General features: G+C 40.0%; 3 protein-coding genes, 3 long non-coding RNA genes and 2 pseudogenes across 10 annotated transcripts; 4 read left to right on the top strand and 4 right to left on the bottom strand.

The window, feature by feature from the left end:
- Window positions 1-3,202: 3,202 nt before the first annotated feature.
- Window positions 3,203-53,809, bottom strand: abhd3 (abhydrolase domain containing 3, phospholipase). Its single transcript, XM_088348240.1, has 9 exons — window positions 53,527-53,809; window positions 51,274-51,437; window positions 36,597-36,779; window positions 30,908-30,953; window positions 22,476-22,588; window positions 19,807-19,980; window positions 15,920-15,968; window positions 15,663-15,828; window positions 3,203-7,585 (listed from the first exon to the last, which is right to left on the bottom strand). Exons 1-9 carry the CDS (start codon window positions 53,686-53,688, stop codon window positions 7,404-7,406), a joined length of 1,239 nt encoding a protein of 412 aa, XP_088204366.1. The 5' UTR covers window positions 53,689-53,809; the 3' UTR covers window positions 3,203-7,403.
- Window positions 53,810-60,475: 6,666 nt separating this feature from the next.
- mib1 (MIB E3 ubiquitin protein ligase 1) lies at window positions 60,476-132,496 on the top strand. Of its 4 annotated transcripts, none has more exons than XM_088348181.1 (22): window positions 60,476-61,233; window positions 65,970-66,141; window positions 70,030-70,159; window positions 72,643-72,747; window positions 74,748-74,814; window positions 76,928-77,132; window positions 77,216-77,399; window positions 78,903-79,047; window positions 79,134-79,267; window positions 81,886-81,993; window positions 82,066-82,263; window positions 83,249-83,400; window positions 115,107-115,239; window positions 116,790-116,876; window positions 117,150-117,308; window positions 119,160-119,341; window positions 122,083-122,272; window positions 125,495-125,573; window positions 125,649-125,804; window positions 127,728-127,799; window positions 128,577-128,677; window positions 129,850-132,496. In XM_088348181.1, the coding sequence occupies exons 1-22, from the start codon at window positions 61,005-61,007 to the stop codon at window positions 129,988-129,990; spliced, it is 3,129 nt and encodes a 1,042-aa protein (XP_088204307.1). In that variant the 5' UTR covers window positions 60,476-61,004; the 3' UTR covers window positions 129,991-132,496. The 4 variants fall into 4 exon arrangements, with proteins under 4 accessions (XP_088204307.1, XP_088204316.1, XP_088204324.1 ...); XM_088348190.1 differs by having other exon boundaries at window positions 127,731-127,799; XM_088348198.1 differs by having other exon boundaries at window positions 125,649-125,735.
- LOC148376525 (uncharacterized) lies at window positions 127,235-137,022 on the bottom strand. Its single transcript, XR_015852080.1, has 3 exons — window positions 136,716-137,022; window positions 130,139-130,283; window positions 127,235-128,596 (listed from the first exon to the last, which is right to left on the bottom strand). It is a non-coding gene; the product is annotated as an uncharacterized LOC148376525 (long non-coding RNA).
- Window positions 137,023-138,554: 1,532 nt separating this feature from the next.
- LOC148376526 (uncharacterized) lies at window positions 138,555-158,318 on the bottom strand. Its single transcript, XR_015847097.1, has 3 exons — window positions 158,065-158,318; window positions 157,901-157,967; window positions 138,555-138,650 (listed from the first exon to the last, which is right to left on the bottom strand). It is a non-coding gene; the product is annotated as an uncharacterized LOC148376526 (long non-coding RNA).
- A 15,319-nt stretch (window positions 158,319-173,637) lies between these two features.
- LOC148376527 (uncharacterized) lies at window positions 173,638-175,830 on the top strand. The gene is made up of 3 exons (XR_015847098.1): window positions 173,638-173,882; window positions 175,591-175,707; window positions 175,789-175,830. It is a non-coding gene; the product is annotated as an uncharacterized LOC148376527 (long non-coding RNA).
- Window positions 175,831-177,817: 1,987 nt separating this feature from the next.
- LOC148376528 (U2 spliceosomal RNA) lies at window positions 177,818-177,938 on the top strand (annotated as a pseudogene).
- A 17,968-nt stretch (window positions 177,939-195,906) lies between these two features.
- On the top strand, window positions 195,907-209,728 carry gata6 (GATA binding protein 6). 2 transcript variants are annotated; one of them, XM_088348160.1, is made up of 7 exons: window positions 195,907-196,063; window positions 197,303-198,199; window positions 199,719-199,891; window positions 201,455-201,580; window positions 201,648-201,735; window positions 204,496-204,593; window positions 209,201-209,728. In XM_088348160.1, exons 2-7 carry the CDS (start codon window positions 197,371-197,373, stop codon window positions 209,348-209,350), a joined length of 1,464 nt encoding a protein of 487 aa, XP_088204286.1. In that variant the 5' UTR covers window positions 195,907-196,063; window positions 197,303-197,370; the 3' UTR covers window positions 209,351-209,728. The 2 variants fall into 2 exon arrangements, with proteins under 2 accessions (XP_088204286.1, XP_088204295.1); XM_088348169.1 differs by having other exon boundaries at window positions 195,940-196,063; window positions 197,281-198,199.
- Window positions 209,729-219,727: 9,999 nt separating this feature from the next.
- LOC148376530 (U2 spliceosomal RNA) lies at window positions 219,728-219,902 on the bottom strand (annotated as a pseudogene).
- Between the last annotated feature and the right edge of the window lie 68,456 nt (window positions 219,903-288,358).

Below are 288,358 nucleotides of genomic sequence, written 5' to 3' on the forward strand. Positions count from 1 at the left end.
ATGAATTATTATAAAAATAATTCATAATAAAATAATTATTAACATAAGAAAAATAAGGTTAGAAATTAGTTATCTTCCATATGTAACTTCAGATAATTCTGCCAAAAAATAAATCTTAAAAATAAATTGTACTGAAAAATATTTTTTAAAACAGATCATAAGATAATAAAAAGATACATTTAACTCATTATTCAATTAATTAATGCAAGATCATATACCGTAAATTCCGGACTATAAGCCACTACTTTTTTCCCTAACTTTCAACCCTGCGGCTTATTCAGTGATGCGGCCAATTTATGTCATTTTTCTAACGGCCACTAGCGGCGCTCGAGTGTTGCTACCATTAACTGCCCTGTCAAAGCTATATTATTATTATTAAAGCTTTGAAAACTCTCTCGGTGTACCGTCTTTCTTTGTAAATATGTGTAACCCATGTATTATATGTATTTGCAATTGTATATTTTTGTAATGTATTTATTTGTATTTATTTTAGACACTTATTCTGATATGTTTTGCACGGGTGAACGAAAAATGAGGGGCGGAACAAACGCGGGGTGCCGAGTTTAAGTGGGGACGGCTAAAGGTGAGGGACAGACAAGGAAAGAAGAGGGGGTAAAAAGTTGATTAAAGAAAAAGGAGTTGTGTCAGTAAATGTGTTCATCTGAGATTTTTTTCCCACCCTTATCTTTGGAAATATACACTTTTTTCCTTGGATTACTTTCAACGGGACCCGGACTCTGCAGGTCTGCATCAAACCTTAAGTACCGGTATCATTTTCCGTTCATTTTGCCGGCTGTGATTTTTGGACTGTGTACTTTAATGAAGGACATTTGGTTTCAATCGCGGGACTTAAAGTCGGGTTTGGGTTAATTTTGTGTTTGTGTTACATTTTTTAATGTGGGCGCATGCGGCTTATATACAGGTGCGGCTTGTGTAAGTACAAAATCGGTTTTCCTCTTAAAATGTGGTGGGTGCGGCTTATAATCAGGTGCGCTCTATAGTCTGGAATTTACGCCAACGCCGCCGTTGGCGTGATGCAACCTCATATATCATTTTTCACAGATTATTTTCTTCAGTTTGAATACAAAATATGTTTTTTAATGATTTTTATTGAGAAATATTTTAATGTGATGCATTTGAATAAGGGTTATTAATCTATCTATTTATCTAGACTAAGAATCAAAATGAGAGAACACTTTACAAACAATTGAATAATTCTTGAAAAGTACCATGTTCACTGCTCAACGGTTAAAGTGCGGAGTTTGCATGTTCTCCCAGTGCCCAGTTTACTCCCACCTTCCAAAAACACGCATGCCAGGTTTATACGGCCGGTCCAAATTGTCTCCAGGTGTCAATGAGCGAGTGAGTTGCCTGTCTGGCGACCAGTGTAGGATGTCCCCTGCCCACTGCCCGAAGATGCCTGGGATGGTCTCCAGTACCCCAGCGACCTTAGTGAGGATAAGCGGCACAGAAAATGCAAGGGAAGCATTATGTTCAGCGACACATTGGAGAAAGACTCATCCCAAAGTGTGTAAAAAAAAGGCAGTGAAAGGTGGAAGAGGAAGTGTCATGGTTTGGGCCTCTTGTTCAGCTACATGGCGTCTCAGAACCTTTTTTAAAAGCACGTGTTTCCTTACTTGCGTCCGTTGCCCGATCAACCTGCAGTCTTCGTGAAGGACAATACTCCATGTCACACAGCAAAACAGGTAAAGAGTGTCCTTGAAGGTGAGAACATTGAATCAATGCCATGGCCTGCCCCAAGTCCTGATCAAAACCCAACAGAGAACCTCTTGAAAATCCTTGGTGACAGATTTATGGTCAAAAAACCCAATATAATAACCAAACTGTGGAGGAGGCTGGAAGAAGAATGGACCAAAATCACACCAGAGCAGTGTAAGAGACTAGTACTATTCTATGGCTGCAGTTGTGCTGAAGTCATTCACAACAGTGGCCTGTACACTTCTTACTAATTCCTGAATTTTGTTCTCTTCAGAATTGTTTTTCCACGACAAAGTCATTGTGTCCTCTAATTTTAATCAATGTTTCTCTAATTTTGATCAGTACATTTTCTGAAAAATAATTTTTGGTGTGAAATGCCTTTAGTCATTTTGTGGAAAAAAAGTAATGGAGTACCATGATATAGACACAATCGAATGTCATTTAACTGTGGAATAGTGAAGATGGTATTATTTCAAAATAATATTTTTTTTTCGAAGTTTTTCTCTAATTTTGAACTCTAGTGTGTATACCGAAGCCATATCTCCCAAGTGGCTAGAGTCAAGAACACCCTCACATTCACAGAATATTCATTCCACTTCGCCCTTCCCAGCCTGACACCGAACATTAAGCAATCAACGTTTACATTATTTGTAGTGAAATGAGAAAAAACAGATTACAGTGGAACCTCGGTTTTCGAAGGCCTCTCAGTTCGGACGAATCGGTGTTCGACCAAAAATTTCGAGAAATTCTTGCTTCGCTTTTCGGTCAAAAAATCGTAGTTCGAACGCCGGTACGCTAGGGTGCGATGCTGAGCGGCGTACGGGTGTTTTAGCCCCTAATTATGCCTCCGAAGAAGCTCGGTGCAAGCAGGACAGGTGAAAAAAGACATAATAGCTAAATATGAAAGAGGTGTAGGAATTTCCGATCTTGCTAGTGAATACAGCATGGCTAAATCTACTATCAGTACGATAGTAAAGAATAAGGAGGCTGTGAAATCGAGTGATGCGGCTAAGGAAGTTAGCGCTATAAGCTAGCAACTGCCGCAAGTTTTGGAAGAGGTTGAAAAACTTTTGAGGATTTTTCTCTCCCCACCGTCCACCTGCGCCTTCTGCTGACCACCACAAAGGTAAGAAATCCTATTCATAATCCTTTTTTTTATTTTTACACGTTCATGTTAGCGTCATCTTTCGTACGGAAGATTACGCTAACGCGAACGTACGATTAGCCTGGGTTAGCTTCGTGTTTACGTTCGTGGTAAACATTCAGGGTGTTGGAACGGATTAAAACGATTTTACATTACTTTTAATGGGAAAAACGATTTCGGTGATAGAACAAATCGGTTTTCGAACAGGGTTCTGGAACGGATTATGGTCGAGAACCGAGGTTCCACTGTATCTGCAAATGGATAAAGGACATTTTTTTCTTTAAACAGGTTTGGTTTCAGAGTATTTTTTTTGCCGTAAGGAAATCAGCCAACAACTGAGACTGTTGAACCATTTATTGAACAGCGCATAGTACACTCATTGTCGATTATGTGCATATACCGGTTAATTTGATTTTTCAACTCTTATTGCTGCACGTTTTGATGGGAGGGAAATGATTTCTTCTAAGGAGGATGATGAAAGCAACTGACAGAAAAATAAATTTAAAAAATTTAAAAAAGACAAATGATGGAAAATGGCCGCAATATATCACTCGGGAGATCTTTAGGATTTGAATGACTCGGGGGCGGCAGTGGCTCAGGAGGTAGAGCGCTCGTCTTGGGATCAAGAGATCGCAGTTCGAATCCCGGCTCCTCTGTGTTACATGTCGAAGTGTCCTTGGGTAAGACACTGAACCCCTAATACCGCCAATAAGCAGGTTAGCGCCTTACGTGGCCGCAAGGCCGCTTTTGGGAAATGTGAAGCACACTGTAAAGCGCTTTGGGAAGTCTTGACTTGAAAAGCGCTATAGAAATGCAAATCATTTCATTTCATTCTTTATTTACAAGCTCAGCTTTAACAGTTCTATTTGGGACATTTCAGCCTAAGTGAAATAAATTAAGAATAAAAGCTCACTTTTGTTTTCTTTTATAATGTAATATTCTTATTGGTTGGTTGGATCCCTTAACACAGGGGTGTCAAACTCATTTTAACTCGGGGGCCACACGATAGAACAAACATTCTGTCGGGGGCCGGACTAGTAGATTAAAGAGAAAGAAAAAGAGAGATAAAGAAATAAGAGAAAGAAGGAGGGAAAAGGAGAGGGCGGGACAAAGAAAGAGAGAGAGGGAGAGAGCGTGAGAAACATTGAGAAAAGTCGTGAAAGAGGGGGAAAGAAAGGGAGCGGAAGAAAGAAATCCAAAGAGAAAGAAGACAGAAGGAGAGAAAAGAGAAAAGTAAGCGCGAAAGGTAGGAAAAGAGAAAGAGAAAAGGAAAAAAGGAAGTTAGAGCAAAAGAAGTTAAGAAAAGAGGGAGGTAAAAGGAGAGAGGGCGAGACAAAGAAAGAGAGAGAGGGAGAGAGCGTGAGAAACAAAAGAGATAAAAAGAGAAGTCGTGAGAGAAGGGGAAAGAAAGGGAGCGGAAGAAAGAAATCCAAAGAGAAATAGTAAGACAGAAGGAGAGAAAAGAGAAAAGAAAGCGCGAAGGGTAGGAAAAGAGAAAGAGAAAAGAGAGAAAAGGAAAAAAGGAAGTTAGAACAAAATAAGTTAAAAAGACACAGAGAGAGAAAGAGACAAAGAGTAACAAAGGAAGAAAAAAAGAGAGACACAGAGAGTGAAAGAGACAGAGAGTGGGAGAAAAGGGGTGGGAAAGAGGGAGAGAGAGAGAGAGAGAGATAAAAAAAGAAATACAACTACAATGTCTCTGTTCGAGGCACCTTTCTTTGGCAACATCAAGTTGACATATTTCAACCTGCAGCTTCTTTTTCTCTTGCGCTTCTCTGAGTGGTGTCTCGCGGGCCGGATTCAATCCCTTAGCGGGCCTGATCCGGCCCGCGGGCCGCCTGTTTGACACCGGTGCCTTAACCACTAGGGTCATAGGGGGACCATTTCCTGTGGTGTGTCTTGGGCAACTACGGCCTGGTGGCGCCCATCCCTCTCCAGGCCAACATTTGTTTTCACCCGGTCTCGAACCGGGGACCTTTCGCATGGCAGGCGAATGTGCTAATAAACCAAAAAAATAATTTAATAAAATAATGGATTTTTAGATATCACACATAACTACAATGAGATTACTACAGGAGCTGCGTTTACTGCGCAACCTAGTGGAAAAGTTAAGGAATTGCAGTTTAATTGCTTATCCTCTCTAACTCAAGCAGTGCAAATCTTTTCTTCACTTATTTCTCAAAGTCTGATTAAATAGAATGTTTCTCCGAAAAGGGACAGGTATGTATTATTTAACCACTAGATGTCGCTGTAGAGTGTAGTGCTGAAACACACAAGTGCTAAAAAGCATGAGGAAGAATTAAAACTAGCGAGACTCGGAGGAAATAAATGGCACCATTTTCCTTATCATTATTTCTTTCCCCTCGAGCCTTTTGCATGCTTTTTGGGTTTCCCGGGTACCCGTAAGCAGCAAGATGGTCGACAATTATGATAGGTCCCTTTTCATGCTATTTCGCTTATCGTTTCAATCAAAATTTGTTTTAAGAATGAAGTTTTTTTTTAATCACTAGGTGTCGCTAAATAATACACACTGTCCCTTTAAAGCAGTGGTCCCCAAACTAAGGCCCGCGGGCCGGATGCAGCCCGCCTCCATATTTGGTCCGGCCCACTGAACAATACCAGAAAGCATTTTGATTTATTTTTGTTCATACATGTGTATTTGTATTTGATAATAAAGTTGGAATTTTGCAATAAAATGTTCCTTAGTTATGAACTATTTTCATTAACTATTAGTTAGTAACTATTTTATACGGCGCAACAAGGGTTGTTGACTAGTTAAAATGTTATATTTTGGGATTTTGGTGTTGTTTTGTAAAGCAGAAAAAGTGAAGTACCAGTATATCACCACTAGATGACATAGTCTCACAGGTCAGAGAAGGGTGTTTGGGGCAAGTCTCTCGGGACCTCACGTGATTTAATAAAACTTGTTCAATAAATCACTCTTAATGTCAACAAGTAAATGGTGTCGTGTGAGACTGACATTTACCATCTATTTTGCAGGTGAGATGTACAATAAATTTTTACATTTAGGCACTCCTGCAATCATCACATTTTTTCTGTTACAAACTGACCCTGGCCCCAAATCAGAGAAGGGAAAAGTTATGTGGCCCTCACAGGAAAAAGTTGGGGACTCCTGCTTTAAAGGATCAATGTAAAATGTTTGATTTTAACAAATTAATAGGCAACATAAGAGCTTCCAGTGAGAAACCAATTACTGATGATAATTTCAAAACGGTTTCTAATTATTCGTGGAAATTCAGGAGCGATTTAAATTATTGTCTTACCTTTAACAATATAAGAATTTTCGATAAAAATGTTTGAAAAAAAATACATAAAAACGGTTTGAATAATTATAGACCCCTAATCATTTAGACAAAATAATCAGAGTTTGTAGTTTTTTTTTCAAGTTTAACAGAGAAATCATAAATAAAACGCATTAAAATCAGCATTGGGAGGACACGATCCATATATTTGTGCAAATTTGCTAGACATCTACTAAAATGTAGTAAGGTTTTAAAAGTCCATAGGAGTAAACAACTCATCTTACTTTGAAGAAAAAAAATCCCCCATAATTCAATTTTCGAGAAATCAAAGTGCCAACTTTCAATAATTGCGTAAAACGCTAAAAAACAAATCCCTGAGGGCAAGCATCCTACTGATAAATGTAATAGAATAAGGGCAGACTTTTGTATTAGTTCAAAAGATTTTGGACGGAAGAATAAATACAGACGCTGCCCAATTTACGAACGAGATTCCAGACCATCATTCATAAGTTGATTTTGTTCTTAAGTTGCTTCAGTGCTATATTTTGTATGTTTAAGGTTTACATAGGTATGTTTAAGGCTTGTATAAGTAACCTGTATTGTTTTGTACTGAAAGATAAACATTTCATAAAATAATAAGCTCTATAAAGATAAATAAAGTTAAGTTTAACTTACTTTTTGAAGACGCGCTTCAAGAGCTAGGCTACTTCTTCCTCTGTGGTAAAAAGTGGCCGAAAAAAGCGTTCTGAATATTTTCTCAACCGCATCAAGCTTTCTTATTCCACTTTCATTTCAAAAGAAACGGCTCGCCTCTTCTTGACACGAGATATTAAACAATAAAAATGTTAAAGTTCTTAGCGCGGTAGAGATACACTACACATTGTTATGTTTACACGAGAACTAGGAAGTAGAAGCCGGATTTCTTCTTCGGGGTGGATGCTAGGTGCCCTCTCACAGCGCCACACGCCGGTAGTGGCGGAAAGAAGCACTACAGTACTGTCCTGTAATACAAAATCTAACTTACAGCAATGTCCGGATAGTTTTCGACATCCCGAAAAGAATGTTCGAATCTACCGTTTATCGTAAGTCGAATGGTCGTAAGTAGGGGAACGTCTGTAAATCGAATTGCCCTCTAAACAAGTATTGTATTTCGTTGTTTTTCTTGCTTGTGGCAGGAAATGAGAATGAATGGATGGATGCGTGAGGAAGATAAAAAGCAGGTCAGTGGAAACGGAATGGAAGCATGTACGGAATGCAGCGAGGGGTAATGGTCGGTTTCAGGAGAGATCTTTAAGTCGTCCGCCCTGCTCGATGACGGCTCGGGCAAACTGTCGGAAGACTCGGTCCATGTAGGTGCTCCGCCTTGGCCATAGGCCCTCCAGGAAGCCAATATGGCCGCCGTGGCAGGTAATGAGCATGGCCAAGTTGGGGTTTTGCTTCACCGCTTCGACCGGGATGGCTGCGCAACACAACAATGGGAAGGAAACCAGGGTTGGTTAGGGTTACTTTAACTTGAGTACTTACAACTACTTTTGGATTACTCCAATACCAAATACGCTAATAAAAGACAAAAGAAACTAAATATGAATACAATTAGTAAATTTTGTGCAGGCTTGGGGAGTAACGGAATACACGGAACGGCAAAAATGATGTTGGCAAGCTGTTTGGATTTATTTTTATTTCGTTTCTGTCGCGTTTTATGTTAGTTTTGCCGGAGATCAAAGAAATCAAAGCCAGGAGAGAAAGCTTACCACGTGTTGTGAGTCATCATTTTGTCATTCAGACGTCGTCCCACGCTCCCTAGTTCAAAAACACGTGAAGTAGCTCTGTTTTCTTCTTTATCGGACTACTCGTTTGCTTTTAGCTTGAAACCACGTCATGTGCCTTTCTTTTTGCAATTAGCATGATGAGGATATGTCTACGCTAATTTAATTTGTGCACAAGCTAAGAAGTTGCAGTCTTCCTCGGCGCATATATTCCACCGGTCTAAATCTTACCTTCTGTACTCGACAACGCTGGCAGCTGTTAGAAAAATTATATAAATTGTCTGAAAAAACTAGCGGCTTAGTCCGGAATTTATGGTACATTAAATTACATTACATAGCATTTCCTTTTGCTATATGTTGCATCATCTACATTATAACTATCCTGCATTCAAATTTTAAATGTCGATATCCTATATTGTCATTTCATTGAACTCTGTTCAATGGGTTTAATTAATATGCCAATTAAGAACGCTTGTCAACTGGACATTAGAGATACTATAGTAATTACACTGTAGGTCCAATTTCCATAGAGAAGTTAGCACTTTATGAACAATCACTGAAATAAAACCAGAGAAAAAAACAACTCACTACCACATACTCAGGCTGCTATTATAATGTTGTCACAGGGGATCTGCGCGCCACGAAACTAAAAATATAAACCCAGCAAATAAATCAATAGTGTGTTGGCGTTGTAGTTCTCCATGTAGGGATTTCTCATGAACTGCATTGATCGCCCTTAGCAATTAGCATCCTTAGTTTTTTTTCTAATCTATAGATCCTGACGTATGGGCTGCAGTTGACTATTCTCCACTCTGATTAGATAATCACGTAGAAATTTGGTTTGATTCATAGGTGATCCTCGCATTTAACGCGACAGTTGCCAGGCTCAACAGGAGACTACTCCCGCCTGAGCGAATGCATCGCCTCAAAAGCTCCAAATCATTCTCTGCGAAATCTCCCAAACCTCCTTTCCTCCCCTCAAAACATTTTTTTCCTTGGATCTACACAATTCACGTAAGTCACCCTTTTTGACTTCAAAACGGTGAATTTATCCTAAAAAAGAGACATTTTCATGCCTGTACATATCTGAGTAGTTAGCTGGTCACTTCTTTCCTACCTATTTACCTCCATCCATCCATCCATCCATCCATAAGCTATCCAGGCTATCTCGATATTAAGCTAGTCACTACCTAGCTATCTATCCACCGAAAAACCTTTAGAAGCATCCGTTTTCATGCCTGTAAATATCTGTATAAATGTTCTCTGAGTAGTCAGCTAGTAACTTCTTTCCTACCTATTTACCTCCATCCATCCATCCATAAGCTAGCCAGGCTATCTCAATAGAAAATTAGTCACTACCAAACTATCTATGCACCAAAGAACCATCAGAACCATCTGTTTTTATGCCTGTAAAAATCTGGATAAATGTTCTCTGAGTAGTCAGCTAGCAACTTCTTTCCTACCTATTTACCTCCATCCATCCATGCATAAGCTAGCCAGGCTATCTCAATAGTAAGCTAGTCACTACCTAGCTAGCTATCCACCAAAGAACCATCAGAGGCATCTGTTTTTATGCCTATAAATATCTGGATAAATGTTCTCTGAGTAGTCAGCTAGCAACTTCTTTCCTACCTATTTTCCTCTATCCATCCATCCATAAGCTAGCCAGGCTACCTCAATAGAAAATTAGTCACTACCAAGCTATCTATGCACCAAAGAACCATCAAAACCATCTGTTTTTATGCCTGTAAATATCTGTATAAATGTTCTCTGAGTAGTCAGCTAGTAACTTCTTTCCTACCTATTTACCTCCATCCATCCATCCATAAGCTAGCCAGGCTATCTCAATAGAAAATTAGTCACTACCAAACTATCTATGCACCAAAGAACCATCAGAACCATCTGTTTTTATGCCTGTAAAAATCTGGATAAATGTTCTCTGAGTAGTCAGCTAGCAACTTCTTTCCTACCCATTTACCTCCATCCATCCATGCATAAGCTAGCCAGGCTATCTCAATAGTAAGCTAGTCACTACCTAGCTAGCTATCCACCAAAGAACCATCAGAGGCATCTGTTTTTATGCCTATAAATATCTGGATAAATGTTCTCTGAGTAGTCAGCTAGCAACTTCTTTCCTACCTATTTTCCTCTATCCATCCATCCATAAGCTAGCCAGGCTACCTCAATAGAAAATTAGTCACTACCAAGCTATCTATGCACCAAAGAACCATCAAAACCATCTGTTTTTATGCCTGTAAATATCTGTATAAATGTTCTCTGAGTAGTCAGCTAGTAACTTCTTTCCTACCTATTTACCTCCATCCATCCATCCATAAGCTAGCCAGGCTATCTCAATAGAAAATTAGTCACTACCAAACTATCTATGCACCAAAGAACCATCAGAACCATCTGTTTTTATGCCTGTAAAAATCTGGATAAATGTTCTCTGAGTAGTCAGCTAGCAACTTCTTTCCTACCCATTTACCTCCATCCATCCATGCATAAGCTAGCCAGGCTATCTCAATAGTAAGCTAGTCACTACCTAGCTAGCTATCCACCAAAGAACCATCAGAGGCATCTGTTTTTATGCCTATAAATATCTGGATAAATGTTCTCTGAGTAGTCAGCTAGCAACTTCTTTCCTACCTATTTTCCTCTATCCATCCATCCATAAGCTAGCCAGGCTACCTCAATAGAAAATTAGTCACTACCAAGCTATCTATGCACCAAAGAACCATCAAAACCATCTGTTTTTATGCCTGTAAAAATCTGGATAAATGTTCTCTGAGTAGTCAGCTAGCGACTTCTTTCCTACCTATTTACCTCCATCCATCCATACATCTATTAGCTAGCCAGGCTATCTCAATGGTAAACTAGTCACTACCTATCTATCTCCATCGAAGAACCTTTGGAAGCATCCGTTTTCATGCCTGTAAATATCTGGATAAATGTTCTCTGAGTAGTTAGCTAGCAACGCCTTCCCTTCTTATTTACCTCCATCCATCCATCCATAAGCTAGCCAGGCTATCTCAATAGTAAGCTAGTCACTACTTAGCTATCGATCTACCGAAGAACCATCAGAAGCATCTGTTTTTATGCCTGTAAATATCTGCATAAATGTCTTCGGAGAAGTTAGTGGGCCACTTCTGTTCTACCTTTTTACCTCCATCCACCTATAAGCTAGCCAGGCTATCTCGATATAAAACTAGTCACTACCTAGCAATTTATCTCCCAAAAACCCATCAGAAGCATCTGTTTTTATGCCTGTAAATGTCTGGATAAATGTTCTCTGAGTAGTCAGCTAGCAATTTCTTTCCTATTTACCTCCATCACTCCATCCATAAGCTAGCCAGGCTATTTCAATAGTAAACTAGTCACTACCTAGTTATCTGTCCACCGAAGAACCTTTAGAACAGACCTGGGCACTCCGGTCCTGGAGGGCCGTATGTTCTGCATGATTTTTGAGGTTTCTCTGATCCAATACAGGTGATTCCAATCACCAGTATCGTTAACGAGCACTTGCTAGCTTGCTAACGAGGTTATAATTTGTATCACCTGAGTTAAAGAAGAGCAAACTTCAAAATCTGGCAGGAGGTATGGCCCTCCAGGACCGGAGTGCCCAGGTCTGCTTTAGAAGCATCTGTTTTCATGCCTGTAAATATCTGGATAAATGTTCTCTGAGTAGTTAGCTAGCAACTTCTTTCCTACTTATTTACCGCCATCCATCCATTCATAAGCTAGCCAGGCTATATCAATAGAAAATCAGTCACTACCTAGCTACCTTTGCACCAAAGAACCATAAGAACCATCTGTTTTTATGCCTGTAAAAATCTGGATAAATGTTCTCTGAGTAGTCAGCTAGCAACTTCTTTCCTACCTATTTACCGCCATCCATCCATCCATTAGCTAGCCAGGCTATCTCAATAGTAAACTAGTCACTACCTATCTATCTCCATCGAAGAACTTTTGGAAGCATCTGTTTTCATGCCTGTAAATATCTGGATAAATGTTCTCTGAGTAGTTAGCTAGCAACGTCTTTCCTACTTATTTACCTCCATCCATCCATCCATAAGCTAGCCAGGCTATCTCAATAGTAAGCTAGTCACTACTTAGCTATCGATCTACCGAAGAACCATCAGAAGCATCTGTTTTTATGCCTGTGAAAATCTGGATAAATGTTCTCTGAGTAGTCAGCTAGCAACTTCTTTCCTACCTATTTACCTCCATCCATCCATCCATTAGCTAGCCAGGCTATCTCAATAGTAAACTAGTCAGTACCTAGCTATCTCTCCATCAAAGAACCTTTGGAAGCATCCGTTTTCATGTCTGTAAATATCTGGATAAATGTACTCTGAGAAGTTAGCCAGCCACTTCTTTCCTACCTATTTACCTCCATCCATCCATTCATAAGCTAGCCAGGCTATCTCGATAGAAAACTAGTCACTACCTAGCAATCTATCTACCGAAGAACCTTTAGAAGCATCCGTTTTCTTGCCTGTAAATATCTGGATAAATGTTCTCTGAGAAGTTAGCCAGTCACTTCTTTCCTACCTATTTACCTCCATCAATCCATCCATCCATCCATTCATAAGCTAGCCAGGCTATCTCGATAGAAAACTAGTCACTACCTAGCAATCTATCTACCGAAGAACCTTTAGAAGCATCCGTTTTCTTGCCTGTAAATATCTGGATAAATGTTCTCTGAGTAGTCAGCTAGCAACTTCTTTCCTACCTATTTACCTCCATCCATCCATCCATTAGCTAGCCAGGCTATCTCAATAGTAAACTAGTCAGTACCTAGCTATCTCTCCATCAAAGAACCTTTGGAAGCATCCGTTTTCATGTCTGTAAATATCTGGATAAATGTACTCTGAGAAGTTAGCCAGCCACTTCTTTCCTACCTATTTACCTCCATCCATCCATTCATAAGCTAGCCAGGCTATCTCGATAGAAAACTAGTCACTACCTAGCAATCTATCTACCGAAGAACCTTTAGAAGCATCCGTTTTCTTGCCTGTAAATATCTGGATAAATGTTCTCTGAGAAGTTAGCCAGTCACTTCTTTCCTACCTATTTACCTCCATCAATCCATCCATCCATCCATTCATAAGCTAGCCAGGCTATCTCGATAGAAAACTAGTCACTACCTAGCAATCTATCTACCGAAGAACCTTTAGAAGCATCCGTTTTCTTGCCTGTAAATATCTGGATAAATGTTCTCTGAGAAGTTAGCCAGTCACTTCTTTCCTACCTATTTACCTCCATCAATCCATCCATCCATCCATAAGTTAGCCAGGCTATCTCAATGGTAAGCCAGTCCCTACCTAGCTATCTATCCACCTAAGAACCATCAGGAGCATCGGTTTCCGCTGCATTGCTATGAGGGGAGGTAGCTGCACCAACTCCAACACACTCATGACTTTAAACTCTCTATATTTCCTGATTTACCCTGGTTTGTGAAAAATAATTTGGATTCCTTTGTATGCCAAGTACATCTAGAGAAATTGACAAATACAATTAACTTGGACTTTACATTTCTAGCTATAGTTAGCTGTCAAATGAAAATCTAGCTAATGGCTATTTGAATAGTTGGCTAGCCAGTTCCTTCCCTACCTATCTACCTAACAACTCACCAACCTAACTAAATGTTTTTATCGAGTAAATTTATTGAATTAAATTATTTGTCACAATCACCCGGATCGGGAACACCTGTGCTCAGGATTTGGCGCCAACAGCCAGGACAGCTGATTGGCGCACCCTGTCCATTTAAATCCTCAGCTTCCGGAAACAAGCTGTCTGATTGTACTATGCTACCTGTTGCCATCTGCTCAGAAAGCCCGTACCTCCGCCTCTTTGCCTGCCTCCTGTTTTCTTCTACTTGATCTCCGTTGCCGACCCGTTTCCGAATTTGCCTACGACCTGCCCTGCCTGTCTGACTCCTGATCACTCTTCCGAACACGACGACGTCCTTCTTCTCCAGCCCCGACCGACAACACGACGATTACGCCTGTCCACGACCATTCCCGCCAAGCCTTCACCCGCCTGTCAAGCTGCGTCAATCCGTCAAACAACAGATCGAAGAATCACGCCTTGTCATTCCTTACTTCCAATAAAAACCAAGAAACGCGTGCAAGTGATCTCAGTCTTCCTTTCGCCTGACATTATTTCCAATTTATCCATCAATGTTGGGCCATCTACAATACTAAAATAAACAACAATTTTGAGGTATTAGTTCTTTCTTGTTATTATTTTAAAGCTTTTTCTCCAAATAAAATAAGAAAATATGAATAAACCCTGAAATATTCTACTTAACAATCAAGGTTTAATTGTTTTTGCAGCATTGTTCATTTACCCTGTTAGTCTGCGATCTTCCGAAGAATTTCTCCGCCGTTTTTTCGTGCCGGAATTATAGCCGTTGTTATCACTTTCTGTATTACGTTTCGACTTATTACCGACACTGAAGAAATTACTAATTTTGTGTTGATTTTCACCTAATACTAACTGGGTTTTTTTTCGGAGGCATATTTCTCTCTCACTCAACAACAACCACCGGCAGGACAAAGACTAGGAACCTTCCCGTGGTGTCCTGCGAAGGGCTCTCTCCCAGGGGAGCCTTACGAATCCAACTCAATCCACTCAGACTCGCTCTTTCTATCTTTCTTGGTCCTCTCTCCTTCTTTGTCTCTCCTTTTCTCTCTTCCGCCTTTTCACTCTTGTCTCTCATTTTCTCTATCCCTCTCTTTCCTACTCTCTCCCCGCCTCTCTAACTCTCTTTTCTCCTTTTTTGCATTTTACTCTGTCCGTCTGTCTTTCTCTCTATCTGTCCCTCTCTTTCTCTCTTCTACTCTCCTCTCTCTGTTCTTCTTAGGACGGGCGACTTCGAGAGCAACCCTGGCCCCCAGTCCAAATGCCAGTGGTGCTTTCAAACCATTCGCTGCGACCACACCCCAATCACCTGTACTACCTGCCCACGGGGCTTCCATAAATCATGCACCGGCCTGTCCGAACGTACTAAGGACTTCAGAGGCTTCGTATGCTTGGTTTGCTTGGGTCACACCCCGTCAGGCCTGGCGGCAGAGGACAGTCGCAGCCCCCTCTCCTTCGGAGAACTACGGAGCCTCCCACGAGCGGGTCTAGCGCCACTAAGTATTACCTTAGGCGCCTTGAGTGTTTCAACAACAACAACAACGACGTCATCTCGAAGCAACGAGATCTCGTTGGCTGAGATCGCCGTGCAGACGAAATCTCGCACCGCGAGACCAAAACAACAATGGCGGATCTGCTTGACGAAAAGTTGAGTGCGGTAAATCTTTGTTAAAAAAAGTATCGGGTAGTAATGACAATTTTGTGTCAAAAAGTTGCGTCCCGGGGACGCACATTGATTTGACACTATGCGTCCCCAGCAAAAATGATGCGTCTAAGACGCAGGGACGCGGGCAAACGAGAACGCGGTAGTATTGATGTTCGCTATGTTTGTGTACTGTTACCCAATGCTAAATCTACTCCACCCTGGTCATCCTGGAAGGGGGATTACCAGTTGTGAGGCCCCTTCTCAAGGTTTCTTTTTTCCTCATACTGAGGTTTTCCTTGCCCTCATGTTGGTTTAAGATCAGGGGATGGTGTCATTATAATCCTGTGCAGTCCTTTGAGACATCTTGTGAGTAAGGGCTATACAAATAAATGTGACTTGACTTGACCTGACTATAGATCCAATGAAAGAACCAGTCCTAATCTTTTCATGCAATTCCCAAACTAAGAATGAGTTTTTACCGTGAGACGGGGAAAATACATCGTCGGCTGCATTGAGGCACAGCATGGGAACCTGCACGGACTTAAGCCTGTGGACGGGACTTGCATCGTGATAATAGTCGTCGTTGGTGGCGTAGCCGAACATGATGGACGTGAACCTCTCGTCGAACTCGCGGATAGTTTTGGCCTGGGAGAGGAATGCAGTTGATGAGTTTCTTTTATAGCAAGAGCATTTAACTGTCTTTTGCCTGATGACATGAAAATAAAAACATTCCTACCTTCATAACATGGTCGATGTCGTAACACTTTTCTAGAACTGGTCTGTGCCTGGTGGAAGATACAGTAAAAATGATGCATATTATGAAGATTCTATTCTATATATATAAAAATAGTAATAAAATCAAAATATGTATCCAAAACTAGCAAATTAAACATAGTCAGAAATTTAGCATTAGAGGAATATCATTTTAAACGTAGGCTAAATGCTTAAATCACATGTATCAAACTCACAGCCTGCGGCATGTCTGAAAACAGCGTAAAATATAGTAAAACTAATCATACACTAGACAATTCCCGCGGCAATTGTAAGAGTTGTGATGGATCTGGCAGATGTTGGTAGAGAACCGGTAGCGTTGAGTTGACCACTGAGCCACCGTGCTGCCCTTTTTTTTAACCACTTTTATGATTTTTATAAAAAATACAATAATAAAAGGAAAAAAAGCAAGAAAAAGAAAATGAAAACCCTAACCCTAACCCTAACACTCACCCTAACCCAACCGGAACCTCATAGTACAGAGGTCGGGAACCTATGGCTAGGGAGCCAGATAGTGCTCTCTTTATGAGTACGTCTGGCTCGGAGATAAAATGAGACTTTGGCCGTTTTCCTGGATGTGAACTGAGCAATTACAACCGTAAACCATGCGAAGCCAAAACAACACTGATGCCAGAAAGTGTTTGGTCCAGTAAATATAGGTCACAGTCTTTTCTACCTTTTACCATGACAGTGACACACCAACACACCCCGTTTTAGCAGTACATCGCTAAGGAATCCTTTATATGGAAGCCCATTACAAAATATATGTTCAGCTTTGAGACACTTTTTTGAGGAAAACCCACAGAACAAAATGCAAACAACAATACCCATAAATGGCAGCAAAGGACTTAGAGCAATTTGATTGAGTGAGAGGTAGAGCTGGGCAGAGCTATGTGCACTTATTTATAAATATATTCGTGTTCTTCTTGTTTGCAGTATTCTGTGACATTTTTACAAAGAACTTTGCTCGCACCTTATTTTGAAACCATTATTCAGGAAAAAAAGGACTGTCAACATAAGCCTCAACACTTTTATGTTACTGCGGCAGGGAGACCATTTGAATGTGGTGTATTTATATTGATATGGGACAAAGGCTCTGACATTATTATTATTTCAAATATTTGATCAAATTATTAAATGCCACTAAGTGAAACAAAATACACTAAAGAATTAGCTTTTGTCTTGGCAGTTTTGTTGATTTTTCTCTTAAAATATATGGTGTGGTTCACTCTCAAAAAAAAAGAATTAAAATATTTTGTCTTATTGTATTTAATTTATGAAGTCAATGTAAAAAGATAAATTGCACATTATGTAGATTTCATTAAAATACATTATTCATAAATACATAAGTTAAATATTTTTGAGATACGATTCAATGGAATGACTGTCTTACTTTAGTATATTTGGCTACATTTATGACTTAAATGTAAAAACGAAATTTCACATGATGTTGTTTTTTATAAAATAACAGCAACAGTGTCTGAAAAGCTTATGAAGGGTTACAGAAAACGTTTGGCCTCAGTTCTTCCCAACAAAGGGGACATAACCATGTATTAAAATGACATTTCGGTATCGACCAAATACTTCTTTTCCATTTTCCATGATATGCAAATAAATTCTTTAAAAATCAAACAATGATATTAAAAAAAATAAATCACATTCTGTTTCTCATGGTTGAGGTTTACCCATGTTGGCAGTCACATGCCTCTCTAATATTTTCAAGTGGGAGAACTTGCACAATTAGTGGTTGACTAAACGTATTGTATATTTATATATATTTTATAGACATAAACACGCACACTTATTGTCATGTCCTGCACAGTTGTCATGGTGCCCAGCTGGCCCCGCCCCTTGACACCGGCTGACCTGCATTTTTCTGATTACTCCTATGGGTACTTTTGGAACTGCCCTTTGGCAGATCATTGTTTACCCTTGTTGAAAACTTGTTGATACCTGTTTATTCTTGTTTTGCTTGTTGGACTTTGTTGCACTCCGGTGTAACATTCTGAGAGATTCCTGCAAGTTCTGTTTAATCCCGTTAAATGCCTAGTCTGTAGTTTTGCCTGCATTTGAGCCTGCTTTGTTTTGTTTTTGGTCCGTTTGTGTGTTGGACAACCTTTCTTTCTCAATTAAAGTGACAGATCGTCTACGGAAATGAGTTCCAACTTCCTGATTCCCGGTCCGTTTCATGACACTTATATGTTTTTTATATATATATGCAAAATATACAGACGCTCCCCTACTTACAACCATTCGACTTACAAAAAACGGTAGATACGGACATATTTTTTGGGGGATGTCGAGAAATATCCGGACATTGCCGTCAGTTAGATTTTGTATTGTGTGCACCTTTATCTGAGTAGAGGACAGTGCTGTAGTGATTCTTTCCGCCGATACTGGCGTGTCATGGTGCTGTGAGAGGTCACCTAGCATCCAACCAGATCCTAGTTTGTGTGTAAACATTGTATACCGTATCTCCAGCGCACTAAGAATTTTTATTGTTTAATATGTCGTGCATCCATTCAATATGGTTGGTGTAAAGAAGAGGCGAGCCGTTTCTTTTGAAATGAAAGTGGAATAAGGCTTGATGCAAGAAAATGGATGGATTTCTTTTTTCGGCCACTTTTTACCACGGAGGAGGAAGTTGCCTAACTCTTAAAGCCCATCTTCCTAAAGTAAGTTTAACTTAACTTTATTCATCTTTATAGAGCATATTATTTTATGACATTTTTATTTTTTAGTACAAAAAAATACAGGTTACTTATACTTGCCTTAAACATACTTATATAAACCTTAAACAACTTACGAACGATCCGGAACCTCGTTCGTAAGTCGGGCAGCTTCTGTATAGAATATATATATATATATATATATATATATATATATATCTCATCTCATCTCATCTCATTAGCAGGGTCGCGGGGGTGCTGGAGCCCATCCCAGCAATCTCCGGGCAGTGGGCAGGGGACACCAATCGCAGGGCACACGGGGACAGACAACTCACTCGCTCATTCACACCTAGGGACGATTTGGACCGGCCAATTCACCTGAAATGCATGTTTTTGGAATGTGGGAGGAAACCGGAGTGCCCGGAGGAAACCCACGCAAGCACGGGGAGAACATACAAACTCCGCACAGGAAGTCTGGAGCTGGATTTGAACCCACGCAGGAGGTTCCCAAGACATGAACTGTGCCGCACATGCGCTAACCGATGATTCCGATGATATATATGTATTATATATATTATGTATAATGTATTATATACATTTAGTGAGTGGTTAGCACGTCCGTGGCACAGTTCTGAGGTAATGGGATCGAATTCTCCTTTGTGGAGTTTGCATGTTCTCCCCGTGCTCATACACTATCCCTTTAAGTGCAGCCCTAGTGAATCATGATTTATTTCATAACTGATTCATTGATTTATTTTCATATTCAATTTTCAAGTGTTTTTATATTTAGATCTTAAAAGTGTAGGGACATTTAAAAAATGCACTTGGGAACATTGGGATGTTTTTATTTATTTTTTTATCTGGAAATCCCGATTTGGCCCAGTTTCACCCAAAACCTAGCTCTGGCAACACCCAGTAAAATGAATTATCATTTAAATTCTCAAAAAAATTAGGTTCATGTATTTGTTTATTGTGTGTTTTACACACTTTTATTTTTTTTCATTTTGAATGATTCATTTATGAAATAATTTAGGAAGATAAATAAATAAAAAAATAATAATGATAAAGCCAGACATTTCCAATTTAAGCTCCAGGCTGAAAACCCCCCCACAAGCTTCCTTTATAGCATTAGCATCCAGCTATCGGCAGTGCTAATCCTGCTTTAGCCTGTCCGGTGGCTGACCTGTGCACAGAGGCTTGCAGGCAACTGGTGAGGTAGGAGTTGAAGAGGAAGCGATCAAGCGGTTTCTCCAGCGATGCCGTGCACTCGAACACGTCCCAGCCCGCCGAGAACACGACCACACCTCGCAGGCACGTCGCCTGGCCCTTGCGCCCCAAATAGTTAGCTAGCATCATCCTGGACAGAAAAAAAAATCAAATTAATGTGAAAAGTTAATGGTTTGTTCACAGTAAACCAGGGCTCACGAGGTAGCCCCTTCCGAACAACGGAGTAGCCCACGGACTGGTTTTAAAAATGGCTCCCTAGTGACGGGTCATTGCGATTTTCTAGGAAATCTGATATTTTGGTTCTAGTTCCTGATCGTAAATAGCCATTGAAGGCCACCTGATAACCGTATCAGCCATCGTCAAGAGTACTGATTCAAATATCGCTGGTATCTGCATTGATGCTGACTTCTGGTATGAGTACTGGCACATTTGAAGATGCTTCTTTTTAATAAATATATCAAATGAAATTACAGCTTTTTAAAAAAAATCAAGTCACTTCCAAACAAAGTTGAAAAAAAAGAGAGAAAAACGATTTATTCCTCAATGTTCATTGTGTCGTCCTGTAAAATATGCAAAAAGTTGCTTATTATATTTAGTCTTTGATTGCAAAACTGCATAAAAAAGGGACATAATCTCAAGCATCGACCCCCCCAAAAAACAACTTAATAATAATAATGATAATACATTGTACTTCGAAGAACAGCTTTTAGGACACCCAAGGTCGCTATACATATAGTAACAAACAACAATAAAACAAGCAGGTGATAAATAGCAAATAAAAGCAGTTAAAAGGGGGCGGTATGTGAGGCAGATGATCAAAAAAAGGCAAGTCTGAAGAGTCTGGATTTGAAGGTGGAACAGGTGGCGGAAATCCGGGGGTCAGGCGACAATGAGTTCCAGAGCTGGGGACAGAGCGGCTGAAAGCTCTCCTCCCAATAGAGCTGAGACTAGCTAAAAAACACATTTGAAATACATTAACTAGATCCCCACCCCACAAATGAATTATAACTTTAATTATTTAGTGCAGGGGTCCCCAATGGGGTTCTGGTACCACGTAGCCCCCAAACTACACCGGAGTGGTTTGTGAACTGGTTCTGAAAATAACTAGCATTATTTATAACTAGCATGCTTTAGTGTTAAACTCGCCTATTTTAACTCTGCCTCTAATAATGGCAACTGGGTACTGGCATTATAATAACCCAGTAAAAACATAGTACTGGGAATAACAGAAAAAGCCTCATGCTAAATCTAGCTCTCAGCTTCAAAAAGGTTGGTGACCTCTGATTTAGTGAAACAACTTTTAATTGTTCTACTTATCATTTGTATGAAAAAATAAGGGTAGAAGACAAAAACTGAACTGTAAATGCAATACATCAAAGTACCGTATTTTCCGCACTATAAGGCGCACCTAAAAGCCTTTATTTTTTTCAAAAGCTGACCATGCGCCTTATAATACAGTGCGCCTTATATATGGCTCAATATTAAGTCGCAAAGTCTTGCAAATAATGCAGCAGCCGCCGACTAGATTTTCCCCCGAACGCCAAGTAGTCCGCGGTGTACGCTGGGATTTATTTACCGGTGTTTCATTGGCTAACCAATGTGCCAATCATCATTTGAATCGATCACTATTGGCTAAAGTTATTCGGAGGTAAAGGGGGCGGATCCTTTTTATCATTTACAGGCTGGCATAGGCTAAAGTGGCAAAACAAAGCCTGCAATTGGCCGAAAAAGATGAATGTGAATAGCACGTTGGGTTGACGGCGTAGAGAAAGCATGTTTTACTATTCTGTATTTGTAAATATTTGATTCTCCTGGATTTACTACACTCACGGATATAAGAGGACCATGGTTGCACATTATTATTGAACACAACGACTTCGGTGAGCTACTCCGGCTATATATTTTCCCTGTATCTTGTTTCAGACTGAACTTGATATTTCTGTGATAAGCGGTGCAGATAATGGATGGAATGGAGTGTCTATTTTTAAATTAAACTCAATTGCAAGTGTTTATTGTCTTATGCACAGTAAAGTTGCAAGCGAAAAAGAAAATAGAAAATAAGGAATGGTTGGTATTTCTTGAATCCCAAGACTTTAACCTTCCGAATGATATTTGGAAGGATGCATTTGAGTGACATCGTACGGACACCGCATCCGCACGTGTCTACGACACGTATTTGCTTCTTTGCAAGCTTTCTGAATGTTAATGGGGTAATAAATTGGACTGAACTATCTGATTGTTTTGTCGACGTTCCCATTGTAGCGCCTTATAATCCGGTGTGTCTTAGGTATGTCAAATATAGGACCAAAAACTATTTTTTCGGGGTGCGCCCTATAACCCGGTGCGCCTTATAGTGCGGAAAATACGGTACATAACGTTTGAAATTTCACGAGAGAAATAGATTGCAGCCACTCTCAGGAAATACACACCCGGAAAATTTCCCTCTCGTCTCGGGCTTAGCCAAAGCGGATGACAAACTGGACGAAATTAATAAACGCGAGTGATCGGCGTCGGCTGGATTTTTGTCATGTCGAGGTATTATTGTTAATCTCTTCCTTAATCCGGTCCGATGGCCGCTTCCAGTCGACGGAGGGAACGAACAGAACGAGAAGAGAGGCTTATTACCCGCCCATGGAGACGCCCGCCGCCATGATGGGTGCGGTGGGGCAGCTAGCATGGACGTGCTCGATGACGGTTTCCAGGTCCTCCGTGTTGGCTGCGCAGTAAGTCCGCGGCGTCTGTCAGGAGACAACATCGTCAGCAGTGTTGGGCACCTTACTTTATAAAGCATTATGTCGTTATAGTTACTACTTCTTTCAAAAAGTGACTGCGTTAAACATTGAACTGCTCTATTGGGGGCTCCATGGGGTGCAGAGCTTTCAGCCGCTCTGCCCCCCAGCTCTGGAACTCATTGCCACCTGACCTCCGGAATTTTTATACTATATTATAACTTATTTTTCAGGTAAAATAAGGAAAGTGTTATTTCTATTCTTTGACTTTATTTAAAATTATTTTTAGTTAAGTTAGGAAAAATAATAATTATGATTAACAGTAGCCTAATTAGCTTTTTTTCCAAGTAAAATTGTATGATATTATGGATTGTACATAATTTTCTCATTTATTCCGTAAATTAATTGTTCTCATTTTAATGTTTTTGTTTGAAAAAAAAGGAAAATAGTGTTTATTTAAATTATTATTTTTTTTTGTGAAATAATTAAAAAAAACATACCAAGCAAAACTACTTTTATTATATTTACGTTTAGGGGGGGCAATGTTTACTACATTTATTTTATTTTATTCTTATATCAAAATTAAAAAGATCATCCTTTAAACAAGCAAAAAGATACGGCATGGCTGATTCTAAATATTTTGATTGTTTTAAATACTGTAGTATTTTTCTGATCTTTATGAGAAAATAATCAAGTGAGGAAAATAATTTCCTATATTAGATTATTCCGGTTATTTTTAGGCTTAAATTTATATATTTTTTCTAGAGAAATTAACTAAAAATGTAAAAAAATCCAATGGGATAAGAATGTATTAAAAAAAAATAAAGTACAAAAAAAGAATGTAGTTGCCATGTAAACATGTCCCATTCTAAACTGTTCACCTGACATTTAAAAGTTAAATGTTAAGGCTATTTGCACTGCTAGGTAAAACGACATTCCCTTCCAAAGCACTTAAAAATAAATCCCTCCGTGGTTGCAGCTCTGCATTTAAACAGAGGGTCAGAACACTTTGAGATCAAATGAATACAAAAACGATTAGCAAAATTCCAAGAGATCTTTCAAAATTACCCAAGAAAACACTTAAAGCTTACATGGCCAGTGTAGAGTATTCAACGTTTGGTCAGAATTCCGTTTTGCAATGTCAGAAAATGATCAAACAATGTCAAAACACAAGAAGTGAATATTGTGTTTTAAGTCAATCACATAGATACGTTATCTGACTGATACTGGTGGAATGTGAGGTTTGGGAAGGGGAACTTTGCTTGCATTTGCGCATCAAAGGTTGCCGTGACAACCCCACCACAGGAGATCCGCCCCTCCTAGGTTACCGTAACCAGGAGCTGGTGCACTTCGCAAGGGCAGGCTGAATTTGGCAAGCCACAAGGTAGGAGGGTATGTCCTAACAGGAGGAGCTGGACCAAGGCCCTGGCCAATGTTCCCTGTAATTTTCCTTACGGGTCTGAGCGTTCACACAAAGTCGGTGAGCAACGCTTGAAACAACAGTGAGCCACCATAATCCCAAGTGTGGCCAGATAATTCATTATCAAACATGTCCAAAACTTGACATTTTACTGAGTTTCCGGCCATGCAAAATGATTTTTCTCTTTTGAATGAATTGACTCATGTACTATTGCAAAGGTTGTACGGCCTGCAAACGTCGTTTGTTCTTACAATTCTTTCACAAGATATCCATTTCTTTTTTTTCCTGATATATTTTGTTGCATAATATTAACGTTTTTGGGGGCTTATTTAGTCGGTTGTACGATACAGAACTGTACTTAATCACATTTTTGAGTGGAAGTACAATGTTGGCAACAAGATTCACTTGATATAATCGTAAATTATTTGAATGCAACACAAACTTTTTCTTCGTTTTTCCGTGTTTTTTTTTTAACTTTTTTTTAAAATTCCTTTAAAAAATCTCATTTAGTTTATTTTTTCCGAGCTGTTGCTTTTTTTCTTTTTGTTCTCTATTTACTTTTTTCCTACATTTCTCTCTTTTCTTTTTTTCTGGGTTTTTTCTAAATTGTTCCTTCTTTTTTTCTCTTCCTTTTGTTTCTTTTTTTCTCAGCTTTTCACTACTTTTTCATTTTGGTATTTTTTTTCTTTTTTGTCTATTCCCCCCTTCCTTTAAGTCATTTTGTGCATAATTTTACATAATATTTGGTCATGTTGGGATTAAAGAAGCAAACACAACCTACAGTGTTAATGTTACTGTGTACCTGACTTGTTAACCTGACTGCCCATATTGCACATCTGGTTAGCTACTCTTCTTGCACTATCGGCACTATGGTAAAATACTACACGTAGCCAAAATACAATACAACATTATTTATATCTGTACATTCAAGGAAACTGTGGGGGTCAGATGCATCGACATTTCGTTCTGTATACACGTGTACTAGAATGACAATAAAGTAGATCTGAATCTGAATCTGAATCTGAAGAGCCGTTTAGGACCCGAAGGAGCCGGTTCCTTTTAGTGAGCCGAGCCGAAGAAGCCGGTTCTCAACAAACTCTACTTCTTTACTTTTCAACTTCGTTCGACATTGACTTCAAAATACCGCATTTAGGCCAAAACGTCAGGGGAACCCGTGTATTTTTATCTTCATACACTGTAACTTTGACTTAAGTCTCTTCTTAATTAGTAATTTTGAGCCCTCATTTTTGTGCGCTGTGACCTCCGAGAAACCTTAAGCCACTAGCAGTCAACCCCTGCTTCAACACCTTGTATCCTATGGTCCTCGTCCTAACTGGCTCTCAAGGCTAACAGGATTCCTCATTGCTCTACAGCCGAGGACACAAAGACATCTTCATCGACGCAGAACTTTGCAGAACATTATTGATTTTAGTGTGACGAAAAGGGGGAACTCTATCAAAATACAATAACGTAATAATCAAGCCAATGTTGTTGTCTATCCAAATGGTGCCAGTTTAAGTTCTCAACTTCTAGTTGTCTTTGTTTTATTTTCTTATTCTTGTTTTGTGTTCTATTCAAGCTTCTTCGGTAGATGATTAGTAAAAGAAAAGTACATAAATCCAAGTGTGTGACTTGATTAAGGTATATTGAACGGTAAAATAATTCACCTAAAGTGCGTGTAGCCACCCTTCAGATTAGCTAAACAAGGTTTTTCATCCGTTTTCCTGACATAACGATTTAAAAAAACTGTGAATGTGTGAAACTGGAGTGTCATGCCCAATTTCGTCGTCACAATATGTTAACCCGGGCAGCACGGCGGCGCAGTGGTTAGCGCGTGTGCGGCACAGTTCTGAGGTCGTGGGGACCTCCTGCGTGGGTTCAAATCCAGCTCCCGGCCTAACTGTGCGGAGTTTGTATGTTCTCCCCGTACTTGCGTGGGTTTCCTCCGGGCACTCCGGTTTCCTCCCACATTCCAAAGACATGCATTTCAGGTGGATTGGCCGGTCCAAATTGTCCTTAGGTGTGACTGAGCGAGCGAGTTGTCTGTCCCCGTGTGCCCTGCGATTGGCTGGCAACCAGTTCAGGGTGTCCCCTGCCCACTGCCCGATGATTGCTGGGATGGGCTCCAGCACCCCCGCGACCCTACTGAGGATAAGCGGTGCAGCTAATGAGATGAGATGAATATGTTAACCCATTTTGTAACAATGACAATAAAGGTATATTCTATTCTATTCTAAAAACCTATGTGGTGCTCCAAAAGGGCGAGACGAGTTTTGAAAGGAATAAACTCGGCTCTTTGATTCAATTGGTCAATACATTGTTTGTCAGAATAATTTATTAACCACCTACATTCGCTACCTCAGGAAATTGCCCGCTTTGGCCCCCACTGACATCATTCTAAAATCACATCACGTTTCAACAACCCACAATGGCGCTCCCATAGAAAACTTGCACAAGAGGTGTACAAATGCTAAATCGTGTTCGCGTAACGTGGCACAATTGCCACCGAGAGGGACAAAGACCCTGGGTTCTGGCAACCTTTCACACGATAAGATAGAATGAACTTGGCGAACCTTCAGTTAGATTTCAGTGAAACTGTAAATTACTTTGGTGGTCAAAAAGAACAATATTGCCACGCAGCAATGTACCACCAACAAAGACCCTTATGTTGGCTAAATATATTGCACACAATGTTCCCTGTAATTTTCCTTACGGGTCTGAGCGTTCACACAAAGTCGGTGAGCAACGCTTGAAACAACAGTGAGCCACCATAATCCCAAGTGTGGCAAGATAATTCATTATCAAACATGTCCAAAACTTGACATCAAGTTTCCGGCTATGCAGAATTATTTTTCTCTTTTGAATGAATTGACTCATGTACTATTGCAAAGCTTGTACGGCCTACAAATGTCCTTTGTTTTTACAATTCTTTAAAGATATCCTTTTCTTTTTATTTCCTGATATATTTTGTCGCATAATATTAATATTTTAGGGGGCTTATTGAGTCGGTTGTAAGATACAGAACTGTACTTAATCACATTTTTTAGTGGAAGTACAATGTTGGGAACAAGATTCACTTGATACAATTGGAAATTATTTGAATGCAACACAAACTTTTTCGGGGCAGCACGGCGCTTGTGCGGCACAGTTCATGTCATGGGAACCTGTCGTGGGTTCAAATCCAGCTCCAGACTTCCTGTGCGGAGTTTGTATGTTCTCCCCGTGCTTGCGTGGGTTTCCTCCGGGCACTTCGGTTTCCTCCCACGTTCCAAAAACATGCATGTCAGGTTAATTGGCCGGTCCAAATTGTCCCTAGGTGTGAATGACTAGAACAATGAGTTGTCTGTCCCTGTGTGCCCTGCGATTGGCTGGCAACCAGTTCAGGGTGTCCCCTGCCCACTGCCCGATGATTGCTGGGATGGGCTCCAGCACCCCCGCGACCCTACTGAGGATAAGCGGTGCAGCTGATGAGATGAGAGATGAGACAAACTTTTTCTTCTTTTTTCTGTGTTTATTTTCTACTTTTTTTTTTAATTCCTTTAAAAAAATCTCATTGTGTTTATTTTTTCCTTGCTGTTACTTTTTTCTTTTTGTTCTCTATTTGCTTTTTTCCTACCTTTCTTTCTTTTCTTTTTTTCTGGCTTTTTTCTAAATTTTTCCCTTTTTTTTTCTTTTCCTTTTGTTTCTTTTTTTCTCAGCTTTTCACTACTTTTTCATTTGGGTATTTTTTTTTCTTTTTTGTTCTATTCCCCCCTTCCTTTAAGTCATTTTGTGCATAATTTTACTTAATATTTGGTCATGTTGGGATTAAAGAAGCAAAAACAACCTGAAGAGCCGTTTAGGACCCGAAAGAGCCGGTTCCTTTTAGTGAGCCGAGCCGAAAAAGCCGGTTCTCGACATACTCTACTAACTTTACTCAACTTCGTTCGACTTCAAAATACCGCATTTGGGACACAACGTCGGGGGAACCCGTGTATGTTTATCTTCATGCACTGTAACTTTGACTTAAGTCGCTTCTTAATTAGTAATTTCGAGCCCTCATTTTTGTGAGCTGGCTAGATTTTCTCGTGCCCTGAGAATCTGCGAGCAGTGCGCAATTTCGCACGCGCGCAGTTTAGAGGGAACACTGATTGCACAGCAGGCGGATTAAGACGGTTGTCAGGACAGACCAAGCTCACCCTGCTCTCGTTTCTCTATTTAGTGTTTTCTCTACCTTTTTTGCTGATATACCCTTGGTGAAATATTTTTTTCAGCCCCCCCACTAACTGACATTTTACACAGAAATTCTTATTGTAGATTCCTTCAAACAAGCATTTTCTATTATTTAATCGAATTAAAAGTATTTGTGTTATTGTTATTGTATAGTGACTTGTTTACCTGACTGCCCATTTTGCACATCTGGTTCGCTGCTCCTCTTGCACTCTTTGCACTACTGTATAATACTATACAAAGCTATAATTATTTAGCATATTATTAGTACTTCAATACTCAGTACAACATTTATTTATATCTGTACATTCAAGGAAACTGTGCGGGTCAGATGTATCGACAGTTCGTTCTGTATACACGTGTACAAGAATGACAATAAAGTATATCTGAATCTGAATTTGTAAAGAACCTTTAAGGCAAAAAAATGGTACTCAAAGTGCTATATAAAAACATTTAGTTTATATAATATATATATATATATATATATATATATATATATATATATATATATAGGTACAATAAGAAAAGTCTATTTTAATTGTGTGATTTTGTCAAGTGAAATAAGAAAATGCATACATTTAAAATTGTTTTCTTGGTTTTATTCTTGTTTATAGGCAAGCAAAATAATTACCTAGAATGAAAAGCATTTAGAATAAACTAGAACAGGACTCTGGAACTTTTTTTTACCAACAGCAATTGAATACTTCTTAGTTTTTATTTATTTTATTTAGCCATAAAAGCATCACATTTTGATTTATTTCATTTATATATTTGAGAGAGAGAGAGAGAGAGAGAGAGAGAGAGAGAGAGAGAGAGAGAAAGAGAGAGAGAGAGACCATATATTTTAAGAAGAAAATCAACAAAACCGCCCCAATAAGTGGGCGGCAGTGGCTCAGGAGGTAGATCGCTCGTCTTGGGATCAAGAGATCGCAGTTCGAATCCCGGCTCCTCCGTGTTACATGTCGAAGTGTCCTTGGGTAAGACACTGAACCCCTAATACCTCCAATATGCAGGTTAGCGCCTTACATGGCTGCACGGCCGCTATTGGGAAATGTGAAGCGCACTGTAAAGCGCTTTGGGAAGTCTTGACTTGAAAAGCGCTATACAAATGCAGATCATTTCATTTCATTTCATAAGTTTAACTTGGCAAAATGTTTCTAGTAAAATAAAATATAAAACCTAAAATGACAAAAGGATTTTACTCAAAATAACCTGATAAATGTGCTCATTTGAGAAGTATTTTTCTCATTTTTTATAAAAATAAAATACTGTATAGTAGGGAAAATAATATCCCATTAACACTATTTTTTTATATGTATCAATATTATTCTATAATACACTGTACATGATATTTCATAGCCATACATGGATTTGTGTAATACTATTATAGAATACTAATACTATTTAAAATGGTATTTTATAATAAAAAACAACTGCTAGAGTAGACACACATTTGCTTCAAATTACACCTTAAAGCACATGTGTCAAACAGGCGGCCCGCGGCCCAGTCAGGCCCGCTTAGGGGATTGAATCTGGCCCGCGAGACAACACTCAGAGAAGCACAAGAGAAAAACAAGCTGCGGGTTGAAATATGTACACTTGATGTTGCCAAGACCAGGTGACTCTCACAAAGACACTGTACTTGTATTTATTTCTCTCTCTCTCTCTCTCTCTCTCTCTCTCTCTCTGTCTCCCTCTCTCTCTCTCTCTCTCTCTCACTCTCTTTCTTTTCCAACCCTTTCCTCCCACTCTGTCTTTTTCACTCTCTGTGTCTCTCTTTTTCTCTTCCTTTGTTGCTCTATGTCTCTTTCTCTCTCTGTCTCTTGTAACCTCTTTTGCTCTAACTTCCTTTTTTCCTTCTCTCTCTTTTCTCTTTCTCTCTTCATACCCTTTCTTTTCTCTTTTCTCTCCTTCTGTCTTTCTATTTCTCTTTGGATTTCTTTCTTCCTCTCCCTTTCTTTCCCCCCTCTCTCACGACTTTTTATCTTTTGCTTCTCACGCTCTCTCCCTCCCTCTCTTTTTCTTTCTTTGTCCCGCCCTCTCCTTTCTCCTCCCTCTTTATTTCTTTATCTCTTTTTTTTCCTCTTTAATCTACTAGCCCGGTCCCCGACAGATTGTTTGTTCTATTGTGTGGCCCCCGAGTTAAAATGAGTTTGACACTCCTGCCTTAAAGGGACAGTGTGTAATAGTTAGTGCGAATATATATGAACTATCATATCGATTAATTTTGTATTTCTTTTAGATAGTGGACCCCCCTACTTAGGTCGCTGACGTGTTTGTCTGGCATCCTGCTGCCACGCTGTGTGCTCTGTGGCACTGGTCCTCGATCGCACCAGGCAACACAGTGCCATTTAGTAGTCAAATATTACAGACTGGGGCATTAACATGATTTTTTATTTAATTCATATATTTCATATCAAGATTATTATCCCAAGTTAATAGCAAAAAACACAAAATTACTCCTTTTATTGTATATCATGTGATTACAGTCATGATCTAACCTTAGCATAACGATAGCTACTGCTAATGCTAACAGTAGCGTGCTAGGTAAACTATATGAGAAGAGCATTGTAAAGCAGCCCGTAGTGCTACAAATTGCATATGTAAAGCAACTAAAGTAAAAGAGATAACTCAATTTATGATGAGGTTGTGCTCAGTAGCCACCATTTTGTTGCCAGGAAACTAAAAGGGATTCTTACCAACAGCATTTCCCCAGAAACGCCTCTGTTGTTGAAACCCACGGCTCTAAAATCACAAAACACAAACACAGAATGTGTTTAACGTAGGAAATTAATGTATTTGAGTTATTTAAGAGTACAATTAAATAGATAGACAGGCAGACAGACACAGTAGCTAGCGAGACAGAAAGACAGACAGAGGCGGTAGCTAGTGAGACACAGGCAGACAGACACAGTAGCTAGTGAGACACAGACAGACAGACACAGTAGCTAGCGAGACAGACAGACAGACATACACAGTAGCTAGCGAGACAGACAGACAGACACAGTAGCCAGCGCGACAGACAGACACAGTAGCCAGCGAGACAGACAGACAGACAGACAGACAGACAGACACAGTAGGTAGCGAGACAGACAGACAGACAGACAGACAGCCACAGATAGACAGATACAGTAGCTAGCTAGACAGACAGACACAGTAGCCAGCGAGACAGACAGACAGACAGGGACAGACACAGACAGACAGATAGATAGATAGATAGATAGATGCAGTAGCTAGACAGACAGACAGACTGACAGACAGACAGACAGATAGATACACTAGCTAGCTAGACAGACATACAGACATAGTAGCTAGACCGATAGATAGAGAGCTAGATAGATACAGTAGCTAGCAAGACAGACAGATAGACACATTGGCTAGACCGATAGATAGATGGATAGATAGATAGAGAGCTGGATGGATACAGTAGCTAGACAGACAGACAGACAGACAGACAGACAAACAGACAGAGAAACGGACAGACAAACAGACAGACAGACAGATTCATTTATTAGAAAAGGATTGCGGGGCATGTATTGAGATTTACTGTACAAGCAATTCAATAGTCACTATAATCTATAGCTACTGTATTATATATAATAATAAAAATAATAATACAATTTAATACAATCTGATCAGGTTTAAGTACACCTTTCTATTTTATGAAAATTAAGTTGATTATTTTGATTGATTGATTGATTCATACATTTGTCTCCCCCAAAAAAGATAATCACTGATCAGGGTTGGGTAGGGTTACTTTAACTGGATTACTTTCAATTACTTTTGGATTACTCCAATACCAAATATGCTAATAAAAGATAAAAGAAACTAAATATGAATAAAATGATGACTCACAACACAACATCATTTTTGCCGTTCCATGTATTCCGTTACTCCCCGAGCCTGCACAAAATTTAGTCGATAAAAACTCATATTGTTGGGATATGATATCATGAAATTGTGTGTTTAATTGCTGTTACAAATGTCGGGAAAAAATGTTAAAACGTCACGAAATTGTGAATATGCTTAATTGCTGTTAAGATTGTCGAGAAAAATTGTTAAAACCTCACATTGTTTATTTGCTGATACTAGTGTCAATAAAATTGTTCAAACCAAAAAACCACAAAAAACACTGGCTACTCATCTTTTATGGAAAGCGGCGCCGCCACGAGCGGTTGCCTTTTCCAGCAGCTGCCCTGTTATCTCTCACTTTTTGTGATTTATTGTTTTATTGTCTGCTCCTATCTTCAGTGTTTTTTCTTCCCGTTTTGACAACTACACTATGGATTACTTCTATCCTATGGACATGGGTTTTAGCGCACAAAAATGCGTTTATTAAAGGAATCAACTCCTTGCCCTGAAGAATTCTCGTGCCGGCGTGATGAAGGGGCCTATCGTGGAAGAAGAGCCGGAGCTAGCGAAGCGGCTAGCGGCGTTATAAGTCTTCGGTACCATCCATAATCATGGTAAATGCGAACTCACGACCAAATAAGATCATCGAGTGCTGGTGGAAAACATCGAAGCGCACAGGGAGCGCAGTTGCTGTGTTTTGCGGAAACGTGGCTCACGTTTAGCATTCCGGACGCTACCGTGTAGCCACCCGGAGCTACCCGGAGCTATCCGGCTTCAACGCCGCTATACAGAGACACGAAAGCCGGGGGGAATCGGAGAGGAGGCGGACTTGCTAACACGAGGTGGTGTGTCCCTGGGCACAAAGAAAAGATTTCCATCTGCCGCAGGGATGTCGAACTTTTGGACTGGCGTGACGTCATCCACTCCGCTACAAGCACCCCTAGGGCATCATGTTCATCTGTTAATAAACAACGGGGTTGACTGCTGGAAGTGTGAATTTCCCTACGGGGATGAATAAAGTATCTATCTATCTATCTATCTATCTACATAAAAGGTACTCAGCAGCAGGGGAGGTGCTTATGCACAAGAGCAAAGGACGAGGGAGGGTGTGAGGGTTGGTTGGTCGGGTGGGTTAAAAAAAAAAACAACATACTGCAGTATGCGCTCAGAAGCTGCTCCGGGCTTAGCTGCAAAGCTTGTGGCAGGATAAGCTGCAAGTCATTAAGTGAAATACACGCACACACAAATGCGCGTTCGCACATGCGCGTACTCAAAAGTACACCGGGGTGAGGGGCGCAAGATGCTGAGTTTACCAAGTTCCCCGAATCAGCTCTTAACAGCATTTCCTGATTTGTCCTTGTCACCCAAAATAACCCCGGGACATTTCCTACGTAAGCGCTACAAAATAGCTGGACTTTGCTGGGTTTCCTTGATTTCGTTTGTAGCAAATCAATGCAATTCATTTATGTATTTATCTCATTACCGACCTATTTATTTATGAACTGTATTTTTCCATGTATAACGCATGTTTCTTTTTTTTTTAACCTAAAGAGAACTCAAAGATTTTTTTAAACAATTTTTATTTGTGTATCGCTGACCACAATACAAAACAGTGGGTGCAATGGGAATCAAACCTGGGTCGCGGCAGTGAGAGGGTTGAATCCTAACCATTAGACCACCAGTTATTAACATTACAATCCAAGAAGTACCTGTAAATTCCGGACTATAGAGCGCACCCGATTATAAGCCGCACCCACCACATTTTAAGAGGATAACCGCTTTTGTACTTACACAAGGCGCACCTGTATATAAGCCGCATGCACCCACATTAAAACATGTAACACAATCACAAAATTAACCCAAACCCGACCTTGAGTCCCGCGATTGTAACTGAATATAAAGTACACAGTCCAATAACCACAGCCGGCAAAATGAACAGAAAATGATACCGGTACTTAAGGTTTGATGCAGACCTGCAGATTCCGGGTCCCGTTGAAAATAATCCAAGGAAAAAAAATGTATATTTCCAAAGGTAAGGGTGGGAAAAATATATATCCACTATTGTCCGCCGCGTCCACAAACACGTCTCACCTTTACTCCACCTCCCATCAGCCTCCATTGTTTTCGCCCCTTCTTTTTGATTCGCCCGTGGAAAACATATCAGAATACGTCTCTAAAATAAAACATATTTACAAAGTAAGACGGGACACCAAGAGAGTTTTCAAAGCTTCAATAATAATGATATAACTGAATTTACGGTATTTGATTTTATCTCTTTATCACACTATTTTCAATGGTACCAGAGACGGATGTTAAAGAATGGAGAAGTCAGAAAGTCTTCATGAAAAATATAAATAAACGCAAAAAAAAAAAGCATGACTAAAACAAATCTTTTGATACATTTTATGATGAACTGGATTTTGAAGGACATTTAAAAAATATATTGACAATTGCTCTGAGTGCTTGGCTGCTGTTTATGGGTGTTTAGAGTTTGTTCTGTGGATTTTTATCATAAAGTGTTTCTACTGTGAACATTCATTGCTTAATGAGAATCCATATAAAGGATTAAAGGATTGGTGGTGTGATACCCTGACTGTAAACTATATATATATATATATATATATATATATATATATATATATATAGCGTGTTCCTAGTAGCGTTTTGCTACCCTTCACAGGCACCGTTTGGGATGAAAGTTATATTATTCTTATTAAAGCTTTGAAAACTCTCTTGGTGTCCCGTCTTTCTTTGTAAATATGTTTTATTCTAGACACTTATTCTGATATGTTTTGCACGGGCGAGTGAAAAAGAAACAAACGCGGGGTGACGGAAAGTGGGGTAAAGGTGAGACCTGTTTGTGGACGCGGCGGACAATAGTGGATATATATTTTTCCCACCCTTACCTTTGGAAATATACACTTTTTTCCTTGGATTACTTTCAACGGGCACCCGGACTCTGCAGGTCTGCATCAAATATTAACTACCGGTATCATTTTTCGTTCATTTTGTCGGCTGTGATTTCTGGACAGTGTACTTTAATGAAGGACATTCAGTTTCAATCGCGGGACTTAATGTCGGGTTTGGGTTAACTTTGTGTTTGTGTTACATTTTTTAATGTGGGCGCATGCGGCTCATATACAGGTGCGGCTTGTGTAAGTACAAAATCGGTTTTCCTCTTAAAATGTGGTAGGTGCGGCTTATGATCAGGTGCGCTCTATAGTAGATATATTTTTCAGTGGTTGAATGAGTCTATTTTACCCTACTTCCAATAGTTAATCTGGTAATCACATGCTAACAACATAGTCATAACATAATAAATTGTTATTTTAAAAACATATATCAAACTGGGTGCTCTTTGGGCTAATTAGTGACAAAAAGTAGCTCTCAGCATGAAAAAGGTTGAAGACCCCTTGTTTAGGGTCTGGGAAAGAAGTTATTTCTGGCGTTTTTAAGCAACCCTAGGCACACCCGTTGTTATAGGCTTGTGCCAAGGGTTATAGGCTTTGTTCTTACAATTTTTTCACAAGATATCCATTTCTTTTTATTTCCTGATATATTTTGTCGCATAATATTAACATTTTGGGGGGCTTATTTAGTCTGTTGCAAGATACAGAACTGTAATTAATCACATTTTTGAGTGGAAGTACAATGTTGGCAACAAGATTGACTTGATATAATTGGAAATTATTTGAATGCAACACAAACTTTTTCTTCTTTTTTCAATGTTTTTTCTACTTTTTTAAAATTCCTTTAAAAAAATCTCATTGTGTTTATTTTTTCCTAGCTGTTACTTTTTTCTTTTTGTTCTCTATTTACTTTTTTTCCTTTGTTTCTTTCTTTTCTTTTTTCTGGCTTTTTTCTAAATTTTTCCTTCTTTTTTTCCTCTTACTTTTGTTTCTTTTTTTTCTCAGCTTTTCACTACTTTTTCATTTTGGTATTTTTTTTCTTTTTTGTTCTATTCCCCCATTCCTTTAAATCATTTTGTGCATAATCTTACTTAATATTTGGTCATGTTGGGATTAAAGAAGCAAAAACAACCCAAAGAGCCGTTTAGGACCCGAAAGAGCCGGTTCCTTTTAGTGAGCCGAGCCGAAGAAGCCGGTTCTCGACAAACTCTACTGACTTTACTTTTCAACTTCGTTCGACATTGACTTCAAAATACCGCATTCAGGACACAACGTCAGGGGAACCCGTGTATTTTTACCTTCATGCACTGGAACTTTGACTTAAGTCGCTTCTTAATAAGTAATTTTGAGCCCTCATTTTTGTGCGCTGGCTAGATTTTCTTGTGCGCTTTAGCTTAGAGCAGGGGTGGCCAACCCGGTCCTCAAGAGCCGCATGTCCTGCATGTTTTTGGAGTTTCTCTGTTCAAATACAGGTGATCCCAATCACCTGGGTCATTATCAAGCTCCCGCACAGCTTGCAAACAATCTTAAAATTTGCATCACCTGAGAAACCTCCAAAACATGCAGGACATGCGGCTCTTGAGGATCGGGTTGGCCACCCCTGGCTTAGAGGGAACACTGTACCCACCTATAACCCAAATCTTGGCTCTGCTCCACCATGTGTAAGATGTAGGACTCTCGGCTGGTGCCGGTCAGGCCCGGTAGGAGAAGGACGGTAGGTCTGGAGGCGGAGTCGGGATGAGCCTCGCTCTCATCGTTGTCAAGCCAATCCAAGGAGATCTGTCCTCCGTCTGCCGCAATAATCAGCTCACTGCAGAAAGTGGAGGCGTTTTAGTGTCTTTTCGGCCGATGTCCTCTAGCTTTAGCGTCTTCCGCTAGGCACTTTAAAATGAAATGAAATGAAATGAAATGAAATGATCTGCATTTATATAGCGCTTTTCAAGTCAAGACTTCCCAAAACGCTTTACAATGTGCTTCACATTTCCCAATAGCGGCCTTGCAGCCATGTAAGGCGCTAACCTGCTTATTGGGGGTATTAGGGGTTCAGTGTCTTACCCAAGGACACTTCCACATGTAACACGGACAAGCCGGGATTCGAACTGGGATCCCTTGATCCCAAGGCGAGCGCTCTACCTCCTGAGCTACTGCCGCCCCCAAAGTTAGGTTTTTCCCTTTTCTTTTTCTTATCCCTTTTTAAGTTTCCTTTTTCTTTTTTATCCCCCTTTTCTTTTAATTTCCTAATTCTTTTTCTTTTTTTCCTTCTATTTTTCACTTCCCTCTTTTCTTTTAATTTCCTCATTTTTTTCTTTTTCCTTTTTTTTCTTTTTTCCTTTTTTCTCTTCCCTATCTTTTTGTCAGTGTTCCTTTTTCTTTTTTGTCACATTTTTTTAATTTCCTCATTTTTTTCCTTTTCTTTTTTTCCTTTTTTTTTGACTGTTCTCAATTGACCTAAGATGGCTAGAGGTAAGATTGGGCCCAAAAGATTCAGGCCGACAGATTTTCTTGATTTTATAAACGAGCCCGAAATAAACCCAAAGCTTTAATTCACCGCCAAAGTAAACACAAAGCTTTACTTCGTGCGTGCGGCCTTTAGCGCCGAACTGTGTGTTTCAGCTGAACTAAACAACTTAGGGTTTACTTGGGGCCTCGTCCTTCAAATCAAGTCAAGTCATTTTTATTTGTATAGCCCTTAATCACAAAGAGTCTCAAAGGACTGCACAGGTTATTACACAGACTATTTTTCAGACTATTATTACATCATCTCCTGATCTAAAACCAACATGAGGGCAAGGAAAAACTCAAAAACCTCAACATGAGGAAAATGAAGAAACCTTAAATCAAGTGCAGTGAACAGTTTGGCAAAAAGTGCGCATCTCGGCAGCGTACAGCAAAGTGAAAACGAAAAGAAAATCAAATTATTCAGATTACAAGCTGCAAATAGTGAAAGATTTGGCCCAAAAAGGAAAAGGGAAGTTTGTAAAGCTTGTGTGCTATTGGCAAGAATCGAAAATGACGTCTGACGTGAGGGAGGTGGAAGGAGGAACTGGCGCGTCCTTAACCTCAACACCGAGGAGGAACATTTGTTTTAATGTAGTGATTCTAAGTTAAACTGCTAAAACTATCAGCATTTTCCTTCTCCATATCAGGGGTGTCAAACAGACGGCCCGCGGGCCAGATCAGGCCCACAAAGCGATTGAATCTGGCCCGCGAGACAATGCCAAGCAGTGGCTCAGGAGGTAGAGCGCTCGTCTTGAGATCAAAAGATCGCAGTTCGAACCCCGGCTCCTCCGTGTTACATGTCAAAGTGTCCTTGGGTAAGACACTGAACCCCTAATGCCCCCAATAAGCAGGTTAGCGCCTTACATGGCTGCACGGCCGCTATTGGGAAATGTGAAGCACACTGTAAAGCGATTTGAGAAGTCTCGACTTGAAAAGCGCTATATAAATGCAGATCATTTCATTTCATAAGAGAAGCGCAAGAGAAAAAGGAGCTGCAGGTTGAAATATGTCCACTTGATGTTGCCAAAGCCAGGTGCTCTCTCACAAAGATGCTGTATTTGTATTTATTTCTCTCTCTCTCTCTCTCTCTCTCTCGCTCTTTCTCTTTTCTTCCCTTTTTCTCTCACTCTCTGTCTCTCTCTTTCACTCTCTGTGTCTCTCTTTTTCTCTTTCTTTCATCCTCTATGTCTCTTTCTCTCTCTGTGTCTTCTTACCTTATTTTTTACTCTCCTCCTTTGTTCCTTTTCTCTTTTTCCTCTTTCTCACTTTCCCCTTCTCTCTGTCTCCACTTCTCTCTTTCTCTTCTTCTCTCCTTCTCTCTTTGGATTTATTTTGTCCTCTCTCTCTTTACCCCTCTATTTCTCTTTTTATCTGTTTTGTTTCTCATGTTCTCTCTCTTTCTCTCTCTCTCCCTTTCTCCCTTTCATTGGCCCACCCTCTCTCTTTTACTCTCTTTTTCTTTCTCTCTTTCTCTTTCTTTCTCTCCAATCTACTAATTGTTGTTCTATGGTGTGGCATCCGAGTTCAAATGAGTTTGACACCCCTGATCTATATAACTACTTGAGTAAAAGTAAGTGCATGCTGTGTAGATCACCGACAAAGGTAAAAAATAAAAAACGACAAACGTAAGATAGAACCCCGACCTTCCCAACCCAATGATTGACATTTTAAGCTCTAACCCGACCCGAAGTTGATGATAAAGCCATGTAAAAAGACTTTCGTGATTTCAAAAACATATTTAAATGTTAACATATTCAACCAACATTAATTCCAATTTCTAGTTCTTAATTGTACAGAGGGATACCGGAAAAGGTAATTATTGAATTTGGCCTTTGTTGTAAATAATGATAGTTGGACTGTTGGATAGTACATTTTTTCAGCCTGTTACAGATACCCAACTATTGCGCACTCAGTGATATTAATATGATATAAATTCTAATATTATATAATTACATCTCATCTCATTAGCTGCACCACTTATCCTCAGTAGGGTCGCGGGGGTGCTGGAGCCCATCCCAGCAATCATCGGGCAGTGGGCAGGGGACACCCTGAACTAGTTGCCAGCCACACAGGGACAGACAACTCGCTCGCTCATTCACACCGAGGGACAATTTGGACCGGCCAATTCACCTGAAATGCATGTTTTTGGAATGTGGGAGGAAACCGGAGTGCCCGGAGGAAACCCACGCAAGCACGGGGAGAACATACAAACTCCGCACAGGAAGTCCGGTAGCTGGATTTGAACCCACACAGGAGGTTCCCAAGACCTTAGAACTGTGCCGCACACATATCCTATGCAAAAAATGGCTACTGTTTTTAAACAATCATGTAAAATTAAATTCAACGTATTTACGTTAATATTGCATTTTTTCCTTTTCACTATACTACCAGCACTTTTACCTTGTACTGCACATACACTTCATAATCGAACTTCATACACTTGCACTTTTTCAGCTACTGTCAGGACCAGAACAGAGACAGGACCCACTTGCGTTACGTTTCTCTCAGTTTTGTTGGGAATAAAAAAAAGGATTGCACCCACGATCCAGTGATCACTGGTTGCTGGAAGCAGGGCACTCTGAACGCGGAAGTGGCACTTCCGTGGCGAGCGATGGCGGTGTCAGGAACAAAAAAAACGGGTCACTCGCCGGGACAGGAGAGCAAAAAACGTGGTCAAGATCAGCAACGAGTCGAAAGCCAGGAGAGGAGAGGAGACATGGTCAAGATAAAAAAAAAACAGGTCGAAGTAGGGGAACAGACGGGAGCAAAAACAGGATTGAGTCAGGGTCGAAAAAGCTTGCCGAGAGTAAACTGAGGTTCGCAGACGGACTGACAACAGCTGATAGAAAGGAGTGGGTTTAAATAGGGACAGGGAGCCAATCAAAGACCGAGGCAGTTGGCGCCAAATGAGCGGTCACATGTGTTTCGCATCAGTAATCAGGACAGTTACAGTTTTGGTTTTTGTTTCTGGTTTCTTGTTTGGGCATCTTGTTAGATGCTTTGTGCCCACTTGTTTATTTGGTACTTTGGTCCTAGTTTACCGTCCTCTTTTTGAGCACACCTGGCTCCGGTCCCCGCTTCCCCATCCCCTTCAAAACGTAACAATCGTAAAATGAAAACATCGTAAGTTGGGAACGACGTCAAATTTTGCCATTAAAAGCAGTCTCGATGTCACAAAAGTGATTACTCGGGCGTATCAATCGCAGCGCAGCCGAAGGGTAGAATCGGAGGAGGAAGCAGAACCTTCGCTGACAGCTAGCTCATTTCCCCAGCGATCATACGGTCCTTAAGGTTCTTTGTCAAATATCAAAAAGTAGGCTGGAAAGCACTTCACAGGCCACCTTGGCCCTGAGATGATTACACCTTTACACCAGAGGAATGAAATTACAGAAGCCAACCAGAGACGGGAGACTGCTCATCCCATACGTGGGACACCTACCCTCTTTGTCCCCGGGTTCACCCTTAACAATTACGGAAAGGCCGATTTAGGATTGAAGTGTGCTATATGAGATATAGCTCAAGCAAATGTGGCTGTCAATTTGAATAAAGGATGGAAACAGCGCCACCCATGACCTTGTAATACAATCATTCAACAATGAATTATACAAAGAGGACAATCAGCGCATTGGCAATTCCTTAAGAACTCAAAGAAATGAAGCAAAGTGTTTTTTTATTTATTTAAAGGGACAGTGTGTATTATTTAGCGCCTAGTGGTAGAAAACAATTTGCTAAAAAACCCCAATATGGATTGAAATCTCATCTCATCTCATCAGCTGTACCGCTTATCCACATTAGGGTCGCGGGGGGGCTGGAGCCCATCCCAGCCATCTCCGGGCAGTGGGCAGGGGACACCCTGAACTGGTTGCCAGCCAATCGCAGGGCACACAGGGACAGACAACTCATCCGCTCATTCACACCTAGGGACAATTTGGACCGGCCAAGTCACCTGAAATACATGTTTTTGGAACGTGGGAGGAAACCGGAGTGCCCGGAGGAAACCCACGCAAGCACCGGGAGAACATACAAACTCCGCACAGGAAGTCTGGAGCTGGATTTGAACCCACGACAGGTTCCCATGACATGAACTGTGCCGCACAAGCGCTAACCACTGCGCCACCGTGCTTCCCTTTATGGATTGAAATAATAAGCAAAAATACATGACTTATCATAAAAACAAGCGTTCTTTAAAATATGCGTAGGTCAAGACATTTGAATTTATTTGAGGTAACGTAAACCTGACCTAAAGGGAACTGACATAATCGTCTAGCATCTTGCTGCTATGGGTACAAAAAAACCCTGCCAACAATGTGAAGTAAAATGGTGCGTTTTCAGTTGTACTACGACACCATACAGCGAACAACGGAATCAGGACCCAAATGCGTAGCGTTAACCACAAGTTTATAGATGGAAAGAGGAAGGGCAGCGCCCGCGGTCCGGTGCTCGCATGATGCGGGAAGCAAGCCGCTCATGCAATCGGATCGTGATTTTCCGCAGCGGGTGATGGCGGTGTCAAGGACGGAAAAAAAAACAGGTCGATAGCTGGGACAGGAGAGCAAAAACGTGGTCTGAATCAAAAACGTGTCGTAAGCCGGGACGGGAGAGCAGACGTGGTCGGGAACAAAACAGGTCGTAGCCGGAAACAAACGGGGAGATCAGGAACAGACGGGTGTAAAAACGGGTGCAAAAACGGGACAGGCGTGAGTCAGGGTCAAAATGTTTGCCTTACCTCTGTTTTCACAAGGCAAGCATATTTGACTCTGACTCCTGTCAGTCCCGTTTTGTCACCCGTTGTCCACTTGTCGTTTGTCTCCTGCTACGACCCATTTTTTGACCCCAAACACGTTTTGATCTCCCGTCCCGGCTAACGACCGTATTTTCTGCACTATAAGGCGCATCGGGTTATAGGGCGCACCCCCCAAAAATGGTTTTTGGTCCTATATTTTCCATACATAAGGCGCACCGGATTATAAGGCGCTACAATGGGAACGTGGCCAAAACAGTCAGATAGTTCAGTCCAACTTATTACCCCCTTACCATTCCGAAAGCTTGCAAAGAAGCAAATACGTGTCTCAGACATGTACGGAAACAGTGTCTGTACGATGTCACCAATCACTCAAATGCATCGTTCCAAATATCATTCGGAAGGTTAAAGTCTTGGGATTCAAGAAATGCCAAACATTTCTTAGTTTCCATTTTATTCTTTGCTGGCAACTGTAAGAATTTGATTGTGCAGGGAAACGGGGTTCTTTACTGTGTATATGACAATAAACACTTTGAATTGAATTTAGTTTAAAAATAGACTCATCACAGAAACATCAAGATGGTTCTAAAACAAGATACCGGGAAAATATAAAGCCGCATAGCTCACCTAAGTTCTCTTGCAGCCATCACGTTCAATCATGATACGTAACCATGGTCTTCTTACAACCGTGAGTGTATTAAATCCAGGAGAGTAAAATATTTACAAATACAGAATAGTCAAAAAATGTTTTCTCTATGCCGTAGTGCAACCCAACGTGTGATTCACATACATCTTTTTCGGCCAATTGCAGGCTTTGTTTCGCCGCTTTAGCCTATGCTAGCCTGTAAATGATCAAAAGGATCCGCCCCCTTTACCTCCGAATAACTTTAGCCAATAGTGACTGATTCAAATGATGATTGACACATTGGTTAGGAAATGAAACGCCGGTATATAAATCCCAGCATACACCGCGGACGACTTCGCCTTCGGGGGGAAATCTAGTCGGCGGCTGCTTGCTTTAGTTGCAAGACTTTGCGACTTAATATTGATCCATATATAGGGCGCACTGTATTATAAGGCGCATGGTCAGCTTTTGAAAAAATAAAGGCCTTTAGGTGCGCCTTATAGTGCGGAAAATACGGTAACTACGCTACGATCTCTCGCTCCGGAAGATCCACTTCCGCATTGAGAACACGCTCCGATCCCGTGAGCGGCTTGCTTCCCGCGTCCAGCGAGCAACGATCGCTGGCGCTGCCTTTCCTCTATCTTTCAATAAACTTGTGAGTAACTTTACGCATCTGGGTCCTCCTTCTGTTCTGGTCATGACAGAAATAAGGTAATAATAATAATAATAATTTCCTTGTATTGTCATTCAGTGTAACAATGTACACAGAACGAAATGTCGATTGCACCTGACCCGTTGTAGCGAGCCGATGCAGCCGCAGCCAACAGAGGGCGCCGCCGACCACTTTTTAAGTCTTAGGAATGACTCGGCCGGGGCGCGAACCCGAACCTCCCAGTCTCAAAGCGGGCGCCTTACCATCTAGGCTACTGAGCTGGTATTACAATTGGAACACAAAATGAATTCCTCGATTCCACACAAAAATAGATATTCTTCAAGAAATACTTTTAAAACCCAACATATTATATAATGGCAAATACCTATTATTTTATTTATTTTATTTCATCTCATCTCATCTCATTAGCCGTACCGCTTATCCTCATTAGGGTCGCGGGGGGGCTGGAGCCCATCCCAGCCATCTCCGGGCAGTGGGCAGGGGACACCCTGAACTGGTTGCCAGCCAATTGCAGGGCACACAGGGACAGACAACTCATTCGCTCATCCGCACCTAGGGACAATTTGGACCGGCCAATTCACCTGAAATGCATGTTTTTGGAATGTGGGAGGAAACCGGAGTGCCCGGAGGAAACCCACGCAAGCACGGGGAGAACATACAAACTCCGCACAGGAAGTCTGGAGCTGGATTCGAACCCACGACAGTTTATTTTATTTATTTTATTTATTTTATTTATTTTATTATTAGGTTCCTGGTTTTTAAATAGGAACTAGAATACAGTTTTTACTGTTATTGTCATGTCCAGCATGGTCGCCGTGGCGACCGGCTGGCCCCGCCCCATGGGCACCGGCTTTAGCAGATCGTCTAATTTGCGTGTGTGCTTCTTAAAAGCGGGTTTTGGGGATTGCCGGTTGCTGGTTCATTGCGTTTTCTGTTCTGCAATAATCTGTTCTGTCTGACTTGAGGAAACCTGTGTTTGCACGTTCTGAGTAAAAGCCTGTTTTGTGAGTATTCCTAGTCTGAGTTCCTGTTTGCCTGTAAGCCTGTTTTTGTTTTGTTTTGTCCCTGAGTGTTGGACGACTTTTATTTTCTTAATAAAAGTAACTGATCGTTACGCGATTGAGTTCTCCCTTCCTGCCTCCTGCCTCCGATCCGGTCCTGTGACAGTTATTGGCTACCATCACGAGTACCGAACTAAAAAGTCTGGTAACGACACAGATGCCTGGTATTGAATTTCACCCATCCCTAATAATAATAGGAAGAAAAATTTCAAATATTCAATACAAAATGCTTTTCAATATACTCAAAGACTTGCAGCCAAAAAATTAAAACTATACAGTATAAACTATTTCTGTAGTGCAGAAGTTAGCACATTCGCCTACCATGCAAAAGGTCTCTGATTCAAGACAGGGTGGAAACATATTGGGCTGGAGAGGGATGGTGTCAGGACCAGAACGGAGGCAGGACCCACTTGCGTTACGTTTCTCTCAGTTTTATTGAAAGAAAGGAAAGGGTTGCACCCACGATCCGGTGATCGCTGGTCGCGGGAAGCAGGACGCTCTGAACGTGGAAGTGGCGAGCAAATACGGTGTCGGGAACGGAAAAAAACGGGTCAGTAGCGGGGACGGGAGAGCAAAAAACGTGGTCGGGATAGGAAACAAGTCAAAAGGCAGAAAACAGACAGGAGCAAAAACAGGTAAGAGTCAGGGTCGAAAAAGCTTGCCTAGAGTACACTGAGGTTCGCAGATGGACTGACTATCAGTGACAGATGTGGCTTTAAATAGTGACAGGGAGCCAATCAGAGTCCGAGGCAGTTGGCGCCAAAGGAGCGGGTACAGGTGCATCACATCGGTAATCATGACAGGTGGTGTCGTGTCCAGCATGGTCGCCGTGGCAACCGGCTGGCCCAGCCCCCTGGGCAACAGCTGCTTCGTTTTGCTTTTGCTTTTAATATAGGTGTACAAAGTGTTTTAGCCCCTAATTATGCCTCCGAAGAAAGTCAGTGCAAGCAGCAAAGTTGCTACAGATGAAAAAAGAAAAGTAGTGCGTGCAACTTTTGCATTTAAGAAAGAAATAATAGCAAAATATGAAGGAGGTGTGCGAGTGTCTGATTTTGCTAGGGAATACCCCACCGTCCACCTGCGCCTTCTGCTGACCACCACAAAGGTAAGAAATCCTATTTATAATTATTTTCTTGATCCTTTTTTTTATTGTTACACGTTCATGTTAGCGTAATCTTTCGTACGGAAGATTACGATAACGCGAATGTACGATTAGCCTGGGATAGCTTTGTTTACGTTAAACATTCAAGGTAAACATTCAGGGTGTTGGAACGGAGCCCAACATTCATGGTGTTGGAACGGAGCCCCCTTTCCAATGAAGCGCTCACTACTTGTTGTGGAGACCCGGGTGCTAAATGACTTGTAAACGACCTGATTTTTTAATTTTTACACGTTCATGTTAGCGTAATCTTTCGTACTAAAGATTACGATAACGCGAACGTACGATTAGCCCGGGTTAGCTTCATGTTTACGTTAAACATTTAAGGTAAACATTCAGGGTGTTGAAACGGATTAAAACGATTTACATTATTTTTAATGGGAAAAATGATTTCGGTGATCGAACAAATCGGTTTTCGAACAGGGTTCTGGAACGGATTGTGGTCAAGAACCGAGGTTCCACTGTAGTTACTTTTTATCTTTTATTTTGAAAGAGGTATTTCTGTTATAGTGTAAGTGTTTTGCACACTACCAACGTAGAGGCACAAAAGTGCTCTTTTGTCCTCTGAGCTTTGCAGTGTTTCTCAAGAACTACCCACAGATTAGTCGGGAACAGTTGAATAATAACGGCTCACAGGGCAACATAAGCCCACTTAGTTTGGTCTTAACTCCAATTTGTGTTCCGTGTTTTTTTTCTAAACTCCAGTTAGAAGCTTAAAAGGAAAAAAATATCAAATAAACTTGCCTCAACTGGTAGATAGTTTTTCTTATTTATTAATCTATTTATGATTGTTTTAACTAAATAAAAAGTACTTAAAAAAAGCAAAATCCAGTGAATATGATCATCTCATCAGCTGCACCGCTTATCCTCAGTAGGGTCGCGGGGGTGCTGGAGCCCGTCCCAGCAATCATCGGGCATTGGACAGGGGACACCCTGAACTGGTTGCCAGCCAATCGCAGGGCACACGGGGACAGACAACTCGCTCGCTCATTCACACCTAGGGACAATTCGGACCGGCCAATTCACCTGAAATGTTTTTGGAATGTGGGAGGAAACCGGAGTGCCCGGAGGAAACCCACGCAAGCACGGGGAGAACATACAAACTCCGCACAGTAAGGCCGGGAGCTGGATTTGAACCCACGCAGGAGGTTCCCACGACTGAATGTGATTATATGTTTATTCAAAATTGGGTAGGGACTAACAGGGTAATACCATCTCGTACCAATATTTGATTAATCTGTTGATTATTTATTGATTAATGAATGAATGCTATCAACTAAAACGTTTTGATTTCAAGACCAATATTCTAAAACAGAATATTAAAATTAACATTAGAAAACAAAAATTATTGATCATTTACTTACGAGTCTATCCCCATTCCATGCCAGAAATCTCTCTCAAAAAAAAGCAAATAGTTTAAGAAATTTTATTAAATATAGTATATTAGGGCCGGAATAGTATATTAGGGAGAAAGAAAAAGAGAGAGAAAGAAATAAGGGAAAGAGAGAGAAAGAAAAAGAGCGGATGGAAGAGAAAGAGAGAAAGGGAGAAAGATAGAGGGAGAGAAAAGAGAGATGGAGAAAAAGAATGTGAGAAACAAAAGAGATAAAAAGAGAATAGTGAAAGGGGGAAGAAAGAGAGAGAAAGAAAGAAATCCAAAGAGAAAATCGAGAGAAAGAGAAGAAGAGATAGAGAAGAGTAGAAAGAGAGGAGGGGCGGCAGTAGCTCAGGAGGTAGAGCGCTCATCTTTGGATCAAGGGATCCCAGTTCGAATCCCGGCTCGTCCGTGTTACATGTCGAAGTGTCCTTGGGTAAGACACTGAACCCCTAACACCCCCGATAAGCAGGTTAGCGCCTTACATGGCTGCAAGGCCGCTATTGGGAAACGTGGAGCACATTGTAAAGCGCTTTGGGAAGTCATTGACTTGAAAAGCGCTATATAAATGCCGATCCTTTCATTTCATAAAGCAAGAGAGAGAGAGAAAGACAGAGAAAAGAGAAAAAGGAAAAAAGGAAGAGAGAGCAAAAGAGGATAAAAAGACACACAGAGAGAAAGAGACAAAGAGAAACAGAAAAAGAGAGAGAGAGAGAGAGAGAGAGAGAGAGAGAGAGAGAGAGAGAGAGAGAGAGAGAGAGAGAGAGAGAGAGAGAGAGAGAGAGAGAGAGAGAGAGAGAGAGAGAGAGAGAGAGAGAGAAAGTAATACAACTACAGCGTCTTTGTGAGAGGGACCTGGCTTTGGCAGCATCAAATGGACATATTTCAACCTGCAGCTCGTTTTTCTCTTGCGCTTCCCTCAGCGTTGTCTCGCGGGCTGTATTCGATCCCTTAGCGGGCCTTATCCGGCCCGCGTGCTGCCTGTTGAAACCCCTGCTCCAAACAATGTATGGGCCAACCAACAGTGGGGTTGAGGGGGAAAAAATTCAAAATGTACCAAATCGTTATCTATTAACTTAAATTCTGATGCAGGCAAAGCCATGGACTTGGAATAAAATTTGCTCTTTTATCTTTAACTTATTTACTGCCATTGGTGGCTCTAGACCAGGGGTGTCAAACTCGTTTTAGCTGGGGGCCACAAATGCTATAAAAAATCTCACGGGGGCCGGACTAGTAAATTTAAGAGAAAGAGAAAGGGAGAAAAAGAGAGAGAAAGAGGGGAAGGGAAAGAGAGAGCGATAAACAGATAGGGAGAAAGAGTAACAGTGAGAAAAAACAAGAGCGGAATTAAGATATAATACTTGAGAAATAAATAGAGAAATTAAGAAAAAAAAGAAAGAAATGAAGAGAATGAGAGAAGTGAAAAGACAGAGAAAGAAAGAGTTAAAGAGTGAGCATGGAAAAAAGAGACAAAGTGAGGTGAGAGAGGATCAAAAAAGAGAGAGAAAGAGAGGGTGAGAAGGAAAGAGAAAAATAGAAAGAAAGAAAGACAATTACAGCATAAGTTACAGAGAGGAAATAGAAAGAGAAAGAGTTGGAAAGTGAGAGAGAAAAAGAGAAAAGAGAGAAAAAGAGAGAGTGAACAGAAGAAAGAAAGAGTGGGAGAGAAATAGAGAAATACTACCACAGCTGTTTGCAAGTGTTAACTGGCTTGGGTAACTTCAGGTGGTCATATTTAAAACTGCAGCTCATTTTTCTCTTGCACTTCTCTCACTGTTGTCTTGCGGGCCAGATTCAAACCACTGGTGGGCCTGATCTGGCCCGCGGGCTGCCTGTTTGACACCGGTGCTCTAGAAGTGGAAATGTTGAAATCTAAGCTTAAAACACACTCCTATTCTATAGCATATGAATAACCTATATTTTACTTTATGTTATCGATATCTGTGTATTATTTGCCCTCATGTAGGTTTTAGATCAGGGGATGGTGTCATAATAGTCTGTGGTTTGCAATAATCTCAGCCCATTGAGACCCTTTGTAATTAAAGGCTATACAAATAAACATGACTTGACTGTCAGAACCAGAACAGATACAGGACCCAATCGCGTGACGTTCTCACACAAGCCTTTTTTTATACGGGAAATGGGGAGTAATGCAGTTTAGAAAGCCGGTCTGGCGTGGAAGGACAGGAAGCCAGAGACCGACGAGACCGATTCCAATTGTCCGAGTTGATATCGGACAGATGGGGTCGATACCCTACAGGAAGGGACAGACAGGATTGACAACAAATCAGGATATGGATAACTAACAGGAGAAACTAGACGGGAATGAAACTGGAGAAAATAAAAAACAGGACAAAAACAGACGGAAATAAAACTGGAACCCGAAATTGAAATGAAATGAAATGATCTGCATTCATATAGCGCTTTTCAAGTTAGGACTTCCCAAAGCGCTTTACAGTGTGCTTCACATTTCCCAATAGCAGCCATGTAAGGCGCTAACCTGCTTATTGGGGGTATTAGGGGTTCAGCGTCTTACCCAAGGACACTTCGACATGTAACACGGAGGAGCCGGGATTCGAACTGCGATCTCTTGATCCCAAAACGAGCGCTCTACCTCCTGAGCCACTGCCGCCCCATATTAAACAGGACAAAAATAAACGGGAACAATACCGGACTGGATATATCAACAGGAAACCAGGACCGAGTCTGAACCCACGTCTTGTGGGGCAGAAGTTCGTTTGACGGGTTGACAACCGAAACAAGAGAGCGCTGAGCTTAATCTAGACAGAAAGTCAATCTCTCAACAAGCCGCAGCTGGCGCTACACGGGCGGGGCCAATAGGACACCATTGCAACCGTGACACAAACGGGCGGGGCCAATTGGACACCATAGCAACCATGACATTGACTTGACTATGCTAATTCTCATTCCTCCTTTAGTTTTCTCCAGAAGATAGGCACTGGCCTCTGTGAAACTACATCTGGTGAAGGAAAATGAGCTGGCAAATAAGGGGGAAACCCACTACCTCAGCCGCCCCCCCAATTCTTTTGCGCATTCTTGTTCTAGAATGCTGAGTCGATGAGGAGGAAATAAGGTATCACATTGGTACATTTACTATTCACCTCTGTGGGTTTCCTGTCCGTTTGAACCAGGTAGGGGTCAAAGAGGCACAGGAATGGGCGGTGTATTATAAAGCATTGTACGGAAGGACCCAAATACACACACACACACACACACACACATGCACACGAACATTAAAAAAAGCAATGACGCTATAATGTATGATCTCAGATCAGATAAAATAAATAATTACCGTAAATTCCGGACTATAAGCCGCTACTTTTTTCCCAAACTTTCAACCCTGCGGCTTATTCAGTGATGCGGCCAATTTATGTCATTTTTCTAACGGCTGCCAGCGGCGCTCGAGTACAAAAGGTAAAGTTTAGACTGCAACTGTTTACTGTGTTGCGAGCGTGATGCTAGTAGCGTTTTGCTACCCTTCACAGGCACGGTTTGGGATGAAAGTTATAATCTTATAATTAAAGCTTTGAAAACTCTCTCGGTGTACCGTCTTTCTTTGTAAATATGTGTAACCATGTATAATATGTATTTGCAACTTTATATTTTTGTAATGTATTTATTTTAAAAACTTATTCTGATATGTTTTGTACGAGCAAATGAGAAAGAAGGGGTGGGGCAAACGCGGGCTGACGGGAAGTGGAGTAAAGGTGAGACGTGTTTTTGGATGCGGCCGACAATAGTGGATATATATTTTTCCCACCCTTACCTTTGGAAATATACATTTTTTTCCTTGGATTACTTTCAACGGGCACCCGGACTCTGCAGGTCTGCATTAAATGTTAAGTACCGGTATCATTTTCCGTTCATTTTAACGGCTGTGTTTTTTGGACTGTGTCTGGTATGGGTTCATCTTGTGTTTGTGTTGCATTTTTTCAATGTGGGCGCATGCGGCTAATATACCGGTGCGGCTTGTGTAATGTGGTGGGTGCGGCTTATAATCAGGTGCGCTCTATACTCCGGAATTTACGGTATTTTTTAACACGCAACACACTGAAGCTGCGGAGTACAGAGCATGAAGTACCGAGGAGTTACATTAATCCCCTATGAAAACAGTTGGTGATTAATTTGCTATTAGATAATTAAAACTCACTTCCTGTAGACAACTCCGGGCTTGGCGGTGACAAAGGGTCTGAGCAGCGTCTGGATGCGGCTTTCCCAGCACCAGAATGTTGGGTAGTAGGTCTCTGACACAATTGGGCATTGCTCGCGTAGGAATTGGTAGAATTTCTTGCCCCCTGAAATGAGCTGCGGCTTCTGTAAAAGATACACAGAAACGTATTCAATAAGTTTATTGATAAATAAGCTGTTGACTTTCATTATTTCGATTTCAGTTTTTGGGTTAAATGGTAAATGGTCTGCATTTCTATAGCGCTTTTCAAGTCAATGACCTCCCAAAGCGCTTTACAATGTGCTTCACACTTTCCCATTCACACACACTCACACACCAATAGCGACCATGCAGCCATGCAAGGCACCAACCTGCTTGTTGGTGGCATTAGGGATTCAGTGTCTTGCCCAAGGAAACTTCGACATATAACACGGGGAGCCGGGAATCGAACCGGCCATCTCTTGCTCCCAAGACGAGCGCTCTACCTCCTGAGCTAAATTCTTTACTTTGTTTTCTTGTATGATATGTCTTAGAGAAGTAGATTACAAGGGTTTACTATCACTGGTCGGCAACTTTTATTTAGTTTACTAAGTTGGTGCTATCTTACACTTAACGGAATACCTGGAACGGCAAAAATGATGTTGGCAAGCTGTTTGGATTTATTTTCATTTTGTTTCTGTCGCATTTTATGTTAGTTTTGCCGGAGATCAAAGAAATCAAAGCCAGGAGAGAAAGCTTACCACGTGTTGTGAGTCATCATTTTATTCATATTTTGTTTCTTTTGTCTTTTATAAGCATATTTGGTATTGGAGTAATCCAAAAATAATTGAAAGTAATCCAGTTAAAGTAACCCTACCCAACCCTGTACCCAACCGATGTGTCGCAACACCTCTTGTTGCGAGTCATTAGATGACCAAACCCCAATTCCAACCACGAATGCCAAGCAGGGGAGCAATGGGGGGTTTTAGGTATGACTTGACAGAGGCTCGAACCAATGTCCTCTGTCTTGTGGCAGGCGCAAAAATACATACAATCCTTGATTTTCTAATAATTTATTTGTGTGATCATTCTACTAAGCATGTTTGGAGGAAAAAGAATGAAGAGTACAATCCGAAGATCACCATCCCTACTGCGAAGCATGGGGGTGGTAGCATCATGCTTTTGGGGGTGTTTTTCTTCACATGGGACAGGACGATTGCACTGCATTAGAGATTTTGATCATTGTCATTATGCTCAGTTCTTCCAAATTTATCTTTAAAATTTGTCTATCATTGATGTAATTAAATTACTTAGCGTGCTTATACAAGAAAATATATTGTTGTGGTTGACTGAGCCTATTTAACCGTATTTTTAATAACCCGGTAATAACATTATAATAACATTGTAACAGAGAGAGAGAGAGAGAGAGAGAGAGAGGAGAGAGAGAGAGAGAGATACTTTATTCATCCCCGTAGAGAAATTCACACTTCCAGCAGTCTACCCTGTTGTTTTTTAACAGATTAACATGATGCCCAAGGGGTGCTTGTGGCGGAGCGGATGACGTCACACGCTAGTCCAAAATTTCGACATCCCTGCGGCAGATGGAAATCTTTTCTTTGTGTCCAGGGATACACCACCTACAAGTTGTTATTTTAGAAATTTTAGAAATAGAAAATTAAAAAAAAGTATCTCTGGGCTTCCAAAAGATGGATGGCCCCTGTCCTAGGATATAGTGTTTTTATAAAGTTTATTTTTATCACAAAATATTATCTGCATTGTTATTGGTCGTAGTAAAGGTAGCAGTAGTAAAGGAAAAACTAGGACTATGCACTCAGCCCCTCAAAAATAGCGTGACGGGTTTAAAAATGTGTTGACGTCTGCAATACTTAAAAACGTATAAAAATACGATTTTAAAATGATAATCATTCTCCCAAAAATTAAGTTATAAGTACAAACACAAGGGGCGCACTTGAGCGCTTCTCACTGCATTGTATTAATACATCCGGTGAGCTGAAATTGATCGCATGAGTGCATGTGTGTCATATCATGGATGTGTGTGTTATTTACACGCATGTCAAGTAATTTAGGAATATAATAATTCGATTTACGAGTGGGATTTGATATAAACACAGAGGCTCTTCAGTCCGGTCACACTGAGGAGGAACCGGCGTCGCCGCCGTCGCTTTTTTTTTAATTGTCGCCGGTGCAATCAGTAACCGCAGTCCTCCCAGTTTGCCCAGTCTTCCCAGTCCTTACCTTAGCCACCGAGATGAGGTAGTAGCAGGTGTACGCCGCGCTGAAGCCGAGCACCAGAGACAGTCCCACCCCCGAGCCCAGCAATCCAACTTTCACTTGTTTCTCCAAATAATGCGACAGGTCTCGCGTTAAAACGTCCAAACTGAGCGGCGACGAGATCATGGCCGTGAGATCATTCCCCCTTCTCGGTTCTGGAGAAAAGAAAGGGTCTCGGTGGGCAGCGAGGACCGTCTCGGAAGCCGTGGCGCGTGTTGGCGGTGCGCGTGCGCGGGCGGGTGTGTGCTGCTATGAAGGAGACAGTCAAGGGGACCTAGTGAGAAAGGGCAGGGAGTGCAAAACCGGGTGTAGTTACAAGGTTTTGCCGTGTGATGGCGCTGTTTTCCTGTGTTAAGTTGACCCCGTGATGCCCGGTGCAGAAATGAGAGAATCGGAGGGGTTGGTTGAAACGCCATCGGAAACACGCATGCGCGGAAGTGCAGCCGTCTTGGATTTCCATCCATCCATCCATCCATGATCTGCACCGCTTATCCTCAGTAGGGTCGCGGGCAGTGTTCGCTCTAAGCTGCGCGCGTGTGCAATTGCGCACTGCTCGCACATTCTCAGCGCACAAGAAAATCTAGCCAGCGCACAAAAATGAGGGCTCAAAATTACGTATTAAGAAGCGACTTAAGTCAAAGTTACAGTGCATGAAGGTAAAAACACACGGGTTCCCCTGACGTTGTGTCCTGAATGCGGTATTTTGAAGTCGAACGAAGTTGAGTAAAGTTAAGAGAACCGGCTTCTTCGGCTCGGCTCACTAAAAAGGAACCGTCTCTTTCGGGTCCTAAACGGCTCTTAAGGTTGTTTTTGCTTCTTTAATCCCAACATGACCAAATATTAAGTAAAATTATGCACAAATTGACCTAAAGTAAGGGGGGAATAGAACAAAAAAGAAAAAAATACCAAAAGGAAAAAGGAGTGAAAAGCTGAGAAAAAAAGAAACAAAAGGAAGAGAAAAAAAGAAGGAAAATTTTTTAAAAAAGCCAGAAAAAAAGAAAAGAAAGAAATGTATGAAAAAAGTAAATAGAGAACAAAAAGAAAAAAGTAACAGCTCGGAAAAAATAGAGATTTTTTAAATGGAATTTTTTAAAAAAAGTAGAAAAAAACACCGAAAAAAGAATAAAAAGTTTGTGTTGCATTCAAATAATTTCCAATGATATCAAGTGAATCTTGTTGCCAACATTGTACTTCCACTAAAAAATGTGATTAATTACAGTTCTGTATCTTACAACCGACTAAATAAGCCCCCAAAAATGTTAATATTATGCGACAAAATATATCATGAAATAAAAAGAAATGGATATCTTGTGAAAGAATTGTAAGAACAAACGACGTTTGTAGGCCGTGCAACCTTTGCAATAGTACATGAGTCAATTCATTCAAAAGAGAAAAATAATTTTGCATTGCCGGAAACTCGGCAAAATGTAACATGATGTCAAGTTTGCGATATGTTTTATAATGATTTAGTCGCCACACTTGGGATTGCTGTTGCTCACTGTTGTTTCAAGCGTTGCTCACCGACTTTGTGTGAATGCTCAGACCCGTGGAAAATTAGAAGGAACATTGGTCGCGGGGGTGCTGGACCCCATCCTTGCTATCTTCAGGCAGTGGGTAGGCCAGTCGCAGGGCACACCGGGACAGACAATTTGCTGACACATTCACACCTAAGGACAATATGGACCGACCAATTAACCTGACATGCATGTTTTTAGAATGTGGGAGGAAACCGGAGTGCCCGGAGAGGGAGAACATGCAAACTCCACACAGGAAGGCTGGTAGCTGGATTTGAACCCATGACCTCAGAACTGTGCCGCACACGCCCTAACCACTGCCCCGCCGTGCTGCCCGTCTTGGATTTCTATCTGAGGCTAAACATTCTTATTGAGACCGTGTGTGTTATTTAGCGTCTCCTAGTGGTAAAAAATAAATATATTTAAAAACTATATTGAATAACTGGCGGAGTGCCTGGTTTGAGGTGTCCTTAAAATGTTTAGAATGAAATGATCTGCATTTCTATAGCGCTTTTCAAGTCTATGACTTCCCAAAGCGCTTTACAATGTGCTCCACATTTCCCAATAGCGGCCTTGCAGCCATGTAAGACGCTAACCTGCTTATTGGGGGTATTAGGGGTTCAGTGTCTTACCCAAGGACACTTCGACATGTAACACGGAAGAGCCGGGATTCGAACTGGGATCCCTTGATCCCAAGATGAGTGCTCTCCCTCCTGAGCTACTGCCGCCCCTTGAATCAGATATTTCATCTATAAGGTATGTGTTAACGCCCAACTGAGTTCAAAGAGCCTTTATATAGTATTATCCACGGCTCCTTTTTGCTTTTTTTTTTTTTACCTTTGATGTTCCGGCCACAAATTGTATTTCGTTGGAGGAAAGGAGGCAAGGGAATGGGGGGATAGGGGTAAGAGATTTCAAATGCGCGTGACCGCGTTTTTTTTATTCTATGATGAAAATGGCGAAATGAAGAAAAGTGCCAAATGCCAACCCAAAACCCCAAACAGATGAAAAAGGCAGAGTTGATTCGAGCGCATCGAAGAATTTCACATATTGACAGAGGCTGCAATGATGATATCAGCCCAAAAATGACGTCAGCAAGTAGAATATTTTGAAGTCACAGACTGTATTTGTGACCTTAACAATCAGCAAGAAAACATGAACTATCATATCAACTTAGATTTTTGAATACTCGTAGGTTGAGAAATTTCCGTTTATTTTACATACCCTGGGGCTCACCAAAAGGCAGGGCAAGAGAAATGAGAAATAAAATGGTGCGTTTTAGTCACTTTGAGTCCCCATAGTTTGTATTCTTCTTTGCGCTTTTAAGCAATCCTTTCAGGTTGCACTACACCAGGGGTGTCAAACTCATTTGAACTCAGGGGCCACACGATAGAACAAACATTCTGTCGGGGGCCGGACTAGTAGATTAAAGAGAAAGAAAAAGAGAGATAGGGAGAGAGCGTGAAAAACAAAAGAGATAAAAAGTCATGAAAGAGGGGACAAAAAAAAGGGAGAGGAAGAAAGAAATCCGAAGAGAAATAGAAAGACAGAAGGAGAGAAAAGAGAAAAGAAAGTGCAAAGGGTAGGAAGAGAGAAAAAGAAAAGGAAAAAAGGAAGTTAGAGCAAAAGAAGAGAGTGAAAGAGACAAAGAGCAACAAAGGAAGAGAAAAAAAGAGACACAGAGAGTGAAAGAGAGAGAGTGGGAGAAAAGGGGTGGAAAAGAGAGAGAGAGAGAAAGAGAGAGAAATAAATACAAGTACAGTGTCTTTGTGAGAGGCACCTGGCTTTGGCAACATCAAGTTTAAATATTTCAACCTGCAGCTCGTTTTTCTCTTGCGCTTCTCTGAGTGTTGTCTCGCGGGCCGGATTCAATCCATTAGCGGGCCTGATCTGGCCCGCGGGCTGCCTCTTTGACACCTGTGCACTACACCATACAGCGGCATCTAATGATCAAATCATACACACTGTCCATTTAAACTATTATTACTATTATGTGATGATAATGTTTGAAACCTTATTGAGTATAGAACATTTTTTTGTTATATATCGAAATTAATGCAATGGATTTTGCATTAATAAACAATAAAAATAATAATGATAATAATAATTGAATAAAAAAAGTTGTTATATTGTCATATTCCAGGTATTTCTCATAAAACATCATCCATCCATCCATTATCTGCACCGCTTATCGTCAGTAGGGTCGCAGGGGTGCTGGAGCCCATCCCAGCATAATTCTGGCAGCAGGCAGGGGACACCCTGAACTGGTTGCCAGCCAGTTGCATGGCACACAGACAACTCGCTCGCTCATTCTCACCTAGACACAATTTGGACCGGCTAATTAACCTGACATGCATGTTTTTGGAATGTGGAAGGAAATCAGAGTGCCCGGAGGAAACCCACGCAAGCACAGGGAGAACATGTAAACTCCACAAAGGTAGGTTCGATCTCATGACCTCAGAACTGTGCCGCAGACGCGCTAACCACTGCGCTGCCGTGCTGCCTCATAAAACATGATTTATGTTTTATTTATATTTTACCACTAATTTTTCAAGACTCATGGAAGAGTGTACGTACTGGTATGTCCTGCATCCGAGGGCTAAACACCAAAACTAGGCATACACACTGTCCCTTTAAACATTATATAACCATAATTTTGGAAACCCTATTGAGTATGGAACATGTAAACTCCACAAAGGTAGGTTCGATCTCATGACCTCAGAACTGTGCCGCACAAGCGCTAACCACTGTGCCGCCGTGCTGCTTATGTTAACAATCATTTCTAAATTTGTCAGTGTTTGTTGAGGGTGACAACTTTAATCAGAATATAAACACAAGAAGCATTTATTACGGTTTAGCGTCTTCATAAATAAATGTGTGATTGTATTTCTTTTTTCAATTATTAAAACAAATACGAATTGATAAATGCTAAAACTGTCATGCTGGACACATGGTCACCGTGGCGATCGGCTGGCCCCGCCCCCTTGGCACCGGCTGTAGCAGATTTTCTAATTTGCGCGTGTGCTTCTTAAAGGCGGGTTTTGGGGATTGTCGGTTGCGGGTTCATTGCATTACTTTGCATTATTCTGTTCTGTTTGACTTGAGGAAACCTGTACTTGCCCGTTGGAGTAAAAGCCTGTTTTGTGAGTATTCCTAGTCTGAGTTCCTGTAAGCCTGTTTTTGTTTTTGTCCCTGAGTGTTGGACGACTTTTATTTCCTTAAAAAAAGTAACTGATCGTGAACACGAATGAGTTCACCCTTCCTGCCTCCTGCCTCCGATCTGGTCTGGTCCCGTGACAAAAACAAGGTTTTCACAAGCGACTTCATTGAAAATCAATGAACATTTTCAACATTTTATTTTGTTACGTATAAATCAGTGTTTGATAAAAAAGAGATACATATTTTACTATAGTTGCAAAGAATATACACGACTCTCCCAGTAAATTACAATATTGTTATGATGTTCTTCATTTCCTGTGATGCATTCTTTGAAAAAAGTCATATATTCTGGATTTATTAAAAAAAATCAACAGAAATATGTATGTTTTTTTATTTCTGTATTTTAATATTGCTTTAATATTGCCTGTACTGTATACTTGTTCCATTATATCCCAATCCTGCCATGTGTAGAAATATATTTATAAATAAAAAAATATCTACAAATACTACATGCCATATCGTAAAAATCATGTTTTACGTAAATCTATTACGTAAGTGCATTTTATTCGTATATTTATCCATTTTGTCATTGATTTATTGTGATATGTTTTGTAATTTATTTTGTCGTGTATTTTGTCACAATAAAGTTTTATTCAAATGAGGGGGCGGGTCAAACTAGGTGAACTTTCCATCTATTGGCTGATTAGTGTGGAAGCAGTTTGGTTCATCAATGATCAACCAATAAGAGACAGTAAGGCAACTATGCTGTCTTCACATTTAATTTAAGGTCTGTTGTGACAAAATACACGACAAAATACATGAATTATAAATATCAAAACAAATAAATGACAAATTAAATGACAAAATGAGTAAATATATGAATCAATTGAAATGTATTTCATGAATTTAGGTATAATGTGATTTATTCATGTGCTCATTTATTCGTACTGAATATGTTTGAAGGTATTAATTTCTACATATGGCATTCATAATATTAAAGCAATGAATGAATTCATGAAATGAATGAAAACTTTATTTCGAACATCAAAATAAAAACAGGACAAAAACAATGACTCAACAACAAAATAATGTAATCATAACATGTTCGAAAAGGGGGAGTCAGAAGCAGACGAATAAAATACTTGCAATATTTCCGTTAATTTGTAACTTAAAGGGTTATTGTATTTTTGTTTTGTAAATTATATTATTCAAAATACAAAACTTTATCACAAGTTTTGTAGGTCAATATTTAATATCATACATGTCAACCTCCAGGGCTCCATGCCCTTATAAACTGTCGTATTTTCCCTTACAAAATACAAAATTATCTTACACCATATTTTTTTTCCAAAGGTGTTTATTTCTGTAGTTTAACATTATATATTGTACATGTGTTTCTTTATATCATATGTATTGTTAATTATCATTTTGTTGTGAGATACTGAGTTGCTCGACATGAATGAGGTTTATTATAAAAAAAAGTTCAAAAAATAAGTAGCTTGGACGTTCACTGTAGAAGGAAAAATACATGTAAACATAATCAAGTAGAATAATACATTTACTTATTCAAATTGTGAATTCATTTTCAGCATTCAATTATTGTTAGTAATATACTGATTAAAGGGATAACCACAAACCTGTCTTTTTTCATTTTCTCATTTTATACTTCCTTTTTTTCTGAACTTCTTTATACAACATAATCATTCGTAATATAATGCATCAAAGCAAGTGAGGCTCTCTTTAATGAGTTGAGCCGAAAAAGCCGATTCTCTAAAAAGAGACGGACTTCCTTTCACTACATAACTACCACGTGAAATCCGAGGTGGCAGATGCATGCGCACAGTAGCATCAAACCGCTCGCTTCGTTTGCAACGGAAAAAACGATAGAGGATTCCGCGGTGAACTCGTTTGACTTGATTGATTTGCCATTTCGTGATAGTCGGTGTATAACGGGTGGTACCCATAATTGACAATTTTTCCGCACAGATTTTCTCATACTACACGTCTTAAAATGCATAATAAGCGTACTTTGTACGGAAAAAACGTACAGGTTGACAGGTATGAGTTTTGTAGATCAATATTTTCCTCAAATCAATGTGATTCCAAATAGACAGTCAGGAAAGCTGGCTCTCTTGTGACGTCACGACGTAAAGTACCGATCGTTGGTGCCTCCTTCGTGCTTTTCCGTACATTTCCGTGAATCTCCATGTTATTGCTCGTCTCGGCCACTCGGGGGAAAAGACGATGATTGTCAATAATGGCGACGGGTTTATACTGACTTGACTCCAGCAGGGGGGGTTAGGCAGCGCGAAAGAGAAGACGAAGAAACCTCTCTGGGGCCGACAAAGAGAAACACCTTTAGGTGAATAATCTGCGGCCGCGCTATGCGTTTGGGATCCTCAAATTAAACCGAATTGGTGCGAGGAGCGGTTTCTTGCTAGCTTAGCTTAGCACAGAAACTAGCTTAGCTTGCTAAGTTTAAGAGGTTAGCATTCTCGAGACGACGAGGGGGGGCCATTATAGCAAACAATGTCGTCTTTTCGCCAGCTCCCCGCGTAATTACTTCCCAATTTTCAAGGGCTCGACGAATGCAGTGTTTGTTTGTTAAAGAAGACCCGACTCTTTCAAGCAGCCATCGCGGCTAGCTTCCGAGGGGGCTGTGCGGCTTCAGTTGCAGACTTCCATTCGGAAAACTGTCCTCGCAGCTAGCTCGCCGACTTCCCCCCCAGGGAAAAAAAACTATTTGTTGGGGTTTCTTATAGTTTTTAAATGACCACCGGTCGGAACAACCGAGCCATGATGGAAGGAGTAGGGGCGAGAGTGGTTCGAGGACCCGACTGGAAGTGGGGCAAGCAGGACGGCGGAGAGGGACATGTCGGCACTGTCAGGAGTTTTGAAAGTCCCGAGGAGGTGGTGGTCGTCTGGGATAACGGAACCGCTGCGAACTACCGTTGCTCTGGAGCATACGACGTGAGGATATTAGACAGTGCTCCAACAGGTACGTTCAGATCCTGCACACTGATGCAGTTTTATTTACTGGGCCTAAGTGGATGCAGACGCTCGAGACTGCTATACAATCAAGTCAATGGAATGTCTTTGTTGTTGTCAGTGGGATTGTTTTCTTCGTTTTCTAGCACGCGATTCGAACGACACTCAATAGAGATGTTCAGTTTTCGAACAATCATATAGAATGCATCACTCATCACAACACAGTCGTAAAAGTAGAACATTTAAAACACTATTTGTTTTGGAGTTCTAACAAAGTAATCCACCACATTGATCATCACTTTTAAACAAAGAGCTGCGTGACATAAACTTGTACAGGTGTTTTATCCATCTCATCCCATTAGCTGCACTGTTTATCCTCAGTAGGGTCGCGGGAGTGCTGGAGCCCATCCCAGCAATCAGTGGGCAGGGGGCACCCTGAACCGGTTGCCAGCCAATCGCAGGGCACACAGGGACAGACAACTCTCTCGCTCATTCACACCTAGGGACAATTTGGATCGGCCAATCCACCTGAAATGCATGTCATTGGAATATGGGAGGAAACCCACCCAAGCACGGGGAGAACATACAAACTCCGCACAGGAAGTCCAGTAGCTGGATTTGAACCCACACAGGAGGTTCCCAAGACCTTAGAACTGTGCCGCACACGCGTTAACCACTGCGCATCCATCAGCTAACTGTGGCAACCTGCTCATGACATTATAGCAAGGGGGACCAAGTTGTTCCCTAGGAATACCTTGGTTGCCCGTGGACAGGTTCTGAAACAGCTCACAAGTGATGGGTCATTGTAACTTTTTGGAAATGTGATTTCTAACTGGTGTGAGAAATAACTGACATGTGCAGCCCTTTGAGACTTACCGTAATTTCTGCACTATAAGGTGCACCTAAAAGCCTTTTTTTTTTCAAAAGCTGACCATGCGCCTTATATATGGATCAATATTAAGTCGCAAGTTCTCGCAACAAAGCCAAGCAGCCGCCGACTAGATTTTTCCCTCGTAGGCGATGTGGTCCGTGGTGTATGCTGGGATACATATGCCGGCGTTTCATTTCCCAGCCAATGTGTCAATCATCATTTGAATCGATCACTATTGGCTAAACTTATTCGGAGGTAAAGAGGGCGGATCCTTTTTATCATTTACAGGCTCGCATAGGCAAAAACAAAGCCTGCAATTGGCCGAAAAAGATGAATGTGAATAGCAAGTTTGCTTGAACTATGGCATAGAGGAAACATGTTTTATTATTCTGTATTTGTAAATATTTTACTCTCCTGGATTCACTACACTCACGGATATAAGAGGACCATGGTTGCACATTATTATTGAACGCAACGACTTCGGTGAGCTATTCCGGCTATATATTTTCCCAGTATCTTGTTTCAGACTGATCTCTGTTTCTGTGATGAGTCTATTTTTAAATTAAACTCAATTCCCACTGTTTATTGTCACATGCACAGTAAAGTTGCGAGCAAAAAATAAAATTGAAACTAAGGAATGTTTGGCATTTCTTGAATCCCAAGACTTTAACCTTCGGAATGATATTTGGAACGATGCATTTGAGTGACATCGTACAGACACTGTTTCCGTATATGTCTGAGACACGTATTTGCTTCTTTGCAAGCTTTCGGAATGTTAAGGGGGTAGTAAGTTTGACTGAACTATCTGACTGTTTTGTCGACGTTCCCATTGTAGCGCCTTATAATCCGGTGCGCCTTATGTATGGAAGATATAGGACCGAAAACTATTTTTGGGGGGTGTGCCCTATAACCCGGTGCGCCTTATAGTGCGGAAAATACGGTATATACAACTAAATTTGACTTGACATGTCTTATACTGTGTGATCAATTCTTCCAATATATTTTTTTGAATAAGCCTATGAATTAGATATGTACATCAGTAATTGCCCTTATTTAAGGTATCTGTTTTAGTGGTCGATTTAGCCCATTTTAACTATAGTACTGATGATTACAACCTGGTAATAACATAACTTCCATCCATCCTTTATCTGCACCGCTTATCCTCAGTAGGGTTGCAGGGGTGCTGGAGCCCATCCCAGCTATCTTCGGGCAGTGGGCAGGGGATACCCTGAACTGGTTGTCAAGCCAATTGCAGGGCACACAGCGACAGACAAATCGCTCGCTCATTCACACCTAGAGACAATTTGGACCAGCCAATTAACATAACATGCAAGTTTTTGGAATGTGGAAGGAAATCAGAGTGCCCGTAGGAAACCCATGCAAGCACGGGGAGAACATGCAAACTCCACACAGGAGGTTTGATCTCATGACCTCAGAACTGTGTCGCACACGCGCTAACCACTGCGCCGCCGAATAACATAAGTTGTTCTTCGATTTACATAATAACACGATTGTCAATGTATGTAACTTATTATTTCAAAAATATTTTTTTGCTCAATGTAATTGCACTATTTTTTTCATTGCACTATTGTTCTGATGATTACAACTTAGGCAAGTTTCCAAGGACTACATTGTAAATATTTTTGCCTTTTTTCCCCCAACATTCTTTATCTTATTTTTCTCTTTAAAGTCTTTATTACATTTTTATCCTGTGGTGCCGCGTCTAATCTCGTTGTACACAATGTTCGCTATGTTGTTATCAATGACAATAAATACAATTCTAATTCTAATAACATATTTTAGAAAGTCATATCAAACTAGTTGCCCTTCAAGCTATAAAATAACAAACAATACCTCTTAGCTGCATCACTTGTCTCTTTGGCAATAGTGGAATAGATAGATAGATAGATAGATAGATAGATACTTTATTCATCCCCGAAGGGAAATTCACATTTCCAGCAGCATCCCTGAGCTGAGAACAGTACAATAATAAAGCCAAAAGAATACAATATACAAATACCCAGTGTGTAGTGCAAGACAGTGACAGCAGTCTGTCGCTGAAACTGCTCTTCTGTCTGGAGATAATGCTGTGTAGTGGATGCGATGGATTGTCCATGATTGACCTCAGCTTTTTCAGTGCTCGTCTCTCAGCTACTGTTGTTAGGCTGTCCAGCTCTTTGCCCACAACAGAGCTCGCTTTCCTAGCCAGTTTATTGAGACGAGAGGCATCCTTCTTCTTGACGCTGCCTCCCCAACACGCTGCCGCATAGAAGAGGGCGCTTGCCACTACTGTCTCATAGAATATTTTCAGGAGCTTTTTGCAGATGTTGAAGGAGGCCAGCCTTCTGAGGAAGTAAAGTCGGGTTTGCCCTTTCCTACATAGAATAGATATAATATAGATATAATAATAGAATAGTGCTGACCAGATCTCATGATATGATCTGCATGAAGATTTTTCAATTGTGTGACTCATTTTTATATACATAAAAATTCAGAAAGTCTTATCCAATTCACACCCGTCTGTTTTACTCTGCACTAGCAAAGTTTGAGGCACACACTGGAACAGGCAACTACCTGCATTAGCTTCTGTAGGACAATTCATGAAACGGGTCAATGGCTACAAGAAGAGTCCATTGCTCACACTTGTTCTCCTGGTTTGCAATGTTTGCAGAGGGGGGGGGTTTAATATATTTATAAAAAAATCATCTATATTTTCAAGTTAATGGATCAACCTTTTGTTGTGAACTTTGTTGTGCTTGTGCGATAAGGTAAAAACAAATGATGTCTCAAACTTGGTGAAAGTGAAACAATTTTACTTCTCAAGGTTGTGAATGCATTTGATGTTTGCTCTGAGTAACGTCTGATTAAAAAGTTTGACAGTGTTATTCAAAACAACCTAAACCCATTTAGTATTATTGAATGCATATACAGCATCTATTGAGGCATATTGCAGCAAGCCAATCAGTGACTCTTGGAACAGCCCAACCTATCATTTTCTATCTTGAGTTGCTACTTGTTGCCCCATGCTGCAAATAAATGAACCATCATTCACAGAATATCCCCAAATAGAACAAATCTAGCCTAGATATAGTCTATCTTGACATTTCTCATGTAGGTCAATTCATGGATCCAAACTGTTGCCATCATAATGATCCCATTGTTAACTCTAAAAAAATGGGTCTACATTCTTACAATATTATTTTACCACTTGTGTCTTAGTATTCCTTTCAATCTTTTATTGCATGTTATCTTTGAGTACCATGTTTAATCTCCCAAGCAATTGACACTATGTTAGATCCACGACAAGACAAATCTACATCAGGCTAAACTTTCATGACGCAATACTAACATGATACTAATCCTACTATGGAAATAGCAGGGGGAAAACCCTGTAAAGAAATTCAAAGCACTAATTTATAATTGTAGGCATACATTTTCTTTGGCTGATTTTTATTAAGAGGTCGTATTTTAACCCTGTATGTATTTTGTTAAGTTTGGGTTTCAAAATCAATATAAAGTTTATGATGTAAAGGTGCATATCTTGTTATTTTAGCTACATTTTGGGAAACAGCTGCTACTGACTGTAAAAAGAGTTTTGCATTATTTCACAGTGTAAAAAATTGATGGAGCTTCTAAAATGCAAACCAAGAGATGCCCTGAACTGAATCCAAGTCAATTGTGGTGGGGACTAAAGACTCCGCCACTAGTTGTCTGGCTCTTATTTTCCAACTGACGTACTGACTTTGGAGATGCCCTAAGATTTTTTTTTTTTGCATTTGTCATCTTTTATAAGTGTGGGAAAAGTAGTTTGAGTGAGATTTATGTGCAGCGACTTGCATCCACTTAACTCAGCAACACTCCTCCTTGGCCCGCAGGCATCAAGCATGACGGAACAATGTGTGACACCTGCCGTCAGCAGCCCATCATTGGCATTCGCTGGAAATGTGCTGAGTGCACCAATTATGACCTTTGCACAACCTGTTACCATGGAGACAAACATCACCTGAGACACCGCTTCTATAGGATCACCACCCCAGGCAGCGAGAGGTGAGTTGGTCAGACTGCGCTTAAAACCAAAAATCCAGATTACACAAAACACATAGGATTATGTTGCAATAACATGTCTTGGGTGTGTCATTCCTTATTTGGGTGTTTGAGATTTTTCTTTTAATCTTTTTTATGAACGTTTAAATGCGCCTTTTCCCACCGGCAGACATAATCTATCTGGGTGCTCCCAGACCTCAGTTGCCAGGCAACTAACCCGCCTTGCGTAAATCTTTTTGAATGTAATATTAAGGCTAAGCTAGTCACTAAAGGGACACAAGAAGAAATTCAAGCCGTTCTAATTTCTAAATTTTTTCCACTAAAAGAAACTCAAATGTGACTAGGTTTTTTTTCCACCGCTCCCATTTAAAAGGAAAATATTATTGATTTTTTACAAATATATCACTTTAGCAAGCCCAGTTTGAGAGGCCAGCTCTTTTACCGTCCAACCCGACCAATAACAAGAGGAGCTTCTGTAACCATGACAACCGGGTGTTTGGCCCTCACTTTAGAGCCGTTTACTTGCAAGATCGTTGGAGATAATGTCGGAAAACAAGACAAAAATAGTTGAACTTGTTAAAAAAAGAAAAAGAAGCACTTACAGACTTCTCGTGTGTATGTGGTGCTTTGACGCATCATATTAATCAGCTATGAACACATGATCCCTATTTCAATCGTTAACAATAATAAAGGCAAATGAAACATTTATGTACTTTAAGTAGACTTACTAGACACCTTGAATAAAAGTTTTTTTAAACATTAAAATCAAAACAAAAAACTAAATTCCATGTTAGTATGCAGCCAAATCTGTTGCTTTATTACTCAACTGGTAGACGGCTGGGATGAGCACCTGCTTGCCCATGATAGAAGATCAAAATAAGATGGATGAAGGATATGTGACCCTCATCTGTAAAAGTGTCCACAGGTTGGAAGCATTCGTTTTGTTTCATTGATAAAGAGAGATTACCGGGGGGAAAAAAACTTCCTTAAGGATTAAATTTCCCAGGATCACAAAAGATATGCAATAAAAGTGCATGTGAAAATGTGTTTTTAGCCAGTGGGAGTTTAGCGAGCTTGAGCAAGCAGCTTGACTTCGGAAAGATGGCTCAAACTAGAGTTCCTCGCTTCTGATGTCACCTCACAAATGATTTCTACAAATGGATATCGGAAACAGCTTAAAAATTATGTCGTTTTTCTTGTGGACAAAACTGAACCAAAATCATTCGCCGAAATAAAAGCTTTTTTTCTCTGTAAGAGTGTTGTCATTATTATTCAAAATGCATATAGATAGATAGATATATATTGTGAATAATGTAATGGTTTGGTCACTCCTCTACTCCTGTAATATCATGAGACGTCTTTGAAAGATGTCATCACCGATTATTGATACGTGACTTAAGAACTGACTGGAGTATATATACCCGTTTCCATTTTAAGCTATTTTAAGTGGGATCAACTTTAGAATAAAATATAAGCTCTGTAATGTGTAACCTGAAGTTGAAAAGTTAATTCATGTGTTCCTTGCAAAGCCAATCTTCCCACCCATATAACGTACCCAGTCCATATTCTGATTACAGTACACCCCCGGGATACCACGTTTAATCTATTATGACGTGGGGATGTCAAAGTGAAATTGCTGTATAGCGGGGCATAAGAGAGTTGTGGAAGAGAGTTCAGCCAATAGAATATTAGTATTGTCAGGATGCTGTGACGCAAACCAACAGGCAACCAATAGTGATAAGAAAATGAAACGGCATAACGTAGTGAAGCCCTGGGGGTAAATGTTTCACACACACACACACCCGCAAGGGCTTCAAGATGATTAATTTCCTTGACTATGCCATGTATAATATGCTTGGTGCATAAGATTTAATGGTGTGGTGTAAATCATGCTCTGAATACAAAAAAATATATACAGTATGTATATATGTAGATATGCATATTTAAGTTGTATGTAATATATATTTAAAGAGTGCTTTAACATGAAATTTTCTTTGTTATTTTGTCTATTTTTGCACTTGTGCAACAAATGAAAATGTGAAATAAGGAGGGAACACATTTAAAGTTAAGGGGATTCCATTTTTTTTTGCTGTTTTGTAGGGTACTCTGTCCTTGTTTTCCTAAGGATTACTACCTTGATAAAAAAAAACATCACACCTTTGAAACATAGTGACATTAATTCTATGTTTGGGTCTAGTGGTTCATGATCTACTTTAACTCCCAATTTACAAGATATGATGACATCATTCTTACATGAATATTTTTGGAACCGTAATACATAGTTCTTATGGTACTTTTCAAAGGCTTCACACCCAAGTGACCAGTAGGCTGTTTGGTGGAGTGAGTTTATTTACCTGAAATTAGTCTTTTATATAAGCTAGCATCGCAACTCAGATGAACACATGGCCTAACAGACGGCAGCCTTTTCAAACGACAGCTTCATCTTTCCCTCGAGACAGGCGGTGTGTGCTAGACAATAGATGGGGTGATCTTTGGGGGAGATCACACTTGTATGCCAATGAGATGGGGTGGGTGGTTCTTACGTCAGAATGGATTCTTTCAGTCCGTTCTGTGGAGGGAGTGGTTGACTGTGTTGGATTGCCACTTTCCAGCTGCTGCTATAGGATCAGAATGTCTGCAGTTGTATTATTTATTTTATTATATTTTGAGCAGTGTTTTGTGTCTATGGTTGGATTTTGTTTAGTCTTAACAGCTAGTTCAAGTTCCCCATTATAGTTGTAACCTTCCAACAAATCAGAGTATATGCTAATTGATTAATATCACACCATTAAGAAAGAAAAAGTTAAACTGCAGACTTTGTCTTCCATTTATACAGCGTGCGTATGAAGTCACACCCAAAGACTGAAGTATTTTCTAACCCCAAAAACCAGTCTGAAAATATTCGAAACAGAAATTCCCATTCTGAATATCTGAGGTGTTGATCTTTTACCTAAAATGTATTTGAGTCATTAAATAGTTCAAAATAAAAAGGGATTCAAAGTTATTTTTGGTAAATTGTTACATAGAGTAACTTATTTTTTTAGGTTATATGAGATTTTTGTCCTAGTTGTGCTGTGGGCTTAATGTTTGGTGTCAGGTTGGGAAGAGAAGAGAACAGGTGAAATAACTGGTGAATGTGAAGGTGTTCTTGACTCTCACCTCCCACGAGGGGAATATGGCTTCAGTACGTTGGCCTGGATGGGAGCCAGCAGGCTGTACTTGCCCAACACACACCACAGGAAATGGTGTTCCTATGACCTTAGTGGTGAAGGGAACCAACCAACCATAGATGTAGATAGAGAATTTTGTTGCAGACTCAACAATGAAATGCTCTTCTACTAAATAAAAACAATCTCATAAGTGTCACGTATTCACCTTTTAAAACGTTTTGCATAGTCGTGTGATTTTAAAGTCCTTTTTCCGATGTTAAATGTGTTCCTTTGCCTTTGAACGATGGAAAATGTTAATTGTAGCCCAATTTCATTTTTATGACATGTCACTTGAAACGCGAGTCTCTTTTAGTACTGTACATTGACATCCGCCACATATTAGATAACATTACCATGTTTTCAGGCATTTGGGCAAAATTTAGTAACACTAGTATCACTTTTACGGACCCTCAAATTGCCATTCCATCAAGAAAAATAAATTTGCTTTCCTTTGATTGGACAAATGATTCTGAATAATTAACTCTCATGCAAGTAGACAGACCATTAAGGAATTTGCTGGAGAAAAAATGTCATCTACTAAACTATGACTGATCATGTTTCGGACAGAAGCTAACGATATGCAATTTAACGTAATATTTTAAATTTGATTATTTATTTTTTCTCTGGAAAAACTTTCCAAGAAACCAAGATTACTCAGTGGTGTTTTCCCTGGTGTGGGCAGAGTGCTCCTGGAGTCGAGGCGCAAATCAAAGAAAATCACCGCCAGAGGCATCTTCACCGGAGGCCGAGTAGTGCGAGGCGTGGACTGGCAGTGGGAAGACCAGGATGGAGGCAATGGAAGGCGAGGAAAGGTAATCGCAGTTAATATGCTTTCATGGCACATGACTCAACGTCAGTGTCCTCTTCCCAGTGGAAAACTCAATGGCTATTACTGTTCAAAGTGACCCAATAGCTAATGTACGACTTAACATTTTGCTTTATTTATGTTGTTAAAAAAATGTGCCATTTTTATATTACGTATTGAATTTAGATAATGATGCTTTTCCACTTGCTTCTTGATATTAATCCAAACTAATGTTGCCTATAAAATCGTTATGAAGTCATTCTGTTGACAGATGGAGCTTGCACTTGTTGCCCTGTATCCGTACTACACACTGACATTGACTTAGCTCCAGTTCTGAGCATATTTTAAGAGCCCCTCTTGGCAATTTAAGAGTTCATTTTGCTGTGTTATTTAATGGCATATCTCATCACTATTTTATCATGCCGCCAGCAGTTGTTGCGCTCGACTTGAAAACCATTACAGCCCTTCTAATGCTTTGATGTATTTTTAGTGCCGCCCAAATATTAACTCCTCGACCTATCAATCGGGTATCACTACGAGGGGCTGAAAATAAATGAACTTTTACTTAGGGCATCTGTTTTAACATATACATTCATTTAACGGTGCTCCTCATCTTTTTTAATTAATGGTACAGTACCACAACCAAGATTCGGACAAGACTATGGACTTTGCCAACATAGATTCCTAAGATTTACATTCAAACATGGTTTATTAGAGATTTGGATTAACAATTTTGATCATTGTTTATAGTTCAATTTTTTTTTGTCACTGAAAACATTCATAATGAAAGCAGTATGTGACATTTAAAACAATAATATTAATAAAAATTGGAACATACAGTATTTTTAATGCAATAGGAAGCCTGGTGCGTGCCAGGGTTTAATTGGTGCCGCCAAGGTCTCATAAACTTGTTTTATTAAAAAATATAATATTTTTGAATATACATGTATACTAATATAGTTAATAAAAATAGCTTAATCTCAATACATACAAGATCGCAAATCCCATGGTGTGCTCGCTTGTGGGCTTTTTGTCCTCTAAATTGCGTCGTTGGTTAATATGTGTGGTGGTTTTTCTGTATCAGCGCTAATTTGTGCGCTTCCAGCAGTATCATTGTGTTTAAAAATAAAATAATAAAATAAAATAAATAGAATACAGAAATACCCAATTTAACGTATTGATACAGGGTAGTTAAATAGTGCTACATAAAATAGACACTGTAATAAAAATAGGGTAATATGCAATATGTGGGGGTGGGGTTTAATGTGGGCTTTTACTCCTCCGGGTGGAGTTAAAAAGCCTCATGGCATGAGGAAGAAATGATCTCCTCAGTCTGTCCGTGTTACAAGACTGTGACAGCAGTCTGTCGCTGAAGCTGCTCTTCTGTTTGGAGATGATGCTGTGTAGTGGAGAAGAAGAGGAGGATATTAAAACATAAGTCAAAGCATGGAAATGATCCTAATTTTGACTTATTTTATTCATATTATTGGCTCCAAAATATTGCGCATTGCCTATCACTGACAGATGAACCCGAATCAGTCCCTCAAAAAATGGGCTCTTTGTATTCCGTTTGGACTAATTATATTTTTCTTTTTGTTTTTCATATTTCAATCTATATTTTTGTGAATTCCGTAAAGCAATTATGTACAGGGAAGAGTAAATAGGTGCCTTTTTGCGCTTGTTATTGTAAGGTTTATTATCGCTCGATATTTCAATTGCAATCATCAATAAGGGGAGCAATTGGCTGACGTCGACAGGTATGCAATAACTCCCTGCAAACCATTGAAGAACCGGCATCCTGTCATAGCAGCAATCACAAGAACCCTGGTACTGATATTTAATACTGTAAATTGGTTCGGGGAGGGACGGGCGCCACCGGGGTGTATTTGCCTAAGACACATCACAGGAACTAGTGCCCCTACGACTCTAGTAGTAAAGGGATCCTACCAACCAATTTACCAAATCACCGACGTATAACAATATTGATGATTTGGTCGGTTCATTCTTCGATACGATATCTTAAAACTGTACAGCACGAGCATTGGAACGACACGTTATTTTCAGTATGATTAGATGGCAAGCAGGTTTTTTTTTTGCATGAAACTCTTCTCGTTTACTATGCTTTGTGGGTGTGGCTTGTTTGGTATGTCATTGCCTTTCATTAGTAGTGTATTTATGACTCAATAGTACACAAGAGCACACATTCATCTAGATGTAGCTTCTTGATGTTGCTCTAAAGATACACAATCCGTTTGCATTATAAATGTAAAAATACTTACGGGGGGAATGTGGGGTCAATGCTCCCAGAGCCCACTAGACTGTCCATCCACAGGGGTCTCACAAAATGATGGGCAAACACTCACAGAATATAAAAGAACCAATAAGATCAACATAAAATTCCTATTTTTGTCGCACCCAGGGAAAAGCGGCTAAAGCGCTGTGAGGACATGTAAATGCTCAATAGTTACAGTTCCTGTTTTTTCTTAACAGGTGACCGAGATTCAAGACTGGAGCGCAGCCAGCCCTCATAGCGCTGCCTACGTATTATGGGACAACGGTGCCAAGAACCTGTACCGCGTCGGTTTTGAAGGAATGGTGAGCACGGGTGCACAATTACTACTTCACACACACACACGGACACACACTGTCCTTCCATACATCAGCTGTCAGGGGGCTTTTTTGTTTGACTGCAGGGTGTAGGCCCCCCCTTTTTTTTTGCCACTTTGAGGCCTTTGTAAGAGCCACACAAGGTTCGGCCACCATTGTATGTACAAGCAGCTGGAGGTGAAATCCTTCTGCATGATAAAGGCAATCTGCTTTCTAAGGAGGGGTAAGAGTGAACATGGATGTCAAGCTTGCGGCAGGGTGGGTGGGGTTTTCGGAGTGGTTGTATTTACACGCGTCTCTGATTAAAAACACGCGTCGTCTTATTGGTGGAAATCTTGCCACGGTTTATGAAAGAAGCCAACTGTTTTCTGGTTGCATAACCGAGTTTTCCTTTTGTTATTCTAATGCGGTGTGGAACGTCTGGTTTTGAACACAATCTGTTCCTATTAGAATCAGAAGCATTTGGAAGATGTCTAGCGAAATTATCTGAAACAAAAATATTTTTGTTAGCAGGGCAGTCCTCATCACATAATTTCATCCAGGAGTGTTAATATAAAAACAATACAGTACAACAATCTTTTATGTCATGATTTAAATTTCTTACACTGTAGCACTGTACTTTTTAAATTGAAGCAGTAGCGGTAATTATATGTCTTTGCTCGATGTGCATTGATAACAGCAATTAATTGTCAATAGTGCTCTTTTTGTTTTTGGGTTTTAGTGGAACTCAACTTAAAGATTCGCAAACAATATTACGCTCTTTGCACCCTTTACTTGTCTAAACATGGGATTCTGTGTTTGTTGAATATGGATTAAAAAGCATTCTCCACCTCCTTTAACTCATCATTGGGGCTATTTCAAGAGTTAATTTTGAGGATGAATCATGGTTCTTCTGCTCTCTGGACCAACCCATGATTGGTCATTAGCTGAAGCTTGACCAACCTGTAAATCTAAACTGCTGCTAATCTGTACATCTGTTGGTTTTGTTTGACTTTTTTGCACTACTGGCAGTTCTTTATAGCTAGCCACTCCTTGCACATCTGTTCTCCTCTGCACTATTGTACTACAGTGTTATTGTTACTGTTTACCTGACTTGTTTACCTGACTGCCCATTTTGCACATCTGGTTAGCTGCTCCTCTTGCACTCTTTGCACTACTGTAAAATACTATACATAGCCATAATTATTTAGTATATTATTAGTACTCAATACTCCAACTCAATACAACATTTTATTTATATTTATATCTGTACATTCAAGGAAACTGTGCGGGTCAGATATATCGACATTTCGTTCTGTATACACGTGTACTAGAATGACAATAAAGTAGATCTGAATCTGAATCTGTAGTGAAGGCCTGTACAACACTTCTTTTGAGAAAGCCTTTGGTTTGACTGGTTGACTTCAATTGCATGTTTATACACCAGTCTTTTGAGGAACAAAATGTTCATTTGTAATAGTGCCGATAGTGCCGCGTGCGAGTTTGCCTTTTTTCCAGGCTTAATGCTAAACACGATTATGTAAAAAAAAAAGGAGTAGAATTGTGACCACACTTGTTTAATACTGCTGACCTACTGTAGTGTTTTCTAAATGCAAGCTCCTCTACTTACTGGAACCTCTTTAAACCTAATATACTTTTATTTTAATTAGAAGAAATTCTTTATATGGTAAGGTCTAACTAAGTTCTCCACTCAATTAAAGGAAAAATGGTTTCTCATTTGTTTTAATTCACTAGTAGGACTTTCCCATGGCAGGAATGTGTCTTCTTCCCTTGAACTTTGCCACACATCCATCCACATTGTTCTGCAACATAGTGCTTTTCTGTCTCACCTATTGCTACTACTTTTGCAGTGAGCAAACACACACACTCTCAGCAGCAGCAGCACTTTAGGTGTCTGCGTTTGGGTTTTTTTATTATTCATGCTTATGCCCTTACTGTTGGACTCCCACGGGTCACTCATTTACAAAGCCTTCTCTTGTCTCACACAGTCGGACCTGAAATGTGTTCAGGACGCCAAGGGAGGTTCTTTTTACAGAGATCACTGTCCAGTGTTGGGTAAGTAAGCAAGTAAGCCAGATGGCCTTGTTCTTTGATTTTTTTTTTCCTGGCTACTTCTTTTCCACTGCTGCAGTAAATTCAGGGGCAGCAGGGAGATCTAATGTAGTAATGCTTGTGTGGCTAGTTGGCCACTAGATGGTAGCATCACATTGTTGCTTGGTTTCAGTACAGTTTCCTTAGGATTGATCACCCCCCTCCCCCTCCTAATATCATACTGGGCCAAATTATATGACCTTAAAGTTAAATGGTGCAGTTAATGTGTTTAGTGTTGTGTCCATGCAGTCAATCTTACATTGATTGTTTTTGGCACCATGTAGTCTAAGGTTTACAACTTTATTTGAACCCAATTTTTCCAAACAAACCCAAAATGTTAAATTCTTATTCTTATCTACCGTATTTTCACAACTACAGAGCGCACAGTGTTGAAAGGCGCTGACTCCGTAGCTGGTTATATTTCTGTATTTAAATTTACACAGGGCCCATCGCATAATAGGGTGCTGGTGCTCTATGCTGGGGCCACTGTTGCGCAAAAAAATGACAACCCTCTTGCATGAAATGTGCCCCTTCATTCATACAAGGTACAAATGCTCTGTGCTTTATTGTTTTATTACATTCCACCCAAAATGGGATACAAAGACGTATAAGTAACGTTTGCATGACTGGGGACAATTCATGCAGGGGGCACGGGGGCATTTTCGGCACAACACCGCCTTACAACACAGTCAAGCATACAATTGTGCGTATTTAAAAATACAGCGGTAGCAAAACTGAGTTTGATTGTGTTCCATATTTAAGTATTGATTACGAAGTAAAACTCACGGATAAAAACTTGTTGTTGGAGTTCGTTTTTCAGCTTCTTCCACTTGCGAACCTTTGATTCATCGAGCTTCCCGTGTTCCTCTGTATAGCGTAGAAATCAACACATCATGGCGGACGAAAATACGGAAAGCATTCAAAGGAGGGAAAGTGAGGTTTTAAATTTAATTAATATTTGGGGAAGGGGCAACTCTGCCTCCGGTAGCACAATGATTTTTAAATTGCTATATGTGCTACCTTGTTAGCATCCATGAGTACATCCGCACACAATGTATGCATTGTTTGTGATGTCTCTTCCGCACAAGCAGGATATGATGGCGTTCAAACAAAAGACGCTTATAAATCAAAGGAGATCGCATTTAGTCACAAGATGTATTTAGTTGAAAATGTGAACAATCTCACAGCACCTGATTTCACTCAAAAATCCTAATTGAGGGTTAAGCTTTGCAGTGTGAACGGCAGCCTCATCGTGTCCTTAGCTACGCCCGTCGCTTTACATCTAACACAGGGCGCACTGCACGATAAGGCGTTCCGCGCAATCTGAAGAAAATCGGAGACTTTAAGGTGTGCCTTATAGTCGTGAAAATGCGGTAATTCAAATGTTTCGGATTCACGATTTGTTCGTAAATAACACACAAAGGCAAAGTTTGGGTGCGCGTTAAACATGAGGTTTTACGATAGTACGTTATCGTAGCTGAGCAGTAAGCTATCAGTCGAAAATATGCCTGACCATATTTGGACAAACTGTAATAAGACAGGATTTAAACCCCGGATTGCGGCGGTGTGAACGTGGACCACTACACCTCTAAGGTTGTAATGACAGGAAAAGGCTTTCATTTTTTATCTTATCATCACACTATTTTTACTCATGCTACGCTACTACATTGTTGAATACGTTGGGCCATGATTAAAATAATATATTTACAATGTTCACTACAAACAAAATTCCAAAATAAAAAAATGTAATTTAATTTTTTCATAGTCTGATTCAGTGTCAATTAATCATTTTAATCATGACAACAAAAATTCAGCAACGTGGCACCGTGAGTAAAAATATTGTGATAAGATAAAACCGAGGTTTCCTGTATTATCTGTTACTCTTCAGGTCAAGTGTTGAAGAATAGCAGCCGCGATCCACGTTCAAATCCCGTTGCGATAGTTCTGGATACTAAAGTGAAACCAAATTTTGGGCTGATTTTAATCAAAAAATAGGGTTGTGTGATGTTCACGAGTGTGTGTTATACACAAGTAATTACGAATGACATATACTTTTTAAAAAAGTGGTCTGTTTTAGGTGAACAAAACGGCAACAGGAACCCTGGCGGTCTTCAGATCGGAGACTTGGTCAACATTGACTTGGACTTGGAGATCGTCCAGTCGCTCCAGCACGGCCACGGCGGCTGGACTGACGGCATGTTCGAAACGCTTACCACCACCGGCACTGTGTGCGGCATCGACGAAGATCACGACATCGTGGTGCAATATCCCAGCGGGAACAGGTAAATAATCGCAACTTGTAATTTATCGTAAAATAACATTATAGGCATTCATAAACCAAGAGCATTTTTTATGTCTGTCACAGGTGGACATTCAACCCAGCTGTGCTAACGAAAGCCAATGTGGTGCGCAGCGGTGAAGTGGCGGCTGGAGCAGAGGGTGGCACATCGCAGTTCCTGGTGGGTGACCTGGTTCAGATTTGCTACGACATCGACCGCATCAAGCTGCTACAAAAAGGACACGGAGAGTGGGCTGAGGCCATGCTCCCTGTAAGTTTTTAATGGGAATAGTATATACATCACCATGTGTGCTCTGGGTTTGAGATTCCTGACATCATACAATGTAGTTAATCACATCCGTTTTAATACCAAGAATAATTAGAATAAAATATATGTAGTGGAGAAGAACATCAAGTATTAGAATATGTGCAGCTAACTAAGCTTTTCGGGAATTAGCATTGTAGTGACCGACTCTTCTACTGTAAGTGTTTTTATTATGATCATTACTGTCCCCATCGTAGAACTAATGTAGGTTATTTTATTATATTAAATTACTTAACAAATACAGTATACAAAAACCTGATAAGTGACACAGTTGTTTCCAGAAACTTCTTTATAAATGTTATTGTTCTGTAATTTGATTATTGAGTGATTTCCAACATATCACATTATGCTGATAATCATCAAGCCTGATATTTAAAGCAGGGGCTAAATGATCAACGTCTGCCTGATAATTGTTGTGTGTGTACACAGTAGCATGGAAATTGTTGTAAATCAAAATTCATGATTTTATTCACTAAGCTATAGTACAGGAGTGGCGAACACGCGGCTCTAGAGCCGCATGCCGCTCTTGGCCAATAAGAATGCGTATTTTCTATATACTGTGGCTCTTTGCCTGGTTTCATGTTTAGTTTTTTCCCCCTCTTAAAACACACTTTAATCCATCAGAGTTAATCAAAATAATAAATAATATTTTGAAATTTATTTAGCAGATTTGTTGTTTTTATGTTGCTCCGGACACTTAATTGACTGCCAATCATCTGCGTAAGTCACGTCTAATATCGGTCAGTGCGTATCCACATCTTTTCTTTAACAACTGATTTTTACCCCTTGTTTCGCGTTTGCCACCAACTCACATGAATGATCCGATCATTGTATGTCTACAGGTGAATTACTAAGCGGCTGAATTTAGCTCGGTGTGTTTCTTCATCATGCATTATCATTCAGTTGGATTTGTTTTGTGGAATTCATGTCATAATTTGCCTCTTGCCCTTGGTTAGCCAACCTTAAAATTGCATTGCCCACTCCGAAGGGACATTGCTATCCAGAATCTTAGATGTAACTTAATAGCCATTTATCTACTCCTAGATGCCACCTGTCTCTGCCTAATGAGCCTGAGCAGTCTTTGTTATTGATGACCAAAACACACAAACCTTGACAAGCTCCTAACTCCGTCTCGTAATCTGTATTGAGTCATGTTTTACTCTGGAGAGGCTTTCCCACACAGTGATTAAGTCCTAAAGATTTGAGACGCGCCCCTATCTCTATATTCATCACTAAAATGTATCGTCATCTTAATACTAAGATGTAGTAATGTTTTATTGTATAATTGATTGGGTTTTATTTGTAGTATGAGCTTTTTATCTTGGGTACTTCAGTCTTTAGTTTTACTTTATCCTACTGTTATTTCCACTCCTCCATATATGTATTAGATTGATCACATAGCCCTAAGAGAACTATTTTAATGAGTTTTGTGGTAACATTTATCAACAGACCCTCGGGAAGGTGGGCCGTGTACAGCAGATCTACTCCGACAGTGACCTGAAGGTGGAGGTGTGTGGGACATCGTGGACATACAATCCCGCCGCCGTCACCAAAATCGCTCCCTCGGGCTCAGCCGTTAGCAACGCCTCCGGAGGTTTGTGCCATTGCCGCCTGTGCGCCATGACTTTGGCACTGCACCGAACTTTGAATGGTTTTTCCCTTCCCTTTTTGTTCATCCAGAGCGTCTTTCCCAGCTGCTGAAGAAATTATTTGAGACACAGGAATCCGGTGACATCAACGAGGAGCTAGTCAAGGCAGCAGCAAATGGCGATCTGGCCAAGGTGGAAGACATTTTGAAGAGACCCGATGTTGATGTAAGTGCCATTTTGCAACCAACTGGGGGCGCATATTTTCCTGGCCAAAGAGGGCTACTGTAGGAATTGGAAGCTGGCACTTTGGGATCCATTTATTTCCTCATCTCCAGCTGTACATGCTCATATTATATTTCTCAATAATGACCACGAGGCATTTTATTTCGCTACATCTGGCGTGTGCATTTTAATGTGTCGAAGTTTAACCCATAGCCTCGGGCCTCAAGATTGAAACCATGATTAAGGAGTTGTGGAAAAATACAATACTGATGTTATTTCGAAAGTATGAGTCATTCCGCTCGTTGGCCTTCGGACTGGGGTGAGCGCATGGGTAAGGGCACAGCTGCCTACTGAAGGGCAAACATTTCTGATTTTAGAATTGGAAGCTCTGCTTTTTAAAGCAATAAGACAGGCAGAGATTTAATACAAAATGACCCAGGTGGATTTTCTAGGTGTTTTATTTATTCTCATATTTAAGGACATTACAAATACATTTCATGTAGACCCTACTTTGTCTGCAACATTCTGCCTATTGAGATGGTATCATAAATAATAATAATAATAATAATAATAATAATAATAATTTCCTTTGTATTGTCATTCTTTTGTAAGAACGAAATGTCGATACACCTGACCCGTTGTAGCGAGCCGATGCAGCCGCAGCCAACAGAGGGCGCCGCCATTTTACCAATGTTATAAGTCTTAGGTATGACTCGGCCAAGGCGCGAACCAGCGACCTCCCAGTCTCAAAGCGGGCGCCCTACCATCTAGGCTACTGAGCTGGTAAATAGATAGATATATAGATACTTTATTCATCCCTGTAGGGAAATTCACACTTCCAGCAGTATCCTTGTGTTGAAAAATAATAAAATAAAGATATTGAATACAAAAATACCCAATAAAACGAGTATTTAAATAGTACTACGGAAATACAGACTGTAGTAAAAATAGGGTAATATGCAAATGTGAGGGCGGGTTAATATGGGCTTTTACTCCCCCAGGTGGAGTTCAAGAGCCTCATGGCATGAGAAATAGGATGAAAGATTTATTGGGAGGGTTTCCTGTTTTAGAATTTTAGAATTTCACACCGTTATGATTAAACACCCGAAATATAAAAGACGTATTCCCATGTTTTGTCTTTTGTCGAGCCTTTTTTCTTTCATTTTTGCACTTTTTTCATTGTAAATATTTCATTCATGCAAAAAATAACAAAAAAGTATTTTTATAATAGCAGCGACAGTATGATGAAATTATGATTATTGCTAATATTATTTATAAGTATTCTTATTCGTATATTATCTTGCAAAACACCAAGAAAATACATACAGCGTCTAACAATGTCATAATTTGAAAGCATACATCTCCAAAAGACATGCTTTTTCAGTTAAGCACTTTTATAAAATACATTTCGGTGAAGCGACATTATATTTAGGAGTACAGTATAGTCATATGTTTGAGGTTCTTCTAATAGTCTAAGGCTGTCTTCTCATTATAATTGTGGAAAATGAAGTCGGAAGCAAAGTCCACCATTTTTTTTGTCTCCCAGTTACTGCGCCAAATTTTTAAAAATTAAGATAAGATGATGTTGCTTAATTGAGCCCTTAATGACTAATCAGAGTTCACCCTATTTCTAAAGGTGAGCAGTCATTGGCCGCTACCTGTGCAGGTGTGATGTCCTTTGTAATCGTCAGCAAGCGCTAAATGACTGACCTTTGTGTTCATAATATATTGGGTGGACGTTGCTTCGTATTTTATATCAGAAACATGGTTGATCAGAGTGCTGTGTTTGGGGATCATGAGACTTAAAGAAAATCTTTGGGTTGACATTGTCTTTCAAGATGCTTGCAATTGGCATGTCAATGCTCTGGCTGTGACACGATGTAAGGAGAGGTTTGAGAACCTTCCACTTGAGCATCCCTCTCAGTCTAAGGAGCATTACTGCTGGGGCTGCCAAGGAATCTTGAAGCGTACTGAACAGTGCGGGTCTCGTTTCAGCCTGACTCAGTCCGCAATTATCCAAGGGAATTATCTGTTTGATGCAAAGAACTAGCCTGTATATTCATTCAGAGACATAACACATCATTTCCTGTGTGTTAGTAAAAGGTTGCCATGTGGCCCTAGCAGTAAGCGCACAAAAGCTTAGCTGTGATCTGGCACTTAAGGGATTCTCAAATGAGTACCCATGAATATTTATCTACACTTGTGCAGTTTTTGCTGGGTGCTTCCTAAGCATGGCTATCAGTGTGGTTTCCCACCCCCCATGCCCAGTTTGTACAATATCAACACTGTTCTGTGTAAGCATCACTGACATGGAATTAGAGTTCAAGTCAGGTAAGCTTGCATACTTTAAAATCTATGTAATACTTTCCGCTTGTATGGTCAATAATGCAGAAGACTCATCAGAGTTGCCCAATAATAATTATCGTTTTTGGAACTTATTGTACACAAAAGCGACATGGTCTGTACATTTTTTATAAACTGCATACTGGTCATATTGTATTCAAAACATAAGGAATTATTTCTTCCACCAAAACATCATCTTCAAGCTACAACTTAGTTCAGAATAGTTTTCAAGCACATGTTTCATTTTAAATGATGCGGTTTATGTTTTTGTTTTTTAGGTAAACGGGCAGTGTGCTGGACACACTGCGATGCAGGCAGCAAGTCAAAATGGCCACGTGGATGTTCTCAAGCTTCTGCTCAAACACAATGTTGATCTGGAGGCAGAGGTAGGCCTATCCCCGCATTTCTTCCCTCTTGCCTCGAGCTACTGTATCACCGTGGTGTTTCACTGTACTCAGGACAAAGATGGCGATCGAGCTGTGCACCATGCTGCCTTTGGGGATGAGGGATCTGTCATTGAGGTGTTGCAGAGGGGTGGGGCTGACTTGAATGCCAGGAACAAGCGCAGGCAGACGCCATTGCACATAGCGGTCAACAAGGGACACCTGCAGGTGGTGAAAACTTTGCTGGATTTTGGATGCCACCCTAGCCTCCAGGTACAGTATTTATTGACTTATAGCATTTGTCATTCGAGTTTCAAAAGCTATCTTAAAGGGAGCATTGAGATTTCTTTAACAACTTATAACTCTTTCCAGGTGTTTTGGTATTAAACATAAATCTGAATTCATCCAAATCGATACATTTTATATAACCATTTGTTCAATGCTTTTTCGTTTAAAAAAAAAAGTAATACATGTTCTCAATTTTACTCTTTTCCACCTGCTTTGGGCAGATATACCTCGATGGGTCTAGATAAGAAATGCTATTTTAAGCTTCTCAGGCTGTAGTGATTTTCAAGGAATTCTCCTTATTCCATGAAATGGATCGATCAGCTTTTCAAAACTTGTTCTTGACAACCAAGGTCATTTTTACTATACTATCTGTGCCTCCAGAGACCTGATACGATATGTAACTGCACTCCAGGATAAACATGTAATAAAGACCTAAAACAGAAGAATGAGATAAAAAGAATTTCTGGATCAATCGTCAAAAATATTTATACAATAGTGCTTGGAGTTTGGCCTAAATTGTAAGTGCATCTGGCCAGTTGTGGAATGCAAAATTGTGCCATACCTTTTAAACTACTACTAACAGGCTAGACCCATGGCCAACACAGCCCTAAACAAGCGCACAAGAATTTAAAATATATATATCTTGACTATGTATTGAAAAATGGGTATTCATATCTTATTTTTCGACTTTCTATTTTTATTTTGTTGCTGCTAAAAGTCACTGCACTACTTTTCCGATGCACTCACAACTTAGGCTAGTCTCCAAGCACTACCTTGTAAATATTTTTGCCTATTTATGCTGAGATTCTTTTTAGCCCCTTTTCTCTTTATTACGTGTTTATCCTGGAGTGCTATATCCAATCTCGTTGTAAACAATGGTCAATTCAGTTTTATCAATGACAATAAAGACATTTCTAGTTCTAACTACTATAAAGTTAAATGTGTCATTTGTTTTATGTTTCCCTTGCAGGACTCTGAGGGTGACACACCCCTGCACGATGCCATCAGCAAGAAGCGGGATGACATGCTCTCTGTGTTGCTGGAAGCAGGCGCCGACGTTACCATTACCAACAATAATGGATTCAACGCTTTGCACCACGCCGCTCTGCGAGGAAACCCCAGGTATGAGAATCCTGTCTGTCATCATGGTTTGCTGAACATCCGCAATGAGATTGCAATCATATCTTCCCACATACATATATTTTTTTTAAAGTTGAACTTATTTTTTAAACTGATTCCCAAATTGCTCAAAGTATGAAGCTTTGTACATCTATTTTCTTTGCGAGACAAATGCTTAGATAAATAACAGTGGTGGGAAAAGTAATTACCTCCGGGATCTTTTGTTGATTTGATTCAGTATTGCTGACAAAGCCTTTAATTGGAATTGAACACCGTGTGCTCAGTGCGGATTACCCAACGCAATGCGTTTGATTTCTCTGCACAATATCGGAGTGCGGCTTTCATTGCTGAATGTAGGTTGTCTCCCACTTTGTCTGATTTCAAAATGCTATAGGTGATAAACTTGCACCAACATCACTAAATTACCTCAGTTTTTTTGTTTTGTTTTAATAAATATCTGGAAATAGTGTACCAAGTGAAAAGGCATTCATTTTTAGAACACTCCAAACATGTTTTTAAGAATATATTCGCCAAAAATCCCAATTCATTTCCTTTTTTGCGTTTCCTTTTTTCATTCTACTACCTAGCACATCAGTTTTTTTTTTTGTGCCTCGTTGTAACGTTATGTCCCCAACGGACAGTTTAAAACATTTGTTCTATGATTAATTCAGGTGCTCCCAGCCTACATCATTTATCCCTTGCATTTGGAGTTGTCCTTGGCTGTGGCTATTTATGTCGGGGTTCTCGCAGATCCTTAGTCTTAAAAGGCACCAATTTCATTATTCTAAAAATAAGGGCTTAATTGGCATTAAAATGTCTTAAATCCAATTTTGGAAAGTCTATAAAATGTGAACACATTATTAAGATTTATATTTGTTCGAACTAAAAAGATTTAGTGAGATTCATCAATTGTCTTTTTTAATAATTTACCGATTTACTTTCGTGGCAACATCGCGTGACCACAATAACAGAACTATCAAAACAGTGATGTGGTTTCAGTCGGGCCTTTCAGAATAGACACGTGTCTCAGGTCTACCCACAATACACATAACAACTTCGGACGGACAGAGACATTTCTTTTGGACCATGGAAAAGTGTTAATTTAATGCGGAGTGTCTGTTTGATGATTGTTAAAAGCTGTCCGTACGAGGCGCGATGTATTGTGTGCAAGAAATATTGGTTGTTTTGTTCTTTCCAATTTTTTTTTTTTGTCGCCTTTGTCTCAAATTTGATTTTAAAAGGCATTAAAAAGTCTTGAATATAACTTGCCTTAAGCTGTAAGAACCCTGTCGGTGCCGTAGACATTTTACAAAAATCTTTTGATGTCCTTTTTCAAGCTACAAATGCATTATGAGGAACTCCATTGTTATGCGTAATAATGTCAAATTTTTGAGGGCCAGTATAAGTTCTGAGTTGACATCTTTGCGGCATGTATAATTTTGTTCTGCGTCCTACGGTGAACAGCATTCCCTCCTTCTTTCCTTGGCATCATTTTAATTGGCGTGGGGAACTGCAGAATGTCTGCCTCAAGCCATCCGAAAAGATTGTCAACACTCGCTTTTCCCTCTGCATCGTACTCATCAACTGGGAACATTAAAAAAAGTAATAAGGCATTGCACATTAAACTGAAAAGTATCAAGTTTAATCTTTACTATAAAATATTGTGTTTAGGGAAGACATATTTCTCTTTTAAAGAGCAAATAAATAAAATAATATGTACATGAAAGGGATGGGGGGACAAAAACGAGACAATGGCATAGCAATTTTTTTTTAATATCTTCTGTCGTGTGTAATATTTTACCGCTTTGAACTCTGTGTACTCTTCAGCAGGCCTGTCCTGAATCATTACAATGAGGTGCTGATAAATTGTTAACTCTGCCCCTTGCCCTTCTGGAAAGCAATTCCATGTTCATACTTTTCTGCCTAAAACGTTCATTTATTTGAAGAAGGTCTTTGCCTGGCAAAGGTGCTTCTGAAATTGCTTGCTTGCATAAAGTCTTAACGGTTTGTTGTGGTTTATGTTTGTACAGCAGGATTGTGATTGTAAAGGAGGTGGGTGAGCTGGGGTGAGTTGGGGGGCTACCTAGAGGACTCTCTGGAAATGAAAAATGTTGGAGTACAGCATGACTGTCCGGGCCCCTGTTGTGGGCATATTTGTGTGTGTGCAGTCCACTCGCTTTAATACACTTTCTGTACCCGGCTCACCTCCCAGACAAGAAGATATACGTCCCCTTCTATAGTTTGCCCATTTACTTTTATTTCACGCTCCAGCTCCTCCAATATCAGTGAGCCTGGCCAGCCACAAGTCCTAAAACCCTCTAAAATCGCTCCCCCAGGCTAAGGCTAAACTACCCACCTGGAGTGCTTTGGAGTGGTAAAGGCAGTTGTTGTGATTGAATGTTTATTTTCTGAAAAGTACTTTTGATGTATCAGGTTTTTTTTTTTTAATGTTCTTGAAGATTGATTAGTGATTAGGCACAACAGAGACTTCATATCGCACATTTCTAAGGCGATGGAAAATGAATGTCTTGATTATTTTACCCCTGTGCAGTTGATGTCATTTATGCCTGACTGTGACACGATTGTAACTCACTGTATTTTACACTCAGGTTTTCTTTTAGTAAGTAATTTGAAAGAATGAATTGGTTCCAAACTATTAATCAAACTGTAAAAGTCTTATTAACTCAAAGAGCGACATTTCAAGTCAATTCTTGACATTCTACGATAAAATTAAATTACGATCACACTGAAGTATATGGGATTTCAGTTTTAATCGGGTTTTTTCAAATAGTCGTTTAAATTAACGAATACATAGATCTGTGTCTCTTTTCTGACATATTATGGGGGCTCTCGGGAATTTTTCTATCTATATATGAGGCCACCACAGTCGTGGCCATACAAGTTGAATGATCCCTCTTTTTAACACACCTGATTTCTTTTCTGAATGTTTACAAGAAACCAATATGTTTTGGTTAATTACCCCGTTATGCGCTTGCTTGGCGATTGTTGTGTACCATACCAAACAAAAAGTTAAACTATATTGCAACTTTATATTTATAGCACTCTTTTATTTATAAAAACTTCAAACATCTGCTCAAGTTCTTCTTTTTATTTATTTTTTTCTGACAGATCTCCTCGCTGTGTTTTGATGCATGATGCTGTCTTTTTTTACATGTGCCAGTAACCATAAGGGAAATGCATACTGTAGCCTGTACGTCGCAACAATGTGATTTCGGACAGCAGATTTCTCTTCACCCAGTGTGTTTACTGCCATCAGCCAGGCTCATCTCTGCGTCTTTTCCCCCGGGCCACTGGAAGCCTGTACCTGCTCGAAAACTGTAAACAGTTTACAGATTAATAGCCTTTGACTCACAAATGTTGGGATGAGGCGGAGCGAGGCCCCAAACAAGCCTTGCAGTGTTCGCTCGGAACGTATCGAACGTGGGGCCCTCCTGTAATGTTTGGACTCGCTCTTTAATGTTCACGATTTCTTTTAAGATGGCACTGCACATGGGCTAGGCTCAACCACAAATGGCGTTCCCTCTGATTAATTTTGAAAGCCAATAGTTGTCAAGTTGGTGCAGTGATGGTCGTGTAATAACAAGGCTCACAAAGTGACACAGGTGTTTGTGACACAATTTATTGATGGTGTTTGGATTTGTCGGATTCCCTCTTGTACATTTTGCAACAACCTGGTTATGGTGATGCCCAATGCACAAATGTGACAAAGATAGCTTTGACAATGGTGTCGAAATTCAACATTGGTGGATTAGGTGACATGAGAGAAAATAATATAAAAAGAAACATGAGTGATTTTATGCCTTGTTGCCCTAATGTTATGAACCGTTTTTTATACCAGCTTTTTGTATGAGCTCATTTTCTTAAGTAGAATTCTGAAAAAAATTGTTGACATTTTTGGGTAACTCGTTAGGGATTGTTTGCAATCTCTTAATCTAATTTTACCATTCTCTAAAGCCATGTTAGTGCTAACAGAAGTGAAGTAGTGCCATCATAGACGCCTCATAGTGAGGGACAGGGAGAAAAGTTTTTGCAGAGGAATAGTGTCACCTAGTGGCATTTGAAATGCTTACCATTTCTTATTTAGTTGTTGTCTTGATCATACTTTCCTTGTTGCAAGATCTGCATTTGTAGTTTTAACTAGTAAATAATAATTACCTAGTTAATAATTAGGTGAAACGTACCTTGTATTTTAGGATAATGGTTTAGTTCAAGTTTGGTACAGCCATTAAGTTCCACAACAGTGTAATAGGAAAACGCCAACCTAAATAAGATGTAATGTTTTTGTTTTTAGTAAATGTATCGATGATTATTTTTAAGACATGGTGTCTATACTGGTAACATTTTGTAGAGTCGTATTTAACCTACAAAACACCAGCAGCCATGATTTGTCAGTTTGAAAACGAAGTGGATTGTGCTCGTCGCTAGTGAGGGCACACTTCTTGCCTTTTAGATAAGATGGGATTTGTGTGACTAGTTAAAACCTCCAACATTTTACACATTTGCCCCTGAATTTGATTTCTTACGGTTAGCTTTAAATAGAAGAAAAATAAAAGGAGATTTGCAGACTATGTAGAATGATTTTACATGCCTTGGCCTTGAGTTTGAGCGCTGTGCTTTAGTTGCTTGCAAAGTTTATAGGCACTCCCCGGATAAAAGATTCAGCTTTAATGTTGTGATCAAATTCACAATTGTACCTTTATGATTGGAAGTTTACTTAAGTGTACCCAGATTTTTTTTTCAATTAGGGAGAGAACACTTAGTTTTCCTCCCCACAGTTATGCAAATATGTTGCAAAATGTTCCATGTGCCGGGGGGCTCGAGAATTTTAGTCTCAATTCCACCCATCTGGCGTCTTCCCTCTAGAGCTGTGACATCATTGAAGGAACACAACACTTTCAAAATGGCGAATCCCATTTACGCAACATATGAGGAGGCTCTAAAACAGCTAGTGATTGTAGTGAACAGCTTTTGCATACTGCTCATTTCTGCTTGTAGTAATGTGAACTTTTCTTACTCTGTTGCTGGGGGCCCTGTGACCTTTTTTTCTGAGTTGCTTGCCCACACTTCCAAAATGTGCGTTGTGTGCGCTCCTTGTTCGCCCTCGCCTCCTTTTTAGGTAAGGGATTATGGTTTTTCATTTGTGTTTTTCGCTGCTTGTGTCGTGATTTGTATCATTTGGTCAGGCTAGCTCCCCGTAAGCATCAGGCTTCTGAGAGGTTTCCTGTTTTTTGTTTCCTCCTGGTTGGTGCTAGGTGGCTGTCCGCTATTTGTTGTTCAGCTGGCTAGCCTGGCGTTAGCGCAGGATTTGCTGTTTCCCCTGGTTTATTCCCAGCCAGCATCGCATTTGTCCTAGTATCTGTTGCAGCTTTTCATTGTTGTTTCCTGGTTAGCCAGTTTGTTTTTGTGTCTGCCCGCCCCGCATATTTCCGCCATCTTTCTTTGATCGGTAGCTGTTAGCCTCCGGTTAGCGGCTCTCCGAGTGAGATTTTTTTAAATTTACGGATGAAATTTATAAATTTGACTCATTTTTGAAGGCTTACGTAAAATTTTGCTCTGTCGCTATATAAGCATAGGACGCATCAAAAGAAAGCTTGAACCTTTGTTTCATTAGAAAAAAAGTGTGTTTCTACCTTTTACCATTGTTTAGTACACAACAGTCGATCAATGCTAAGTTCCTTGAAAATATTCGTTTCTCAAAAAACTTCCAAGAAAAACAGCCTTTTGTGAAAGGATGCATTTCAAGCAGAACTGTTACTTGGTGCTTTTTTTTTTGCATTTGTGATACCTCCAATAGCTAAACAATGTTTTATTTACATAAAGACAAGGGCATTTTGCTTGCAAAATAACATTTTATTGCAAGAACACTGAACTTGTGCAGAACGATGCATGAACTTTACAAGAATTTTTTATAGCTTCTTTTTTTTTCTGCTCACACTGCTTTCTTGACTTATGGGAAGCCTACACACTAATACGCTGAATTACTAGGCAGTATGGTCACTGTGTAGACAAAGATCTGATCAAAGTAATTCCGACCATCTACTGGTGATTTATCGTACTATAAGACTTCCCAGAGACTTCATACTGACTGATGACCAGCGCCAAAGCCTTTGTAAGTTTTTGAACATAAAAACAAAAAAGGCATTTTTATGTTTTGCCACTCAGTGACAATGTTTCTGAAAGCATATTTACATGGTATGGCACTGAATGAGTTAAGAATTTGGGAACACTTGTCGGTCTGGAAAACTGTTAAACTCAATAAAAATTGTAAATTATAAATAGTAAAAAAAAAAGAATACCTTTAATAGCTTATAGTTTATTTTGTGTTTTTGTGTTCTCAATGCCACAGCGCAGGTAACGGCATGTTTGCAATTCAGACACTTATTTACAGCTGTTTAGCTTGTTTAACATTTGAGCCGCACGCCTGCCGGGTCGCATTAACCGGCAGTTCCCCTCCCAACGCGTAATCGGCCGTTAGCGTCCGGCGACAGTCGTTTAGGGAGTCACTTCAGCCGTCCATCCGCACAGCTCCTAAGAAAGTGGCAAGCTCCTGAAATAACCCAGGGTGCATGTCGGACCGGGCTATTTTTGACAGCTAAATACCGATGGCATGCTTGGAATACCAAAGAGGAGGACCAGGGTATAAAGTTTAATGTAACGACTTTATTGTTCTTTAAATGAGACATTGACAATTTTACAGGACAATCACAGGGTGTTGTTCGAAGAGCAATACGTCTCTGTCCTCCCTGTAGTCATTAAAGCATAGCTACAGCTGGTTGAAGGGGACCAAATCCATTCAAGAGGTGATTTGGTTCCATTTTACCAGCTTTAGCAAAGCATTGTGGGACGTCTCACTTTTCGTACTTTCAAATTGATATCCTAGTCAAACCAGCATGCTCCCCTAACATACTCACACATAAATTTCCCCAGTGCAACCGCTGCATTGTTATTTGTCCTCAATGTCTTTCCTACACACAGATTGTTATGGCTTTCTAGGGGTGAAAAAAAGGATAATGATAATCTGTAGCACTCGAGTCAAATGTCCTGCAGTCATGGAGCAATTACAACCGGTGACAGATGGGCTATACTGCAAGTGCCCGGTCGCGTTGGTCACTCAGATAGACATTTCCACATCTACACACACACAAGGGCTCATATATACACTTGTATTCCTCAAGCATCCCTCTGGGTGTCGAGCTGCAACATTAATTTAAGTTGGTCGCTTGCTTATGTCCCGTAGACTGATTTGTAGTACGAAATATATTGCTTGAACGGTGGCTGTTTCTCAATACACTGTCTCCGTATCATACTCTCATTACTAATCCTAGAAATGTATTTTGTTGATTCTATGTACCTCTGCTATTTAATTGTTTAGGTAATGGAGATGGATGGTTATAACAAACATGAACAATCAATATCATAGTGTACTCTACGCATTAACTTTTGGTTCGTAATGAAAGATTTGTTTCTTAGAAAATATCATAATCGTAAAAAGGTCACAGCCGGAGGGATTATTTACATTCCTCCTCCTTAATTCCATAGTAGCAATGGAATGAATAGTATATTTGGATACATGCAGGTCTTTTCAATCATTTATAATTCCTTGACATTATTTTATGGCGCAAAATATAAATGAATCCTATTTTGTACATACAAAATAATCCCAAAATTGTCTTTGACTTTTAACAGGTTAGTGCCGAGTAATATACTTCTATATTGGTAAATGATTTTTACTTGTCACTTTTAAGGTCACCATCTTCCGTGTTAAACATAATAATAATTCCCTGATAGGAATTTATCGGATGAAAATGTCAAGTGCACAGTCGGCTGTTTGTAATTATTGACGTTTGTTCCCTGTGTCAAAACGCGAGCCACAGCTCACTAGTGGATGCGCGACAGCTGAGGCGTGCACCACGTGGATAGAAGATGGAGGTTAGTGTCAGGCCGGCTTGACAGCACATGTAGTTCTATTTGTAACATGCAGATGCATGGCCAACAGTTGGGTGGCCAGGCCGCCCACCCCAACCAAGGGCCCATAACGGGGCAAAAACAAGGCGGGAGTGATGGGCGCACTGGGCATTTGATAAGGTCAGCATCTGCTGTGTGTGTCACTCAGACCGCCGGTTGAAAGCCTCAGATAAATGCAGCAATCGTACTCTGGTAATATTGATGGTGGAAAATGTTTACCATGCAACTATTTTTAGTCTATTGCCCATCTTCCTTTAATCAATACAATTATTGAATATTTTGTAATGAGAAACTGGAAGCACTTAGGAGGTAAATATCTTGTTTGTAGTGTTTCTTAGACTCCCATCAAAGGCATCAATTATCTATCTTTAAATTCCCACTTCTACATTCATTTGGTTTAATTGTTTTCAAATATGGCATGTACTTTTAAAAGTCAATACGCCCATTTTTTGTTTTTGAGCGAGTAAAACTATCTTGGACCACACTTGCCCTTTAATTTTGTGATTTGTGAAACAAATTATTTAGTGGGTTTGAATGACTTTCAAAACAATTTAGAATCAATATTTGATTGGCTATTGACAAGTCCTAACTAATATCCTGCTGAGCCGACTGTGTCCATATTGTTTGTTACCCGATTCCATCCATTGAAACAGCTGACTGGCTAAAGTTGATCCTGCATTGTCCCTTTTTTTCTTTTTTGGGGGATGCTCTAATCTGACTGCCATGCGGCCTGGCGAAAGCATTTGGCAAGCGGTGCAAACGTGAACAATGACGCTGGGTTGTAGTTTAAGGTGGGTTAGCCGGGTCGGCGTGTGTTAGGGGGCCCACACATAAAGGGAGGCCGGCCGAGGTTAAACACACAAGAACACAGAAGCCGTACGATAGAAGCGTTGCTTACTGCCTCCTCAGCAATTTTTGACTCCTATTACGTCGTTTTGGTGGTCTTTACTGTATGGTCAAAATATTACGATATTACGCACAAAGTTGGAGGGTGACCTTTTATTATTTTTATTTTTGGAAAGATTATTTTCTATATTCGTCAGTATTCTCCATAATTGCTCGAAAAACTCATCACATCTCGGATGAGGGTTTTTTTTTGGCAAAATCAGCGAGTTTTCTGAAGCTGCGAGCTACCCTTAACAGCGATGAGTGCTGCAGTGATACTGCCCAGAGACAGTATAGCTAATGCATGAGCCTTACATCCTACTTGTTCTCTCTCTCTCTCTCAAACACACACACACTCCGTTTCTCTACTCTCTCGCGCACAATTCTCACAGGCACTTTAGGACAGACCACATTTCCAACACTGTTTTTTTCAAGTCGAAGACCGGTACCTGACCCAGAATACATACTTCTTTACATTCCATAGCTGTCATATGTTCATATGGGTACATAAAGAAGTATGTGCACTGAGGAGGTCATGTTGAGATATGGAATTTTTACCCGGATGCTCTTGTTCTCTCACCTTTCGGCCAAGACGGAGAAGTTACGAGCGGAACAATTTCCTCCGCTGCTCTCCCTTCCAAGTATGGTAGTCTGCACTGTAAGGTGACTTTGAGTGTAAATTCACTTCAACGCTCAAGGCTTTCCTCCGGTCGCCATGTAAGGCTGAACAAGATGCCCCCCTCCCTTTCGCTCCACCTCCCCTGAATGTAACTCTCCCAGTCCATGCTGTAGTCGGACATCCCACTGACCCCCGCTATGTCCTCTTTACGAGTACCTCCCGACTGTAGGGCCTTTTCCCCCCCAAAAGCGAGAAAAGTCCTCTTGATTGATTAGTTCAAGATGGTTTCCTCCTGATCTGCTGGAAGGTTCCTCTATGCGCACCTTGTCTTATATGACTGCCACGGCTGGGTCCACGGTGCTGGGTTTCCATGACCATACTTAACATTTTCACTTCTGCCCTCCCACTTTTCATCGCACACACCACTCCTCTATACGGGCACCCGGGCTCCTCTCGTGTCTGTGACGCCCCCAGTGGCTTGCTTTGCTCGATGATTTTTTTTTTTTTAAAAAGGGAGTGATCCAAGTGGAACAGGAAACTATTGTGAGACGGATTTGGGCTTTAGGTGGAGCGTGGTAGGCCATAGGTCACATGAAGGTGCTAATGCTCACTCAGCGCTTGTGCCCCCTCTTCTCTCCGTTTCTGCTGTTCTGTCGTCATGCTTACAGTGCAACCTCACGTTCACCTGTCGAAGCCCCCACTACACAGATGCTGCCATGTGGGTTGTATGTAGTGTGTTTCAATTGATTTTCCTGCAAGGTTATTAATTCCTACTTTTGCAGTTTTTTATCAGGGCCATAGCAGAACTGATGGGGTTGTATGTTTTTTTTTTTGTATTTTACATATCGGCCAAGCTAGATCAATGTTGTCATGTGCTTTACTACACACTTTCCTGATTTCTCGTTTAATGTGAGAGGTTGAGAAAATATGGTGGGATGAGAAGGCCGTGTGGAAAGAAAAGGTGTAAAGCCATGACTAGAATTGTGCGTTGATAGCTTGTCTGTTGAAATTCTCATTAAACTGTGTCTAAGGGGCTAAGCTAAAGAATTGCATTGTTAAAGTATGACATTTTAAAAGAAAAATTGGAGAGATGAAGTTTTTGGGTCAAACTTCATTGCCCAGTCTTTGCCATAAGGTGTCTTCATTTCTTAAATTTGATTTGACAATTGCCAGATTTGGTGGGTCCAAAAATTGCGTCTTTAACAACCGCGCATTTGCGGGCTAAGTGGCAGTTAGGCTGTTGGGGGTGTGGGTTTAGATCAGCAGATCAATAACCATTTGCAGCACAGTGAGAAATGTTCAGTAGGCCTCTAATGAATATTTGCCCCTGACCAACACATTCCACAAGTTGACACTAATCTCGCCGGCAGGCTTTAACGCTCAGGCGGGTAAAAATAAAACCATTGTCCCTGCGTACCCCTCCTACCAACAAGCGGTAGGAAGTGTGTCAAAATCTTAGCAGTTTGAATAGTTGTAAGCAGAGTTGACAAAAGGTATGTACAAGAATCCTTAAGATATGACGTGTCCTTGGATGGGGAGCGGTGAATTCACCTCCAATGTCTGTTCTCTTTTGGGGCCGTTGCACTGCAGCAACTGTGCCTTGCCCTGCCTTTGCCCCTTGAACAGAAGCCAGCTCACTCAGAAGCTGGATAAACTGGGTTAGCAGTCTTCAGCCACGAGGCGGGCTCAGCCCGTGACACACATCCATCCCGTTCATCCGTCCTCACCTCTGCCACATCTGTGTTATTACACTTATCACAGCTGTCAATCTTCTGCCACTAGCCCCCGCCTGTTCCTAATTCCTGACCGGCGTGCTCATCATCAGTCCAATTGCTTCATCATGCCAAAGTCCCAGCCTGTGTCCTCCAACTTACCGTGACCTCGCTTCTGTTATAAAAGTGACGAAATTGTTCAGAGGAGGGGAGGAAAAAAAGCTGATTCAAAGTCCTGGGGGTCTGAGTATCCGTGGACGAATTGAAGCAGGTGCGCCTTAACAAGTCCATCGTTGGAATAGGGGGAGAGAACAATACTTAATGAGGCAGAGGAGCCATGCTGCTGCTGCGGCGGTAGCAGCATGTCCGGTCGGTGCCAGAAAAAGACAGAGCAGGGGGGGAGCAAGGCTGTAGAAGGGAGGGTGGGAGTTACTGAGTGAAGGAGAAAAATGAGAGAGATAGTGTGGACAGTGCAGAAAAAGGCTTTAATCCATGTGGACTGAAGCAACTCCCTGTTCCAGCGCATCCCGCATCTTCGCTGCACTGCTCTTTATGGCTTCTAAGAAACAAGGGGGAATGCATGTGGTTAAGTTGCTGCAGAACAGTCTATAGCCACCCCCACTTTCCTAATCAGCGCTCCAGCACACACCTTCCTTCGGATGATGCGGCTTCCAACCTGTCAGGGTTCAACTCCAACCAAATACAACCTGTAAAAATCAGTCTCGTCTTTCTCGCGCCCGACTCCAGGGTGAAAATGGCCGTAATGACCTCAAGACCGTTCCAGCTGCTGCAGACCTGATGGTGTGTGTGTGTGTGTGTGTGTGTGTGTGTGTGTGTGTGTGTGTGTGTGTGTGTGTGTATCTGACTCGCTGATTCAGCTTTCATGATGGGGGGGAGGATGAGGAGGAGGCAGATGAGTGCCACAGTCAGTGGAAGGAGGGGTGGGAGTTAGGTGGCGGACATTCCCCCACTCACACACACACTCGCCCGCCCCCCAAAAAAACTTACACCTTTTTTCTAAGACTCACTGAGGGTTTTTATATGGGGGGGCGTCGGACAACAATCAGCTGCACATCGCCATTGCGTGCACGCTTAAAACAGAAGCAGGGAGGATGCTTTCGACGGTTGAACGGGCTATAAGTGTCCTCCCACTCTTACCCTTTTCCTATTCTGCGCACATGCACGCACACTCAGCTTTATAGCTTGATCTGGTGGGTAAAACGCACTTTTTTTTTTTTATCCGATGGAGTTTGTAGAATATCTGAGTAGCACATTTTAAGAGAAATATTAGAAACTTTGTTTTTTCGTATGTTACCGGGAGAGGTGGGCAATATTTCACTATTAAATTACGGAGGACTAAAACAAGATTGTAATCTAACAAAACTAAAATGTTCTTGTTGTTCCGGCGTGCATTTTTTTGCTAATGCAGCCACTACTTGCAATTACAAACATCAGTGCTTTAATGGCTAGCTTTAACAAAACTCTAGCATCACTTTAGCTGTTATTGCTGATTAGCTTAGCAGCTAATGTTAGTGTCACAAAATGCTAACTATTAATATTAACATTGTGGATGCGGCCTCCTGTCAATAATGCTAAAGCCTTTGCATTAATACACAATGTTTAATCATGCAAATTTTTATATTATTTTAACTATGTTAACAAACACTATTCAGAAAGTTATCAAATGTTCAAAATTGTCAAAATACTTTATTTTAAAACAACAAGGCATTTAAATGGTCAGAAAAGAGCTAATTGATTGCCCAAATTTTTGGAGGAAGTACTATGATCAAATTGAGATTGTGTTTAAAAAACAACTCCTGGCCTCCCTTACATACTAGTGTAACTTACTTTTGAAAGATGCGCTTCAAGAGGTCCTCTTCCGTAGTAAAAAGAGGCCAAAAAAGCCATCCAACCATTTTCTCAATCGCATCACGCTTTCTTGTTCCACTTTTATTTCAAATGAAACGGCTCGCCTCTTCTTTACACTTTCCACCAACCACATTGAATGGATGCACGAGATATTAAACAATCAAAATGTCAAAGTTCTTAGCGCAGTTGAGATACGGTATAGAAAGTTTACACACGAACTAGGAAGCGGATTTTTTCTTTGGGGTGGATGCTGGCTGACCTCTCACAGCGCCACTCGCCAGTAGCGGCGGAAATAATCACTACAATAATATCCTGTACTCGGAAAAATGTGCACACAATACAAAATCCAACTTACAGCAATGTCCAGATATTTTCAACATCCAGAATTTTTTTTCGTATCTACTGTTTTACGAAAGTCGAATGGTCGTAAGTAGGGGAGCGTCTGTAATCCTATGATCTAGTAAAGTTGCACGTTTTACATACACATTTTATTTTTCCTCCTCTAAATTGAAATGAGCATATTTTCTCAAAGGGCATTGGAATTATTCCAAAAATAATGCCTTAACTTGCATTAAATGTCTTAAATCAAATTTTTAATGTCGTGAAGATTTTACACATATATCAGATTTCTATTTGTTTGAAATAAAAAGATTTAGTAACATTTATCGGTTGTCTTTTTTATATACTTTTGTGGCAACATCGCGTGACCACAATAACGGAACTATCAAAACCGTGATGTGGTTTCAGTTGGGCTTTTCAGAATAGACGCGTCCTAGGTCTACACGCAGCAACTTTAGACAGAAACGTTTACTTTGGACCATAGGGAAGTAAAATTGATAAGAAGTGGCCGTCCGACGTAGGTTTTTCGCCAAGAAATATTCATTTTTGTTTGTTTGTTTTGTTTGTTTTAATTGAGTTATTTTTTTTCTTTTGTCAACCCGGTCATAAATTTGATCTCAAAAGGCATTAAAAAGTCTTGAATTTAACTTGCCTTAAGCTGTCGGGACCCTGTGTATGTTACTCCTAAATCGGGAATGGTTATCTTTACTTCGCAGTAGTAAAAAGTTGACGAAATAAATTACACAAGAAAAATAGTCCAAGACCAATGGAGATCAGTATATATTTTGTAATGTTGACGATATTTGGGGTTTATTAGGTAAGAGACAACTTTGATGGGATTTATATGCCAGTAGTTTATTTTTTTAAATCAAGAGTTAAGGAGTTGTCAGATAAATCATCAGTGCAATTGATGAAAGAATACGTCAAGATGTTTAATTACGCTTCCAATGATTTATTGGGATATACTTCAGTATGTCATTTACTTTAAACTTCAGTTTTTTATTTTACTTATTTGAGTCAAGTTTGAATTACCATATTTATTCATGTATAGGCGCAACCAGATTTTTTTTTTTTTATCTTTCTAAAAATAGACATAAAATCTTGTTTAACTTTTCTTCAGGTCCGAACCTTGTGGTTGGCTGCCATTGGAATTGAACCTGGAACGCAGCGGTGAAAACGCTAAATCCTCACTAGTAGAGATAGACCACCAGTAATGTACAAGACACATGAAATTTTAAATTTAATTTCATCATCACACTATTTATACTCACTGTACCAGCGACCAAATGAACCGCGAGCAAAAATAGTGTGAAATGAAATTACATAAAATAGAATGCCTTTTCATATGTCATCTATACATAACCACTGGTGGTCCTGTGGCTAGGATTCGGCACTCTCACTGTCGTGACCCAGGTTCGATTCCCGTTGCAACCAATGTTTTGCTATTGTGGTCGCTGTTGTGCAGCAGTTTACTCTCACAATAGGCAAAGCCCGTTTTAGGCCTCAAATCCAAGTTTATGAAAGCTATTCTAGTTGAGTGGAGTTACTGCAGAGGTCCAGTGAGGGCTTGTAGAAGACCGTGTCAGCTAATAAGTACCAAGGGGCCAACATGGCATAGCCGTTTGAGCTTTTAGTTGATTGTGTGAAGCCAAGCATTGGAAGCATGCCTCAGTGCTTGTTGCCGGGCTGCTCCTGTGTCTTGTCCCGCCACCCTCACTGACCATATTTAGTCACGCCGTGCAAAAAATAGTTCCTGCTTCACACCGCGCAACACACCTTCTCCCCCCCTCTACCCTCTCCCTTTTCCATATCCTTTCCTCCCCCTCTTCTTCAACTGCCGGCTGCAGACTCCGGGAAGCGTCGCTCCGGCTGCCTGCCTATCGATTCCAGCGCGCCTAGAAGCGGACAGGAGTGGCGGACAGGTTTAGCCTTTGCTACCATTTGCTGCTCTATCTTTAGCGGCCGCCAAATAAAGTGGTCTCTCCCGCTTCCACTTGTGTGTTCTTGAATTTGTATCCCCTCCCCTGTTTTACATCCTTCACCACCACCTCCACTGATATAAGCACTCCCCCCCATCACTCTCTGTGTCCTCTTGACCTCGCTCTGCGCAGTCTCTCCACCATTCTCCTTTTAAAATAGTCCAGGACACTCACTCCTCCTTATGGTCGTCTTACGCTCACCCGCTATATTTAGAATAAAGTTGGCGTAACGGACCTGAGAGTGAGGTTCAATGCAGGCCAACGTTGAGCATTGCGGGACATTTGTCGGAGGAAGGAAGGAAATCTAGTGTCGCTTATCTGCTTTGAATTTGTGGTTTTAATTTAGTAAGTTGGTTATTGTGTAGTCCTTCTTAGGACGAATAAAAGGTACTTTGGGTCGTTTTATGTATTTTCAGCCAATAGCTGTTTTATGTCATGTTTGTTGCATGGTTGATATTTTTTCACAGTTTATAAAAGCTTAAACTGCACCACTAAACTCCATATGACTTCACCAAAGTGGAAGATAAGTTGTGCCGTTCGACCACTTTAATCGTCACCTTTTTTGAAGAAAATTTTAGTTAAATGTTTAGTACCATACTTTGACTACAGAATTTGTTTCAGTACTTGAAAACTTGCTAATACTGACACTGAGATCATATGGAAAAGACTTGTCGTGAATGAATAGCATGTGATCACGTAGCAACCTGTGTTTTTCTGATGAGAAAAATCAATGCGCCCTACACGCCGGCAAGTCTGTTTTTCCAAGAGATCATTTGCAATAGATTTGACTCTGCATTTTAATTAATGTTTCACAATTTATTGTCTTTCAATTACTCTATCTTCACAGCCCTTGCATAATTGAACGTTCAAACGGAGGAAATTGATTATGAGCTCATACGTCTTCTTAAAACACGACCCCACTCAGCCTACTAAGGCAGAGCATTCCACTAGTGAGAGTGGAAAGCTTGACTGAATGCAGCACCTGCTTGGGCCCTGCTCTACCATCCATTTTGTCACTAATTTTAGACAGCACTTATGATATGAGGGATAAAACTTGAAGTTACAAATAGATTATTTTTCGGAGACCCACAAAAAATGTCATTTTTTTTAAAAAACACTTTATACGGTCAGTTTGATTCAATACTACGATTACGGTCGTCAATCTTGGTGCACAATAAGAATAACCATGCATTTACAGTAAATATCTGTACTTCTGACAATTGGAATTATTTTCAACGATAACAATATCTAAGCTATTGAGTAAATATTAAAAAAAATTCTAATGTTCCAGTTGAACTTAAGTAGACACTCAAAATGAGGAGAGAAGACATCCTTGGATTTTTATCCTGCAATGAGGACTGGGAGAGGGGCCTTCGGATATGTTTTTTTGCATCCTGTCTTAAAGCCCTCCTCTGAGCCCTTTCTATTTTTTATTAAATCTTCAAGGTTACAGAAAAAAGATCAGGGGTGTGGTAATCAAAGAATAGCCAATAGCGACTATTCTGTTATAGTCTAAACAATGAACAAATGTGCGCAATAATAGTCAAAATAAGGAACTGGCATCTATTGATATCTCCTTTTGCATTTGTCAAATATTAAAAATATAATAAACTTTAAATAATTAGCTGTTGCACTTCCACATCCTAGTCAGTAAACAATATGCCAAATAAATCAGTTGTGATTCAGTGGAATAGATTTTACTATCATCGAAATAAAAAACAAATTTTTCCGCGAAGGACTGTAGTTACCATATCGTAATTCGCTATTCTGTACTAAATCATACTGTTTTACTTTCAGCCACTGTGCATGGGTTACGTCACCCCCCATAATCAATTGGCTTCTCCCTGTGACTGTTGCAATGAACAGTTAATCGATGAATAGGAAGAAGACAAGGGTCATCTAATGGATGAGCTTTGTTTGGCACCATAAAGGGCAAAGCCAGGTTGTTCTTGTTCTCGTCTTTATTGAAATGGAAAACAAAAAGCAATAGTGTTTTTTTTTTTTTTAAAGAGTAACGTTTAATTAGCTAATTCATTTTCTGCCTTGAACAAAGCATCGCAGATGGATGTAATTAGTATTTTAAATTAGGTGAGAACACAACACATTATTTAAAAAAGCGTTCTGTCTGTAAAACAGTTGTTAATTAAATTTGAGTCATTCCCAAGATTTCAGATCCCTGATTTGTAATATACCGACCCGACTGGCTTTGATTGCCGTTCTATAGAGCAGTCTGCTTCCAACTCTTTCTGTTCCTTTTCATACTCTGTCAACATGACACATAAATGTGGAGCCCAGTTTGTTCTTCGCGTATGCATCTTCATCCTCCCTCCATCGGCCTTCCTCTTCCACCAAACTCACCCACGCCACTCCTCCCCACTCTGTCGCCCGTCCCTCCTCATCCTTTTCTACCGTGCATCATTTGAAGAGGCAAGGCTGCTGAGCGCCATGGAGGAATAAAAGTGATTTATGAATGGGCCACCCTTTACCTGGGGAAGCCAGTCGCGGCAAAGCACTTTCTCTCTCCCATCCAGTGTACCATTGTTCCCCACAGCTCGACTGCAGGAGAAGCTCCCCTCTTTTCTCTCCAGTGTCTGATCTTTTTATCGTTCTTTACGGCCGCCACATTGCCGTTAAGTGACTGCACCGGTGCCGACTGTGTATATTGCTGGCTTGCTGGTCTTTGCAAAGTCGCATAGTTTTTGTTTATTTTTAAATGCAGTTGGTCACTGCGTGGGTTTGTAGTTTTTATTGATTTTTTTTTTCGCCATACAATTTTGATCTTTTTGTGTTAAAGAAAAATATATATATACCTAAAAGCAGCAAAATCCATAAATCTAAATGGTCTGCTAACTCATTTTCTTTAACCCACAAGCGATCGATGAGTATATTTTTGAAAACGATCATTACATGTTAGCAAATTCAAATTCGAACGCAAGTCAGAATAACCTCTAGTCTAATTAAAAAAAGTGATCAAAGTTCTTATAGCTCATTACATCATTCATATTTTTTCAGTATTTTACAGCGGCTGACAGTTGGCTGACCACAGACTGAATCTATGTCTATTTTGACAAAGTTTGCAACAAACGATTAATGTAATTCATCTGTCGATTATATTAATTTCTATTATTTATTATAGACATGATTACTAACTGATCGACGAATTGAAAACAAACGTTTTCAGTTCAACCCTTGTTTTTTAAAACGGACAATTCAAATAAAATTTCAATTGTAAAAAACAATGATTTATGTACTAATTTGGCACATAATGTGAAAACATGAAACAAATATTATGTTCAGGACCTTAAAAACATTGCATTTTCATACTCAAGATTGGTGACTAGTTTTTTTAAGCTAACTCCCCATGTTGGGTGATTTACATTAAATATTTTTCAATATAAATGAATGATCAATTACTTGCTCATTTGTTTTTTTTGATCTCATAGCGTTAAAATGTTCATTTGTATTCAACACCTAGCATATATGTCTTTTATCATTGAGACAAAAAGCAAATGGTCACTTGTATGATGTTGAGAAACTCGAAATTTGGAGACATTTTTAACAGAAATATTTCTGCACAATTCATCGCTTATTGAGAAAAATGCCGCCAAGTAATTTGATCGTTGCTGCAACTTTAACTTTGACATATTGGCATAAAGAATTAGTTAAATACGGTTTAAAATTGTCTTTAGTTGTGTTTCAATTATAATATTGTAGCCACTATCCAGGTTCAACTAATTTTAGTTAAATACATAAAAGCTAAATAATTGAATATTGAGGGGATTCTTTTCAGTATACTTACTACATACCTAACACATGTGCTGTGACTTCATTGCAAACCTCCACCATGGCCAATAGTGGGCCCATTCCCCGGGTGACCAATAGGAACACCCACACAAGACTGGGCAGACAGTGGCCCAAAGCCAATAGATTTGCCCGGTGGTGCAATGTCAGACTTTTGGAGTTTGAAGCGTTTAGTCAGCGATGTTGCTGGAGGCAGAAGGAGCGGTCCTTGTATTGTCGCATGTTACAAAGCAAGACATATGTAGATATTACAGAAGTGACTAAGCCGCATAGAAAGTCAATGCCATTGTGCTTTGGTTTTTATTTGTGCCATTTAAAGGGCATTAGCCAATGCGGCTAATAAATACTCGAGAGCAAAGTGATTTATTGCTGACTACAAAGCTGTCAGACATCTTTAATATTTCTTAGCGTATTTAAAAACTAATACCCTTCATGTCTTCATTTTATTTACTTGAATCAGTAATAGAAGTTACCCATGCATATGCGTCGCCTTTTAACCATGCGCTCGCTGGATAAACACCCATAAAGTTTTGTTTATTACATTGTTAACACATAAACCAAATACAAATACAGTCGTTATTTTGTGTGTCTTTTAAGCATATAGGCAATAATATTTTAATACAACATTAAAATTAAACTCTTAAATAACATTTTAAAACATTTTTTTTAATTTAAATCCTTGTATTGCTGACTGATCAGGGCAATTGACACTGTTCTACGATTTTGTATATAGCCTCCATTTCACTCTAAATTTTAGTAAACGAAGAAATATCTACAGCAATTTATTTTAAGTGTAGCGTTTCCAAAGGCCAGCATAAAATACATGCCTAACCCCTGAAAATGTACAATTCATTAAATCAAATTGAAACCATAATTAGCTTTTGGCCGAACTATCTTTTTTTTTGGGGGAGTGAATTTTGTTCGTCGATTGAGGTTTTTATGGTTAAATTGCAAGACCACCGTTTCCTAAATATCTAGACAACAGGAAACAACAGATTTTTTTCCTCTTGTGCAAAATCCCGTGTGTCTATGCCTTCATTTTTTGTCAGCTTCACAAGGTTTTTAGTTACCTAAATATACACACAGAGGAAGGTGCACGTTCCTATCCCACACAAAAAGCTAAATTGATGAATAATGCAGGCCACGTTACTCCGCTACCTCATATGGATGCCAAAGTCAGTGCGGTCCCATCTAAATACAGTCTGACAGGTCAGACAGGCTGAGAATATTTGCATGATTTGTCCCAGTCGGACAGGTATTAATGTAAAATTTGGTAAAGAAAAAACTTCCATCACACCCTCTGTAGGTCATGCATGTTTGCGGAATGCGTTTCAATTTCTTTGGCGGCTTATCTACACAAAGCAATGCATTAACAAGCATTATTTTGCGTGAGGCCTGCCACCTCGGTGTTTGTCTTCCTTTTTCCACGGTTGGAGAGGGTGGTAAAATGCAAAACCCTTTGATCCCTATTATTTCCCAATGTGCACAATACGTTTCAATTACGGGGCTGCTTCTGCCGTAGCAACCACATCTGCATGTACAAAAGCATCTCCTTTTTTCCCCGTTATTGTTTACCAACTCGTCGCGTCACATTGAATATCTAGTTTCAATTCGCTACCTCTCAAGCTGGATTTTTGCTCACCATGAGAAAGTCGCAAATACCATCAAAACCCACGTTTTAGAGGTTGACTCTTTTGTTTCAAGGGCTATAACAGCCTGCCCATGTAGCAACAGTTTGATTCTAAGAAAATCGGAATGCGCCTCCAGCTTTTTTTTCTTCCGAATGCGTCCTTAAATTGAAAAAAGTTTGGATTTTCGATTTTTGCTATGGGGTGAAAACGGATACATTTGGTAAACATTCCTTATGTATGAAGTGTGATGACCTCAATGAAGAAAAAAAAATAAAATAAATCACTTTCACAAAGAAAACTGCTATCGAAAGTGATAATACAAATAATGTTACGTAAATGCATTTATAAGATGTTCTCTAAATGTATCATAATGGACACAAAATAAAAGAGAATAACTTGTTCTTGCTCCTTAAACTATTTTTGGTTACCTCATAGAATGGTATATAATTTTAGTCATAAATCATTCATTTAGATATTTGTATATTACTTTCCATTTGTCTATTTGCCCGCGTCAATGCAATCTTATATCCCTGGTTCTGTTCTTTAGAATCTAAAGCACAGGGGTCACCATCGTACAGCCCGCGCGCGGGTACTGAAAAAAGTTCACCGGTAATGGTTCATTGTGACTTTTTTTTTTTTTATGTTTTTGAATTATTATTTTTATTTTAAGAAAATTTTATTTCTAAATGGCATTAGAAATCATTACCGCAATACGTCTTTTAATATTCGATCGTTCCTATTTTTTTTTTTTATTTAGCAAATCATTTGTATATATAAATCCCTCAATGCCCTTATACAAGGCATATGTTTTAGTGTTTGACCAAGCTTATTATAGTGATCCCAAGAGCCAAGAAGAGATCTGCAGGTTCGAGAGTGTTCTCCATTCGGGCACCGATGCAGTGGAATGCTCTTCCCGCTGAGATTCGATCTGCAACCTCAGTGGAAATGTTTAAATCTAAGCTTAAAACACACTTCTATTCTATGGCATATGAATAACCTATATTTTATGTTGCTAATATGCGTATTATTTGCCCTCATGTAGGTTTTAGATGAGGGGATGGTGTCATAATAGTCTGTAGTTTGCAACAGTCTTTGATCTGTGCAGCCCTTTGAAACTCTTTGTGATTAAGGGCTATACAAATAAACATGACTTGATTTGACTCATTTTAACCCCGTTTATAATGATGTTTTATTACTAGCTAGTTACTATGTTATTACTATGATGCTACCTGGTTGTAATCATTATAAACGGGGTTAAAATAAGTCAAATCAAGTCATGTTTATTTGTAAAGTCATTTTAGAAATGCATATCGCCCTTTTTTTCTAATCTGTAACAAAAAAGAAGCTTTCAGCTTGAAAAGGGTTGGTGATTCCTCCTTTAAAGAATAAACAGCAAAAAAATTGAAATGATAATTGAGTGCAATCTTACTGATGTTTGGAGATGTTGACAATTCCAGACTTTTTTGAACTAGTAATGCACAAATTGACAATTTTTTTTAATATAAACAGTAATCCCTTTGCCAAATTTTAGTTTACTTTAAATTGTTTTGCTACTTGATTGTGTTCTGTATTCTGATTAGCTAACAGTCAGTTACTCCTGCCCTTTTACCCATGCTTCATTGAATTTCTTCACTTTGACATTCAGTGCGCTGGGCAGAAATCACATCGCGCCAACACCTGCCAGGGGCCCTTATGATTATTTGTTTGAATTAAACAGTCATATTAAAAAAAGGTTGCTTTTTAGCGGATTTTGCCTATACCCTGTCCTTTTTGAAACGTAACACCCCTGTAAAAACGAGAGATTACGTTTTTTTTTTTTTACTTGTACGCAATGGGACACAAAAAAAGTAGACTTGCCTTAAAGAAAAAAAACAAAAGAAACAAAGCTTACAGCTAACGTATATGGATTCCTTCTGCGTTTTGTTCTCTGAGTGGTGTAGAGGAAAAATCACCGCACTTCTCCCCCAATCCTCTAATAATCACTCGGGTTAATCTTCCAAAAATCAGGCCTTTTGATAGATTGCAACGGACAATCACTTATTCAAAATTCTCAGGCCTCCAAATCTGATGTATCTGGCAGCATAATAATAAAATAAAGAAACTTAGGACTCTCACACCACATGCCCAGGACCTAATTACGTTCTGGCACACCACAAAGAATGCTGACGAACACTTCAGCTAGATGCTGGCTGGACAAAACGGGGATTAGTGTTGAAATTTCAGTATTTTCCATCAGTCATACCAAGACAGAGGAAGTGCAGATTTCACCAAAAGCACATTTTTATCTCTTAATTAAGAAATATGAGAAAGATGCAAATGTACAGTGTTTGCCACTCTGTCCAAGTAACTTGCATGTTTGAGCTCTCATTGCCACATTTACATCCGCAGAGGCCGTTAACATATGACTCTCCGGTTTCATTACTGTTTAGTAATGAGCCCAGATATTTCGGGCAAAACCGAGAATGCGGAAAACCCAGCGAAAGCGCAATATTCTTTCAACTGAGGGGCATCCGAGGTGCTCTAACATATCTGAGTACAATGTGTGCATATTGACCAGTGAGACTCAGTTTCATGAATGCAAATTGTCCATTGCAGCAAGAGCACTTGAAAGCTTTAGCATGCTGTGAGCTGTAGGGCTCGACATATCTTGCCACAGTGGTCCTGTTGTTTTTTACTTTTCAATTTTTTTCTTAGTTCTATGACTATATAAAATGATACCCTATTATTTAATTGAGAATATCAGTCCAATGAAAACCTTGTATTGCTAACAAATGACGGGCTTTATTCATGTTGGCTTTCATTTTATCCTCAAGTATTTATTGTGTAATCCATATCTCATTTAACTTCTTTCATAGTAATGACTTTTTGAAACAATTTTTCAAATTCACTTTTATACCCTCATATAAATGATGTATATAGAGTCTCCAGTCATTATAAATATGTCTCCTCTATACAGTGAACCATCATTTATCGCGAGGGTTATGTTTCAAAGAGAACTCAAGGTAGGCACAATACGTATAGGAGAAACCTTCATATATTTTTTTACAAGTATTGTAGATTTGAATACTCTGTTCTACATTTGAATTAAATAACAAACCGCTTTTACAGGCTAAAGTACAAATAAGTACTGTCAAACAATGAAAGGCAGGGAGACTGTTTAGCCTATAAGAATAATGAACAAATTGCACAATGGAATTTAATGAAGTAGCAAGACTGTGAAAATTTAACTGTGTTTTTATATATTTACACCGTAAATTCCGGACTATAGAGCGCACCTGATTATAAGCCGCACCCACCACATTTTAAGAGGAAAACCGATTTTGTACTTACACAAGCCACACCTGTATATAAGCCGCATGCGCCCACATTGAAAAATGTAACACAAACACAAAATTAACCCAAACCCGACTTTAAGTCCCGCGTTTGAAACTGAATGTCCTTCATTAAAGTATACAGTCCAAAAATCACAGCCGGCAAAATGAACAGAAAATGATACCGGTACTTAAGGTTTGATGCAGACCTGCAGAGTCCGGGTCCCGTTGAAAGTAATCCAAGGAAAAAAGTGTATATTTCCAAAGGTAAGGGTGGGAAAATATATATATATCCACTATTGTCCGCCGCATCCACAAACACGTCTCACCTTTACTCCACCTCCCGTCAGCCCGCGCTTGCTCCGCCCCTTCTTTTTCATTCGCCTGTGCAAAACATATCAGAATACGTTTCTAAAACAAATACAAATAAATACATTACAAAAATATACAGTTGCAAATACATATTATAAATGGTTACACATATTTACAAAGAAAGACAGTACACCGAGAGAGTTTTCAAAGCTTTAATAATAATAATATAACTTTCATCCCAAACGGTTCCTGTGACCGGGCAGTTAATGGTAGCAACACGCTCGCAACACAATAAACGGGTCTGTTAAAAAACCATACCGTACTTGTAAAAATCACGGTAAACCGTCCTCATCTTCCTCCTTAGAACTGAAGCCATCAAAGTCGTCTTCCTCAGTGTCGGAAAGAAACTTTGTCATATAGACGTCGTCCCACGCTCCCTTTATTCCAAAACAGGCTAGCAACACGCTCGCAACACAGTAAACGGGTCTGGTAAAGTTTAGGTGCAGTAGCTCTGTTTCCTTCTTTATCGGACTGCTCGTTTGCTTTTAGCTTGAAAGCTACGTCATGTGCCTTTCTTTTTGCATTTTGCATGATGAGGGTATGTTTACTCAAATTTAATTTGTGCACAAGCCAAGAAGTTGCAGTCTTCCTCGGCGCATATATTCCACCGGTCTAAATCTTACCTTTTGTACTCGAGCGCCGCTGGTGGCCGTTAGAAAAATTACATAAATTGGCCGCATCACTGAATAAGCCGCAGGGTTGAAAGTTTGGGGAAAAAAGTAGCGGCTTATAGTTCGGAATTTATGGTATCAATGTATGTATGTATATATATATATATATATATATATATCCTTGTATTTGGCCACTTTAAACTGTTTTTAACATGTTTTGTGCCCCCATCATTTACTTGTAACTAAGTAACACATGTATTTCCTAATTTTTAGTATGTATTTCCATGAATTTGCCAATGAAAGCCATTTTGTGTATTAAACCTTATGTAAAAATGAAACTGAAGCTGTGGAGTGTGAACAAAGACTGTAACATGAGAAAGTAATTGGGCCATCCTAAAGCAATGGGATATTAACACGCCATTGGGCCTCTCTGACTTCCCACCTCCGCCTTCATAAATGAATCAGGACGTCCCATAGCACAAGGTGATTTAAGGCTAATTAAAGCTTAGCCTTTGCATACCCCTACCTACTTGTACTGGGGATGTCAGGCCATTTTATTCGTCTGCCTGCAAACAACCTTCAAGTTACGGACAATAGACTGATAACCAAGACGTCACGGAAACGCACACGTCGCATATCCCACCCCCACTTCTTCTGTCTATGCAAATAATTCTTAATAAAAGCGCGCCGACCCAGGAGCCTCGGGTACAGGCGCCAAGGGAAGGTCACATTGTATAGGGAAATTATTCTCTTCACAGCATGGTAATGAAAAGTCTTTTACGGAGCAGGGCCCGTCAAGTTCCCGTCTTCCTGTGCAACGCCGGTGACTCAAATACGATTCGCCTTGATTTACTCTGTCCACAACGGCGCAAACAATGGCCTTGACGAAGTGTGGCGCTCTATCTAATTGACTGCATGGGAATGACAGTCATGGCCAGGTTGCTTTTTAAGTATTTTCTAAATGGAAACTGCAATATTAAGCTCCTGCTGTACTTGTTTTGGAAATTGCCTGGGTTACCTGAACACACAGGACAAGATCCTTAACAGACGGTAGTTTTACTTGTGTTTGCAGAAAAGTAACATTCTTTAAAATTGCCAGTCTTGAAACTTGAAAGCAGGCATACAACGGGCCACATGCGGGCCGTCACACTTTTTGAAATACAAAATTGATATTAATAATTGGACTAAATCTGTGTTTTCCTGTACTAACTCACAAGCAAATAATTTGTGTACAAAAGAGAAAAAAAATACCTAAAATAGGCTTTAACGTGTTTTGCATCATTTGGATTACCAACTGTCTCAGACAGTGCACATATTGAACATTTGGGAAATAATTTACATAATCCAAATGCTATTGAATGTCTCATTCAGATATGGAGGAACTAATCTTAAAATCTTCAACATTAATACATTTTTAATTTAATTTGCCTTAATCATGCATTTTACTTGATATTTACATCTTTAAGTATATCAAATTTTGTATGATTATATGTCTAAAACTGTTAAAGTACTACTGATGAAAATAAGGTGATTTGGTGCCACTCATGTCCCCAGTGTCCCAGAATTCAAGTGGCTAAATTTTTCTTTTAATTCTTTTTTTTTAAATCAGGTATTTACTTCATCAAGTTGTTTATTACATTTATGGATTTAAAAAAACACTTCTGTGCTAGCCCTATTTCATTTTAAGTTTTAAATGCATATTATCAAATATCGTGCTTACAAAACATTGATTCATTGGCTTTAATTCAGAGTGCTCAATAACCAATTTGATTAAATGGTTTATTTATAGATTAAACAAATGTAACACGAAATGTACAAGTAGATTTTTGCATGTCTACCTTTTGCTGCTGTACTAAAAAGACTTCTCTTCATTTTTCTAATGTATTATTTTTTTTGCATTAATGCAATATTTACAAAAAAAAGGCCAAAAATAAGATAGGTGTTTTCAAAATAACAGTGATGTCATTACAACAATTGGGCAGCTCTACATAATCTTGTTTACCTCATGTATTACCAAGTTATGGTATTGTGACTGTTGATAAATACAAAAAAATCTATTCAATACTTTTTTTCCTCCTGGCCTGTCCCTTCGGAGAAATGTTTTAACCCAATGCCGCTTTTAAATCCAGAAATTTGCCTACCCCTGCTTTAGTCATAAGTCTTATTTTTAAATACCTCCGTTGTCTGTATAAGGCAGTCCCAAATTAAGCTCAGAAAATGAAAATATTTTTGACAACAATCTCCCAAAGTCCACTTCACAGCTCATTGAAGTATGCCAATTTGTCTTATTTATCATCCACAAGGTCAACGACAAACTTGGCGCTATATTTACGTTTAATTAAAGTTTTGATAGACTGTAATCGCAAGATTGCATTTTTTAAAATGTAATTATACACTTTATCACCCATATTGCTGCTCAGAAGCAGGTGGCAGGGCTCCGTAAATAATTTTCTGACGCTGTTCGTGAGCGTGAGGACATAGTTAATGACTGAACGTACGCCATACACGTCTCCCCCATTACAGCAGCCATATGTTTTCACGCCACCGCTAATCTTGGTCGTGGATGTTGACTGTGCACGTCCTACGCGTCTTGTCACTCTTCACTTCTTTTTCTAACGCCGGCCACGGACTGGCACACAGATGGGCTGTCAAACCGGCCCAGGGTGGCGGACCGGGTCCGGGCAAACAAAGCCCCCTCACTTGTCTGCGGAGGTGTGCTACTCAATGACAAATTACAGGCCCGAGACAACAGTCCTCAGTGACACTCTCCTGAGGGACTTTTAGAGATCTCTCCTGCAGTGACCCACTTTCACAGCATCTTCCATAGGCTTTTTCTTCTACCCTTAAAGAAAAACATGGCCTCCTGATGTCACAAGGACCAATGTTGTTTATGTGATCCACTTTGAGAACTCACAGATTAATATTTTTACAATATTACAGTCATGTGTAATATTACAGTTAAAATGTTAACATACCAAACACATTAAGACGCCCAATGCATTCTTAATTCAGATTGACAAACTGTTCCGTGTGTCAGTTTTACCATATTACATCGAAACTTTAACCTGTAATGTAGAAAGTGAATAAACAGAAGAAAGTGTGATGTTTGGGGGAAATTTATGGAATGCTTTTTTATTATTCAAATCATTCTGCTTTCTAAGAAATCCAAATATTTTTGGATGTAAGCCGTATTTCGTGAATCAGAAATTGTTCCAGAGTATAAATTACACTAGGATTCATATGGGTGGGGAATGGGTCACACTAAGATGATTTTAGACTATGTACTAATTTTCTTGTTTTTTCCCCCCTGACATTTTAGTGCACCAAATCTTTATTTTTCAGAAACCGGAACAACCTTTTATAGGAGGTTTGTTGAAATGATCCATTTTGTGAAATTTACAAAATGCATTAGAAATTGTACATCATTGTGAGATTATACATCTTTTAAGGAGGGAACAAGTCTAATTTTCAGCATACTCATTGGGCCACCAAAGTGGTAGAATGGCTGCACATGGCCCTAGTTCAGACACCACTGTACCTGAGTATAAACCTGATTTTCTTTTTGCTTCTTTTTGGGGGGTAAGGTCATTTGTTTTATGATGCAGACAAACTCTGAGGAAAATGAAAACAAGGCTACTTACTCATTTCAAAGATGCTGCCTGATTTTAACATAAAGTAAACCCCGCTTGCCTTTTTTTCACCTTTAAACCACAAAATTGCGAGAACACGTTTGATTTTTTTTTTTTAATTATTTGTACAAGTTACTCTAAAGTTGGTCGGTTGGGTTGGGTTCCTTAACCACTAGGGTAGTCAGGGAACCATTTCCTGTGGTGTGTCTTGGGCAAGTACAGCCTGGTAGCACCCATCCTCTCCAGGCCAACATTTGTTTCCACCCAGTCTCAAACCGGGGACCTTTATAGGTTTTACAAAAAGCTGATCCATGAAAGAAATGTAAACTAATAATTGCACTGATAAATTTTGCCCCGAAAAACCTCATGCCTACCAGTGTACTTTAACGTACAGGATATAAAGTGTAATGTCTTATTAGTCTAAGCTGACTAAAGAAGTATACTGTATATGCACTTGGAACGGCTTTCATGCTAAAGCTTGAGGCGAGACTTGTAACGTGACAAGGTCTTTTCTTGCATAATTTGCTTGTATAAATCCCAGAGTAAGAAGCTCCTTCCCAGCGGGAGCGCCTCGTATTGAATTACTCGAAAGTGTCACTCCTCCCCCTTTCCCCGAGAGGTTAAATCTACAGTAGGCGAGCAAATAGTTCTCCGTAACAAAGGCGGCGCGTCGTGAATGCGTGATGAGGCGGGAGGGGTGCGGCTTGCCATTGCATTTAAGCGGCTCTCCTCTGCATTAAGTAGTTGAAGATGGCTGCAAGCAATGCAGGTGCTATGCAAGTGAAGAGGAGAGAGAGCGAAACAGAAAGCAATGCTGCACTGTTCATCACTGCAGCAGTAAAGCACGGAAATTCGTTGCGCCGGCCCCTTGAGTAGCAGTGCTGATGAGGCAAAAGCCCACATTCCCCATTACCTCGGCGACATTGTCATCCTTGAATTTCCTTTATTTTTTATTGATTATCTTGAATGTGCCACCACACTAATCAAGGTCATGAGAGTTCCTCCTGTCTTGGCCACTTTCAGGCTTCTTGAAGGCACTGCGTGTCCCAAACCACAAATGAGATCAGTAGGATAAGACATTTTTTTTTAAACTTAGTTTTACACCTCAAACACAGCTCTTTGGTTTTCCTAATTATGTCCTCCCTTGCACACTTAGGGTGAGTTCAATTTATTTTAGTGCTTGCTCATTTGTTCACAGATTCACACGCGAAAAATCCGCTGGTAAAGAGATAATGACTTCAATATGTTAATGCAAGAGTTATATTATTGTAATGTTATCCTTACATTAAATTTATTTTATTTATAAAACATAGAAAAGTCCTCTGACTCTTCTTTTGTTTTACTTGGTTTTGCAGTGTACACGCACCCTCTAAATGACCTCCAGTCGGGGAGAAACAATGACTCATTTTTATACCACATCAGGACTTTTGAGTTGAAAAAATAGTGTAAAAATTGTTTTGGCTTCCTTAGGAGAGACATGTTTCTGTGTTACAAAGCAACAAATTGTGTTTTACCGTTTTTATCATGGTGTGTCGAGGGGTGGGGCTCAACCAGCTTTTATCTTAACTAATTTAAAAAAAAAGCAGTTTTTACAAAATTTCTTCTGTTGGCACTCCGATCTCAAACAACAAGAGTTTTTTTCACAAATCTTTACTCGATGCAGTCTAAATTACAAATTCAAATCTCCCCTGATCCTAAACCTATTCAATGCCATTCTGGTGTATTAGAATAAATGAATACATACAATAAATATATAGCTGTTAATGACAGTAAAAGAGTTAAAAAGTCTGACCTGCTGATTATTTTCTCATCAAAGTGGGCAGCAGATTTTTTTAAATCACATTTTTGAAATTGTAAATTAGATACCATGGTTTTAATTATACACAAAATAGAAGACCTCCCCAGACTTTCCAAAGCGCTTGATGGCTTCTGATGGTTCCGTTCCCCATCAAACCAGGTTTTAAAAGCTTTGTATCTTTATCAGCCTTCTGCGAAGCTGGCTGATGAGCTTATTAAATGGGTTAAGGCTGCTGGAGCACAAAAACATATCAAACCTGCTGGAATCTGGCCCTCAGGGATCAAGATAGGTCATTTAAGGCCATATCAATGACTCAACTAGAACAAGTTTGGTTATTGTTCATCTTAACACTGCATAACTACTCATTTATATGTATGGCGATTATCTGGTTACCAGGATGTCTTTTAAACTCATTAAGCGGATGGAAACATTTGTTGGTCTGGAAAGGGATAAGAACCACCAGGCTTTACTTTCTATAGTGTAAATAGTCTGTGCACCATTATTTTTTATAATAAACTGACTGCTGACAACCATTTATTACTACTGACAGTAAAATTATTTTCGGGAATCCAGGTAAAGCCATTGAAATGTGATTTTAGAGGATTTCAGTGCAACTTGTAAATACATGGCAGTCTTTCATTTCTAACTGCGAAAAACATACGCAACAATAATATGTGTTTGTCATAGGAGAAAAAAAAACACTGATATACTGAACATTTCAAAGACACGCCCACAGCATCTAGCAAAAGTGGGGAAAACCGATTCATTTTTGGTGCACTAAATCAGTCTTTTTTTACACATTATCTTCATCCGGAAATCATTTTTCTTATTATGGAAATGTGCCAGTTGTCTTTAGACAGCTGTGATTAATCGCAGCGCGAGTTGTAAATAACGGCGCTTTTGAGAAAGCCTCTCGTCCTTTAAGTTGATTAAAAGCGTTTTTAAGCCATGTATGAAAATGGGACATGTTGTAAATGGATCACGCGGAGTATGAGATGCTTGTACATTTTGTTTGCTTACAAAACCTCTCCAGATCCCTTCTGCGCAGTACTTAGACACAGCTGGATTAATTCTGACATTTCGTATCTCTAATTTCGACCTTTTGCCCAATTAGTTTTATCGCCTTCTTGCTTGTCTCCTCATCACTTTTTTTTTTCCCCTCTGCAGTGCGATGCGTGTGCTGCTCTCCAAACTGCCCAGGCCCTGGATTGTGGACGAGAAGAAGGACGACGGCTACACCGCACTGCACCTGGCGGCTCTCAACAACCACGTGGAGGTGGCGGAGCTATTAGTTCATCAGGTAATGACTATTAAGCGATCCCCACCCTCTTATTTAAATGCCCCGCGACAAATGCAGCAGCTGCACTCCCCTGCAGCAAGCAAAACTGTACGAAGCCTATCCAAACTGCCGCAATTTCTTTTATTGAATCCATACGGTTCGCCGCGGCCTCCAGGGGTGTTCTATAAGGCCGTGAATGCAATCACAGCTTCACGGTCCCCTTCCCACCCCTATTTTTGTTTTAATTCCCCCAAGACTTACAGGAGTTTGCCGCAAAAGTCACCTGACTAAGCAGCAACTAGGTTATTTAGGATAAGGTGAGAGGCAGAAATATAGCCGCAATGTTCCCTGCTTGCACTCTGAAAACCGCGGCCCCCCTCCCCATAATTCTCTGCAACGCGCTGTTTCACAGCGATGCTTCAGCCTTCTGTTTGGCGCTCATGCGGGGCGCACTGCAGATTCCCCCAGCCAGCCAGCCACCCAGCCAGTCTTTTTTTTGCGCAGAATTAATTAGCAGACTGATCTTAATCATTAGTTTCCCTGCACATCTTCTCATTTGAGTAGTTTGCAATTTTGGAAGTAATAATCACAAGTTTATATTTTTAAAGCCTATCCCGGGTGCCCTTCTCTTGACAGACAAGGTGAAAAAAACAGATTATTCTCTCATGGTACATGGAGCATGAAGTGTTTCAACATTTTTTCATTATTCACAATATATATAATATATATATATATATATATATATACACAGTGGGACCTCGCTACTTCGCGGTTCCACGTTCGCGGTTTCAGAGCTTCGTGGGTCTAAAAAATAATAATAAAATTTAAAAAATTGTTTTGTTTTTTTGTTTTAAAATTAAGCATTTTTGAAGGGGCGTCGCTACTTAGCGGATTTTCACTTTTCGCGGGTGGTTTTGGTCCCCATTAAACGCGATAACCGAGGGATTACTGTGTATAACATCCTAACATACAGTTTAAAATGCCTCAGGAATCAAACAGCAGTCTTATGAAGCTGATCCACCTTCACAAAACGTTTTAAATTATTGTGACACAAACCGCTAACCCAACAAATATAATGATGACAAAACTACCTGAAACTGATACTGTCCTCTTTGAGCTGTCGAATACAATAAAGATTGTTTTTACTTTGAATTATTCCCTTCATTAATTGAAATATTTTTGATTGGTTATATATGTACTCATATATTTTTTGTGCATTTTAGTTATTGACTGTTATTTTTTTTTTGTATTTAAACAGGTAATTGACAAAAGTTTAGCAGTTAATATATGTATGTATATATATATATATATATATATATATATATATATATATATAAACTTTTTGTGTAAAACTAAGTTAAAAAACAGGTCATGTCCTGACATATTTTGATTGTACCAAGCAGATGCTACAATGAAATTTAGTAATTTAAGTATTTTAGCTTGTGACTGGTGTGATATTTTGTAAATGTAACTGTAACTATACAACAATAAAAGTTTTAGTTTGGTCTGTCTGCCATATTTTCCCGCTATGAGAGTTTTATGTATCCTTTTTTTCCTCTTCTGGTACTCAGGGTAGTGCAAGCTTGGACATCCAGAACGTCAACCAGCAGACAGCCTTACACCTGGCCGTAGAGCGTCAGCACACACAGATCGTCAGAGTAAGATTTTGCACTTTTTTTTTTCATTAAGTGTAATGCTGAACGATTGTTCACTGCTTTGTCTGGGCAATCGTTTTTTGATTGAGTTTACAACGCTGCCATCTTGTGGACTGAATAAATGCGTCATTTTCAAGTGCAGTCCTCCCAGCAGTGAAACTCAATGGTGCCAGAAGTGACGTGTAAACCTGCTTTATGGCATTTACGATACACCGTAAAAGAAATAAAGAAGATGGCCACTGAGAGTATTTTTGTTCTCCGACACTTCACTGGCAGCTCCTGGTGCGAGCCGAGGCCAAGCTGGATGTGCAGGACAAGGACGGGGACACACCGCTCCACGAGGCGCTGCGCCACCACACGCTGTCACAGTTGCGACAACTCCAGGATATGCAAGACGTCAGCAAAGTGGAACCCTGGGAGCCCTCCAAAAACACAGTAATTGACACCTTTTCATTGTAGGCCCTCTGCAACTTTGTCTTGTCAGGAATTTTTGTTTTTGCAGTTTCATGCAAGAAGTGAAACTCACAAATTTGTTGAAGATTGATGTCTCAATTCTGTATGTCTGTGCTTCTTCTTATTATTTTTTACTGTTTAAGACTTCAAAGCGCTGGCCTATGGGCGGATTTCGCATAGTACAGTGACAGAACAACATAGTAGTAATCAATAGCTTATACCAAATGACAATTGCTGTCAAAAGGTAAAGCTTTAAGGAGTTAAAGCTGCTTAAAAGTATTATCAGCTCTAGATTTTACCTCAGTGTTGCACGGCAGACTTTGAAAATTATTTCAAAGCTGAAGGAATCAAACAGCAATTTCTGATTCATTTCTCAGAGCTGTATCAATTAGGGCAACAATGGTTAAGTAATAAAGATAATCACCAACAACCGAAGGACTCTAATCAAGACCAAGGTAAAGTGGAAATTGTTTTAAGAAGTTTTGAGGAGGAAATTCATCAAAAATGGAAAAACAGGCGATTTGCTTAGGAGAACTTTACAAAAAATGTAATCAACTCCGTACAATTACAATTATATGCTAATAAAAGTTGTAAAATACTGTAAAATACAAATTATTCGTATTTTCCGGAACATCTTCAGAATACCACAAGGGGACAGTATTGCTCTACCAACAGCCTCATGTTCCTCATCTGAACTTGGTCATTAAGAATGAGGTCACTTCTCTTTAGTGTTACAGAGGTCATTTATTTGACATTCTATGACATTTGAAAGTGTTGAAAAGGTCCTTAAAATATTCCCCTCTTGTTTAAATTTTGTTGTATGATCGATATATCTAATGCTTATTATTATTTGTTTTTAAAAAAAAATAGGCTCACAGGACTATTGTAAGAACATTTAGAAGCATCCTGGAAATGAATACCATTTCCTTGTGTTACCCTGCAATCATACACAAAATGATAAATGCAAACTTTTGGACTGCAAACTCAAAAATCTTTCAAAATTGCCTTGACAATACACTGCAAAAGGAAAAAAAAGCTGTATCCCTGACCGTATTATAAGTCATTTTTTTAATGATATATAAGAAATATGTTTTTGAAAATGAGCAAACTGGCCACAGATTCTCTTTTTTGATTGAGTATGTATCTTTAAATAAATACAAATATTTTTACGAAATAATTGTTTAAAATCAGGAAAAAAATCCTCATCTGCCAAATTTTAGATTATTTTTCAAATATTTTACTGGAAAAACAAGTTAAAATATCTAACTTAAATAACTTGAAATGGGGAAAAAAATAGAGGAAAATGAAGTGAACGTGTATTTATTTTGCAATGTATTCATTTTAGAACGTGCTGTTGACTTGCCCTAATCTTAAAGACGCGTATTTTCTCTACCTCCCGTTTGCTAAAACGTTGGCTTGACCAGTTTTCAATATTTACGTCAATGCATGGATGGATTAATAGCCAGGTATGCTCTGTTCATCTTAAATATGCTACACACACCTCTTCCGTCACGTATCATCCACCTTCCTGTGCCCTTGATCAAAGACGACGAGGTCCTAATCAAGTCGTGTGCACATTGGTCCTGTCACATGGCACTTTACCCTCAAGACAGGGACCGAATTAGTGACATTGGTTACATGCTGACGACTGTCACAATCTAAGGAGCTGATGTAGAGATAATGAAATTGTAGACGTGACTACGCCGCCAGAGATGCTTCTTAAAACGGGTCTCGGATTGGATAATTGCTTGTGATCAGATAGCGATCTGACATGGATCATCTGCTTTTGTCTACATTGGCTCACCGCCCGTTTGTTTGTTTGGCTCTCTGCAGTTAATCATGGGCTTAGGCACCCAAGGGGCGGAGAAGAAGAGCGCGGCATCCATCGCTTGCTTCCTAGCCGCCAACGGAGCCGACCTGACCATCCGTAACAAGAAGGGCCAGTCGCCTCTGGACTTGTGTCCCGACCCCAGTCTCTGCAAGGCCCTGGCCAAATGCCACAAAGAGAAGAGCAGGTAGACGTTCATTAGCCAGCGAGCTTAGAGCTCACAACTGTGTACAGTCATTAGGTCTCATTTATCAAATATTCAGTGAGTTTGATTCAAGAAAATTGAAAAATTGTCACAGGCACTAAGAATTAATTTTTACTGCAGTCCTGAGTGAAATTAGTGCACTTTTTGTCTCAATAATATAATGATGTTAATATTTCAGAATACTGTCCTATTATTTATTTTTTGGGCTTAATTTTAAATTAAAATAAATCCCTTTTCTTGACAATTATTGGACAATTGATTATTGTAGATTAATTTTTTAAGATACTGTGCAATGAAACATATCCTATATTATTTTAAAATGAAAACATATTAGCGTGATATTAATGTATAACACACTTTTTCTTTACTTTTTAAAGAATTCAAAGTTTGGTTCGCATTATACATGAGATTTTACCGCAAAACATTGGTAGTAACGAGACCACAAGTGAAATAGATGACATAACAAAAGGCATTGGCTTTTATCTCATTACGCTATGTTTAGTCACAGTACCAGAGACTAATGTTAACCATGCATTTTACAGGTTGTAATGAAAATAAATCACTTAAAATGCTCAGAATAGAATAGAACGTATTGTCATTGTAACAGATTAAACGCACATCAGATTTAATGTTTGTCTCTGGTACCATGATTAAAATTAGCATGATAATGAGATAAAATCAAATGCCTTTTCATGTGTACAGGGATCAGAATTTTCCGCGGATCCGCGGATTTCCGCTGTTTTTGAACCCCAAAGGTCATTCCCGTAAATCGTCTAAATTCGATGAGAAAATATTTTGGGGGGGTGAGGTATGATACGTGACTGTTTCATCACCCCAAGTTAGCAGTTAGAGATCGCGAGAAAAATCGACTCCTACCATTGGTCGATAGGTTCGCTGATAACCAATCAGCGGAGCTTTTGTTCAGAGCATTGGCTTTCTCAAACATGGCGCTCCTTCCGGTCTTTTCAAACGGTGAAATGAGTGTTTGAAAAAGTAAATATGAAAATACTAAGAAAAGAAGACGAGGCTTTTGTCTCCGAGATTGATAAAGGAATCAAGAATAAATTTAAGTGGTCATGGCTGGAGAAGACTGTCACAGTAAACGTTAAAATCGGCGCAAAGATCGAGGAAGTTACAGAAACTTTGAGCCAGTTCATCGCAAAGTGTGATGTTCCAGGGAAAGCAAAGTGTCTATACTGTGTCGATCTGATCTATTATGGTACGCGAGGTTGTGTGGCACTGATCGATCATGCTAAAATGAACAAGCACAAAGCAAAATTAGCTTGCCGGCGATCAAATTATGCACTCGGATCCGCATTTAAAATCGGCAGTGAAACTAACAGTAACACCACCGGTTCAACATTATTGGCCGTTCCAAATCCTTCCACTTCAAATACTAGCAGCAGTCAACCACTGGTTCCCCTGTGTGACAGAAAATCCCAATCTGAGGTATTCATAAATCTATTTATTTATGAAATGATTTTATCTTTTGTGTTTATACAATATTTAGAACAGGATAAACAAAATTTATGACATGTATTTTCTTTAAGCATGTTCAGTTTGTGCATTCTATTTTCAAATTAATGAGGAATGGTTATTGATGTATATATTTTCATATATATTGTTGATTAGTAGCTAAATACAAGGTCCATCTTCATCATCAAAACACAACAACAATGGTGATGGTTGTAACATTGTAATCCCCCAATTGTTTTAAACATCTTAAAACTGAAAAAAATACATGGTTTCTGTTTTGTTGGATTTAATTCATTCTAGTGCAATTTTCACATAGCAAATAAGATAAATGCTGTTGGCTTCAGGGGGGCTTCGCCCCACTGAGCCCCCCACCGGGCTCCGCCCTGGACCTGGCCGGGGCCTGCGGCCCCTGGACCCTGGCTATTTCAGCTGAAAATGAAAATCTCCATTCTGAACCCTGTGTGTAATCCATACCACCGGTGGGCTAGTGGTTACAATACTTTGCGCTCACCTCTGCAACATAGGTTCGATTCCCATTTCATTTAACCGCAAAGTTTGAGCTGAGAAAAAGTGAAAAAAAAAATTAATACAGTAACCTAATCATTATTTGAGAAAATAGACAGGTTTAAATACTGCATCAACAGTATTTTTTATTTCAAAATCAAAAATCCTGACTTAATTACCATCAAATATGATTTGGAAATTATTATAAACAAGAGTTCACCAAAAGCAAATGGTTACACAATCAAATGAAACACATTTTTGAATTGTTAATAATTTAAGAATAAAATGATTGCGATTTTTAATATTATGCAAACTGCGTATCTCCCCATGTCAGACCAATGCAAATTCTTAACTAATATCACAACTATACAAAATTTACTCTTCTCTATCCATAAAAAGAGACTGATAATATAAATAAATAATTTTTTTTGTGGTAATTAAATGAATAACAATCAATGATCAATATACTGTATATTATAAGCTTTGTCAAGTTGTGATATTTGATAACCATTCCTTCCTATTGTTGGGTGGGGAAGATGCTGATTTTGCAACTTATCTCCTCCCTGATACAAATGTATCTGATGTAAATAACTGTCAAATGTCAGTAAAGGGGTTTTCCTTAAATATTTTCCCACAGAATTAAAGTAATACTTTCAAGGCTGAAATGTATCAAGATGACAAATGACAGAGCATATTTTCATTCTACTAATTGGTTACTTCATCTCAACCCTGGCCGTTCACAGCGGTCCAGTGGGCACCCGAAGCCCATCTCTTAACAGCAACATCGAATCCCTAGAAGAGTGCATGGTGTGCTCAGACCTGAAGCGGGACACCCTCTTCGGCCCTTGCGGACACATCGCCACGTGTTCCCTCTGCTCGCCTCGTGTCAAGAAATGTCTCATCTGCAAAGATCAGGTCCAGTCACGCACCAAGGTATCTAAAATATAATTATTTAATGAGGTCCTTTGCTTCCTAGCCATTAACAGCCGTGCTGTCTAGCGATTAAAATGCTTCGTTGCAATGTTGTTCTTCTCTGCATTATGTTTATCTATGTTAAATGTTAGAACTACATTTATTTTGAAGAAAAGGTTTGTTATTTAGATTTGATTTATTGCCATACCAACAACTAGAACAGGGGTCTGGAACATATGGCTCGCAAGCAATGTTCCCTGTAATTTTCCACGGGTCTGAGCGTTCACACAAAGTCGGTGAGCAGCGCTTGAAACAACAGTGAGCAACCATAATCCCAAGTGTGGCAAGATAATTAATTATCAAACATGTCCAAAACTTGACATCAAGTTACATTTTGCTGAGTTTCCGACAATGCAAAATTATTTTTGTCTTTTGAATGAATTGACTCATGTACTATTGCAAAGGTTGTACGGCCTACAAATGTCGTTTGTCCTTACAATTCTTTCACAAGATATCCATTTCTTTTTATTTCCTGATATATTTTGTCGCATAATATTAACATTTTGGAGGGCTTATTCGGTCGGTTGTAAGATACAGAACTGTACTTAATCACATTTTTTAAGATTCACTTGATATAATTGGAAATTATTTGAATGCAATACAAACCTTTTCTTCTTTTTTCCGTGTTTTTTTTAAATTCCTTTGAAAAAAATCTCAATGTGTTTATTTTTTCCGAGCTGTTACTTTTTTCTTTTTGTTCTCTATTTACTTTTTTTCCTACATTTCTTTCTTTTCTTTTTTTCTGTCTTTTTTCTAAATGTTTCCTTCTTTTTTCTCTTCCTTTTGTTTCTTTTTTTTCTCAGCTTTTCACTATTTCATTTTGGTATATTTTTCTTTTTTGTTCTATTCTCCCCTTTCTTTAAGTCATTTTGTGCATAATTTTACATTATATTTGGTCATGTTGGGAATAAAAAAGCAAAAACAACCTAAAGAGCCGTTTAGTGAGCCGGGCCGAAGTAGCCGGTTCCTCAACAAACTCTACTAACTTTACTCAACTTCGTTCTCCTTCGACTCGACTTCAAAATATCGCATTAAGGACACAACGTCGGGGGAACCCGTGAATTTTTACCTTCATGCACTGTAACTTTGACTTGAGTCGCTTCTTAATTAGTAATTTTGAGCCCTCATTTTTGTGCGCTGGCTAGATTTTCTTGTGCACTGAGAACGTGCGAGCAGTGCGCAATTGCGCACGCGCGCAGCTTAGAGGGAACACTGCTCGCGAGCCATACATGGCTTTTTTCATGAGTACATCTGGCTCTGATATAAAATAGAGATGCTCGATTATTCACTGTTACATGCGAAGTCGAATTGAGCACATGATACTGAATTGTACTACGGTTCGGTTCATTCTCAACCACAGTCAGTGTCACACAGACACTCTCTGTCTTGGCTGTGCATCGCTAATGAATCATTTATATAGAAGCTCATTAAACAATGATGTTCCCTGTTAAGACACTTTATGGTAAAAAAGAATCTACAGAACAAACTGTCCAAAAACCCTAGCAAAGCACCCAGAGGAATTTTATTGGGTGTTCCAACAGGACAATGACCCTAAACACACATCAAAAGTGGTAATGGAATGGGTAAATCAGGCTATAATTAAGGTTTTGGAACGGCTTTCCCAAAGTCCTGACTTAAACCCCATTGAGAACTTGTGGACAATGCTAAAGAAACAAGTCCATGTCAGAAAGGGCAAAACCATACACATTGCGCGCACATCTGCCAACTGCACAGAGGGTTAGTATGTTGGTATCCTCGTTTGCAATTATTTGTGACATTTCGACAAAATTTTGCTCGCACCTTGTTTTGAAATTATTATTCGGGACAAAAATGAGCCTCAACACTCTTAAATTACTACAGGAGGGAGACAGAAGTGGTATTTTTATATTGATATGGGTCACAGGCTCTGGCATTATTATCATTTCTTAATTTTTTATCAAATCATCACACGCCACGCAGAGAGATAGAATATGCTGAAAAGGTAGCTTTTGTCTGAAGAGCGGAATTGGCTTTTTTTTTGTCTTAAAAAATTGTTGTGGCTCTCTAAAAAAATCAAAATATTTTTGCTTTTCTAGCTCTTTTGTTCAAAAAGGTTTACGACACCTGAACTAGAATCAAGTATTTTAAAGAATGTCCATATTGTTCAGATAGTTCAAACAATTAGTTTAATGCATTGATGTACTTTTTTTCCATCTATATTTAAAATATCCACTTGGTTTTGAATGCAAATTGTTACAGCTTTTGTCAAAACAAAATCATACCTTTCGAGTGAGCCTGTATACTAATAAACAAGATCATCATGGAAATTATATAAAAGTAGACATTTGCAGCGCTTGGCCAAGTAAGTAATAACTCTTTGTTGTTTAAAAGTATTTTTCTTCTATTTTTAGTTATGTTAAAAAAATATTTACTCTTGAAATAATGAAATATGGCCTAAAATGGCAGATGGCAGATCGCTTTGCTTTTCTAATATTTTTTTCCCCAGTATTTGTTGAAAATAATTCTTAAAATGAGCAAAATTGCTTCAAAGCTGATAAAAATGACATTTTTTCTAATTGTGGTACAAAATCAACATAAAATATTTTCCTCTAGGTTAATGTACACATATTATGAAAAATGTTCTCCCAATGGAGTGAAAACCTGTTTCATCTTCTCTAGCTGTATTATATTAGCATTGGGGGCTGCTTGACCAACAAAAGTAATATTAGTTTAAAAATAAATACCCTTTTGGACAAATTTTTCCTTAATTTTCTATTTATTTTTAAATATTCAAGTTGTTTTATTCCTGTAAATAGGGACATTTACAATTAAAATAATGAAAACATGTCCAATTGAGCTGATGGTAAATCATTTTTCTTGTTCTAATGATTTTTCATTTCTAATATTTGTTAAAAATATTTATTGAAAGAAGCATAATGTCTCAGATCAGGTTGATAAAACGACATTTTTATTTTTATTTTTTCAAAAACAAGATAAATATCTTGAAATATGTAAATTTACACTTATTTTAATCAGAATTTTCTCCCAGTGAACTAAGATTTTATTTTCTGCACTGCACCCACCTCACCTTTCTAATGCTAGCTTCTGTTTCGGCTTTGCTAGCTGCATTAACGACACTTGAACCGTAGCCATTAATCGTCCTATTACCGAAAAGCATTGTTTGTTCCCGTTTGTGCTCCCCAGATCGAAGAGTGCGTGGTTTGCTCCGACAAAAAGGCGGCTGTGTTGTTCCAGCCCTGCGGCCACATGTGCGCTTGTGAGAGTAAGTTTCCCGAGAAGAAACATTGTCACCGTCAAAATAGCGAGACCTCACCCGTTTTTCTGTTTGTGCCTCCAGACTGTGCCAACCTCATGAAGAAGTGCGTACAGTGTCGGGCTGTCGTGGAGCGCCGCACCCCTTTCGTGCTTTGTTGTGGGGGGAAAGGTATGGAAGATGATGATGATGATGATGCCGCAGATGATGATGATGTGGATGATGATGATGATGACATTAGTGAGTGAATCTTCCACGTTCCCTTTTAATTCCTTTAACTTTTCTTTCTTCTCTGTTTCCTCCTTTTCTGCTGATGCTTGATTTTAAGCATGTGTTATGTTGGCATCCATTTTATTTTCATCAATTTTTAATGAATGATTATGATTTGCTGTGTTTAACTGTCATTCGTGTATTTTGTTTAATGGGGAACGTTTTGAATTGGCTTGTATTTTCCATAATACAAGCTAACATTGAATGCTTTTTTGCCCAAATGTTCCCTAATTGTGAATATGAATATTTGTTCTGTAAGTATTTTATTCAGATTCTAATCACACTCCCATCTTGTCTCTTAGCCACATAATATTTCATTTTTTAGTCCATATCTCTGGTTCAGTTGTACATGTTATGATTTTTCTTTTGTTTTATTTTATGTTGAGTTAAAAGGGAAACCGTTGCAAGTTCACAGATGAATTTATTTTTAAAATGTCTCTCATAGATATAAGTCTCCGCTTTAGGGAGGTTAGAGAGCTGGGGATATTCTTTACCCTCATGCAGAATGGCAATACCATTTTTTTTTCTCCATTGTTTTTTTATGCATGAGAGGTAGAAAGACCATTTCAGTTTTTCAAATTTTTAATAACTTTTCACTATTGATATTGTTATTTTTCTAAATTCCATAATTTAACTGTTGGCATGCAATAATGACCTTAACTACTTACAGTTGTGGTCAAAAGTTTACATACACTTGTGAAGAAAATAATGTCATAGCTTTCTTGAGTTCCAGTTATTTGTACAACTCAGATTTTTCTCTGAAAGTTCTTTGTCACAAAAAAACATTCATGAGGTTTGGTGCTTTTATGACTTTATTATGGGTTAACAGAAAAAGTGATCAAATCTGCTGGGTCAAAAATGCACATACAGCAACACAAATTAGCAATATTGGTGACTTAGAAAGTTGTGACAGTGAAATGAGCTTCATAGCATAGTCTCTGAACTTATTGTGAGTTATGATGACTGACTACGTCTGGTGAATTCTCTGAGGCCATTTAAAAAGGGCTCATTGAATGCAAACGCCCACACAAGCTACAATATGAAAGTCTTTGGAGCTCAGCATGGATCTAAGTCAGGAAAGTCACTTGGAGCCATTTCATAGTAGCTGTACAAACAATTGTCTGTAAGTAGAAAGTGTGTGGCACTGTTTTGTCACTGCCACGATCGGGAAGAAAACTCAAGCTATCACCTATTGCTGAGAGAAAATTGGTCAGGAAGGTGAAGATTCAACCGAGAATCACCAAAAAGCAGATCTGCCAAGAATTAGAAGCTGCTGGAACACAGGTGTCAGTGTCCACAGTCAAGCGTATTTCATCTCCATGGACTGAGTCATCACCCCGAAGATTGGGTCTTGGGCGCAGTTGGGTGTTCCAACAGGACAATGACCCCAAACACACACAGCCATTAAATTTAACTAAACTGCACCAATTCTGTCAAGAGCAGTATTCAAAGATTCAACCAGAAGCTTGCCAGAATCTTGTGGATGGCTACTGAAAGCGCCTAATTGAAGTGAAAATGACCAAGGGACATGTTCCCCAATATTAGCGCTGTTGTATGTATATTTTTGACCTGGCAGATTTGATCACTTTTTGTGTTTGTCAAAAAAAACAATTATTGTCAGTAATGCAATTTTTGCATGAGGTTAACGAATTATGCAAGAGGCAGCCTCTCTTTCATCGAAGCAAAAAAGGTTTTGAAATAATTAGCTGCATGGGATGCTAGCGAGTCAATCATACATCTAGTTTGAAAATTCTGTTTCCCCTTCTTATTTTCTACCGGCTTCTTCCAATCTTTTTGAACCTCACTTTAGAGGCTTGTAGTTAAAAGCTAGGCTGGTCCTTTGGGCCAGTTTGTAGTTATAGCTGCTATAACAATGTGACTGGTTATTCCCAGCAGGGAGCTCTAACTCAATGGCAGGGGGATCGCAGGATCTTCTCCAGCCCAACAATCTGGCACTAAGTTGGTGTAAGTATCCCTTCTCCATTATAAGCACTTTGACTACACTGCTGCCCTGGCTCCCTTTATGCCAACCTCCCTCTTTTTTCTTATTAGCAATGCTCACACACTGTTGATATTGCAATATTCTTAAAAAGAAAACTGTGTGTCTTCACACAACCCTTAGAAAAATAAACATTTGTTTTGAAATTATTGCATTTATGGGTTCAGCGATTAAAATTAAAATTTCATTAATATGGTACTCCATTAATTGTAACCCTATTATTGCTTTGAGACAATATATTTACAACCACGCTGCTGTCATCTTTCGTTGAGGTGCCAATACTACTATCATTAAATATAGAATAACAGCAATACAACTTTTCTACCTATCATTTAGAACTCATCTACAAATGATTGCAATATCATTTATCCATAATGTACATCACTGTAAAATTTTAATGAACTTGTCAATGTATACCAATAACTGATTGAACAATTATGTTTGGATTGTCTGACTTCACATTGAGCTTGAATGTTTAACTCATTAAGGGCTCCGATAAGCCATTATGGCATCATTTCACTCCTGTTTTTACATTCACTGCATACTTTAACATCACAGTTTTTTTTTCTTTTTCTGGTCCTTTATATTTGTCTTTTAAACAGCAATACGAGGCTTAAAGATTGCTTTGCCAAATGGGCTCCTCGCGCGTGTAATATAACTGCGCTCGCCACGTCGTAAAAGAAAAGCTGGCAGCCTCTGCTGTTTCCTCTCAACGTCTGTGTGATTTTGGTGTGTCCAAACAGCTAGCGGCAACATTCCTGCCCTGCAGCGGGACAAGGACAACACCAATGTTAATGCTGATGTTCAGAAGCTCCAGCAACAGCTGCAGGACATCAAGGAGCAGGTAAGCAAGTATTCAGTCAAGAGGTTTATGATGAAAAATTATCTCTGTTGTCGGTATTAACCCATTGATTGATAGATAGATACTTTATTCATTCCCGTAGGGAAATTCACACTTCCAGCAGTCTCCTTTGTTGTTTATTAACAGATTAACAGGATGCCCTCGGGGTGCTTTGTTGTAGTTTAGCCACAGCGGAGTGAATGACGTCACACGCTAGTCCAAAAGTTCGACGTCCTTGCAGCAGATGGAAATCTTTGTGCCCAGGAATACACCACCTCGTGTTAGCGAGTCCACCTCCTCTTCGCTTCCCGCAGGCCTTCGTGTCACTGTCTAACAGCGCTGAAGCCGGGTAGCTCCAGATAGCTCCGGTCCGGGTGGCTCCACGTTAGCGTCCGGGGTGCTAAACGTGAGCCACGTTTCCGTAAAACACAGCAAACTGCGCTCCCTGTGCGCTTTGATGTTTTTCACCAGCACAGCCAGTTCGTCGGTCTTATTTGGTAGAGGGTTCACATTTACCATGATTACGGAAGGTACCGAAGACTTATTACGCCGCTAGCCGCTTAGCTAGCTCCGGCTCTCCATCCGATAGGGCCCCCTCATCACGCCGGCACAAGAATTTTTTAGGGCAAGGAGTTGATTCCTCGAATAAACGCATTTTTGTACGTTAAAACCCATAACCATAGGATAGAAGGTAATCCAAAGTTTAGTAGTCAAACAGGAAGAAAAACACTGAAGATAGAAGCACACAATGAAAACAATAAATCACAAAAAGAGCGAGATAACACGGAGCTGCTGGAAAGGCTGTCGCTCGCGCAGGCGCGGCTTTGATCTCTGATTGAGGAGAGAAACGCATCAAACCTCTCTCTTATTTTCTCTTTTTGGGGAGTTCTCTTTGCCTATAAAATGCATCAGAATAAAACCACTATGGTGGTGTAATCCTCGTCAAATATCCTCAGTTTTCCATGTCACTTTTCGCAGGGCGTTTTGGTCCCCATTACCACAATAACTGAGAGATCTCTGTATTGCATGATAGTAGGGGTTCGGTGGGTGAATGGATATGAAAACTTGTGATGTTCGGTACCTCCAACAAGGTTAAGAACCACTGGGTATATGTAGAAAAACCACTGATCGTCATTTATTTTCAGCAACTCGTGTGCTCTCTGTTTCGTCCTCAGACCATGTGCCCCGTTTGTCTGGACCGGCTCAAGAACATGATCTTCATGTGCGGGCACGGGACCTGCCAGCTATGCGGCGACCGCATGAGCGAATGCCCCATCTGTCGCAAGGCCATCGAACGCCGCATCCTCCTCTATTAGACTCTGATATCGTCAGACTTTTCCCCACACTAAAACGCAGCACCAGCCACCAAAGCGCATTTCTCGCCCGTTTCACTTCATGGAGAAAATAGTGAAAAGACCCTTTCTTTATCCCAACTCTGGAACATTGAAGAGCTCTTGAACGTACCGTGGGAATGACTCGATGTGATGGACGTCAGATCCGATCTTCTCCTTTGCTGTTGCAGCCTTCATCCTCGAAAGCCAAGTTTGATCACTGTCTGTGTGCAGTTTTGCTTTTTTTGCCTTGTAACAGTACAGCGACTCTCATGGTTCTGTGAGTGTTTTTTAGGAGGCAGGGAAAGAGAGAGGCTGTCCAGTTCTGAAACGACTACACAAGTGGGTCAGTTCTGTGAGGAGAAAGGTAGAATCAATTCACTGACTAGACATACAAACCTTCAATCATTTCCAATATTGTTTCAATGAGTGTTGCTGCCATTTGCTTCCGCCCCCCCCAAAAAATAATCTTGTCCAGGGTGTGCGATAAGGTGCTCTTTCTCTTGTGTTACTTAACTTTAATTTAATTTTATGTCGGCTAAAAAATCAAAGGCATTTATTCAGATCGACTACCATATTTTTTGGACAGTAAGTAAGTCACATTTAGGGTGGCAATTTTTTAAATTTTTGTTAATGATTATTATTATTTATTTATAAAGAGAAAAAGGAAATGTAGCTCAGACTAAAACTCTGAATCTTTATTTCTCTAGTTGTACTTTTGAAAAAAACAAACTAATTGGCTTAAAATGGTCCTTTCCACTAGTCTGATCAATGTAATCAAACTTTCTGGGTTGTTTAGGGTTGGTCATCGTTGTCAATCAAATGGCATTTTTTTCTTATAGTTTTTAGGGACAAAATGACCTAGTTATTTTGTTTTATGTACGATGTAGGTTGGAATAAAAAAGAGAATTTCTATGACTAAATAAGTTTAAAAACTGAATTACCTGAGCTATTTTGGCGGCTTAAAACAAAAAAACCCAAATTTTGGTTATTAAAGAAATGAATTATTGTAGAGTTGTTGTTTCTTTGAATACAACTTTTGGTTATGTTTTGTAAGAGACCCTTTTTTTCCTAGCGTCTCGTATCGTTTTCAAAATGTATTACATATTTTCAGTATTCCCTCGATTTTCACTGTCCTTTCCAAAACTGCGCTTTGAAGAAGAAACCATATATACACATACAGGGACAGAAATACACGCAAATTCAGGCTTACTGGCTTAAAATGCCTCATTTGTATTGATTGATTTTTATGAAAATTTCTTTTTTATTTTCAGTCCTACAGAAAAAATGCCACATTTGTATTCATACATATGTAATTTAAGTTTATACTCCTGGCAAGCCACATATAAGCACAACTTGTAGACACATAAGGCATATTCATGGAGCACACTTTTGAGTGACATTAATGAAATCAACCGTTATTTCGTGTCAAAAGTTAGAAACCTCTATTTGCGTAATGACGTCGTTCATGCTTGGCTCCCTGATTGGACTGCTAAACAACGACATGTAAATTGGGTTATTTGTTCTCAGACATGTAAATGATTTATTCAGATTGCTTCCTTCAGCTCCCTGGAAACGGACTGGTTTGAGTGTAAAGAGGCTTGTGAAGTGATGAAGTAATTTCGCGAATTGCGTATGTATACATGGAACGGATTTGTAGAAAAAAATAATGTACCAAGGATGTTAAAATCCGATCCGGAAATATCCAGGGAAATAGTGTATTTCAATGGATTTCAAATCTATTATTGAAGATTTCAGACAAATTGCAATCGTTAAGTGTGCCAATCCCAGTTTGAATCAATTCTCTGGACTATAATGGAAACCATCTATGTCAAATATCTTTTGAATGGCTCTTCCAATGAATAAATGAAATGTTACACTATCTTCACACCCGGGTAGAATCTTCTCGACAGGGTGAAATGTTACAAAATGTGCAACTTATAGTTCGAAAAATATGGTATGCCAACTTCTGGGACTGTAGAAATAATCATCTTGTTTTGCTGCCCAAATACAGAAATATGATTTGAAGGTGTCACTGCCTTTCTAAATATGTAGCCTCAAACAAATCTTGAGTTCCTTGTTAAAAGTGAGGAGTGAAGTTTCATTGTTCACCGTTTCAAGTATCCTCAAATCAGTGTTTTCTTTTCGCCCGCGAACGAATGATCTTTGTCCGAATTGGCCTTAGTTTCAAAACGAGGCCCTAAACACACATGCAATTATATTTTCTTTCCAAGACTGAACGTTTTTACTACCATGTATATGTCTTTTTTTTTTTTATTTAACGTTTTTTCTTTCTTCAATGATGCCAAATCCGGCAGTATTGTTTTATTCCTGTGTTAAGCCCATGTCGGAAATGCATCATACGCATCTCCTTTGGCATGAATGTTTGACATACGCGGTTCTATACGGAAGAAGAAAAAATGTCTCGGGTCTGTATCGCAAACAAGTGCTTTTAAAACAAACCACATAGAAATAAAAGTCGCCAACGATGGGCGGTGATGTTTTTTTTCTCCTCTCTCCAGCTTGATAACTGTTTTTGTTTCTCAGATACGTGAAGAGTCGGGATTTGCTTGAAGGACAAATGAGGCGAGTGTTGCTTTTCTCCTGCTGTGCGGCGTCTGCCTCCCGGAGGAGCCGGCGGGGACGTGTGGCTTAATTGAAAATGCTAACACTTCAATAATGACTCCACACCAGAGTGTGATGGGTCAGCTATGCTAATCATGGAGAGATGAGAGGAACCTCACATCTTGTAAAAAACAAATAGGTCAACGTTATTACATGCACTCAACCATAAATAGTAGTGCATACAATGCTAAATAATCTAACTAAAGCAGCACAACGGTGTTAAATGTTGCTAGTTACGCTCCAAAAATGATATACAGTATATTTTAATGTTAAAATCCCTTGACTCCTTTTTATGTAAGGCGGGAGATAACCACTTTAATTTGGTTGCAACAGCTTGTGTGAATTTTACATCATTTAATTTTGGGGTGATAAATGACGGTACTTTTTGTGCACTCTAAGAGGTATGCTTTTTCTATTTTTGTGTTCGGTCCATTCGCTGTTGCAATTGGTTTATACGTACACAATATTATAGCATGAGGGTTGAAATCTGCCACATGCCAAAATGTTCTCAATGTATCTATCTAGTTTAATCTAAATATGGACTATTAGATAAATCCCGATTTGCTTGCTTGTGTTTGTGTGTTCGTATGCGGCTTATAGCAGTGTCTGAAACTCATGAAAAAAAGGTTACAGGACACCAGGGCAGACAACTCTGAAAAGTTGCCTGCCCAGCCTTAAGGTTGCCTGCCCCATTTTTGCGAACTTCAAGACAACTAATTGCAAAAAAAAAAAAAAATGTTGTAAAGTATTAAGGATTAATAATCAGAATATATAACTGCATTTAAAATTACCATACACACTATAAGATTAAGCGGCAGTAGCTCAGGAGGTAGAGCACTCGTCTTGGGATCCCAGTTCGAATCCCGGCTCGTCCGTGTTACATGTTGAAGTGTCCTTGGGTAAGACACTGAACCCCTAATATACCCCCAATAAGCAGGTTAGCGCCTTACATGGCTGCAAGGCCGCTATTGGGAAATGTGGAGCGCATTGTAAAGCGCTTTGGCAAGTCATTGACTTTAAAAGCGCTATATAAATGCAGATCATTTCATTAGATCATTTCATTATAAATCTTATAACATCCATTGCATGTATTTGACATCGCTGTTTTCCATCTTCCATCAGTATGTACCTGTATTGACCCATCTTCATTCATGCAATGTTTGCGTTGCGTTGTCTGCTACAAGCCACGTGAACTCCTCTTTCCACGATGCTTTTCATGTAAGTTTACGTTTTGTAGCGTCATAAATTTTGTTAGCTCCTTTTGAATATTTCTTCTGGGGCTGAGGTTTTGGCTTGTTTCCTAACCACTTCTCCATTTTTCTTGTGTTCTCTGTGCGTCTACTTTGGAAAATGATATGCAAATGCACGACCTTATAACGCTCGGGAGAGTCCAGAAGCTATTCGATGCAGGCTTCTGATTGGCTGCAGAGTATGCAAATTGCCAAACGAACCGAGATTTCCAAACCAAACGAAGATTTCGAAATCGGAATAAAGCAAACGTTTGATTTGGGGTAAAAAAACCCGAAAGATGTTTTTTTTTTCTTGAAAAAGTTGTTGGCCACCCGGACGGAGACATTTTGTAAGTTGTACCCTCGACATAAAAGATGCATGCCCCGGGCGCCCGGGCAGACGTTGTTTCAGACACTGCTTATGGGCTCTGAAACTGCTGAACTGATTTTTGTGAAAATGTACACAGTAGTACTTCAGGTCTCTGGGAGTGTTTAGCTAGGTTTCGTGTTATAGCACCTCCAATAAATGCCGACATAATCGATAAACATCTGCTTTCGCGTAGAAGCGCCGCTCGAACGGCACCTGGTCATACTGCTCTTTGGCACTCCCTAGTGGCTCCCTGGCACTTTTTCAACAAACCACGGCACCAACGACCTCGCTTAAGTAGAATGTCCGGCAACCCAGGGTCATTATCATTGTTTAGCTCAATCGTATTTTAATTAGATTTTTGCCACCTCAGTTTTGAATATTCCATAATACATACACATATAAAAACGTGCCTAAATGAATGCCTAATATATTCATATCTTACAACAAGTTAAATGTACAGTGAAATAAAGTAATACTTAGCAAGAATTTATGACATATAAAACATTAAAATAGATCTATATACAGTATATAGAACGTTTATTGATTATTAGCAATCCATAATGTCAAAAAAATAACCTAAAAATAGAAAAAAAAAATACAATAATCCAAATCATTGCTCAAAATTGTCTATAATATACTTTGGCATCACTTTTAAATTTTAAGTGTTCTGTTTCTAAAAGTGACTTAAAAAAAGGAGAGCGAGAGAGAGACCGAGAGACAATGTTATTGTATTGAAGAGCAAAATAGAAATATTTAATTCATTTAAGCCGCCGGTAAAAAAAATAGTTGGTCATAACCCCATAAAAAGAAAGATGTTAATAAAAGGTTCCCATCCCAGAATAAAAACTCGTTAAAACACCCTCATAAAAGCACCACTCTCTAATGGACCCATAGAGACCAATTTAAAAAAGTAACAGATAATCCTATAATAGTGAATTATCTCCCTCTTATTATCTTAAACCAATTTCCAGGTTCTCCAAAGAATTGGGACAGAGATGGAAGGGTATGTACTGAATTGGTTAGTGTACATCGCGCATTCATGAAAAATAAGTATAACATTGTTTCTCTTTTTCTCAGTATTGTAGGTGACAACCGTTGAACACATGCAGCCATGGTTGAAATCATTTTTGGACGATGTAAATTATGATCACAATATCAACATTAAAATTTACAATGAATTCTTTTAATGTACTTCATAGTCTGATTCCTCATCAGATGTATCAAAGAGTTGATTCCCTCACTGTGCATTTTTGAGTTTATAGTTCTCAAGGCTAAGATAGAGAGGATGGATGAGGAGCGAATGTTGAAGAGGGTCTACAGTGCAGAAGTCAATGGAAGGAGACCAAGAGGAAGGCCGCGATTAACGTGGATGGATGGTGTTATGAGTGCACTGCAGGAAAGAGGTCTAAATATAATGGAAGCTAGAGTTTTTGTTGGTGATAGGAATGAGTGAAGAGGTGTTGTGAAAGGATGGTGGGATGTTTAGACATGTTTTGAGGCATAGGCAGGGCACCTGTATGATGCTGCAGGGGTAAACCAGTGAAAGCTGTCGGGCCCTGCAGTTGAACACAAGAGTGTGTTGTGTCACCCTGACCCTCATCTGGAGGGACGAAAGCATGACCAACTTGGGTGCTTAACTTGTTTGGGCATTTGGGTTGGCCATGGTCCAAAAATTTTAGTGTGTGTTTTTTGCTACTTTTCCTTTTTTTTTTTTTTTTTTTTAAATTTTCTTTGTTTTTGCATGAGTTTGTCTTGCTGTCGGTCAACCCTCTCGAGGGATATGACAAGGGTAGATATATAGATGGATGGATATATTTCTCAGGAGGACTTTCTGGAGTTTCCATTTGCTAACGTTTGTCTGGTACTGTGACTTAAAATAGTGTGATCTTGAGATAAAATCAAATGCCTTTTCGTATGTTATTACTATCAATGGTGGTTGAGATTGAGAGGTCTTACCGCGCCGTCCTGGGTTCGATCATGTCGCATCCAGTGTTAGCGATTGTGGTCATCGATATTTAAAACCTTGTGTGTAACGTTCACCCATACTGTTTTTTTTTTTTTTTTTTTTTTTTTTTTAAGTCAAGTCATTTTTATTTGCACAGCCCTTAATCACAAAGAGTCTCAAAGGGCTTCACAGGTTATTACACAGACTATTTCTTCAGACTATTATGACACCATCCCCTGATCTGGAACCAACATGAGGGCAAGGAAAAACTCAAAAAACCTTAACATGAGGAAAATGAAGAAACCTTGAGAAGGGACCGCACATGTGGTATCCCCCTTTTAGGATTACCAGACAGCAAAGGCAAAGAAAAATGGTTACTGGTAATATGTTTAAAAGCCCAATTTAATTCGTTTTTTGTGAAGCTTTACATAGCTAACCCTATCAAATGTATCTTAAACAGTAAAACGCCTATCTGACGAAAACCTTGAATCGAGAGAAAACTGCAATCAAGGGACTTTGACAGTCCATCTCTCTCACTCACTGGGTGGGTGTGGGGTGAGACTTGAGGTCATCATTGGTAACCCGCCAGGGACGCACGCCTTCTGCAACCAGGGTGCCGGAGACGCCGCTATCTCCTCCCCAGGACGCCGCCTGATCCCCAGACAGCCAGGACACACCACACGCTGCTCAGACACGCCGTGCGCGCTCATCAGACCGCAGGGGTTGTTGCTTTCCACGCCAGGGGGGGGTGACCCCATCCTCGGTCCGCTCGGTAACGGGTGAGCGAGCGGGAGATGAACGGCCTGCCGGGCATGTGACAAATTGAAACCACTTAAGGCAGGGGTCTCGAACACGGAATGATAGTTTCTCGCTGCAAAATACTTTTTACAACATTGTATAGTACTCAAAATAATGTTTACAGTTTAAATTGAATAATACCTTTATTAATTTTTGTTATTTAATAACAGATGAAATCCTTAAAAATATTTTTATTAAAGTATTTAGCAAATATTTAAAAAACGTGCAATTAAACCATACACAGGGTAGAATATCATGATCATACAAATATTTAATTCCTGCAGTCCCAATTTTTAAAATTGGATGTTTAGTAACATTTTTCACTTCACAACTGCTATTTAAGGTCAACAAAAACATACAATAATTATTCACTCGGAAAGTGGGAAATTATAACTTAAGGGGCTGTAGTAAATTCAAAATCCCACTGGTGAGAACCACCAGGAAAAGTATGTGTGTGTCTGTGTGGAGTCAAACTTTGGAACAATTTACATGATGAGATCAAACAATGTCCAACTATTCACGTGATCAAATTTAAATTAAAAAAAACCATTACTGGCGGAATACAGAGATGAAGAAAATGGGGTATGAGTGATACTAGAGATTGGAAATACTGCGTTTACAACTATAGTTAACCTTGTTGTTATTGTTACTATTATTATATCATAACTCTTATTGTTGTTATCATTGGTGTCACAATGATATTTAGTGACTAGTAGCATTATAATGTTGATAGATGGTACTACGATGATTAGTGTATAAAATATGTGACTATTGTTATTATTATAATTTTTGATATCTGACCTATGTAATGTGTGTATCTTTGAGATTGTGTTGTATTTAGACAGAAAAGAGCTATTTGTGAAATGTAATTAATAGGGAAGATGAAGGGGGAGGGAAAATAAGCGTCTGCTTCTTACTACTCCTTTTATGTTATGTTAACATTATTGCTGTTGAGTCATTGCTTTTGTCCTGTTTTTATTTTATAATGTTCGAAATAAGTTTTTCATTCATTCATTGAAAATACACATTTTTAAAAATGCATTAATGTGGTTTTGGTCATTTTTTCCGTCGTTTTTTTACTTGTTTTTCATGTTCTTTTGGTCATTTTTGGATCAGTTATTTGAGTATATTTGGGCGATTTTTGTTGTGTTTTAAGTACTTTTTGTCGGTTTTCAGTCATTTTTCTGCAATTTTTAAGTTATTTGTCGTTTCTTTGGGGGTTCATTTTTTTACATTTTCATTTCTTTTTTTTTTTTTTTGGGTGACTGTTGTTTATTGGTGTAGTTTTTTGGGGGGGTTAGGGGAGTCTTTCTTTTTTTTTTGACACCTTTTTCTTTTTTGGGGGTAGTTTTTGGATTGGGCAGTTTTGGGTTCATTTTGGTCGGTGAGAGAAGAATTTGGCTGTAGCGTTTGAACTCGTTTCTGACCTCCGCCTTTTTCACGCAGAGATCCTGCAAAATGACAGCCACCGCAGAAAAAAAAATTATATTGTACCAGTGGTACACCCCCACAAACAGATAAGTGACTTTGAAGCAAATTCCGAGTGTTCTTTTTTTAACACACCATCCAGTAATTTTTGCAATGGTTTACACCTTAGCACTGCTCTTCATCAGAAAGGTGGAAGCGTGCTGTAGCGTTTTAAGGAGTTGCTGAAATCCGCCTCTTTTACCCAAAGATCCTGCAAAAAAAATGGGAGAAATTGTAATATTGTAGCAGTGATACGCCCACACAATCAGATAAGTGACTTCCTAGCAATGTTCCCTGTAATTTTCCAGGGGTCTGAGCGTTCACATAGAGTCGGTGAGCAGCGCTTGAAACAACAGTGAGCAACCATAATCCCAAGTGTGGCAAGATAATTCATTATCAAATAGGTCCAAAACTTGACATCACGTTACATTTTGCTGAGTTTCCGGCAATGCAAAATTCTTTTTTTCTTTTGAATGAATTGACTCATGTACTATTGCAAAGGTTGTACGGCCTACAAACTTTGTTCTTACAATTCTTTCACAAGATATCCATTTTTTTTTATTTCCTGGTATCTTTTGTCGCATACTAACATTTTTGGGGGCTTATTGAGTCGGTTGCACGATACAGAACTGTACATACACAAGCCGCACCTGTATATAAGCCGCATGCGCCCACATTTAAACATGTAACACAAACACAAAATTAACCCAAACCCGCGATTGAAACTAAATGTCCTTCATTAAAGTCTACAGTCCAAAAATCACAGCCGGCAAAATGATCGGAAAATGATACCGATACTTAAGGTTTGATGCAGACCTGCAGAGTCCGGGTCCCGTTGAAAGTAATCCAAGGAAAAAAGTATATATTTCTAAAGGTAAGGGTGGGAAAAATATATCAGATGAACACATTTACTCACGCAACTCCTTTTTCTTTAACCAACTTTTTACCCCCTCTTTTTTCCTTGTCTGTCCCTCACCTTTAGCGGCCCCCACTTAAACTCGGCACCCCGCGTTTGTTCCGCCCCTCATTTTTCGTCCACCCGTGCAAAACATATCAGAACAAGTGTCTAAAATAAATACATTACAGAAATATACAGTTGCTAATACATATTATACATGGGTTACACATATCTACAAAGAAAGACGGTACACCGAGAGAGTTTTCACAGCTTTAATAATAATAATATAGCTTTGACAGGGCAGTTAATGGTAGCAACACTCGAGCGCCGCTAGCGGCCGTTAGAAAAATGACATGAATTGGCCGCATCACTGAATAAGCCGCAGGGTTGAAAGTTAGGGAAAAAAGTAGCGGCTTATAGTCCGGAATTTACGGTAGTATTCCTCTCTAAGTTCAACGCATTGATTAAAACACCACATACACCAACTGGATAAATAAATGATGCCATTGTCTTAATAGGAGTTACAACAGCAATGGAAAAAAATATATTCCATATGTTCAACAAGAAAATTATTTTAAATTTTGCTATAGTCCGTTTTGTAGTAGAATATAATACACCTTCGCCTGATAGTTTTGCACCGTTTTTACATGTTTTTATCTAACAAGAAAAAATAAATTTAATAGATGCACAACAAAAGATGTATTCCCCTATTATATTTATTGCACAATGTATTTTAGTCCAAAAAAGGAAAATGAAAACCAATGGGTCTAATTTGCAGTGGAACTCAGCTAGTGTTTTTTTTTCTTGATTCTTAGAAAAATTTGAATGCTATGCTTTGTGTATAGTAGTTTTTATTTCACTTTTCTATTAAAAAAAAAAGATTAGTACAATGATGAAAAAAATCTGACATGTAATCATTTTTTCTCAGTGTAGATCATTTAAAAAAAAGATTGTATTCTTTTATATAAGTCAAAATAGTTCTTAGATGTTGAAATAAATAATTGTATTATTTTTATTCTTATTTAGTCAAATAGGATATCTTTATATTATGTCACTGTTTAGTCAATTTATTATCAAAATGGAAAAAATAATTATTGCATATATTTTTTTTTTAATTTACACCATATTTGTTTTAGTGAAATAACAAATAATACACAAAATGTATTTTCGGTTTTGCCAAGCCAAGCGGTCAAGAATCTTGTAGTAGACCTCGGATCTTACCTCTCAATTGCTAGATGCAATATATCTTATTATTATTATTATTATTATTATTTGATCGTTTTTTTCTTATTTTCTGTAATTTACCTTTTTCGTTAAAACAAACAAAACGAAAAAGGAAAGTTAACAGAAATTTGTTAGTTTTGCTCCGTGTATATATAGTTCTCAAAATAATGTTTACAGTTTAAAAGGAATAATAATTCTATCAATTATTGTTATTTAATAACATGGATTAAATCCTTGAAAATATTTTTATTAAAGTATTTAGTAAATATTTAAAAAAGGGAAAAAACGTAATTTAAGGGTAAAAAATTAATAATCTATTAAAAACCAGATTCATTCAAAAACGAGAAAGATATACGATAAATAAAATGAGTTGCTGGTACAAAAAAATAAGATATCACTGAAATTCTTGTTAACAGGGTTGGGTAGGGTTACTTTAACGGGATTACTTCCAATTACTTTTGGATTACTCCAATACCAAAAATGCTAATAAAAGACAAAATAAACTAAATAGGAATAAAATGATGACTCACAACACGTGGTAAGCTTTCTCTCCTGGCTTTGATCTCCGGCAAAAGGAACATAAAATGCGACAGAAACAAAATGAAAATCAATCCAAACAGCTTGCCAACATCATTTTTGCCGTTCCATGTATTCCGTTACTCTCCAAGCCTGCACAAAATTTAGTCATTTTATTCCCATTTAGTTTATTTTGTCTTTTATTAGCATATTTGCTATTGGAGTAATCCAAAAGTCATTGAAAGTAATCAAGTTAAAGTAACCCTACCCAACCCTGCTTGTCAAATAGCCTTTCTACTGGCCTTTTTTTCTTTTAAAGTTTTTTTTAATTTTTTGTGTTGGTTTTCAATGCAAAAATACCAAAAAAACTACATATCGGGTGTTAAATGTTGCACTTTCTTTCCCAAATCCCTTTAAACATTTAAAGTTCCCTGATGCATCCTTTTCTTTTTATCAGACTCACGAACGAAAACGACAAAAGTGTGTACTAAATGTTTTCATTTGGTGCAGTTTGAGATTCCTCCACTAGATGGCAGTAGAGGCTATCCACTATAGCTGGCATGGAAGTTGTAGCAAATTGTTCACTGATGCGAACATTTTCCTAAATATATTGTTAAGCAGGGGCGATTTTAGGCTCAGCAGCCCAAAAGCTCTAGCTAATTATAAATACAAAAATAATTATTATTTCACTTAAAGTGAAATAGGATCTTTCAACAGTACACTAGATAACACCAAGTGTAGGAAACCTACGGCCCGCAGCCCGGCAGGCTTTTTCTTTATGGTCCACCAAATAAAAAGTGTCAATATATAATGATAATATTTATAATAGTAAGTAAAGTACTACTCATAAAAAAAATTGGGGGTGCCAATTTTGTCTTCAATGTAGCTCTGTGTGTCTAAAACAAAAACACTGATACAAAAATACTAATAAATTACTACAAAACTTAATATCGAATGTAGTGCTTGAAAACAGGGAACTAATCTATCATTTTGCTTAAATTCCGAAAAGGAAAAAAAACTATAGAAATACCACTACGGTAATACTAGAACAAATAATACTACTACACAAATATTACAACAGAACTACTACAAAAATACATCTACAGTAATACTGTATTACAAAATACTACAGAAATAACAAAGAAATATTGCAAAACTATTATTATGAAAATATTTCAAAAATACTTCTACAGAAATACTAAAAAAAACACTACACTGAAATACTCAAAAAAAAATTACAGTAATACTATACTATATAAATACTACCACACAAATATGACAGACGTAGTAAACAAAACGACATAATCACTACAAAAATGGAAGTACAGTAATACTACAAAAATATTACCAATATACCACAAAAGTTCTACGGAAATTCTACAAAAATACTACTACACAAATATTACAACAGAAATACTACAAAAATACAACTACAGTAATATTACAAAATACTACAGAAATACTACAAAAATATTGCAAAACTATTACTATGGAAATATTTCAAAAATATTTCAACAGAAATACTAAAAAAATACACTACAGTAATACTATACTACATAAATACTCCCACATAAATATTATGACAGACGTAGTAAACAAAACAACCGAATTACTACAAAAATGGAAGTACAATAATACTACACAAATATTACCAATATACCGCAAAAGTTCTACGGAAATTCTACAAAAATACTACTACACAAATATTACAACAGAAATATTACAAAAATGCATCTACAGTAATACTGTATTTCAAAATACTACAGAAATACAAGAGAAATATTGCAAAACTCTTACTATGAAAATATTTCAAAAATACTTTTACAGAAATACAAAAAAACACTACAGTAATACTATACTACAAAAAAAATACCAGATAAATATAATTACAGACATAGTAAACCAAACGACAGAGTTACTACCAAAATAGAAGTACAGTAACACTACAAAAATATTACCAATATACCACAAACGTTTTACTACGGAAATTCTACAAAAATACTACTACACAAATATTACAACAGAAATACTACACAAATACAACTACAGTAATATTACTAAATACTACAGAAATACAAGAGAAATATTGCAAAACTCTTACTATGAAAATATTTCCAAAGTACTTCTACAGAAATACAAAAAACCACTACAGTCATACTATACTACATAAATACTACCACATAAATATTATGACAGACGTAGTAAACAAAATGAGTTACAACAAAAATTGAAGTACAGTAATACTACAAAAATATGACTAATATACCTCAAAAGTTCTACTATGGAAATTCTACAAAAATACTACTACACAATTATTGCAACAGAAACAAGTAATCGAGAAACAAAATACATCTACAGTAATAATTCAAAATACTACAGAAATACAAGAGAAATATTACAAAACTCTTACTATGAAAATATTTAAAAAATACTTCTACTGAAATACAAAAAAATACACTACAGTAATACTATACTACAAAAATACTTCCGCATAAATATAATTACAGACATAGTAAACCAAACGACAGAGTTACTACCAAAATAGAAGTACAGTAACACTACAAAAATATTACCAATATACCACAAAAGTTTTACTACGGAAATTCTACAAAAATACTACTACACAAATATTACAACAGAAATACTACACAAATACAACTACAGTAATATTACTAAATACTACAGAAATACAAGAGAAATATTGCAAAACTCTTACTATGAAAATATTTCAAAAATACTTCTACAGAAATACAAAAAACCACTACAGTCATACTATACTACATAAATACTACCCCATAAATATTATGACAGACATAGTAAACAAAACGACAGAATTACGACAAAAATAGAACTACAATAATACTACAAAAATAGATAGATCGATAGATACTTTATTCATCCCCGTAGGGAAATTCACACTTTCAGAAGTATCCTTGTGTTGAAAATAAAACAATAATAAAGTAAAAGGAATATAATACATAAATACCCCATTTAACGTGTTGATATAGAGTATTTAAATAGTGCTACGGAAAATACACACTGAAATAAAAATAGGCTAATATGCAAATGTCGGGGTGGGGTTTAATGTGGGTTTTTACCAATATTCTATTCTATTCTATTCTATAATGTGCGTGTATTTTTTTTTCGTAAATGAAAAAAATCATAGTGGGGTCCATTGTCGGGCCCTTGGCCAAAATTTAGAACTCCCACTCCTTTTGCCCACCCATAGCTTACACCGTGGTAGCTAGTTTTGTATCATATTCAAGCCTATCCTGTCCTTTATTAGTCAAGTCATTTTTATTTGTCTAGCCCAGGGGTGTCAAACTCATTTTGACTCGGGGGGGCCACACGATAGAAAAAACATTCTCTCGGGGGCCGGACTAGTTGATTAAAGGGAAAGAAAAAGAGATAAAGAAATAAGAAAAAGAGGAAGGGATAAGGAGAGAGGGTGGGACAAAGAAAGAAAAAGGGAGAGAGCATGAGAAACGAAAGGTAAAAAGTCGTGGGAGAGGGGGAAAAGAAAGGGAGAGGAAAAAAGAAATCCAAAGAGAAATAGAAAGACAGAAGGAGAGAAAAGAGTAAAGAAAGCGCGAAGGGTATGAAGAGAGAAAGAGGAAAAAGGAAGTTAGAGCAAAAGAAGTTAAAAAGACACAGAGTGAGAAAGAGCAACAAAGGAAGAGAAAAAGAGGCACAGAGAGTGAAAGAGACAGAGTGGGAGAAAACGGGGGGGGGGGGGGGGGAGTGAGAGAGAGAAAGAAATACAAGTACCATGTCTTTGTTCGAGGCACCTGGCTTTGGCAACATCAAGTTGACATATTTCAACCTGCAGCTTGTTTTTATCTTGCGCTTCTCTGAGTGTTGTCTCGCGGGCCGGATTCAATCCCTTAGCGGGCCTGATCTAGCCCGGGGGCCGCCTGTTTGACACCAGTGGTCTAGCCCTTAATCCCAAAGAGTCTCAAAGGGCTGCACAGGTTATTGCACAGACTATTATGACACCATCCCCTGATCTAGAAACAACATGAGGGCAAGGAAAAACTCAAAAACCTCAACATGAGGAAGAAACCTTATTAAGGAAAAGAGAGTTTTAAAAATGTTATAATTTCGGGGCGGAGTCTGGGTTATATTTCGGGGGTGCTTGAGCACCCCCTCAAACGGGCTGGTTACGCCCATGTTTTTGAGATGTTTTCCAGGTATCAATAGTCCCTTTCCTCCATCTTGTCCGCCGGGTGCCATGTTGGAGGAATTGATCGTGGACTGTCTGAAGGTCCTTTTGCTTTCTCTATGTCACGCAGTTCATGCCTGCTCGCATTTATTGTCTGACTTTTTTTTTTTTCTCTTTTTTTTTTATGGTCAGGCTGAGCAAAGTTCAAGCTCCATTTGAGGAGCTTTCTGGATTTGTGTGCGCCTCCTCAAAACGAGCGCTTTTTGGACTTTGTGGCCAGTTTTCTCGGAAAACGACCCCGATCTGTTTTTTCCCCCCACTCGGTTAAAAACAACGCCATAATGTCAACAGGTTGTATTTGCGGGTGGACGGTGCGGAGTCGGAGCCGAGAAGCTGCAAAACCCCACCTCAAGCCGTAAAGTCATAAAATGGCCTCAAAAACATGCTAGCCCACTGACGTGGCTGATTGCTTTATTGTATCGATCGGGGCAAAGTGTTCCAAGCACTTCTCCTCCGTTATTCTTGTTATTATTAGCGATCTACTTTTTTTCCGTATCTGATGTGCAGTTTTTACCGTTCCTTATAACACCGGTTGCAGAACTACGGCTCACGGGCCGAATGCGGCACTCCTCCACATGTGGTACGGCCCCCTGAATAATAATAATATAATAATAATAATAATACCAGAGATCCTTTTGATTTTTTGTATTTTCACATACCATAACACACTTTTCTTTTACATACCTGCAGGGTTGGGTAGGGTTACTTTAACTGGATTACTTTCAATTACTTTTGGATTACTCCAATACCAAATATGCTCATAAAAGACAAAAGAAACTAAATAGGAATAAAATGACTACATTTTGCGCAGGCTAGGGAAGTAATGGAATACATGGAACAGCAAAAATGATGTCGGCAAGCCGTTTGGATTTCTTTTCATTTTGTTTCTGTCGCATTTTATGTTCGTTTGGCCAGAGATCAAAGAGATCAAAGTCAGGAGAGAAAGCTTACCACGTGTTGTGAGTCATCATTTTATTCATATTTAGTGTCTTTTGTCTTTTATTAGCATTTTTGGTATTGGAGTCATCCAAAAGTAATCAAGTTAAAGTAACCCTACCCAACCCTGTTTGTATAGCCCTTAATCACAGGACGTCTCAAAGGGCTGCACAGACCACAGATTATTGCAAACCACTATTATGACACCATCCCCTGATCTAAAACCGACATGAGGGCAAGGAAAAACTCAAAAACCTCAACAGGAGGAAAATGAAGAAACCTTGAGAAGCAACTATTTAAAAATGGGTGTTTTGGCTATTAATACTTCCAAAAGCCCAGGGGTTTTTGATTTTGGCTTTTGGAAAACAATATATTTTTTTTGCATTTAAGCACTCCCGCAATCATCACACTTTTTGTCTCCCAAACTGACCCCGACCCCTCATGAGAGAAGGGAAGAGTATAGCAGGAAAATGTCCCCAAAAGCTGTCAATGTTTTTATAGGCATGCAACACTTCACATCAGAAAATGTGCATATAACCAAAATCCCAAAAAAGGGGACGACTGGATGAATGCAATGGCTAATAAGGAGACCAGTGTCCTAAATAGCTCCAGAGGCTTCCTCAACCAGTCCTTTCCTCATCATATCTTACAGTAAGTCACTTTAGAAATAATCAAAATGTAAAAGTATTTCCAGAGATTTTCAAGAGATCTTATTTCTCTGGCTGAACATTTTTTTTCTTATATATTTTTTTATTGGCTTGAAACTCCAAATAGTCCAATTATAAATTGAGGAATGAAGTAAAAGAATAAAAAAACCAGCAGTTTTTTATTTATTGAATGGGCCAATAATTTTGCCTGTTGAAATAAATATTTTACTTTCATTTTACGATATATTTTCCAGCTCCCGACTGCCAAAAATCGATTTAAAATGTGAAAAAAATACAGGAATTACAAATATAACGTGGCAAAAAGTGCGGTTTAAATTTAAGAAAAAATGGTAAAATAGAAAAAGTAATTATCTTTCATTTTCTTAATTATTATTTTTTTCCCATGCTAGGAATTAATTCTACATTTTAGAGAAAAAAAATACACTAAGTACAAGAAATATTGAGATTGAAATTCAAATAAAATGTTAGTTTTCCATTGAGAAATAAATAGGCTCTTTTTAGGTATTATATTTTATTCGATTTTTGTCATTGCTTACAACTCCGCACAACGTAAAATAGTTTTCTTATTTTACTATGGTTTTCCCACACAGCTTACAACTCCACACTTCCGAAAATGTACGGAATATCGTAAAATAAAATTACCACATGTGCGGTCCCTTCTCAAGGTTTCTTCATTTTCCTCATGTTGAGGTTTTTCCTTGCCCTCATGTTGGTTCCAGATCAGGGGATGGTGTAATAATAGTCTGAAAAATTAGTCTGTGTAATAACCCGTGAAGCCCTTTGAGACGCTTTGTGATTAAGGGCTATACAAATAAAAATGTCTTGACTTCATGGTCGGCAATAAAATATTTGAATCTCAGCCGTGTGATTTCAAACTTAGTTTGACTGAGGAGCAAATCAAACCAAATGTTATATTGATTTATAATCACAAATGAGGTGTGCGGATTATTTTCTCCTCCCCTTTCAAAGCGATTCACCCATTTCCACTGACTGAATCTGAAAGTCAAGTCAAGTCATTTTTATTTGTATAGCCCTTAATCACAAAGAGTCTCAAAGGGCTTCACAGGTTATTACACATAAGCAGTTTAGGTTATTCATATGCTATAGAGTAGAAGTGAGTTTTAAGCTGAGATTGAAACATTTCCACTGAGGTTGCAGATCGGATCTCAGGGGGAAGAGCATTCCACAGCACCGGTGCCCGGATGGAGAACGCTCTCGAACCAGCGGAACACACTTCTTGGCTCTTGGGATCACCAGAAGACCGGCGCTCTCAGAACGAAAGCTTCGGGCCGGAACATAGGGGGAAATCAGATCTGCAAAATAAGAGGGAGCAAGTCCATGTATGATTTTGTATAATACTAAGAGAACCTTGAACTCACATCTAAGGCTAACAGGGAGCCAATGCAGGTTAGCCAAAATTGGGGTGATGTGATCGGACTTTTTTGTCCTAGTTAAAATCCTCGCTGCGGCATTTTGTACCAGCTCAAGACTCTTGAGTCTGGTCATCGGAAGACTGGAGAGTAGTGCATTACAGTAATCGAGACGGGAGGTAACTATTTCCGAATTTTAAAACCGACTCCCCGCTCATCCTTAAGACCGCGCGTTGTTCTATTACTCGATTGATGCCGGCACGAAACGGTATATTTGTGTTGGAGTGGCTTTTGACCGATGAAGTGCTTGTCGTCCTTATCACCGGGCCGCCATTTGCGAGCCACATTTACAGTGCAAACCTTATCGTTTCGATGACACTTTAAACAGCCTTTATCAATCTATAGTCATTCAAGGTTTATGAGCTTTGATTATACAAAAAAGACAAATCCTTCTATATATGTTGCGATGAAATCTTAGTTTTTGATCTCTCTTTCTATTTTCCACTCCATGTTTTTGCTATTTATTATATTCCGGGGAATAAGCAGTATTGATTTTCCCTGGACGGAGCAATGTGAGCTTTGCAGAACCTTATCGTGGTATTATCTTTAAAACGGTGCGTTATCATAATTGCTTACTTAATAATTCTATGAAATGGCGAAGGTGTAACCTTTGCCTGGGCGGTAAAGTGTCAAGTGTGAGTTTGATGTTGTGGTACGACTCGTAATGCTCCGATCAATTAATGACTGTAAATCCTAGAATGCAGAGCAGCAGAATTTCAGAACTCAACCAAATTGTGTGTGTATAAGCCGCACTGGACTTTAAGCCGCAGGGATAAGAATAAACTCAATCGTGTCCGTTTCTTACTTTTTAAGCCCGGTGCATACCTGTCTGACCCGACCTGGGCCCGTGGGTATTTAGGCCCATTCCAACCCAACGATTTTTATTTAGATTTTCTTCCATTGCCGTCGGTTCGCTGACATGGCACACTACAGAAAATCTCATCTCATCTCATTAGCTGCACCGCTTATCCTCAGTAGGGTCGCGGGGGTGCTGGAGCCCATCCCAGCAATCATCGGGCAGTGGGCAGGGGACACCCTGAACTGGTTGCCAGCCAATCGCAGGGCACACGGGGACAGACAACTCACTCGCTCATTCGCACCTAGGGACAATTTGGACCGGACAATTTACCTGAAATGCATGTTTTTGGAATGTGGGAGGAAATCGGAGTGCACGGAGGAAATCCACGCAAGCACGGGGAGAACATACAAACTCCGCACAGGAAGTCTGGAGCTGGATTTGAACCCACACAGGAGGTTCCCATGACATGAACTGTGCCGCACATGCGCTAACCACTGCCCCGCCGTGCTGCCCCCCTACAGAAAATCAACTGTCCATATAATTTCGCTCATTTCAGGTATTCATTTCCTTAACCTGTTTTCCCTCATAAAAAAAGAGTTTATGGTATAAAGGTAGGAGCAAGATGGAGCCTAAAAAATACAGTCCGACCCGACCTGAGCCCGTGGGTATTCAGGCCCATTCCAACCCGAGCCCGAACAAACACAAATTTTCATTTTTATTATTCGGGAAGACACGGGAGGAGGTGGGGAGCCCATAATGAACAAGGAACAAACAATGGCAGGTGGATGATTAAAGAAAAAAAAAAGGCAGCGAGAGAGAAGCCCAGTCCAACCGTGGACGTAAACATTTACATGAATTTCAGGGCGTGCTCGGTTCAGGCTTGGGCTTAAGAGCTCTTATATAAGGGTTTGCTCATTTTAAGTATTCTTTGTCTTATTTTCCCATCAGTTGCCTGTCAAAAGCCTGTCGGACTTCAAAATGACTGGACAAAAAACTTGTTTTGCTTGAAAAATCATATTTAAATCAAAGTAATACCAGATATCTGTGGCGATACCATTTTTGTTTTAAGGCATTCAAAATATTTAAGGAGTCTACAACGAAAGATCCCCGGTCCAAGACCAGGTGGAAAAATATGTTGTCCTGGAAAGGGAGTGGTGCCAGCAGGCTGTACTTGCCCAAGACACACAACAGGAAATGGTGCCCCTACGACTCTAGTGGTTAAGGGATCCAGCCAACCAATATTTTATACGTAACACAAAATGAAATACAGTAATCCCTTGTTTTTTGAGTTTAGACTAGATCCCACCCGTTTTTAACATGTGCTCTGCCGACACCCGGCCACAGAAATAGTCGACCAGGGATAATGGATCGCGGCCAAGTAATGGAAAATCAATAGCCTTACAAAACTTTTATCTTACAATTCATAGTTATAGGTATCATCCAGGAATCAAGCCAAAACCTCAGCCCCAGAAGAAAGATTCAAAAGAAGCTAACAACATTTTCTGATGCTACAAAACGTACATTAAAAGCATCGTGGAAAGAAGAGTTCACGTGTCTTGTAGCAGATGACGCAAAGCAAAATTTGCATGAATGAAGACGAGTTAATAGTTTGAGGTGTCCTTAAATATTTTCTCTCTATTGAGTATATGTTAACAATGGCCAACTGAGTTCAAATAGCCTTAGGTTATCCCACCCGTTTTTAACAAGTGCTCTTAAAACAAGCATACCTGGCGCTAACCTTATTGCAGAACGCAGTGTTTGACTGCATCGTCTGTTTCGTACGGGTGCTTGAAATCCTTAAAGATCCTTGAATCTCAATGTCGTGTTTGCTAAGGCTTGAAAAGTGCTTGAAATTTGGGTGAAGTGCATGTAAATGCTTGAAATTGTTGCCATGTTTCTCAAGTCGAGTGATGTTTATTTTGATAGCCCTTAATCACAAGGAGTCTCAAAGGGCTGCACAGATTATTGCAAAACAGACTATTATTAACACCATCCCCTGATATAAAACCTAAATGAGGGCAAGGAAAAACTCAAAAACCTCAACATGACAAAAATGAAGAAATCTTGAGAAGGGACCCCACATGAGGTAACCCCCCCCCCCCTTCCAGGATGACCAGGCTGCAATGGATGTTGCAATAACTAATAATACAGAGATATTGTCAACATAAAATATAGGTTATTCATATGTTATAGAATACACAGCTCTGTCTTCGCTTTGCAATTTCATTTCTTTCCTCGTGATGAACAGCGGCTGGCATTAGTTTGTATCGCGTAGTCCAGGGGTGTCAAACTCATTTTAACTCTGGGGCCACATGATAGAATAATAATTCTGTCGGGTGCCAGACTAGTAGACTAAAGAAAAAGAGAAAGAAAGAAATAAGAGAAAAAGGGCGGGACAAAGAAAGAAAAAGAGAGAGAGGGAGGGAGAGAGCGTGAGAAACAAAAGACATAAAAAGTCGTGAGAGAGGGGGAAAAGAAAGGGAGAGGAAGAAAGAAATCCAAAGAGAAATAGAAAGACAGAAGGAGAGAAAAGGAAAAAGAAAGCGCGAAGGGTAGGAAGAAAGAAAGAGAAAAGAGAGAAAAGGAAAAAAGAAAGTTAGAGCAAAAGAAGTTAAAAAGACACAGAGAGAGAAAGACAAAGAGCAACAAAGGAAGAGAAAAAGAGAGACACAGAGAGTAAAAGAGATAGAGACAGAGTGAGAGAAAAGGGGTGGAAAAGAAAGAGAGAGAGAGAGAGAAACAAAAGACATAAAAAGTCGTGAGAGAGGGGGAAAAGAAAGGGAGAGGAAGAAAGAAATCCAAAAAGAAATAGAAAGACAGAAAGAGAAAAGAGAAAAGAAAGCGCAAAAGGTAGGAAGAGAGAAAAGGAAAAAAGAAAGTTAGAGCAAAAGAAGTTAAAAAGACAGAGAGTAAAAGAGACAGACAGAGAGTGGGAGAAAAGGGGTAGAAAAGAGAGAGAGAGAAAGTAATACAAGTGCAGCGTTTGTGAGAGGCTCTTGGCTTTGGCAACATCAAGTTGACATTTCAACCTGCAGCTCCTTTTTCTCTTGCACTCCTCTGAGCGTTGTCTCGCGGGCCGGATTCAATCCCTTAGCGGGCCTGATCTGGCCCGCGGGCCGCCTGTTTCACACCTGTGACATAGTCCTACAAAGCATAATAGACCCCTATGGGTCACGTCAAAGAAGACAGATGCATACTACACCTAAACAGGGCAGCACGAAATATGTTTTAGGGCAAGGATTTTGTATGAATTATGAAGATTAATTCCGGAGAAAATGAAAATTTGGCTTTGAAAATCCTTCAAAAGTGCTTGAATTTGGCTAGGAAAAATGTGAACAAAACCCTGAGTTCTGCTACGAGTTGTTTACGTCACGTTTTCAGATCATGTTACCATTCAAGATGGCGGTTACATAGACAAACACATATTTACAAATTGCGTGAAATGTGAGCTCTATACTGCTAGACAGCCCCGGAGCAACCATATTGTGGAGAATAGTGCCAGATTGCAACCCAGACGTGTTTTTTTTTGTTGTTGTTTCTGCCGTAACTGACCAAATTACATATATATATATATATATAGGCGCTTTGAACTTAATTGGGCATTGTAAACACATACTTAAAATAGAAAATATTTGATTTGAAACTTTTCAGGACACCTCCCACCTTCAAATAGTACTGCTGTGCAAAAAAACAAAACAAAAAAAAAACGTTTTCTCATTTTAAGGATCTTTCCTTGTTACATTTAGCAAAATTGTCTGATGGCAGTTACGTTTGCTGGTTTTAAGTCTATTGTTTCTTTGTAGCACTCGTTTTCTGCTACACTGTTTTGTTCATTTGTTTTTTCTGTTAAGTTAGGGGAAAAAAATCATTACTTTGAGCATAATTGTCTGATGGCAGTTATGTTTGCTCATTTCAAGTGTTTTTTTTCTTATTTTCCCGAATAACTTTTGGGTTACTTTGAGTCTCCATGGTTTGTATTGTTTCTTTGTAGCACTTGTTTTCTGTTACATTGTTTTGTTCTTTTTTTCTGTTAAGTGAGGGAAAAAAATCATTACTTTTAGCAAAATTGTCTGATGGCAGATCTGTTTGCTCATTTGAAGTATTGTCTTATTTTCCCAAAAACCTTTTGGGTCACTTTGAATCTCCATGGTTTCTATTGTTTCTTTGTAGCACTCGTTTTCTGTTACACTGTTTTGTTCATTAGTTTTTTCTGTTAAGTGAGGGAAAAATTACTTTGAGCAAAATTGTCTGATGGCAGATCTGTTTGCTCATTTTAACTCTTGTTTTTCTTATTTTCCCAAAAAGCTTTTTGGGTCACTTTGAGTCTCCATGGTTTCTATTGTTTCTTTGTAGCACTCGTTTCCTGTTGCACTACACAATTCAGTGACATCTCTTGGTCAAATATTACTCAGTGACTGTGTTAATTTAAAATGATTATTCTGAACGAATGAATGGATTTATTTTGAAAATAAAATAAATGAGAACAAGCATCACTTTATATGAAGGAATGAATGAATGAATGAGTGAAAATTTTATTCCGAACCTTAAAATAAAAACAACCGTCAGTAATGTTTTTTTTGTATTTAAATTCAAACAAGTGAATAGTTGGACATTGCTTGATCTCGTCTTGTAAATTGTTCTAAAGTTTGACTCCACACACAGACACACACATCCTTTTCCTGGTGGTTCTCACCTTTGGGATTATTAATTTACTACAGCCCTTTAAATTATAATTTCCCTCTTTCCGAGTCAATAATTTTTCGATGTTTTCTGGCACTATGTTTTTGTTGACCTTAAATAGCAATATGTTATTATTTTTAACATTATATGAATATAAGAAAAATTAGATTAAAAATAAGCAAATTGATTTAGGAAACAAGGTTGTATTTTTCCTGTATAATTTTCATTTTTCTGGACCAAAAATTCCACTGTGGCCCTTTAAGAGCAATCGCGGTAGTCTTTCTTCTCTATTGAGACGTGATGAATTTCACAGCTCTGCCTGCAGGCTTAACAATGGCGTAGACGTCATTAATCAACGAGCGCAAACTCTTGTCGCGTTTGAAGCCTGAGCAAAGCAAACAAAACCTCGCCGACCCACTGTCTTCACCTGCTTCCGAGCATTTGCTTCTTAGAAGCTTTTGCTTTCAGTCACCCGGCGATTTTTATTTCAATTTTCTTACTGTCCTTATAATTTCGATCATTTCAGGTATTCGTTTCCTTAACCTGTTTTCCCTCATAAAATAAGAGTTTATGGTATAAAGGTAGGAGCAAAATGGAGCCTAAAAAATACAGTCCGACCCGACCTGAGCCCGTGGGTATTTAGGCCCATTCTAACCCGAGCCCGAACAAACACAATCTTTCATTTTTATTATTCAGGCGGGAAGACACGGGAGGAGTTGGGGAGCCCATCATGAAAAAGGAACAAACAATGGCAGGTGGATGATTGAAGAAAAAAAAAAAGGCAGCGAGAGAGAAGCCCAGTCCAAACGTTAACGTAAACATTTACATAAATTTCAGGGCCTGCTCGGTTCAAACTTGGGCTTAAGAGCTCTTATATAAGGGTTTGCTCATTTTAAGTATTCTTTGTCTTATTTTCCTGTCAAAAGCCTGTCGGACTTCAAAATTACTGAACTGCTTGAAAAATCATATTTAAATCAAAATAATACCAGATATCTGTGGCGGTACCATTTTTGTTTTAAGGTATTTCAAATATTTAAGGAGTCTACAACGAAAGGTCCCCGGTTCAAGACCAGGTGGAAAAATATGTTGGCCTGGTAAGGGATGGGCGCCACCAGGCTGTACTTACCCAAGACACACAACAGGAAATGGTGCCCCTACGACTCTAGTGGTTAAGGGATCCAACCAACCAATATTTTATACGTAACACAAAATGAAATACAGTAATCCCTTGTTTTTTGAGGTTCGGCTAGATCCCGCCCGTTTTTAACATGTGCTCTGCCGACACCCGCTCACAGCAATAGTCGACCAGGGATAATGGATCGCGGCCAAGTAATGAAAAATCAATAGCCTTACAAAACTTTTATCTTACAATTCATAGTTATAGGTATCATCCAGGAATCAAGCCAAAACCTCAGCCCCAGAAGAAAGATTCAAAAGAAGCTAACCACATTTTCTGATGCTACAAAACGTAAACGTACATTAAAAGCATCGTGGAAAGAAGAGTTCACGTGTCTTGTAGCAGATGACGCAAAGCAAAATTTGCATGAATGAAGACGAGTTAATAGTTTGAGGTGTCCTTAAATATTTTCTCTCTATTGAGTGTATGTTAACAACGGCCAACTGAGTTCAAATAGCCTTTATTTTTCACCACACCTATCTGCTTTTATATTACTTTTATCAGCGGTGTTCCAGCCACTGAGCGCAATAAGCTGGAAAAAAGGAGGGGGGGAGGGGTTGACGCACCTGCTCGAGGTTTTCCTTTTTCCTATGATGAAAATGGTGAAAGTAAGAAAAGGACTGTTTCTAATACAGTCCAAATGCCAACCCACAAAGAGATGAAAATAATTTTTCCGAGCGCGTCTAAGAGAGCTGCTTGGCTTGCAATGACTATTCGAGCCAGAAGATGGCAGCAGGGAGTAGAATATTTTGAAGTTGCGGATAACACCTTTAAAGGGGCATAGGGACTTCAAATGTGCCTATAACTTTCGGAACACTGTATGTTTTTGATATTACTTTTTTTCACTTAGTTTTGAGTGATCTTATGTCTTACTCCAGAGTTTTTGGTACGTGTTTATCACTGTAAAAAAAAGTTTTTGATTTCGTTTGCAACATTTAGAATTGTTTTAAAAAAATGTTTTTTTTTTCTACTATCAGGCAATTTAACAGGGTTTTTACAGGTGCTTAAACTCCTTAAAAATGCTTTAATTTTGGGTGAAGTGCTTGAATATTCTTGAAATTGTTACCATTGCTATGTCTCTGACTATTAACCACGCAATAAATAAATACATTTATTTTTCAAAAGTGTGAAAATGACGTAGACACTACTGCTCTGGGGGATTGTCGTAATGGCTTTGTCATATGAAGCATCACTGCCCCCTACTGGTTGCACCCAAAAGGACAGCTCTATTTAGAAAACTGTCACTTTTGGCTCGGCTCACTGAAAAGAGCCAGAACATTCGGCTCCCAAAGGCCTTCCCAGATGATTTTTTTTTTCCAATATTATCTATAATAATCAAAAAATATGCACCAAATTATTAAGTAATTAGTAATCCAAAATATTAAAAATTTTCACTGTTCTCCAAAATAACCTTTGTAAAATACAAAACAATTTTAGCTCTTTACACACTGAATAGATTTAAAGTCGATCAACAACACGGTCCCTGAAAATGTCAAACTATAAAAGTTAAAAATATGAGCTCTTCAGTGCTTTAAATAAATGATAAAATTGTATTTTGTATTTTTTACCCATTTCGACACAGATCCCCCGAAAAACACGCACAAAATATTAAAAAAAAAAAAAAAAAGAGAAAAGATCAGCAGACTCTACGATTGAATGCAATCTGTCTTGGAGCCATCAATATCAATAAAATGAGTCCACATTAGGCTTCTTTTTCTGCTTTCTTTCCTTTTGTCCTCCGTATTGAACTCCATTATGTCCCAACACCCATCTGTGTTTGTAAACAAGGGTGACGAAGCCATGCTGTGCGTGCATTGTTAAAGCTGAATGGCAAAATTTATGTCAGTTTACAGCAGGTCATTGACATAAAAAGATCATAGATAGGAATGAAATGAAATAATCTGCATTTCTATAGCGCTTTTCAAGTCAAGACTTCCCAAAGCGCTTTACAATGTGCTCCACATTTCCCAATAGCAGCCTTGCAGCCATGTAAGGCGCTAACCTGCATATTGGGGGTATTAGGGGTTCAGTGTCTTACCCGAGGACACTTCGACATGTAACACGGAGGAGCCGGGATTTGAACTGCGATCTCTTGATCCCTGTACTTTTCTTGGACAATATCTCTGTATTATTTGTGATTGCAACATCCTTTGCTGTCTGGTAATCCTGAAAGGGGGATTACCACATGTGCGGTCCCTTCTCAAGGTTTCTTCATTTTCCTCATGTTGAGGTTTTTTCAGTTTTTCCTTGCCCTCATGTTGGTTCCAGATCAGGGGATGGTGTCATAATAGTCTGAAAAAATAATAATAACCTGTGAAGCCCTTTGTGCTCCACATTTCCCAATAGCAGCCTTGCAGCCATGTAAGGTGCTAACCTGCTTATTGGGGGTATTAGGGGTTCAGTGTCTTACCCAAGGACACTTCGACATATAACACGGAGGAGCCGGGATTCGAACTGGGATCCCCTTGATCCCAAGACGAGCGCTCTACCTCCTGAGCTACTGCCGCCACATGTGCGGTCCTTTCTCAAGGTTTTTTCATTTTCCTCATGTTGAGGTTTTTGAGTTTTTCCTTGCCCTCATGTTTGTTCCAGATCAGGAGATGATGTAATAATAGTCTGAAAAAATAGTCTGTGTAATAACCTGTGAAGCCCTTTGAGACTCTTTGTGATTAAGGGCTATACAAATAAAAATGACTTGACTTGACTGAGCCACTGCCGCCCCGAACAGCTCAAATTAGCACAAAGTACGTGCTAGCGGCAAAATAGCTTTAGTTATTGATCGGCATTGGATTGCTTCCTTTGATACTGGAAAAATTAGCCTTCTAAGTGCTTGAAAAGTGTCTGAATTTGTCCCTAAAAATGGACAGGCGCTAACCTGCTTATTGGGGGTATTAGGGGTTTAGTGTCTTACCCAAGGACACTTCCACATGTAACAGGGAGGAGCCAGGATTCGAACTGCGATCTCTTGATCCCAAGTGCTTGAAAAATGTTTGAATTCGGCCATCAAAACGGTGTATTAACTCCTATTTAAAGAACAGAATCATTTTAGCCAACCAAACAATTGGGTTTTTCTACCAGTGCGAGTCGGTTAAGTCCGATGACGCAGCCCCTCAAGGTCAGTTCCTGTCCAAAACGTCATTCTCCTCACGAAGGCCACGCCTGGATGTAGCAAATTCGCCCCCGTGTTTTCTTTCCCGTCGCCTAAGAAAAACGAACACAGTGTATCGGAAAACAAGCGCGCATCTGCCAGGTGTCGGCCTCCAAAGCTACGCTAGCCCGCAGCAACCTTGGAGGGAGTCGACGGGAACATCTCCGATCGCCGGGGAATACTTTGCTTTTTTTTTTCAGAGGGAGAGAAAAAAAAAACAGATCAATACTCCAGAGTCCATCACACGCTCAGGCGTTTTTTTTTCCATTCTGTTTGCAATTCAACGGGCTCAGACTGACCTCTGAAAAAAAAGTTAATAGCTAACTTTATCTTGTTTTTTTTCTCTTTTTACAGCCAAGTGCTGTACCTCCAAATCAATACCTGCTACAGGAATCTCCCACGGCTCCGTGTTCTTTCGGTGGGAGCCAGTCCCTTTCCGAACATCTGCTCGTCTTTTGAAGGCCGGAAAATGTTAGAAGCAGAAAAGTGTCTGAATGAGTTCTTCTTCAGGCTTGTTTTTTTGTTTATTTCATAGCTGTCAACCTGTACGTTTTTGCCGTACAAAGTACGTTTATGATGCATTTTAATGTGTCCTCTGTACGGAAAAACGCAAATTTGTCAATGATGGGTAGCATCCAGTATACACCGACTATCACGAAACGGCAAATCAATCGAGTCAAACCAGTTCGCCGCGGTAGCCTCTATCTCTGTATCGTTTTTTACGTTGCAAACGAAGCAAGCGGTTTGATGCTACTGTGCCCATGCGTCTGCCCCCTGGGGATTTCTCATCATGCATCATTCAACATCGGATTTCATGTGGTAGTTGTGTAGTGAAAGGATGTCAGTCTCTTTTTAGAGAACCGGCTTTTTCGGCTCAACTCATTCAAGAGAGCCGGCTCTCAAACGGCTCAAACGCTTTGATGCATTATATTACGAATCATTATTGTTGTATAAAGAAGTTAAGAAAAAAAGGAAGTATAAAAGGAGAAAATGAAAAAGGACAGGTTTGTGGTTATCCCTTTAAACCAGGGGCGTCAAACTCATTTGAACTCGGGGGCCACATGATAGAACAAAAACTATGTCAGGGGCCGGGCTAGTAGATTAAAGAGAAAGAAAAAGGGATGAAGAAATAAGAGAAAGAGGGAGGGAAAAGGAGAGAGGGTGGGACAAAGAAAGAAAAAGAGGGATAGGGAGAGAAAAAAACAAAAAAAATGTCTTGAGAGAGGGGAAAGAAAAGGGAGAGGAAGAAAGAAATCCAAAGAGAAATAGAAAGACAGAAGGAGGGATAAGAGAAAGGAAAGTGCAAAGGGTATGAACAGAGAAAGAGAAAAGGAAAAAAGGACTTTAGAGCAAAAGAGGTTAAGACAAAGAGAGAGAAAGAGACAAAGCAACAAAGGAAGAGAAAAAGAGAGACACAGAGAGTGAAAGCGACAGAGTGGGAGAAAAGGGGTGGAAAAAAAGAGAAAGAGAGAGAGAGAGAGAGAGAGAGAGAAATAAATACAAGTACAGTGTCTTTGTTCGAGGCACCTGGCTTTCGCAACATCAAGTTGACATATTTCAACCTGAAGCTTGTTTTTCTCTTGCGCTTCTCTGAATGTTCAATCCCTTAGCGGGCCTGATCTGGCCCGCGGGCCGCCTGTTTGACACCTGTGCTTTAAACAGTATATTACCAACAATAATTTAATGCAGAAAATTAATTCATAATTTGAATTAAAAAATGTATTCTTCTACTTAATTCCATTTGCATGTATTTTTTCCTTCCACGATGAACGTCCAAGCTACTTCTTTTTCAACTTTTATTATAATAAACCTCATTCGTGTCGAGCAACTCAGGATCTCACAACAAAATGTTAATCAACAATATATATGATATTAGGAAACACATGTACAGTATAACATGTTAAACTACATAAATAAACACGTTTGAAAAAAAAATATGGTGTAAGATTATTTTGTAAGGGAAAATATGACAATTTGTAAGGGCATGGAGCCCTGGAGCTTGACAGGTATGTTATTTACACTCTGTAGTTTCATTTTAGTAGAATAGAATAGAATAGAAAATGCCTTTATTGTCATTGTCACAACATGGGATATGCTGTGACAACGAAATTGGACGACTCCAGTTCCACATTTACAGTGAGGATAAGGAAACAAAGTCAACTTCAAGTGATGGTTCTATAACAGAAAAATCGTACTGACAACTCTGGCTAGCTATTGTTTAGCTTAGCTAACCTGTTAATTCAATTCAATTCAAGTGTTTATCATCCTATGCACAGTAAAGGACTGCATTTCCCTGCACTTTTTGTTGTCCACACCGTTGCCAGCGTGAAAATAATAATAATAATAATAATTTCCTTTGTATTGTCATTCTTTGTAAGAACGAAATGTCGATACACCTGACCCGTTGTAGCGAGCCGATGCAGCCGCAGCCAACAGAGGGCGCCGCCATTTTACCAATGTTATAAGTCTTAGGTATGACTCGGCCGAGGCGCGAACCAGCGACCTCCCAGTCTCAAAGCGGGCGCACTACCATCTAGGCTACTGAGCTGAAAATAGAAGTAAGACACCATATACAAGTAGACATAAAATAATATTACGAACATTAAAACAGAAAAAGCGATTAACTCGAGAAGAGTTGAGGCAATACGAAAAAAATAAAGATAAAACTCAGTTGAAAGTGATTGTAGTGTATTGTTCGATCAGCAGCGGACAACATTATAAAAACATGCCTGAAACACTTCATTTTTGACGAAAGCAGCATTTACAATTACACTTAAAGTAGTAGGTCATTCATCTATCCATCCATTATCTACAGCGCTTATCCTCAGTAGGGTCACGGGGGGTGCTGGAGCCCATCCCAGCTATCTTTTTGGGCAGTGGGCAGGGAACACCCTGAACTGGTTGCCAGCCAGTAGTAGCAAAGTATTAGGGGTTGATGATCAGAATATATAACAGAACAACATTTTAAAATTAAGTTTATTATAAATGTGCTTATAACATTCATTTTATGTATATGAAATCACCGTTTTCCATCTGCCATCAGTATGTACCTGTATTTACTCATCTTCATTCATGAAATGTTTGCGTTGCGTCGTCTGCTACAAGCCACGTGAACTCTTCTTTCCACCATGCTCTTAATGTACGTTTGCATTTTGTAGTGTCATAAATTTTGTTAGCTTCTTTTGAATATTTCTTCTGGGGCTGAGGTTTTGGCTTGATTCCTAACCACTTATCCAGCCACTGCTATCGTGGGATGTATCAGAAGTGGGCAGGAGGAGGAATACAGGAAATTGATTCAGGACTTAGTCCAATGGAGCGACGCAAACCACCTGCACCTGAACACCACCAAGACCAGGGAGATGGTGGTGGACTTCAGGAGAACTAGAACTCACCCGGTTCCTGTAACTATCAAAGGAGAAGGTGTAGAATTTGTCCAGACCTACAAATACCTGGGTTTGCAGCTGGACTATAAACTGGACTGGACTGCCAACACAGAAGCTCTATGCAGGAAAGGTCAAAGCCGACTGTACTTCCTCAGAAGGCTGGCCTCCTTCAACATCTGCAAAAAGCTCCTACAAATGTTCTAGCGCCCTCTTCTATGCGGCAGCGTGCTGGGGAGGCAGCGCCAAGAAGAAGGATCCCTCTCGTCTCAATAAACTGGCGAGGAAAGCGAGCTCTGTTGTGGGCACAGAGCTGGACAGCCTGACAACTGTAGCCGAGAGACGGGCACTGAAAAAGCTGCGGTCAATCGTGGACAATTCATCGCATCCACTACACAGCATCATCTCCAAACGGAAGAGCAGCTTTAGCGACAGACTGCTGTCACAGTCTTCTTCCATTTGTCATTTTACTTCCTCATGCCATGAGGCTCTTTAACTCCACTTGGGGGAGTAAAAGCCCACATTAAACCACACCCGCTCATTGCATATTACCATATTTATATTACAGTGTGTATTTCTTGTAGCACTATTTAAATACTCTGTATCAACACGTTAGATTGGGTATTTATGTATTATATTCTTTTTACTTATTATTGTTTTATTCTTAACACAAGGATACTGCTGGAAGTGTGAATTTCCCTACGGGGATGAATAAAGTATCTATCTTTTTGCCATGAGTTTCAGACACTGCTATTTTACTTGAACATTCATTTGCGTAATTTTACTTTAAGTCTTCGTATTTCTTTCAGTAAGTCAAGAATAAAAATTTCGAAAACAGCGTTAGCATCCACGGGAACATTCGTGCGTTTTAAATGGGATATTTCCCCCTTATCTGTGCAATTCTGTCGCACGGCACACAAGTTGAAGGCCTCGTCCTGGGAAAGAAGCATCTGGACTCGCTAATTTGTTTCTCTTTTTGCAACATTCGAGAAAAAAACAAAATCAGCCGAGTGTTTGCTTTCATTCCTCCTCCGCGCATCCAAGACGCTAGCTGGATATCTGCCTGATAGCGCGAGACCTTGCAGCGGAGAAACACAGCCACTGTTCCGCCGATTACGGCCGACTTTCTGAGAGAGGAGCATCCGCTTGGCTGGAAAACTCACCCCCCCGACGCAACCCCCGGTTATCCGATAGTTGCCGCTAATCTCCCGAGGTCGACCCGTCCGTCGGGTCGGGGAGACGGATGACGTGAGGCTCGTGATAGGGTGACTCCGGAGACTGGATAGGGAGCGGGGGACCGGGATGATGGACGGACGGACGGTCGGTCGGGTGGGGGCGGGGGCCGCTTTGACGGGTCAGGGAGGTGAGAAAGGTCTCCTGATGAGCTCAGGGACGCCTCTCTGCTGGAGTTTGTTGCACGCCTGACAATGTTTGCTTAACACCGACCTCACGGGAGCAACCGCTGGGCATCCGGATGGGTGGGAGGCCATGTTGGCCTTGAAATGGAAGGGGTGGGTTTCGTGCCAAACGTCAGAAAAGTGACACTAGGAATAAATCCTGAACATTTATTCCAGGGCTTCTTCGCTAAATCCATCCATCCATCCATTATCTGCACCGCTTATCCCCAGTAGGGTCGCGGGGGTGCTGGAGCCCATCCCAGCTATCTTCAGGCAGTGGGCAGGGGACACTCTGGACTGGTTGCCAGCCAGTCGCACACAGAGACAGACAACTTACTCGCTCATTCACACCTAACAATTTGAACCGGCCAATTAACCTGACATGCATGTTTTTGGAATATGGGTGGAAACCCAGGCAAGCACGAAGAGAATATGCAAACTCCGCACAGTATGGATCAATCTTATGACCTCAACACTGTGCCGCACACGTGCTAATCACTGCGCCGCTGTCGTTAAATTTTTACATTAAAATATTATACGTGTATTCACGATTCACAGATCCCTTAACCATCAGGGTCGTCATGGCACCACTGAAGACGCAACTTTGGACAGTTCTCTCCACTGCCGAGGGTTCCTGGCCTGAGTTTGGGTTGTAGCAAAGTTGGCAACAGTCCATTCCTGAATAAAGGTAGCCCGGTCTTCCTCTCCTCCTGCCCCCTTGGACTGTGCCCTGGAGAATAATCTTGGCCAGTCCTGATGATCTTGTGACATACCACTGAAGTTTCCATCTGCACACAGTTGACAACAGTTCTTCGTAGGGTCCAATGTGTCCTCTGATGGTGATGGTTTTGCTAAGTAGCTGATGGCTAGAAGTTTCCTTTAGCATTGCATCTCCATGACCTGGATTTTCCTTTCCAGCTTTGCTGTAAGAGTCAATGTCTCACAAGCATAGAGGAAGATGGAAGTAACCAGCGCTTCTATGCATCTGATCTTTGATTTCACTGCTATGTTCTTGTCCCCTCAGATGGGTTTAAGTCTGGTAAGTGCGGCTGTGGTTTGAGTTATCCTGGCATTGACTTCTGGTCCTAACCGCTTTTCTGATATGACAGCTGCAAGAAATTTAGATTTAGTGATGGTTTCAGGTTCCCTGTGGTTGATAGTGATGTCTGTGGTGAAACCAATTGACCAGATATCTGAGTCCTGGTTCTTCTCCTGCTGGTCTGGCAATATCATCTGCAACATAGAGGTAAGTGATGTTGTGTCCCCCAATGCTGACTGTTCCTTCATGTTGGTCCAGGGCTTTGGTCAGGATCCTCTCCAGCAAGATGTTTAATAAAGTTGTAGAGAGAGAATACAGCCTTGTCTCCCACCGTCTGTGGTTTGAAACCACGCTCCAATTGTACCATTGATAAGTACCGCACTGTTGACATTGGTGTACAGCTGTTCAATCATCTGAACTAGTTTTCTGGCCCATGTTGTACTTCCGTATGGTAGCCCATAAAGCAGCTTACTAAACTCTTTTTCTAAAAATAAGCAAAACCATGATGGAGGTTTCGCTGGTGTTTTGGAAGCTTCTGTTCTGTGGAGCTCTTCCCCTCGCTGAAACCTGAAATCTGTTCTTCAGCTATGATGTTTTCAGTCTGTTGAGTAGAACCCTAGGTTAAAATGAAAACTGATTAAAAAACTTCCACCGGGCCCTTAAAAGACTTGTACTCGTCTCCTCATGTCAAGTCAATTTTATTTGTATAGCCCTTAATCACAAAGAGTCTCAAAGGGCTTCTCAGGTTATTACACAGACTATTTTTTCAGACTATTATGACACTATCCCCTGATCTGGAACCAACATGAGGGCAAGGAAAAACTACATATATGACGTCGCACAATAACTGACAAGCATCAAAGCCACGTAACTCGTCATAAGTTGGAATTGTATCCGTTTTAGTACACGCAAATAAATTGTTGTTGATGTGGTATGGCGGGGTGAATGCAATTAAAATTTGCATATTATTCCACAAAATAATGTGTAAATGTCATAAAACGGGATCACCGTCCTGAGGGTCTACTCTACTGTATTTCCTTTTAACCAATACTCTCTTGGGGACTGTTTCGCCAATGATGACACCTGTACGCTTTATAGCGAGGGATTACTGTATACCAGTGTTTCTCAACCAGTGTGCCAGGGCACACTAGTGTGCCGTGAGAACTTGTTTAGTGTGCCACAGGAAATTGTCCAATTTTATCTTGGCGAATAAAAAAAGACGCCATTGTTTTTTATTTCCAGGGATCAACAAAGTAACTAACTCTCATCCATATCAGTAAAAGGGAACTTATTCAAAGGTAATGGTAAATAGTCTACATTGATATAACGTTTTTTAAGTCACTTGAGACCTCCCAAAACGCTTTACAACATGCTTCATACTTACCTATTCACATACACACACACACACACGCCCATGTGAGGCTCCCAATGCTTATGAGGGGTTTGGGGGTTCAGTGTCTTGCCCAAGGGTACTTCAACATTTAATTCAGAGGAGTTAAATCTTTATATATTTTCTTATACACTAATTATCTGCTCAGGAGGTACGAGAGAGACACATATTCAAAAACGATTTTTAATGAAGCTGTTTTAAGATTGCCCCGCAAAACATTTTTTGTTCAATTATTATTTTGTTATTTTACGTTTTTATCAACAACAAAAAAATATTTTTGCTCTATGTATTTCCTATTTTTCTGGGAAAAAATATTATGTAAAACTTGAAAAACGGGGTAATGATGTAATGAAATCCCAAATTACAGCAAAATTACTAACAAAAATGATTCTGCTGTATTATTTCACAAACTATAAGAAAAGCTTAAATTGACATTTTAAAAAGGTTTAAAAATTAAATGAAAATTGAATAATTTTTAATCATTTCAACCTACGGTGCGCCTCGACATTTTTGAATGCGAAAATATTTGTCGTACAGTAATAATCAAACGGTTACTTCCATATTCCTTAGCATGGGTTCCTTAGCTTGATTCTGTCTTTAGCATCACTGCAAGTCTAGGCACCCATAGAATAGAATAGAATAGAATAGAATAGAATAGAATAGAATAGAATAGAATAGAATAGAATAGAATATACCTTTATTGTCATTGTCACAAAATGGGTTGAACATATTGTGACAACGAAATTGGGCATGGCACTCCAGTTTCACATTTAACAGTGAGGATAAAAGAAAACAAAGAAGATAAAGGAACAAAGAAGATAAGGTTATAATTCACACATTTAGCTAAACAAATTTTGTTTGTTACACGAGAATATCAACTGAACAAAAAGATATAAAATGGAGCATTAAGGGAAAGAGTTCAGCCTACACTATATTGGTCTCTTAATGAAGCCATGACTCAAACCTAGTAGCAGAATTGGGCATCTTAGATATATAATTTGTTGATTTTGTTGTCGATTTTGCATGGTGGGTAAAATTCCGTCGCGAAGGGTTGAAATAACCTCTTATTCCACATTATAAAGTGAAAACATTGTAAGGTTTTCCATTTTCTGCACCGCTTATCAACACCAGGGTCACGGGTGTGCTAGAGCCCATCTTAAGTATCTTCGGGCAGGGGACACTCTGAACTGCATGCTATTCACACGGCATGCTGTAACCCTGGGTTTACTATATTCTTATATGAATCCACCAGGATTTTATATGTAAACAAATTGCTACGCTGCATCTTCCCTTGTAGAGCTCAATATAGTTTTCAGTGAAAATAAATGTCTAATTTTGAATCTTTAAACGTACAGCGCTGAAAACAAGTATTTGAACACCCTGCTATTTTGCTATTTCTCCCACCTAGAAGTCATGGAGGGGTCTGAAATTTTTATTTTAGGTGCATGTCCACTTTGAGAGAGATAAACTAAAAAGAAAAATCCAGAAATCAAAATGCATGATTTTTTTACCGATTTCTTTGTGTGATTATACAGTACAAATCGTATGATATTACGGCAACTCTCGAGGCTTTCTTTCCAACGTTGCCGATCAGCTCCACTGTATGCGTCAACTGGGTCATTACGCGAATGATCTCGTTAATGATCAGGCCCTCTGAGGCGTCAACGGGACTTTGATCGCGTTAGTAGGACGACCCGTAAAACCGCCAATAGAATTAGTCGTGGAGCCGAGCTTCGTTTTGACTCCCCTTTTGATTTATTTGCTTCCCTTCCGCAATTCTCCGCTCTTTGTGCGGCTTTGTTCCTTTATCTTCTTTGTTTTCTTTTATCCTTACTGTGAAATGTGAACCTGGAGTGCCACGTCCAATTTCGTTGTCACAATATGTCCAACCCATTTTGTATATTCTAATACAAGGAAAATGTTATCCAGGAAAATAGGGATTTTTTGCTTTTACATGACAGGAGATTTCAGTAGCCCTCACACTGCTTATGACTAAGTTATTATTGTGTTATTATTCAAATATGTTTGTTTAAAGAGGTAGTACAGTATACTAAACTTGTTTTTCATTTATAGAAACCGAGTTTCTATAAATTTACCAAATATTTTTGTATTTTCGGCTATTTTGGAGTTTTTTAATATTTAAATATGTTTATTTTTTTATTTAAATAAATTTTTTTTTAAAGTCAAGTCATGTTTATTTGTGATGCCCTCAATCACAAGATGTCTCAAAGGACTACAATGACACCAACCCCTGATCTTGAACGAACATGCGGGCAAGGGAAAACTCAAAAAAGGAAAATAAGAAGTCAAGTCAAGTCATGTTATTTGTATAGCCCTTAATCACAAAGAGTCTCAAAGGGCTGCACAGATTATTGCAAACCACAGACTACTATTACAGACTATTATTACCCCATCCCTGATCTGAAACCTACATGAGGGCAAGGAAAAACTCCAAAACCTCAACATGCGGAAAATGAAGATACCTTGAGAAGGGACCGCACATGAGGTAATCCTTTTTCCAGGAGGACCAGGGTACAATAGAATAATTGTATTGTATTAAATTAGGTAATTTCGATTGAGTTCACCGTTTATCCTCAGTAGGGTCGCGGGGGTGCTGGAGCCCATCCTAGCTGTCTTCGGGCAGTGGGCAGGGGACACCCTGAACTAGTTGCCTGCCAGTCGCAGGGCACACAGGGGACAGACGACTCCATCCATCCATCATTTGCACTGCTTATCCTCAGTAGGGTCACGGGGGTGCTGGAGCCCATCCCAGCTATCTTCAGGAAGTGGACAGCGGACACCCTGAACTGGTTGTCAGCCTATCGCAGGGCACACAGAGACGGACAATTCACTCGCTCATTCACACCTAGGGACAATTTGGACTGAGCAATTAACCTGACATGCATGTTTTTGGAATGTGGGAGGAAACTGGAGTGCCCGGAGGAAACTCACGCAAGCACAGGGAGAACATGCAAACTCCACACAGGAAGGTTCGATCTCATGACCTCAGAACTGTGCTGCACACGCGCTAACCACAGACAACTCACTCAGGGAAAAATCAAATCAGCCAAATTACCTGAAATGCATCGAAATTTGGAGGGAAACCCATGCAAACACGGGGAGAACATGCAAACTCCGCACAGGAAGGCTGGTAGCTGGATTTGAACCTCAGCACTGTTCCACAGACGCGCTAAAAAAAATTCAAATTAGATCAAAAACATTTCAAGATTTTCCCCCCCCTTGTACCTTTTTAGTACCCACAATGCACCCGGTCTCCCTCCCGCCCGTCGCCACGCTTTCAATCAGGCGGTCTCCGGGCACCCGAGAGGGCCTATCAGTATTGCTGGTGAGTGTCAACAAATGTGCGCTCAATTGTTGCTTGTTTAATGTAAGCAGCTTATCAATTATTACAAGATGAGCGGCCTTGGAGCAGCACGAGTGTTTCCCCCTCCGCCACCGGCTACCGGGCATCCGACCCCGCCGCCCCTTTATCAAGCTGGCATCCGCTCGGGCAGATAAGTCTCGTCGGCGCCCTATCTACTCGTATTCTCTTATCAAATAACTATTAAAGTGCAGAAAGACGCATTAGCAGACTTTTTTTTTGTGTCTCTCGGATTTATTTGCACTGCGCACACAAATGCCTACCTAAATTCCGGCTGTCAGACTGCAGCTGATTAAAAGCCGCACCTGAATAAAAGCCGCACGCAGAAATTTAGGGAAAAACTCGACTTTGTCTTTGTACAAGCCGCACCGGAATTTAGCCCGTGGGTTTACAAGCAACCAGGTTGGATTTAACAGACGCAGTTCCGTTTGGGTCCTGCAGGGGTGCTGCTGTAGCTCGACATTTGTAGTCCTCATCTTATTGTTTGTTTATGTCGAGTCATGTTTATTTGTTGTGGCAGCACGGCGGTGCAGTGGTTAGCGTGTGTGCGGCACAGTTCTGAGGTCATGAGATCGAACCTCCTGTGTGAAGTTTGCATGTTCTCCCCCGTGCTTGCGTGGGTTTCCTCCGGGCGCTCCGGTTTCCTCCCACATTCCAAAAACATGCATTTCCGGTGAATTGGCCGGTTCGAATTGTCTTTAAGTGCTAATGAGCGAGCAAATTTTCTGTCCCTGTGTGCCCTGCGACTGGCTGGCAACCAGTTCAGGGTGTCCCCTGCCCACTGCCCGAAGATAGCTGGGATGGGCTCCAGTACCCCCGCGACCCTACTATAAGCGGTGCAGATAATGGATGGATGTTTATTTGTGACACCCTTAATCCCAAGGGCTGCACAGACCACAGATTATTGCAAACCACAGACTATCGTTACACCATCCCCTGATCTAAAACCTACATGAGGGCAAGGAAAACCTCAAAAACCTTAACATGAGGAAAATAAAGAAACCTTGAGAAGGGACCGCACATAAGGTAATCCCCTTCCAGGAGGGCCAGGCTGCAACGGATGTTGCAATAACAAACAATACACAAATATTGTCAACATGAAATATAACTTAACCTTGGAGCCGAAAATTGACTCTGGCAATGTAACTCCGGATGAATTTTCACGAGCGATCATCCCGCGCAAGTGTACACAATCAGTGATTGACTTCTGAAAAGAAAAGTCAAACCATCACAACTCTTTCACGGTGTCTAAAAATGGGCCCAGTTGCAGAGGTTTTGAAGCTGTAAACTGGTCCTCTCAAAATGGCCTTTTTAAAAAAACACCGTAACCTACCTTTAACCTTGGTGCCGAAATACTACCCTGGTAATGTAACTCTGAATTGATTTTTACGAGCGATCATCCCGCGCAAGTGTACACAATCAGTGATTGACTTCTGAAAAGAAAAGTCAAACCATCACAACTCTTTCACGATGTCTAAAAATGGGCCCAGTTGCAGAGGTTTTGAAGCTGTAAACTGGTCCTCTCAAAATGGCCTTTTTAAAAAAACACCGTAACCTACCTTTAACCTTGGAGCCGAAAATTGACCCTGGCAATGTAACTCCGGATTAATTTTCACGAGCGATCATCCCGCGCAAGTGTACACAATCAGTGATTGACTTCTGAAAAGAAAAGTCAAACCATCACAACTCTTTCACAATGTCTAAAAATGGGCCCAGTTGCAGAGGGCTACACTCTTCTGCAGGCATGGAATTGCAAAATAAATTCAGGTGAGAATAAAAACCTTCTATTTATGTGTGCTACAATTCAGATGACTCAATGTTAGCAGCTTTGGGATGAAACTTCAGTGTTTAACCTTTCAAAATAAACCAAAAGAACAGTATTTAATTTATTTAGGTCTTGGGTTGGGATTTTTGGCGACTTGTACAGGATTTCAGAGTAAAGAAATCATAACTTTTTCTCATTTTAGGTACTACTTTTCTTTGTTTTGGGCTGTTGTTAGCATGAAATGAGCACATATTTAGCTTTAGCACTTAACCGCTTTAGTATTGTCTAGCATTGCCCTCCGTCCTTTTGACTTGGACACCCCCTGACTTAAAGGGACAGTGTCTACAATACGCAGGGTTGGGTAGAGTTACTTTAACTTGATTACTTTTAATTACTTTTGGATTACTCCAATACCAAATATGCTAATAAAAGACAAAAGAAACTAAATATGAATCAAATGATGACTCACAACACGTGGTAAGCTTTCTCTCCTGGCTTTGATCTCTTTGATCTCCGGCAAAACGAACATAAAATGCGACAGAAACGAAATGCAAATAAATCCAAACAGCTTGCCAACATCATTTTTGCCTTTCCGTGTATTCCGTTACTCCCCAAGCCTGCACAAACTTTAATAATTTTATTCATATTTAGTTTATTTTGTCTTTTAATAGCATATTTGGTATTGGAGTAATCCAAAAGTAATTAAAAGTAATCCAGTTAAAGTAACCCTACCCAACCCTGCTAATACGACACCTATATACTGCTGGTGTCGGTATTTGAAATATCCAACGATCCATTATCTCCTAACGCTAATTGCTGCAATCTGAGGTTTTTATGCTATTTCTTTGAAAATATCGGTAATTTTATTGTGAAGGGGGTAGGGGGAACTGCCCTTCGAATATCGACATCCTTTTCTCCACCCTAGAGTAAAATATTGAAAAAATTTGGGTTATTTTGTTTCCTGATACACAAAAACAATCCCACAAAAAGGCCCAAAGGAGGTTTTTGGCTAACATGGCAACCGGAATTTCAACACAAGTGGTCATAAAGGTTGTGATGACCTCCTGGTGGAGGATTTTGAACTTCCTGTATTTATTTATCCGGGTCAATTTTGATTCGTCGATACCTTTTGCGCAACACGAAGAAGAAGTCGAATTAGGTGGAAAGTGGACTGATCTGGGGGCTTCTGAATTTTCCTTTCATATTTTTTTGACGCAGGTGCGAAGGATGCGGCCGGCCGAGGGATTTGATCCGGCCTGCAAGACAATGCTGAGAGGAGCACAAGAGAAGCATGAGCTGCACTTTTAAATGTGTCTGTTTGATGTCACAGAAGCTAGGTGCTACTTGCAAAGCAACTGGAGCTGGATTTTTTCTCTTTTTTTACCTTGTCTTTTCTTTTTTTCTTTCTCTTGTTTTTTCTCTATTTCACTCTTTCTTTTTTTCCTCACTTTCTTAGACTTATTATTTGTCTCTATCTTTGTCTCTTTTTGCTTTTTCTCCTATTATTCTTTTTCTCTTTTGTCTATGTGACTCTCTTTCTCAATTTATTTTTCTCTTTGCTTCTATTTTTCTTTTTCTTTCTTTTTTCTTACGCTCTTCTCTCTTTATCCTTCTCATTTTCTCTTCTCTCATCCTTTTTCTCTCTTTTCCTCTCACATCTCTGCTCTCTCTCTCAATTTCTTACCCTCTTTATTTCCATCTTTTTTCTGTCTTGTTCTTTCTCTTTTCAATCTTTCTCTTTCTATTCCCCTCCCTTTCTCCATTTACCATTTCTCTCTTTTTCTCTCCCCTTTCTCTCTATCTCATATCCCCTATCTCTATATCTCTGTCTTCCTTGTTCACTCTATTTTAATCTCTAGTTCCTTCTCTCTTTCCTTCCCTCTTTGTCTGTCCTCTTGTTCTCTCTATTTTCCTCTTTCTTTCCTTCCATCTTTCTCTGTCCTCTTGTTATCTCTCTTTGTGTCCCTTTCCTTTCTGTTTTTCTCCCTCTCTCTTTCCTTCCCTCTCTTTTTCTCTCTATCTCCCTTTTCTCTCTCTCCTATACCCTCTATCTCTCTATTTTCCTGTCCTCCTTGTTCACTGTCTTTTAATCTCTCTCGTTCCTTCCCTCTTTCTCTGTGCTCTTGTTCTCTCTATTTTTCTCTCTTTCTCTGTCCTCTTGTTCTCTCTCTTTGTGTCCCTCTCCTTTCTGTTTTTCTCCCTCTCTCTCTCTTTCCTTCCCGCTCTTTTTCTCTCTATCTCCTTTTTCTCTCTCTCCTATACCCTCTATCTCTCTATTTCTATGTCCCCCTTGTTCACTGTCTTTTAATCTCTCTTGTTCCTTCTCTCTTTCCCTCCCTCTTTCTCTGTGCTCTTGTTCTCTCTATTTTCCTTTCTCTGTCCTCTTGTTCTCTCTCTTTCCTTCCCTCTTTCTCTGTCCTCTTGTTCTCTCTTTGTGTCCCTTTCTGTTTTTTTTCTTTCTCTCTCCCTCCCTCTCTTTCCTTCCCTCTCTTTTTCTCTCTATCTCCCTTTTTCTTTCTCTCTCATACCCTCTATTTCTCTGCCTTCCTTGTTCTCTCCCTTTTAATCTCTTGTTCCTTCCCTCTTTCTCTATGCTCTTGTTCTCTCTATTTTCCTCTCTTTATTTCCTTCCCTCTTTCTCTGTCCTCTTGTTCTCACTCTTTGTGTCCCTTTCCTTTCTGTTTTTTTCCCTCTGTCTTTCCTTCCCTCTCTTTTTCTCGTTATCTCTCTTTTGCTCTCTCTCTCATACCCTCTATTCCTCTGTCTTTTTTGTTCTCTCCCTTTTAATCTCTCCTTCCTTCCCTCTTTCTCTGTCCTCTTGTTCTCTTGATTTTCCTCCTTTTTTTCTTCCCTCTTTCTCTGTCCTCTTGTTCTCTCTCTTTATGTGTCCCTTTCCTTTCTGTTTTTTCTCGCTCTCTCTCTCCCTCTCTCTTTCTTCCTCTCTATCTCTTTAACCTAGTCTAGCCACTGTGAGAGTTTTTTTCTAGGATGTGGCCCCCCCCATCTCAAACAATTCCACCCCCCTGTTTTGGGGCATTCCGACTGCAGCGGGCCCGCTCAACACTCGGGGGGTGGGGGGGATGTTTTTTTCGGGGAGGGGTCCGCAGGTGCCGGTGGTGGGGGGGCCGGGCGTCCCGGGGCCACGTTAACCATTAACGCGGCCATATAACGCAGTTACTGATTAGCGGCGGGCGCTCTTGAGACTCCCCGTGACCTTAGTTCCAGGTAGGAATCCCGCCAGGTGTTTGTAGCGCTCGTCTAATGTTGGAACGCGGCCTTCCTGGGAGCACAGCTTCCTCCTCCTCCTCCTCCCTTTTCAACATCCCCGGCTCGCCTTCCGTGACCTTCATCCTCCGCCCGTAAAAACGCTGAGGATGCTTACCGGTTCAAAGGTGAGGAGACGCCTCCATTTTTTGTGTTTCTCCAGCATAAAACCAGTCCAGGATCAGGGTAGAACCTCTATAATGGTGGGGGGAGGGGGGAGGGGGGTTCTCTCTCTCCCTTTTTTTTTCTACATCTTTGTCATTTTTTCTCTCTCGTCAGTCTCTTCATATTCCGCTCTCTCTACCTCTCTCTCTTTGTCATTTTTTTCCTCTCTATTTCACTCCTCATGTACTCCTCCCTCTCTGCCTCTCTCTTTCTCTTTCTGTCTGTCCGTCATTTTTTCTCTCTCTCGTCAGTCTCTTTCTCTCTATCTCTCTCTCTCTCCCTCTCACTCTATATTTCTCTTTCTCTCTTTCTCTCTCTCTGGTCTCTCCCACTTTCTCTCTCTCCCTCTCTTTTTCTCTGTTTATTTTGCTCCACATTATCGTTTTTTTTTCTCTCTGTTTTTTTCTCTCTCTCTCTCTCTCTCTCTCTCTCTCCCTCACTGTGTCTCTCTCTTCCTATGTGTCTTTTTCTCACTGTGTATGTCACTTTCTCTCTCTCTCTCTCTCTCTCTCTCTCACTGTGTCTCTCTCTCTCTCTCTCTCGCTCTCTCTCTCTCTCTCTCTCTCTCTCTTTCACTGTGTTTCTCTCTCTCTCTCTCTCACTGTGTCTCTCTCTTCCTATGTGTCTTTTTCTCACTGTGTATGTCACTTTTCTCTTTCTCTCTCACTGTGTTTCTCTCTCTCTCTCTCTCACTGTGTTTCTCTCTCTCTCTCACTCTCTCTCGTTCTCATTCTCTCTCTCTCTCTCTCTCTCTCTCTCTCTCTCTCTCTCTCTCCATCACTGTGTCTCTCTCTTCCTATGTGTCTTTTTCTCACTGTGTATGTCACTTTCTCTCTCTCTCTCTCACTGTGTTTCTCTCTCTCTCTCTCTCTCTCTCTCTCTCTCACTGTGTTTCTCTCTCTCTCTCTCGTTCTCACTCTCTCTCGTTCTCACTCTCTCTCTCTCTCTCTCTCTCTCTCTCTCTCACTGTGTCTCTCTCTTCCTATGTGTCTTTTTCTCACTGTGTATGTCACTTTTCTCTCTCTCTCTCACTGTGTTTCTCTCTCTCTCTCTCTCTCTCTCTCTCTCTCACTGTGTTTCTCTTTCTCTCTCCCTCTCTCTCACTATGTTTCTTTCTCTCTCTCTCTCGTTCTCACTCTCTCGTTCTTATACTCTCTCTCTCTCTCTCTCTCTCTCTCTCTCTCTCTCTCTTCTCTCTCTCTCTCTCTCTCTCTCTCTGTGTGAAAGCATGAGACACAGCATAATAAACAATGGGACTGACCAGCCAAATCAATGTTTTTTTAGACGCCCTCATATCTTTCGCTGTCCAACATGTGCCAAGGGTTCTCTTTTTGGCCTCTTTGCTTCAGAGCTAACTTCTTTTTATTTACACTTTAGTGGCGCCACGCACAAGTCTGTTTTCTAACAGTTCAAGTAAACACGGTAGCCGATACCAAAACCTCTGACCAGAGCCTAGCAAAACAAAAGGACGATAATAGCTCAAACCAGTTGAGGCTACTTCAGTTTTTGAAATTAATTTTTCTATACATAGCTTTATTTAATCAAATATTATTATATATTTAGAATGATTTCAACGTACTATACATCCCCCAGCCTGACTATGTGCCGTACCCCGACCTCCTGGAACCCAGTACTAATTCTCCTTTCCCCTCTTTCTTTCATTCCTATCAGATTATCAGCATGGACGTGACTTTGGCTCCATTGGAAAAAAAAAATTCCTTCTTTTGTACTGTAAAAAAAAAAGACTCTTAAAGGTTATTCTACATGCTGATATGCCTGACCAGAACGGTGAGACCTGGCCACGTAAAGTCAACACACAGCGCTCAGGCAGCTGCTGCTCGGGTATTTTCAAGTTTATTCTATTCTCAGAATCTGCAAACACGACGTCTGCCGAGTGCTAAAGTACACAAAAACGAAGGGGGGACGAAGAAAAACGCGGCATTGGATGGAGTAAGTACAATGCAGAATAATGTGTAATACATATATACAGTGTATATAGGTAATAAATATATAAGTAGATATGATTATAAAGAATAGGTTGCAAGCACTTTTTTGATGCTGAGAGTAGTTTGATATGTGTTTCTAAAAATAACACATGTTATTACTATGTTATTACTGTGTTATTCTTACACTCACTATTTTTCCTCTATCTTTGTCTCTTTTGGCTCTGTTTTTCTTCTCTCATTCTTATTTTCTTTTTTATCTATGTGACTTTCTCAATTCATTCATCTTTTTCTTTCTATTTTTCTTTGTCTTTCTTTTTTCTAATGCTCACTCCTTTTTCTCTTTGTCTCTTAATCGTTCTCCTTTTCTCTTCTCTCATCCCTTTCTCTCTTTTTCTCTCACATCTCTGCTCTCTCTCTCTCATTTTTTCCTCATTATTTTTTATTTTGAGAGTACCGGTAGTTTGATATGTGTTTCTAAAAATAACACATCATGTTATTACTATGTTATTACTATGTTATTCTTACACTCACTATTTTTCTCTATCTTTGTCTCTTTTTGCTCTATTTCTCTTCTCTCATTCTTATTCTCTTTTTTATCCATGTGACTCTTTCTCAATTCATTCATCTTTTTATTTCTATTTTTCTTTGTCTTTCTTTTTTCTTATGCTCACTCCTTTTTTCTCTCTTTGTCTCTTAATCGTTCTCCTTTTCTCTTCTCTCATCCTTTTTGTCTTTTTCTCTCACATCTCTGCTCTCTCTTTCTCATTTTTTCTCATTTTTGAAGAAGTTTGATATGTGTTTCTAAAAATAACACATCATGTTATTACTATTTTATTACTATGTTATTACCAGGTTATAATTCTAGAAGGTTCAACCACATAATCATGTGAATTTTCCTGGAAAATCACAATGAGCCATCTCTGGCGATCAATTTTCAGAACCGGTCCGTTGGTAATCCCTCTTATAAAATAAACCCCAGTTATAAACATTTATTTGAAATAGTTTTATAAATATCTGAACAAATATATCTGACTGCAAGTTAAACATCCAAAAAGTAAATAAAGTACCCATAGCTTATTGCTTAAATACAACATTTAACTACCGTAAATTCCGGACTATAAGCCGCTACTTTTTTCCCAAATTTTCAACCCTGCGGCTTATTTAGTGATGCGGCCAATTTATGTAATTTTTCTAACGGCCGCCAGCGCCGCTCGAGCACAAAAGGTAAGATTTAGACCGGTGGAGTATATGCGAGTGTGTATAAAGGACGACGTCTATATGACAAAGTCTCTTTCCCATACTGGGGAAGACGACTTTGATGACGTCAGTTATAAGGAGGAAGATGAGCACGGTTTACCATGATTTTTACAAGTACCGTATTTTTTTTTTTAACAGAGCCGTTTCCTTGTGTTGCGAGCGTGTTCCTAGTAGCGTTTTGTACCCTTCACAGACACGGTTTGGGATGAAAGTTATAATATTATTATTAAAGCTTTGAGTACTGTCTTTCTTTGTAAATATGTGTAACCATGTATAATATGTATTTGCAACTGTATATTGTTGTAATGTATTTATTTTAGAGACTTATTCTGATATGTTTTCCACGGGCGAATCAAAAAGAACGGGCGAATACAACGGGGGCGGATGGAAAGTGGAGTAAAGGTGAGACGTGTTTGTGGACGCAGCGGACAATAGTGGATATATATTTTTCCCACCCTTACCTTTGGAAATATACTTTTTTTTTCTCCTTGGATTATTTTCAACGGTACCCGGACTCTGCAGGTCTGCGTCATATCTTAAGTACCGGTATCATTTTACGTTCAATTTGCCGGCTGTTGATTTTGGACTGTGTACTTCATATCAGTTACTCTTGTTTCTCTTCATTTTGAATAAATCTTTCGCCTTTTACTTGGCCTTTGATGCTAGGTCCTTGATGCTAGGTCCTTAGCTTGGCCTTAGCTTGGCCTTTTGCCATGATCTTTGATTTTTGCAATCCGGAGATGGAATAGGAGCTTGCTCTGTCCGCTCCACGCATCGGCCCGGTATTGCAGTACCTCCGGGAACGGTGCATTCGCAATGATCGCAGCAAGGCTTTAGGGCTAGGACCTTAGCTTGGCCTTTTGGCTAAGAGTAAGTGTCCCGGCTCCTAAGCTTTGTAGCGTATTATGAACTGACCGATAACGGATAATGGATAATGAATAACGAAGATAGAACAATAACCCTTAAAAACCCCTCAGTTACAATTGCGGGACTCAAAATCGGGTTTGGGTTAATTTCGTGATTGTGTTACATGTTTTAATGTGGGCGCATGTGGCTTATATACAGGTGCGACTTGTATAAGTACAAAAGTGGTTATCCTCTTTAAATGTGGTGGGTGCGGCTTATAATCAGGTGCGCTCTATAGTCCGGAAATTACGGTAGTTACGAACTAGGATTTGATCATCAGCACGAGTTTCAGCCTTCTTTCAAAATAAACTTTTAAATTGATCCCCTTTATTCGATACTTTGGTCAACGTTCAGGTTAACGATTTTTGAAATGACAATTTCATCAAATCGAATATAGAAACAATTAGCAAAATGTCAAATTTGATGGAAAATCAAATGTGTATGATAGCAACATTTGGTGACGTCATACTGCAAGGAAGAAAAGGCCATTTGTCAGCAGGGTTGGGTAGGGTTACTTTAACTTGATTACTTTCAATTACTTTTGGATTACTCCAATAGCAAATATGCTAATAAAAGACAAAAGAAACTAAATAGGAATAAAATTACAAAATTTTGTGCAGGCTTGGGGAGTAACGGAACACATGGATTGGCAAAAATGATGTTGGCAAGCTGTTTAGATTTATTTTCATTTGGTTTCTGTCGCATTTTATGTTCGTTTAGCCGGAGATCAAAGAGATCAAAGCCAGGAGAGAAAGCTTACCACGTGTTGTGAGTCCTCATTGTATTCATATTTAGTTTCTTTTGTCTTTTATTAGCATATTTGGTATTGGAATAATCCAAAAGTAAAGTTAAAGTAACCCTACTCAACCCTGTTCGTCGACAAGCATTTGGAGGAGGAGACTAATTTAGACCAGGGCTAAGTTGCGGCGCCGATGGTGCAATTCAATTTATACTTCGAAAACGGCTGCTAACCTGATGTTTTTGGCTTGTTGCGATCTTGCAGGTTTTTATGAAACGGGTTGAATTGAAAGCAAGGTGACGTGAGCAACTTCATTTGCATTGCAAACAAGTCGACTGTGTTCCCTCACATCGGTGAAGAATCACCCGCGTATGAAAATACCAAAAAGAGAGAACGGCGTTTACACGGACCCTTCACCTTGGGCCGAACTTAAAATGAACTGCGATGTTTCAATTGCGATCCATTATGCCCAGTGAGCTATTGCTGAGTGAAAAGGCTTGCAGACCAAATTTGTGTGAAGTGTGGTGGCTCTTTTTTTCCATTCAGTCTACTTAAAATGAATTGCACTCTTGCAGTAGTGACCCATTATCCTTCATGAAATATTGCTGCTACATTATGGTATTTCAGCCAAGAATAGACTGTACTCGTGTGGCTGCGATCCAATATCCCCAATCCGATACTGGCAGAAGAGTATCCTGGCCGGCTTCAAACGAAATGCATGATTTGTGCTGCGATCCCCTTTTGTTGTTCTCTATTTTCCTCTCTCTCTCTTTCCTTCTCCTTTTCTCTGTCTCTCTTGTTCTTTCTCTCTTTTTATGTCTCCCTTTTTTTCTCACTCTCTCTGCAATTATCCCCAGTTGACTATTGCTGAAAGCCGGTGCTGAGAGAGCAAATTTTCACCATGCGTTGCGACTAATTTTTGCCATTCGTTCCGCATTAAATGAACAGCACCCATGCAGCTGCCATACATTATCCCTGTTCGCCCAGTGCTGAGAGCAGGGATTGGGCAGGCCGCATTTATTTTTTGGTTTTGGGCTGATGAAGCACGCCATTGTGGGCCGCCCAAAATGAACTGCATTATTTTGGTTGAGATCCAGTATATTCAGTCGGCTGTTGCTAAAAGCGGAGGCCAGAAGAGCAAATAATATGTGGCTGCTCTTTTTTCCCCATTCTTTCCGTCTAAAATGAACTGAACCCATGCAGGCGCGATCCATTATCCCCAGTCGCCCATTGCTGCAAATGCGTGGCCGAGCAGAACGCACATTTTCGACCCAAGTGGCTCACTTATGCTGCCCTGTCCACCATTATCCCTAATTCCATATAGCTGCGAGAAGGGATTTACAGAAGGAACTTTTGTTGGGAGGCGTACAGTTCAGGCACACGTAAAATAAAATGCACGGTTGTGGCCATTATCAATTATCACGTCGATTATTGCAATAGGCAGGGAGCCAATAGATCGAGGTTTTGTGTCTTTTTGGATCGGGCTGATGACGTATACCGCTGCGAAATGCCTAATGCAAACTGCACTTTTGTGGCTGCAATCCACTATCCCCAGTCGACTATTGCTGTGAGTGGGTGGCAGCAGAATGCAAGATAGAAACGTGGGGTTTTGTCCCCATTAACCACGATTAACGAAGGATTACAGTATTACCTGATAGATGAAACAAGTTAAGAAAGATATAATGTCAAGATATTATGCTTCTATACATACATATTTCTCCTTTTCCAGACCATCCTGGTTATTTTTTTCTCCAAACCTTGACGCCTCTCATGCAATTATTTTGTGAGTGCACATCCTCCTCTCTCCTCTCACGACGACCTTGACGTGTCCTGCAAGGTCTCCCAGCTGCACACACACACAACAAGCAAACATCAGCGCACACCTCTCCTACACGCACAAAAAGCTAGCATGCTTGCACACCGCTATCAGCACGGTACACCAGCGTCGGCGGAGTCCAAGGCTGCTCTTTGTCAGCCGGCCTCTGGACCGCCGGCTCCCTCACCGGTGAGGGGAAAGTCACACGCCGTCGGTGACCTTCTATTCTCAGACAAAACACGCACCGCGGAGACGCTAACCGTGTAAAAATAAAAATGAAGAAGAAGCTCGCTTTTTCCCTTTCACACACGCGCTATGGGATTCTCTTTTACGATTTCAACTTCAAAGTTGACAATTTCATCTTCCGGGAATTCACATTTACTGGTATATAGTAATAGTTAAGTTTATTTGTGTAACGCTTTATCACAAGGAGTCTCAAGAGGCTGCACAGACTATTGCAAACTACAGACTATTATGACACCATCCCCTGATCTAAAACCTACACGAGGGCAAGGAAAAACTCAAAACCACAGTCAAGTCATGTTTTTTTGTGTAACGCTTTATCACAAGGAGTCTCAAAGGGCTTCACAGACTATCGCAAACTACAGACTATTATGACACCATCCCCCGATCTAAAACCTACATGAGGGCAAGGAAAAACTCAAAACCTCAGTCAAGTCATGTTTATTTGTGTAACGCTATATCACAAGGAGTCCCAAAGGGCTGCACAGACTATCGTAAACTACAGACTATTATTACACCATCCCCTGATCTAAAACCTACACGAGGGCAAGGAAAAACTCAAAACCTCAGTCAAGTCATGTTTATTTGTGTAACGCTATATCACAAGGAGTCCCAAAGGGCTGCACAGACTATCGTAAACTACAGACTATTATTACACCATCCCCTGATCTAAAACCTACACGAGGGCAAGGAAAAACTCAAAACCACAGTCAAGTCATGTTTTTTTGTGTAACGCTTTATCACAAGGAGTGTCAAAGGGCTTCACAGACTATCGCAAACTACAGACTATTATGACACCATCCCCCGATCTAAAACCTACACGAGGGCAAGGAAAAACTCAAAACCTCAGTCAAGTCATGTTTTTTTGTGTAATGCTTTATCACAAGGAGTCTCAAAGGGCTGCACAGACTATTGCAAACTACAGACTATTACGACACCATCCCCCGATCTAAAACCTACACGAGGGCAAGGAAAAACTCAAAACCTCAGTCAAGTCATGTTTTTTTGTGTAACGCTTTATCACAAGGAGTCTCAAAGGGCTGCACAGACTATTGCAAACTACAGACTATTATGACACCATCCCCCGATCTAACACCTACACGAGGACGAGGAAAACCTCAACATGAGGAAAATGACGAAACCTCGAGGTAATCCCCCTTCCAGAATTTTCACAACATCTGGGCCCAAATGGAGAACGCTCTCGAGCCTGAGGTTCTCTTCTTGGCTCTTGGGATCACTAGTAGACTAGTAACATCTATCTTAAAGTAGCTGTGTGGGTGAAGACTTTACAAATTCAGTAAAGAGCATTGCACAGGGACACCATCTCAGCAGTTTACTGTATAAATACTGTATTGTATTGTTTTTTTACAACTCAGAAAAAAACAATGATGGGACAGATGATCTTTAAACTTCTTGTATATTAAGACAGGGCAGGAAAAATACAAAACGACTGGACATTTAATATATTTTTAGTTTTTCGAAAGAGGCCTTACAAAATAAAATGATTTACTGCTGTGGCGCACATACCAGCTCTCAGCTGCTACTGTATGAGACCAGGACTCCAAATATCCCTTAGATTCAACACTCCTATTGATTCTTTTTTTATCATCTTTGATTATTCAAATTAAATATCTAAACAAATAAATCTTTCTTGGGTTTTTGGTGTCATTTTCATTAAACAACGTCTTCAAAAAGTTGGAGAAAACAGTCGACGACTGACTTTTTTTCATTAAATGTTTCAGGGGAGAAACGTCACAGAGCATGAAATAGTCACATATGTCATGATTACCGATGTGATGCACCTATGCCCGCTCCTTTGGCGCCAACTGCCTCGGACTCTGATTGTACCCAGTCCGGCCTGTCCCCTTTTGTCAGTCCGTCTGCGAACCTCAGTAAACACTAGGCAAGCCTCTTTTGACCCTGACTCCCACCTGTCCCATTTTTGCTCCTATCTGTCTCCTGCTACAACCTGATTTGATCCTGACCACGTCTGCTCTCCCAAGCCGGCTTACGACCTCTTTTTGTCCCTGACTTTTAGTCCCTGTCACTATTTAAACCCATCTATCTGTCACCTGTTGTCAGTCCATCTGCAAACCCCAGTGTACTCTAGGCAAGCTTTTTCGACCCTGACTCGCAACACCTGTTGTTGCTCCTGTCCGTTTCCCGGCTCCGACCCGTTTTTTGATCCTGACCACGTCTACTCTCCTCTCCTGGCTTTCGACTTGTTTCCGATCCCGACCACGTTTTTTGCTCTCCTGCCCCAGCTACTGACACGTTTTCTCCCTCCCCGACACCGCCATCGCTCGCCACGGAAATCCCACTTCCGCGTTCAGAGCGACCTGCTTCCCGTGCCTAGCGATCACCGGATCGTGGGTGCAACCCTTTCCTTTCTTCCAATAAAACTGAGAGAAACGTAATGCAAGTGAGTCCTGTCTCCGTTCTGGTCCTGACAACATATTGTTATTAGTCGAGTCACATTGTGTTTGAAAGCTGCAATCGTTTTGCCAAAGACAACTTTCACTCACCGGTCCAGCAGTGCTTAAGAAAGGAGCGTGAGAAAGATAGGAAGCGTGCGCGTTTACTTTTGGGTTAATTTTCCTAACGATAATGTAGGTTATGAGCAGGGTTGGGTAGGGTTACTTTAACTTGATTACTTTCAATGACTTTTGGATTACTCCAATACCGAATATGCTAATAAAAGACAAAAGAAATAATAATAATAATTTCCTTTGTATTGTCATTCTTTGTAACAATGTACACAGAACGAAATGTCGATGCACCTGACCCGTTGTAGCGAGCCGATGCAGCCGCAGCCAACAGAGGGCGCCGCCATTTTACCAATGTTATAAGTCTTAGGTATGACTCGGCCGAGGCGCGAACCAGCGACCTCCCAGTCTCAAACTAAATATAAATAAAATGACAAAATTTTGTGCAGGTTTGGAGAGTAACGGAATACATGGAACGGCAAAAATGAGGTTGGCAAGCTGTTTGGGTTTCTTTTCATTTTGTTTCTGTCGCATTTGATGTTAGTTTTGCTGGAGATCAAAGAGATCAAAGCTCAACATAAGGAAAATGAAGAAACCTTGAAAAGGGACCACTCATGAGGTTATCCACCCTCCAGGATGACCAGGCTGTAATGGCATGATTTCATACCTGTCAACTTATAATTTTCCCCGTATTTTACACATGTTTTGATCGTTTCAAATGCCGTACCCCTATAACAACTTTTGTACGGGACAGAAAACGTTTTTTTTTTTAAATTCGTTTTTTGGTAGTTCGATCTCACCCATTTTGTCTCTAATTTCTAGTCTTCTACGTATAATAAACAACACTAAGTCTACTGATAGTTGGGAAAGATACTGAAAACATGTTTGTGTTGTTTATTTGGTCAATAAAATAAACTTGTTTACACAAATTATCTTTTTTTTGGTATATAGGGGCCACGTTGTGTTTTATTATCACTTAGTAGGGGAATTGCAATCATTAATCAAGAGAGCGATTGGCTGAAGATTACAGGTATGTTACTTAAAACAGGTACATCGCCCACTTTTTTACTGTTTTAAACACTGATAAAGAGTAATCAACACAGCCCAGAAAATAATAGGCTGCTAATTGTCCAGTCTGGAGGATATCGCCAGCTTGCAATACCAAAGCAATGAAACATTATAAATGCAAATAATAAATAATGTATAGGTTTCGGTTGTTACTCTCCGAAAGGGTGAGCTTTTTTCCTGATTATAAGTAAATTAGTGGTGTTGCCACAGTAGCAGACAACTGTATCACACAAATTACATCCGGAATTTGAGCTAAGATAGATCCTAGAAACAGCCTGAACTGACTAATTAACTTGAAATGAGGGGCCGAGCCTAAAGCAAACCCATCCATCCATTATCTCCCCTGCTTATCCTCAGTAGGGTCATGGGGGTGCTGGACCCCACAACCCAGATCTACCTCCAAGTATTTATTCATTTCAGTATTAATTCATTTATTTGTGCTCTTCAGTATAAATCTTCAGAAGACGTTGGTCTTTCCCAAGTATTATCAACTCCTAGCTGACTCAAGTAGTCAGGAAACCAGCAGAGGTGAATAGTAGATGCACTTTAGCAGTGAGAGTACTTTATTCAAGAATATATTTATTAATCAATTAATGTATTTATTCATTCATTCATTAATGTATTTATTAAAGTATTTAAGTATTAAGTCAAGTATTTTAAGGTATCCTAGTATTTATCATTTATTTAATATTGCATAATTATGTATAGACTAATTAAGTATTTTTTTAATCTTCATTTTTTTGTTTATGCATTTATTTATTCAAAGATGTATTCATTTATTCACATATGCATTTACTGTACTCCAATATTTATGTACACATTTATTAAAGTATTTGATTGTTAAAGTATACCTACAAGTATTTATTGATTTATTTAGGTATGTATTTATTTATCCATTTATTGAAGTAGGGTCGTAGGGGTGCTGGACCCCATCCCCCAGATTTCTTCGGGCAGTGGACAGTAAAAGAGAAGCCTGGCCTGATAGCGAATGAATTGATCAAGAGGCGGCAGTAGCTCAGGAGGTATAGGACTTGTCTTGGGACTGAGTGGTTGTAGGTTCAATTCCCGACTTTTCTAAGTTAAATAGCACAGTGTTCTTCGGCAAAGAACCCCTTGATAATCATCTAAGAGTCTTCTATGACTGGGTATGGGTGTGTGAGTGCGAATGGGTAAATGCAGAGTGCTTTAGGAGGTCTTCACTGACTTGAAAAGTTTACCATCAATACCATTTTAGGCGATTTTCGGGCCTAAAAGCTTACATTATACATTTCTGTAGCTGAAAAAAGTCCACACTATGCTGGGCTTCTTGTTTGCTTTTCTTATTCTTAGCTTCTGGTAGGAGTGGGCACATAAATGTGGCCTTCTCTTCTGCCTGGCAGGCAGGACGCAGCAGCAGGCCGAGAAGGGAGAGTTTCTAAAAGTGTGCCTGTCAGTTACACACTCGGCCATCGGCAGGGTCGTCAGGGCAACACTCTTGGGCGAGTACAGCCTGTTGGCACCCATCTCTCTCCATGCCATTTTTGCGGAGCCAGGGATTTTCTTCCCAACATGAAACGTACAGTACTGATTTCCATGGTTACCAGTAGCATGAGAAGAAGCCTCCTGATCTGACTCAGATACAGCCCTTTCATCATCTGGTCGTCATTGTTTTTAAGTGTCAAGCGTCACTAGGAGAAAGCTGTTTTAATCCGAAATTTTGAGTATCACATCTTCCTGCATCACTGGCCATAAACTCAAGGAGTGGCTGAGGGCGCCGGGAGTGAGAGAGAAAGGCTGCGCTAGCTACCTCGATTAGCGTCGCTTTGAAGAAATTGGCGAAAGAGCCAAGTATCCACCCCAGGACAATTGTATCGATCCGATACAAGTACTAAGTATCGATAACATCGTAATTTGGATGGATCCGCCCACCCCTCGTAAACGGGCCGGGGTCAGGCCGGTATGACATCACGGCCCCAACGTGAGGAGCCACGCATGCAGGCCTGTAGCCGGCGAGGCCGCCAAACCCAAGGCAAAGGTTGCGTTTACACCCGCCCTTTAATCATCTACCAGGGTGGGAACGCCCGCTTCCCACGATCCTTTGCTGCGCCGCCGTGCTACGCTCCCATAAAAATCCAGAACAAATACAAAGTCATCGGAGCAGGTGAGCTATTGCAACCGCCAACTGCTAACTTTCAGTTTGCGTGGACGGAAATATTGCTGCGACGTGCACTCAGCTGCACTACGAATAAAGTACTTTGAACAGCCCTCATATAAATACATATACAATATATTCATTCATTTATTTCAGCATGTTTGGATTCATTTATCGAAGCGTGCGTTTATTCTGTGTTCTTTTCTTCATGTATTTCTTCATTGATTTGTTTGTTTTTATTTATTCAAGTATTTATCATTCATTTATTTAAGTATTTTTTCATTTCAGTATTGATTCATTTATTTGAGCTCTTCAGTATGAATCGTCATAATACTCTGGTCATTCCTATGTCTTTTCGACTCCTAGCTGACTCAAGTAGTCAGGAAACCAGTAGAGGTGAATAGTAGATGTAGCAGTGAGAGTACGACTCAAGTATTTACGTATTAATTCAAGCTATTATCTATTCTAGTATTTAGTTTTCATGTATTTAATATTGCTTTATTCACTAACCTCCGGTAAGAAAACTATATTTACTAATTTAAATATTAATCAAGTATTTATTTGTCCATTGTTTAAGTGTTTATTTACTTACACATGTATTTATATATCAACTTATTCATTTGTTTATGTATGTATTCGTTTAAAGATGTATTCATTTATTCTCATATGTATTTGCTGTAGTTTCAAAATCTATGTGCGCATTCACTGAAGTATTTGTTTATTCAAGTATACCGCCCAAGTATTTTTTGATTTTTTTGAGTATCCATGTATTTATTTATTGAAGTATTTCCGAATATTTTAAGCATTTATGTATCTATTATTATTGGAGAATTGCATGAAAATAACCAAAATAAATTCTATTTGTAGATTATAACACCCACAGGGAAATAATTGCTACTGGAATTATTACTGCCAGTTTCTTGAGTGAAGTATTGGTATTGGCCGTTTGGATAGCTGATGTTTATACTTGTTCCTCCCCACAAATAGTCAATTGTACAACCTATATGTAAGAACTTGAGTGGAAACGTGTGAATATTTTATTCTGTGGGTCATGAGGTAAAAGGAATAAGAGTACCGGTATATGTAATCAATTAAATATTGATTGCAGTCATATACTGCTGTTGTAGACTGTATTAGCAATTAGTTGTGTACCGTTTTAAATCATTTTGTTTGTATTCCCTCATTTATCTTGGCCTTTGGTGCCTATGGGGGGGGGGGGGGGGGTATTTTAAACGGGAGGCTAATATTATTAGGAAGTAAAGAATTTAAAAAAAAATAAGTCTAAAAAAAGTTTACTTTGTTATACACAATCTTGATTTTGTCTAGTGCAAGATAATATAGATTTTCAAATAAATATATATATATATTTTTACATGTTAAAGTCAAACTGTTAAATGTTATACTACATAGCAAAACAAGACAATACATTTTATCTAAAATGTTTACCTGTAATACCCATTTTGAATCTGCTACAATTTACAAGAAAATGTTGGTCTGAAATATTGACGAATATAATATATATATAATACAATAAGATATTTTAAAACGGGTTGCTAATATTATTAGGAAGTAAAGAATTAAAAAAAAATAAGTCTAAAAATAGTTTACTTTGTTATACACAGTCTTGATTTTGTCTAGTGCAAGATAACATAGATTTTCAAATAAATATATATATTTTTTACATGTTAAAGTCAAACTGTTAAAAGTTATAACACATAGCAAAACAAGACAATACCTGTAATACCCATTTGGAATCTGCTAAAATTTACAAGAAAATATTGGTCTGAAATATTGACGAATATAATATAATATATAATACAATAAGTTTGAATGTTACATATTCAGATCGTCGACGTAATCGATATTTGAACTGCAAAAATCTCGATTTAATCTTCGCTCCTCTCCACAAAAATCGGGCCCAAATTGAGAATCCATCAAAAGGGTGAGTAAAATCGTCGGTGTGTGCATTTGGTGAGATTTCGTTAATCTCTTTATTTCATGTGTAGATTAACAACATCCAATCTCGCGTTCAAGAGGAGACAAAACACTCGCCAGCATCCACAACAAGAAGATAAAGCGCCGATAATCGTAATAATCATCCTTTTTAAGCATCGCACACAAACGCACGAGATAACATTTATCGACTGCGTACACGCTTGAAGTGCTTCGGCATTAATTGCGAGATGGAGGAAAGAAATAGCACGAAAAATAACTCTCTATTAAGATAAAAATACAATATATATATTTAAATCGGGTCCACCCCAAAATTTATATGAATATTAAGGTCTTGGGGAAGGAAAAAACTTAATATTTTTTCACACACGTGCGCATGCGCACATGAGCGCGTGTATGCTGGGTCAACGTTGATAGCAGGTCGAGTGTGACGTCATCGGATTAACACTGGCAAGAGGAGATGTCTGCTTTTTTATCAGAATATGAATAAATGCATGGTCGTATTTGTCATTATACTGTACAAGTATGACGAAAATGCAAGGCCTTTCATTTGAGTGCAAGCAACATAAATCCAAAAGGTGAAAAAAATATGTAATTTATAATAACACAGCTATTAATATTAAATGAAAGAAATATATTATGTCATCTCATCTCATTAGCAACACCGCTTATCCACAGTAGGGTCGCGGGGTGCTGGAGCCCATCCCAGCAATCATCGGGCAGTGGGTAGGGGCCACCGTGTACTGGTTGCCAGCCAATCGCAGAGCACACGGGGCAAGTACAGCCTCGTGGCACCCATCCTGGTATCAAACATATAACCTTCTGCATGTTAGGCGAATGTGCAACCCACTGCACTACGGAAATCATAATTATATATATATATATATATATATATATATATATATATATATATATATATATATATATGACGGTTCACCGATCCATTAAATGCCTGGGTAGTCAAGGCACCACTTTATGTGGCGTGTCTTGGGCAAGTACAGCCTGGTGCCGCCCATCTCCAACATATATTTAAGCCCGGTTTTGAACCGAAGACCTGAGCATGTTAGGCAAATGTGCTAACCACTGTACTGCAATAACACTATGATTGGTTGTTGGTTGGATCCATTAATCACACGTGTTGTAGGGTGTATCTTCGGCAAGTACAGCCTGGTGGTGCCCATGCCTCTCCAAGCCAACATATGTTTCAATTTTCGGTGGTGTATCTTCGGCAAGTACAGCCTGGTGGCGATCATCCCTCTCCAAGCCAACGTATGTTTCAACCCGGTCTCGAACCAGGGACCTTTCGTGCGTTGGGCGAATGTGCTAACCATAGCACTACAGTAACACTGTGGTTGGTTGTTGGTTGGATCCCTTAACCACACGGGTTGTAGGGGCACAAATTCCTATGGTGTATCTTGGGGAAGTACAGCCTGTTGGTGCCCATCCCTCTCGAACCCAACTTATGTTTAACCCGGTCTCAAACCAGGGACCTTTCCGGTGTTAGGCGAATGTGCTAACCACTGCACTGCAATAACACTATGATTGGTTGTTGGATCTATTCTTCACCCAGGTTGTAGGGGCACAATTTTCTGTGATGTATCTTCAGCAAGTACAGCCTGGTGGCGCTCATCCCTCTCCAAGCCAACATATGTTTCAACCCGGTCTCAAACCAGGGACCTTTCGTGCGCTGGGCGAATGTGCTAACCATAGACCTTCAGTAACACTGTGGTTGGTTGTTGGTCGGATCCCTTAACCACACGGGCACAAATTACTATGGTGTGTCTTGGGCAAGTACAGCCTGGTGGCGCTCATCCCTCTCCAAGCCAACATATGTTTCAACCCGGTCTCAAACCAGGGACCTTTCGTGCGCTGGGCGAATGTGCTAACCATAGACCTTCAGTAACACTGTGGTTGGTTGTTGGTCGGATCCCTAAACCACACGGGCACAAATTACTATGGTGTGTCTTGGGCAAGTACAGCCTGGTAGTGCCCATCCCTCTCCAAACCAACATATGTTTCAACCCAGTCTCCAGGGACCTTTCCGGTGTTACTTGAATGTGCTAATCACTGGACTGCAAATCAGTATTAAATATATATACGACGGTTCACAGATCCTCTGTTGTCAGGGTCGTCAGGGCAACACTTCCGTTAGTGTGTATTGAGCAAGTACAGCCTGTTGGCACCCATCTCTCTCCATGCTATTTATGAGGAGGTAGGGGTTTTCTTCCCAACATGAAACATATAAGACTGATTTCCATGGTTACCAGTAGCATGAGGAGAAGCCTCCTGATCTGGCTCAGATACAGCCCTTTCATCATCTGGTCGCCGTTGTTTTTAAGTGTCAAGCGTCACTGGGGGAAAGCTATTTTCAAAATTTTGAGTATCACACCCAACTGCATCACTGGCTTTCATATTGTTGTTAAAAAAAACTTGCTGGCGTTGAAGTGAAATCCTTTGTGTTTGTGATATACTAAAGGCTCTTTGTCCAGTAAAGGACTTTTGTCTTTTATATTCACTTTATTGGTTTTTACTGTATAGAATAAATAACTAGATGAATACAAATAAAATGGTTCATTTAAAAATAAAGGGTTTAAAAAGGGGATATAAATATATAATTCAATAAAATAGTTCAATTAAAAATACATAAATATCTAAATAAAATGTTTCCATTAAAAATACATATATGAATACATAAAATATCTACAGAAGACGTACTAACCAACCAAATATGTTTTGATGTTGTTGTCCTAATATCTAAATCAGTGTTTTTCAACCAGTGCGCCGGGGCACGCATGTGTGCCGTGAGACTTTGCCTTATAGGCCACAGAAAATCTGACAATTTTTCATCTCATCTCATCTCATTAGCCGTACCGCTTATCCTCATTAGGGTCGCGGGGGGGCTGGAGCCCATCCCAGCCATCTCCGGGCAGTGGGCAGGGGACACCCTGAACTGGTTGCCAGTCAGTCGCAGGGCACACAGGGACAGACAGCTCATTCGCTCATTCACTCTGACAATTTTTGCCCCCCCAAAAATGTCACTGTTCATTATATTTGTTTTCTTCTAGTGATCAGCCAGGTAACTGTGACATTCATCCATATCAGTAGGTGCCAGCAGATTAGTATTTTTATTTACTAATTATTTGCCCATGAGATAATACAGAAAGAAATTACTCTGTATGACCAATTTGGGTTCTCCCCCCTGATTTAGGGACGGCAGTAGCTCAGGAGGTAGAGCGCTCGTCTTGGGATCAAGGGATCCCAGTTCGAATCCTGGCTTGTCAGTGTTACATGTCGAAGTGTCCTTGGGTAAGACACTGAACCCCTAATACCCCCAATAAGCAGGTTAGCGTCTTACATGGCTGCAATACAAGGCTGTTATTGGGAAATGTGGAGCACAATGTAAAGCGCTTTGGGTAGTCATTGACTTGAAAAGCGCTATATAAATGCAGATCATTTCATTTCTACTATTATTTTCTAAAAATAAAAAAAACTGAAAAATGTACGTAAAAAATGTTTGTTCCACTGGCAGATCATTTTGGCTCATTTTAAGTATTTTCTGTGGTGATTTTCTAGAGAAAAAAAAAACAGGACGAAACATATAAAAAGTGGGGCAGCACGGTGGCGCAGTGGTTCCTGCGTGGGTTCAAATCCACCTCCAGACTTCCTGTGCGGAGTTTGTATGTTCTCCCCGTGCTTGCGTGGGTTTCCTCCGGGCACTCCGGTTTCCTCCCACATTCCAAAAACATGCATTTCAGGTGAATTGGCCGGTCCAAAATTGTCCCTAGGTGTGAATGAGCAAGTGAGTTGTCTGTCCCCGTGTGCCCTGCGATTGGCTGGCAACCAGTTCAGGGTGTCCCCTGCCCACTGCCCGATGATTGCTGGGATGGGCTCCAGCACCCCCGCGACCCTACTGAGGAAAAGCGGTGCAGCTAATGAGATGAGACATAGAGAAATTTGAAAAACAGGTTCAAATATATAGTAACATTCAAAATTACAGCATTAGCATGAACCAAAATGAAGAACCTGTATTACCTCCTGGGCCACAGTGACCACAAATAATAATAATAATAATAATAATTTCCTTGTATTGTCATTCTGTGTAACAATGTACACAGAACGAAATGTCGATTACACCTGACCCGTTGTAGCGAGCCGATGCAGCCGCAGCCAACAGAGGGCGCCGCCGACCACTTTTTAAGTGACAATTATACTATCAATTTAGGTAACATAATAACTTAAAGCCCCAATGTGTAATATTTCACCACTAGATGGCTCTGTGTTGTCTGATACGAGCGAGGACCAGTGATACGCGTCGAAACGTGGCAGCAGGATGACGGACTTACATAGCGCCGACTTATGTTGGGGTTCCACTGTGTAAAAGAAATACACATTTCTCGACCTATCATTTTTTTAAAATAATGATATGCTAGTTCATGCATTTTTGCTTAGTATTTAAATCAGTGTTGTTGTTTCTACTGGGTTAAAGTTTTTTTTTGTGCCACTAGACGGCACTACATATTAAACACTGTCCCTTTAAGGTTTAAAAAAAACAAAACTGGAGTTGGGAACTCATTTCCAAACCTTTTCGATGGACGGTGTGCCTTGGCTCAAAAAAAGGTTGTAAAACACTGCTCTAAATAACAAACGTTAAAAGAAAATTGACTATCCGCTTATAGTAATTGAATATACAAATAAAATAAAAAGATAAATAGGGTTACATAAACGTTGCATATTATTTTACTGTTGTTATTTCTGGAGCGGTCGTCCTGGGATTTCAAAGCACCTTTTTGTCGCGTTTTAGTGACGTCATCACACATGGGGTAGGGGGGCACCCCGTGCAATGGCGCTAACGTAATTAAGAGAGTGGAATAAACAACGCACGCGCACGCGCACGGTTTTAATGAACCATTCACTTTGACGCGTTTGATCATTTCGATGTTGATTGGTGCTTGTGCGCATGTGCAAAGGAGGCCTCGCACTAGCTTGTTAAATAAACCAATTAGGGGAGGTGTTATTGATCTGTCGATCAACATAAAGGAAAAACATGAGTCAGCACCTTGGAAAAGTACTCGTTTCACTGAAAATGTCGAAATAAGGAGGGGCCTTTGTACTTATTTACGCTTTTTGTGTTTTAAATACAATCTCATTCAGACCATTATTAGCATACAGGCAAAGAAAAATGGGAATTTGTTCGTAAATATTCCTGGAATTATGCAATTGCCTTTGACCGGAAGCTATTAATTATGGACATTTGGAATAACGGTACCCGAGTTTTAAGACTTCTAATTTATACTGTGTATACTGTTTATATTTTTGGCTTGTTAATTTGAGTTGCATGTAAATTATTATGTAGCTTCATAATAATGCTAAAAAAGATTGCCCGATTGTAGTATATTCGAAAATTAGAGGAGTTTTAGTTTCCGTTATATTTTATTTGCAGCGTATCTATTTCAAAGTTAAAAAAAATGTACAGTAACAAAGTCTTTAATCATTACTAAAAAACAAAACAACCCTTTACATTTTAAAGACGGTTTTGTTGAAATAACCCAAGCTTGGTTTAGAAACGGACCAACAAAATGTTTTAGTTTGTTTTGCAGAAAGGAATCCTGCAGAATTGTTTTTTACTTCATTTAAAAAAAAGAAAACTAATTGGTTTATTTTATACTAAACAGTCTGTGTCAATTATTTAGTAAAACACAAACAATTGGGTTGTTTTAGATAAAATGACCCAGAAAAAATGGGTCAGATTGACCCAAGTTTTGTCCAATTTAATAATTCAAAATAAAACAATAATAAGAAGTCTATTTTTAGGAGAAACGTTGATATAATAATGTGAACTATTGTCTTTGATATAAGTAACATGACAAATACATTCATTACTAAGATAAGTACTATAAGTTGTTTTACACAAAATGACCCAGAAATATGGGTCAAATCGACCCAAGTTTTGGGTTGGTCCCACTTTTTAGAGTGTAACATCATAATGAATAATAATAAAAAAATAATAATAGAATCAATATTCTTTTAGAAAAGTATTATTGTAATAATGTGCATTGTGGATCATTATGTTCTATTTAGACTAATTGTGATTAAGGGCTATACAAATAAAAATGACTTGACTTGTCTTGACTATTTATAAGAAATGTATCTAATACTTTATTATTATATAAGATACAAGTAGTACATAGTTGTTTTACACAAAGTCCTAGAATTTTTTTTAAATTGGCCCAGGTATTGGGTTGGTCCTACTTCTAGAGTTTATAATAATAATAATTATTATGATAATAATTAAAAATGCATATTTCTCTTATTTTAAAAATTATTTCTGAGTGCAAATGTTATCATTATTGTTATTGTTGTTGTTATTATTGTATTTTGGAAGACACATTTATCATGATCATGTAAATCCATATTTCTTGTTTATAAATAATATGCCCTCTTTAATATTATTATTATTATTATTTTTAATATATTAAGATAAGTACAATAATTATACAAATTATTTTTCTTCTTCTTCTTCTTCTTATTATTATTATTATAATTATTTTAGTATTTACGTTATTGTTATTATTATTAACTTTCTTAGGATTATTGATGTTACTTAAAACATTTTATAAGAGGTTCAAAATGTATATTAAATAATATAATATCAAATATCCAATAATATACAACAGGAGAGATACAATTTCTGAACACAAGTCACAAGTTTTGTAAAAACACAGTAACTAACTTATACTTTTAAAAATTACGATTCAAGCGTTTCTCCTTAGATTTTAAAACTTTTGTGTGTTTTGAATAAAGAACTGTTGTTATATTGTACGTAATGTGACGAATACATTCATTCTTATTGTTTTAAGATACACTTATTCACATTATTACATTTTTTTTCACATTACTCTTACTTTTATTTTATTATTAGGAATAGGAATATTACAAAAACAATGAATTGTTGAGATACTGCATGTAAAATAAATACTACAGTATGATATATATTAGTGTACAATAAGAAATACATTTTATTAGCATAGATCAATAGTAAAGAGAATTAATGAAAGTCTTGTGACACAAAGCTATTATCCTTATTGTGTTTTTAGACACCGTAAAACTTTTGTCATTTCAATATTTATAGTTTATTTTATTTCCTTATTTTCAAGCTTATTTTCAACAGCAGTGCTAGTCAGAGGTGGCTAGCTTTTTACCCCTTTTTCATACAAATAAAATACTTTTTAGTCATGTTTTTACGAAGTTATTTGAGAATCCTCATCACATTTACACAAAATTACAAATCGTATAATTATGGATTATTAAAACTGCCAAGTAGAAGAACTTATGATCCATTCCAGAGCTTACGACTAAGTCCAAAATGTGATTGGTTGAGACACAGGAGGCGGTGACGCCCCCACCTTCCAAAATTTAGTCCCCGCCTCTTTTGGCCTCAGACCACGCCCCCTCCTAAACCAAGTCCGGGCTCAAGGAGGGCGCGCTTCATTTGCGCTGTAACTGACCAAGTAAGCGACGCCACCATCGCTCCTCCACTCGGGAAATCTGCGCGTCAGTGCGCGTGCACGCGCGTGACACCTATGGCACACCACTGAGCAGGTACGTGACCCCCCCCTTCTTCCTAAAAAAAGATTCTCGTTCTCTTATCTATTCCTTATCAAACTTTTATCTCACTTTTTGAGTGGGCGTGGGCGTGAGGAGGATTTGCTTTGCGCGTGAGATTTGAGCTCGTGTTTTGGTTTTGTCGAAAAGAAATAAACGCCGATTTACTGTCCAGGTTTGGTGCTATTAGAGGTAGCAAAATAACGCGTGTGGAATTTGCAATGCTGATGTAAACGAGAGGTAAATATAGAAATCGAAGATTTGTAATGCGAGTTTGGTTCAAGGATTATTTTTCTCACTTTTTCTGTTTTCCGCTCTTTCACAAGATGAACTGCACTGTTCTCGATGTGTCAAGTGAGCTCAGAAAATTGTGAAGGACACTTTCTACTTCGTTCATCACTTGTTTAAATTGTTGTACTCAGGTTTACGATTTAGGGTCGTCTGGCCTAGTACTGGTAGATTGAAAAACAGCTTCTACCCAAAGGCAATACTTTCTCTCAATGCTTCAAAATCCTTAGACGGGAATCTACAATCATGAAAGGAGATGATTCAGTTTTTTTTTAGTTTGTTAATTTTTATGCTATTATTATCCTTATCGTATTATCCTCATAAGGACGAACAGGCTCAGAGAAAGGTTCTTTCCCCAGGGCCATCACCACCCTGAATAAGCGTGCAAAACTGAGACTTGTTTGGAATTTCTTTGTTGCTGTTAAATATTATTGCGCTACTGTTGCGAGGCACTATTCTCATGACACTAATACTGCAATTAAGGTCAGTCTCTAACCTCTTATTTCTAAATATTTTGCCCTTAAAATCCCGACAATCTTTTTTCCTTTTAAAGTCCTTATTAGATATTTACCGTGGAGTGTCATGTCTAATCTCGTTACATACGATGTTCCCCAGCGTTGGTTTCAATGACAATAAAGAGAATTTAATTCAAGTCTAAAACTAATGGATTGGAAAACAGATTCTACCCTAGGGCAATAATCAACCACAATGCTGCAAAATGCTTAGACGGGAATGCACAATAATGACAAGGGGATGATTTAGTTATCTATTTCCTGTTTTTGTTTATTTTCTTGTTATTATATTTGAATTATTAACAAAAAACTCAAACTGTGGTGTTTAAAAATATTTACGCACCATCAGGACGGCACTTTTTGTATTCTATTCTATCCTATTCTATTCTATTTCTTTTTTTTCTGTTTTGAAAGTTCACATCCTCGTGTACCGCAGGGCTGAAGACTCCCTGGCTACTTTCCCACCTTTCGAACCCCCCAAGGGTGTATGGGAACTGCTCCTGGATGGACCTGGGGGAAAACGGCTGGTCCATGGTCAAGCGAGAAGCATCCAGCAACCCGGGATCGCCGGTCGAGCCGAGCTACTTGCAGCCCGGTGACACCCGGCGAGGGGGGTCCCACACACCGGACGATCTGAGGACCCCCCCGGGCGACCTGGACGCACTACAGGGCGCGCGAACACTCCACCCGTACGCCCACTTCGGACACCACAACGAGGACGTGCCGCTCTTTACGGATCTGGACCAGGGGGGTAAACTGGTCCACAAAACCGCCGCGGGGGGACTCCTGGTGGACCCCTCGGACATGTACCAGAGTTTGGCCCTCGCTGCGGCCCACAGCGGATACGAATCCTCCTCCACGGGGGCTTACATGCACTCCAACCCCAACTCGCCCGTGTACGTGCCCAGCTCGCGGGTGGGATCCGTTATCCCCAGCTTGCCTTACCTGTCCACCGGCGCTTCGGGTCAGCCCGGCCATGCCGTCCCGGGCCACTCGGTGTGGTCCCAACCGGAGAGTCCGTCCTACGGGACCGGGAGCGCGCATGCCGCTTCGTCTCGCTTCCACTACCCGCCCAGCTCGCCTGTTAATACCAACAACGGAGGTGGAGCTCGGGATTTGGGCTACGGGAATTCGTTAAGTGTGGCCAACCGTGCAGCCGCTGAGCAGTTCGGGCTGTCCCGGCAGCTCGGTGGGGCCTACCCGGCGGCCTACTCGCCCTACGTGGGCCCGCAGCTGTCCCAGCTGCCGTCACCGTGGACGAGCGGCTTCGATAACGGCATGTTGCACACCTTGCAGAGCAGGGCCGCACCGCTTATTCGGGGCCCTAACGGAGGTGAGTGCGCATAGAAAGAAAACAGACACTACATTCCTCCCATTTGGTGTAATTAAATTAAAAACTATCAATTTAAAGCATTTTATACCTATTTTTAATTGAACATTTGGGCCTTTATCTGCATGCGCAAGAGGCCCTTCGTTATATTTCTTTCCTAAAAGACAGAGCAACATTATTTTGAAAGGATAGCTTCGTCTTACAAAATATTAAATCAACAATAACAAATAATCCATAACATGAATTCCAAATTAGCACAAATACACGTGTTGTCTACGGATTGATTTAAAAGTTTCAGTGAGGCTTAACGTGGTAAATGCAATTTAAAACATATATGTTAAATATAAATAACCTTAAAGGGGACTAAGTCAGTGTTTCGTGCTTTAAAGGTGAAGTAAATGTACAAACTTTCTGAAGAATGGAAAAATATTACGTTTTGTCAATGCGTGCGCAACAGTCGGTGATTATAACACGCTTTTGATATAGATCTTTGTTCATTTATAAAGTTTATTTCAAAGCAAATCTAGAGTATGAAAAAGTTAAGAGAACATTTAAAAGTTATTGAACACTTATTTATAGCTTCTTGTTCTTTTTTCTGGAAAAACGCCTCAAACAATTTTTGCTTGAAACATTTACTTAGTGTTGGAGTAAAAATATATTTTAATCAGAATAACATATTTTTGTTTTTATTAGTTGTATATACTGTGCGATAAATTACATTATTTTGCGGGTGAAAACCAAAATAACTAAATATTTGAATGTGGTAAAATGTTAATTTTCCATTCTTAAAATTGTAAAAATGTTTTTTTTTTTTTAGCCTAAAATTAGATTTTAAAATACAAACAATATGGAGGGCATATGAAAAATGTCGGTATTTTTTTGTACAATATGATTTAAAAAAAGGAGAAAATAACATTTAATTAATATGATATAGTGAATACATCTCGGGTCAAATTTGATTTCCCTGCAATCAAATAAAATACCCCTAAAGACAGGAATGATTTTGAATTTTAAACTTGAAACGTAAATAAATGATAAATGATTATGATATAGTAAAACTATCTCGCATCAAATTTCATTTTACTGGAATGAAAACACGCGTAAAATAATACAAAACAAGAGAGGACTGATTTGGGATTTTTTTCGGTCTACGATAAAAACATTATTGTGTCACATTTTAATAGATAAATAAATAAAAAAATATTGTCTTTCACCTATAGAAAACTAGAAAACTATATAACAACATGGATTGGATCATAATTGGATGAATTCTCGTTTCTCTTCAGCAAAAATGTCACATTCAGCTAAAAGTTTACCCACGCGTGGAAAATACCAAACACATTCTGCGTGTCTTCAATTTCAATTATTTGAAACAAGCTGGCATCAATTTGAACAAGCTTCGACATACAATTTCACGTTTTTTCTTACTGTATTATAAATTGGATTTGACTCCATTTTGCATGGTTATATGACAATTCTATGACAAAAATATGTGTTAACGTGCGCTTATTTTGTGCGCCAGTTTCTGATCTCCTGGACGAGATGTCTGAAAGCAGAGAGTGCGTCAACTGTGGCTCCATCTCGACGCCGCTGTGGAGGCGCGACGGCACCGGGCACTTCTTGTGCAACGCCTGCGGCCTATACAGCAAAATGAACGGCCTCAGCAGGCCACTCATCAAGCCGCAGAAACGCACCGTAAGTCCGACGCTCGACGGGTCACTTCATTAGGCACAGGAGAGTTTGCCATTTTTTAATATATATATTTCTTTAATACTTCGTCAAGTAAACGAGATTGATGGTGTTAGTGGGGCTTATTTGTACTATTCTACAGCTAAGCATTATTTTTTTGCTAGTTTTTGAAATTTTGTTGGTGTTGTTTTTTTATTGGTTATGCCTGTCTTTCTTTTTTGTCTGGGGTGCATTTATTTTTTGTTATTTTTCTCTATTTTTGCGTAGTGACTTGTATGATTTTTTTATTCTGTTGCCATTTGTGTCTTTTATTTGATTTTTTTGTTCTTTTTTTGCGCACTATGGATACATTTCTATCTTTACAATTTTTTGCATACCTCTCTTTTGGTGGCGTGCATGTCTTTTTTAATTTTGTTTAATTATTTGTGTATTGCATTGTCTTTTGGGGATGTCTTTTTTTCTATTTTTTTCTTGCAATAATTTTTTAAACTATTATCTTTATTACTATTATTATAATTGGTGTCATTTAATTCCTTTTTTTAATTTCCATTGGTGTCATGCATGTTTTTTTGCGTGTCTTTTTTTTCTCGTTTTATTCCTTGCATGTTTTTCGATTATTTTTATTTAAAATGGTCTTTTTGGGGGGGTGTTCCATGTCATTTTCTTTCCACTCTTGGTGCTTTTAATGTTTTGAATTATCATAACAATTATTTGTTCGGTGTATTTCCTTTTTAGGGGGCGAGGGAGAGGGTAACTAAGTAACAAATCTCCAATATATTCTTTCTTTTTCAGGAGCCGTTCATTTTTATTTTATGAAACATTATTAATACTAATATTTTTATTATTATTGTCGAGTGTACTGCATTTTTGAATATCTATTGTGTATTTTTGTAACATAGTGTCAAACACAATGTACGTATTTCACAATTTCTGGTGAAACATTATATTGGTATTTACCTTTTTATATTATTAGTTTTTTATTGGTATTATGTCGTTTTATTATTACAAATTTGATATTCATATATTATTCATTGAATAAAAATTGGATAAATATACAGATAAAGGAACATTATGCGTGACTTTTATGCACAACCTAAACAAAGAAGGTCATTTTTAATAAAAAAGGGTAGTATAAAATTAAGTGTTCCTAATAATCACCTGTCTCCATGCTACAGTTGAAGCACATTTTTGCCTTTATTTTGATATAAATTAAATCAATCAATTTTGTTTTGAAGGACATCGGCATTTCCCACGTTTTGTTGTAGTTCCTAGCTCGAAACTAACGCTGTTTTGCAAAATGGCTGCAAGAGAATAAAAAAGTCGAAACCTGTGATTGAATGCATTTCGTTTTGCACTCTGTGTGTTTTTTTTAAAGTCCCATTTGGTTTAAGTGGATCTTGCACGACTTTCAGACGCGTGATTGAATTAGCGTGGGGGTCGCGCACTTTGAGTGCATGTGACAAGATCACTCAGTATGTTAAAGAGGAATTTAACACATGCACCCCCCTTTTTTTTTTCTCTTTCTTCCTTTCGACCCACTAATTCCCCCAACCTCCCCCCCGGTTACAGTCGACGTCCCGCAGGATCGGCTTGTTGTGCGCCAACTGTCAAACGAGCACCACAACGTTGTGGCGTAGAAATGCGGAGGGGGAGCCCGTGTGCAACGCCTGCGGCCTATACACAAAATTGCACGGGGTCAGTGCGACTTTATAATAATTGCTGCTATTATTTTTATGATTATAACACGTGTTTCTGTGTGCAGGTACCTCGGCCGCTGGCCATGAAGAAAGAAGGCATCCAGACTAGAAAAAGAAAACCCAAGACACTGAATAAAACCAAAGGAGGCTCAGGTGAAACACAATTCATTTTTACTTTGGAGTAAACCTGAAATTATTACACACTATAAAACATATTGGGGTAAAAAGAAACCAATTTTAACATTAAATGTCAATAAATAATACACAGTAACTAACGGCGCGTGTGCGCCACAGTTCTGAGGTCATGGGTTCAAATCCAGCTACCAACCTTCCTGTGCGGAGTTTGCATGTTCTCCCCGTGCTTGCGTGGGTTTCCTCCGGGCACTCCGGTTTCCTGCCACATTCCAAAGACATGCATTTCAGGTGGATTGGCCGGTCCAAATTGTCACTAGGTGTGAATGAGCGATCAAGTTGTCTGTCCCTGTGTGCCCTGCGACGGACTGACAACGAGTTCAGGGTGTCCCCTGCCCACTACCCGAAGATAGCTGGGATGGGCTCCAGCAACCCCGCGACCCTACTGAGGATAAGCGGTGCAGATAATGGATGCATGGATGGATGGATGATTATAATATAGTTAACATATTTTGGATCAAGTTTCATTTTACTGCAATGAAAACACACATAATGTCCAGAACGGAAACAGGACCCACTCGCGTAACGTTTACCTCAAGTTTTATTGAAGGAACGAGGAAGGGGTGCGCCTACGATCCGGTGTTCGCTCTCGTACTCAGCTTGTGATCCGAACACGGAAGTGGATCTTTCGTAGCGAGCGATGGCGGTGTCAGGGGCGGAAAATTGGTCGGTAGCCGGGACTGGGAGAGCAAGGCGTGGTCGGGGTCGGAAACGAGTCGTAAGCCGGGACGGGAGAGCAGACGTGGTCGGGATCAAAACAGGTCGTAGTGGGAGACAAACAGGAGCAAAAAAATGGGACAGGCGTGAGTCAGGGTCGAAAAAGGCTTGCCTAGTATACACGGAGATTCGCAGACGGACTGACACAGGGGATTGACAGGACTCGGTTCAAGTACTGACAGGGAGCCAATCAGAACCCGCGGCGGGTGGTGCCAAATGAGCGGGCACAGCTGAGTCACATCGGTAAAGTAATGTAAAACAAGAGAAGACTGGTTTTCGATTTTTTTGTGTATGTAAAAAAACATTATTGTGTCAAATTTTTAATAAATAAATAAAAAATATCGTCGTGTCACTTATGGAAAACCGGAAAAAATATTTAACGACATGAATTGAATCCTAATTCATTTTCACTAAAATTGAGGAGTTTTTACCTGAAAATATTACACATTCTAAAACATTTGGGGTACAAATAAACTAAATGTGGGAAACAAATTTATAAATCCATCACTTGGATGAATTGAATCAGTCGTTTTGGGTTGTTTTTTTACAAAAAGATCCTTTTGGGGGGACATTGCACACAAATTTGCATATAATGCCTTAAGGGAAAAATGATTATTTGCTTATTTTTTTTAAATAACAAATATTATCGTTTTAATAACTACTATTTTAATAAAATGATTTTTTCGGGGGCCAATTTTTTAGACCTTTGTTTTTTTTGAGTGGGGGGGGTCACTCAAATGTACATAATATTAACTTAAAGGTAGAACAAGCTCACCCATTTTGCTTATTTTTCTTTGTACAAAAGCACCATTCTCTTGTATTTTTGGATGGTATTGTACCATATTCTATCTTTCTTCCTTTCTTTCTTTCTTTCTTTCTTTCTTTCTTTCTTTCTTTCTTTCTTTCTTTCTTTCTTTATCAAAACAAACCCAATTTAGGCTGAGTTCTTTTAAAGACATACAGTCAGTTCTGTCGCTGCAGAGCGTGCACCAAATGGCTGATTTAAAGTACCTGGTATTTCAAGGCAGTCTATCATTCAAATACTAACCAATACTAACCCTGCTTAGCTTCCGAGATCGAGCGTTCTCAGGGCGGTATCGCCTTATACCGGTCGGTTTCTCAAACCAACCCAGGAAGTTGGGTCCAATTAACTCTACTAATCCGTCTATTTGTGATATAGTAAAACCCTGTTGGACAAAACATAAACCAAATTGTATCTAGTATGGAGCAACCCAACTTTCTGAGTTGATTAACCCACAATGCAGAGTAAAACCCCAAAAGTATTTAAGGTGTTTATGAGAGATGGGCAAATGCCAGTACCGGGTATTGGTATTTCTGCCGATACCAGACTTTATGGAGGGATCAGTACTCGAGAAGATGGCGGATACCTGTGGCTATATTAACCATCAAGGAAAAGCAATAAAGGAATAATAAATTGTACTTTTGTCACGAGACCGGACCAGATCGGAGACAGGAGGCCGGAAGGGAGAACTCATTCGCGTTAAGGATTCAGATACTTTTTTTAAGGAAATAAAAGTCGTCCAACACTCAGGGACAAAACAAAACAAAAACAGGCTTACAGGCAAACAGGAACTCAGACTAGGAATACTCACAAAACAGGCTTTTACTCAGAACGGGCAAACACAGAATTCCTCCAGTCAAACAGAACAGATTAATGCAGAACAGACAACGCAATGAACCAGCCCCCGGCAATCCCCAAAACCCGCCTCTAAGAAGCACACACGCAAATTAGACGATCTGCTACAGCCGGTGCCCAGGGGGCGGGGCCAGCCAGTCGCCACGGCGACCATGCTGGACATGACAACTTTACTTGAACTTTTGGCGTTAGTAGCTTCAAATAGGTTGGTGATCCCTGATTTAGATAATGGACAAATAAAAAATGTAACTATAATATAAGCAAAATTTGCTAAATACAATAAAATAAAATAAAAAAGTGTGTCTGTGCTTTATCAAGATAAATTAACGCACTTTTTGTGTTTGTAGGAAGCAGCAACTCCGTCGCCATGACGCCCACCTCCACATCCTCATCTAATTCTGAAGACTGCTCCAAAACCAGTTCTCCTTCCACGCAAGTTTCCGGGGTACCTATCCAAATCCGCACTTCAGAATACAGTTTTCCCTCACCTTATCGCGGTTCGACTTTTTGTATCCTCGTTTTTTGTTTTGTTTTTTAGTTCTGTGGGTTTTTTGTGTACATCGCTGAACTGTGGCGTCACATTAAAACCATTTGACGTTCCTGTTGATAGATACTTGTCAGGATCGTGGTTTACTTCCAAATTTGACATGAAGTTTGGAACTTTTAGAAATAGTCGGTGATAATTCATTAGGTTTTAACCCAAGGTTGAGATTTCCTACACTGGAGGAAGTCTTCGAAAGCAAATCGAACACCCTGCTATTTTGCTATTTCTCTCACTTAGAAATCATGGAGGGGTCTGAAATTTTCATCGTAGATGCATGTCCACTGTGGGAGAGATAAACTAAAAAGAAAAATCTAGAAATCACAATGCATGATTTTTTTAACAATTTATTTGTGTGATACATCTGCAAATAAGTATTTGAACGCCTGAGAAAATGAATGTGAATATTTAGTACAATAGCCTTTGTTTGCGATTACAGAGGTCAAACGTTCCCTGTAGTTTTTCACCAGGTTTGCACACACTGCGGGTTACGAAGGGTCTTTACAGAAATAGACGTAATTTCCACATTTAATTATTGACATCACATAAAGGATGATTTCATTCACCTCCCTCACCAAAATCAACAAAAATGTCAGCTCAATTGCTGCATCCCTTCCGTTTACATGTTTATACATGGCTTACCAGAAGAATAATCTTACACTATATATTGATGGATACAACTGTAGAATCCACCATTTATGGACTGTAGCATTTTGGCCACAGAGGCATAATAACCCAGGAAAAGTCTGGGATGAATCAACAAATGCCCATTAAGATTTTTTTTAGCAAGTAAGCCAAAGTCGTGTGTATCTTATCATTGGTCTCCATACTACAAGTCCCTCAGTGCTTTGCGACATAAGAGTATCCCGGGTGAGGGAAGCTGCATGTGGAGCAGTCACTGAATAAATGAACCAACATCTCATTCATTATTTGATTGGCTAGCCAGAAAGTAGACCGTATTCATTGTATTATTGACAACATGTTGTGTCTTACCTAACATATAAATGAAGTCTTTGCTCTGCTCATTTTAAATAAACGCATCAATAGATAGGAAATTAATCCTCCATTATGAAAAAAGTCCATGCAACAAGAAAAACAAATACCGTATTTTCCGCACTATAAGGCGCACCGGGTTATAGGGCGCACCCTAAAAAAATAGTTTTTGGTCCTATATTTGACATACATAAGACGCACCGGATTATAAGGCGCTACAATGGCAACGCGGACAAAACAGTCAGATAGTTCAGTCAAACTTATTACCCCCGTAACATTCCGAAAGCTTGCAAAGCGTGTCGTAGACACGTGCGGATGAGGTGTCTGTACGATGTCACTCAAATGCATCGTTCCAAATATCAAAAGGTTAAAGTCTTGGGATTCAAGAAATGCCAACCATTCCTTAGTTTCTATTTTCTTTTTCGCTCGCAACTTTACTGTGCATATGACAATAAACACTTGGAATTGAGTTTAATTCACCCAACTCATCACAGCAACATCAAGATCGTTCTAAAACACGATACCGGAAAAATATAAAGCCGCATAGCTCACCTAAGTTCTCACGTTCAATAATGATATGCAATCATGGTCTTCTTACAACCGTGAGTGTAGTAAATCCAGGAGAGTAAAATGTTTACAAATACAGACTAATGAAACATGTTTATTTATGGCGTACTTTAGCAAGCTTGCTACGCCATTGCTAAACTCGGCCGATTGCAGGGTTTGTTTTGGCCATCTAGCCAATCCGAGGCTCCGAATAACTTCAGCCAATAGCGATCGATTTAACGGATGATTGACACATCTTTTTCGGCCAATTGCAGGGTTTGTTTTGGCCCTCTAGCCAATCCGAGGCTCCGAATAACTTCAGCCAATAGCGATCGATTTAACGGATGATTGACACATCTTTTTCGACCAATTGCAGGGTTTGTTTTGGCCCTCTAGCCAATCCGAGGCTCCGAATAACTTCAGCCAATAGCGATCGATTTAACGTATGATTGACAGATCTTTTTCAGCCAATTGCAGGGTTTGTTTTGGCCCTCTAGCCAATCCGAGGTTTCGAATAACTTCAGCCAATAGCGATCGATTAAACGTATGATTGACAGATCTTTTTCGGCCAATTGCAGGGTTTGTGTGGGCCCTCTAGCCAATCCGAGGCTCCGAATAACTTCAGCCAATAGCGATTGATTTAACGGATGATTGACACATCTTTTTCAGCCAATTGCAGGGTTTGTTTCGGCCCTCTAGCCTATCCGAGGCTCCGAATAACTTTAGCCAATAGCGATCGATTCAAATGATGATTGACACATTGGTTAGCCAATGGGGATATAAATCCCAGCATACACCGCGGACTACTCCACGTTCGGGAGGAAATCGAGTCGGCGGCTGTTGCGTAAATTTCGAGACCTTGCGATTTAATGTTGAGCCATATATAAGGCGCACTGTATTATAAGGCGCATGGTCAGCTTTTGAAAAAAATTAAGACTTTTAGGTGCGCCTTATAGTGCGGAAAATACGGTACTCAATAGCTCGATTCTGTTACCTACCTAATACTACCATTCAATACAGACGTTCCCTTCCTTAGTATGCTCTATAAAGACAAATTAACTTACTTTTGGAAGATGCGCTTCAAGAGTTAGGCTACTTCCTCCTCCGTGGTAAAAAGTGTCCGAAAAATAACGATCCAACCATTTTATCAACCGCATCAAGCTTTCTTATTCCACTTTTATTTCAAATCAAACAGCTAGTCTCTTCTTTACAATTTACACCAACCCTATTGAATGGATGCACGAGATATTAAACAATAAAAAAGTCAAAGTTCTTAGCGCACTGGAGATACGATATAGAATTTATACACACAACGGTGTACGGTGGATGCTGGGTGACCTGTCACAGCACCACCACGGTAGCGGCGGAAAAAAGCACTACAGTAATGTCCTGTACTCGGAAAAAGGTGCACAAAATACAAAATCTAACTTACAGCAATCTCCAGATATTTTTTTCGACATCCCGAAAAAAATGTTCCTATCTACCGTTTGTAGTATTACGTGTCTGAATCCGCAGGCGCTCAGTGCAGTAATATGTATTAATATGTATGTATCAATTGTATTAACAATATTCATAATATTCTGCGATTTTGAAAAAGAAGATTCAGCAGTGGACATGGGGATTGTTTCGATCATGATTTCGTTTTGATACTTCTGTTACTTCCCACGACCGATCATAGTTTGTGAAACTGGTGAAGTTTCCCAAGGCCCGCTAGCAGGCGTTGACTCACCAACTCAAAATCTGATTGGCTAACTCAACGGCGTTACCATCAGGGATTTTATGCCTCAGAGCCTGTTCGGCTGATTGTGAAGGCTTCCGGGTAGATTTCTGACGCTGGCAACAAGTCATGGCTCAATTGTGATTGGTTAAAACCTTAAATATGAAAGGACACATCTAGAAGCAGTGCAACCAGGGGGAAAGCAATGAAAGTAAGCTCACAGACAACTGGATTTATTATATAAAGTCTCATCTCATCTCATCTCATCTCATCTCATCTCATCTCATTAGCTGCACCGCTTGTCCTCAGTAGGGTCGCGGGGGTGCTGGAGCCCATCCCAGCAATCATCGGGCAGTGGGAAGGGGACACCCTGAACTGGTTGCCAGCCAATCGCAGGGCACACAGGGACAGACAACTCGCTCATTCACACCTAGGGACAATTTGAACCGGCCAATCCAACTGAAATGCATGTCTTTGGATTGTGGGAGGAAACCCGAGTGCCCGGAGGAAACTCACGCAAGCACGGGGAGAACATACAAACTCAGCACAGTAAGTCCGACAGCTAGATCTGAACCCACACAGGAGGTTCCCAAGACCTTAGAACTGTGGCGCACACGCGCTAACCACTGCGCCCCCGTGCTGCCCATTATAAAAAGTATTTATGAAAAAAATGTAATCAACATCACAATACATCAGCATATCTTTGGGCCAGCAGAGAAGGCCTTGTAGGCTATTAGTGATCCCAAGAGCCAAGAAGAGATCCGCAGGGCCATTCCGTCCCCGGTGCTGTGGAATGCTTTTCCCCCTGAGATTCGATCTGCAACCTCAATGGAAATGTTTAAATCTAAGCTTAAAACACACTTCTATTCTATAGCATATGAATAACCTATATTTTATGTTGACAATATCTGTTTATTATTTGCCCTCATGTAGGGTTTAGATCAGGCGATGGTGTCATAATACTCTGTAGTTTGCAATAGTCTTTGATCTGTGCAGCCCTTTGAGAGTCTTTGTGATTAAGGGTGTCTCAAATAAACATGACTTGAGGTTTTGAGTTTTTCCTTGCCCTCATGTAGGTTTTAGATCAGGGGATGGTGTCATAATAGTCTGTAGTTTGCAATAGTCTGTAGTCTGAGGAGCTACTGATATTCATACAGAGAAATAATTCAGGTTGATATGCAACAAATTTACCGCGAAAATCAAGGGAATTCTGTAATTCGACTCGCTTTGAGTTTCAATGCTAACTTCATTTCAGGTCAGCTCGTCGGTGTTGCCCACTTCGGCGGAGGCCTCCGCGCTCAAGTATCCTGGCCCAGAAGGCCTTTACGGTGCCGTAGGCCTGGCCCAAACTACCGACGTGGGCTCCGTGAGGGGGGAGCCCTGGTGCCCCTTGGCCTTGGCTTGAAGGAGGAGCCACGGGACTCACTTTCGGAAATACCCGGGGCAGCGTTCCATTTTGGGATGAGAAAAAACTGTCTCAAAGAGATCCCGGGCAGTCAGTGGAATACCGAATCCTGGTTGGTGGTTTTGGGAGCAGGATGGCACGTCATACGGACCTAGAACTCCTCCTCCGGAAGTGTGACAATTCCTCAAAGACACGCCCCCTCTCTTTAGAAAACGGATTTCCTCTCCAAGCATTTGGATACTCAAAGACCCCTTTTTTTGTTCTCTTTTTTCTCACAACTGGAATCATCACGCCTGAAGAATCAAAAAGATTATTTATTAATCTCCCGTTGTCGAGAAGATGATTGTAATAAAGTTATGGATCTAGAATAGACGGCCAGACTTTTCTAAATGTCTTGTTTGTTCAGACAAGAGCGCTTAGTGTCTTTGGTCCAAACAGGGTTTTGAGTGACTTCTCTTTATTTTTTGCCCATTTCATATTGTTAAATTCTCTCGAGAGAATTGATATCAAAAAAGAGATTTCTAGGTACTCTCTACATCATTAAAAACAAGCTCATCCAGGCTCAGCTGACTTACTTTAAATCTTTTGATGATTACCGTAATTTCTGCACTATAAGGTGCACCGGATTATAAGGCGCATTTCCCCAAAATAGTCTTTTGTGATATATAAGGCGTACTGGACTATAAGGAATTTGAACTATAGTAAAAGCGAGGGTTGCATAAATAATAAATGCATTTAAATTAAAACATGTTTTTAAATAAAACATCTGGTTTTAACACTAGAATTAGTTTTAGCAACAAACAATTAACCAAAGGAGGGCACTCTATATGTTTGTCAAAGGCAGAACAGTTACAGTATTGTTTGATTATGACTACTCCTTTCCAATTAATTCCATCCGCCATATTGTCAGCACTGGATTATAAAGCTCACTTTCCAATTTCTGGCCAGTTTGGGGTTTTTGGGTGCACCCTATAGTCCAGATAATACGGTACATTGAACTAGTTTGAAACGAAAGCTCGTTCTGCTAAACTGGAATAACTTTGAACAATTTTCCATTTTTTTGACTACTTTTTTTTCATGGTATTTTTTCCAGTATTATTTTCCATGATTTTCCTTACTAACAAAATAAAATTCCTATATAGTAAAAAGAAAAACAGTAATATTTCAAGGGACTGTGAGAAATATTGGTAACAAAAACCTTTATTCGGTAAAATAAAAATATTGTTTTATATAATATTCAAAAATCATACCAATGTTCATGCTAAAAAAACAAATATTTAGTGCATTTTATATTGCTGTGGGACGTTTAATGATTTCATAAAATATATGAAAGGTGAGGGCAAAAATAAGAAGTTGTGGGCAAGTGAAGTGTCTACAATTATTGAGTTTTACGGTGATACGTTCTAATAGCAGTCCAAAGACAGTGTAATAACCGTGTAATAACAGTGTTATAACAGTGTAGCAACAACAATCTCCCTTGAACAGCAAGTATTAGTGCCATCACAACAAGTATCCCATTTTGTTCTTCTTCTTTTTATTGGGAGCTCAGTGTATTTGATCTGAGATTATACATTATAGCATCTTTACTCCTTTTTTATGTGTGTGTCTGTCTGCATGGTCTTCAGTACAGTATATCTCTTCATAATGACTCCTAACTGGCTCAAGCAGACAGGAAACCCACAGAGGTGAATAGTAGAAGCAACATTGTGATACCTGACTTCATCCTCATATACTCCGCATATCTTCCCCTTATTTGCCAATTTCCTTCAATAGATGTAGTTCCACCGAGGCCAGTGTGCATCTTTTGAAGAAAACTAGGAATGAGAATGAAATTAGCTTAGGCAAATTGTTAGCCACAGATACCAGTATCATCTGAATAATCTTGAAGGGGTTCATTCTCCTGATCAATGGGAAAATATGGTAAAACACCTTAAATGTGTCACGCAGTACTAAAGATCAATGAGGTTGATTTTGACCGTTGTTTTTGACGCAAACAATGGTTTCAAAAGAAGGTGCGAGCAGAGTTCTTTTGTAAAAATGTCCCTAAACGCTGCAAACAAGAAGGATACAGATGGTTTTAGTCAGAATCGAGCGGTCATTATTCGTCCTCCATTCCGTTTTGTAGTTGTAAATCTTCGAAAACTACAAACATTCATTTTAAAAGAACGCAGTTTTTACATTCATTTTTTGAATAACTTGCACGAACTACGCTTAAAAAATCCAGGAAATGGGAAAAGACATATGTCACACTTGCATGTGTATTCTTATGCATTTCATTGGTCAACTTACCGGCCTTAAAGGTAGAGAAGTGCTTCAGTAGATGCATTAAAATAGTGAATTCTATCTCGTGAAAACATTCATACCCAGCGCAGAGGGAACTGGGCGATTCATGGGTGTTTACAGTTTGTTCTGTGGAGTTTCATTATAAAGAGTCTCAACAATGAATAGAGATTGTTTAATAAGCTTTCATATGTGGTACCTTTACTTACGAATTAATACATTCGTCCTGGGAGTAGCTTCACAACGTGAAATCTTTGTAAGTAGAGACGCATTCTGGATGTAAATGCGATAATCCATTCCAAGCCCAGCAAAGGTACAATATGATATATTTTTTTAATCAATCATAAAAGAGCATCGGAACTTAAAACAAATACATGTTGGATTTAGTTTACTGCACTGTAAACATAAAACGAGAGGCACATAATGTAAAAAAAAAAAAGACGGATAAAAGAAATAATTAAGATATTCATTTGCCTCGGGTTTCTTGAAAAACCGATCCAGTGACGTCTGTATTTGCCGGCTTTTGACAACCAATAAGGAATGCGGGAGGCAAACGTAGCGATAGCCCGACGTGTCAACACATTTTTCAAATTCCGAGACTTCATGTGTCTCTGAACTCTAATCTGTGACGGTGACCTGAAGAGCATGCTTGGACCGCGCATGCGCACTAGGTTGCTAGGCAGATTTAAAGCAATAACCAGTTGTTTATATTTGGTAGCAGGGTATAGTATTTTTGACTTTGTCCTTAGAGGCCATATTTTCCCGTTCAGGTTCATTGTAACCTGAAACTTTTGTATGTAGAGACATTCGTAGGTAAAGGTACCACTGCATATGTCACAAACCAGAAACGGAGACAGGACCCAATAGCGTTCGTTTTACTCAGTTTTATTGAGAAAGAGAACAGTGCTTGCTTCCACAATCAGATGATCTTCGGACACGGGTAGTTCATGGCAGGAACGCGGAAGTGGCACTTCCGTGTCGAGCGAGGATAGTCGTGGGCGGCGGGAAAGCAGGTCGATAGCCGGGACGGGGGAGCAAGGGCGGTAACGAGTCCAGAAAAAAGGTCGGCAACAAGTATCTGGCAGGAAACAGGGCAAAACAGGTCGATGGCCAGGACGGAAGAGCAAGGCAGAAATGGGTCCAGAAACAGGTCGGCAACAGGTATCAGGCAGGAGAAAACAGGGCAGGAAAATGTCGGAAGGTATGGAACTTGCCTAGCAAAAGCGTAGGTTCGCAAACAGTCTGACGCTGGTAACAGGGAGCCGGGGGGTTTAAAAAGTGGCAAGGAGAAAATCAGCGACCAGGGCTGTTTGCGCCAACGAATCAGAATCAGTATTCATGACAATAATCCCGAGCCACTCTAGCAAATACGGGAAAATGGCCCCTCTCCCATCAACGTCACCAAGCCGTCTTAATCTCAGGAAGTTCCGTCCACGCTGAGGTTGGGCTACCAAGTTCAAAATAACAACCCGACCCCCCCGCCTCCATCCCGGCTAATGCAGTGAGGAAAACCTTTGAGCCCTATCGTCAGCACGGAGTGTTTTTGGGTGACGCACGGCAGCGTGGTGACATCATGGCTGCTTTGGAACAATGGGAGTGTTTTCAAGGGAAAGCTTGAGAGCCCACAAGCATGCCAGTTTGTGTAGGAGTGCGTAAACTCGCCTTGCATGCGTGGGAGCGTTAAAGAGGGCGCCACGGTGGGTGTGTCACTGAAAGTGGAGGGCAAAGATAAGGAGAGACGCCCTCTGCCCGGGGGTGGGCGAGTTAAGTGTTTACGATTATCGAGTATTAGGTTCGAAAAGCAGTGTAGTAATAGTGTAATAACAGTGTTATAACAGGTTTATAACAGTGTAGATAGAAAGATAAAAAGATAAAAAGGTAGATAGATAGATAGATAGATAGATAGATAGATAGATAGATAGATAGATAGATAGATGGATAGATAGATAGATAGATAGATAGATAGATAGATAGATAGATAGATAGATAGATAGATAGATAGATAGATAGATAGATTATTCATCCTCCCATTTATCGCACCTTGGGCAAATGTTATTAGTTATAGTTACTCACTACTTTTCCCAAAAAGTAACGGAGTCAGTAATTCTAGAGTTAGAGTAACTAGTTACCAGGAAATGACACTATTACTGATTAACAGTGTTGGGCAAATGTTATTAGTTATAGTTACTCACTACTTCTTCCAAAAAGTAACCGAGTCAGTAACTCTACAGTTAGAGTAACAAGTTAGCAGGAAATGACACTATTAGTGATTGACAGTGTTGGGTAAAAGTAATTAGTTATAGTTACTCACTACTTTTTCCAAACAGTAACTGAGTCAGTAATTCTATAGTTAGAGTAACTAGTTACCAGAAAATGACACTATTACTGATTAAGAGTGTTGGGCAAAAGTAATTATTATAATTACTCACTACTTTTTCCAAAAAGTAACTGAATCAGTAACTCTACAGTTAGAGTAACTAGTTACCAGGAAATGACACTACAGGGAGTGCAGAATTATTAGGCAAATGAGTATTTTGACCACATCATCCTCTTTATGCATGTTGTCTTACTCCAAGCTGTATAGGCTCGAAAACCTACTACCAATTAAGCATATCAGGTGATGTGCATCTCTGTAATGAGAAGGGGTGTGGTCTAATGACATCAACACCCTATATCAGGTGTGCATAATTATTAGGCAACTTCCTTTCCTTTGGCAAAATGGGTCAGAAGAAGGACTTGACAGGCTCTGAAAAGTCAAAAATAGTGAGATATCTTGCAGAGGGATGCAGCACTCTTAAAATTGCCAAGCTTCTGAAGCGTGATCATCGAACAATCAAGCGTTACATTCAAAATAGTCAACAGGGTCGCAAGAAGCGTGTAGAAAAACCGAGGCGCAAAATAACTGCCCGTGAACTGAGAAAAGTCAAGCGTACAGCTGCCAAGATGCCACTTGCCACCAGTTTTGCCATATTTCAGAGCTGCAACATCACTGGAGTGCCCAAAAGCACAAGGTGTGCAATACTCAGAGACATGGCCAAGGTAAGAAAGGCTGAAAAACGACCACCACTGAACAAGACACACAAGCTGAAACGTCAAGACTGGTCCAAGAAAAATCTCAAGACGGATTTTTCTAAGGTTTTATGGACTGATGAAATGAGAGTGAGTCTTGATGGGCCAGATGGATGGGCCCGTGGCTGGATCGGTAAAGGGCAGAGAGCTCCAGTCCGCCTCAGACGCCAGCAAGGTGGAGGTGGGGTACTGGTATGGGCTGGTATCATCAAAGATGAGCTTGTGGGGCCTTTTCGGGTTGAGGATGGACTCAAGCTCAACTCCCAGTCCTACTGCCAGTTTCTGGAAGACACCTTCTTCAAGCAGTGGTACAGGAAGAAGTCCGCATCCTTCAAGAAAAACATGATTTTCATGCAGGACAACGCTCCATCACACGCATCCAAGTACTCCACAGCGTGGCTGGCAAGAAAGGGTCTAAAAGAAGAAAAACTAATGACATGGCCTCCTTGTTCACCTGATCTGAACCCCATAGAGAACCTGTGGTCCCTCATCAAATGTGAGATTTACAAGGAGGGAAAACACTACACCTCTCTGAACAGTGTCTGGGAGGCTGTGGTTGCTGCTGCACGCAATGTTGATCGTGAACAGATCAAAGCACTGACAGAATCCATGGATGGCAGGCTTTTGAGTGTCCTTGCAAAGAAAGGTGGCTATATTGGTCACTGATTTGTTTTTGTTTTGTTTTTGAATGTCAGAAATGTATATTTGTGAATGTTGAGCTGTTATATTGGTTTCCCTGATGAAAATAAATAATTGAAATGGGTATACATTTGTTTTTTGTTAAGTTGCCTAATAATTATGCACAGTAATAGTCACCTGCACACACAGATATCCTCCTAAAATAGCTAAAACTAAAAAAGCCCCACTCCAACTTCCAAAATATTCAGCTTTGATATTAATGAGACTTTTGGGTTCATTAAGAACATGGTTGTTGTTCAATAATAAAATTAATCCTCAAAAATACAACTTGCCTAATAATTCTGCACTCCCTGTATTTCTGTCACTTTAAAAGGAAGTTGTATGTCATTGTAATATTTAGATAGATAGATAGATAGATAGATAGATAGATAGATAGATAGATAGATAGATAGATAGATAGATAGATAGATAGATAGATAGATAGATAGATAGATAGATAGATAGATAGATAGATAGATAGATTATTTATGCCCCCATTTTTCGCACCTTGGGCAAATGTTATTAGTTATAGTTACTCACTACTTTTCTCAAAAAGTAATGGAGTCAGTAATTCTATAGTTAGAGTAACTAGTTACCAGGAAATGACACTATTACTGATTAACAGTTTGGGCCAAATGTTATTAGTTATAGTTACTCACTACTTCTTCCAAAAAGTAACTGAGTCAGTAATTCTACAGTTAGAGTAACTAGTTAGCAGGAAATTACACTTTTACTGATTAACTGTGTTGGGCAAAAGTAATTATTATAGTTACTCACTACTTTTCTCAAAAAGTAATGGAGTCAGTAATTCTATAGTTAGAGTAACTAGTTACCAGGAAATGACACTATTACTGATTAACAGTTTGGGCCAAATGTTATTAGTTATAGTTACTCACTACTTCTTCCAAAAAGTAACTGAGTCAGTAATTCTACAGTTAGAGTAACTAGTTAGCAGGAAATTACACTTTTACTGATTAACTGTGTTGGGCAAAAGTAATTATTATAGTTACTCACTACTTTTCTCAAAAAGTAATGGAGTCAGTAATTCTATAGTTAGAGTAACTAGTTACCAGGAAATGACACTATTACTGATTAACAGTTTGGGCCAAATGTTATTAGTTATAGTTACTCACTACTTCTTCCAAAAAGTAACTGAGTCAGTAATTCTACAGTTAGAGTAACTAGTTAGCAGGAAATTACACTTTTACTGATTAACTGTGTTGGGCAAAAGTAATTATTATAGTTACTCACTACTTTTCCCAAAAAGTAACGGGGTCAGTAATTCTATAGTTAGAGTAACTAGTTACCAGGAAATGACACTATTTCTGTCACTTTAAAAGGAAGTTGTATGTCATTGTAATATTTAGATAGATGGATAGATAGATAGATAGATAGATAGATAGATAGATAGATAGATAGATAGATAGATAGATAGATAGATAGATAGATAGATAGATACATTATTCATACCCGTAGGGAAATTCACACTTCCAGCAGTATCCTTTTGTTGTTTATTAACAGATAAACGGGATGGCCTCGGGGTGCTGTGTTGTAGTTTAGCCATAGTGGAGTGGATGACGTCACACGCTAGTCCAAAAGTTCGACGTCCCTGCAGCAGATGGAAATCTTTGTGCCCAGGGTTACACCACCTCATGTTCACGTACTTAGCGAGTCCACTTCCTCTCCGCTTCCTGCAGGCTTTCGTGTCTCTGTTTAACAGCGCTGAAGCCGGGTAGCTCCGGGTATCTCTGGGTAGCTCTGGGTAGCTCCACGTTAGCGTCCGGGATGTCAGACATGAGCCACGTTTTTGTAAAACACAGCAAACAGCACTCCCTGTACGCTTTGACGTTTTTCACCAGCACAGCCAGTTCGTCGGTCTTATTTGGTAGAGAGGTCACATTTACCATGATTACGGACGGTACCGAAGACTTATAACGCCTGTGTTTGGTCCTAATTGCACATTTTTGGAGGATAAAAAGGGGCTTGAGTGAACTTTTATAATTATTGCCACAGAATTCTGCACAATATGTTAAGTGTGGTAGAACTAGAGAACAATATAATAACAATAACTTGACTCAATAACAGTGTAATAACATTGTAATACCAGTGTTGTTATCCAGAAGCTAGGAGTCAAGTCGACACTGGAACACTGATCTAAAAAGGACTTCAAATTTAGAAGTAGTGATTCTTTTAAATACAGTGGAACCTTGTTTTTCGAACGCCTCTCAGTTCGAACAAATCGGGGTCCGACCAAGATTTTCGAGAAATTCTTGCTTCGCTGTTCGGTCAAAAAAACGGAGTTCGAACGCAGGGGTGGATGTTTCACATCACATTTTTTTACTCCTTTTAATTTTTTCAGGTGCAATTGCCCCTCCAATACACTAGGGGACGTCTGAAATTAGACAAGTGTGTAGCAAATGGGCCGAGTAACAGAATTTCACCACACCGATGAAGCTGCAGCCACCAATCATCGATGACTTTAACGACACTGTCATGAACCACTTCCGAAAAGTGCTAAAAAGACGGCAGATAAACATTTTAAGAGAAAAGAACATTATGTAGCCAGTCATCCGTAATAAAGAGATTTGAACGTGTGAGCACCCCTCAGACGGAAGAGCTCCCCGAAGTTTTTACGGTAGGGGACTCTCCTTCCAAACAATAATTTTCCTTCCTCCTCCATCCCTCTCACCGTCCATCTGCGCCTTCTGCTGACCACCACAAAGGTAAAAAATCCTATTCATAATTCTTTTCTTTATCCTTTTTTAAATTTTTACACGTTCATGTTAGAAAGAAAGATTACGCTAACGCGAACGTACGATTAGCCTGGGTTACATTTATGTTATTTGTGTCTTAAAGCTAAACAAAGGTAAACATTCAGGATGTTGGAACGGATTAAAACGATTTTACATTACTTTTAATGGGAAAAACGATTTCAGTGATCGAACAAATCTGTTTTCGAACAGGGTTCTGGAACCGATTATGGTCGAGAACCGAGGTTCCACTGCATCTGATATCTGATCCTAATATAACATATAATTTCAAGAGAAATATGAAAATGGAAGTCTGTTTCTGCAGACGCCCCGCCTTGTTCTCATACCTCTAAAAAAAAGGCCTTGGGCGCACGAGGACAGAACGAGGAAAAACGGCGCTAGCTAACCTCGCTCTGAACTCCTTGCATTCCGAGCGAGCTCCTCAGACGGTGACGGTGGGAATACTTGCAGTCCATTCAAAGGCGCTTCAGTAACCTTCCAACGGTCCAAGAGTATCCGACCCCTGATTTCTTTGAGGTTTCCCCCTCCTCCTGATGATAAGGTTAGCCTGACCGGCAGAATTATGAAGTGTTAAGTCATCATTCCTCTCTTTTCAGCTAGAACAGCTTCTGGCCAAAACATTGTTGTGCTCTTGTGAAAATTTCTGCCTGTTAGCAAAGAGATCTTTGATGTTGCAACGTCAGTTCCTTGGACATCCTGTAGGATAGCTGCCTTAAGCATTATTGTGCTTTGCTAACCACACAATTATCGTAAGATATGTTTTAACTTTTTTGTGCATACGTTTAGGATGGTGATAGCCCTGGCGAAGAAACTGTCTCTGAGCCTACTGTGAAAAACATCTCATCTCATCTCATTAGCCGTACCGCTTATCCTCATTAGGGTCGCGGGGGGGGGCTGGAGCCCATCCCAGCCATCTCCAGGCAGTGGGCAGGGGACACCCTGAACTGGTTGCCAGCCAATCGCAGGGCACACAGGGACAGACAACTCACTCGCTCATTCACACCTAGGGACAATTCACCTGAAATGCATGTTTTTTTGGAACGTGGGAGGGAACCGGAGTGCCCGGAGGAAACCCACGCAAGCACGGGGAGAACATACAAACTGTCACAAAAGTCTGGAGCTGGATTTGAACCCACGACACGTTCCCATGACATGAACTGTGCCGCACAAGCGCTAACCACTGCGCCGCCGTGCTGCTCCTTCGAAAAACATAGTATCGTAAAATCCGGACTATAGAGCGCACCTGATTATAAGCCGCACCCGCCACTTCTTAGGTGATTTGCCAGTTTTGTACTTACACAAGCCGCACCTCTGTACTAGCCGCGTGCGCACGCATCAAAACTTGTGACACAATCACAAGTTTAACCCAGACCAGGTTGTAAGTTCCACAATAATAACTTTTTTGGGTTTGAACAAATTTATTGACACTAATAAGGTTTATTGTTCTATATTCTTTATCAATTATCCATTTTCCGTTATCGGTCAAATCATAATGCGCTACAAAGACAAGGGGCGAGACACTTGCTCCCAGCCAAGAGGCCGAGTCAAAGTCCTAGCCTCAGAGCCATGCAGCGATCAGTGCGAATACACCGTTCCCGGAGGTACTGCAATACTGGGCCGCTGCGTGGAGTGGACAGAGCAAGCTCTTATTCCATCTCCGGATTGCAAAAATGAAACTGGTAAAAATGGCCGACACACGCCTTACTACACTTTAGCACACAATCCTAGGACCACACACAGAGCCAAGCAGCGATAGACAATCTTAGAACCACAATCGGCATCATGAATGGAAAATGATACCCGTAATTAACGTATGATGCAGACTTGTAAAGTCCGGGTCCTGTTGAAAGTAATCCAAGGAAACAAAATGTATATTTCCAAAGTAAAGGGTGGGAAAAAAATATATATCCACTATTGTCCGCTGCGACAACAGACAGATCTACCGGTAACTCAGCTTTACCCCACTTCCCATCAGCCCGCGTTTGCTCCGCCCCTTCTTTTTTGATTCGCTCGTAGAACACAACAGAATAAATCTCTAAAATTAATACATTACAAAAATATACAGTTGCAAATACATATTATACATGGTTACACATATTTACGAAGAAAGACAGTACACCGAGAGTTTTCAAAGCTTTAATAATAATAATATAACTTTCATCCCAAACCGTGCCTTTGAGAGGTACCAACACGTTAGTAGGATCACGCGGTTAGAAAAATTCCATAAATTGGCCGCTTCACTGAATAAGTCGCAGGGCTGAACATCCTCCCAATGCTTTTGTCAATCAGTTTAATTTTTATGCCTAAAAGAAACGTGCTGTTACAACTGAACCGAGCCATCTTTCGCTTTGTCTGGGGCTCAAAGTGGGAAAGGATAAAAAGAGATACAATGAAAAAGAAAAAGGAAAAAGGGGGGAAAGGAGTGCCTGGCCTCCAGCTTTTCCTGGGAAGCAAATATGTCTCTCTCCACTTCCAAAACGCTGTGGGCCCACCCAACAACCCGAAAAGTCAAGCAATGACCCGTTTTTGGATGGGCTCATATTTGCGAAAGCTAAGGCTTGTACCAGACAGTCGTTTGATTCCGGTTTCGTTTAACTTGCCACCAACACATCTCTTTATTCGGGATTTTTTGAAGAAGTTTGATTTGGAAACACGGGAATGTCGCACTTTACAAAACCACAGGGCCCTTATTGCTATTGTGCAAGAGCGAGCTACAGTAAGCCCTGTGCGGGGGCTTGCGTTTGGCGAATCCACAACGGTTTGGAGCAACGTCAATCATCCTGCCCTCCCAAACAGACTACGAGACTTGTCATGGATGGTGGCTCATGAAGTTCTCCCAGTCAGAGCTGTAATGCACCACCGAGGAATGTCAGCGACTTCGACGTGCCCTCGACCTGGCTGTGGCGCCCAGGAGTCGGTGAGGCACCTTTTTTGTGAGTGCAGCGCCGCCCAGGTCTTGTGGACAATGGCCGAACAACTAGGAAAGTTCCCGGACTTGCCAGCAGGAGAGGTCCCTGATGCACAGTACGTGCTTTACGGGGTGAGTCGGTCGAGGAGGCCTCGGAACGACTTTGCCAGGGACTGGCTCACTCTCGCCGCCATCAAGGACGCCATCTGGACCTCCAGAAACCTGCTGGTATGGAGGTGCAGGCAGATCCCCCCCGTGGCTGTGCTCCGAATGGCTGCAGATACCATACAATCTGCGAGCGGCGGGCCTAGGACGCAGCCATAAAGAAGACTCGTCTGCACCCACCCGGAGGGGGGAGCCGGAGCTACGCTGTGGGAGTCTCGGCAGCAACGGCCTGGGTTGTGGAACCCAGAAGGGAGAGGACCCACGCAGAAGGGAAAGGACCCACACAGAGGACTGGAAGAATGCTGCTTGGGAGGGTGGGATGGCAGAGCTATGCCCTTGCACAATAGTATTGCCTTTTACACGCTGGTTAACTACTGTTAAAAGAAAATAACTCTGAAATTGTTTAGTTGATGTTGGAAATGTCAGGAAAAAATGTTAAAACGTCATATCGTCACGTCATATTGTCAAATATAAAAAAATTGTGAATATGCTTGATGGCTGTTTTGCTGCTGTTGGTGTCGGTGGATTTGTTCAGACCGAGGACAATCGACTTTGGCCTGGACGGATCTATTGACACTAACAAAGATGTTATATAATGAAATTGTGAATATGTTTGATTTTCGAGAAGGTTTGTTCAAACCTCACTTTGTGTTTGCTGTTAAAAACGTAATATTGGAATATAATATTGTGAATGTGCTTAATTGCTGTTGAGATTGTCATGATTGTTTTCTGTTTTTAGTGTCAATAAATTTGTTCAAACCAAAAAAAAAAATTTGGGGAAAAAGTAGCGGCTTATAGTCCGGAATTTACGGTAAATTCATATTGCACTTCTCAAGTCACTGAAGACCTTCCAAAGCGCTTAACAATATGCTTCACACTTACTCATTCACACACACTCACACAATCGATAGCGGCGACAGCCATGCAAGGCACCTACCTGCTTAGCCAGGGCATTAGGGGTTCAGTGTCTTGCCCAAGGACACTTTGACATTTAACTCAGAGGAGCTGGGAATCAAACCTGCTAATTCTCTGCACCTCCTCAGCTACTGCCGCCCTAAATGGGGTAGCGGGGTGGGGTCAGTTTGCAGCTTTGATACTACTACACACATTGTTTGAAGTTGTATTATTTATCAAGAAACCAGAACAGACCAGTGGACCCCAGAGCATTCGTTTAAGTCTTTTATTAAGGAAGCGTTCAGGGCTTGCTGTAGACGTGATGGCCGTCAGACGTCAGCAGCGGCGCCGAGGAGATAACTTCGGAACCGTAGTGCGGAAGTCAGGCAGGTCGTGTTTACCGGGGCTGGAGAGGAGATCAAAGCGTGGAACGGGAACAGGTCGGATCGGAGGCAGGCAGAAACGGGTAAGCAGAGTTCTTAAATGAACGGGATAGCAGGAGAAACACACAGAGTTACAAAATGTACACTCTGACAGTGCTCTCTGGACGCAGCGCGCTTAAGAGAGAAGTGCCAGCCAATCAGAAAGCACCCACCCAGGCGCCACATGATTGCTCCAGGTGATCTGAGTTAGTAATCATGACATTATATGTATTATTTGTGATTGCAACATCCTTTGCTGTCTGGTAATCCTGAAAGGGGGATGCCACATGTGCGGTTCCTTCTCAATGTTTCTTCATTTTCCTCATGTTGAGGTTTTTGAGTTTTTCCTTGCCCTCATGTTGGTTCCAGATCAGGAGATGATGTAATAATAGTCTGAAAAATAGTCTGTGTAATAACCTGTGCAGCTTTTTGAGACTCTTTGTGATTAAGGGCTATACAAATAAAAATGACTTGACTTGACTTGTCTTGTATATCCCCTGGTTGCACAGTCTACAGAGAGTACAGTCTTTAAGTACGCCTGATTAAAATCACCGGTATTGATAAAAGCACTGTTGGGTTGGGCAGCATTGATAGGAGCGAGCAGGAGATTTAGCCCAATGCTAACGTTAGCAGCCAACGTGATGTAAGCAGCCTTCACAATTAGCTTTTTCAGGAGATATAAGGGTCTACAAGATACTGCAAGAACTTGTTTATTGGGAAAGCAATGTGCAACAATCCTAATGTGTTTTTTTCTGGTTAGCATGCAAGGCTACCGTTTTCGATATGAAATTAAATATTATATAGCGCTTTTCAAGTCAATGACTTCCCAAAGCGCTTTACAATGTGCTCCACATTTCCCAATAGCGGCCTTGTATTACAGCCATGTAAGACGCTAACCTGCTTATTGGGGGTATTAGGGGTTCAGTGTCTTACCCAAGGACACTTCGACATGTAACACGGACGAGCCGGGATTCGAACTGGGATCCCATGATCCCAAAACGAGCGCTCTACCTCCTGAGCTACTGCCGCCCCCACGGGAGGTCGCTGGTTCGCGCCTCGGCCGAGTCATACCTAATTGGTAAAATGGCGGCGCCCTCTGTTGGCTGCGGCTGCATCGACTCGCTACAACGGGTCAGGTGTATCGACATTTCGTTCTGTGTACATTGCTACAAAGAATGACAATACAAAGGAAATTATTATTATTATTATTATATCACAGTTCACAGATCCCTTAACCGCTAGGGTTGTATTGGCACCTGTGGTGTGTACAGAGCAAGTAAAGCCCGGTGGCAACCATCCCACGCCAGACCGGGTTTTTGGGTAGAGTTTGCTGACCCATATGAAACCGATCGCTCTGGTTTCTATGGTTACCATCAGTGTTCCCTCTAAGCTGCTCGCGTGCGCAATCGCGCACTGCCCGCACATTCTCAGCGCACAAGAAAATCTAGCCAGCTCGCAAAAATCAGGGCGCAAAATTGCTAATTAAGAAGCGAATTAAGTCAAAGTTACAGTGCATGAAGGTAAAAATACACGGGTTCCCCTGACGCTGTTTTCTAAATGCGGTATTTTGAAGTTAATGTCGAAGTAGAACGAAGTTGAGTAAAGTTAGTAGAGTTTTTTTGAGAACCGGCTTCTTCGGCTCACTAAAAAGACCCGGCTCTTTCAGGTCCCAAACGGCTCTTCAGGTTGTTTTTGCTTTTTTAATCCCTATACGACCAAATATTATGTAAAATTGTGCGCAAAATGACTCAAACGAAGAAGGGGGAAAATAGAACAAAAAAGAAAAAAATACCAAAATGAAAAAGTAGTGAAAAGCTAAGAAAAAAAGAAGCAAAAGGAAGAGAAAAAAGAACGGAAAATTCAGAAAAAAGACAGAAAAAAATAAAAGAAAGAAACAAAAGAAAAAAGTAAATAGACAACAAAAAGAAAAAAGTAACACGGATGTGGCACTTCCGTGTCGAGCGAAGGTGGTTGTTGAAAGTGAGAAAACAGGTCGATGGCCGGGACGGAGGAGAAAAAACATAAACGAGTCTAGAAAAGGGGTCGGCAACGGGAACCAGACAGAACACAAGGCAGGATAGAGTCGGAGAGTCACAAAAGCTTGCTAGCGGGTAGCATAGGTTCGCAGACGATCTGACGAGTCTTTTCAGGAAGGCAGGAGTTTAAAAAGAGTCCAACAGCCAATCAGAGTCCGTGGCTGCTGCCGCCAACGGGGCAGCCTCAGGTGCCCCAAATCAGTAATCATGACAAGATTACTCGATGCAAGATTACTCGATGTTAGTACCACTTGCAGTGATTATTTCAGTTTCAGTGTCTAACCTTTGGAAATAGACCAAAACCCCCCATATTTTCTAAACGGTTCAAGGACAGCATTCGATATATTTCAGGTTCGTCATAGATTGGGATTTTATTGTAACATTAAGTCATGATTACCGATTGAGAGCACCTGCGACTGTTCAATTGGCGCCTGGACAGCTGATTGGTCGATGCTTTCTTTTTAAACCCCCGGCTTCCAGAGGAAGCCGTCAGATCGTTATGCGAACTGATGCGACCAGCTCAGTAAGCCTTTTTGTCCGACTCTGTTCCCGCCCTGCTTTTCCCTGCCTGATCTTCGTTGCCAACCTGTTTCCGGACCCGTTCTGCCTGCCTGTTACCCGATCTGTTTTGCCCCGTTACCCGCCTGTCTCCGATCCTCCTCGCTAGACACGGAAATGCCACTTCCGCATCGCCCGCTCCCCTTGTCCCTCAGCCATCGGATCGTGGAAGCAAGCCTTGCTCTCCCTCTTTATCAATAAAAACTGAGAAAACGAGCGCTATTGGGTCCTGTGTATGTTTCTGGTCTTTGACACATTAAGTGTTTAAAATCGTAGTTTGATGATGTAATGACGTAATTAGACGTTATAGACACTGAATATGTCACAGTGTTCTCGTTTGCCCGCGTCTCTGTGTCCTAGACGCATCATTTTTGCTGGGGACGCATAGTATCAAATCAACGACACAAAATTGTCATTATTACCCGATTACTTTTATTTTTAACAAAGATTTACCGCACTCTTTTCGTCAGGCAGATCCGCCATTGTTGTCTTGGTCTCGCGGTTCCAGTTTTCGTCTGCTCGCCGATCTCGGCAAACGACATCTCGTTGCTTCGAGATTACAGCATTGTTGTGGTGCTTGTCTTCGAGTTAAGGTGAAAATCAACACACAATTGGGAATTTCTTCAGCGTCAGTAATAAGTCGCAACATAATGGCAATCATTCCGGCACGAAAAAACGGCGGAAAAATTCTTCGGAAGATCGCTAGGAAAACACAAGAGGCTAGGAAAACACGTTTGTTAAAGCGAACGACTCGACGAAATAAAATTAACAAAATAATACTCCTAAGCAAGATAAGGACTTTTCTGCTAAAATTGACTTAACTTTATTCCTGGTTACGCTATGAGGAGGATGATAATGGATTGGACCTTAAGAAGGCATTACAACTGTGGCATGACAGCAAACCACGAAGAATATATGAACTGAAAAATCTGAAGTGATAACTGCTTTGTATTACCAATTAACTGTGATGATTAAAACTGCATGAATATATAGACTACTATTTCAGCAATATTATTTTGTATGATTTATAATATTGTGAACTGAAAAATCTTGAAGTGATAACTGATTTGTATTACCAATAAACTGTGATGATTAAAACTGAATGAACATATAGATTTATAATATATATTTGTCGCCGATTTACAATTTCAACCTCGATAACACTCAATTTTGGGGACCCATAGATCTCTGTTGGGACCCATAGATTTTTGAGCATGCGAGTCCCCGGGACCCATCACTTTTCACAGGTAAAATGAACACTTACCGTATTTTCCACAATATAAAAGCCTTTATTTTTTTCAAAAGCTGACAATGCGCCTTATAATACAGTGCACCTTATATATGGATCAATATTAAGTCACAAAGTCTTGCAACTAAAGCAAGCAGCCGCCGACTCGATTTTCCCCCGAAGGCGAAGTCGTCCGCAGTGTATGCTGGGATTTATATACCGGCGTTTCATTGGCTAACCAATGTGTCAATCATCATTTGAATCAGTCACTATTGGCTAAAGTTATTCGGAGGTAAAGGGGGCGGATCCTTTTGATCATTTACAGGCTCACATAGGCTAAAGGGGCGAAACAAAGCCTGCAATTGGCCGAAAAAGATGTATGTGAATCGCACGTTGGGCTGCACTACGGCATAGAGAAAACATTTTTTACTATTCTGTATTTGTAAATATTTGACTCTCCTGGATTTACTACACTCACGGTTGTAAGAAGACCATGGTTACGTATCATGATTGAACGTGATGGCTGCAAGAGAACTTAGGTGAGCTATGCGGCTTTATATTTTCCCGGCATCTTGTTTAAGAACAATCTTGATGTTTCTGTGATGAGTCTATTTTTAAACTCAATTCAATTCAAAGTGTTTATTGTCATATGCACAGTGAAGAACCCCGTTTCCCTGCACAATCAAATTCTTACTGTTGCCAGCAAAGAATAAAATGGAAACTAAGAAATGTTTGGCATTTCTTGAATCCCAAGACTTTAACCTTTCGAATGATATTTGGAACGATGCATTTGAGTGACATCGTACGGACACCGCATCCGCACCTGTCTACGACACGTATTTGCTTCTTTGCAAGCTTTTGGAATGTTAAGGGGGTAATCAGTTTGGCTGAACTATCTGACTGTTTTGTCGACGTTCCCATTTTAGCGCCTTATAATCCGGTGCGCCTTATGTATGGAAAATATAGGACCAAAAACTATTTTTGGGGGTGCGCCCTATAACCCGGTGAGCCTTATAGTGCGGAAAATACGGTACTTTCGTCCGCCCGCCCCTTGTTATTTTCTGCACGCTAGCCGAACTCAGTGACTGGCCGAGAGGGGCGCTTCCCCCGGCTAACTCCCGACCGATTCATTACCAACTCGACTTAAAAACTTCCTGTTTCCCCCCCTTAATTAGGCCGATCTACACGAAAGGGAGGAAATACCTCCCAAGAGCCCCCAATTTGAGGCGGGGCCGATCATTCGGCGGCGCAGATCGCATCGGCCCCTGTTGACGTCCCCACGTTTGATGGCGAAGGGGAAATGATGTCTGTCATTTCTTCCTGCCTGTGTCCTAATAATGTGGGAATAATGCGGGCGCTAAATGCTACGTGCCCTCAGTCAGGCCCATCTGACATCCATCTCTGCCTCATGTGTTTATTATTATTACACTCTCGTAGTCTCTTTCTACATACGGGCCGAAAAAAGGAAAAGAAAACAGTTGATTTATGTGTCCACTGTTGGCCTTTTCCTGTCCTCATTTATGAAAACAAAATTCCCTGGAATTCCTCCGCCGCTATTAGCGCTAAGTACTCACGAGGTCAAACTCTCACTTGTGCCGGACGATTCGGAACAGTCACTGTGAAAGAAGTGTTTTTAGCGGGAGTACGGTAGACCCTAGACCAGGCGTGTCCAAAGTCTGGCCCGGGGGCCAGTGTACTGGCCCTCGGCTTCTGTCATAAAAATTATAAAATGTGGCCTGGTAGTAATGTTGACAACAGTATCAACACAGGTTGGATAGGGTTCCTTTAACTGGATTACTTTCAACCATTGGATTACTCCAATCCCAAATATGCTAATAAAAGACAAAAGAAACTAAATTCGTATCAAATGATGACTCACAACACGTGGTAAGCTTTCTCTCCTGGCTTTGATCCTTTTGATCTCCGGCAAAACTAACAAATCGCGACAGAAACAAAATGAAAATAAATTCAATGACTTTTGGATTACTCCAATACCAAAAATGCTAATAAAAGACAAAATAAACTAAATATGAATAAAATTATGACTCACAACACGTGGTAAGCTTTCTCTCCTGGCTTTGATCTCTTTGATCTCCGGCAAAACTAACAAATCGCGACAGAAACAAAATGAAAATAAATTCAATGACTTTTGGATTACTCCAATACCAAATATGCTGATAAAAGACAAAAGAAACAAAATATGAATAAAATGATGACTCACAACACGTGGTAAGCTTTCTCTCCTGGCTTTGATCTCTTTGATCTCCGGCAACACTAACATAAAATGCGACAGAAACAAAATGAAAATAAATCCAAACGGCTTGCCGACATCATTTTTGCCGTTCCATGTATTCCGTTACTCCCCATGCCTGCACGAAATGTAGTCATTTTATTCATATTTACCGTAAATCCCGGACGATGGAGCGCACCTGATTATAAGCCGCACCCACCACATTTTAAGAGGAAAACCGATTTTGTACTTACACAAGCCGCACCCGTATATAAGCCGCATGCGCCCACATTTAAACATGTAACAAAAACACAAAATTAACCCAAACCCGACTTCAAGTCCCGCGATTGAAACTAAATGTCCTTCATTAAAGTCCACAGTCCGGACTATAAGCCGCTTCTTTTTTCCCTAACTTTCAACCCTGCGGCTTATTCAGTGATGCGGCAAATTTATGTCATTTTTCTAACGGCCGCCAGCGGCGCTCGAGTGTTGCTACCATTAACTGCCCTGTCAAAGCTATATCATTATTATTAAAGCTTTGAAAACTCTCTCGGTGAACCGTCTTTCTTTGTAAATATGTGTAACCCATGTATAATATGTATTTGCAACTGTATATTTTTGTAATGTATTTATTTGTATTTATTTTAGACACTTATTCTGATCTGTTTTGCACGGATGAACGAAAAGTGAGGGGCGGAACAAACGCGGGGTGCCGAGTTTAAGTGGGGACCGCTAAAGGTGAGGGACAGACAAGGAAAGAAGAGGGGGTAAAAAGTTGGTTAAAGAAAAAGGAGTTGCGTGAGTAAATGTGTTCATCTGAAATATTTTTCCCACCCTTACCTTTGGAAATATACACTTTTTTCCTTGGATTACTTTCAACGGGACCCGGACTCTGCAGGTCTGCATCAAACCTTAAGTACCGGTATCATTTTCCGTTCATTTTGCCGGCTGAGATTTTTGGACTGTGGACTTTAATGAAGGACATTTAGTTTCAATCGCAGGACTTGAAGTCGGGTTTGGGTTAATTTTGTGTTTGCGTTACCGTATTTTCCGCACTATAAGGCGCACCGGGTTATAGGGCGCACCCCGAAAAAATAGTTTTTGGTCCTATTTTTGACATATATAAGACGCACCGGATTATAAGGCGCTACAATGGGAACGTGGACAAAACAGTCAGGTAGTTGAGTCCAACTTATTACCCCCTTAACATTCCGAAAGCTTGCAAAGACGCAAATACGTGTCGAGAACACGTGCGAATGCGGTGTCCGTAAGATGTCACTCAAATGCATCGTTCCATCATTCGGAAGGTTAAAGTCTTGGGATTCAAGAAATGATAACCATTCCTTCGTATCTATTTTCTTTTTCGCTCGCAACTTTACTGTGCATATGACAATAAACACTTGGAATTGAGTTTAATTTAAAAATAGACACTCCATTCCATCCATTATCTGCACCGCTTATCACAGAAACATCGACTTCAGTCTGAAACAAGACAATATAAAACCGGGAATAGCTCACGGAAGTCATTGTGTTCATAATAATGTGCAGGCAATGTCCTCTTATATCCGTGAGGGTAGTAAATCCAGGAGAATACAATATTTACAAATACAGAATAGAAAAAAATGCTTTCTCTATGCCATCGGCCACATGCTATACGCATTCATCTTTTTCGGCCAATTGCAGGCTTTGTTTCGCTGTTTAAGCCAATGGCAGCCTGTACATTATAAAAAGGATCCGCCTCTTGACCTCCGAATAACTTTAGCCAATAGTGATCGATTCAACTGATTGACACATTGGTTAGCCAATGAAACGCCGGTAAATAAATCCCACCATCCACCGCGTACTACTTGGCGTTCGGGGGAAAATCGAGTCGGCGGCTGCAAGTTAGTTGGAAAACTTAATGTTGATCCATAAATAAGGCGCATTGTATTATAAGGCGCATGGTCAGCTTTTGAAAAAAATAAAGGCTTTTAGGTGCGCCTTATAGTGCGGAAAATACGGTACATGTTTTAATGTGGGCGCATGCGGCTTATATACAGGTGCGGCTTGTGTATGTACAAAATCGGTTTTCCTCCAAAAATGTGGTGGGTGCGGCTTATAATCAGGTGCGCTCTATAGTCCGGAATTTACGGTAAATATGAATAAAATTACAAAATTTTGTGCCGGCTTGGGGAGTAACGGAATACATGGATCGGCAAAAATGATGTTGGCAAGCTGTTTGGATTTATTTTCATTTTGTTTCTGTCACATTTGACGTAAGTTTTGCCGGAGATCAAAGAGATCAAAGCCAGGAGAGAAAGCTTACCACGTGTTGTGAGTCATCATTTTATTCATATTTAGTTTCTTTTGTCTTTTATTAGCATATTTGGTATTGGAGTAATCCAAAAGTAATTGAAAGTAATCCAGTTAAAGTAACCCTACCCAACCCTGGTTACTGAATAGGTGTTGGACAAATCTAGTTTGTTTTTTTTCTACTACTATTATTATTAATAATAGCAATATTATGAGAAACGTTCTGAAACCCTTCAAAATCATTGTGCTGGCATATTTATATCACAGGTTACCCTAGAAGTCACAAGTCTATATCTCAAACAGGGTCCATATTAGCAGGGGAGTCCGATTTTGGCAGCTAAATTTATATCCATGTAGTATATTTTGAATGGTGTAAAATGACAGCAACAAAAATTATCGTGCGAGTCATTCATCTTGGTTGTGGCACACTGATTTACAAGGAAATTGGAAAGTGTCACCGAAAAAGTTGCTGACCCCTGCTCTAGAGTTACAGCGTCCCTCGCTTAGGTTACAGTGTGGAATAGGATGTTTTTCTTCTGTGTGCTATTGGTCGATGTCATATAAGATACAGGTCTGTTATTGGTTTGCGTCATGGCATCTTGAAGGTACTGATTCCCCGTTGGCTAAACTCCCTCCCACGATGCCTTTCCCTCTCTTTATTCAGTTCAGATTCATGTGTGCTTCATAAAGGAGCGAAATAATACAGTTGTTTTTGTACTGTGTTTATTTGCTATGAGTCCCAAGGGTTGGCGATGTTAAAGCACAGGTGTCAAACGGGCGGCCCCCGGGCCAGATCAGGCCCGCCAAGGGTTTTAACACGGCTCGCAAGACTAGAGTAAGAGAAGTTCAGGGAGAAAAAATGAGCTGTAGTTTTAAAAATGTCACCCAAGCCAGGCACCACTCGCAAAGCAACTGTAGTAGTACTTCTCTCTCTATTTCTCTATCTAGTTCTCTCTCTTTCTCTTTTTCCCTATTTATTTCTCACTCTGTCTCTCTTTCGCTCCCATTTTTCTTTCTTAGTCATGTTTTCCCTTTTGCTATTTCCTTCTTTTTTCTCTTTCTCCCTCTCTTTCTCATGCTCACTCCTATTTCGCTTTTTCTGTCTTTTTCTATTCTCTTATTCTTATGATCTTTCTTTCTTTCATTTTCTTCTTCTTTATTTCTTTGTCTGTCTTCTATTGTTTCTTTCTTTTTTCCTTCTTTCCCCCTTTCTTTTTCTCTCTCTCTGTCTCTCTCTTTCTCAATATTGTTTTCTCTTTTTCACTCTCCTTTTTTCTGTCTCTCTAACCTTCTGTCTGTCTCTCTCTCTACCTCCCTTGTTCTTTCTCTTTTTTTCCCCTCTCTTTCCCCTTCTTTCTTTCTCTTAAACTTACTAGTCCAGCCCCCGTCAGATTTTCTTTTCTAGGATGTGGCCTCCAGCTCAAATGAGTTTGACACCCCTGTGCTAAAGTGGGAATTAAAGAGATGATAACCATGGAAATGAAGCTTCTGATTACTCAGCAGTATGAAGAAGGTAGTGGTATGTTGTTGGCTGAACTCTCCATCAAATTGACTCTTTAATCTTCCTTTGTTCGGTTCAGAATCTCATTTAACAAACTTTAGTTTATGGTTCCCAAGATTTGCAGTGGTGCTAAAGGTAGAAGCAAGGGTATAATAACAATGTCAATAAAACTTGAGATATAGTTTACCTCATGCGAAAATGGCACTATTTATTTTTGGTGTGTTTGTTTTATGCATGGGAGGTAGGAAGACGGTCTCAGTTTTTCGTATTATTAGAAACTCTTTGATATCGTCGTTATTAAAATTCGAAAGTCTATAAATTAACTTTTGGGATGCAATAATAACCTTAACTTAATTAAACACCTAGTATGCGATGATAGGCCCTACTGACTCAAAGCACATTTTCGCATACGATATAATTTTGAAATCCAGTATTTTTTCGTTAATGTTTCCTACAAATGTATGGGATATGGTTAAGGAATCTGTAAACAAAAAGGTAAGTATCGCGCGGGAAAAAAATGGCATTTGCCAAGTAGGAACTGTTTCGACAAACTCGTCAAAAAACGATAAATTAAGAGCAACCGTTGTTTTCAAAATGTAACACTTTTTAGCTTTTATCTCGAAAACCAATTATTGTCAGTAATGCCTGGTCAACAGTGAGGAATATGGCCGTAACCAATTCAAAATTGGGATTATTATTTTCATTGTTATGAAGAAAGATTAACATTTTCAAAATCTTTTTTCAATTTTAATTTGAATCCACTGTTCCCCTCCTCAGCATCCACTCTTTAACCCCACCGTACCAGCTCAAGTCGTGTCTCACTAAGGGTAGAAACAAATAAGGAATTTCATCCTTATTTTTATTTAAAGTATAACATTATTTAAGCTAATTACCCCAGTTTTCTCTACCCTTCCATCCAACAATTATACATCACAATCCCTACCTCAGAATGATTAATGTGGTCTCTACCGTATCGCCTGTATGCAAATGGAGTTCAAATGCTCATATTTTCCTTTGTTTCTTTAATGAGTCATTTTTCGTTGGGTTTTTCCTCACGGGAGCTGGAGCGAGCGGGGGAGAACCCCAGGGACTGGTCTCCTGCCAACTGTAGATTCCATTTAGACAAACAAGCGATAACACTGGGATTCACACCAAAGACAATTTAGGATCAATGTTCCCTGTAATTTTCCACAGGTCTGAGCGTTCACACAAAGTCGGTGAGCAACGCTTGAAACGACAGTGAGCCACCATAATACCAAGTGTGGCAAAATAATTCATTATCAAACATGTCCAAAACTTGACATCAAGTTACATTTTGCTGAGTTTCCGGCAATGCAAAATTATTCTTCACTTTTGAATGAATTGACTCATGTACTATTGCAAAGGTTGTACTTACAATTCTTTCACAAGATATCCATTTCTTTTTATTTCCTGACATATTTTGTCACATAATATTAACATTTTTGGGGGCTTATTGAGTCGGTTGTAAGATACAGAACTGTACTTAATCACATTTTTGAGTGGAAGTACAGAATAAGATTCACTTGATATAATTGGAAATGATTTGAATGCAACACAAACTTTTTCTTCTTTTTTCTGTGTTTTTTTTTACTTTTTTTTTTTAAATTCCTCTAAAAAAAAATCTCATTGTGTTTATTTTTTCCGAGCTGTTACTTTTTTATTTTTGTTCTCTATTTACTTTTTTCCTACGTTTCTTTCTTTTCTTATTCTCTGTCTTTTTTCTAAATTTTCCTTCTTTTTTTCTCTTCCTTTTGTTTCTTTTTTTCTCAGCTTTTCACTCCTTTTTCATTTTGGTATTTTTTTCTTTTTTGTTCTATTCCCCCCCTTCCTTTAAGTCATTTTGTTCATAATTTTACTTAATATTTGGTCATGTTGGGATGAAAGAGGCAAAAACAACCTGAAGAGCCGTTTAGGACCCGAAAGAGCCGGTTCCTTATAGTGAGCCGAGCCGAAGAAGCCGGTTCTCGACATACTCTACAAACTTTACTCAACTTCGTTCTACTTCGACTCGACTTCAAAATACCGCATTTAGGACACAACACCAGGGTAACCTGTGTATTTATACCTTCATGCACTGTAACTTTGACTTAAGTCGCTTCTTAATTAGTAATTTTGAGCCCTCATTTTTGTGCGCTGGCTAGATTTTCTTGTGTTCGAGCAGTGCGCTATTGTGCACGCGCGCACCTTAGAGGGAACACTGTTTAGGATGGTGGTAAACTTGCATGATTCCGAAATGAAATACAACTTAAATCGAGTAGAACTCAGAAGAGTAAACCTGAGTTGGGATTCAAACTATGAACCCAGAAGGAGTGCGTACGGCTTAACCAGTTTAGGGGTTGACAAATTGAAAGGCACAGGAATAAACCTTTTTTATGGCATTAAATTTCTCAAAAAAATGTATAGAATAAAACAATACGAACCGAATTTTGGGGGGGTTCTCATTGAAAAAAATGGACCATTCGGAGTAATATTTTTAAACCAGGGGTGTCAAGCTCATTTTAACTCGGGGGCCACGCGATAGAACAAACATTCTGTCGGGGGCCGGACTTAGTAGATTAAAGGGAAAGAAAAAGAGATAAAGAAATAAGAGAAAGAGGGAGGGAAAAGGAGAGAGGGCGGGACAAAGAAAGAAAAAAAGAGAGAGGGAGAGAGCGTGAGAAACAAAAGCTAAAAAGTCGTGAGAGAGGGGGAAAAGAAAGGGAGAGGAAGAAAGAAATCTAAAGAGAAATAGAAAGACAGAAGAAGAGAAAAGAGAAAAGAAAGCGCAAAGGGTATGAAGAGAGAAAGAGAAAAGAGAGAAAAGGAAAAAAGGAAGTCAGAGCAAAAGTGGTTGAAAGACACACAGAGAGAAAGAAACAAAGAGCAACAAAGGTAGAGAAAAGGAGAGACACAGAGAGTGAAAGAGACAGAGACAGAGTGGGAGAAAAGGGGTGGAAAAGAAAGAGAGAGAGACAGAGAGAGAGAGAGAAATAAATACATGTACAGTGTCTTTGTGAGAGGCACCTGGCTTTGGCAACACCAAGTTGACATATTTCAACCTGCAGCTTGTTTTTCTCTTGCGCTTCTCTGAGTGTTGCCTGATCTGGCCCGCGGGCCGCCTGTTTGACACCTGTGTTTTAAACGCTTATGTTTTTTTTTTATAATTCAAGAAAAAAAGTCTGTCGGTAATCAAATTCCCGATGTGATGCACCTGTGTCCGCTCCTTTGGCGCCAACTGCCTCGGACTCTGATTGGCTATCTGTCCCTATTTCAACCCAGTCCTATCCGTCCCCTTTTGTCAGTCCGTCTGCGAACCTCAGTTTACTCTAGGCAAGCTTTTCGACCCTGAATCAATCCTGTTTTTGCTCCCGTCTGTTCCCCGGCTTCGACCCGGTTTTTGATCTTTACCACGTCTACTCTCCTCTCCTGGCTTTCGACTTGTTGCTGATCCCGACCACGTTTTTTGCTCTCCTGTCCCGGCTTCTGACCCGTTTTTCTGTTCCCAACACGGCCATCGCTCGCCACAGAAGTGCCACTTCCGCATTCAGAGCGACCTGCTTCCCGCAACCAGCGATCACCGGATCGTGGGTGCAATCCTTTCCTTTCTTCCCAATAAAACTGAGAGAAACGTAACGCAAGTGGGTCCTGTCTCCGTTCTGGTCCTGACCAAATCGAGAGCAGTGACGTAACATCAAAAAAATCCCTCAGTCCATCTATTATCCGCTTATCCTCAGTAGGGTCGCGTGGAACATAAAAAACTTTTTCAATTCATACCTTTTGTGTATTTTTTTCTTAAATTTTTGCAACTTTACAGCTCACAAAAGTCCAGTTAAAATCTAGAACCTTCATTGAAATAAAACCGAGATTAGAAATGATAAAAAATAAAAATTTCCGAGTAAAATGTTTTTGCTCTTTTGTCAGAAAATGGAACAATTTCTAGGAATTATTTTTTTTAAATGTCCAGTTAAAAAAAAAATGAAGGAAAAATAACAATTATAAATACAGTAAAATAGTATTTAAAAGTATTTTTTTTTTCTGTTGGCGGAAAATCTTGCTTGCTTTAGGAATGATTTTAATATATATTTTAATTTGCATTTTAACAAATACACACTGAAAAAAGCCCAGTTTAAAGAAAATAGAGGAAAAAAATATGAAACTGAAATATAAGGCAAGATAGTATTTTTTTGTTGGCAGAAAATTGTTCTTGTTGTAGGAATTATATTACTATTTTATATCCAATTTTGCAACTGCTCCAAAAAAAATCAAACATTTGGTAATAAAAGAAAAAAGAATAAAACAATTAAAAAACTAAAAATACAGGAAAATAGTACTGTATTTCCAAGTAAAAGGTTTTTGTTCAGTAACAGACATTTTGGCATGATTTAAAAATATTCAACTATATTATATATATATATATATATATATCATCATTATTTTAAAACTCCACACTTCAAAAAAACAACAATATCCAGTTAAAAAAAAGAGAATTCATAATAATAATAATAATAATAATACTATAAATTGTCACGAGGTGACCGGACCAGAACGGAGGCAGGAGGCAGGAAGGGAGAACTCAATTGCGTTGACGATCAAAACTTTTATTTAGTAAAATAAAAGTCGTCCAAAACTCAGAACAACAGACAGAACAAACAGGCTTTAACTAAAAAAAAACGTGCAAACACAGGTCTCTTCTGACTCAAACAAAACAGGACAGAGCAAAACAGAACGGGAGATGCAGACAGAAAATGCAAAACAGAAAATGCAATGAGCCAGCACCCGCAAAACCCACAACCCACCCTTAAATAGCACACACGTAAGTTAGCTGATCTGCTTCAGCTGGTCCAGGGGGCGGGGCCAGCCTGTCGCCATGGCGACCATGCTGGACATGACATAAATAATTTGATAGTTTTGTTGGCAGAAAATTTTGTTAATTTCAGGAAGTAGTTTTGAATCAACATATCTCAAAAATATCCAGTGTAAAAAAAGAGAAAAATCATTTTAATATTAAAATATAGTATAATAGTGTTTCTAAGTAAAATGTCGTTCTGTCAGCAGAAAATTTGGCTATTTTATTATGCGTTTTAATTAGCATTTCTACAACTACAAAAAAAGTCAATTCCCAAAAAATACAGAAAAAAATATGAAAATGAAAACCATAGTACGACAGTATTTCAAAGTCGGTTTTTTTTGTTCTAGTTTTAGGAATTATATGACTTTATTTTACAATCCAAATTTTACTACTGCACATTGCACAAAATATCAAACATTTGGTGGTAAAAAATAATAATAAAACCATGAAAAAAGTATAAATATAGTTGCATAATACTGTATTTCCATGTAAAAGGTTTTTGTTCAGTAACAGACAATTTTGCTAATTTTAAAAAAAGATTTAACTATTTTTCCTAATCAATTTTTTGCAACTCCACACTGCAAAAAAAAATAGCAACATGTTAAAAAAGAGGGTTTTCAAATAAGAATGATAGTAAATAGTATTTCCATGTAAATGTATTGTGTTCTTTTGGCAGAAAATTCTGTTCATTTTAGTATACAATAAAGTATTATCATGTTTTGCAACTCGAAACCTCAAAAAAAGTCCCTTTAAAAAAAAGAAAAATTATCTTAGTATAAAATATAGTAAAATACTATTTATCAGTAAATTGTTTTGTCCTGTTGGCATAAAATGTTTGCTAATTTTAGGAATTATTTTACCTTTCATGGCCTATTTTACCGTTATAATATCCAAAAAAAACCTGTTAAAATAAAGAAACAGAGAAAAAGAAGGTAGAGTAAAATAGAGAAATATCCATTGGCAGAATATTTTGTCAATTTCAGGAAATATTTCAATATATATTTTTCACTATTTTTTGCAACTCCACTAAGCAAAAAATTAAAGAGTGATATTTAGTATAAGAAATAGAATAGTTTTTGCAAGTAAAAACATTTTTTTGCGTTAAATTGGCAGAAAATGTTGCAAATTTTACGAATTATTTTACTAAATCATGACTCAGGTTCATGAATCCTCAGACTGACTGGGTCGTGGAGGCACCAATGAGGACGCAACTCTGGACAGCTTTCTCCATTGTTGACGGTTCCTGGTTTGTTTATGGGTTGTGGCAACGTTGGCACCAGTCCATTCCTTAATGTTGTCTGCCCAGTTCTTTATCAGTCTTCCTCTCCTCCTGTCCTCATTGGACTGTGCCCAGGAGAATAATCTTGGGCAATCCTGATTTTACTACATATTCACATCAATTCTTCGACCCCCCAAAAATGTCCGGTTAAAAAAATAGTAGAAGTAAAATAAATGTGAAAACTGTTCTACAAACCCGAGCAAAAAGTATGAAATCACCAGTCGCGGGCAAGCCCTCACTCAGACATTTTATTCTGTAGAACAAACTCAGATAACAAACATGAAACAATCGTAAGGTCCATCCAAACAGTAAAAGAAATGGTCAGTAAATGTTACTTTTATAAAGCAAGTGCAGGGAAATAAATATGGAATCACTCCATTCTGAGGAAAAAAATATGGAATCATGAAAACAGACGTAAAAATCACAATATATCACTGGTATTTAGTTGCACCATCTTTGGCTTTTATGACAACCTGCAGTCTTTAAAGCATGGACTTGATGAGTGGCAAACAGTATTTTCATCAATCTGGTGCCAACTCTCTTTGATTGCAGTTGACAGATCATCCATGCTTTTTGTACTTTGTCCAAATCTTCAATACAGCTGACTGTGAACAGCCCACATCTTTGGCAGCCATACAAGTAGAGTTACCTTCTTCAAGAAGTTTGACAATCCTGTCTCTGGTCTCAAGAGACATCCTTTTGTCGGAGCCATGATTCTTGCCAATCGACTTCGTCCAGGAGCCCTCCAGGGTGCGACAACTGCTCTGTTTTAAACTGCTGATCCATGAGCAGACCTAATCTAAGCCAGGTACCCAGTTAAGGAAAGGAAAATGAGTGGGTGTGTCCTTATTTTCTCCTCAAAATGCACTGATTCCATATGTTTTCCCTCCGAATGGAGTGATTCCAAATTTTTTCCCCTGTGTCTGGTCTGTAAAAGTAACATTTACTGACCTTTGCAATGTTTTTTTTCAGGTCTTTTAGTGTTTCTGAAGGCCAATTTGTTGTACCTTGGAACGACCAATGAAGGATTTTTTACATTTGACTGTAAAGGATTTTATACGATCGAATACAAATTACATTTAATGCAAAAAATAATTCCTTGCTGTGCTGTGGTGCAAAGTAAGGGCACCCTGGTAGAAAATGTTGTTTACAGGAACGGCAGGAACGGGACCTAAGGCTGATAAGATAATCAGCACATCCAGACGCAGAAAGGCCCTGATGACGTAGAAACGCTCGGTGTTGTTTTGAGTATTCCAGACATCGCGCCGCTCTTCGACGAGATGGTCTCGCCCAGGGGGGGGTTCCTTGGCACGCCCATGGGAGGAGTCGGCACGGGGAGAAGATGGCCAATAGGAGAGAGTTAAAAGACTTGAAAAAGAAAAAGGCCTCCCAGATACTCCAACGTCGCTAACTCGGCCGTTTTTCGACAGAGTACACTTAATTAAATTGTTAATGAAATGAAATCTGCCCCCGTGTGAAAATGTTGGCTCTCTTGTTCATCTTTTCCCTCAAGAAACGAGCGCGCATAAATTGTTGGGTGAATGTAGGTCGTGTTTGGTTAATGGAGTAGGATAACTATCGTAAATTCCGGACTATAAGCCGCTACTTTTTTCCAAAACTTTCAACCCTGCGGCTTATTCAGTGATGCGGCCGATTTATGCAATGTTTCTAACGGCCGCTAGCGGCGCTCGAGTACAAAAGGTAAGATTTAGACTGCAACTTTTTAGCTTGTGCACAAATAAATTAGCGTAGACATATCCTCATCATGCAAATTGCAGAAAGAAAGGCACATGACGCAACTTTGAAGCTAAACGCAATCGAGCAGTCTGATATAGAAGGAAACAGCTACTGCACGTAAACTTTACTTTGCGAGCGTGTTGCTAGCGTGTTTTTGAATAAGGGAACGTGGGACAACGTCTATGTGACAAAGTTTCTTTCCCACACTGAAGGAAGGCGACTTGGATGACGTCAGTTACAGTATGAGGAGCAAGATGAGGACGGTTTACCATGGTTTCTACAACGAAGGTATGTTATTTTTTTAACAGAGCCGTTTGCTGTGTTGCCAGCGTGTTCCTAGTAGCGTTTTGCTACCCTTCACAGGCACGGTTTGGAATGAAAGTTATAATAGTATTATTAAAGCTTTGAAAACGCTCTCGGTGTTCCGTCTTTCTTTGTAAATATGTGTAACCATGTATAATATGTATTTGCAACTGTATATTTTTGTAATGTATTTATTTTAGAAACTTATTCTGATATGTTTTGCACGAGAAAAATGAGAAAGAAGGGGCAGGGCAAATGCGGGCTGACGGGAAGTGGAGTAAAGGTGAGACGTGTTTGTTGGACGCAGCCGACAATAGTGGATATATATTTTTCCCACCCTTACCTTTGGAAATATACACTTTTTTTCCTTGGATTATCGTATTTTCCGCACTATAAGGCGCACCTAAAAGTCTTTTTTTTTTTTTCAAAAACTGACCATGCGCCTTATAATACAGTGCGTCTTATTTATGGATCAACATTAAATCACAAGGTCTCGCAACTTACGCAACAGCCGCCGACTCGATTTTCCCCCGAACGTGGAGTAGTCCGGGGTGTATGCTGGGATTTATATACCGGCGTTTCATTGGCTAACCAATGTGTCAATCATCATTTGAATCAATCGCTATTGGCTAAAGTTATTCGGAGCCTCGGATTGGCTAGAGGGCCAAAACAAACCCTGCAATTGGCCGAAAAAGATGACTGAATAGCAAGCTTGCTAAACTACGCCATAAAGAAACATGTTTTATTAGTCTGTATTTGTAAATATTTTACTCTCCTGGATTTACTTCACTCACGGGTGTAAGAAGACCATGATTGCGTATCATTATTGAACGTGAGAACTTAGGTGAGCTATGCGGCTTTATATTTTCCCGGTATCTTGTTTTAGTACGATCTTGATGTTGCTGTGATAAGTTGAGTGAATTAAACTCAATTCCAAGTGTTTATTGTCATATGCACAGTAAAGTTGCGAGCGAAAAAGAAAATAGAAACTAAGGAATGGTTGGCATTTCTTGAATCCCAAGACTTTAACCTTCCGAATGATATTTGAAACGATGCATTTGAGTGACATCGTACGGACACCGCATCCGCACGTGTCTGCGACACGTACTTGCTTCTTTGCAAGCTTTGGGAATGTTAAGGGGGTAATCAGTTTGACTGAATCATCTGACTGTTTTGTTGACGTTCCCATTGTAGCGCCTTATAACCCGGTGCGCCTTATCTATGGAAAATATAGGACCAAAAACTATTTTTTTTGGGGTGCGCCCTATAACCCGGTGCGCCCTATAGTGCGGAAAATACAGTACTTTCAACGGGCACCCGGATTCTGAAGGTCTGCATCAAACCTTAAGTACCGGTATCATTTTCCGTTCATTTTGCCGGCTGTGTTTTTTGGACCGTGTCGGGTAGGGGTTAAATTTCTGTTTGTATTGCATTTATTCAATGTCGGCGCATGCGGCTTATATACAGGTGCGGCTTGTGTATGTACAAAATCTACAGAATGAAATGTCTGAGTGACCGCTTGCCCAAGAGTAGCAATTCCATACTTTTTGCTAGGGGTTGTATAATACCGTTTCCAACAGTGACCTTGGAAGCACTCTGCAAGGCCTGACATGCTTAACTTATAAAAAATAGTCTTTCTGAGTATATGCTCACTTGTCGGTGTGGCCCCTTCAACTTTGACCTGCAACTCACCTCCGAGCCTCACCCGCCGCTGCGTTTTTTACCAGGAAACAGGAAGAGAGAGGGGTGGGGGTCGGGCGAGATGCAAAACTCTCCAAAAAAGTGTCATAAACATCTTATAAAAATACGCCTTTGCTTGCTTAAAAACAAGCGTCGCTATAACTGAAATCGTTTTTTTTTTTACAAGGTAGTGTATTCCAGGTAACAAATCACCTTTTGTTCTTATCTGTCAATCATTGATGATGTGGGCGGAGCCTATTTATGATTTCTATGAAATTCCTGTGACTGCAATGTTTGGCCTTTCCACAGGAATCCCTGCACGTGTTCCCTGTAAAGCACAGGTGTCAAACAGGCAGCCCGCGGGCCAGATCAGGCCCGCTAAGGGATTGAATCTGGCCCGCGAGACAACACTCAGAGAAGCGCAAGAGAAAAACAAGCTGCAGGTTGAAATATGTCAACTTGGTGTTGCCAAAGCCAGGTGCCTCTCACAAAGACACTGTACTTGTATTTATTTCTCTCTCTCTCTCTCTCTCTCTCTCTCTCTCTTTCTTTTCCACCCCTTTTCTCCCACTCTGTCTCTGTCTCTTTCACTTTGTGTCTCTCTTTTTCTCTTCCTTTGTTGCTCTTTGTCTCTTTCTCTCTGTGTCTTTTAACCTCTTTTGCTCTAACTTCCTTTTTTCCTTTTCTCTCTTTTATTTTTCTCTCTTCATACCCTTCGCGCTTTCTCTTCTCTTTTCTCTCCTTCTGTCTTTCTATTTTTCATTTTTCCTCTCCCTTTCTTTTCCCCCTCTCTCACGACTTTTTATCTTTTGTTTCTCACGCTCTCTCCGTCTCTCTCTTTTTCTTTCTTTGTCCCGCCCTCTCTCCTTCTCCCTCCCTCTTTCTCTTATTTATTTATCTCTCTTTTTCTTTCTCTTTAATCTACTAGTCCGGCCCCCGACAGAATATTTGTTCTATCGTGTGGCCCCTGAGTTAAAATGAGTTTGACACCCCTGCTGTAATGGTACAACCACAAAAATCCAGAATTTGAGTGAAAAAACATTTCCTGTCTGTATTTTTTTATGTATTAGATTATTTATTTATTTTTTTGATATTTTAAATGTATTGTAATGTGAATGTAGTTTTATACAGACCACAGTAATCTTTACCAAAGCTTTAAACATAAAATAGACTTTTTTTTTCCTTTAGTAATATTTGTAAATAAATACATGAGTAAAAAAATCAATATACCGTAAATTCCGGACTATAAGCCGCTACTTTTTTCCCAAATGTTCAGCCCTGCGGCTTATTCAGTGAGGCGGCCAATTTATGTAATTTTTCTAACGGCCACCAGTGGCGCTGGAGTATAAAAGGTAAGATTAAGACCAGTAGAATATGTGCGCCAAGGAAGAATGCAACCTCTAAGTTTATGCATGCATTGTCTGTTAAGTAATGGTATGTTCCAATAATGAGGAAGACGCCCTTGATGGCGATAGTTATGAGGAGGAAATTGAGGAAATCTACAGAGAATTTCACAATTACGGGATGCTTTTTTTTTGACAGGCACGTTTGATGCATTGCGAGCGTGTTCCTAGTAGCGTTTTGCTACCCTTCACAGGCACGGTTTGGGATGAAAGTTATAATATTATTATTAAAGCTTTGAAAACTCTCTCGGTGTACCGTTTTTCTTCGTAAATATGTGTAACCATGTATGACATGTATTTGCAACTGTATATTTTTGTAATGTATTCATTTTAGAGATTTATTCTGTTATGTGTTCTACGGGCGAATCAAAAAGAAGGGGCGGAGCAAACGCGGGCTGATGGGAAGTGGGGTAAAGCTGAGTTACCAGTAGATCTGTCTGTTGTCGCAGCGGACAATAGTGGATATATATTTTTCCCACCCTTAACTTTGGGAATATACATTTTGTTTCCTTGGATTACTTTCAACGGGACCCAGACTTTACAAGTCTGCATCATACCTTAATTACGGGTATCATTTTCCATTCATGATGCCGATTGTGGTTCTAGGAATGTTCGACTATTGACTTTTGGATTGTGTCAGTAGGAGGCTAGGAGGCTAGGACCTTGACTCAGTCTCTTGGCTGGGAGCAAGTGACTTGCCTACTGGCTTTGTAGTGTATTATAAGTTGACAGATAATGGATAATTGATAAAGAATATAGAACAGTAAATCTCTACAAAATCACAATCATGGAACTTGCAGCCTGGTCTGGGTTAAACTTCTGATCGTGTCTCAAGTTTTAATGCGGACGCGCGCGGCTTATACACAGGTGCAGCTTGTGTAAGTACAAAAGTGGAAAATCACTTAAAAAGTGGTGGGTGCGGCTTCTAATCAGGTGCGCTCTATAGTCTGGATTTTACGGTACATGTAACATAAATATTTATACATACGTATAATAACAATGTAATACAATAGTATAAATACGTGCATATGATTTCTGTAAATATATTTATACGTTTTATGTTTGCATTAATGGAGTATTTTCAATGATAGAAGTGAAAAAATAGGGGAAAAAATCCTCAAATTGGCAATATATCTTGAAATATTTCATATTAATATCATCATACTACCCCTTAAAGTGGCTCTTATTAATTAAGTCGATTTAAAAAAAATGTTTTATTCTTTTAGATGAATATATTCTAATAATCATAAAGGATAATATAATAATACAATATGTATATAATATATACAGTACGTTTATATTTTTTATTGAACTATATTTTTAAATATCACCATACTGTTGCTGCTGTTGTATAAAGATTTATTTTTTTTATTATTTTTAGCATGATTGAAATATTGACAATAAAAAAGGCCAAAAATGGTTAGACGTAAAACGATATATAAAATAGAAAATAAATAAATTATTATTAGCATTATTTTTCCCATACTTATGATCTTAATTAAATCAAGCAGAAATGGTTTCATATTCATATAGAAATACGATAATATTTTGGTATAAAATGATATAACTATAGACATAGTTGTATTATTATTTAAAGAATATTTAGAACATATTTTTATAAATATAATGTTTTCAAAATATTTACCTCCATTTTTGTTTGTGTGTATAATTGGAATATTTACACTGTGAAAAGTGCAAAATAAGCCTCACAATTGCCCCAAAAACTGAAATTATTCATTTATTTATTTATTTTCAAAAATAGCAGCGACGATATATAGAATAGTAAAATATTTCTAATTTCGATCATTTCTTAAAATGTTTCTTAAGATCTCAGTTGAATAGAAAAATTTAAATAAAATAATATTTTCTACGTACAGACGCTGCCCTACTTACGTTCCGGATGATCGTTCGTAAGTAGTATATGTCCGTAAGTTGCTTCTGTTCTATAATTTGTATGTTTAGTGTTTATATAAGCATATTTAAGGCCTGTAAACGTAACCTGTATTGTTTTGTACTAAAAAAAATACATTTCATAAAGTAATATGCTCTATAAAGATGAATAAAGTTGAGTTTAAATTACTTTTGGAAGATGCGCTTCAAGAGGTTCTCCTCCGTGGCAAAAAGTGTCCGGAAAAAAAAGCGTTCCGACCATTTTATCAACCGCATCAAGCTTTCTTATTCCACACTAATTTCAGAAGAAACGGCTTGACCCTTCTTTACACTTTACGCCAACCATATTGAATAGATGCACGAGATATTAAACAATAAAAATGTCAAAGTTCGCGCTGGAGATACAGTATAGAATATTTACACACGAACTAGGAAGAGGAAGCCGAATTTCTTATTCGGGCTGGCTGCTGGGTAACCTGTCACAGCGCCACACGCCGGTAGAGGCGGAAAGAAGCGCTACAGCACTGTCCCGTATTCGGAAAAAGGTGGATGCAATAAAAAAATCTGACTTACAGCAATGTCCAGGTATTTTTTTGACATCCCGAAAAAACTGTTCGAGTCTACCGTTTCTCGTAAGTCGAATGGTCGTAAGTAAAAAAAATGAACACATTAATAAACCAGGTAATACCTAAATATATGACATAAATGCACTCTATTCATTTATTTATGTACCGTATTTTACGCACTATAAGGCGCACCGGGTTATAGGGCGCACCCCCCAAAAATAGTTTTTGGTCCTATATTTTCCATACATAAGGCGCACTGGAATATAAGGCGCTACAATGGGAACGTGGACAAAACAGTCAGATAGTTCAGTCCAACTCATGACCCCCTTAACATTCCCAAAGCTTGCAAAGAAGCAAATACGTGTCTCAGACACGTGCAGATGCGGTGTCCGTACGATGTCACTCAAATGCATCGTTGCAAATATCATTCGGAAGGTTAAAGTCTTGGGATTCAAGAAATGCCAAACATTTCTTAGTTTCCATTTTATTTTTTGCTGGCAACTGTGTGGACAGCAAAGTAAGAATTTAATTGTACAGGGAAACGGGGTTCTTTACTGTGCATATGACAATAAACACTTTGAATTGAATTGAGTTTAAAAATAGACTCATCACAGAAACATTAAGATACCGGGAAAATATAAAGCCGCATAGCTCACCTAAGTTCTCTTGCAGCCATCACGTTCAATAATGATACGTAACCATGGTCTTCTTACAACAGTGAGTGTAGTAAATCCAAGAGAGGAAAATATTTACAAATACAGAATAGTAAAAAATGTTTTCTCTTTGCCGTAGTGCAACCCAACGTGCGATTCACATTCATCTTTTTCGGCCAATTGCAGGCTTCGTTTCGCCCCTTTAGCCTATGCGAGCCTGTAAATGATCAAAAGGATCCGCCCCCTTTACCTCCGAATAACTTTAGCCGATAGTGACTGATTCAAATGATGATTGACACATTAGTTAGGAAATGAAACACCGGTATATAAATCCCAGCATACACTGCGGACGACTTCGCCTTCGGGGGAAAATCGAGTCGGCGGCTGCTTGCTTTAGTTGCAAGACTTTGCGACTTAATATTGATCCATATACAAGGCGCACTGTATTATAAGGCGCATGGTCAGCTTTTGAAAAAAATAAAGGCTTTTAGGTGCGCCTTATAGTGCGGAAACTACGGTACTTTGTTATTTATTTATTTTCTAGTGTACTTTGCTCTTTATGTGTTGTATTTTTCCTGGATGCTGTCATTTAAAATGTTATCGAAATGAGGGGGCGGGTCAAACGGGCTGAGCTAATCACGTATAACCGTTCATGACCGAGCAACCAATAGGTGAAAAGCTCAGGCGACAGGACCGCCCCCTCATTTGAATAACATTTTGTCGCGAAATGACAAAGTACATGACAAAATGCATAAATAAATAAATAAATCATATTTATGTCATATATTTATTTATTCCGCAAAATTTCGTTCGTAGAATTATTATATTGTGTATATTTGTGGTTATTTATTTATTTACATGTATTTCTTCATATGGCGGGATTGGTCTTCCATAGAAAAGCCATTCAAGGGGCACGATTCAGATCCAGGATAGGAGCCGTTTTCTTGGTCTATTTCAGGGGTCCGGAACCTATGGCTCACGAGCCAGATGTGGCTCTTTTTTCATGGGTACATATATAAAAAAGAACTACTTCGGGAAATATTACATACAGAACTGATTGTATATGTGTGACGTTGAGATGGGCCCAGTCGACCATCTGATTATATATTATAGCACAAACAGTAAACTACAGTTTACAGTCAAGTTGTCACACCAACAGACCCCATTTTGGCTGTAAATCGCTAAAAAAATCCTACATATGGAACCTCATGACACAAACTATGGTCATTGTTGGGACGTTTCATGATGAAAAGCCACACAACTAACTTTAAATACCTAGAAGTTCTAGCATGTAGAAATTTAACTGGGTGGGTGGTAGGAATGGGCAGTTATACACAGGATGCTGGTTGCACTGACACCAATACATTGGTTTCATCGTTTGCAGTATTTTGTGACATTTTTACGAAATAACTTTGCTAGCACCTTGTTTTGAAACCGTTATTTGGGACAAAAATGAGCCTCTACACTCTTAAGTAACTGCAGGAGGGAAACAAATCTTAAGTGGTACGTTTATATTTTTATGGAAATACAGTGAAATGAAAATGCTCTGAAGAATTAGCTTTGGTCTGGAGAGTGTGTTTGGCTCTATAGTGTGACGGTCACAAGCCAGGAACGAAGACAGGACCCAATAGCGTTCGTTTTACTCACTTTATTGAGAAAGAGAGCAGTGCTTGCATCTACGATCCAATGATCGTCGGTCACGGGTAGCTGATGGCAAGAACGCGGAAGTGCCACTTCCGTGTCGAGCGAGGGTTGTCGTTGACAGCGAGAAAACAGGTCGATGGCCGGGACGGGGGAGCAAAACGAAACTGGGTCCAGAAAAGAGGTCAGCAACAGGTATCGGGCAGGAAACTGGGCAAATCAGGTCGATGGCCGGGACGGGGGAGCAAAACAGAAACGGGTCCAGAAAAGAGGTCGGCAACAGGTATCGGGCAGGAAACAGGGCAAAACAGGTCGATTGCCGGGACGGAGGAGCAAACGCAGAAACGGGTCCAGAAAAAGGTCGGCAACAGGTATCAGGCAGGAAAACAGGGCAGGATAATGTCGGAGAGTACAAAGCTTGCCTAGCTGAGGGCATAGGTTCGCAGACGGTCTGACGGATTCCTTTCAGAAGACGGGATTTTAAAAAGAGGCAGGGAGCCAATCAGCGACCAGGGCTGTTACTCGGTTCTTTGATGAAAATGTCAAATGCATCGGCATAACGTGCAGCTCAAACTTGACCTCTAGTGCGTTTTAACAAACAATCGCTTCCAAACACACCCACTCTGCTAGCATTAGCGCGTGTAGCGCCATCTTGGCTACGATCCAAAGCAATAAACGCCTAGCAGACACTCCCCAATGTGAAGGAAAGAGCATCTTTAAATGCAGGGTTGGGTAGGGTTACTTTAACTGGATTACTTTCAATTACTTTTGGATTACTCCAATACCAAATATGCTAATAAAAGACAAAATAAACTAAATATAAATAAAATGACTAAGTTTTTGTGCAGGCTTGGGGTGTAACGGAATACATGGAACGGCAAAAATGATGTTGGCAAGCTGTTTGGATTGATTTTCATTTTGTTTCTGTCGCATTTGATGTTAGTTTGGCCGGAGATCAAAGAGATCAAAGCCAGGAGAGAAAGCTTACCACATGTTGTGAGTCATCATTTTATTCATATTTAGTTTCTTTTGTCTTTTATTAGCATATTTGGTATTGGAGCAGTGTTCTCTCTAAGCTGCCACATTCTCTGCGCACAAGAAAATCTAGCCGGCGCACAAAAATGAGGACTTAAAATTACTAATTAAGAAGGGACTTAAGTCAAAGTTACAGTGCATGAAGGTAAAAATACACGGGTTCCCCTGACGTTGTGTCCTAAATGCGGTATTTTGAAGTCGAACGAAGTTGAGTAAAGTCAGTAGAGTATTTTGAGAACCGGCTTCTTCGGCTCGGCTCACTAAAAAGGAACCGGCTCTTTCGGGTCCCAAACGGCTCTTCAGGTTGTTTTTGCTTCTTTCATCCCAACATGACCAAATATTAAGTAAAATTATGCACAACATGACTTAAAGGAAGGGGGGAATAGAACAAAAAAGAAAAAAAACCCAAAATGAAAAGGTAGTGAAAAGCTGAGAAAAAAAGAAAGAAAAGGAAGAGAAAAAAAGAAGGAAAAATTTAGAAAAAAGCCAGAAAAAAAGAAAAGAAAGAAATGTAGGAAAAAGGTAAACAGAGAACAAAAAGAAAAAAGTAACAGCTCGGAAAAAATAAACACAATGAGATTTTTTTTAAAGGAATTAAAAAAAAAAACATGGAAAAAAGAAGAAAAAGTTTGTGTTGTATTCAAATAATTTCCAATTATATCAAGTGAATCTTCTTCTGTACTTCCACTCAAAAATGTGATTAAGTACAGTTCTGTATCTTACAACCGACTAGATAAGCCCCCAAAAATGTTAATATTATGCGACAAAATATATCAGGAAATAAAAAGAAATGGATATCTTGTGAAAGAATTGTAAGAACAAACGACGTTTGTAGGCCGTACAACCTTTGCAATAGTACACGAGTCAATTCATACAAAAGACAAAACTCATTTTGCATTGCCGGAAACTCAGAAAAATGTAACTTGATGTCAAGTTTTGGACATGTTTGATAATGAATTATCTTGCCACACTTGGGATTATGGTTGCTCACTGTCGTTTCAAGCGTTGCTCACCGACTTTGTATGAACACTCGGACACGTAAGGAAAATTACAGGGAACATTGTATTGGACTAATCCAAAAGTAATTGAAAGTATTCCAATTAAAGTAACCCTACCCAACCCTGTTTAAATGTCTGTGGAGGGGTAAGCCCCTCCCCAGGCCTGATCTGGCTCGCTGGGCACGGTGACATCAGCGAGGTCCTCATCATCATCAAAGAGGAAACCCGAGCGGCTCTGCCATGGCGGCCCCTTCAATAAACAGACTGGTTATCGCATCACCAACATTTATTTAACCTCTCTGCAGAAGGTGTTCTGTTGGAGGGGAGGAACCGGACCCAAATCTATTTGGCTGACCCGATGATGTCCCGTGCACGAGCAGGAACGCAGGAACGTGCGTAGATACAGAAGTCGTTTTCTACGATCCAAGACGAAGAAGGTCTTTAAAGTTCTCGAATCTGGACACATTCAAGTGTAATTTTGACATAAATCTGACTCACTATTTCTCAGTGGGCGGACAAAAACTGTATGCATCAGGATTAGTTATATTCAGAATATACCTTGGCTCTTCATTATAATCACCATCATATCAGAACCGGAACAGGATCAGGACCCAATCGCGTGACGTTCTCACACAAGCCTTCATTTTACGGGAAATGGGGAGTCATGCATGTTAGGCAGCCGGTCTGGTGTGGAAAGACAGGAAGCCAGAGATTGATTCCAATTGCCGAGTTGATATCAGACAGATGGTGTGGATACCGGACAGGACGGGACAGACAGGATAGATAATGTATCAGAAAATCGAAAATAAACAGGACAAACTAGACGGGAACGAAAACTGGAGAAAATAATAAACAGCACAAAAAATAGACGGAAACCTATATTAAACAGGACAAAATAAACAACGGAACAATACCGTACAGGTAATACCAACAGGGACAGGACCGAGTCGAAACCCACGTCTTGCGGGGCAGAAGTTCGTTGACGGGATGACCCAGGAAGCGTGACAGCGCTGAGCTTAAAATAGACAGAAAGCCAATCTGTTAATTGGCGCCACACGGGCGGGGCTAATTGGGCGCCATGGCAACCGTGACAATAACAGAGATGAAAAATGGTCAAATAGACAAACCGACATCCTTTGCAAGGTCCTTTTCAGGTGTCCAATATTTAAATAAAGAAACAAGCAGAATAAACGTTATCACCATGGTAAAGAAAATATGCGGACCAAAAAAATTAAACCCTTATTTTGAAGAGCTTTGATTTGTTTGAAATTGAGGGTTCGAAGAAATGTTGTTTTTTTCATTCGAAAATACAATCAAGGAAGCATGATACAGTGCTCTTGTGAAAAATTTCCCTTGAGAAAATGGTTGCAGAAAATAAACGGGAAAAAATAGAAGGGAACAAAAACTGGAGAAACTAACAAACAGGACAAAAACAGACGGAAACAAAAGTGGAACCCGAAATTAAACTGGACAAAAATAAACGGGACCAAATACCGGACTTGAAATACAACAAAAGAGGACCGAGTCAGAACCCACGTCTTGTGGGGCATGAGTTCGGGCTGACACTCGAAGCAAGAGAGCCCTGAGCTTTACGTAGATGGAAAGTCAATCTCTCAAAAACCCGCAGCTGGCGCCACACGGGCGGGGCCAATTGGGCACCATGGCAACTCTGACACAAACAGGCGGGGCCAATTGGGCGCCATGTCAATCATGACACATCACTACTTCTATCACTCTTTTTATAGTATTAGAATAATTTAGTTTTACCCGTCTGTTAAATCTATAATGCTCTTAATCACTAACTACCATCCAGATACTATTAGCAATAATAACAATTAATGACAGTAATTGTAATTATTATTAATATAATATTGATATAATGATGATAATAATAATAATAATGATAATAATAGTAATACTATTAACAATGTTAAATTACTTACATCTACCATTTGCTATATCATTAAGACGCCATTTTCTTCCTCTCTGTACTTTGCCAAATTTAGGTTTTTTTGTACCTGGATTTGTCATGTCCAGCATGGTCGACGTGGCGACTGGCTGGCCCCGCCCCCTTGGCTCCGGCTGTAGCAGATTTTCTAATTTGTGCGTGTGCTTCCCTAAGGCAGGTTTTGGGGATTGCCAGTTGCGGGTTCATTGCATTACTTTGCATTATTCTGTTCTGTTTGACTTGAGGAAACCTGTACTTGCCCGTTCTGAGTAAAAGCCCGTTTTGTGAGTATTCCTAGTCTGAGTTCCTGTTTGCCTGTAAGCCTGTTTTTGTTTTTGTCCCTGAGTGTTGGACGACTTTTATTTCCGTAAATAAAAGTAACCGATCGTTAACGCGAATGAGTTCACCCTTCCTGCCTCCGATCTGGTCCGGTCCCGTGACAGGATTTGGTGAATAAGTGAATATTTGGACATTGTTTGAGCTTATCCTGTTATGTTATTGAAAAGATGAACTCCACATACAGACACACACATACTTTTCCTGGTTGTTCTCTCTCTCTCTTTGTATCTATATATACATATATATATATATATATTGTCTAAAACCGTCTTTGGGAGTAAAGGCTAAACTTATGACCCTTCATAACTACTCCTCAAACTTTCTGCGTCTCTTTCAATGATGAAGGGATTCAAAAGAAGGCGAGAGGACGAGTGTAAGAGGGAGGACGCCATTCCTTTCCCGTTTGCTGAATTCTCTCCCACACATCCAGTGTATTCTTGAGCCAAGACCCCGTCTATGTGTTTTCTTTCCTCGCCACTTTAAGGAAAGAAAATGGAGAACCGACCAAAACAAATACACCTCTCTCTCTCTCTCTTTTTTGCTCTCTCTCTTTCTCTCTTGGATCAGACAATGTGGAATACTGTATTACTGATTAACAGTGTTGGGCAAAAGAATTATTATAGTTACTCACTACTTCTTCCAAAAGGTAACTAAGTCAGTAATTCTTCAGTGAGAGTACCTAATTACCAGGAAATGAAACTATTACTGATTAACAGTGTTGGGCAAATGTAATTAGTTATAGTTACTCATTACTTTTTCCAAAATGTAACTGAGTCAGTAATTCTATAATTAGAGTAACTAGTTACCAGGAAAGGACACTTTTACTGACTAACAGTGTTGTGCAATGTTATTACTTATAGTTACTCATTACGTTTTCCAAAAAGTAACTGAGTCAGTAAGTCTACAGTTAGAATAACTAGCTACCAGGAAATGACACTATTACTGATTAACGATGTTGGGCAAATGTAATTAGTTATAGTTACTCATGATGTTTTCCAAAAAGTAACTGAGTCAGTAATTCTACAGTTAGATTAACTAGTTAGTAGGAAATGACACTTTTACTGATTAACAGTGTTGGGCAAAAGAATTATTATAGTTACTCATTACTTTTTCCAAAAAGTAACTGGGTCAGTAATTCTACAGTTAGAGTAAAAAGTTACCAGGAAATGACACTACTGTATTACTGATTAACAGTGTTGGGCAAATGTAATTAGTTATAGTTACTCACTACTTTTTCCAAAAAGTAACTGAGTCAGTAATTCTACAGTTAGATTAACTAGTTAGCAAGAAATGACACTATTACTGATTAACGGTGTTGGGCAAATGTTATTAGATATAGTTACTCACTACTTTTTCCAAAAAGTAACTGAGTCAGTAATTCTACAGTTATATTAAGTAGTTAGCAGGAAATGACACTATTACTGATTAACAGTGTTGGGCAAATGTAATTAGTTATAGTTACTCACTACTTTTTCCAAAAAGTAACTGAGTCAGTAAGTCTACAGTTAGAATAACTAGCTACCAGGAAATGACACTATTACTGATTAACGATGTTGGGCAAATGTAATTAGTTATAGTTACTCATGATGTTTTCCAAAAAGTAACTGAGTCAGTAATTCTACAGTTAGATTAACTAGTTAGTAGGAAATGACACTTTTACTGATTAACAGTGTTGTGCAAATGTTATTACTTATAGTTACCCATTACGTTTTCCAAAAAGTAACTGAGTCAGTAATTCTACAGTTAGATTAACTAGTTAGTAGGAAATGACACTTTTACTGATTAACAGTGTTGTGCAAATGTTATTACTTATAGTTACCCATTACGTTTTCCAAAAAGTAACTGAGTCAGTAATTCTACAGTTAGATTAACTAGTTAGTAGGAAATGACACTTTTACTGATTAACAGTGTTGGGCAAAAGAATTATTATAGTTACTCATTACTTTTTCCAAAAAGTAACTGGGTCAGTAATTCTACAGTTAGAGTAAAAAGTTACCAGGAAATGACACTACTGTATTACTGATTAACAGTGTTGGGCAAATGTAATTAGTTATAGTTACTCACTACTTTTTCCAAAAAGTAACTGAGTCAGTAATTCTACAGTTAGATTAACTAGTTAGCAAGAAATGACACTATTACTGATTAACGGTGTTGGGCAAATGTTATTAATTATAGTTACTCACTACTTTTTCCAAAAAGTAACTGAGTCAGTAATTCTACAGTTATATTAAGTAGTTAGCAGGAAATGACACTATTACTGATTAACAGTGTTGGGCAAATGTAATTAGTTATAGTTACTCACTACTTTTTCCAAAAAGTAACTGAGTCGGTAATTCTACAGTTAGATTAACTAGTTAGCAAGAAATGACACTATTACTGATTAACGGTGTTGGGCAAATGTTATTAGTTATAGTTACTCATTACGTTTTCCAAAAAGTAACTGAGTCAGTAATTCCACAGTCAGATTAAGTAGTTAGCAGGAAATGACACTATTACTGATTAACAGTGTTAGGCAAATGTAATTAGTTATAGTTACTCACTACTTTTCCCAAAAAGTAACGGAGTCAGGAATTCTATAGTTAGAGTAACTAGTTACCAGGAAATGACACTATTACTGATTAACAGTGTTGGGCAAAAGTAATTAGGTAAATTTACTCACTACTTTTTCCAAAAAGTAACTAAGTCAGTAATTCTCCAGTGAGAGGACCTAGTTACCAGGAAATGAAACTATTACTGATTAACAGTGTTGGGCAAATGTTATTAGTTACAGTTACTCACTACTTCTTAAAAAAATGACTAAATTTTGTGCAGGCTTGGGGAGTAACGGAATACCTGGAACGGCAAAAATGATGTTGGCAAGCTGTTTGGATTTATTTTCATTTTGTTTCTGTCGCATTTTAGGTTGGTTTTGACGCAGATCAAAGAGATCAAAGCCAGGAGAGAAAGCTTACCACGTGTTGTGAGTCATAATTGTATTCATATTTAGTTTATTTTGTTCTTTATTAGCATATTTGGTATAGCTTCTCGAAGAAAGGGGAGGGGCCTCCTTGTTTTCCTTAGCTTGTTTTGGAACCTAGCGCGTTCTTGGCGTTCCTTTAAAATGCTGTGAAAGAAGCAAATGCAACAGTTGGTTTGTGTAAAGATTTGACTGTAATTTGCTAACCGAAACAGCAGCAGCGATGGAAACATAGGCCGAAATTGTAGTTTTCTCCTTTGTTCTGGATGCAACCAATCACAGGCATGAAAAATGAGTAATGATCTTGAAATGGCGTTTAAAGTTTCGGTTTCTTTTCTATCCTAGTGTGTGTTGATATGTTTAGTTCTTTGTCTTCTTTGTCTTTTTCTTCTTTGTCTTTTTTTTTTCTTTTCTATATTTTCCTCTTTACTTTTCCTCTACATCTCCATTATTCTTCATTTCTTTCTTTCTGGTGTTAGTCGTCTTTTCACTTTTTTGTCTTCTTTTACCTCGCCCTTATCTCGTCCTTCATCTTTTGCTTATCCTTTTTATTTCTTCATTTTCTTTATTTTCTTTCTTTTCTTCTTCATCTTTGTCTTTGTCTTTGTTTTCTTCGTATTCTTACTTTTGTCTTCTTCTTTGTGTTTTCTTAATCTTCTCTGGCTCATTTGTGCTCTACAATTTACTTTTTGGACATGTTAAGTTAACAATTTTTTTGTTTTGGACTTCTTCTGGTTAATTTTCTTCTTTCCCTGTTCTTTGTCTTCTTTGTCTTCCTTATCTTCTCCGATTTCTCTTTATTATCTTCACTTGTTTCTTTTTCATATTATTGATATTTCTGTTTCATCTTTTTTTGTCTTTTTCTCCTTTGTCTTGTTCTCTTTCATTTTGTTTGTCTTTTAGTTCGTTGTCTTTTTCTTTGTGTAGTTTTCTATTTTTGGTCCAACCTCTTCTTCATCTTCTTCTCTTCCTCTTTCTTTATTTCTTTTGTCTTTTTCTCCTTTGTCTTCTTTATTTGTGTCTTATTTTTGTCTTTGTTTTTTTTCATTTTCCTCTTTTGCTTCTTCATCTTCTTTGTCTTATCCTCTTTGTATCTTTCTTTGTCTTGTTTTTTCTTTATCTTGTGGTTCATTTTCATCTTTCCCTGTTCTTGTCTTCTTCTTTATCTTTTCCTACTTCTTTTTATTTTCTTCACTTCCTTCTTTTTCATATTATTGATCTTACATGTTTTCTGTTCATCTTTGTCTTTTTCTTCTTTGTTTTCTTCATCTTTTTGTCATTTTCTTTCTCCTTTCTCCTTTGTCTTGTTCTTTTTCATTTTGTTTGTCTTTTAGTTCTTTATCTTTTCTTCAACCTCTTTATCATCTTTTTCTCTTCCTCTTTTTTCATTTCCTTTTTCTTTTTCTCTTTTGTCTTTGTCTTTTGTCTTTGTCTTTTGTCTTCTTTTTTGTCTTATTTTTGCCTTAGTCTTTGTTGTTTTCTTCCTTTCCTTCTTCTTTGTCTTATGCTCTTTGTTTCTTTCTTCGTCTCGTGTTTCTTCATCCTCTTTTTCATTTTCTTCTTTTCCCTGTTCTTTGATATTTTCTTCATCTTCTTCACTTCCTTCTTTTTCATATACTCGATCTACGTTTTCCGCTTCATCTTCTTTGTCTTTCTCTTCTATCTGCTCCTTTTCGTCGCCTGTCTGTTTTTTCTTCTTCTTGTTTTAATTTTTCATTTCCTTTTTCTCTTTCTATTTTGTCTTCTTTTTTGTCTTATTTTTGCCATAGTCTTTGTTGTTTTCTTCCTTTCCTTCTTCTTTGTCTTATGCTCTTTGTTTCTTTCTTAATCTTGTGTTTCTTCATCCTCTTTTTCATTTTCTTCATTTCCCCGTTCCTTGATATTTTCTTCATCTTCTTCACTTCCTTCTTTTTCATATACTAGATCTATGTTTTCCGCTTCATCTTCTTTGTCTTTCTCTTCTATCTGCTCCTTTTCATCGCCTGTCCGTTTTTTCTTCTTTTTGTTTTAATTTTTCATTTCCTTTTTCTTTTTCTATTTTGTCTTCTTTTTTGTCTTATTTTTGCCTTAGTCTTTTTTGTTTTCTTCCTTTCCTTCTTCTTTGTCTTATGCTCTTTGTTTCTTTCTTCGTGTTGTGTTTCTTCATTCTCTCTTTCATTTTCTTCTTGTCCCCGTTCTTTGATATGTTCTTCATCTTCTTCACTTCCTTCTTTTTCATATACTCGATCTACGTTTTCCGCTTCACCTTCTTTGTCTTTCTCTTCTATCTGCTAATTTGTCGCCTGTCTGTTTTGTCTTCTTCTTGTTTTAATTTTTCATTTCTTTTTTCTTTTTCTCTTTTGTCTTTTGTCTTTTTTGTCTTCTTTTTGCCTTAGTCTTTGTTGTTTTCTTCCTTTCCTTCTTCTTTGTCTTATGCTCTTTGTTCTTTGTTTCTTTCTTCGTCTTCTGTTTTTTCCATCCTCTCTCTTCTTTCCTGTCTCCATCTTCTTCATGGCTTCTCCCTCTACATCCCCATCCTTACTTTTTTTTTTTTTTTTTTTTTTTTTTTTTTTTAATGACGTGTGCAGTTCGGGCGATGCTCGTTAAACGGCCAATTGAACGCTCCGTCAAGCAGAACCTTCTTTTGACCCTGAAACACACACACACGCAAGTGCACCCTCGTGCACGCTCGTGCACGCACACACACACCGGCACAGTCCAGCGCGCTCCCTCGATCGGACATCAATAGTTTGTTTATAATTAGCCCTGGCACCTCTTGACTACTTAGAGAGAGTGATTGTTTTTGAAAATGGCCCCTGGGGCCCTGTTGACTGATTGCACAGAACTTTGGCGGCGGATGAGGGGGGGCGGGTAGGGTGGGGGGGCGTTTTAGGGACGGAGGGGTCTTTGGAGAGCGTCGCCACGGCCAGAGTTGCAGTCCACATTCCAGTCAAGCCGCTGTGGACCCTCGCCTGACAGCCCCTCCGATAATGTCCCAGGCAGATAGAGAGAGGCGTCTGAGTCCTGCTCTCCATCACTCAATTAGTCTCTGCTTGCAGCCCCCCCCCACCCCAATCCCCCCACCCCTGAAAAAAAAAGACCACAAATCATAAAGTAATGCTGTTTACCGGGCAAAGACGTCTGCTTCGTGTCCACTCTGCTCGCTCATTAGTGGAAATACGAGGCCGAACAAATTCGAGGGTTTCATGTTAAAGAGCAGCTGTCGGCCGTAATTCGGAGTCTTTTCCCCGTTTCCGTCGACCGATGGGAGGAGAAATCGAGTTTTTCAAATTTGAAGTTGCGGAAAAAGGCTGTGATTAATCTTATTTTGAAGGCAAGGATTGTCTGGGTGACTACTTTTCGGTTCTTGGTAAACATCAACATACAGGATTTTCAACAATCGAGCATTTTTAAGTCCTTCATTAAAGTGTCTTGACCCCTCCGTACCTCAAAATATCTCATCTCTCATCTCATTAGCTACACCGCTTATCCTCAGTAGGGTCGCGGGGGTGCTGGAGCCCATCCCAGCAATCATCGGGCAGTGGGCAGGGGACACCATGAACTGGTTGCCAGCCAATCGCAGGGCACACGGGGACAGACAACTCACTCGCTCATTCACACCAAGGGACAATTTGGACCGGCCAATTGACCTGAAATGCATGTCTTTGGAATGTGGGAGGAAACCGGAGTTCCCGGAGGAAACCCACGCAAGCACGGGGAGAACATACAAACTCCGCACAGGAAGTCTGGAGCACCTCAAAATATCTCATCTCATTAGCTACACCGCTTATCCTCAGTAGGGTCGCGGGGGTGCGGGAGCCCATCCCAGCAATCATCGGGCAGTGGGCAGGGGACACCCTGAACTGGTTGCCAGCCAATCGCAGGGCACACGGGGACAGACAACTCACTCGCTCATTCACACCAAGGGACAATTTGGACCGGCCAATTGACCTGAAATGCATGTCTTTGGAATGTGGGAGGAAACCGGAGTGCCCGGAGGAAACCCACGCAAGCACGGGAAGAACATACAAACTCCGCACAGGAAGTCTGGAGCACCTCAAAATATCTCATCTCATTAGCCACACCGCTTATCCTCAGTAGGGTCGTGGGGGTGCTGGAGCCCATCCCAGCAATCATCGGGCAGTGGGCAGGGGACACCCTGAACCGGTTGCCAGCCAATCGCAGGGCACACGGGGACAGACAACTCACTCGCTCATTCACACCTAGGGACAATTTGGACCGGCCAATTCACCTGAAATGCATGTCTTTGGAATGTGGGAGGAAACCGGAGTGCCCGGAGGAAACCCACGCAAGCACGGGGAGATCATACAAACTCCGCACAGGAAGTCTGGAGCACCTCAAAATATGATTTTGGAAACTATATGAAATGAAATGAAATGATCTTCATTTATATAGCGCTATTCAAGTCAAGACTTCCCAAAGCGCTTTACAGTGTGCTTCACATTTCCCAATAGGGGGCCGTGCAGCCATGTAAGGCGCTAACCTGCTTATTGGGGGTATTAGGGGTTCAGAGTCTTACCCAAGGACACTTCGACACGTAACCAAAGGAGCCGGGATTCGAACTGCGATCTCTTGATCCCAAGACGAGCGCTCTACCTCCTGAGCCACTGCCGCCCCGTATAGGATTACATACTAAATTGTATTCAAACTGTGGTGTGGCGGCCATTTTTCAGCAGCCTGCATGGTGTCGTGATTGCTGATTTGGGGCACCTGCGAATGCTCCGTTAGCGCCAACAGCCCTAAGCCCTGATTGGTTCATGGACCCTTTTTAAACCCCCGGCTTCCAAGAGGAAACTGTCAGACTGTCCTGCAGACCTACACTTTTGCTAGGCAAGCTCTGTACCTTCTGACAATCTCCTGCCCTGTTTTCTCCTGCCTGTTACCTGTTGCCGACCTGTTTCTGGACCTGTTTCTGCCCTGCTCTTCCGTCCCGGCCATCGACCTGTTTTGCCCTGTTTCCTGCCTGATACTTGTTGCCAACCTTTTTTCTGGACTCGATTACCGCCCTTGCTCCCCTGTCCCGGCTACCGACCAGCTTTCCTGCAACCCACGTCAATTGCCGCTCGACACAGAAGGGCCACTTCCGCGTTCCTGCCATCAGCTAGCTGTGACCGACGATCATCGGATCGTGGAAGCAAGCACTGCTCTCTTTTTCAATAAAACTGAGTTAAACGAACGCTTTTGGTTCCTGTCTCCGTTTCTGGCCTGTGACACATGGAATAATGAAAATGATTCTTGCTTCTGAAAAAAAAATGGTTTCTGAATGTTTGAAACACAGTTTATTTAAATCTAGCAATCATTCACAAAACAGTGGACGAGAAAAATCGCTAAAGTAAAAGACAAGACGATAAGAAAGAAGGAAGGAAGGAGGGAAGGAGGGAAGGAAGGAAGGAAGGCAGAAAATAAATGATAAATAAAGATAGAAAGACAGAAAGACAGACAGATAGAAAGACATATAGAAAGATAGATAGAGATCCATTTCCATACATCCATTATCCGCGCCGCTTATCCTCAGTAGGGTCGCGGGGGTGCTGGAGCCCATCCCAGCTATCATCGGGCAGTGGGCAGGGGACACCCTGAACTGGTTGTCAGCCAGTCGCAGGGCACACAGGGACAGACAACTCGCTCGCTCATTCACACCTAGGGACAATTTGGACTGCCAAATTAACCTAACATGCATGTTTTTGGAATGTGGGAGGAAACCGGAGTGCCCAGTGGAAACCTACGCAAGCACGAGGAGAACATGCAAACTCCACACAGGAAAGTTCGATCTCATGACCTCAGAACTGTGCCGCACACGCGCTAACCACTGCGCCACCGAGAAAAATCATTAAAGTAAAAAAACAAGACGATAAAAAAGAAGGAAGGAAGGAAGGAAGGAAGGAAGGAAGGAAGGAAGGAAGGAAAGAAAGAAGGAAGGAAGGAAGGAAGGAAGGAAGGAAGGAAGGAAGGAAGGAAGGAAGGAAGAAAAGAAGGAAGGAAGGAATAATGGAAGGAAGGAAGGAAGGAAGGAAGGAAAGAAGGAAGGAAGGAAGGAAGGAAGGAAGGAAAGAAGGAAGGAAGGAAGGAAGGAAGGAAGGAAAGAAAGAAAGAAAGAAAGAAAGAAAGAAGGCAGACAGAAAACAAAGATAAAAAGACAGAAAGAAAGAAAGACAAATAGAGAAGAAAGATAGAAAGATAGCTAGAAAGCAAAAGAAAGAAAGAAAAAAGTGAAGAGATGAGAAATATATACATAAACTTCAAAATCAACTAAAATCATTGAATAATACAAACTGAAACTTCAATTCATATTTTTCCAACAACTTTTAACAAAAGAATGGTAATGCTCTAAAATGATGGTTGTTATCAAGAAGAATAAGAAGAATAAGAAGAAGAATTTAAAAGATTTCCGGCAGACTTAAATTACAATCAAGACTCAAAATATGAAAGTTGGAGAAGAATATTAAAAATTCTAAAACAAAAGAAAAAAAAAGACCTAAAAAGATATACAGAGAACCTGCACTATTATGTGGTTCACTTTTCACGAATTACCTCAGAGATTTGCATTGTATGCTGCATTCTGATTGGCTATCTGCTTTGAGTTCACATTAATGATTAAAATGATTACTTGTAAAAAAAAAAATACTCAAATAACCAACCTTTATACAATATATTTATATGTGACTCTCGTATTTGGGCATGTAAAAAGAGTTTGTTCTTTGGTTTCACTGTATAATAGAGTCATTACGTTTATAACAGTTTCTATTTCATGGACGTTACCGATTATCGTTTTTTTTACGTACCGTAAAATCCAGACTATCGGGGGCACCTGATTACAAGCCGCACTCACCACGGGCATTATCGGTTTAGTCCTTACACAAGCTACACCCGTGTATAAGCCGCATGCGCCCACATTGAAACATGTAACACAGTCACAAGTTTATCCCAAACCTGACTTTAGGTACCACGATTGTAACTACAGATATAGTACTCAATCTAAACACCACAATCGGCAACATGAACGGAAAATGATACCGGTACTTTGAATTTAATGCAGACCTTAAAAGTCTGGGTTCCGTTGAAAGTAATCCAATGAAAAACATGTTCATTTCCAAAGTTAAGGGTGAGAAAAATAGATATCCACTATTGTCCGCTGCAACAACAAACAGATTGAACTCAGCTTTACCCCACTTCCCGTCAGCCCGCGTTTGCTCCGCCCCTTCTTTTTGATTCGTCCGTTGAAAACATATCACAATAAGTCTTTAAAATAAATACATTACAAAAATATACAGTTGCAAATATATATCATACATGGTGACACATATTAACAAAGAAAGACGGTACACCGAGAGAGTTTTCAAAGCTTTAATAATAATATAATAACTTTCATCGAAAACCATGCCTGTGAAAGGTACCAACACGCTACTAGTAACACGCTCGCAATGCTTTAAGCGTATCTGTTGAAATAAGCCGTACCGCAATTGTGAAATTCACGGTAAACCGCCCTCATCCTTCTCCTTATAACTGTCGCCATCAAGGGTGTCTTCCTCATTATCGGAAAGAACCTTTGTCATACGGACAATTCGAACGTAAACTAAGAGGAGGCAGTCTTCTTCGGCGCATATATTCCACCGGTCTAAATCTTACCTTTTGTTTTGTACTCGAGTGCCGCTGGTGACCGTTAGAAAAATTCCATAAATTGGCCGCTTCACTGAATACGCCGCAGGGCTGAACATTTGGGAAAAAAGTAGCGGCTTATAGTCCGGAATTTACGGTAACCCCAAAATAAGTGAAAGCTAACTGTGTTTAAACATTATCAACCGATCGAAAAAATTAAGGTTTTAGCGTAAATAAGAAGAGTGATTTCACACCTTTGAAAAGGATGAAAATGTTGAAAGTTGTCAAGAACCGGAACAGGAGGAGAACCCAAATGCGTGACGTTTCTCACACAAGCTTTTATTTTACGGGACACGGGGCAGTCATGCACGTTAACACAAAACGCCAGTGATTCGGCGATCGCTGGGCGAAAGAAGAAAGACAGAAGTCTGGCGTGGAACAACGGAAAGCAAGAGACCAACGAGATCGATACCAGTTACACGAGCCGATACCGGACAGACGATGTCGATACCGGACAGATCGATAACAGATATAGGAGACTAGAGACAGATATCAGACAGGACAAAAATGACGGGCACGATACCAGACACTGGAGACTGGAGACAGAAATCAAAACAGGACGAAACAGACGGGATCGATACCGGACAGGATACACAAACGGACAGAGTCAACACCCACGTCTTGCAGGTGCAAAGGTTCGTTGATGGACTGACAAAGGGTGAATGAGAGTACTGCGCTTACATCAGGGGTGTCAAACTCATTTTAACTCGGGGGCCACACCATAGAACAAAGATTCTCTCGGGGGCCGGACTAGTTGATTGAGGAGAAAGAAAAAAAGAAAGAAATAAGAGAAAGAGAGGGAGAGAAAATGAGAGAGTGTGGGACAAGGAAAGAAAGAAATGGGAAAGAAAGAGACAGAGACAGAGAGAAAGGGAGAGAGAGAGAAAGAGAGCGACAACGTGATAAAAAAGAGATAACAAGAGAAATAGGGAGAGAGGGGGTAAAAGAGAGAGAAAGAAAGAAACCCAAAGAGAAATTGAAATCGAGAAAGAGAGAAGGGGAAAGCAAGAGAGAGAAACAGAGAAAAGAGAGAGAAAAGGAAAAAAGGAAGAGAGAACAAAATAAGGTAAAAAGACATAATGAGAGAAAGAGAGAAAGAGGAACAAATAAAGAGAAAAAGAGAGACAGAGAGAATTAAAAAGAGAGAGAGAGAGGTGACTCACAACACGTGGTAAGCTTTCTCTCCTGGCTTTGATCTCTTTGATCTCCGGCAAAACTAACATCAAATGCGACGGAAACAAAATGAAAATAAATCCAGACAGCTTGCCAACATCATTTTTGCCATTCCATGTATTCCGTTACTCCCCAAGCCTGCACAAAATTTAGTCATTTTATTCATATTTAGTCTTTTATTAGCATATTTGGTATTGGAGTAATCCAAAAGTAATTGAAAGTAATCCAGTTAAAGTAACCTTACCCAACCCTGGTGGCCTGCCAGAACTGTTGACTGCAGTATAAAATAATAAGAATTACTCACCATTCCACCAGGTGACGGCAGTAGCCCTTTGGCCACCTTGCCCTTGGCTTTTTCTGAACATGGAGACTGTCAATAAAAAAGGAAAGTTGACTGCGAGGGCTGCCGCTTCCAGAACTAGGGGAAATTGTAATTCTTCACCGAAATCCGAAACAACCCCCTACAGACCGTGATTGATTTAAAAGAATAGAACAACAAGAGGCACTGCCAGACGAAACATGCAGACTACAAAGAGCTAACCGGAAACGAACGCTGTAAAAAGGTGAAGCAACAGGAAGCCGTTTTAACGGCACAGCGAGAGTCAAATGAAAACGCTACAAAGGCGAACTCATCGTCAAGCATTGCCAACCTTTCATGGAAGTCAAATTTATTAAAGAAGATTGCCAGGCTTACCAAAACCAGCCAAGGTTTCTGAAAAGTTTGATCACCCCTGCCTTAAAATAAGGCCTGATACCAATACAGTGGAACCTCGGTTTTCGAAAACCTCTCAGTTCGAACAAATCAGAGTCCGACCAAAAATTTGGAGGAATTCTTGCTTCGCTGTTCGGTCAAAAAATCGGAATTCGAACGCCGGTAATGCGTGAGTGCATACGCTAGGGTGCCATGCTGAGTGGCGTACGGGTGTAGTTATCGCGTGCGGACATGCTTCGTTTTGCTTTCGCTTTTAATATAGGTGTACGAAGTGTTTTAGCCCCTAATTATGCCCCCGAAGAAAGTCAGTGCAAGCAGCAAAGTTGCTACAGGTGAAAAAAGAAAAGTAGTGCGTACAACTATTGCATTTAAGAAAGAAATAACAGCAAAATATGAAGAAGGTGTGCGAGTGTCTGATCTTGCCAGGGAATACCCCACCGTCCACCTGCGCCTTCTGCTGACCACCACAAAGGTAAGAAATCCTATTCATAATTCCTTTCTTCATCCTTTTTTTTTATTTTTACACGTTCATGTTAGCGTAATCTTTCATACGGAAGATTACGATAACGCGAATGTACAATTAGCCTGGGTTAGCTTTATGTTTACGTTGAACATTCAAGGTAAACATTCAGGGTGTTGGAACGGAGCCCAACTTTCAGGGTGTTGGAACGGAGACCCCTTTCCAATGAACCGCTCACCACTTGTTGTGGAGACCCCGGTGCTAAATGACTTGTAAACGACCTGATTTTCTTATTTTTACACGTTCATGTTAGCCTAACCTTTCGTATGGAGGATTACGATAACGTGGACGTACGATTAGCCTGGGTTAGCTTTATGTTTACGTTAAACATTCAAGGTAAACAAGCACGGCGGCGCAGTGGTTAGCGCATGTGCGGCACAGTTTATTTCTTGGGAACCTCCTGTGTGGGTTCAAATCCAGCTACCGGACTTCCTGTGCGGAGTTTGTATGTTCTCCCCGTGCTTGCGTGGGTTTCTTCCAGGCACTCCGGTTTCCTCCCACATCCCAAAGAAATGCATTTCAAGTGGATTGGCCGGTCCAAATTGTCCCTAGGTGTGAATGAGCGAGCGAGTTGTCTGTCCCCGTGTGCCCTGCAATTGGCTGGCAACCAGTTCAGGGTGTCCCCTGCCCACTGCCCGATGATTGCTGGGATGGGCTCCAGCACCCCTGCGACCCTACTGAGGATAAGCGGTGCAGCTAATGAGATGAGAGATGAGATTCAAGGTAAACATTCAGGGTGTTGGAACGGATTAAAACGATTCACATTATTTTTAATGGGAAAACCGATTTCGGCGATCGAACAAATCGGTTTTCGAACAGGCTTCTGGAACGGATTATGGTCCAGAACCGAGGTTTCACTGTACATCCTACTCGGAATCAATCACGCTATCGGCATGCGGACTGACGGGTTCGGGGTTAAACACTCGCCTCTATTCGACCGGGAAAGGACCTCTGACCGGAGGCTGACCCGTCACCTGCAGACGGTTGTGGCGCTATTCTTTTGATGGCGTGTTTGCTTTCGGGTACAGTAAAGGTTAGCTACACACACCTTGAGAGCCACGCGGCGACGCACACAATGGCCGCAGCTTTGTGTGAGCAATGAGCAAAGGATTAAGACTTGAAAGGCAGCCAGCTTGTCAGGTAAACACCACCGGAAAAAGCCTTTTTTTCCTTCTATTTTAGCTAGGACGCGCCGGCGCCAGCGAATGTCTACCTTAAAGTCAAGTCTTGTATTTATTCATATGGACTTTTATCACAAACTGTCTCAAAGGGCTCCACAGACTACGAATAAACCATCTATTGCTACCTTTATTGTTAGGGAAGACCTAAGGTTATTTACAGGGTTGGGTAGGGTTACTTTAACTTGATTACTTTTAATGACTTTTGGATTACTCCAATACCAAATATGCTAATAAAAGACAAAAGACACTAAATATGAATAAAATGACTAAATTTTGTGCAGGCTCGGGGGGTAACGGAATACATGGAACGGCAAAAATGATGTTGGCAAGCTGTTTGGATTTATTTTCATTTTGTTTCTGTCGCTTTTGATGTTAGTTTTGCCAGAGATCAAAGCCAGGAGAGAAATCTTACTACGTGTTGTGAGTCCTCATTTTATTCATATTTAGTTTCTTTTGTCTTTTATAAGCATATTTGGTATTTGAGTAATTCAAAAGTCACTGAAAGTAATCTAGTTAAAGTAACCCACTAAAAGATGTGATTAAGTACAGTTCTGTATCTTCCAACCGACTAAATAAGCCCCCAAAAATGTTAATATTATGCGACAAAATATATCAGTAAAAAAAAGAATTGGATATCTTGTGAAAGAATTGTAAGAACAAACGACGTTTGAAGGCCGTACAACCTTTGCAATAGTCATCTCATCTCATCTCATTAGCTGCACCGCTCTTCCTCAGTAGGGTCGCGGGGGTGCTGGAGCCCATCCCAGCTATTTTCGGGCAGTGCGAAGGGGACACCCTGAACTGGTTGCCAGCCAATCGCAGGGCACACAGGGACAGACAACTCATTCGCTCATTCACACCTAGGGACAATTTGGACCGGCCAATTCACCTGAAATGCATGTCTTTGGAATGTGGGATGAAACCGGAGTGCCCGGAGGAAACTCACGCAAGGAGAAAACCCACGCAAGCACGGGGAGAACATACAAACTCTGCACAGGAAGTCTGGAGCTGGATTTGAACCCACGCAGGAGGTTCCCAAGACATGAACTGTGCCGCACATGCGCTAACCACTGCGCCGCCGTGCTGCCCCCTTTGCAACAGTACATGAGTCAATTCATTCAAAAGAGAAAAATCATTTTGCATTGCCAGAAACTCAGCAAAACTCCAAGTTTTGGACATGTTTGATAATGAATGATCTTGCCACACTTGGGATTACTGTTGCTCACTGTTGTTTCAAGCGTTGCTCACCGACTTTGTGTGAACGCTCAGACCACTGGAAGATCACAGGAACCATCGCCGACCTGTTCTCCCGCTCCGGCGAACGACCCGTTTTTGACCATGACCACGCTCTGATCCCGCGCCCTGAAAAATCCACTTCCGCATTTGCGTTTGGGTCCGCCATTTGTTCTGGCTCCGACACTACAACAGGGGTTCGGAAACCCATTCAACCCAAAGAGCCATCAACGCATTAAACAATTATTTGATAACGATATCAAGAATTTGATTAAAAGTGAAACCTGATGAGCCAAATAACCTTTTTAACACCTCCGTAGACTTTTCGGGGGAATTCCACTTTGGAGACCAGAAATGTTTAATAATTCTTTTGCTCTTTTAACTTTGTGACCAAAGCATGACTAGGTTTCTCTTTATTTTCCCGTTTTCATCTCCTGGAGGAGGAAACGATATCCCCTTAGCTGAAGGACCTAAAAGTGGATTGTAACAAGACCCTCCTTCGGGGAATACGTTCGCTCTCATCTTATTTGGAAATGAAGTCGCATGAAATGTACAAGAGGCAAAAGAAGAGTTTTTCTGACAATAAACAGAAAAAAAAACAGTAGATCTCTTAAAATCTCGTTCAAATGTGTGAATGGATTATAAAACAATAAAACGCGGGGGAAGCTATGATCAGAAGGGAAACATATAAGGCACCAGGGTTGGGTAGGGTTACTTTAACTGGATTACTTACAATTACTTTTGGATTACTCCAATACCAAATATGCTAATAAAAGACAAAAGAAACTAAATAGGAATAAAATTGCTAAATTTTGTGCAGGCTCAGGGAGTAACGGAATACACGGAACGGCAAAAATGATGTCGGCAAGCTGTTTGGATTTATTTGCATTTTATGTTCGTTTTGCCGGAGATCAAAGAGATCAAAGCCAGGAGAGAAAGCTTACCACATGTTGTGAGTCATCATTTTATTCCTATTTAGTTTCTTTTGTCTTTTATTAGCATATTTGGTATTGGAGTAATCCAAAAGTAATTGAAAGTAATCCAGTTAAAGTACCTACCCAACCCTGTATGGCACAGGAGTCAAACAGGCGGCCCGCTAAGGGTTTGAATCCGGCCCACGAGACAACACTCAGAGAAGCGCAAGAGAAAAACAAGCTGCAGGTTGAAATATGTCGACTTGATGTTGCCAAAGAAAGGTGCCTCGAACAAAGACACTGTACTTGTATTTCTCTCTCTCTCTCTTTCTCTCTCTCTCTCTTTCTCTCTCTCTCTTTCTCTCTCTCTCTCTCTTTCTTCCTCTTTTCCACCCCTGTCTCTTTTTCTCTTCCTTTGTTGCTCTTTGTCTCTTTCTCTCTCTGTGTCTTTTTAACTTCTTTTCCCCTAACTTCCTTTTTTCCTTTTCTCTCTTTTCTCTTTCTCTCTTTCTACCCTTCGCGCTTTCTTTTCTCTTTTCTCTCCTTCTGTCTTTTTATTTATCTTAGGATTTCTTTCTTCCGCTCCCTTTCTTTCCCCCTCACTCACAACTTCTCTTTTTATCTCTTTTGTTTCTCACATTTCCTCCCTCTTTCTCTTATTTCAGGAAATAATTGCATGAATGAAGAAGTCAAAAAATAACGAAAAGTGAATTAATCTATTATTTAAACTGAACTATTTTCCAAATATTTATATTATTTTGATATGAGGCAAAATCTTTTTTTGTTAACAAACCAAAATTTTAAAATATTCTTTCTTTCGTTCATTCATTTTTTCTTTCTTTCTTTTTTTTGTTTCTTTCTTATTTTCTTTCTTTCTTTCTTTCTTTGTCTTTCCTTCTCCCTCCCCCTCTCTCTCTTTCTCACTCCCTCACTCTTTCTCTCTCTCTTTCCCTCTTTTTCTCTCTTTCTTTCTCCCTCTCTCTCTCCCTTTCCCTCTCTCTCCATTTCTCTCTCTTGCTCTCATTCTCTGTCTTTCTTAAATCAAGTAGTCCAGGCCCCATATGAATATTTTTCCGACCGTGTGGCCCCCAAATTCAAGTGAGTTCGACACCCCCGTTTTTATAGATTCTGCGGCTGTTAAAAATATCAGTTTTCTTTAACGGGTGTGTATTCGACAGATGAGAGTGTCCGCTCATGTTTTACTTTCGGCATCCATTACTCATGGCCAATGTTCCCTGTAATTTTCCTTACGGGTCTAAGCGTTCACACAAAGTCGGTGAGCAACGCTGGAAACAACAGTGAGCAACAGCAATCCCAAGTGTGGCAACTAAGTCATTATCAAACATGTCCAAAACTTGACATCAAGTTACATTTTGCTGAGTTTCCGATGCAATGCAAAAAAAATGTCACTTTTGAATTAATTGACTGATGTATTATTGCAAAGGTGGTACGGCCTACAAACGTCATTTGTTTTTACAACAATTTTTTCACAAGATTTCCATTTCTTTTATTCCTGGTATCTTTTGTCGCATAATACTAACATTTTTGGGGGCTTATTTAGTCGGTTGCACGATACACAACTGTATTTAATCACATTTCTGAGTGGAAGTACAATGTTGGCAACAAGATTGACTTGGTATAATTTGATTTTATTTGAACGCAACACAAACTTTTGCCTCTTTTTCCCTGTTTTTTTCTATTTTTTTTAATTCCTTTAAAAGAAATCTCATTGTGTTTATTTTTTCCTTGCTGTTACTTTTTTCTTTATGTTATCTATTTCCTTTTTTTCTTCTGTTTCTTTCTTTGCTTTTTTTTCTGGCTTTTTTCTGAATTTTTCCTTCTTTCGTCTCTTCCTTTTGTTTCTTTTTTTCTCAGCTTTTCACTACTTTTTCATTTTGGTATTTTTTTGTTCTATTCCCCCTTCCTTTAAGTCATTCTGTGCATAATTCTACATAATATTTGGTCATATAGGTATGAAAGAAGCAAAAACAACCTGAAGAGCCGTTTAGGACCCGAAAGAGCTGGTTCCTTTTAGTGAGCCGAGCCGAAGAAGCCGGTTCTCGAAAAACTCTACTGACTTTACTCAACTTCGTCTGCTTCGATCTTGACTTCAAAATACCGCATTTAGAACCCAGCGTCAGGGGAACCCGTGTATTTTTACCTTCATGCACCGTAAATTTGATTTAATTCGCTTCTTAATTAGCAATTTCGAGCCCTGATTTTTGTGAGTTGGCTAGATTTTCTTGTGCGCGGAAAAGCTCCGGGTAGTGCGGAATTGCGCACACACGCAGCTTAGAGGGAACATTGCTCATGGCATGTCAATGATCCGTCAAACACAACCCTCGAATTCCAAACATTAATAATCAAAAATGTCCGGGGAAAAAAATTCAAATTCCAATCGTTTTCAAGGACCTTTTTCTGCACTTTACCATCAACCTATAAAAAGCTTTCATTTCTGCTCAATTTCCATAACAGAAAACTCAAAAATGGAAATTCTCCACCCTTCTTTGCTACAGTGAGAGAAGGGCCGGAGGGATGAATCACACTGGAATCACGCAGTTTCAGGGTGAATCACACTGGGACAATATTTGAACTGGATCTCAGCCGCTTGCCTCTTGTTCAGCATAGCAGGAAATTCACACTAAGGCCACGGGGGAGTGAGGATTCCGGTCAGGTGAGAAGATTTAGAGCCACCAGCGGCTACGGTGGAGTTCAAGGTAACAGTCTCATCTCATTAGCCACACCGCTTATCCTCAGTAGGGTCGCGGGGGTGCTGGAGCCCATCCCAGCAATCATCGGGCAGTCGGCAGGGGACACCCTGAACTGGTTGCCAGCCAATCGCAGGGCACACGGGGACAGACAACTCACTCGCTCATTCACACCTAGGGACAATTTGGACTGGCCAATTCACCTGAAATGCATGTTTTTAGAATGTGGGAGGAAACCGGTGTGCCCGGAGGAAACCCACGCAAGCACGGGGAGAACATGCAAACTCCGCACAGGAAGTCTGGAGCTGGATTTGAACCCACGCAGGAAGTTCCCAAGACATGAACTGTGCCACACATGCGCTAACCACTGCGCCACCGTGCTGCCCCAAGGTAACAGTAAATTGTCAAAATGTAGCAAAATATAATTGTCGCATCATGGGATTGTTATATTTCATAGGTGTGTCAAACCAACTTTAGCTCATGTGCCAGCTGGAGGGCTGGGGTTCCTTTTGGAGGCTCACAATTAATTTATGATTCAGGGATATAAGATTTGATTATCAAACAAATCCGAATGTATTTTCCCCTTCACTAAGATTTAATGTCATGATTGCTGATTCAGGGCACCTGTGACTGCCCGATTGGCGCCAACAGCCCTGAGCGCTGATTGGTTCAGAGACTCTTTTCAAACCCCCGGCTTTCAACAGGAAGCTGTCAGACTGTTTGCGAACCTATGCTCCCAGCTAGGCAAGCTCATACCTTCAGATATTTTCCTGCCCTGTTTTCTCCTGCCTGATACCTGTTGCCGACCTGTTTCTGGACCCGTTTCTGCCATCCCGACCACTGACATGTTTTCCCCTGTTTCCTGCCTGATACCTGTCCCTGACCTCTTTTCTGAACTCGGTACCGCCCTTGCTCTCCCGTCCCGGCTACCGATCAGTATCCCTGCTGCCTACGATTATCCTCGCTCGACACGGAAGTGCCACTTCCGCGTTCCAGCCACCTGCTACCCGTGTCCGTCGATCATCGGATCGTGGAAGCAAGCACTGCTCTCCCTCTTTATCAATAGAACTGAGTAAATGAACGCTACTGGGAGCTGTCTCTGTTTCTGGCCTGTGACATTTAATCGTACTACAACCACGCATATTGAGCACCCCAAGTCTGGGGATTGAGGGTGGGTGAGGCGGTTGAGATCTGTGATTGGATGAAAATCAAGGATGTATGAGGGTGTGATGGTACCAACAGTGATGTATGTCTCAGAGGCTAGGCGTTTGAAAGTAAATGAGCGTAATAAGTTAAATATCTTCGTGGAGTATGTTTGGAGTGACACAAATGGATATGTTAAGGAACGAGGAAGTAAGGAGAAGAACTGAACAGAAGAGCAGTTTCAGCGACAGACTGCTGTCACTGTCTTGTACTACGGACAGACTGAAGAGATCTTTTCTTCCTCATGCCATGAGGCTCTTTAACTCTACCCGGCAGAGTAAAAGCCCACATTAAACCACACCCCCTACATTGCATATTACCGAATTTTATTGCAATATGTATTCTGTGTAGCACTATTTAGATATTCTATATAACATGCTACAGTGGGCATTTGCACGTCACACTGGGTATTTGTATATTGTATTCTTTTTGCTTTAATATTGTATTGTTCTCAGCTCAGGGATGCTGCTGGAAATGTGAATTTCCCTTCGGGGATGAATAAAGTATCTATCTATCTAGTGAGAGAGCTTGATGGTTGATGAAAATGTTTTGGACATATGGAAAGAATGGATGAAGACCGTTTGACTAAACGAGTAAGTGGTGCAGAAGTGGTGGGAAAGAGAATGAGAGGAAGGCCCGAATATGGATGGGTGATGGGTATGTGCGGTAGGTTAATTTAATGAATGCAAGAGTGTGTTCAAGGGATAGATGTGAATGGTGAAGGATAGTTAAGAATGACTGATATCGACGCATATGATGCGGAGGGGGTAAACCAGTGTATGCTGTCCAGCCTATCTGCCGATGAAGTCAAGTCAAGTCATGTTTATTTGTATAGCCCTTTGTCACAAGGAGTCTCAAAAAGCTGCACAGACCACAGATTATTGCAAACCACAGACTATTATTACAGATTAGGTTGATCTTTATTATAATTATTCTTATAATTATTCAAAAGCAAAGCAAAGAAACTTTACAGCATAGACATTGTATTGAAAACAATTATTATTAGAATCGATTGCAATGTTGATATTCCACGGACTTTTGTTTGTGACTTTTTCTGACTTTTGTTTCGTGAAGAATGGAGATGGTTATTTTGTTATTATTTATTTCCTGACTTATATTTTGGGAGGAATCCAGAAGGGTGTCAGGGCCAGAACGTAGACAGGACCCACTTGCATTGGGTTTCTCTCAGTTTTATTGGGAAGAAAGGAAAGGATTGCACCCACGATACGGAGATCGCTGGTCGCGGGAGGCAGGTCGCTCTGAACGCAGAAGTGGGACTTCCGTGGCGAGCGATGGCGGTGTCGGGAACGGAAAAAACGGGTCGGTAGCCGGGACAGGCGAGCAAAAAACGTGGTCGGCATCGGGAACAAGTCGAAAGCCAGGAGAGGAGAGTAGACGTGGTTAAGATAAAAAAAAAAAGGGTCAAAGCCGGGAAACAGACGGGAGCAAAGACAGGTGGGAGTCAGGGTCGAAAATGAAATGAAATGAAATGATCTGCATTTATATAGCGCTTTTCAAGTCAATGACTTCCCAAAGCGCTTTACTATGTGCTCCACATTTCCCAATAGCGGCCTTGCAGCCATGTAAGGCGCTAACCTGCTTATTGGGGGTATTAGGGGTTCAGTGTCTTACCCAAGGACACTTCCACATGTAACACGGCTGAGCCGGGATTCGAACTGGGATCCCTTGATCCCAAGACGAGCGCTCTACCTCTTGAGCTACTGCCGCCCCAAACGGGTCAAAGCCGGGAAACAGACGGGAGCAAAGACAGGTGGGAGTTGGGTTCAAAAATCTTGCCTAGAGTACACTGAGGTTTGCAGACGGACTGACAACCGGTGACAGATAGACTTGGGTTTAAAGAGTGACAGGAGCCAATCAGAGTCCGAGGCAGTTGGCGCCAAAGGAGCAGGCACAGGTGTATAACATCGGTAATCATGACAAAGGGTTAACCCCTGAAAAAGTCAAAAAACATTCTGGAAAACTAGATAAACCATTACTGATTCTATGAACTCCCCATGCCCCCGATAAGCAGGTTGCTGTTGCTGCTATCGGTGTGTGAGTGTGTTTGTGAAGCAGATTGTAAAGCACTTTGGAAGGTTTTCAGTGACTTGAAAAGCGCTATATAAATGCAGACCATTTTTATTGTCTTGTCAGTTCTGAGCTCATGGAATCAAAGCTTCCTGTGCGGAGTTTGCATGTTCTCCCAGTACTTGCGTGGATTTACTCCGGCACAATAATTATTATGCGCAGCACGGCGGCACAGTGGTTAGCGCGTGTGCAGCACAGTTCTAAGGTCTTGGGAACCTCCTGTGTGGGTTCAAATCCAGCTACCGGACTTCCTGTGCGGAGTTTGTATGTTCTCCCCGTGCTTGCGTGGGTTTCCTCCGGGCACTCCGGTTTCCTCCCACATTCCAAAGACATGTCCAAACTGTCCCTAGGTGTGAATGGGCGAGCAAGTTGCGATTGGCTGGCAACCAGTTCAGGGTGTCCCCTGCCCACTGCCGGATGATTGCTGGGATAGGCTCCAGCACCCCTGCGACCCTACTGAGGATGAGCGGTGCAGCTAATGAAATGAGATGAGATGAGATAATAATAATAATTATTATTATTATGGGCCGCACGGCAGCGCAGTGGTTAGCGCGTGTGCGGCACAGTTCTAAGGTCTTGGGAACCTCCTGTGTGGGTTCAAATCCAGCTACCAGACTTCCTGTGCGGAGTTTGTATGTTCTCCCTGTGCTTACGTGGGTTTCCTCTGGTTTCCTCCCACATTCCAAAAACATGCATGTCAGGTTCATTGGCCGGTCCAAATTATCCCTCGTAGTGAATGAGCGAGTGAGTTGTCTGTCTCTATGTGCCCTGCGACTGGCTGGCAACCAGTTCAGGGTGTCCCCTGCTCCAGCACCCCCGGGACCCTACTGAGGATAAGCGATGCAGATAATGGATGGATGAATCTCATGTAACAGTTGTTGTTGTCAATTTTACATTAGCCAATTTTTTTTAAATCGAAAAACTTACTAGTCTTGTAGGAAAGCCAGCAGAATGAAACTTGATTCAAAGTCAGGTTTTGGACTTGTTTGCTAAGGATTTGGTTGCCACACTTGGGATTGATGTTACTCACCGTTATTCCACAAACTTAAAGTGGAACCTAAGAAGGAACGCTCATTGTAAGGTGAGAAAGGATGTAACCTGGGGATATACTGTATTACCGTATTTTCCGCACTATAAGGCGCACCTAAAAGTCTTAATTTTTTCCAGAAGCTGACCATGCACCTTATAACACAGTGCGCCTTATATATGGCTCAATATTAAATTCGCAAGGTCTCGCAACTTACTCAACAGCCGCCGACTCGATTTTACCCCGAACGTGGAGTAGTCCGCGGTGTATGCTGGGATTTATATACCGGCGTTTCATTGGCTAACCAATGTGTCGATCATCCGTTAAATCGATCGCTATTGGCTGAAGTTATTCGAAGCCTCGGATTGGCTAGAGGGCCAAAACAAACCCTGCAATTGGCCGAAAAAGATGTGTCAATCATCCGTTAAATCGATCGCTATTGGCTGAAGTTATTCGGAGCCTCGGATTGGCTAGATGGCCAAAACAAACCCTGCAATCGGCCGAGTTTAGCAATGGCGTAGCAAGCTTAGCAAGCTTGCTAAAGTACGCCATAAAGAAACATGTTTCATTAGTCTGTATTTGTAAATATTCTACTCTCCTGGATTTACTTCACTCACGGTTGTAAGAAGACCATGATTGCGTATCATTATTAAACGTGAGAACTTAGGTGAGTTATGCGGCTTTATATTTTCCCGGTATCTTGTTTTAGAACCATCTTGATGTTGCTGTGATGAGTTGAGTGAATTCAACTCAATTCCAAGTGTTTATTGTCATATGCACAGTAAAGTTGCGAGCGAAAAAGAAAATAGAAACTAAGGAATGGTTGGCATTTCTTGAATCCCAAGACTTTAACCTTCCGAATGATATTTGAAATGATGCATTTGAGTGACATCGTACGGACACCGCATCCGCACGTGTCTACGACACGTATTTGCTTCTTTGCAAGCTTTGGGAATGTTAAGGGGGTAATCAGTTTGACTCAATCATCTGACTGTTTTGTCCACGTTCCCATTGTAGCGCCTTATAATCCGGTGCGCCTTATCTATGGAAGATATAGGACCAAAAACTATTTTTTGGGAGTGCGCCCTATAAACCGGTGCGCCCTATAGTGCGGAAAATACGGTACTATTGTTCATATGATCTGGTTCGTTACAGGAAACGAAACCTCTCGTTCCTCCCCGATCTGATGTTCCTCGGAAAAAGGTTACGAAGCAGGCAGAGGCACCAAGCCCCCACTTTTCCGAAGCGAGCTCTGATGATGTTTCCTAGAAAAGGTGTCAGCAGGAGTCAGCCTCCCTTCTTCCCTCCCACTGGAATCCGATGACCAAGCGGCTTGGAGCTGTGGAGGCCCGGCCTCTGGTGGCGTGGAGTGGAGGAGGCGCCCTTGTCCGGCAGAAGATGAATATTCTGGCCGCTCCGGCTTATGATTCGGGGGCGGGAGGAGGTAGTGGTTGGCTGCTTCTTTTGTGAGAAAATAAAAAAACAAATGTGATGGCGAGGTCGGGAGAGTCTTTAGAATAGAATAGAATAGAATAGAACAGAATAGAATGGAATACAATACAATACAATACAATACAATATACCTTTATTGTCATTGTTACAAAATGCAGATCGCTTAATTTGCGTGTGTGCTTCTTAAGGGGGGGTTTGGGTATTGCCGGTTGCTGGTTCATTGCGTTTTCTGTTCTGCATTAATCTGTTCTGTCTGACTTGAGGAAACCTGTGTTTGCACGTTCTGAGTAAAAGCCTGTTTTGTGAGTATTCCTAGTCTGAGTTCCTGTTTGCCTGTAAGCCTGTTTTTGTTTTGTTTTGTCCCTGAGTGTTGGACAACTTTTATTTTGCTAAATAAAAGTAACTGGTGGTTACGCGTTCATCCTTCCTGCCTCCTGCCTCCGATCTGGTCCGGTCTCGTGACACCCACAGATCAAAGAAATTAGAAGTGATATACTTTGAAGGCTGAAACTCAAGGAAACTTTGAGAAAATGAGAGGGGCAAGGAGCTTTTCAACAGAACACCAATAATGTTTGTGTCTTTTGTCTAAATAACCACGGAAGAAAGAGGAAAAAAACGTCTCTCGGTCTGGATGTTCCTGGACTAGGATCCGTGGCGATGGACTTTATTTTAATTTCATTGTTTGTTAATGCAACATCCATATTCTAGTCATGTCCTGGACGGTTGTCATGGCGCCCAGCTGGACCCGCCCCTTGACACCGGCTGAGACGCATTGGACTGATTGCTTTTGGAGTACTTAAACGCCCCTTTTGGGACTGCTCGTGGCCAGATCATTGCTTTACCTTGTTGAAGACCTGTTCATGCCTGTTTGATCTGAGTGATGCCTAGTTTGTAATTTTGATTGCCTTTGAACCTGTTTTGTTTTTGGTCCGTTTGTGTGTTGGACAACTTTCTTTCCTAATTAAAGTGACTGATCGTCTACGCATATGAGTTGACAATTGTGACAACGAAATTGGGCATGACACTCCAGTTTCACACATTCACAGTGAGGTAAAGAAACCAAGAAGATAAAGGAACAGAGAAGATAAGGTTATAAAACAAGGAGGATAAGGTTATAGTTATAGTTTACACAATATTTACACAAAGAAATGACGGCATGTAGGATGTTACATACAGTTTGGTATCGTAGGGTTGTGCAATATGCATTTGGTGCAAAAAAAGTCAACATAGTGCAAAAAAATAGTCAACATTGTGCAAGGTGAGCAGTAAACATAGTGCAGTCAACACTGTGCAAGAAAACATAGACATGAGTACCATTTTATATTCGTATAAGGTAGTGTGTTTGCAAGAGTTTTCAGTTTTTTGTGCGGTGTGTGTTTAGGGTGGTGATGGCTCTGGGGAAGAAACTGTCTCTGAGTCTTTTTGTTTTTGTTTTGTGTGACCTGTAGCGCTTGCCAGAAGGCAGCAGGTCAAAGTGGTGGTGGCTGGGGTGAGAAAAGTCCTTGTGTTTTCTGCTCTGATGAGGTAGCGAGAGCAGGCAATGTCCTCTAGACTGGGCGGAGAGCAACCGAGGATTTTTTTGGGGCTGTTTTGATGACCCTCTGGAGCGTTTTCCTATCTGCTGCTGTGCACCCAGCATACCACACTGTAAAGCAGTATGTTAGAATGCTCTCCACCTCCAGCTGCTGTTTTAGATGTTTTTTCCTGAGCACTCTCAGGAAATGTAGTCGCTGCTGGGCCTTCCCTACCACCGCTCTGGTGTTTGCAGACCAGGAGAGGTCGTCGGAGATGTGCACACCCAGAAATTTGAAAGAGTGGACTCTCTCTACACAGTCTCCTTTTATGGTGAGTGGTCTTGGATTCCTTCCATTCCTTCTGAAGTCCAGTATCAGTTCTTTTGTTTTTGTGGTGTTCAGTATGAGGTGGTTTTTCGAACACCACGTTGACAGTGACTCGCCTCATCCCTGTACGCCGCCTCGTCCCCTTCAGAGATGAGGCCGATCAAGGGGGTATCGTCGACGAACTTAATGATTGTGTGTGTGAGGTGGGTCGGTGAGCAGTCATTGCAGTGAGACGTGGTGGTTTCATCGGGCGGTGGAAATTGCCTTTTTCTTGCTTTTTCTGCTCTATGTAAACAAAACAATAACAGATAGGGAATGCGCCGTGTAACCCCTGTTAAAAGCAATTGGAAATGAATACATAGAAAATAATGTCATAGGAAACACATCCATTATCTGCACCGCTTATCCTCAGTAGGGTCTCGGGAGTGCTGGAGCCCATTCCGGCCGTCTTCAGGCAGTGGATAGGGGACACCCTGACCTGGTTCCCAGCCAGTCGCAGGGCACACAGAGACAGACAACTCACTCGCTTGTTCACACCTAGGGAAAATTTGGAATGGCCAATCAACCTGACATGCATGTTTTTAGAATGTGGGAGGAAGCCGGGGTGCCTGGAAGAAACCCATGAAGGCACGGGGAGAACATGAAAACACCACACAGGAAGGTTCGATCTCATGACTTCAGAACTGTGCCGCACACGCGCTAACCACTGTGCTGCCCTGGTGATAGGAAATAATTGATCATATAACTGAAAACAAATACTTTAATGAGCAAATATGAATTTGTTGTTCCCTGTTCAATAAAGTTTGTGGTTATTTATTTCCTGACTTAAATTTTGCGAGGAATCAAGAAGGGTTAACCCCTGAAAAAGTCAAAAAACATTCTGGAAAACCAGAAAAACCATTGATGATTCTATGAACTCCCCGTGCTCCTGATAAGCAGGTTGCTGCTGCTGCTATCGGTGTGTGAGTATGTTTGTGAATGGGTAAATGGCGGATTGTAAGCGCTTTGGGAGGTCTTCAGTGTCTTGAAAAGCGCTATATAAATGCAGACCATCGTTATTGTCATGTCAGTTCTGAGGTCACGGGATCAAAGCTTCATGTGCGGAGTTTGCATGTTCTCCCCATGCTTGCTTGGGTTTACTCCGGGCACTCCTCTCTTCTCTCTTTCTACCCTTTTCTTTCTCTCCTCTCTTTCTCGCTTTCAATTTATTTTTGTATTTCTTTCTTTCTCTCTCTTTCTTTCCCCCTCTCTAAATGTTTCTCTTTTTATCTCTTTTGTTTCTGACGTTCTCTCTCTCTTCTCTCTCTCTGTCTCTCTCTCTCTCTCTTTCTGTCTCTCTCTCTCTCTCTTTACCGGTGGTGGTTTGACTCACAAATGACAAAAAAACCTAAACTAGATGAGTATTGGCCAGGTTTTTCACCCTCCCGGGAAACTTCCTTGATTCCTCGATTGAAATCATGGTGATCCGAGTGGCGAGTTACACCAGACCAAGACTCCTCAATTTATTTTACCACTCATAAAACCTAGAACTAGTCCAGTAAATGACCACCCCTCTTCCTAATAGCATAAGTGCTACTAATACCATCAAAGAGGTATAATCACTTTGTATATTTCAGGATAAAAACTGAACAAACTCAATTGAAGCCTTTGAACCAAGGGTCACCAACAGGGTCCAGCAGGCACTAGGTAGCCCCCCAAGTATTCTGCGGACTGGTTCTAAATATAGTTCAGCAGTGATTGGTCATTGTAATTTCTAAGAAATTTGACTTTAAAGATAATTACTAGAACCGCTTTCTTCCATCTTCGTAACATTGCTAAAATCCGTTCAATACTGTCTCAGTCGGATGCAGAAATTATAATTCATGCGTTTGTTACCTCCTGTCTCGATTACTGTAATGCACTACAATCTGGTCTCCCGAAGTCTAGAATCAAGTCTCTTCAGCTGGTACAAAATGCCGCAGCGAGGCTTTTAACTAGGACAAAAAAGTGTGATCACATCACGCCGATTTTGGCTAATTTGCATTGGCTCCCAGTTAGCCTTAGATGTGAGTTCAAGGTTCTCTTAGTATTATACAAAATCATACATGGACTTGCTCCCTCTTATCTTTCAGATCTGATTTCCCCCTATGTCCCGGTCCGAAGCCTACGATCTGTTAGTGCCGGTCTTCTGGTGATCCCAAGAGCAAAGAAGTGTTCTGCTGGTTCGAGAGCGTTCTCCATCCGGGCACCGGTGTTGTGGAATGCTCTTCCCCCTGAGATCCGATCTGCAACCTCAGTGGAAATGTTTAAATCTAAACTTAAAACTCACTTCTACTCCATAGCATATGAATAACCTACTCTTCTCGTCGGCTGAAAAATAGTCTGTGTAATATAGTGTAATAATCTGTGAAGCCCTTTGAGACTCTTCGTGATTTAGGGCTATACAAATAAAAATGACTTGACTTGACTTGACTTTAAAATTGACCACATGACAGGTTCCTAACTAGCTTCCAGGAGGATCATAGCATTATCCACCTACTGGTCTATAAATGTGCGATTGGGTCAACAAGACACATTGTCAATTGCTGTGAACACTTGATGGTGTGGAAAGGGCTATATAAATAAATGGCCATTACCTCTAAGTGCAGCCTCTTTGGAATTTTCAGCCTTCTGTTTCCAGCCTTCGAAGGATGGGATATGAGAATAGAATAGAATAGAATAGAATTGAATAAAATAGTCTTCGAAGGGCATGACAATCCTCACCAAGTAAAGGTTCCTGGAATATCGGGGGATTGGAACGCACTAGCTATTAACATGGGTTTTTATCTCCCTGCCATATAATAATTTCGCTTTGCGACCCACACAGAATGGATTACTGTAGTATCTTGGGGTTCTACAATATATCGCTCCTGATTTATTTCATTTGTGGTCTGGAATGCCTAGAAATTTCTTGTTCTAATTATTCGTCCTTCAATTATTGACAAGTTGGCCGTTTTGGATGTAAATCTCTCAGAATTCAGTCTAATGAAAATAACTTGTTTTTATATTCCTAAATATAAAAACAATCTTTCTCACACACACACACATAAAGTAACGTTTCAATAATGAGTGTAATTACATCTTTTGTGCGTTTATCAATCTTATATTCTTTTATTGTGAAGTCGTGCTCATGTGTGTCCTGACGTATGATTAACCACGCCCACCGTTCGGGCTCTCTCTTTTCAACCAACTTGGAGCCTCGTGAGTACCTTGCAGCTGCTATCACGATGTAGTTTTTAACAATATATGTATTTTATCTGTGTAAATACAGCCACCAAAGAGTCTTGATAATGACTATCTTTGACAATTATAACCTCATATGGAAGTCAAGTTAATGGATGCAAGAGTGTGTGCAAGGGATAGAATGGTAAAGGATAGTTAAGAATGACCGATATCGGCACATGATGCGGAGGGGGTAAACCAGTGTATGCCGTCCAGCCTCTCTGCTGATGAAGTAAAGGCAAGTCATGTTTATTTGTGACACCCTTAATAACAAGGAGTCTCAAAGGGCTGCACAGACCACAGATTATTGCAAACCACGGACTATTAAACACCATCCCCTGATCTAAAACCTACATAAGTGCAAGGAAAAACTCAAAAAACGAAGAAACCTTGAGAAAGGGACCGTACATCAGGTCATCCCATTCCAGAATGACCAGGCTGCAATGGATGTTGCATTAACAAACAATGAAATTAAAATAAAGTCCATCGCCACGGATCCCAGTCCAGGAACATCCAGACCGAGAGACGTTTTTTTTCCTCTTTCTTCCGTGGTTATTTAGACAAACGACACAAACATTATTGGTGTTCTGTTGAAAAGCTCGTTGCCCCTCTAATTTTCTCAAAGTTTCCTTGAGTTTTAGCCTTCAAAGTTTATCACTTCTAATTTCTTTGATCTGTGGGTTTATGAGGAACTGAAAATTCTAGATTTCACCCAGCATTGTGTGCTAGAGTATGGGTTTGTTCCTGAAACATCTCCCTCCTTCATTGGAACCTTGCCAAATTCTGTTGATTAATAACCATTCAGTTGCTGTCTCTTTTACCTTTTGTTAATTAATTCAATACCGAGATCTGGGTTAATATAGACAGTGTCTTTTGCCTTTACATTTCTTGTTTCCAGTAATTGTCTTTCAATTGTAACCTGAGATGGATTAGCCTCTGGACTATTCAATTTATGGTTCAAGACGCCAAGAAAACCAATTCCACTTTGCATTCCAGAAAAAGATGTATGTTTTGTTCCTGTTAACTTAATCTGCCTTCAACTGCAACTTCACCAGACCTCTGACGTGTTCAATGATTGTCCTTTAATTGCGTATTCAAAAGGAATTCTGATTTATTTTTATCCGTGGTGCATGAGAACCAGGAAAGCGTCCATTCATCATGGCATTCTGAGTGAATAAATACCGAGACCCCTTGCTACTTCGCGCTTTGGTTATTGCTGGTTCACTCCTTTGAGCATTTTCAGATGAATTGATTTAGTCTTTGTTGTCCTTGATATCAATGCATCGTGCATAGTGTTCTGTTAGAGAGTGCTCCAAGGCGCTCTGTGTTGATGTGACCGTTTGTGTGCACGGCGTTGATAAGGCTGATGTGACTGCGTGAGTACGCGACTGTGATAGGCTCGTGGATGCTGTCAGTCGAACAGCCAGGGTGGGCATTCACAATCTCCGAGTCAAAATAAACTTGGTGCATGGCTACAGCTATCCTTTAGCGGCTACTTACGTTGAAAATAAATTCATTGATTTAAACCGACTCTGAGGCAAGTCAGAAGAATGCAAAGAAATGCTGATCACTATTGGGTGCTCCGTGGATTGTTAAAGGGTCCAGAAACTGCCTGAGGCAGTGTCGGGAGAGCAATAGCGAAGCTACTGCTGCGGCTAGACTAATAACTCTTCTAAGCTACCGCTGTGGACACTATATCTTCCCAATACCAGGTCCTTTAGCCATGAAACGGATGACCTAGTGTTTAAATGTTTGGGACACCACTACATTTTCGACGGTCTTATTTTAACAATTGCATGGATCAGTGTCCATTTAAGAACACCCGATGCTAGTGTGCAGTTAGCCGGCCTCTCTTTAAATTGCTTTCCTACACTGAAATAAGCCATCCTATTTCATTTTACTTTTCTATGATGCCAATCAAACCATTCAACTGCAATTATATATTGTGTGTTATTGTTTGTAGATCTATAATTGTTATTTTGTTATGGTCGTATGGTTGGTAACGACGTCATCTTGAGGTAAGTTTGGGCGCTTTTATGAAGGTGCAACGCTACTTCACAGATTTTCACTTTTCACGCGTGGTTCTGGTTCCCATCAACAGCAAAGACCAATTTTTTTTCTTTTAAATATCATCTTCCCTGACTTGTCCTTCAGTTGTTACCTCAGAAGGATGGAGTAACTGGATTTGTTTATCAATAGTTTTTAAGGACCAGAAAACCGCTGGCTTCGACGTCCCAAGTGAAAGCCGAATACGACTTATTTTCACCCTGATAAGACTTCTTATGTCTCTTCACTGATTATCTTGCATCCTGAATGGGAAAAAAAACCCACACCAGACAACAACACTGGCGAGTTTCTGTCTGTATTTCCAAATCTCCAGCCTCCGTGTTTCCTGTGACGCCGAAGAAAAGGCCAAAAAGTGCCGACATGGCATTAATGACGGTGTTTTTATAAGTGTCCCGGCGTCTCTGTCCCACACTTGTATCCATTATCTTGTTGCAGGACTCAGGTTGGGTCGGGGACTTATCTCGGGGACCCATTGTGTGGATGTGAAGTAGTGGTAGGGGGGTTGGACCTCTACTGTGCGTACAGGAGGTGTAATGGCAGCAGGGGAAAGTCTTGGCTCCAGAGGGGGGGCGGCGGCGGCTGATGTTCTATTCCACCCCTGTGGCCCCTGGCTTGGGGGAAGCCATGCGCAGAGACAGTAGGCTTGGGAGGGGTGGGGGACAGAGAGAGAGAGAGGAGGCACTGGGCCTAGGCTCTTGCCCTCTCCCTGACAGGATCTGGTCAATGTCCTGCCGCCGAGGGTCGCGGCCCAGCTTACGCATACAAACTTATCTCCAGTGCATCTGCCGGGCCGCCTGCGCAGTCAGGCTGTCTCCGCGGCGGGCCACGGGCGCTTTCCTGTCGGGTGGGGGTGTTATGTAGAGGTTGCAGGAGAGGAGGACGGTGGAAGGATGGAGAGGAGGGGGAGTGGGGGTCGATGTTCAACCGCCAAGTGGCAGAAAACACCAGCCGCCTCCAGGGTAACAGGACCACTTCTGAAGCCCTGTAAACCAAAATAGCTCCGTTTCGGACCTCCTGTTCCCACACTATTGCTCCTGAAACCGGCATTATTTATCGTGTGGATTGAAATTCGATAATTGTGAATTCATCACTCTCTGTCTTTGGGTCGTTTTTTGTAGGAAGGAGGCGACCTCTCGGTGACCAAGCGCGTCGAGGTCCCTTTGGTGAGTCATTTTCATCAGTTCAGCAGCACCGCTTTCCAATTCTCATGACCTCATGCTTTGCAGAATGCTTGCAATCCTTCGCTGGTGTTTTCTCTTCGCTCCCTCCTTTCCCAAGCCTTTCTCAACAGACGTACGACCGAGAGAGGACAACCTTCCCTCATAAAAACAAGGATCCTGCAGTAATGATGATTTGATCTGTCGGTGAATGAGATTTCATGTTTCCAGGAAGGATCTGGTCATGCTTTCGTCCCTCCAGATGAAACGGGACACAAGAAAGCGGCCGTGTCACTCGGGTCAGGGTGACACAACACACTCTTCTGTTTAACAGCAGGGCCCGACAGCTTTCACTGGTTTACCCCTGCCACATCATACAGGTGCCCACCCAAACATCCCACTATCCTTTCACAACACCTCTCCACTCAATCCTAGTACCAACAAGAGCTCTAGCTTCTACTAGATTTAGACCTCTTTCCTGCAGTGCACTCATAACACCATCCATCCACGTCTCCTTCCATCGTCTCTTGGTCTCCTTCCATTGACTTCTGCTCTGTAGATCCTCTTCAACATTCGATAGATAGATAGATAGATAGATAGATAGATAGATAGATAGATAGATAGATAGATAGATAGATAGATAGATAGATAGATAGATAGATAGATAGATAGATAGATAGATAGATAGATAGATAGATAGATAGATAGATAGATAGATAGATAGATAGATAGATAGATAGATAGATAGATAGATAGATAGATAGATAGATAGATTTATTTTCTGTGCTTGAAAATGATTAAAATTCAAACTTTGTTCACCCATATGACAAGCTTCGTATCTCAAGCTAGGTTCACACACTAGGGAAATCAAAAAATTTTGAATGTACGCTATCACCATTCGATCTGTTAAAAGACCATCTGTCATGGTTGTCATGGCGTCCAATTGGTCCCCGCCGTGTGGTGCCCTGTTCTGTCACGGTTGCTGCGGCGCCCAATTGGCCCCGCCCACTGACACCAGCTGAAACGCGTTGACAGATTGCTGCCGGACTACTTAAACGCGCTCTTGCGAGTTGCCTGGTGTCAGTGCGTCTGCGAAACTCCTGCTTGACTCTGTGTGATATGCCAAGTCCTGTGATTCTCTGTTTTTTCCTGTGTTTTGATCCTGTTTTATTTTCGGCCTGATCTGATATTGACCACTCTTTAGTTGTGATTTCAATACACTTCCGCGACCATCGATCCCCGGATCGAGTGTGCACGCTTTCCTCTTCTCCCCAATAAATTGTGAGTAACGTTATGCGATTGGGTTCTCATTCCTGTTTCCTGTCCTGGCTCGTGACACCATCTAAACAGCACAAATCCGATTTTTTTCACAGCAGACCCGGGCCACTCTCATATGTGGTCCTAAATCAAATCCGATCTTTAGGATCGCAACTTCTGTCCTAACAGTCAAGGCGCATTCATCCGACCTGGAGGAAGTGGGAGGAAGCGTAGAACTCAACAACCATGGCGGACAAAAACACGGAAAGCATTTAATGGAGGGATGTGATGTTTTGTATTTAATTGATATTTGCCGTCACAACTCTGCTCAGCCTCCTGCACACCAAAGAATTAAAATTTAGCATTAAGCTCTGTGTGTTTACCTAGCCTAAGATGCTTGTCTTATATTGGTGGACATTATATAAAATCTGGTCAACTAATGGTTTGCGTAACATCATCATTAAAATGCAGATATGTTATTAGTTCAGGGGTGTCAAACTCATTTGAACTCGGGGGCCACACCATAGAACAAACATCCTGTCGGGGGCCGGACCAGTAGATTAAAGAGAAAGAAAAAGAGAGACAAAGAAATAAGAGAAAGAGGGAGGGAAAAGGAGAGAGAGAGAGATGGAGGGAGCGTGAGAAACAAAAGATAAAAAGTCGTGAGAGAGGGGGAAAAGAAAGGGAGAGGAAGAAAGAAATCCAAAGAGAAATAGAAAGACAGGAGAGAAAAGAAAGCACGAAGGGTAGGAAGAGAGAAAGAGAAAAGAGAGAAAAGGAAAAAATGAAGTTAGAGCAAAATAAGTTAAAAAGACACAGAGAGAGAAAGAGAGAAAGAGCATCAAAGGAAGAGAAAAAGAGAGACGGAGAATGAAAGCGACAGAGACAGAGAGTGGGAGGAAAAGGTGTGGAAGAGAGAGAGACAGTGAGAGAGAGAGAGAGAGAGAGAGAGAGAGAGAGAGAGAGAGAGAGAGAGAGAGAGAGAGAGAGAGAGAGAGAGAGAGATAAATACAAGTACAGTGTCTTTGTTCGAGGCACCTGGCTTTGGCGACATCAAGTTGACATATTTCAACTTGCAGCTTGTTTTTATTTTGTGCTTCTCTGAGTGTTGTCTAGCGGGCCGGATACAAACCCTTACCCTTATTAGTTGAACTACCTCCCACAATGCCTTCCGGTCCATTCATTCAGTTCAGAATCTTGTGTGCCTCGTAAATACTGTGCATCGGCAATACAATGCTGTGTTTATTCATTCTGTATTTATTGTCATGAT

The sequence above is a fragment of the Urocampus carinirostris genome, chromosome 1 (assembly GCF_059441175.1).
Source record: "Urocampus carinirostris isolate Australia breed hairy pipefish chromosome 1, RoL_Ucar_1.0, whole genome shotgun sequence".
Classification (NCBI taxonomy): Eukaryota; Metazoa; Chordata; class Actinopteri; order Syngnathiformes; family Syngnathidae; genus Urocampus; species Urocampus carinirostris.

Bases quoted from the DNA above. Each gene is read 5' to 3' on its own strand.
- abhd3 (XM_088348240.1), bottom strand. From the start codon at position 53,688: ATGATCTCGTCGCCGCTCAGTTTGGACGTTTTAACGCGAGACCTGTCG. The intron at 15,969-19,806 runs GTCAGCCACCGG...ATCTTCCACCAG, and splicing joins CTGCAAGCCTCTGTGCACAG to GCACAGACCAGTTCTAGAAA. The intron at 15,829-15,919 runs GTAGGAATGTTT...TTCCTCTCCCAG, and splicing joins ACATCGACCATGTTATGAAG to GCCAAAACTATCCGCGAGTT.
- mib1 (XM_088348181.1), top strand. From the start codon at position 61,005: ATGACCACCGGTCGGAACAACCGAGCCATGATGGAAGGAGTAGGGGCG. The intron at 74,815-76,927 runs GTAAGTAAGCAA...GGTCTGTTTTAG, and splicing joins AGATCACTGTCCAGTGTTGG to GTGAACAAAACGGCAACAGG. The intron at 82,264-83,248 runs GTACAGTATTTA...TTTCCCTTGCAG, and splicing joins GATGCCACCCTAGCCTCCAG to GACTCTGAGGGTGACACACC.
- gata6 (XM_088348160.1), top strand. From the start codon at position 197,371: ATGGACCTGGGGGAAAACGGCTGGTCCATGGTCAAGCGAGAAGCATCC. The intron at 201,736-204,495 runs GTGAAACACAAT...TTGTGTTTGTAG, and splicing joins TAAAACCAAAGGAGGCTCAG to GAAGCAGCAACTCCGTCGCC. The intron at 204,594-209,200 runs GTACCTATCCAA...ACTTCATTTCAG, and splicing joins CTTCCACGCAAGTTTCCGGG to GTCAGCTCGTCGGTGTTGCC.